The following is a 273,404-nucleotide window of genomic DNA, read 5'->3' on the forward strand; positions in this document are numbered from 1 at the left end:
TATGAAAGTCCTGACTTTATATTCATGCTTGTTTTCCCCGTTATAATAACTCATTCAAACTTTAATATGAAAAAAATTCTCTGCTGGACTATAACAAAAAGAATGCTCACTCCTACTTCATACATTTCTCAGAAACCACAGTCACTTGTGAGGCTGTAGCAAAGTGGGAGTTGGTCTCTTCTCCCAAGTAACAAGCAATGGAACAAAATAAAATGGTCCCTAGTTGTGCCAGAGGAGGTTTATATTGGGTATTAGGAAAAATTACTTCACAAAAAGGGTCATAAAGCACTGGAACAGGCTGCCCAGGGCAGTGGTCGAGTCTCCAGCCCTGGCATCATTTAAAAGATGCACAGATGTGGCACCTGAGTACATGGTTTAGCTGCGGACTTGGCAGTGCTGGGTTAATTGTTGCACTCAATGATCTTAATGGTTCTTTCTAACTTTAATGATTCTGTGTATTTGAAACCGTCAGAAAATTCTGCCATTTGATTTTTTTTAATTATTTACATTCTAAACTCATGAAAAGCATTATTTAATTGCTAGTGAAAGATTCCAAATCACTTATTCTACACCTGCTTAACCTGATCCCTCCAAAAACCAAACAGGCTTGAAGTCAAAGACAAGTCTGATGCCTTTTCTGCTTGTCAAGACAAGAACCCATTACTGCTGACAGCTGAGAGCAGCCAGGGTGCTTGGAGTAGCCGATAGCTGCTGTGTCAAGGAGTAACAAAATACTCAATTTCAGGATTCTGCCCTCAAAAGTTAGTTATTTTACTACAGTAATAATTAATTTCAAACAGTTGATTAAGAAAATGATGGTAATTTGTTGTAACTGTGATAACACTATTTCACAACTGGTGAACAGGATGCAACTGCTTACTCCAAAATCTACTTTCATCTCAGATACAAGGCATTCTATGTATTGTTTGTTTCAAAACAGAACCATAGAAGAAAAAGCAGTTCTTACTGCAAAGCAAAACTCACACAAGTGCTTCAGCCATCATTTCGGTGTACAGCAGTTTCCCTAATGTAAAACAAACAGCAAGTGCAAAATATGTGTCTTGGTTCTGACAAAACTTCGTAGTTTAAGCTTTATTCTTAACAAATTTAAGACATGTACCATCAGCTCAGTAAAGAGTGACTTATTCAGAAAATCCGTTTATTGCCTATTACATAGGCAATACACAAAATTGTGACCTGAATGGTCTGGGGAATTACATAAAATAAGTTTTTTGCTTGTTTGTTTCACATTTTTCTTTTTTTCCATTTGTATGAAAATGCCCATACAAACAATCTTCTTTCTAAGCTGTGCGGTATTCCAAGCTGTAAAACATTCATTTCCTCAGAAACACAACTGCTGTCTTTTTAGAATTATTATTACCAGACCTCTAGCTCTCTTTACACTCTCCTATGAGAATGAAAATACTGATTCCTGGGGAACTGCACTTCAACTTAATTCTCTGAAAATGTACTCTACTTGAATTGTTCAATATGAGATTTGCACTGTGAGAAATACCAGCATCTGATGAGAAATGAGTTTTTCTGCACCATGAAATAAAAACACTTTTTGGAATGAAACAATTCTTATAGACATCACTTTTAAGATTTGTCAAAGCTTTGAAATTTGTGTTTCCATCGTATGAGTTGTAGGCTCACATTCTCCTCATTTATACTGGCCCTACTTTCAGCTGAGCTATTTTTTTCTGACACCAACACAACAATCTCTAGGATTTATTTAGTAGTCTATCTTGACTTCTTCCATAATCAGCAACTTCCCTGAAGCACTGCAGCATTATTTCTTGTTAAATGAAACATTCCAAAACAGGGCAGGAAAACCTGCAAAGAAGTGAAGGAGAGAACAACAGATCTGAAGGCACAAAGAAAAAGGAATCCTTTTTAAGGGATGATAAACAGAATGAGAATTACAGACTATCATCTCAGTGAAATACTATAGTGAGAAGACCAAATCTGAAAGCAAAGTCCCCAGGTTCCTCAGAAAGACGGAAAGGTTGCGGGACACAAAGGGGTTTCAAGGGAGCAATGCTGGAGTCTGAAAAGGAAAAACAAATACTACTTTTGTACTATATTATCCTGTATTGTAGAAATATGTACAAAAATCATATTCTGGTTTTCTCTTCTGCATACACTGCTACTTTCTTCTCCTAGTTTCATTCAGCTTTTCCATAAATATTCCTAGAGCCAAAATCTCCTTTACACAGGTTTTCTTGCACAGTCTGGACTAGGGTTAGAGAACTATTTGTTGTTACCTTGCCTTTTTATTCTTAAACCTTAGCTGATCTTCAATTACCACTTACTCACATACATTATCACAGAATCTCAGAATGGTTTGGGTTGGAAGGGATTCTTAAGATCATTTCTTTCCAAGGCCCCTGCCACGGGCAGGGACACCATTTGCAATACCATGTTGCTCAGTACCCCATCCAACCTGCCTTTCAACACTTCCAGGGATGGGGCTTCCACTATTTCTCTGAGTAACATCTGCCAGTGCCTCACGACCGTCACAATTAAGAATTTCCTCCTAATATCTAATCTAAACCTGCTCTCTTTCAGTTTAAAGTCATTACCCATTGTCCCACCAGTAAAGCTGTGCAAGAAGTCCCTCTCCAGCTCTCTTGCAGCCCCCTTTGGGTACTGAATAAAAGGCTGCAGTGAGGACTCCCTGGAGCCTTGCCTTCTCCAGGCTGAGCAACCCCAACTGCCCCAGCCTTTCCCTGCGGGAAAAGTGCTCCATCCCCAACCATACCAACACAGATGACTCAGCATCAACCCACAAATGACAGAGCTGCCTCTTTTACCATAATTATCAATTCAAAAATTAGCCAAAAAGACTTTCCGAATCCTCCTTGCTCGTCTCTCTCTCAGCCTGCAGTAGCTACTACACAATGATGCCAAATTACAGTCCAAGACAATCCTTCCTAAAATGTTTGTCCTGCTCATTTCAGCACATCCAGAACATGTGCAAATCCTTCTATTTCCGGTGAAATGAAACGTTCCAAAATGAAAACGTATACTTCCATTTTCCCAAAGGAAATTCAGCCAGAACTTATTCTATTTTTTTTTCTTTTTCACCTAAAACCAGAAGAAACCCTGCTTTTCAATAGATACTTGACTTTTGCTTACTCTGGTTTTACTCTCATCTTTACTTCAGGTTTTGCCTCTATTTTCCCATCAAGGTGCTCTTCTCAAGTACTTTAATCTATGCTGCCCTAACACTGCTTTCAGCAATCAGTGATAGAACTGAACATACAGGCAATTATAACTCAAGTTGCTGACTTGATCAAAGCTATAGTGATCTGAGAAAGAAAAAAAAATGGGGAAAAAGCCTATAAAAAACACAAAAGAAACATTGATCATAGCACCATTCACAGAGTTTGGAAGGGAGAAGTTTCCAGAGGAAACAGATGTTTTCCTATGTCCTCTTGGTCTGATTTAATTTGAGCAGCCTGTACAAAGATTGTCTTTGTACAGAACCAATCTTTGAGTACCTCCCTTAGATCAACTCCTCAGGCTTAAAGCTGCCCTCATTTTCAGAGGCCTGTAATCTCTGCTAATAATACTTAGCAGATACTTTCCTTGAGTGTCATCTTAGTCAATTACAGCAGAGGCGCTGGTCACTTCATTCCACTTCTCCTACAACCAACCCTTGTTCTCACACCCACCTATCAATATTGACCAACTCCTTCCTTGGGAGTTCATCTCTGTCACTTGGGTCCTATTCCAGATCTCCCAGGTTCCCCAGACCATTCAGGTCACAACCCTTAAAATAACAATAAACACAGTCTGAAACAGAGTGTAAAATAACTCATTTGATACTACTGTGCTGCAGCCTACCACAACTATTTCTGTAACCTTACTTCAAATAGAAGAGTCCTAACTCTTGCCTCTTATTTTGTTGTTTTTCTCCCCATCTCACATCTAAAATTACACAGTACACTTTCAGAAAACAGCACTGGGGCTTTTAACACTCAGTCCAGCCCAAAGAAAGGCTGAACGAGGATCTGAGCAGCCTGGTCTAGTGAAAGGTATCCCTAGCCATGGCAGGGGCTTGCAACTAAAAGATCTTTAAAGTCACTTCCAACCTAAACCATTCTATCATCCTCCCTGCCTTAGTTAACGGGAGTTTAACATTTCTCTCTTCTCTCCTTGTTACAGGCTATCTGCATAACTCAAGGAAAAAACAAATCAAGCAAATCAACCTCCCCCAGAAACATTACAAAACAGAACACACCAGTGTAGATTAGTAGCAGAATGTTTTCTGAATAATAAAGAAAACTTTTACAATTCTTAGGGAAAAAAAAAGACAAAAGTAAAAAAGAAGGAAATAAAGCAGCACAAAAAGGATAGATGTCTAAACACTTTCCCATCCTTTGGCTATTTAGAAACACATTTTTTACCCAAAAAAAACCCAAGTGCTAACCTACCATTTGTGTAAATCAGCATCAAATCCATCTGTCCAAAGAGAATCAGATATCAAGACTGGTTTTACACACACTTCATAAAACCACAGTAATGGCTATTTTTTTCAATAATTCAAGGTACTGTCAGTTGGTTTTTGTTCTTTCTCTTAGAAAGGCAACAATGCCAATCACTACATCCTTACTGGAAAGTCAGAACTATGCACAGTTCTGCTGCTACACAGAAACAAGACCGATGAGCACCATCTCATGGGCATTTCAGGTAACAGATTTGAAACAGAAGAAAAAAGAACTTAGTGAATTCTCCAGCATATGGATATACTTTCTAAAATAAATACCTTGAAATTGAATGACACACAAGCATAATTTCAAAGTTTCAGATGCTTAGATATAAAAGTGTGGCTCAATTTAAGGATTTTCCTAAAAAAATCATTCACTGCAAATATATCTGACAGGAACATTGACACATTCACACAGGAAGAATTTTAGAAGTATTTAGCCACTAAAAAAAGTAATTATAAGCAGTTAGGTACATGAAATTAATACCACACCCATCCCAAAGAATCCAGTTTCTGGCAGAGGAACTCTAAAGTAAGTTCTTAAAAAATAAGATAAGAGCAGTACCAACAGAACTCTTACTTCCCTTGTATGCATGTACGTAATTTTAAAAATAACTTCAAAAGCATGATTACACATTTGGATGTTTTCTTTTCAGCTGCAGAATAATTAATGAGCTTCTAAGAGATTGCTTACATCCATTCCAGCAGATCCTAGAATGACTAAAACATGACTCCTTAAAAACCGTCTTGAGGGCCACACTGCTTGGGAGTACTTGACATTCAACAATACAGCTCCTCTGCAGCCTGAAATTTTACCCAGCAACAGCAATACCTCAGAGAGAACAACCCCTTTCACTTGTCTACTAGTTCAGGTTACAAAGACACTCCTCATGACATTTTTACCTTTCTTCAGTTAATACCAAATAAATTTATAGACAACTAACTTCGCTAAGCACATTTCGGATAAAATTTTGCTCACTATGGTTCCCGTAAGCTTTATTGGCAAAATATCTTGTAACAGTCGCTGTTAAACTAGTTTTACTCCTTTGGGTGCTAGATTTTACCAACCCTGCACAACAAATGAAACTTTGTTTACTGTCTTTATTTACTGGATACCAGCTAACAAACAAACCAAGGAGCAAACCAAAACAAAATATTAATCACAGCACTTTAAGCACCACTGCAGAAATTAGAGAGAATGCAGACTCTGCCAGCACAGGCAAAGCTGCTCCAGGCTAGGCACTCCACTAAAAAATCCAGACTTAATTCTAGAACAGCATCATGTTTTGAAAGACATGAAGAATTGTTGTGTCCCCCCTGCCCTGAACACACTCAAGTTCTGGGAAAGGTGTTCATTAGAACAGCGCAGCTGGCACCTGGAAGAGGAGGCCACAGTTCTGCAGCCATTGTGCCACCTGCCTGCACCACCTTTGCAATCATTCCACCACAGCTGAGGGTCAGGCCACATCTACTGTTTCAGATGCAGATCAGGATGAGTCTGAGTAAACCTTCAGAGCAAGCCCAACAGTGTTTCCTTGGCTTCCTTCCAAAACTCACTCAGTCCAGTGACCCCTCTGCACAGCCTCCCCAGAACAGAGGCTCAGCCAGCTCCCCTCTCACATGTATCAGCAAATTTGCCAGTCCAGATGCTCCCCAGGCAATGAGGAGGATAATACGTTCTAAATGCCTGTTACTCAATTTGCCATGTCACAACATGATTCTCCATCAAACTACCAGGATCTAAACAGATGCCTTTTCCCAAGCTCATTTTTATCAGGACAAGTGTATCAATTCTCAATCAAGCTGAAGTAATTCTCCTAGTTAAGTTGGGAAGCAGCAAGCCACCTGTAGAAATTCACCACAGAAGAAACTACATTTGGTCAGCAACCCTGCCAGCTAACAAGGGTTTCCAGCTCCATCCCATGAATCCCATCTCACATCAAAAAAATTAACATTAGGGCAAGACACGTTTTGTATGAAGCAGAACGTAATTATCACAGCCCAGACGCTTCAACATCTTTCTGTTCCTGACTCAGGCAGGTCTGTACCAACTCAAATGTCATCTTACTCAGGCTTCCAGATTTCTCTAATAAAGATGAGAGACTTCTACAGGGCCAAACACACAAAGTTGCACCCAATGTATCAAGCCAATTTCATCATCTTTGGATGGGCTTTCATTAGAGCACTGAAATTTGTTCCCTTTACAATCGAAAAGTTTATGCATCATGTATTGTAATAAAAACAAAACCCAGCCTTTTTTAATTAGTCTACAATACTTATCAGCATTCCATAAGATTCCATAAAACTCATTTTAGTACAGTGGTTCCAACATCTTCAAACCTCTAGCAGAACACCTCATATAAGAAACACTTGGCCGTTTTTAAGGTTTTGCACTGTTAAACTCACTGCCATTCAAACCTAACTGACTGCAGGCTTATTGGCAATTGTTCTAAGCTGTCCCCTAATCCACTTTGCCAAGATTTATTATTACACTTAGTCTGCTGACTAACTGCATAAAATATTAGTTGGCCTTATGGTTGATGTTATGCAGGAGGTCACATTAACACATTGATCCCTGGGTCTTATAATCTATACTTGACACTCTTTCAAGGGATGCTTTTATTGGCAACTGTAAACTTTTAAGTGCTATTCCAAGATAAGCTTTTCAGTTGCTGAGTCTTAGGAGGAATGTTGCTTTTCTCTCAAACATTGGTAGCCTTTTTAACACTTGCACTTCCACTGTTACGAAACAACAGTCCCTGCCTTCTACATTTTTATTTCTGCCAGCACAATTATGGCACAGAGTACTACACTTCTAAAGTTGGACCACTCAGCTTCAATGGAATTCTAGTAACTGGTTTTGTTAGACAATATTATAGTTCTCTTATACTACTTATACTACTATTTATACTACTCTTATTTGTTGTGTACTACAACAAATTTTAAAAAATCTATAAGCACATCTATAGATGCCACACATGTACAACACTATAGAGAGTAAGACAGCATTGTATGCAGGTGAACTTAAATAAAAGCTACAAAAAGTCTGCAAAACATTATCTTTTATCTTAAAATCAAAGAGTCTGAAAATAAACACTTTTCAGGTGTAAATTGCTATGTCTCAATGCACTAAGTACATTGCAAATAGCTTTATACACTTCCCTGCAAACCTAACTCAGGCTGGTCTCCAAATGTAAACATCCCCATTGTGTTATCCAGATCGAGTTAATATAAAAACCCAAAGTAAACCTCCTACTGGCATGACAGGTGAGCACACAATCTGTATTACAGAACACTTCACTTTCTGTTACCGAAGACTGAAGCAAGAAATACAAATAACAGGTTTTGGCACGGCCACCACGTAATTTCAGCTCTATCAGTTGCTGAATTACAAAGAGAAAGAAAGGAAAACTGCCTCTATTTACGCAAACACTCGCAGTAGGGGCAATGAGGTCTTGGAAATCCAACTAAACTTATAAACCCTAAGTTTTCTGTAATACCCTTAAGATGTCTGCACAGTTATGGGATTTTCCACCCAGCAAAGTCTCAGTTTTCCTTCTGAGATTTATGATATATCTTTTTCCTATTTAGTATTTACTTAAGACTGAATTATGCAGCATAAGTGAAGCAGATTAACATTTTATCCCCATTAATCCCTCTTCAAGGGAATAAGTCTATGCAAGCACATGGGTGCCTCAAGTATGACTACTCAGCCATACAGTTGTAGCATTCTTATTTTATAGAATGACATCACTACTGAAGTATATTTATCCTGTGAAGTTGTAGCATTACACACTTTCAGAAAATGATGTTTGTTTGGGTTTTTTATACATGTAAAGTGAAACACTGAAAAAAAATTATTCAATTACCAACACTGGGGAAAATACGGAGGCAATGGATGGAAGGTGAAAGGAAAAATACTTTTTTTTTTCATGTAAAAGTTAAGAAAGGGATGGGGTCGTTCAGTTTTTATTTATTGCTGGACACTTTCTGCAAAACATTCAGCACAGAATACAATTCTTCAGAAACCATTCTTATTTCCAAATGAACCCAAATCTTATTTCATCCTTGCTGCCATTCACCTGCCTTCTTTTATGTGCAATGCTGTCTTTGGCAAAATTTTTACCTAAGAACAGCTGGTCAAGGACAGATCTGGAATACAAAAGGTTGCTGTGATACAAATATTATTCAGAAGTTGAAGAGTACTTCAATACAAAAATTTCAACTCTGTTCCTTCCTCTCATGCAAATTTCGAGACAAAAGACAGGAAAGGGACATGTGAAACACATTTATAGTCAGCCCAACCAAATACTAATGAAACGCTTAAGCAAATGTTCACAAAGAAAAGTAAAAGTTACAGAAGAAGAAATTCAAGCTACACTTCTCTGCCACCTTATCAAAGTATAAAGCTAGTGTCAATCATGCTCTGACAAAATACTGCCAGCTACAGTTTGTAACCTTTGTACAAAGCAATTTACAGACAAGCCAGAAAAGTGAACAGCTTTCAGCATCTAGAAGAATTCTAACAACTGAGCATTTGACTGCAACACCGACAAAACACATTCAGTAACTATGCTATTTCAGTGATTCTATCAACTCAAAGATCCCTTCTTCAAAAACAAGATAAACAAAGCTTTAACAAGAAACCAACATTACTTAAAATGTAATTGCCACTACAGTCACCGCATAACAGAATGACAAGCATCTTGCTGAATGTCAGTACCCTTCCAAATCAAAAGGTCATATGAAGCAAGGTTCTATTTTTGATTTACACACTTCCCATTAAGACAGAGTGCTGAGCACTGTAGCCACCTCTTTCTTGAGCAGCCCATGCACTGTTTGCAAACATTTGGAGCTAATTTAGGTGCTAAACTCTGGAGAATGCTGCAAATCCTGATGCCACTAAAGTAAAGAACAATCATTACAGTGCTTCTCTCCCTTTCTGTATGTGGGCAGTCCAGACCAAGAGCAGAGGCTGCAGCAAATGCAGGGTTAAAGCACTAACACAGTTCTAGACTGAGCAGAAAATACAGAAAGCAACAGCATTCTCTCTGAGAAAACTTATCAGTGGCAAGCACTACAACACCATCAAAACTCTGCACTGAGGGGACCAACGGGAAAAGGAGAGGGTTATGGAAAATAAAGCTACAGATAAAAAACCTCCTCCATGGTAGACGCTTAAATTCCTAAAATATTACATACCCATTTGCTTGGCAACCATTTTTAATTTAACTGTGTTTATCCTATTATACTACTTTAACTATGTTACACATGGCACTACAGATGGTGCTAAATGACTCCAGGTAATCAGAAGAATGCTCTTGTGAGATAACAACATTTAAGAAGCGATAAAATTAGATTTCTTTTTCTCATTGTGTTCCAGTCCTATTTCTCACTGTGTTTAATGCAAAACTAATTTCAGCTTTATAGCACAGAAACATTTTTGGAACCCAAAAATATGTGAATGAAGTCAGTCATGCAAAAACCAAGACACTGTTAGAATGTCATAAATAACCTGAGAGGTGCATCCATTTAAGGAAGAATTTTAAGGAGTCTGGTAGAGAAGCAGGAGGAAATTTCTCTGTTTATGCCTCCTATTACTCCAAAAATTAGGAATAGCTTTTATTCACAACACATAAATATGCTACATCTATTAAATAATCCAATTTACATATTTCCATATTTAATATGCATTTGGTCCATGAATCACACTACCAGCCTTAATTCTTTCCATCAAATCCACAATTAGATTCTCATAAATTCAAAAGCATCGTCCTAGGGGACGAGGGATCTTAATGTTCTTCGGATTACACTAGTCCAGTTACCAGTTTAAAAAGTTTTCCACGTTGTGCGTATAAAAGCTCTTATTTCTAACCTCAGATGGTTGTTGGCAGTAACCATGATTTTGGCCACCGTTCAGTAATGGCAGTGACAACAGCTGCAGCCAAGGCAAAGCAAGTCAGACACTTCAGATTAGAACACATCTGTCCTTCCTCAGGTTATCATCCTTCACACTTGGCACTTGCTGCACAAAACTAGGCAACTCAAAGATTTGTCCACAATGTATCTGCTTCACGTGATGTACAGGAAGTCCAAACTTCAGCTGCTAACATTTAGCAGCTAACGAAGACATTTCTGACTTCAGATTTGAAAACCTGAACATTTTCACTTCTTCCTCCTTTCAAAGCTGCTTCTTTAGGACGCACACTCGAGGGAATTAGCAAGTAAAACCAAAAAAACAATTCCCAGTGTCACCTTTAGGGCCTAGCAAACAGGACCACCTTTGTATTGTCAACAAGCTTTCTTTGGTAATTATTTTTCAATACAAAGAGCAAATATTACTTCTACCAATACACGTTAATGCAAACAGCAACTATTACTCTTCCTGATATGTGTTATTCTTCACTTCAAAGAAAAACCAAAGAAGCATTTTGCATTCACACAACTACTATTATTTAGGTTTAGTTTCAAGCAAGTACCACACAAGTTCTAGCATGACTCCAGGTTTTCGGACACCCTGCTTTAGGAATTTGTTTGCACAACACAGACTGTCTCTTGCCTTTACAGGAACAAGCCTCTCACTGCACTGTCAGTCACCAAGAACAGCTTTTGTGCTCAGTTCCCCTTGCACAACTAAGTACCACGTAAAGCAATGGTTGGCAGTAAGAGTCTCAACACAAAGATGGAAAAGTCTTCTAATCTCTCACTGCAGTTAACAGAAGGCTGACTTTAGGGACAAAACACAAGAGTTTGTCATTTTCCCAACAGATTAAAAAAAAAAAAAAAAAAAAAAAGAAAGAGTTGTAGGTCCTCAGCCCCAAGTCTACCAGAGGATTTAGGTGTTTATAAATATTCTTCAGTGGCAAACTAAGGACCAAACCAAAACAAAATATAAATCACAGTACTTTAAGCACCCCTGCAGAAATTGTCTGCAATTGTCTGCCCCACTGTTATAGGACAGGTCACAACCACAGCAAGACAAAAATCCCAAACAGCACAGCTTCATCTTCCATTGCCCAAGTTGTAGGGGTACCACCCCTGCTAGAGCTTCAATCTATATAACCTCATTTCAGGTTTTAGGTCATTGCTTTCTGAAGAGTTTCAATCACAATTGTAACAGGCTAAAAACAGCTAAAAAATATCTATGGCAAATTACATGCTTTAAAAAGTGGACTTCCCACCTCCTTTTTTTTTTTTTTAATATTGGGCAACTACAGAAAAAGCACAGCAAAATCTTAACCACAAATTGGCTTTTCAGGAATATTGTTCTTCTGGTCTTCACAAAGTGATTAATAGACACCCACATTGTCTTCGAACACTGAAGTTTAGGTCATTTGACAGTTCCCCAATGTTTAGTTCTCATTTGACAATTTCTCTTGTTACTTTCTTGGTTTTAAACAGCTTTCTAACTTTTTGCCATATCCTCCATCTCAGGAACTGGAAAACAAGTCTCTAAATGGCAATCTACACATAGCAAGTACCCATCAGAGGATGTTTCATGACTTCAGCTAACAGCAGTGGACCTTGCAGTATATCCTGGTATGTATTGACAGATAATTGTATGATCACAGAACCACCCCACCTGTTTAAAACACAAGGAGATTAGCAGAGAAGGAAAAATCAGCCCTTCTTGACAAGGACAGCTTGTTACACCTTCAGAATGAGAACCCAGCTTCAGCCTCCCAGCTGCCCCAATAGTACATTTCTGTGTAGACGAAGTAGAAGAACAATGGGCGCTGCTGAAATTGCAATACTTCATTCCAGTCTGTAAAGGTTGTGTGGCTATTTACTGGAAAAGTCACATTCTCAGTTACAACAAACAGAACAAATGTTTTCCTTTCTTCCTTTTAAATGCAAAAGGAATTCAGACTTCACATAAAAACACAATGCAACAAGCGTAACAAGGCAGCTCTAGAGCCAGGTACTTAGACACAATACTCTGATTATTAAGGACAGTAGCTACTCTTGGCCAAATTATTAACCTTCCTAAACAAAAGCATCTTTGCCTTCAAAATTCGGGATATTAAGACTGAAGTTCAGGCACCTTTTAATACAGAAATCTGCACTGCAATTACTGCAATTGAGAAATCCTTTACTCTGCATCGATCCCATCATTATAATGATCAATACTTGTTTTAAGAATCCATATGTGCATTCAAGCATTCTTTCCAATTTGCACAATAAGGTCACAGGCAAACAAACCCACTTAGAAGTATCCTGGGTGAACAAAACTTCTTAAGAGTTGAGAACAGAATTCTAACTACAACTCTAGCCTCATATATGTGAGCTACAGGAAATATTAAAAGTGACCCCTAGAAGCTGAGAAGTTGAACATCCAACTGGAAAATTACTGTAAGTGAGCATTTATAGCTGTTCTCCTCCTTCTCCACATACCTACTTTAACAGGAAATTGAAGCATCAAGATCACTCAGTGCTACAGAACTCAAATGCACTGCCAACCCACAGAAGAGACACTGTAAGTGTATTTCAAAGCTAAAGAGCCATTCTGCACAGTAGGTGTCACGCACGGTGCAAAATGGTCACTAAGCCCGTGTCTGACCAGCCTCATTGTCAGTAACACGCAGCATTACTACACCAAAATGCACAGAAATATCCTGTTCAGGATCATACTGGAATTCAGCCACCAGAGCAGGAATGAGGAATGAAACACTCATTAAACCTCACATGTCAGCAATAGCTACAGGATAGTGTCACACTACAGAGCAAATGAAAACACAGACACTAAACAATACGTGACAGAGATGGCACAAGTCAAAAGCCACTGAAATAACTCTCCCTCTCCTGCCACCACATGCACGTTAAGCTTAAATTTGTGGCACTCTGGTGTACCTGAAAGTGGCTTTTCCTATAGAGATTAACAAAGAATTGTTAATTCCATTCGACCACTAAATGACAAAAATCACCAAATGGTTTGGGTGGAATGTGGGTGGAAAATGACCTTAAAGATGGGTCCCTTAAGGATATCTGATGTATCCCTTAAGGATATTTCAGTCATGTTACTGACAATGGGTAAAATGGTTTAGGTGGAAAAGGACCTTAAAGATCATCCAGTCCCTCTGCCATGGGCAGGGACACCTTCCACTAGACCAGGCTGCTCAAAGCCCCATCCAACCCGACCTTGAACCCTGCCAGGGGTGGGGCATCCATAGTTTCACTGGGCAGTTGGTTATCCAGTGAGTGGCCCATCCATCAAACCCACGCCTCTCCAGTTTATAGACAAGGATGCTGTGCCAAATGCTTTGCACAAGCCCAGACAGATGACAGCAACTGTTCTTCCCTCATCCACCTGCAGTGCTGCAACCACATCACTGAAGGCAACCAAATTTGTCGGCCCCTTAATCTGCCCTTAGTGACACCTTATTGGCTCTCACCAATCACCTCATTTTCTATGTGCCTTCAAACAATTTCCAGGAACATCTGTTCCATGATCCCGTAAGGCACAGAGGTGAAACCGAACAGCCTGGAATTTCCTGGGTTCTTCCTTTTTCCCCCTCTCTTTTAACACTAGGAGTTATGTTTTCCCTTTTCCAGGCACTGGTAACTTCACCAGTCTGCCAAAACTTTCCTAATAGGCCAGATGGTGACAAGATTCTGATATTTAAATAGTCAGGATTTGAATCCAAAAGCTTCAACTTGAAACAAATAGTTTATAATCAAGTTTTATAACAGCACAATTACACTGATTAAACTAAACTGCTCATGTGTGATGTTATTTTATGAAAATTTCTTTGGGCAGTTGGTTGCTCCTCTAAACTCTTACTCTACCTCTATTCATATGTCTAAAAGAGATCTCAACAACTCCTTGCATGCCTAATTAAAGAATCCCTAGGGACACATCCATCTTTAAAGAACAGCAGCAAAGACATCAAGATTAACTCAACACTCAGGTGAAATTTGAGTATGAGTGACTAGAAAACTTTATTCAAATACCTTAATCACAAGGTCTGACACTTGCTCCTTTCTGTGCCTTCTCCCCACACTCATGAATCTGGCATTTTTTGCTGTTTATGAGCCTGGTCTTTGCAGAAGAGGTGTTACAAGTGCTTCTTTACAAGTCACTCACAGCACCCTCAATCCTGACAAATGGCAACTGGAATCTCCTCCTGCTAAGGAGAGAAATCAGGGCGGCTTTCACTCCCCGAAGAGGCGAGACTTCACCAAACCAGCAAAACTCCCAACGAGCCAGATACATTCTGCTGTAAAAGCTGTACACAGCAAGAGCTCAAGTCTTCAGCACCAGGTCTCAGATGAGTCATGGAATAAACATCTCCCCAAGGCAATTCTCCTGCCAATCAGCTGATCCACAACAACTGCAGCACACGGGGCATTCGAAGATTCCCAGCCTGCTACGGATTCCAGTGTGTGCTCAGGACTCACTTCTGCAGCCAAGGATGAAGGCAGCAGGGGCCAGGTCATGGAAGAGGAGGAGAGGGGGCACAGAAAGGACAAAGCAGTGTCCTGGTATGAGGCTAGGCAGTAGATAATCTAGCGTGGCACAAGATTGGGACCTTACTTTTAAGGACTAAATGGGCAAGGAAACAATGGCAATAACTTCCTCATAAGCATTTACTGATTTATATGAAGATGAGAAACCACTGGTTCAGTTTCTGATCCTGAGAACTCTTTTCACTGCACTTCACCATTCAGTTAGGCACCAGTGATACCCTGTTTAAAACAAGGACATTTGAAGTTTTAAAGCATCATCGCTTCAGAAGGTGACCCTTAGCTATAGAGTGTAAATTAGACAGAGAATCTTTTGCAATCCCAACTGAAATATCCATTCCCAGCATCTCGGGTGTTATCTCATTCTGTAACAGCAGCAATACATTAAACATACAAAGCTCCCCATCTCATGTTCCAAGTTTCAAAACACATTCTAAAAAATGCAATCACAGTTACTCAGTTTTATACTCCATATCAGACACCTAAAAGCCAGGCATTAGGGCACCTAAATTACACACTGGAACCAAATTCTACAATATAAGTAAGCTCCCATTATACAGGGAGAAAAAAAAATCTTGCAAGTTCTTTTCAATCAAGTTCACAACCACAACTAGAAACAAATCACATGCTTAGTTTCAACAAAAACATTAGCAGGAGGCAGATGCTGACTGGACTGATAGTTTCCATTTGTTTATTTAACAGTCATGCACCATTCACAACATTAGTCATTTGGTTCTTATCCTCCCCTCAATGGCATTGTTTTAAGGCTCAGCAGCAATTCTGTATCACTGGCCATATTTTGTAACTTAAGTCTATGATTCCATATAAAAAATATTTTAGGCTTGGATTTTGTGATGGGTTTGGGTTGTTTTTTGGTTTGGGGTTTTTTTTTGGGGGGGGGGGGGGGGCAAGGGTGGCATGGTGGTGATTTTCTTAAGCACTGCTTTATTACAAGGCCCATCTGGACTGCTAACAATCATGCAAAAGACAGTTGTCTTAGGAACACAGTTTTAATGCCAAAGAATGCAAACAGTACAACTTAAAGGCTTCTCTATCAATAGACTACTAAAACTTAAAAGTTGCAGGATCTGAAAAGCCTTTATTCAGCAATTCTACAACCACAGGGTTTACCTGATTCCTCACCTACCCCCACCCAAATCAGTACAATTCCCAACCAAACAGAGTTTGATAAAGGAACCACTTTGTGAGGGGTTTTACCATGCAAACATTCAGCATCTTGGACTCCATAATCCCGTATCTCCCAGTTCACTGCAAGATGCTACTGGCTCTCTTCTTGCTGGTCTTTTATTACAGGAATTGCCCTCCTGCTGCAGTCACCATCTTACTTGCTGCTTCCTGGTGCCTCTTGTCTTTCAGCATTCCCAAGGAGAGAAAAATAAGCTACAGGTCACCCCATGCATTCTTACAGTTACTGTTTTACAGGGCTAGCCCAGGAAAAACCTAGAAGTTTGGAGTATCTAAGTGAGGCAAATAGAATAGGCTCCATTTAGTGAATTTATCTCTAATTTCTGTCTACAACTCAGACAACAACTGGTGACGGCAAAAGGGGAAATGCTGACACACATATAGCACACTTTCATAGAACAGAGGAGTCCTACACAGTTACTCTGGTTTTGATTCTCAACTGCAAAGGAAAGATAACCCAGAAGCTCTTCAAGTCTTGATTTCTTCAGTTGCATCAACAAAGGAGAAGTGGGTTTTGCCTGAACAAGTCCATTCCAGCTTTTCAATCACAAAAAAAAAAAAAAAAAGCTGACTTTTCTGCATTGACACATATGGATGTTTTTTCCTAGATATATGTAGAACATAAAAACATCAACAAAACTATTCATATGCAGGCTGCAGTCAAGAGACTTGCAGCTCAAACTCGTGGAACTTTTACAGGAGGCAACAGAGCACGTCCTATTCCCAGTAGCAATTCTCATTTAAATATCTTCTCAAGGCAGCTATTAACAAGAAAATCATGCCTGGGACATAGCTGCTCCCAGCTCCCCAGTTACTACTAGGGGAATCCAGTGCAACAGAAGGCATTACATTTTTCTTCTCCACAAATTAGTTTCTATTTAGAAACTACTTATGCCTATTTGTGAAGCTCTGGAATCTAAAGCACTGTGGCAATGCAAGCCCTTCACGAATTCTTCCAGGCTCCCAGTACCAGCACAAAGCCTCCAGCGGCTCGGGGAAAGGCGCTGTTGCAACTCCTGCAGGATCATCGTTTGGTGAGTTTGATTACAGCAGTCGTGCAAGGACGCAGCTCGATTGCTATCTGCCCTAAGCGCGGAGCGCTGCACGCTGGAAACTGCGGTCTCCACTGGCCTGGCACAGCATTCACAGAGCAGGGGGCAATAGTATCCTGCTTTACCATAGTCACGGAGCCCTCAGACTCCTGGCAAATGGCCAAAACCCACTGACAAAGCCCGAGGGTTTCCCGGAGTCAAATAAAAGTGGCCAGACTAGCTTTTGGATGGGCAGTAATGTGCTCTAGCCTGATATCAAGTCCAGCAGAAAAATCCAGAGTTAGTTAAAGCAGAAACGTAATCTAAATTAGGACATTAGTAATTAGGTCAAGCTAATACCAAAAACCATTATGCAAAACGTTGTGAAGAGGCTAGCAAGGCCTCTGGAGCCTGGGGAACACACTTGAACAGCAGAAAGTTAGCTTTCTGTAATTAGTGATTATGAACAAAAACTTGCTGCCAGATTGACCCATTTAAAATAAATAGAAGCTCTTTAAAAAGATATGCATAAATTTAATGCACGCAAGACTGAATTTGACAGAATAGATTTTTAAAGAAGACAGAAAAAGACAGAAACACCGAAGGTAGCAAGAAGCTATTTCACATCCCAGTGACTTAACTGCAGAGCTTATTTCATCTGTGCAATGGATTAAAGCTTCTTCCTTAAGGCTCATAAAGAACTTGATGACTGCACAAAGACAGAAGCTATCAGTGCTTTAAGCTGCCAACTTATCTAGCAAAAAATAAAAGGTCAGAGCACCACGTCAAGTGAGACAGCTCAGAATGAGCACAGGTTCACCAAGAGGTGATAAAGCAAATGTACAGATAGTGAATGAAACCACAGACAAAGCTCATTTTTATCTTTCATCAGACTTCAATCCGTAACACATGCCAACAAAAAAATCATGTTTGATGACTTTCAGAAGACTGGCACTTCTCAGCAAACTTCAGCATCTGAATGTACACCTGACTAGCCATCGAGTACTGAACACTGTACCAAACCAACACTACCCCAAAAGAGAATTGAGCAAATACTTTGGTTTTCCTCAGCTTCCAATGTTCAGCCAATACAGCGACTTCAAAAGCCTTCTCTTCGCTCACACTCATCTTCAGAAAGATTACTGGAGGTGTGAACCAAAGCGTGCTGATTCGACGTGCATTTATAACCCTCCATTTTTGTATCACTCAGCAATGTCCAGCCGCTGTGGCAACCTTGCCATGCCATCCACCTGCTCCCCTGATGCTTTTGACTAATTTCATTCTATTCCCTAATCCGCAGATGCTTTTCCTGAGCCAGTCCATATGGCCCCTAGGTTTCTGTGCTCTCTGCACTGCTGGGTCAGGCCCATGGTCCATCCAGCCCAGGACTGTGGCAGAAGCAGCACAAAACCCAGAGACAGCAAAGCAACTGCAACAGAAACCTGACTCCCACTCCTCTGTTACCAGACACCACCTAGAAAAATCTGTCATTGAACTGATGTGCTCCCCTCTAAAGGGGACTTCTAAGCCATGCTATGAATGTATTTTGACCAGGCTTCCTTGTAGAGCAAACTGCTAATTAAAAATTGTCTAACAAATATTGCATTATTAAGACATGATATACGTAAATGCCCAGTTCAGCTTTACTTTTTTGGCTTTATTTTATGTACAGAGTCTATTAATGTCAGTCCAGGGTGCCAACACTGCTGGCAAACACAGAGCATCATCCAGGCTTTCACAGACACTTGAAATCTCAGATTGGACACGAGAAGCTATAAAAGCATGGCAGCTCAGTGGAAGAGCAAGCAAAATTGAACACTTTCCCATGCAGTATTTTAAATTTTGTCCACAATATTCTGTTGTCCTACATCGTAAGTTGCAGTGACAGAAGTGAGTTGATACTAAAGCCAAAGGACAAACCAGCTCCTCTTCAGAGCCTCGACAATTTTCTTCTAAATTGTTGCATGCCTAATTAAAGACTGCATTACCACTTCACTACATTCCACTCCTTTCCCAGCCAACCACAAAATTTCCCTCAGTTCCTGCACATACTACATAGGGTGATATTTCCACTAACTACAAAGTAATGTCCAAGTTGCATCAGCACCTGGAAAAAAAATCAATATGCATCGCTTCAATAAGTGAATACCATGCACGACCTCTAAGACAGCTGACTGTTCAATTTAGTATGATTTAAAAAAAAAAACCACAAACCTACAAGCCTGACCCAGCTAAAGCCACAGACTTACCTTATCATCTATACTGTAAGTGGACAGAAGTGACTGAACTAGGATAACTGTAGCCAGAGGTGTATTTACTGGGAAGCTACTAAGGAAGAGTGCATCTATTAAGAAATACACAATATTCAGTGATATTCCAGGAGCTACTTGGTTACTCTCACTTGTCATCAGCATTGATAACTTTATGGAGAAAATAAAGTCTCTAAAAAACATACAGTAATGTGATGGAAGGAATGCATTGTTACAAAGACATTTATGGTGGGTTTTTACTACTGCAATACATTTAATTCTATCAGCATTAGTTTTGGGGGGTTTCTACAACATGACGCACGCTAAGTAAGTCTGTGACAGGAGACAAAAAAGGGGAAATCAGACCTCATGAAAATCATTATGAGCTACAGTGTTCTGGTTGCATCAGTGTGCCAAAACCATCCAAATTAGAAACCTGATGTATCAGCATGAAAATAATCTGTGAGAATTTTTTTAAGTTAGGTTGATTTCTTGTTTGTGGTTTTAGTAAAGTCTGGCAGAAATGAAAGAGCTGACAAATTAAATTTACAAAGCAATTTTAGCCTCTGCTCCTCAGATCCCATTATTTTTTCTCTGAAGGTGATAAAAACTTGTGTTTCTTTCTCATTTGCACTTTGTCACCCTTGGTGAGGATCTCATAATCCACGAACAGAATCAAAAACAATAGCACATTCTCTTCACCAAGGAGAAATTTGGAAAAAAAAAAAAAGCCTTTGCGACACAGACTGAGGGGAAAAAATTTAACCAAATCAAGTAACAATCTATACCATATTCAATAAAGCAATTAGAAGCACTAAAGCTTTTTAAAACTAAACTGGCTTAGAGTTATTTTAAGTTAGTAACAGATCCCACTGTAAGTAATTTATTTTTCCATTCTATCAACTTCTCCAACCAGGAGGGTTTTTTATTTTAATAAACTAAGCGGGGGGGCAGGGGGAGGCAGGCGGAAATATGAGGTCACGAACAGGAATTCACCTGATTTGTATGCAAAGGAAATTCAAGGAGTTATTGCTGCTCAAAGTCAATTAAAAATAAAATTCACAATGCATAAGGAATATATATTCATAGTTTAGCTTAGTCTGTGTAAAAAAGCAACATAACAGATTAATACTTGAACAAGAACGTGTTTTCAGTGTTTTCCACAAAATAATCAACTTCTTCAAAGTCCCTATTTCCCTCTTCCCTTTCAAGAGGTGCTGAAATACACAAAGACACGTTCAAAGTGGGCTGGGAAACTGTGTTCATTGAGAAAACTGACCTGACCTAAACAAAGCAGATCAACTTGTATATTTCTAGGAGTAGAATTTCCAAAGACAACAAAACGAGACTAGCAGAGTTCTGATGCTGGAAGAGAGCTCACTAAGCACTTTGTTACACCGCTGGACAGAGAGGAGGTCAGAGGTGGCTCTCCAAGATCCAACACTGCTGAAGTGAACAAGTTATTTGCTCAAGCAATCAGAACTACAGAGGCTTAAATTTCTTTAGTAAGCAGCAGATCAATTACCGTGCAGTTTAGATTTTTGACCTCCTGAGTCTTTCACATATAGAACGTGACCTTCTCTTAAAGATGAGAAACATCAAGACAGCTCTGTGGTTTTCTCTTGATAACCTCCATATGCTACAGCAAGTTGGAAGGGCATAACTAAGAGCAACATGTTTTCTCAAGAATTCAAATCAGGGCACCTAACATCCCTGATTATTAAAAAATAATCTCTTCATGTTTGAGGGTGGTTATGCCATAAAGAATAAATATGCTAAGTAAGCCACCTCTCCACCCAGATTTGCACAGCCCTCCTTGCACTCTGGTCTAAAGATGCCTTTAGTGACCAAACAAACCCCAGGTAGCACAGGTGTTCTCTTTCCAAATCATGAGAAGCAGCCTAGCAGATCTCTGCTCTCACCCCTGGTGTGTGCAGCTGTGAGTCATCACACAGAATGAAACCAAACAGGAGGAGATACCTGGGGCTTAACCCCATCAGGAAACAGCAGATCAGGGTGTGACTGTCGTACCCCCACAGCTCAACCTGCACACACCCGAGGAAACACGCTCCCAAAACCATTGGGAAACAAATGACCAGAAAAGCCAGAGCTGAGAGTCACCTTTTCAGATAAAAGTTACAGATTTTCTGTACACCCACACAGAGAAAACCAAGTACACCACTGCTAAGCAGTACTCGGCACACCTTAAATTCTGGTCGGCGTGATTTCACAGGTATTAATTGGCAAAATGGCACAGGTAACAAATGAACAGAGGCAGAACTCTGAGACAGATGAATAAGCATTGCTTTGTAGGGAGACTTCACATCCCAAAAAGCTACATTAAAAAGTCAGCTTCACAGTTATTATCAAAAAATTTTAAAAACCTAGAAAATAATGGCTTTCTGTAACAAAAACCACGAGTTTGATGGCTGGTTTGATTTTTTCATGCGTTTCAGTTTTCATAAAGCCACTTAACCTTGAAGACATCTTCTTCCAAAACACCTGATTTGCCAGCTAGCTTTTGTTTTCCTAGGACTCAGAGAAATCGAGGGGCCTACTGTTCTTGCAATTGCTCCAAAATTTGGGTTTTGTTCTCACATATCCAGGCAAAGTGTCCTTACTACTGAACTGCGGGTTGTGTCATGACACTCATTGGCTGATAAAACAACGTGGGGCACGAGCATGACCTTTAGCCTCCCACATGTAGGCAGGTGTGCTGAAATGGTTGAGGAATCTTCTCAGAGAGGTCAAGGATGCTGTTTCACTTACAGAAAAAGTGAGAACAGTTTCAAAAACTTCCAATGCCAGAAACTCTCCCCTGTATATCTGGGAAGATTCAGAAAAAATACACTCCACAGGCCAAATTCTCCAGACCTCTTAAATCCAAAGTCAAGGGTACTGTAAAACCACTGAAATTTTTGCTCCTCTCTGGTCCAAAATGGAGCAGAACGGGAATCACAGGAATTGAGGAGCTTTTACATTTTTAATTATTCTGCTAAGCCTCTTTCCACTGCTGCCATAAAATACACCTCCAGCACACCACTCAAAAGACCACACTAGAAACAAAGTAAAATTTAACACACTCATGAACAATTCTAAATTATTCACCAGAATTTCCTTCTGAACATCATGTCCATATATGTGAGCACTAGGTTTAGCCTAGGACATTGTCAAGTGGACTCCAAGTAACTTAAATCACTTCCTCATACTTGAAGCATCCACAAAACCTCTGATTTGCACTTTATTTTTATCACTACTGTAGTTCCCCTTTATTGAGACTTTCATCCAAACAATCCAGGGCACAACACTGTTAATGCGAAAATATTCCAAAATAAATATTTATCATGACCCAAGAAGATAACACCGAAAAACATGAAACAGACACTGCACACAAATACTTAGTGACCACTAAAACTTGCATGTAGCAAAGAATACTAGCAATAAAATAACTGAAATGCAAACAGCATAAAAAACCAGTATGACTTCTGCCTCAACTTTCCTTGTTACTGAGCTTTACATTATTAAATGCTCTCACTTCCTGGTTTGTCAGAAACCACATTGTTTTAGAGTCAGAGCTGCTCACTCAAAGGAAGAAGGAGGGACAATAATTGTTTTAGCGATGTCTCAAGACCTCTGGTAATAGCAGAGTATCTTTATAAACTTGAGAGTTTTTCTCCTAATGTTGGATGTCCTGCATCAAAGAAACATTATTAACTAGTCTAATTGCTTTAAATTATGCAACATAAAGTAATTGGCCCAAAAAGTTCAATGGTATATATTCCATTTATAGCTTCAACAAGGGAAAGTTGTACCCTCAATGTTTAGTGAGATCTGTTATGAAATATTAGATACAGCCACACAGCATTAAAAAAAATAGCAGCTGAGTCCCTAATTCATTAATTTAAAAAAGGATACTGAAACCACATTCTACTCTTCCCAAAAAGCAGACTGTGTAAAACATGTTTGAATTAACTGCTCCTTGACACCCTCACCCACTGCACATTGAACATGAAAGTTCTACCTACTTCCAAAGCCAACAGGAAGCAAGAAGGGATGCAAACATCTTCGCAAAACTGCTTTGACTTAAAACAGCGTGTGTGTTTTGATGACAGTTTGAGTTACTAAATTAACATTTAACTTTCTTGTTGAGTACACCTGTTAAATGTTTAAACATAACAATACGCTTCTCAGTTCTAAATAAAACAACAATTTCTCCTAGGAAAACAAAGAATGAGGATGCTTACAGTTGTTTCAAGTTTAAGTATGTATACAAAGAGGCTCATATGCTTTTTTCTGCAACTTTTGTGGTCAGTAAAAAGAACATGGTTGAAATCCAGCATCGTGAAAGTGTAAACATGTAAAAAATTATTAACAGGAAAATAACACCAAAAAACCTGCAGGTTCTTCTGCACGCCCATGCTGTTCTTTCCCCCCACCTCAGGCACTCAACTTACCAGGTTAAACACAGTGTCAACTATGTCTCTGTTGGACACCTCACCAACTTCCACCAGTCCTGTCAGCACAGCGAATTTCATCTTGATGCCTCGGATGGGGACTCCTGGATTCAAAGGCTGCAGCACACTTCCCCCTTCAGCAGCATTTCCTTCTTTTCCCGCTCCTCCTCCATCATCACCTGTTGGCTGAACAACTTGTTTGCCTTCACTCGCCATGGCCAGTTCACCGCAGGCTACGGCTTCCAGCGCCAGCCCCGCACGCTCGCCGCTCCGGGAAAGACCTGGTCTGCCGGGAAGGTGAGCGGCGGCCCTCCGCTTCCTTCCCTCGGGCTCCGGCTCCCGAGGAAAGCGGCGTCCGGCGGGGGAGGGCGGCAGGCGGGCGGGGAGGACGCGCCCTCGGAGTCGCGGCTCTGTCCTCGGCAGGAAGCGTCTGTCAGAGCGCTGCGCTCGGGCAGGTCTTGGCAGCCCTGAAGGACAACCCGAGGTGTGTTTCAGCCCGCAGCCCGCACGTCCCAGTCCCTGCCCGGCGCCCGGCGGGAGCCGCCCCGGCAGCGCTCACGCCTCTCCCCGCGGAAGTGTTCCCGGACCCGCCGCGCTCCGAGCCCCCACCTCAAGGGTTTAATCTGCTTTTTTCGCTTTCTTTTTTTCTTTTTCTTTTTTTTTTTTTTTAACCTAGAGGAAACACGCTCCTCTTCCCCCCGGCTGCTGCCGCCGCGGCCCCGGCTCCGCTGAGGCACGGCCGCGGGCAGGTGCAGCGCCCCGCCAAGTTCGCACTCACCGCGGGCTGCGGAGGGGGCGCGGGCTGCCCGACGCGCGGCTCCGGGGCCGGGAGGCGGCCGCGCTGCCCGGCCGCGCCGGCCGCCGCTCCGCCCGCCCAAAGGCGCCTCGAGTTCCAGCCGCCGCCGCTGCCGCCGCTGCCGCCGCCTCACAGCGCGGTCCCGGTCAGCCCCATCTCCTTCCTGCCGGCGCTGCCGCTCGCTGCCGCCATGACAGCGCGGAGCCCCCGGAGCGCCTGCGCGGGCCTGGCGCGGGCGGGGCCGCGGCGCGGGGCGGGAGCCGCGGGCTGCGCACGCCCAGGTGAGCGCAGGTGAGCGCAGGTGAGCGGGAGCCGCGCCCTCACGGCCGTCCCCCTCCTTCCCCTCATCCTCGGGGACGCTGCGCACCTGTGGGGATGCAGCCCCCAGGTGGGGCCGCCCCGGTCTTGAGGCTGTGCGCAACAGCTTGTCCCAGGTTATTGCAGCGTCCGCGGAATTGGTAGGGAAGGGGCCTCCGGAGATCGTCTGGTCCATTCCCCCCCCTGCCGAGGCAGGCTCACCTGGAGCAGGTGACACGTCCGGGTGGGTCTGGAATGTCTCCAGAGAGGAAGAGTGCCCCACGGGTAGCCTGTTCCAGTGCTCTGCCACTCTCAGTATAAAGCTCTTCCTCATGCTGAGGCGGAACTTATTGTGCTTTAGCTTATGGCCATTACTCCTGTTCCTGTCGCTGGGCAGCTCTGAAAAGTGTCTGGCACTATCCTCTGGGTACCCGCTTTTGTGATATTTATGTGCATTAATGAGATCCCTCTCACTCTTCTCCAGACTGAACAAGCCCAGCTGCCACAGTCTCTCCATAAAGGAGATGCTCCAGACCCCTCATCATCTTTGTGTCCCTTCGCTGGACACCCTCCAGCAGCTCCTTGTCTGTCTTGTCCTAAGGACCCCAGAACCGGACACAGCCCTCCAGACGTGGCCTCACTCTAGGGCTGAGTTCTGTAACTGATCAAGAACTGAAGGCTGCCCTTCCTGAAGCAATTTTGTTTTTCTTTTGGGAGGGGTGGTTTTGGAGAAGAGAGGTGGTGTTTTGGTCCTTTTTTTTTTTTTTTTTTTTTTTAAGAATCAAAGAAACCCAAGGCCAAGAGCGGGCCCCCAGCCGGGTGCTCCGCGTTCGCGGACCCTCCCCGGAGGAAAACCGCGGCTGTGCGGGAGAAGAGGATGTTTGGATGCTCCAGCCCCAGCTCCTGCCGCCGCCAGAACGATCCAAACCTCCAGCACGGCCGGCCGTGATGCCGTGCTTCCTCCTCCTGCTGCTCCCTGGAGAGCGCAGGGTGCGCGAATGTGGATCATGAGAGACGCCACCCAGATGTGACGAGCTGAGGAAAAAAGAGAGCAGGATGAGGGAAGGAAAACTCGCTCTCTCCCTTCAGGTGAAAAGCCTGCGAAGGCGGCGCCGGTTGTTTGGGTTTCACAGAGCCGGTGTCGCAGCCGCTCCCCAGCCCCAAAAGGTCCCCCCGAAGGGGCGGCAGTGCCAAAATCCGGCGCCCCGAAGCCCCCGCCGAGCCCCGGGGTGGGTGGCGGAACCTCCACGTACAACTGGGGTAAAGCACGGGAGCTGCTGCCCTTTTTGTGCTCTCTCCTAGGGTGACGTGAGCTACAAATAGGCATCAATCCTATCCTATCTCTTTTGTTCGACCTTTTACATGAATTTATTTGATATTAATCTGAGTACCTGTTAATAAAGAAGTGGGAGGGGCTGCTCCTCCAAACTCTTCTTTCAAGGAGTCCTCAACTGTGCATTTTTAAGGAGACTGCCTGTGTTCATAAGGATTAGATACACCCTATAAAGGCTGTAGGGTCTTGTAGCAGCTGTTCAACACGCAGACAAGTGTTTGAGGTTTATTAATGAAGTATCACAGCCAACGTGGCAGCATCAAAGTTTTCCAAAGGAAGGATAATTTCAGGAATGTGAACACAACCTGCAGACAGACAGATGTAGAAAACAAATATAAACATATGTACATTTTAACACTTCACATCCTCTGTGGCATAAAAAGCTGTCGTTTATGTAATTCTATGGAGGGAAAGGGAATGAATCTTTAAACTGGTAAAAATTTCTGTGTTTTGAAATCTGGCATTAAAAGATTTCCAAGGAGGACAGCTGGCATTTGTATGGGAAATAAAAATTTATCCTTACACTTGATACTGCACCATGTTTGGGACTAAACCATTTGGATGTACCCCTCCCTGACTGTGTTTATACAGGGGAAAAAAAAAGGTAGAAGCAAACTCAAACCACTGTTCTTCTGGAAAATGCTTTTCTGAAGTGATCTGCAATGTTCCTTGTAAGCACATCAAATATAATTTAATATTAATTACTATACTGACTGTATTATTACTACTAATATTAATATAATTATCAATGTCATATAAAATTTTAACTTGCCTGTAGCCTGATTTGAGAATGCCATACTTAGTATGTGTAGGTATCACATTTCCCATGGTTTTGGGGCAAAAAAGTATGAGGCACTCAAGACAAGACACATTCCATTATAATGCCTGTTCCATTCCCTTCCTACGTAATTTTCTCACATTGTTACTTTTATCTATAGAGTGCATGTCAAGACTAGAACATTTCATAGCTGATCTCCTGTTTGAATTTTCAAGTCCTAAGAAAAGCCTAAGCTCCTTTTTTTCCTTTCTTTTCTCATTTTCCTCGGTTACATGCATACATATACGTTATTAGAGAGGGATAGTAATCTCTAATTTGAGCAGCAAACATCTGCAGTTTCCTCCTCAGAATTAGAAATGTTTAGAACTGTAATGTTGACACAGTCAGTCTCTGCAAAGCTACAGTGATCTCGTGTGGTTACACACACACTGTGTAATCTTGAAATTTTAATCTTAGTGTTTGCTGCTGCCAGCATTTCCCATGCATGTTTTGGATTCCTTACGTCTACCACTTTAGCTTCCCTGTCTTTCTGAGTTATCTGTAGTTTGCTAAAGTATTACCTTCCCTCTTGTAAGGAAGATACAATTTTTATTTGTGCCTTTAAACTGGCCAAGTATAAACAAACATGTCAGTTTTATCTGCCTGCTTTTAAGTATTCCCTCTCTTCATGGCCTTTATGGTTTCCATCAGGCTATTCTCCACCAGGAAAAAGCAGAAATCAAATAATTGAAATTTTTTACACACCTGGTGAATTGGAGTACGTGTTCTGTTTGTGGCCTTTCCTGTTATCCAAAGAGAATGTAACATTTGTTGTTAATATTTTTCTGCTTTCTTCTTTGTTTTAACATCTCACTAGAAAGAAAATAAATAAAATACAGTAATTGCAAAAATCCAACTTAATGGATTTCAGATGTTTTCATCTAAACTGCATACTCCAATAGCCAGCAAATCCAGCTTGCCAGGGAAAGCAGCATTGTCACATTGAATCCTGTCAGATCTTCCTGTATTATCTTACAGATAAATAAATACTCCCTGACTGGCCTTGATTGTTAAAGGCAGTGGGGTATGTACATTAGTCGAGGCCAGTAAAGTTCAGCAGGCTGCCAGTTTAGAGTTCCATAGACAGTTGTTAAAATTTGATTTTTCAACCAGGTAAAATCAGTGTTAAATTCTTCAGCTGACCTGCTGATCTCAGTTTGGGCTGGGTTTATGTTCAAGCAACCATGCCAAAAACCCATCACCAAAGATCTGGAGAAACAGACTAGATTAGATTAAATAAAAGTTATTTAAAAGATAGCTGAGAGTTGGAAGTAAACCCTGTCATCCTGCGCTTCCCAAGTGTGGTTACAAGCCCAGTGCTGGTTCTGCCTCCCACAAACTGGAAGTGTTGCACTAAGGGAATAAAAAATGACAGAAGTTTTCTGTAAAACTTACACTCCAAAAGAAAAATCAGAAAGCGTGGATTAAAAATGAACTTAAACCAGATCTTGGGAATGAACTCCACTCGTTCTTATGGAAAGTACTAGTAAAGTCTCTAAACCCCATTTTAAGAAAAATTATACTTTCTCTTTCAATAATCTTTAAGGTATTACCATGGGTGCTGGTTTAGAAGCTTTATTCAAATCCTCTGATCCTTCTATTCGTCAATGTTGAGACCTCTTTGGGGATGCGGTGTCCAGTTCTGGGCTCCTCAGTACAAAGGGCACATGGGCACACTGGAGAAGGTCCTGGAGCAGGCCCCAGAGATGGTGAAGACACTCAAGCATCTGGTGTAGGAGGAGAGCCTGAGGGAGCTGGGGGAGAGAAGCCCTGGCGGTGTTTTCAATGTGCATTAATATCTGGTGGGGGAGTGAAATACAGCAGCTGAGGAACAAATCCACTGGCAACTCCATTGCATCTGTTGTAAGAGTAATTTTTGGCAGCTGGAGTCATTACCCTTTAAGTTGCTGCGGATAAATCTGAGCAGCGCTCAGAGGTCAGATCTTTTGAGTAAAAGCTCCCATTTAGTTCATATCGGATAAGAAAGCAAGGATCCACAATAACTCATAACCTTCTTCTGCTTTCACAGTGCAACTAAATTAATGTTCAGTTTTGTCAGGGTCTGAGGGGGCTTCATGACACAGCAATGCCAGAAAAAGTTTTAAATTAAGTACATATTAGCAACTAAATACTCTGCCTTTAAGAAGAAGGAAGGAAGGAAGAGAAGTAACACATAATTCTATAAATTTTTATGACCAAATGTTGCTTCATCTTGAGCAATGGATGAGAAGAAGTGGCTGCAGGTGGTGCCAGGGAGGTTTAGATTGGATATTAGGATCAAAGGGTTATCAGGCATTGGAACAGGCTGCCCAGGGAAGTGGTAGAGTCACCATCCCTGGAGGTGTTTAAAAGATGTGTGAACGTGGCACCTGAGGACATGGTTTTGGGGTGGCATTGGCAGTGCTGGGTTAACGCTTGGACTCCATGATTTAAGAGCGATTTTTCCAACCAAAACGATTCTATGATTTAGAGCTTCTTTAAAAATCCTTGACTGGATATTAAAATTCAAATTTAAAAGCTGCTTTTAAATAATGTTCACCTTAAATATGAGAGGTCCTCTCACTTTTTACAGAGGTTATAGTCCTTCAAGAGAGCAATGCCATCCCAAGATAAAGATCAGCCTTGCCTAAAGAAGAAGCTTGCTTTATTTTTGATTAGCTTTGAAGGTTTTTCAGTATGTATTAGATGGCATTATTTCATTTTTTAGGCATACTTCAGTGCATTTTTATAATGTAGGATTTTACATGTTTATAATGTACTTTTAAAAATGCATATGGTGATTTTTTCCTCATTTTTCTTTACAAGTGTAATCAGTATAAGTCTTCATTTGTCTGCATCATGTGCTCATGATTGGTTGATTGCTGCTATCAGTGTTCTTAAAAGCACTGAATTAATAAATGAATGTCTAATGAGTCTCAGCTAGGCAGCATTGGAAAATGCATTTCCATTCTTTAAGGAATTTATGCATGCACTGAGCTGAAGAAGTTGCTTTACCTCCTTTCTTTGGTTCTCTCAACCCAGAAGGATTCTTCAAAATGTCAGTGTAATTCCTTACACTATGCAGGTTATATCAGGAAAAATCTCAGGAACTGTTACTACAGCAAATTCTGAATAAATTTATGAAACAACTCATTGTGCACTACTCTTAACTCTTAGAGCAGTCTTTACTTTTCCTTTTGATTCTGCATCCTTAATTTGTTAACCTTTTTTTTCCCACTCCCACATTTGTACTAAAAGATGTGATTGTTGTTGTAGTCCTCTTAAGAATCCAGCTTCTGGCAGCACTGAAAGAGATGTTTGCTTTGTTTTCTGCTTTGGTAGTAAACCCTTCATTGGTTTTGGGCAAAACAAAACATGAGCAAACAGAAGACACTACAAATCATGTTTCTTCACTTGGGCCCTGTTCACTGAAAGCCAGATTTAAATTCATGAGGTCAGATATCTGTGCACTTGCAGAGGGTGCTGGAGGGAGGTGTTTTGCACCTGTGCTCACCTGCCTTGCTGTGCTGCACCCAAAGGATTCTGTGAGCCCCTGGAAGCAGCTGCTCCCAACCCTTCCCTCATCACACATTCAGCTCGCACCGCAGTGGTTTTCCATGTACTGTTCAAACTCTCCAGTCAAGCCTGGTCCGTCCAAAAGAAGCATAAGATCCAGAAATAGCTCCATATTAGAGTTTTGAGAGGGATTATGAGAGGTTTTCTGCATAAAACTCTGGTATGATCTCAGAGGATGTTTTGAAATCCCCAACAAATTGCTTCTCGCAGAGGCTGGATTAAGATCTGTGGAGTAAATGCACACCCAGGCCTGTGCTACATCGCTGCAAGGAATGAGTAACAAAAACTTGAATTATTACTATTATTATAAAAAACAGCTCACAGTTGGTAGGTATTGTGATGCTTCAGTCTTTCAGTCCTATTGTACAGTTTGAACTACAATGGTTAGAGATACTCCTGTAATGGACACAGGAGCTGGATAATCTCCCCCTGGCTTTTAGTACTTCCCTGGATCACAACTCTGAAGCAAAAACAGAAGAGAACAGACAAGCCTGAGGATTTTGGCAGTCATTGTTTCCCAGAGACCACGTAGCAACTAGTGGCTACACAAAAGGCAAAAAAAAACAAGGGGGAGGGCATGTCTCAAAATTCGTGCTCTATTTGGTTTTCTTTTTTTTTTTAACAGCTTATGTACATTTTGGATTCTGTATTAATTTTGGCTCACCTGAAACCTTTCTATTATAGCTACTAATTCCTTACATTTTTATGTCACATGTATTTTTTTGCTCATTTTCTTTTCAATATAGCTCCTCCTGAATTGATGCTTTTCTAGGATTCAGAGGGAGGAGGCTCTGTGGGAGGGAGGAAATTTAATAAGGCTTTGTGTAGGAGGATGAGCAGGTCAAGGAAGAGAAGGTGATCTTCATGTTGTAGAAGGAAGAAGAACAATATCAAAATAATGAGGCGAATTAAACAGAGGATGGAACAGCAGAAAGTGAGAGGAATGAGGACTAAAAGCCTGTTTTGGAGAAACAGGAATCAATGGAAAGGAAATGCCCAGGGAGACAGTCCGTACAGAATGAATCTGTTCCTGCTTTAGGAACAGAATGGAAACAGGAATAAAATATTTAGAAGATTGCAGTTTTACCAGCCTGCAGTGTCTTTCACTAGATTATTAGAAGTTGTGAACCAAGGAACGTTCTTATACTTATCTACCTGAGGAGTCACAAAGTGATCAAGGATTGTCTGACTGGATTAGCTGTGGTATTTTGCATATCAAGGCACTCAAACTGACTACTTTGCAAAGCAGCCAGGTGCTGTAAGACAGTAGCCTATTGTTAAGCATCAGGCACTGTGGGAGCCAGTATTTCCTGAAGATACAAAGCTTTTACATAATCCTTTCTGTATTATCCCCTATATCCTATCCCCATTAGATTTATGAAATCAGTGATTAACCATTGATCCAGTTACTCCGGTTAGGACCAACTGAAAACAAAAAAAAGTACTTCCACATCAAAATGCTGTGAACACCTAGCTAACTCAGGGGAAATAGAAGAGCTGAAGAAAATCTACAATCTGGTAGTAGGGATCCTATATTAGGACATAGAATTAAGGTGAAATTAGGAGATAGAATTAAGGAATTAATTGAGCTAAGGTAGATCTAAACAATCTCCATTGCATCATTCTCTCTTGGTTTGGTAACACTTGATCAGCTGGTATTACATTGATCAGAGGCGCTTCCAATGCTACAGCAATTCATCTGTGGAAGTACCAACAAGGGGCACAAAGCCAGTCCCAGCTGTTACCTTGATGAACGCTCCGTGTGAAATTCATCTTCTTTACGTTGATAGGAGGTGAATTGCAGGATGAGCCGATGGAGCTGTGTGGTGATTTAAATACGACGCCAGATGATCGCCCCAGATGTTTTTGGTAAAAGCAAGACCATTGTTACCCCTGCAGCTGCCAGTGACCTACTCACCTGCCTAAGGGATAAACTGATCCCTTTCTGTCTATGAGGATTAGATGCCGTTCTGTAAACTGTTGATCTACGCATGGCCAGATAAATGAAATTAAAGTTGTGATGTGTTATTGCACTTTCATAAAAAACTCCCAGCAGTATCCTAGCACTTGAAAACATCGCAAGAATTCTGATCCAGACTGTGACGTGCTGCAGCCACATTATCCTGTCTAGAATTACCTTTCATTACTGCTATCTGCTGCAGAGTTTCACAAAGGTACTTTAGTCTGGTTGCACTCTGGCTCTGGTACTACAATCCTGATAAATGCAAAAAGGCCCCAAAGATCCAGAGAGGTTTTTTAAAACTTATTCTAGTAGTTCTCATAAATCCTAAATTCACAGAGAAAATTTCAAGAGAAAACATTCCTGAGAGGCTTTGGTTTTTCTCACATTCATGCACAGAAGGCTAGAGAGATGTTCAATAGGATTGTTTTAATCGATGATCTGCATCAAATAAAGAAGCTGTATGCTTCAGGTCAGTGAAAAATGCCAAAGGAGGAGGAAAATAGTAAAAGATTAGCAATGCATATCATATTTTACTAATTTTTGGTCTATTTAAGAATGAACTTCTTTTCATATGGGAAAAGAAAAAGAACACTGCAGAAATAATTTCACGATTGTGATTATCTAACAGCCATGTAGGCATTGGGAATCTTTAGACAAAGCTTCCCAAATCATGACACATGCGAGTGGTGGCACATAGACCACTGCCAAGTGCTGTTCAGGAAAGAGCCAAGAACTGCTGCTACCTCAGGGGTTTTCAACAGGTGCTGTACATCCTCCCCTTCAGGCCTGCCCAGGGATCCCAGGGCACACAGGCAGTGGCTTCTGTGAAGAACCTGGTGAATCCCCCTTCATGAGGTCTTGAAGGGGGATTCATATGTGTGTGTGATTCACTTCCAGACACCTTGTAAATCTGAGGGAAGATGAACAGTCTAGGTTATCCCACATCCTACACTTCGGTCATTCTGGGTGCCCCTGGTAGATATTATTACTTTTTTAAAGTATAGCTAATTTTGCATTATAATAAAATTTTAATTTATTCTTAATTAACTCTATTTTTTAAAAAATCATGCAGTTTTTAATTACTCTGCCAAATTCACCACTAATTGGTTCCCTATACATTAAAAAGCTAGCTTTCTTCTGCATATTTCCATTTCTTTGTTATGTTCTTATGAGCTTGCAAATCTGTAAGCACTTTTCTCCATTTGCAGGCCAATGGGGGGGAGGTCAGGATGTTTATAAAGACCTGGAATTCAAAAAAAAAAAAAAAAATCATTTTGTATTTTAATTTTGATTACTGCCACTTAAGCATAATGACAACATCCATCCAGTTAAAAGTTCAGGCTCATTGGAAATTGCTTTTTTTTTCCAGTGAAACGCTGCTAATCAAAAATGTATGAGCAATGCTTTAATAAGTAAAACAACAACAACAAAAAAGTAAAATAGTCTCACAAAACAAAATAAAAAATGGAGAGTGAACAACTTTCTGTTCTAACATGGCCATCTGTCATTTATAAAGACATCACCCCATTAACCTGCCTAATCAACTCCATTCTTTTTTCAAAGTTGGTTAGGTAAGTTTATGAGGAGACATAGATGTTCTCTTGATTAAATCTGTTGTAAAATGGCCTCCCTGGTGTTCTGCTTTGTGTGCATTTACACATATAAAGGTAATTACAAGTACATATCACTACTGTAAATTCCATGCTTGTCATATTACAGTACATGACATTTTCATTTCCTCCTGGTGAAAATGAAATCTGATATTTTCTGTTCAAGCAATAATGACCAGTTATAATTTGTTATTATTAATGTTTATCCAAAAGTACTCCAAGTCATGAGGTTGTTTCCTCCAAGGCAGCTGAATTTATAATGTGGAAAAAAGGGGGTTGACATGTTGCTATACCACCTTCAGCCGTTCCCTCTCAAGCCGGGTTATTCCTTCAGCAAACAGGGAGAGCCTTATGGAAAACTCACAATGTAAGGAAGAACATTACTGAGTTCAAGTTTAGAAATGAAAACCCTGAGATGAGCTCAGCTGGTCAGAGCCTGGTGCTAATAATGGCAAGGTTTGGAGTTTGATCCCTGTATGGGACATTCACTTAAGAGCTGGACTCCGTGATCCCTGTGGGAGCCTTCCAACCCAGAATATTCTGTGAAACCATTCCTTTCTTTCTGTGAGACCATTCTCCTCACAGAAATTTCAGAAGTCTGTCTCTGACCTTTCCTCTCTGGCATTTGCTTTTACAACAGGAAGCAGAGCTCAGCTGTTGTGAGGCAGTCAGGCACCGTTGAGTTGCACCGGTCCCAGCGCAATGTGGTCAAAGTTATCTACACCAAGATTGCTTCAGCACCCTCGGGTGCCACCAGCAGTTGGTGCAAACTGACCCTCGGAAGAGCTTCCCAAGAATGAATCCAAACAACTCCGCTGTGCCTGGGAACCACAACAGGAAGTCTTCTCCAGCATGTGGTCAACGTTTATGGCCATAGCTCAAATACCAAGCACGCTTTAAATACTCAACTGGTCACTTAAGGGAAATCCCAAATAGGTTGTATTTGGCAAAATGCTAGTTTTTTACTGCAAATTTCAGCATTTGGATTTTTTTTTTTAATTGCCTACTTCTTTTGTTTAAAATAAAATGCACCTCCTCAAATCCTGAGATGTGTAGATTTACGCATATGGAGAACTTTCTAAAAACATCCTTCAATGGTGATGGAAAGCACCCTTGTTTTTAGAGTGGTTTGAGTCTGAGAAAGAAAGTTTTTATATTTGAAACCTTCCCTCCTGAAACTTGCCTCTCTAGAGGTAACCTGAGAGATGGACAACATACCAGCCCACAGTGAAGAGTGGAGGAAAACCAGCTCTGTAGTCTCTGGAGAGAGAGAGAGAGAGAGAGAGAGAGAGAGAGAGAGAGTTAAAAAAGGGTGAGCAGTTGGAATTATGTTGTGGCATATTATAGGACAGAAAGCAGATGACAACTTTTGGAGTGCACCATTCAGAAGATGGAAGCAGATCTGCACTACTCTCAATGAAATTCAGTGGAGAAAGCTGGCTGGGGAGTGTTGCAGCTTGAGGAATGGGCAGCACATCTCTTGACATGTCTCAGGGTATTAGAAATTCAAAGACAGCCTAAAAATATTCAGACATAAATTAAATATCCATAACCTTGTCTCAAGAATAGAGACAGAAGAATGGAGAATCTGACTGGCCACTTTTTCCTCTTTCTCAGGTCCCAAGCACCTGTGTCACAATCACAGACATCGTGTGGCAGCTGTTTCACCACCTTCTTCTCTCTCTGAAGGAAACTGACACTTGGAAAAGCAAGGAGTAAGTTATGGCACCTTTATGGTCTGAAAACAACAGGATGTGATACCATGCAGCAGCTATTTAAAAAAAAATAAATAAAATTGTGTGGTTTTGAATGATCTGAGCTTTACTGGCGCTTCCCTTAATATTGTGAAGAGAGATAGTATCAGAAGCAGAGAGTAGAAGTAGCAGTGGCAGACTAAAAACTGACTTCCTCTTGTTCTGGAGGCCAGCAGACAGGATCTCATGAGAAGCTATGGATGTTCCATCCCTGGAAGTGTTCAAAGCCAGGCTGGATGGGGCTTTGAGCAACCTGATTTAGTGGGAGGTATCCCTGCACATGGCAGGCAGGTTGGAATGAGATGATCCTGCGGTATATGTCCTAAAGTTAATTCGTGTTAAAAGATATAAAATGTAATGCAATCTCTGTAAGGATAAGTTTCTGTTTTAATCCCGTATGTTAAGAGTTAACTCAGAGAAAAGTAGCTCGGAAGAGGCACAGGAATTTCTCTTGCCTGAAAGACATGGGAGGGACACGAAAGAAAAATGATTGGAATTACCAGAAAGGGAGACCAAAAAAAAAAATGCCTCTGCCGGGAAACATTAGAAGAAGAACAATGATGATGGAAAAAGGGGATGAGAGCCCGGAGACACAGATGATTACATCAGATCGATATCTAGAATGTCTCTTCCTGAAATTAACATCTCCACACCACACCTGGCCACAGCCATTAACGGCATTGTCCTCCCCCTCCGCCCTATTCAAACTCTTAGAACTGGAACATGAACGCTTAATGAAGATGCCTCGGAGGAAGAACCGTCGAAATCCCGAGTCTCTCTCAGCGATCCAGTGTATAAAAAGAGGCTGCTGCAAGCCAGAAATGTGAACTTGGGGGATAACAGACTGACAGAGTGTGTTATCGTTGTTCACCCAGCGGCGACCCCGGGCTCGACGCTGTCCTTTTAATTGTGGCTGTCCGAGACTGTCATTTTGTCTCTCAATAAAACTCCAAATTTTGATTTATCGAATTTGGTCTATCGTATTTATAACAATCCTTAAGGGCCCTCCCAACCCAAATCATTCTGTGATCCTTGGCAGGGTTCTCTGAAGGGCAAGAGGCCACAGAGACTGGCCAGTCTTGGATGCCAGCCTCCCGAAAGCACAGGGACCATCTACCCAGAACTGCAGGAAGATGGGTGTTCTCAGCAGGCAGCCTGACTGGTTGAACAGGAAACTCCTAACTCAGTTCAAATGTGAAAAGGAAGTGTGTGGGGCTGAGCAGCAGAAACAGAAATTTTGTGGCTCTGCAGGGATGGAGTTGAGTGTTGCTGCTACACATTGCTAGACAGGGTGTGGAATCTACAACCTCGGAATTTTTTTTTAAAAAGCTTGAATGCATAAAACTGTGAGCAATCTGACTGAACTTTCCAACCTAAATTACTCAATGATTCTATGTTCTTTACAGAAATCAGAGTTGAACAGGCCAATCTAGACCGCTTTCCTCAGGGCACTGTCCATCTGAGTTTTTACTTTGCAAAAGGGCTACTTGCCATCTTAACTTAGTCATATGAAATGAACCTAACTTTAACTTAATCCTTACTGTTTCATTTCTGGCAGTCTTCCTTTTAAATTTCTGTGACGTGTGTACCAGTATATGCATTTCTTCTTTGAAGGGGATGTCAGTTTTCAAATCAGGATCTGCACTGTTACAAGGATTTAAAGACAGAATCAATTAACATCCTGATTTAATGTAGGGTAGAATTGTTTTTTTCTAGAGAAATACAGACGGAAGTCTACTTTTTCATGGTTTCTTTCTATGTACACAGGCAGTTTATAAATGTATAATGTGATCTTTTTTAATGGGAAGCACTTCAAGTCCTTGTTAAAAATTTTCTCATTTTGAATATTGGTAGCTATTTAAAAAAAAAAGAGATTTACAAATGTTTTCTGATAGCGAGTCACATCAGAAGAAAAAAATCTATGTGTTGTTAGCATGATCAAAAATAAAGACTACAAGAGAGTAGCAGGAATTTTCCGCAACAATCACTGCACTTTTTATGCAACAGTTTATATAAATGAATGGATCTAAAAATATTTGTAGTAGGGAAGTCAACCAGATAACTTCTTGATGGCACTTCCTGTAAACTAGTTCTGTGATTTCTTTGTCAGGATATCCCATTATTACCAACATAAGCCCAGGGTTGAGAAGTCTTTCTGCATAAGCTCATGCATATTGAAATACACTGAGGTCTCTTTAGTTAGATCATTGTATTTAGCTGAAAAAGACCCAATAAAGAAGGCCTAAGTGCAGAAATAAAAGTTTACATGACCTGGTAGTGCAGCTGGACTGATTTTGATGAAAATGTTGTGGGTGTTTTTTTCCCCTTTTTATATTTTAAGTACACTTCCTGTAAAATTACAAGGGTACCTATCTATTTCAGAAAAATCTCTCTTTTTCAGCTTCAACTTGTGTCCTAAAAGGATACAGAATTCAAATAGGTGTAATCAGATGTCAGCATGTAACCTCAATGTCTACATTTAATAAATATAGCAAATTGGAGTCTCGCTTAAAGAAGGAAGCAAAAACTGAACAAAGGGTTTAGGATTCAGCTGTAAAAAATAACACTAAATATCCACATGTTTTTAAAGGCTTGAATTCCAGCATTACCTGAGTGTGAATGTTGTTGGGGACTGGCTATAGTATTATTCTAGTGATAAGTCTATTTGTTGCTTTTTAAAAAAAGAATTTTCAACTAAAATAATGGCTGCCAGATTTCCTACACTCCTTGCTTCCCTCAAATATTTTGGAGGCTCCCATCATCTTAATATAAGCTGTAAAAGGGATGAGTTGGCCCTGGGATCACATATGCAGCAGTTCCTATGGCACTTCAGACAGCTGGCAGTCTGAAAAGCACAATTTGAAAACACTTATGTGAGCAAAGAATCATGTTCTCCACTTACTAAATTAATTTAATGAGCCACATTGTAAAATTGTACTGCAAGCCATTCCTGATCCTTGAGATGAAACATGCTACTCTTCAAATAATGCTGTACAGTGAAATACTTATTCCTTGAAAGGGGGGAAAAAAAAAAATCATAGAAATATCTTAATTTAGCTGAGGTATCTGATCTTTCATATTTTTAACATATGGACCCACTAAAAGTGATGATTGGGTAAATAGACATTCAGGCATATGCCTTTTAGACAAAAACTTTTAAAGTCTCATTTTCCTAATTTGAAGTGGGTGCTGGATAAAATGCATGAGGAAAGTCAGATTTTTTTTTTTTTGCCAACTACAGCATAGTGGAAATCTTCTTGCATAATGAAGTGTTAACTAAGTCATACTTTTGGAGAATGATTTAAAGTGTGATTCCAGCACCAAGAGACTGTGAAAAAAGCAGGGCACCACGGTGTCTCAGTAATTTCAGCATAGGATATGCTGAGTTTGCAAGGGAAAAAGGTGGGAATGTTTGGTTTGGGATTTTTTCCCCTTCCTAATTTCCAGCTGCCCAAACTCCTCCTCTGGGATTTTTACATCTCATGCGTGATTAAGTGGAATAAATTATCATCAGACTAAATTACATGATTGACTGTAGCTGAGTTGGCAGGAGAGAAGGGGAGATTTTAAGCTGCACCATGGGCAAATTTGGTGGGCAATAACTGATAAAATTCCCAACTGCCTCACTAGGGCTCTTTTACAAAATAATATCTTATAGGAGAATCAGAACTTTCAGAATAGCATAACAATGAGCTAAAACAAGATAAAAAAGATGCATGATATCCCCATTACAGGAAAACTCACTAGATTTTATGGCTGAAATCCACGTTGTTCTAGCCAACATCAGGAAAAAACCCCAGGGAACTGAGAACCACACAGATAAATAAAATTTTGATAATCAATCCTTTGCTTAGGATGAAAAAAAACAGGGAAAAGAGGAGAAAATACACAAAAATGCCCTAAAACAGGTAAATCTGAACAATCAACAGAAGCATAACCTAAAAGAGCAGAGGATTATGGAGCACAGGCATTATCTGTCCCCTGACCTTGTATAATTTGCAGAAGTAAAAAAATTAAGAGGCGCATACAACATCTGGCCTCTATTCCCTACAGAGGCCACATTTAATTGTACTTACACTCCGAGACCATTACTTTGTCTAAACAGCTTTCTGCTCTTTCAGCCAGAGAACTCTAAGGACTCTGGCTTTACCTGTGCCTTCCGAAGCAGCAGCAGAAGGAAATGGATGGAGATGCTGGGGGAGAGGGCAGGGGTGGCCACTCCCAGGGAAGGGGAGAGAGAGGTGAGAAGGGCTGGAAATTCACAGTGCTCCCTGTTATTACAAATGTTGGGAAGTGATCCATGCTAGAAGTACTTTTTTCTTCATAATTTATGTGTTATGCCGCGATGTTTTGCTACAGTGGGATCCAAACTATTCCAAGTATTTTTAATTAACGAGGACCCATAAAGGAAGAATTATATATCCATGCAAGAAAATGGGACAGCAGGGAGGTTCTCATGTGAGCCAGGGCTCTAAAAAAAAATGTTGCCAATGAGGCTGCCTGCATCTGGACTTACACAGTGCTGTAGGTACTTTGGGTGAGTAAAACAATGTAAGTTTGAAGCAAAATTGAAAGCAGACCATTAAGTAGGCTGTAGAAGAGCTATAGGAAAGCATATCCTCACCAAAAATGAACACTGCTGCATGACAAAGTCCTCGGACCTTTATTTTTTCTAAATTTCACCTGAGCTGTTGACTAATGTTACTCCCAATGAAATTAATGTTTAAGTAGTCTATTCCTTAATACCTGCTTGTTGTAGGCAAAAAATAAAGTGTTATACGTATCAAAACTATTTTTTTTTTTTCTAAATTAGGATATTTTAATATAAAGTTAGCTGAAGAGAATTTGCCATAGAGGTGGGCCATCAGAATCTGACTGTGCCAAAGTACAGAGCTGGCTTGGTTTTTTTTCTTTTTTGTTATGTGAGTTATTTCTGTAGATATACCCTGCCTGCAAGGTTTGCTAAACTAGAAATGCAGAAACAGTTGTAGGAGTTATCTGAGAAGGGGAGAGGGGTATTTAAAACAAAGAGCTTGTGTTTTACTTTGCTTGTAAAGTGAAAGCAAAGGGAAGTTTGGGGGTAATGTGTATTATGTATGCTTTATGACAACTAAAATAAAAGGGAAGATACTTTTTTACATCTGGAAATAATAATTCTCTTGATTCAGATGCTAAATAAAATGCTGATAATTCCTCCCTCAAACATGGAATACATAAATAAGTTATACAAGAATACTGATTTTGTTGTGCAGTATATTCATAAATATTAGATAAAAGAAGAATCTCAGTTACAGAAAGCAACAAAAGCTAGTGCAGTCTCTTGAGTTTTCCTTTTATTAAAATAAATTAGTAGTATTGCTTGGATTCTTAAAAATAACTTCAATCCAGAAGTTAAATATGTTTAAATAAATTGACTGCATAGATTTCCAAAATTACAGTCAGATTTATGGAGAAAGTTTCTTGTTTTTGTTCTTGTAGTTTGAAAAATATATTTTAAATAAAGCACAGTTTCTGTTGATTACTTGATATTAGTCTTTATATGATATATTAAAAATGGTTTCTAGAAAAGAGTCTGTTTTGGTAGGAACTCAAAGTTTTCAGTGGTGCTTTAAAAAAAAAACAAAACCACAAGGTTACATTTCTTAGGAACATTTAAAAATATCTTTGACACATGTAGCAATAAGAAAGTGTTATTCAAAGCTTCATCATTTAAAGAGAATTAATAGAAATCCATTTTGTTCAGACTAGAAATCTAAAAGGACAAGGCTGAACAAGACTTTCATGCCCCTTTTTTTTAAAAAAAAAAAAAAAAAAAGAACAGCCCTATTCTGAAATGTTGGTTGAGCTGTGCACTCTTAGTTCTCCTTGGCTTTAAAGATGCCCTTCTCTTTCTCTGCAGTGTGTGATAAGGGAAGTGACTTCTCCTTTCTTAAACCTGTATAAAGATCCTTGGGACTGATTTGATTTAGGGAAACTGAGAACAGGAAGGTTTCTGGCACTTCCACTGTCCTTATCTTGAATCATGATTGTTAACAAAGAGCAATACGGAACCTCTTCATGTTGGGGGAACTGTTTGCAAAGGCCAGTAATTTTGGGTGGTATAGACAAGATCCCAAAACCGTTAAGCAGTTTCATGGAAATGGACAAAACTAGAGGGGAAGGCAAACTTTGCTTCCTCTATGTTTCCAAAGATTTACAGGGAGCTACATAAAACATCCTGGCTTCTGAAGTAGGAAATCATGTTTATTCCTAGGTGGGGGTTACAACCCTCCCATAAGGAGACAAACAGTTCCTCTTCCCACAAAGGCTTTTAGCTAGAAAAAGAAATTAAATACACCTTAGCACTTAAAGTGAGAACTTCTTTAGACTTTAGTCTTTACACATATCTTTTAAACCCAGTTCTAGCGTAGACATATATTTCATAACCAGTTCTGACCACAGGAAATAATTTCGTCTGACAAGGTGGATTTAAAAACCACACTTCACAGCTTACCTTCACATCTGTCTCCTGCCAGTCAGCAGGAGCCCTCCCAGGCCAGTCTGGCAGGGCAGTAAACAAGAACACCTCTGCTGCTCACAGCCTCTGGTGAAGCCAGCTTTTTAAAGTGAAGTAATAAAGCCTAATGAAGCCCTTGATGCCACACCTGGAGAGCTGTGAATGCCCAAGAAGGCCAGTGGCATCCTGGCCTGGATCAGCAATGATGTGGCCAGCAGGAGCAGGGCAGGGATTGTCCTCCTGTACTCAGTACTGCTGAGGCAGCACCGCAAATAAAACGTTCAGTCCTGGATCCCTCACTACAAGAAAGACTTTGAGGTGCTGGATGAACCCAGAGAAAGGAAAGCTTGGGAAGGGTCTGGAGCAGAATTGCGGTAAGGGGGATTAAGGGTATCTAGTCTGGAGGAGAGGAGTCTCAAGGGAGCCCCTATGCTCTCTGAAACTACCTGAGAGGAGACTGTAGGCAGATAAGGTTACAGAACAAGAGGAAATTGCCTCCAGCTGAGCCAGGGGAGGTTGAGATCGGCTAATTAGGAAAAACATGTTCACTGAAAAGACTGTCAAGCCGTAGAACAGGCTGCATGGGGAAACAGTGGAGCCACCATCCCCGGCGGCATGCATGACCCATACACAACCCATTTGCTTTCGCAGTTTAGACGCGGCACTTGGGGACACGATCTAGCGGTGGGCCCGGCGATGCTGGATCAGCGCTTGGACTCGATGAGCTTAACCCGTAAAGGTCCTTCCCAAGCTGCAGGACTCCGCGATTCTGCGAACCCAGCGCAGGGCCGGGATCTGGCACGCCAGCTCCGCGCCGCAGTGCCTCCGTTGTGCCACCAGGCGGCGGCAGTGAGGGCGGCGCTGCCGCGGGGCCGCGCTCCGGCCACCAGGCGGCGCCGGGCGGGAGCGGCACCGGTCACCGCATCCCGGTGATCCACAGCCTCTGGATCGAACTGTGCTCACTTCATTCCTGTGATCCACGGCCTCTGGATCGCTCTGCGCTCACGACATCCCGGTGATCCACAGCCTCTGGATCGCCCTGCGCTCACTTCGTCCCGGTCATCCATAGCCTCTGGATCGCTCTGCGCTGTATCCCGGTGATCCACGGCCTCCGGATCGCCCTGTGCTCACTTCATCCCGGTGATCCACAGCCTCTGGATCGCCCTGTGCTCACCGCATCCCGGTGATCCACAGCCTCTGAATCGCCCTGTGCTCACCGCATCCCGGTGATCCACAGCCTCTGGATCGCCCTGCGCTCATCCCGCTGGGAGATCTGCGCTACCGCGGAGAAGTGACGCCGGGAGCTCGTTCCAGCGCCCAGCGCGGGAAGTTAATTCACGGCTGACGCTGTTTGGTCGCCCCCTCGGGGCAGGAAAAGCTCTCAAAGCCAAGAGAGGAGGGGAAAGGGATGAACAGCCTTGAGGCAGGGGTTTCGCGGGGGTCGCTTGACTCAAGTACACTACAGATACTTTTGCTGGCCGTCATTATGGGAAGTAAATAAAACGCCTACATCCTGGTGTCTGGAGGAGGAAATAGGCTGCTTTTTGTCCTACGTTAACAAACTCCCGATAAAGTTTGCTCTGAGGCACTGGGCCGACCCTGCAGGCGAGCACCCTCCGAGCCCAATCCCATTCCTTCAGCAGGGCAGAACAAGTGTTAGTGTTGAAGGAAGTTCTTATCTGGCAATTACTCTGAGATGCTTAAATCGACTTACTGCTACCATCTTGGTCCCTCTCCCAGTTAAGAGGGACTCTCTGCTAGAACTTTTTTTCCCATGTACAGATGGAGACCCTATGCACGGGTTTTGCCATGGCGGAGTTTGCTGAGAGTGGGATATTCTGGGAACCCAGACACCTGAACTGCCTGCAGGCACCACCCAGAGACCAAACTGAGGCAGGGAATTTAAAATGTGCTTTCCAGCTGTTGGCTCCTGTGACACTGCAGACGATCCTTGTGGCAGCTGCTGATGGGGTGAACCACAGCCCTGGCCAGACACAGGACACGACTGCAAAGATCTCATCTGTCACACACAGGCTGCAGAGTCGCAGCAGGGCTTGGCTGGTACTCGTGGTTTGTGCTCTTCTTCTTCATGGAGCTGGCACTCACTGCATCTTTTCAAGGAAAGGGAAATACCTCCTAGTATGAATCAGTGCAGTAGGAATTGCAATGCTTCTTCTTTGACTGGCATGAGGGTCATGTTTCATGAATTATTTCTGTACTAGAGACCGAGGTTATATTTAATGTGCCCTTTGCATGCTTCCTGGGAATGAGGAAGGCAGATGAGCAGACACAGGAGAACAGACACAGAAGGTCTCAGAAGAACTGCTGATTTCAGAGCTGGTCTTGATGATGAGCAGCAAGACACGAAAGTAATTTCATCAGTGATCAATGCATTTACAGATACATTACATTTCCAATGGAGCAGGCGATGACTGCCCTGCACAGACATGGGACACAAGGGAATAATTCTGTGGGGAGACAGATTTTTGCCTGTGCAATGATTTGAGGAAAGGACATTAGAATAATTTTGCAGCTCACCTGCCATCTCACCCCCAGCTTTTGCTGTTGCCCAAGATGTCTATGAGCATTTTGGTAGGAAAGGACATGATGTGGTCCTGCATTTCCTGTAATTCTTTGTCATGGTTTAGCCCCAGCCAGCACTTCAGTCCCACAAAGCGACTCACTCCTCTTCCCTGGTTAAAGGGGGAGAGAATAATAATAGTAAAAGTGAGAAAACCCATGGTTTAACTCTGCTCTGTGTGAGCCCTGTCAGCAATAACAAAAACATCCCTTTGTTATAAACACTGTTTCCAGCACAAATCCAAAACACACCTCATGCCAGCTACTGTGAAGAAAAATAACCCTATCCCAGCCAAAACCAGCACAGCCTGGCTCTATGAGAGGCCCCAGTTATTAAAAAGGAGGTGCAAGGATGTCCCCTAAGCACAATGTCCTAACCAATCCTTTTCCTTTAGCACCCAAGAGAGACACAATTAAAAGCCCACATCTTCACCCAGCAAGGATGCAAGTAAAACCAAATGGGTTTTATTTATTTACCTCAAAATCTCCATAGCAATATACTCATTCCAGATAAACACCTGCACAGCATGACAGACAGATTTTCTTAGTGTCAGGCAATTAAACTTTTATCAAGGTATAAATCAAAACACCAGGTTACAAATCGTTGTCATCAAACATTGCTGGAGGTTATGTTTGCCTGATTCTTTTCTATAGCTTACTAACTATCTCTTTCTGGAATATGCTCTTTTATATTTGTCAGAGAGTAATGCAGAACTTGAATTCAGGCATATGGATGAGTCTCAAAATATTGGAAATGACATTGTGAACATTTGTCAAAGCTGCTTGTGCCTTCATTCATTGGCTGTTATGTTCACTTGAACTCGTGTCATGTTATTATGGAGAAGTATGCACAGATATGAAGCTGTCAGATGTGTCACAGCTAATTGTGTTGGACTCCAAAGAGCCTGAGGGTCTGTCCTGTCAGCTGGATCGAGCACCTGTAACTGATCCCCGTCTCCCCAATTTATACATGTTGGGAGGGTGCCCAACAAGGAGCTGGGTCGTCTGCCAGCTCGCTGATTTCTGACTGTCACAGGCTGAGGTCTGTGAAATTTGACTTTGCTGCGCTACGCAATTACTTAAGTGCATTACCTGCCCTATGAGGCAAACAAATCAAATTTGCTGCTGCTGCTGTACGCTGTGTTGTACTGGGCACTGTGCCTTTTCTTTATTGCAGCCTTACAGCATCAAAGCTTTCATTGAAAGAAGATGCAAAATGGAAGGCCACAAACTGTCTGCATTAAGAGACATTTTACTGTGCAGGTCATGCTGGAAGGAGTCCTGGTAATCTCCTCTCTGTTGCTCATAGTCAGATCTTTTAGAAAGGAGAATATTTTGCACGGCTTTACCAAATATTTTAAACGTAGTTCAAGTGTTCCTATGTGGTCAATAAGTGATAAGCAATGATTAATAACCATATAAAACATCAGTTAAAAGACAATCTGAAAGTGCTGCTTTTCCAAGGGTTCATGCAGAATTCAGAACAGGTTGAACTCAGAAACAAGTACATCAAGATTGCTGTGGGAAGTGGAGGCCAAGCAGAGGAGGAGGTGTAAATCTTGCAGGAGCAACAGCCAGTTCCACTCACTCTTCACAGGTTATTCCTGCTGGCCCTAACAGCTTGGCTCCCCTGAAATGAAGGCACAGGGCCCGTGTCTCTCCGTGTCTCCTGAGTGCCAGAGTGCTGCCTTTCAGCCCCTGCAGAGGTATCTTGCAGAACAGCTCGGGCTCCTCCTCAGCTGCCCAGAGTCTGCTTATGGATACTGCATGTGGAAAGGATCCTCCACTCCCACTAGGCAGTTTGGGCCCAGATGTACAGCAGCACTTTGGAAAAGATGCACTCTAGCATCTCACTGGCTGTTCACACTGTGATTTAGGGTTAACAGCTGTTAAGACAGAAAGCAGCATGTACACATGTTTTTGTTTGTCGCAAGGGCGTTTAAAACCAGACCTTGTAAATCTGCAAACAACAGTGCTGTTGGCAACACGCTGTGCTCTGTGCAAGGCAGAGCTCTGGCCAGCCATAGCTGGAGCATGATGTTCACAGGGAGGAAGGGAATGGGGCCAGAGAAGGGAGAGATTCAATAAAAGTTAGACGTGCTCTCACAAAGCATTTTGGCTGGTTCTGTTCTACAGGAAAAACTTTTCTTCTTTGCGGCACCAAGCATAAAACATGTTTTTGCTTAATTCAATACATGGATCAAAAAGCAATGGAAAAACAGTCATTTCACGGTGGTGTAGAAAAATATGAGAACTTAAATACAAGCTGGGAGCAACCTGAAACCCCAAATGAGGGAGAGGGAACATAATCATCCAGAGATGCGTCTGTGCAAAGTGACTCACCTGAAAGGTAAAAGGCTGAAGAGCTCACAGGAATGTCCAGGAGCAGAGACCGAAGGCACATGGAGTCAGGAGCCAAGAGAATCTGTGAAGGAACACTCCTGTTTACTGAGGTTTTCCCAGCTGATGGGATGAACTTATGTGTTTTCATTCAGGACTACAACTGGGCCAGGCTCACCCAGGGTTAGAATACAGTAGGTGACAGACTGAATCAGGATGTGCCTCCCTGCTCAAAATGACCATTCCCTTAGCTAGGTGCAAAAAACAGGTAGGCTCTGCCACCTCCTGTCACAGTAAAGCCAAGAATTAAGGCCATTTTTCATTTTTGTTTTCATCAATATTTACTATCATTTCTTTCAAAACAGGCTTCTGAATTACCTTCTACTTTGTCTTGAAAACATTCAAATAACATTCCTAATACCAGCCTAGGTAGTTAATCCTGCTCAGGGGGATTAAGCCCAGTGCGACATTTAACAGTGCAACCATCACACCTCCACCCTGTCAATGAAGCTAAATGCAAATATTAGTTCTTTCCTTTCCCTGTATTGAGTTGTCCTGAGAACTAAACAGGCTTTCCCTTCAAATGCTGACAATACAATTAGTGTCATTCAATCAGCACAAATACTGAGTTTGGAAAAAATTAGAAGTGGAAGATGACAGCAGCAGATATTCTGCAAGTGCAGAATCACAGCACCCCAGATTCCCAGTGCCTGTAATGGGCCAGTACAGAAGGCAGATGGCAAAGCAGCTCAGATCACACACAGAATACATTTCTACATGACACCCTCCTGCCAAAACCGAAGATTACACAGAGCTGAAACTTCCATTCAATGCTGGGCATGATTTTGAATGCATCCATCTTCCTGTGGACCCAGTGCCATCCACGCTAAGTCAACACTAGGATTCTCTGAAATTTCCGTATGCTTTGGGTCAGGACCTGCAGGGTCCCAGGCTCATTTGTAAACACAGGATTGCATGAAATCATTTGCATTTCAAAATGATGCTTCAGGATTTCATTTTGCATGTGGGCCCTGGTGTTTTTTGGTTTTATACAAACATGTAATTTACTTTGAATATTGCTTCAGTTTTGGTCTTACAGAAGTGGCATGGATTTACAACACTGAATTATCCTCTTCTTATTTGCTCTTAGGATGAAGCAGTAACCCTTTCCATAACAGCAGGCAGTGGCTGGATAACAACTGGTAAGCAAAGATGAGTAGGAAATAAAAAGGAAAAGAAAATAAAAACTGCTAGCTAGTACAATAATGCCACAGACTGGGTCACACATAAGCTGTCTTCTGCATGATTTCTATTTTGAGGGATTTGCACTGATTTCTGGCTCCAAACCCATGAATACAAAGCAGCAACTGCTTTCAGAAAGCACTCTCCTCTTCTGCTTCAGTTCTAGAAAAGCCTTTCTCTTGAGAGTTCCAGAAAGAAAAGCACGGCCAAGCAAGAAGCTACTCCTACACATCAGGCTTACCTAAGGAAACACAAGTATGAGAATCTCTTAAAGGATGCTTGTCAGCAATTACCTCACTTCACCAACGCTATTTTCCAAGTCTGCCCCCAGAGACCCCAGCACTGCTGGGCCAACTGATGAGGCTCCCACAGGGCTGATAATGAACACCAGGCAAGTGCCCTCCATTAGGATCACTGTTTAGTACATTTCCCCTGAGCAGCACCTGTTTTCTTGAAGGTGCTCAGCTCAGCTCTCCTAAAGCTGCCTTAAATCCCAGATGTCCATAGCAAATAAGGAAGCCAATCCAAATCAGAACGAATACATAACTGGGAAGCTTTGGAGGAGAGAAGGAGATGTTCTTCTTTACATTAATGACGCCTCCAGGATTCTCCATCATTAATGGCTTTACATTCCTACTGATCATAAATACCGAATACGGGGTTGAAAGATAAATTATGCGATGCACCAGACAGTTGAGATGTAAGACAGAAAATAAAAGAATGCAGGCTGTGCAGCTAAGAGCTGCACTTGCTACCTCTTTTAAAGGGGAGCCACAAGCCACAAGCATTGCCTTGCAGTGGGGGGTGAGGCATAGACGAATGAGAAATAAGCCCCCCGTTCCTCGGGGCTGCGGGATAACGCAGCCAATGTGAGCACGGCCAGCTCCTCCACCCCTCGGGATGCCTATGCCAGCTCACCAGCGAGAGGTGTGTCCTTGCTCGTCTGGAAAAAAGCCTGGCAGGCAGCGAGCTCCCCTCTGAGCTCCGGGGCTGTTGGACAGTGGGGAACTGCGCATGACCTGGCAGCGTTGAAACAAGCGCCTTTAATATTGCAGGGCTGATCCGAGTCCAGCAGGATACCTAATAGCATGCGTCGATCTCCGAAGAAGAGCAGTTGCCAAGGAAACCGCTCAAAAGCCTGCTTTAAAATATTTGCTACATATTCAACAGCCACAATCGTTTCCTGCTGTCAAATTACAACAGCTCTTCAAAGATCATTAGGAATATTTTTTAATGGTCAAGGCAAAAATAGCCACGTGGTTCTTCTCAGCAGGCAGATGACTGAATTCTGATCTGGAATATTATCTTTGTAAAACCGAAGCTATGACACTGAAACAAAATCACCTGTGCTACTGCGCAGCCCTCCCCAAAATCAGATCTTTCAATTGCATATTCCTAATGCAAAGTTATCGTGCGTGGCTTCCTCATATTTTGAAGTGTCACAACTTCTAGCTTATAATACTTCCTAAGAGAATCACACAATCATTTAGGTTGAAAAAGTTCAAGGAGAAATCCAATTTACACAGCTTACATGCTGTAATTGGAGAATGCCAATGGCACAATGTGGAGGGCTAGGAACATTTTGTTCTAACTCGCTTTTCCCTGTATTTAAGAAGACATATTCTTCACCAGGGGCACAAAAAGGTCAGCCAGACTTTTTTTTTTTTTTTTCCTTTTTCTTTTTCTGTTTCCAAATAAACTGCTTGAGTACTCCAAAGCCATTTAAAGTGTCAGGATAAACAATTAAACCATTTTCTTTTGCCTTCAGAAAATACAGTGTATTAGGATAGTTAACTTCCTCATAGTAGCCCTCAGTGCCGTGGTTTGCATTTGTAGCTGGAGTGGTGTTGAAAACACAGCAGTGGTTTGGCTGCTGCAGAGCAGTGCTGGCACGGCTCGCGGTGGAGGGGCAGTGACAGTGGCTTTGCTTGCTGGCTGCTCAGGATCAACCCACCGCGCCTGGGAGCACCAAGGAACGAAAGCTGCCTTTGGGTTTGGCGACAACAGCCAATCCCCTAGGCACGCTCTTGATCTGACCTTCCCAGCACAGTGTTTAGATACAGCTTATTTCTCCTTCTGCCCCAGGACAGAAGCAAGCCATGTCATCTGAACTGAGAGGAATCCCGCGGGAACAGATGTACATCTACCTTCCCTGCGAGTGAGAACTGGTTCAGAGCCTGCAGTTTGATCTGGGCAGCCCTGGGAATGTGCTTAAGCTACGCCACAGCCCTCCTGTTTCAGAATACCTTCTGTCTGTGTGTAAACCATGAGTTCCAAATGAAGCAAAAACTTATCGAGTAAGATAACCAGAGGAAACAAGATTACCATGTCGAAAAGTCTGAGCACAGAAAGTTTGTCACTCCACAATTTGATAAAAGTATGGAGCATGAGCTTGAGAATTGTTACACATCATTTGAGCGGTGTAAAAACCAATATTTTTATTGTTTCTAAACAGAACGCCTGTTTAGCTCGCTTAGTCATGTTTCAGTGTTAACACTGCGATTATTTATGCAAGGGCAATACCTGGCAAGAGTGCCAAAAAGCACATTTCCCTGGAAGAAGAAAGCTGCTCCTCACCCACACCCTGAGTTCTGCGTACAGCCCTTGTCGGCAAGGAGAAGTATGGCTGTTCCACCAGGGCTGGGGATGACGGGGATGATGGGGCAGGCAGGGACCTCCCCGGCAGCCTCACCACACCTGAAGGACAGCCAGGCCAGCTGGGGACAGCAACAGGGGACAGCTGCAGTCCAGGGACCACCAAGCCTGACCGTGGGGACAAGCCAGGTTCGAGGTCAAAACAGAGGATCCATCAGCCAGGGAAGCACAGGATCAGTGAGCTACAAGGCCAGGCACAGGCACGCCCACAGCATAGCTAAGGCAAGGGCCTGAACTTAAATTTGGCTCCTGATCCAAGGAAAAGAGATCCCCAATAAGCTTTCCTGCAGCCCTTTTCTCATCACCAACGTCCCCACCGAGAGCTGGACTATCCAGAGCTGCCCACGAGCACAGGCAGCCAAACAGCCATGGCAGGAGTGGCCTTTCCCACAGCAGTTCCTCTGACTTTGAAGGGCTGCCTTTGAAAAGTGCTGTGAGAAATCACAGCTGTTGCCAGTTGTTTGAAAGCGGATGTTAAAATAGCAGCCACTTCACCACAGCCACAGGATGTTTTCTGGTCTCGTCTGACCTGGTAGCAGACCTAGACTGTACAGACAGACAGCTAGCCAGGAGTGTACCATAAGGAAAAATTCTTCACCTATGAGGACAGAAAGCATAGTGTAAAAGTAAATTCTCCAACTTTTAACGTCATGTGCTGGTGAGAAGAGCATGGGGTTCAGAACCAGCTTGCCCTGCATCTATAGCTTGGTCTGAGATCTGATACATGGAAATTACAATGGGCATTTCTTTTTCCCCCACCCAAGAATTCCAGCTGCTGTGTGCTCAGTTACAATGCTGGGCAGGACAGCACATAAATAATCAACCTCCCCCTGTCCCCAGGAGTTTGGTTTGTTTTCCAGTCACAAAAGACAGTCCCAGATTAAGGGTTTAGAGTTTGAAGATGGAAGAAAGCAGGAAAGAAAGATAAGTAAAAAGGGGAAGAGGCAGCAGGAGAGAAATAATCACAGAAGAATATGTGCAAATCATGAATGAAAAGGAGAAAAAATAAGGTAGAATAGGTAGAAGTAGAGGGAAAGGTCAGGAACACGATGAAGCAGCAAAAACAGAGGCAGTAAGACAGAAGAGAGAGAACCTTGCAGGAGCAGAAATTCCTTGTGAGGAGAATTGGAATCTACAAAACTTGACTCATCCTTCAGGGGAAAAGAAATACTTGTGAGGGGAAAGTCCAAATTAACTGTTTGCAGTCAAAACCAAATATTGCATAGTACAAGTTCCTGCCTTTCCTGTTCCTGATTTTTTTTGCCCCTGTCCTCCAAGTGCTATCATAGGCCCCTCAAAGTAGCAAATGCTGTGCTGCAGCCCATCCTGCTCGCCCTGTGCCCTGACCTGTTCCTCTGCCTGTTCTTGCCCTTGTGCCCTGGCCTTGTCTTCAAGCCCTCTGCCTTCTCACAAAGCTATTCTTATGCTCACCGCCTCATTTTTTCCTGCTGCCTCTCCAGATGCCTCCCACTTGCCTTCCAAAGCCTTGTAAAGATAAGAGCAGTTCTACTGCACATAAGGCCTCAACATGAAACATTTATCATTTCCATGCTGGCCTTTCCCTGCCAACTCGACGGGGCAGAAATTGTCTCCCAGCACTCGTGCCTCCATACCGTGTAGGACCCTGACATTTCTGGGAAGACCCCACTGGTGCTGCTCTGTAAATAGCAATACCAGTTTTACAGATAATGTGCTGGTTTTGTTCTCAGTAATTTACTGTGCTAGCTTGGATACACCCCTGTATGAATCCTTTGTGCTCAGGAGAGCTGCTGCTCTCTGCTCAATGCCAGGAGAGTTGGCAGGAGAGCTTTGTTTTTCCTGTCTCACTGAGGACAAATGGGAACTAGAGAACAACCTTCAGTGGCAGATGACACTGTTACTATCCCAAAAGACTCAAAGGAACAAATTCCATTCTAAATGCTGAGTGGGACACCACACATCTGGAAACCACAACAATCTGGAACGTGCTGCCATGCCCACCTAACCCCTTCTTCAAAAGCAGGGCTGTACAGTGAGAGGTCTGAGATTTGTGCTTTTCCAGGCAGAAGTAGCTGGGTTTTGCAGCAACCAAAAACCTCACTCTGACAAAACAAAAGCTTCTGTACCTTAGAAATATATAGGACGAACTTGCCAGGGACCTCCTTGAGCTCCTATAGAAATCATGTTGGCTCTCTCTTTTCTCTCAGGTGTCTCTTTTCGAGTACTCTGGTCTCTGGCAGACAACATGAGGTGGAATGGATGATGTATTTCAAAGGCTTTTGTAATCAGAGCCATCTGATTTGCCAAAGCGCATCAAAGGTCAGAGGCTGGCAGTAGCACAGCGTGGAGCAAATTATCCCTTTAAACTCCCGATGGGACACGGGTCACGTCAGGAGGCAGCAGGGCTTTACTCACGGAAATAGCTGCCTCAGAGCAGCGCACACAACTGCTCTTTATATCTTTCGGATCGTTGTTCCATAAGGGCATCACTGCTGCTTCCAGAGGCCTCGTGGGCAGCAGCTGCAGGCACAGCCTGGCTGTCCTGGCCTCGGGCTTCCTTCCACCTGCCGAAGCCAGGCCTGAAAGGCGGCTGTAGGCAGCTGGGGGTCGGGCTCCTGTTCCAGGAGAGCAGCGAGGCAGGACGAGAGGACACGGCCTAAAGCTGCGCCGGGCCAGGAGCTGGGCTCGATGGTTCTTGTGGGTCCCTCCAACCCAGTAAATTCCGTGATTCTGTGAAATCTGGGGGAATTTCTTCGCAGAAAGGGTGGTTAGACATTGGAATGGGCTGCCCGGGAAGGTGATGGAGTCACCCCTCGCTGGATGTGTTTAAGCAAAGACCGGACGTGGTTGGACTCGATGATCTCTGCGGTCTTTTCCAGCCTAAGCGAATCTGTGATACTCTGAAACCGGGAGCTGTGCAGGGTCACCTGGGCCACAGCCACCCGCTGCCGCCCTGCTCCTGGCCCAGCGCCAGAGCCCTGTGAGGGGGCCGGGCGCGGACGGCGGGCGGGGCGGGGGCGGTGGGGGAGGCTCGGCCGGCGCGGCCGCCGCGCCCGGGGCCGATTGGCCGGGCGGGCTGGGTGGGCAGCGCCGATTGGCCGGGCGGGCTGGGTGGGCGGTGCCGATTGGCCGGGCGGGCCCGGCGGGCAGTGCCGATTGGCCGGGCGGGCTCGGCGGGCGGGGCCGGGCGGCGGTAGCGGGGCCGCGCTGCAGCCTCGGCCGGGGAGGCGCCGCTCTCGCACCGCTGGGGCGCTGCCGCCGCCGGGCCCGGGAGCGGGAGGAGGTAAGGGCCGCCTGCCCGGGGCATGGGCCGGGGGAGAGCGGGGGGCCGCGCTCGCGAGCGTCTCCTGTTGCCCCTTCCGTTCGCTCGGCTCTCCTTTCTCCTTCAGCCGCTAGGCGGGAAGGGCCGCGGCAGGGCTGGGAATGTCAGCGAGCGGGGCTGGCGCATCACGGAGCGGGGCTGGGCACGGCCGGCGTTCCCCAGGGGCTGCCGCCGGACGCCGCAGCTTTGATAGGCACGGGATAAACGCGGCCTGTGGCAATTCGTGATGAGCGAACTGCAGCAGAGACGTCTTTAAATTGCTGCTGTCCGTGTGCAGCTTGCTGTCCAGGCAGGGAGGCGAGACTAGATGGTCACGAACTTAAAAAAAAAAAACAACAAACCAACAAAAAACCAAAAGTATAAAACCCCCAACAAACAACAATGCACCTGCTTTAAGGCGAGCTTAGCACCCAGACCGGTACGATCCTGCCCACATCTGTGGGGTTGGAAGGCACGAGAGGCAAGTGCACTTGGAGTTGTACATTCCTTTTCGCATACGTCGGATCCCCTGGGGCAGCAGGCATGCCTTCGCTTTCTTCCGGGTTTCCTTTTCTAACCCTTTTCTTCTGGCAGCCTGGAAAATTTCCATCTGCCGAGCAGCAGCCAGCCTGTAAAACTCCAGTTTTAATCACCTCATCCTGCTCTAAGTGCTGTGTTTCCCTGCCTGTCTGTAGGAGCTGTTTCTCTCCAGGAAAATGTGTACAGATGAACAGGATCAGATGGAGCACCTCAGAGCAGATTTCCATCCAGAACTGTCCATCTTGGACTTTGTCTCTAAGACCAGTGCCCCCCTTTTCATTATCTCAGTCTTGTTCTGCCCAGGTGGGTCTGCCCAGTGTTTGCAGACATACCAGCTGGGAAAGCACGGACTGTTTTGTGTCCAGAGCTGTTTACATAACAAACTAAAAAGCGGGTTCCTTCTCCTGACCTCCAGAGACACTTGGAAAGCAAACCTATCGCCACTATTTTTACTTTCCTGGCGAGAGTTGAATTTGATAGGGAACAAATTTTTTTAATTACCTTGTGAGTTTGGATTGATCCTCTGATTCATGCTGTGGACACTGAGTAGTCTAAATATAGCGAGCATTTCATGTTCTCTTCTCAAGCTGACAGAAGTGAAAGCGAGCGTGGGTTTTGCTAATTGGCAGGCTTTGAGTTTGGTCGTGCTGTGTTTCACAGAAGGAAGTTAACCTTCTGTTGCTACAAGTCAAGGATAGCAGGAAAGAAAAAGCAGCTCCAAGAAGTAAACTAGATTTTAAATACCTGTAAGTAAGCTAAAATAAGGGTGTGATGCTGCCATCACCCTGCAGTAAAATGGAAAATCTTAATATTTCAAGTAGTTCCGCATTCAGCTGGTGCAACAACAGTGATTTCCAGAACATTCAGCCTTTTATCAAGTCAACAGTTAACCTCTAAGTGCTAAGTAAAGAAACCTTTCCTCTTTTCATGCAACCTAAGAAGTGCATGAAAGGTAAACCCACAGCATCTGAAGCAACATGCTTTGAGCTGGGAACAACAGGATTGTTGAAGGGCTCCCAAAAGCTCTGTCACTGCCATCTTCTACTGAAGCAACCCCTTACTAAGTTACCTTCGATTGCATGTTTTTTGTGAGTGCACAGGTTTTTATCTAGCAATTTAAAAACATAGTTTTAACAAATATTTCAGATCTAGAGATGCAGTTGGGATTGGCTTGGGCAAAGGACAAGGGCAAGGCATTCCAGCCCAGAATTAAAGTGTCCCTGGGGTACAAGTGTCACTCTTTGCTGCTCAATTGCGTCAGATTGCCCTGCTGTCTTTTTTTTTTTTTTTTTTTTTCCCCCCCATTCACCATGAGCCTGGGTATTTCTAGATCTTTTGTTATGTCATATAATACTTCTCACTTGTAATTTTGCCCTTAGCAAACTTCAAGCAATTAAGTTAGAAATCCCTCACTGGGCTTATACTTTAGCGTGGTTAGTTACAGTGATCTGTGTGGTCCAGTTCAAATTACTCTGGTGCAACAACATGTAAATATTACAAACTGCATCCCGGCCTGTTGGACTTGGGCCAAGTTGGGTGTTACTCTACAAAAGGTCAAATAATCCAAGCTTTGTGCACTTTTCAGCGTGCTAGGTGAGTCATCATCAGCAAATTTTTGTCTGTGCTGAGCCAAGTGGGGCGTTTGAATTGATCTGGACTGGAAAAGAGATCTGAGAAGCCAGTAGAAGACCTTGCCTGCCTCTGTTAGCCCATTTCAGGGCTAGGTGGCCAAGGAATTCAAGCCAGACAAAACAGCAAATAGCTGCACGGGGTTTTTTGAGGGGGAAGTTTGTGTGTACAGTTATGGATATAGATGGATAAACTCCTAGTAATCATTCTTAGCATTAATAAATAAATAAATAAAGATCACAATTAACTTCACAGATCTGTGTTAAAAATTATTGTTCAAGACCCCCATAAGTGTGACAGAATCAAACATCGTGTGCAGATAAAAATTTTAAAATCTAAGCAAATATATTTTTCCTCTCCCCCGGGAGTCAGAGCGCGGATATCTCAGCCGGCGTTTGCAGAGCATGCGTGACAAGCTCATTTTCACAACCTTACCTCCAATTTACACGTGCTCACATTTTAGCATTATCATCACTCCCACTTGCTGTGTCTCAAGGCCTTCAGCCTTTGAGCACTCGGGATGTCGTTCTGCAGGGGAGCAGCAGGAGTGCCCCGCTGGCTGTGTGCGCAGAGCTGGGGCTGGCTGCGGGATCGCTTCCCGGTGAGTCACACACATCCTGCTGCGGCGGCTTCTAGGGAGCGCTGTGCTCCGCATGATTAGCGGGCTCTCAGGGTGACACCGCTTCCTCAGTGATGCAACTGAACATTCCCTTCCCTCTGCTTCTTGTTTCCTGATGGGTTTTCCCTTTGTTCTCCAAAACTTTCCAGCAGCTGCGCATCTCTTTCGCTCCTGGTCTTTTTTTTTTTTTTTTTTCCCCTACGAACCTCCTCGAAGACAAGTGATGTCCACGGCTACTCTGATCACCTTGGTACGGAACGGAGGGTTCCAAGTAAGGAGGAGAGCCGCGCTCACGCCGCGCTTCCTGCAGGACGAGAAGCGCCCCGCAGCCGCCTGCTCCATCTCCACCTGCCAGCGCCGCGCCTCCCGCTTCGACTCCGACGGCAGCGGGCGGCCCACCACCTGGGACACCTTCGGCATCTGGGACAACCGCATCGACGAGCCCATCCTGCTGCCGCCCAGCATAAAGTACGGCAAGCCGATCCCCAAGGTGAGCCTGAGCAACGTGGGCTGCGCCAGCCACATCGGGAAGCGAAAGGAAAACGAGGACCGGTTCGATTACGCTCAGCTGACGGAGGATGTGCTGTACTTCGCAGTGTACGATGGGCACGGCGGGGCGGCAGCCGCGGACTTCTGTGATAAGTACATGGAAAAGTATATTAAGTAAGTGCGTATCGAGGGGAGGTGTGTCAGATGAATTCCAGCCGAGCTTCCTTCCTTAGGGAACCGGTGGGTTGTATGTGGTAGCTAATCCTCCCTGGTTATGTAGCCGCCTGTCCTTGTGGGACGGCAGGAGCGCTGGGTGGAACAGACATGCTGTGAATTGGTTACTCTGTGTGGTGCCTGCCCTACCGGGCAAGCCCAAAAACACGGAGGAGAGGAAAGCGAGATTGTGCCCCCTGTCCAAGAAAGGTCTTGGAACACAGGGAATGACTGTTTTCACACAGGGCCTCTGTGTTTACTTACATTCTTCTGTATCTATCACATCCCTGGGTGCTGGATAAGGAACTTAGATATTTGCAAAATTATGCTTTCAGTGCACACAGTTAGTAAAACCGCATTGCCTTTTCAGTCAATCCAGCATCACTCAGTGGGTGCAGGGAAGAGCTAAGACTGCGGAGCAGAATGATTAGGATGTATATTTCTTGGAAAGATGTTTAATTCCTTTGCTTGCTTGCTTGCTTCCAGGGAATTTCTTGCTGAGGAGGAGAACCTGGAAAATGTTTTGAGCAAAGCTTTTCTAGAAATAGACAAAGCTTATGAAAGGCATGCCAATCTCTCTGCTGATGGTAGGTAAAAAAAATATTCTACTCGTATGAGTGTGGAGAATAAAGTTTATCTTATTTGCTCAGTAGCTTTGCAGTAAAATGTCCAGAAAAGCACTTGAAAACAATTTTACTTAACACAGGATTTTGCTCTGGTCACTTACTGCAAATAAAACAATTATGCTTTACCTCCTGAAAATGAAATAAATACTCTAAGTGTCAGTCAAATTTACTGGAGGAGTTATGAATCTGAATGTTAGCATAATCATTGATGAATTTCTCTTGGTGTGATTCTGAAAAGGATGTTTGTCACGGTAGAAAAGAGCGATTTAGATTTGCAAGGACCATAATTTTACTGGTAAGAAATGTGGAGAGGGGTGTTTTTCATTTGCTTTCTTTTTCTTTAGGGGTGGGGGGATTGGTGTTTTTATATGTATATTTGTTTGTTTTAAAGCTGTTACTCCTGTGGATTAAAAGCAAGAATGTCAAAGTTCCCCTTCCTAACTTGGCTGCTGCACCTGAGGAGGAACGTAAGCCAAAATTAATGCAATCGATATTGCTTCTGCACAAACAGAGTCACAGGAGTAGCTGAGTGGGAAAGGGAAAAAAGCAGTGAAGAGGAAAACAAGTTTGGCTGTGGTAAGGCTGTGGTAAAGCTGGCACCAGCCCTTTTAGGCTCCCATTTAATCCTGGCTGTTAATGAAGTTCTTGTATGTGTCTAGAGACTAAGTACGTCTGAAGCTCCAGTTGCAGCTTATAGAGAGTGACTGAGGAAGGGAGATAGAAGTGCCTGGCCCAGTTCTGTCACAGGAGCTTTCTCAGCCACGAGGTACAGTTTTGAGAGTCAGTTTAGCCAGTCTTAAAAAGAAAACCCCAAACAAACCCAAATAAAAAACAACCCACAATAGAAAAAACAAACAAACAAACAAAAAAACACAAAAAACCCCAAAAACTCCCACAAACAACCAAACAAGAAACCTGTCCTAGTGCTGGTGCAGGCACTGGCAAAATAACTGAGGTTGTTCCAGAAGAACAGAAACTGTAAAAGTCTTCCCTCCTGGAGAGAAACCAAGAAGCCCTGCAGGGACTGAAGTGATACTGTATTCTCAGGCTGCTTTTCTGAAGCTGTGGCTGAATAATGCAGTGGCTTTCTGCACTTTAACTGCTAGATGAATCTAGGTAGGCTCAAATGCAGGACAGGTAGTCTGACTGTTGCAGCACAGCCCCTTACCTTAGCCTGCACCATGGATCAGGAAAAAAGTCTTAAGTCCTGAGATGCAGCCCTGAAAAAAGGAGGATTGAATCTATAAAAGTAATTTTCCCATTGTATTTCATGTGGTAAAAAGATCAGAGTTACTTTTGACCTGTGGGCTGGGTTTTAGCTGAGCTCATGGGAGATATCAGCAGAGCAGGTATGCTTTTTATCTCAGAGCCTCTTTGCAAATACATTTTCTTACCAACCCAAACCCAAGACAGCATTTGAGTACTAGTTTGTCTGCTTCCCTGGATCAGACCATTTCATTTTCAGATCTAATTGTCCTCTTCCCTGCCCCTTTGTAAGATGGCTCTTGGTTTGGCTCACTCTAGTGACCTCTGTGTCAGAGCAGCTCCTTGAGGAGAAGGATTGAGAACTGCTCTGCATGCATTATTTTGTTTTTCTGAAAACTGTTTCTAATCATAACACTTTGTGGGTGACACAGAATTGGATTACAACAATATCTGACAGACAAACTGTGCAGCAAGCAGAGCATTTTAGAACTGCTCATAGGATTTTTTTTTCATACCATTTGACTAACTGTTGCTGCTTAATGCCAGAAAAGGTATGCAACGGTTACCAAGATACTGCACAAGCCCCCTTCATTAAAAAAGCAAAACAGAGGTAAAAGAGTTGCCAGACATGCACAGGGGCCACCCTCTGGCAGGCACTCAGTGTTCCTCAGGTAGCCTGAGAGCCTGCAAGCTCTTGCAGGAGCCCGGGGCATCTAAGAGAGCCCATTGTTCTTGGCTGAAAATCAAGCTCTAAGGCAAAGAATGGAGTAACAGGGTGCAGAGTCAAGTCTGGATTTCTGAACAGATTAAACTTCTTGCATATCTGTTATTAAAATAACTCAATGCTGTGTTGACTGCTTTGTGTGGATATTTTTGTTGTTGCTGATGTTTTGAAAGTTACATGAAAGTTCAGTGCTTGGCAGATATCTTTGTTAGAAGCCTGCTTCCAAACTGATTCAGTTTGCCAGCAAAACTTCTGATTAAGTGTGGCTATTCTGGTTGTGACAGTCAAGACAGTTGCTATAGTACCTTGAAGATGGTGGTTGATTGTGTAACTTGGTGTATCTGGGTTACACTGGATGCTCCCCAGGTCTGTCCTTCTTTTGAAACCTGGCCATAGCTGATGAAGTGCAAAACAGCAGCTTTGAGTTGTTCCAGCAGATGACCCTTCCAGGGTTCACTCCCTTCACTGCATCTGCAAGAAAAACAGTGCACATTCAGGATGTCCAGGTCTTTACTGACACACAACCAGCTTTAAAACTTGTTCCTGGGTGTTTGAAGGAAGCTAAACCCTGGCACAAATCCCTGTAGCCAAAATGGCATGTTGGAGGCATTGTTTGTAGTATTGTTCAAGGGGTAGAGCCTCACATAAGGCACAAATTTAGCAGGATTAGAGATGTGCCTGGTTGGAGACCCCAGCTAAGCCTTTGAGGCATAATAATACATATTATTAATTAATAACAATTATATTATTTAATCATACACAATATTAATGAATAATAATGATACAATAGTTGAAATTAGAGATGGAAAACACATGGCACTGTAGTTCCTGTGAGCTTTCAACAATAAAAATGGTTTATGTGTGTGCTCCAGGTACTGCTGCTGTGCTGGCAGGCAGTTCACCAGTGCTATTGGAGTGCTGTACCTCAGCTGGAGCCTGGTCCAGTAACCCCCCTGACAGTGACCTATATCTGTTGTTTCACACAAAAGCTTAAAAAACTTGCTCTAGGCAGGTCTGGGATAATCTGTGCTCTGCCTAAATCCTGTGTAATCATTAACAGCTTAGAGCTGTGTCTGAGCCCTGAAGCTTGGTGCTTGATACCTCTTCAAAAACGCATTTTCATTCCCTTCCACGCATTTAAACATAGCCAGTCACTTTCAAATCACTGCTAAATTTAGGTATAGAACATAAAGGAAGCTCACATCCAACAAATGACGTTATCCATGGGACAGCTGCCAGAGATGGCAGAATTTTCTGCTATTTTTACCAGCCATAAGAACTGAAATATAAAGACTGAAAAGCTTTGTTCAACAAGGATCAAAATAAGGAATTAAATAATGTGACTGAGGAAATTTGAGCATTTCCCTGGAGATATGTGAGACAAACCCTCTCCTGGCCTACTGGAGGCCTACCAGGTATTGTTACTGCTTCTGTTCACTGTGAGGCAGAGAAAACAAGAGGGAGTTTATCCATCAACCTCCACATTCAGTGCATCCAACTCTAATCACACAGACCACTCACTTCTGGAATAGCCACCTGATTAAAACATAGCCAAGGTATTAACTTGTCTACCCATGTTTGAAAGGGTCCTTACTCATGGAATCTTATTATGCCGACAAACAGCTGAAGTTATTTAAAAGTAATTAAATTTTTAAAGTAATGTTTGTTTTGTTGGTTATTTGTTTAAGTTGCCATTCAAAAAAAGAGATTTTTATTTCTTTAAATATGTTAACCTGCAACACTGAGGAAAAGGGAGAGCTGCAGAAACTGTGCTTGAATATTTCATCAATTTATCAGCATTGTAAAGGCAGGGGCCCTAATTATTACCTAACCAATTTAGAAGACACTAATTACAATATTAAAGGGATGTTTATTTTGCCTATTTTTCCATTAGTCAGAACAACAGATATATTTCTATTCAGTGCATTTAAGATGGCCCCATTTCATTTGGCACTGGTTTGAACTCCCCGTATTGGTGCAATTACCTTGAGGGAGCGGATGTTCTTCTGAGTGGCAACCCTTGCCATATGTGAGACAGCTGGCCCCTTAGCATGGATAAAATTCTTCATTTGATCTGTTGGTTGCTTGCTTATCTCCGTAGGGAAAGCAAAATTTAGATTTTATTTGGGCTGAATTTAAACTGGTTTTGTCACACGGTTTTAGCAAGAAGGAGAGAACAGTGGCAATTCCCCAGAAATGCCAAGGCTGATTTACCAAGGCCAAAGATGCAGGTGCATCCTAGATGACCTGCACAGGGCAGCGCAGGCAGACCTGAGCGTGACTGACTCCATCCCCTGTTCTGCAGCCCTTATTCTTGCATCTCCAGTGTTGCAGGTTTATTTTGTTTGAACAAAGTCCCTGGGTGAATTTCCTATTTGCCTCTGTGTGCGTGTTATTTGTGGCAGACACTGTACCTGGTCAGCAGCTCTAGAACTGGAGGCCCTGGACACTTTAAGCTGGGCTTCAGTGGAAAGAGAGATCTGCTTAATTTTGTCCCAGGTGAAGGAGTCCAGCGGTTCCTAGCCTGGACTACCGGAAGGTTTCCACATCCTCTTTGTCACATTAGTTGAGATGACTTGCAGTAGGAGTTGTCCAGTGAGTGTTAAGAACCTATTGAAAGATCTTAGTTTTATAGTGATGTTGTTAGGAAAACAAAATAAGCTCTTTGTTTGTTAAAACCAATACATGCGCTCATGAACGTGTTTTGTCTTAAACTAGCGGCAGTTGTAGAGAAGCATTAGAAATGTTATCCCATCACCATTCCTGTGGTTTTGAGCTGTGCTAGAAATCACATAATGCTGCAGCTGGCTTCATGCATGTTCTTGCATCCCTACCCAGAGCATGAACTGGATCCAAGGAAGAGACTCTGAGCAGCATGTAATTTTTTCTAGGACTGCTATTTAACTAATAAACGTAGAAAGTTCAAGTCACTGTGTCCATTACCACAATATCTGGGCAATATCTTGTTCTTTAGCACCAGCCCTTGATTTTGTGATAGCAGCTCTTCTCTTTGGGAGTTTGCACTGAAAAGATGCAGATTCGCCTGAATTCCAAATGTTTCCAGTCTTGTGTGAATCGAAGACTGTGATTTAACTTATTGTATGTTTCTCAGCAGAGTTCTAAAGCCACAGAATGAAATGGGAAAGTAGCAGCAGTTCAGCATTAATTTTAATGTCTAAATTAAATGTATCTTCTGTAAAATAAGAAGGCAGTTTTACGTAGGTTGCTCCATTTCACTTGTTCTAACTGTTGGCTAAAACAGGTATTTTACTGGTTCTACTAAAAAATTCTACTTGCACTAGTACTTTTTAATATCTCATTTTCATAATGTGCCTCAAAGGGACCCCGCACTGGGCTAGTCCTTGCTTCAGATGAGAAACAGGATGTCAGTGCCCCAGCTGGATAATCAGAAGCTGCCACATCCAGTTTCCAGTGTCCCAGCCTGCGTGGCCCTGGCACAGCCCGAGCTGTAACCGTGGCTGAGGGTCACCCCTGACCTGCTGGTCCAGCGTTCAGCTAAACCCAGTCCTCGTGCAGTAATAATACCTGTTTTAAATAATAACACCCAGCTTAGTTAACACCGGTTTGTGAGGGGTTGTGTTTGGGTTTTTTGGATTCATGGACTCACTGCTTTCGCTGCACAACAAGGCTCAATGCATCTTCCAGGGCTTGGGGACTTCAGTTTGCTCCCAGCCCCGCTTGAATTACAGGGTGATGAGACCTCACAGGCTTGGGGAAGGAGGCTGTCAAGACCTCACAGCTCTTGCATTTCTGGCAATGGCAGCTGGTCACATTTGGGGCTGCCTGGCATTCCTTGGGATCAAACACAAAGTCCTGTCTCCAATCTGCCCCATGTCCATGGGGTCAGGGCTGCAGTGCCAGATGTAGAAGCACGTGTAGTTGTAGCTGGTCTCTGCAGAAGCAATGGTAGAGGGACAGTGATGTGTTAACTGTTAGTGACATGAAAACAAGAATACAGCTGGGGAGCCACATTCCTAAGCAAGCCCAAAACTCAGCTCAAATTAGCTTCTTTGAAAAACTGGAACAACTGGAAAAGTCCAGGATGCAGGTGACCTGCAGAGGGCCTTTCAAGGGGATTTTGATTGCTGTCAATGCAAATGTGTTCCAGGCAGCAGCTGGTCCTGTCCAGACATTTTGGTGTAACAGCTCACGTCAGCAGGAGCTTTCCAGGCATCTCTTGCTGAGTTACCTCTGCAGGATTTGCAGGAAGAGAAGATAGTATCTGTAAAGTGGGACTTGCCCTTTCAAAAAGTAAAGAAAATGAGGAAAGCTGGGCAGTTTTTCTGGCATTTTCTTCACTGCAGATGATACTACAGGTCTTTTTCCAGAAATAGGCACTTATATTTCTCTTTTTCAAGAGGTTTTTGGGTTTTTTTCCTCCAGACCATTGTGGCAAGTGAAATGAGAAGCCCTTAAATCTGCCAGCATGAGTGAGCCCAGGCAGGTCCCCGAGTGCAGTCAGCCAGCTCGGCTCCCTCCCTTGGCCTGCAGGGAAGGAGGGCGGCTCCAGGGCTCTGTCAGGGGATCCCAGCAGTGCCCTGGGCAGGCTGCCCAGACAGCCACTGCCACCTGCACCAGTCTGCAGGCACCAGGCAAGGCTGAATCCCAGAATCCAGCTTCACCTTCACAGCAAGTGGACAGGGTGTGGAAAAAGCCAGGAAGCCTGTTGGCTGAATCCTTCTCTGGGGGAGGCAAAGGGGGAGTGTAACATCTCTGACAGCAATAGGAGGATGCCACAGACTGAGCTACTGCTTTTCCTCTGGTGATATATAGGGAATTACAGTTACTGTAACTATAATAATATACTTCACCACCTAGCAGAAAGAAAGAGCCATCACCTTTATGGTGACCTACTTGTGCAGTCACTGTGCCCAGGAGTAAGGACAATAATGCTGTAACTCGAGGTGAGCTCATGGGACTGAAAATCTCTGCTACAAACTGAAAGGAAGCCACTGTACCTTGTACTGCTTTTATCCCACTTGCCCTGTTAGCATGGAGCCTTGTTGTTGCACAGAAACACTTAATCCTTCCCACCTCTCCTCTCTTCCTACACGCATGCATGTTTGCTCTTTTTTTTTTGTTTTGGGGGTTTTTTTTGGTATGTGTAAATTTAGTTTAAACTTAAAAGCAGTTACTTGCTGATTAGGTAGAGCACAGGTTGTCTTCATTTTACCAACTGAAGTTGTTGCTGTTTTAAATGGCTCCACACTTTGAGGCAGTGCTAAAACTTCTCTCTTCAATGACATTTGTAGCAACTCTGCTGAACTCTGGGACCACTGCAACAGTGGCTCTGCTCCGGGATGGAATTGAGCTGGTTGTGGCAAGTGTGGGAGACAGTCGTGCTCTGCTGTGCCGGAAGGGAAAGGCCATGAAACTCACCACTGACCATACTCCAGAGAGAAGGGAGGAGAAGGAAAGGTACCTGCTGGCTGATGTGGCTTCCCAGAGCACAGCCTCAGTCAGGATGGGCTTGTGCTCTGCTGCTGGGTTGGGCCAGGAAGAAAACAGAGTTGAATACAGAGCCCCGAGACCACTCTGAGATGGCAGTAGGATCCAGTTAATGCACTGGGTCCTGTTCAGAGGACCAGGGATGTGGAAAGGCCTCCATGAGCATAAAATGTCCCAGCAGTAAGATCTGCATTACTGCAGATCAGATCAGAACAGACCTATGACCACATGGTTCAGACTTGTCCAAGAGTGCCAAGTTAGAACCAAGTTAGAACCTGAGGAAATGCACTGTGATTCCCAGGTCAGGACACAGCCCACCACGACACATCCCCTCCATGGAGCCCTTCAAACACCCAACCCTCAGCTTCCCAGCTCAGGCTCTCCATGCATCATTCCTCATTCTAGCCAGTGACGGAAATAGAGGGTAGAGAGGGGGTAATAGTGAGAAGCAGTAAATCATTCACTTTTTCTTTTGTGCCTCTGGACAGGATTAAGAAGTGTGGGGGCTTCGTTTCCTGGAACAGTGTGGGACAACCTCATGTGAATGGTAGACTTGCTATGACACGGAGCATAGGAGATTTGGATCTTAAAAACAGCGGTGTGATAGCCCAGCCAGAAACAAAAAGAGTTCAGGTAAAAGAAGGTCTGGTGTACATGGACAGCAACACTTGGACTAAGGGGCTTCATGGGTATTTGATGCTGTGGTGGTACCCACACAACACGAGCCCAGGTGAAACCTGATGGCCATGTGTTTGTTTGGTTTTTTTACTGAAATAACCAGAAAACAATTCTCATTAAATTGTTTCAGATTAGCACTAACAGGACAGAAAAGAATCTGGTACTAAATTCACCAGATCAGCTCCTAAATCCCATTTATGACAATAATATATATGATGAGGGAAGAAAGATAACACATGATATACATTACAGGTCTTAGTCTGTCTGGGTCCTGTGGTCAAATGGATAATTTTGAGGTTAGTGCTGGTGCAAAACCATCACCGGGAACTGGGTGGATACGGATGAGATGCCATCAAAAATGTAGGATGTGTAGAGATTTGCACAGTTGAGAGGGGGAGGAGCAAAGGACAGCTGCATGTATTTTACCATAGCTCTGCAGTTGTCTAGAAAACAAACTAAAACACCCAGAAGGCATTCAGCCTCCCCTTTGGCAGGAGGCTCTCCTGTCCATTCACATTCTGTTTGCTGCCTTTCCCCAGTGCACCTCCCAGGGCCCCAAGAACTTACATTGCGTTGGTCCCAATAAAGTGCCACCCACTAGGGGTTTAGGGAGATGACCGCAGCGCTGTCGTGTCTTCCTTGAAACCTCAGCCTCAGCAAAAAATCCAGGAGAGCGTGCAGCACCTCCAGAACAAAATGAGTGCTTTGCAAGAGTGTAAAGAGGTGGGGCAGTTCCCTTGCCTTGCAGCTCTCACCCAGGGTGGTGCACCCCCTGTGCCTCTGTTGCAGCTGCACCACGCAGACGACAGCTTCCTGGTGCTGACCACCGACGGCATCAACTTCATCGTGAACAGCCAGGAGATCTGCGACTTCATCAGCCAGTGCCACGACCCTGCCGAGGCCGCCCACGTGGTCACCGAGCAGGTGATGCCAGCGCTGCTCCGGGCACCGAGGGCTCCTGGCTGGGCTGGCTTGGCTTTAAAAAACAACTAGGATTTTTATTTACATGATGCCACACATTCAGCTGGCTGAGACACCCCCCCAGTCCTGCTGGCCAGCCCATTCCTTACCCCGGGTCTCACCACATCCTTGCAGGAGTCACTTCCATTAGCTGGCTTAGCTCACAGTCCACTGCCCAGCACAGGGCTGTGCTGGAAGTGTCACTGCCACAGACAGAAACTGGCAGTTTCCAACCATGGCTCTGGATGGTGGCTTATCCTATGGGAAGCTCTGGGGCATACCAGAATGGAGCAACAGCGCTGGGAAGGGGCAAAGGAGTCTTGGGCCTCAGGGCTGAGAAGGGGCAAGGAAGTCTCTGGCCTCAGGGTGTGCTGTCCTAGGAGAAGCCAGACACTTGTTTTCCTTTCCAGGTGAGACTCTGGTGCTGACGCTTTGTTCCTTCTCTCAGGCAGAGCAGTTTGGCTCTGAGGACAACAGCACAGTTGTCATAGTGCCATTTGGAGCTTGGGGCAAGTACAAGAACGGGGAGATGACCTTCTCCTTCAGCCGCAGCTTCGCTTCCAGCGGGAGGTGGGCGTGAAGACAAAGCCACCGCGATCCTTTGCTGCCGTCACCCGGACACGGCGTGCTACAGGAGAACACCTCCATCTGCTCCTAGGCTGACTCAGTGTCTTGTCCATCTCTTCTGTTCCCAGTGTTAGAAGGTGCCGCTGCTCCCTTGGTGCGTAGTGCCCGTTGTTGCTTACGGCTGACCGTGTCTCGCTGCCCGCGTTACTCCAGGCGGCGCCGGGGCAGCGCCCGGGGTGTGAGGCCTCAGCAGCTCCACACATCACTTTGTTCACACAGATGAGGTTCTGGGCTTTCACCTGAGGCTGGAGGGGGTGCACAGTCATTTCATGCCTACCTGTATTCCCCTCAGTTCCCTGGCAGCTGTGAGCCCCTGAGCCACGCGCTGGCTTCCTTGTCCGATAAAACACGGGAACAAACGCACAATGTTCTTAGGTAGACAGAAAGAGGGTTTGTTGTCTTCTGCTGCTGCAGCCACCCAAAACTGCCCTGTGCTCCAGGAGGAGCGGGTGAAAAAGAAAGGAGAAGTTTCAGAATGTTTAGGTTCTGATGGCAGTGGCATTTGGTGTAGCTGTCCAAGTTCCTGAGACAGTGCTGCTTTATGCTCTCACTGCTGTCATCTGTGATCCTTAGCTCCAAGGAGACAGAGCAGGCTGGAGCCACGTGCTGTTGGACAGATGGGAACCTCTCTCCATTGGCTCCAAACCTGTGCAGTCTCTGTGGACCATGCAGCAGCCCCTTGCACTGTCTTCTCTTTGCTGTCAGTGCCTGACAGAAGCACAGAGGAGGGAAAAAGACGCACAGTTTTGATATCCAGAGACTGTCATCAACTTGAATTTTTTTTTTTTTCTAAATAAAGAAAATAAGCTAATTTCAAAGAATTTACTCTTCAAGGTCTGATGCATAAGACAGTTTATTTCTTCATACACACCTGAGGATTTTCCTGCCCCCTGCTGAAGGTGTCTGAGTTAGCTGTGATCTCTCATGTCTCTTCATGGCACACAAGGAGGTATAAAATGTCCCGAGCAAGCTAGAGAAAGGAGAGAACATTATGATAACATAGGGTAATTTTTGTAAGTTTGGGGCATTGTTTCTAGTAGGTATCAGATATTCATACACCAGAAAAGAGTTTTATACTTAAAGGAAGTGTTTTCACTTCTCTCTTTGGAGGGGAATCTGTATCCAGTGAGGCATGGGGGGACCAGAGCTCTGATCCAGCTCATACCACTGCCGTGATGTGGACTGCAGGTGTCATGTGGGCACAGGTGAAGATCTGTCCCAGTGTGCCTTGTTCAGACCTCTTCCTTCCTCCATTCCACGTCAGCCGTCAGCTCCTGTGGCATGGAAGAATGGGAAGAGAAGAATCGGTCTTTTCTCAGCCTTGCCACAGTATTTTTCCTTCTATGGATGTTTCCAACAGCACAATTGTAAAAACAGAACAAAACGAAAGAGAAATTGCCTGATACTAAATCCCCTTGTGAAAAAAAAAAAGAATTCTGAGGTGCCTGGCCCGATTCTGATTTTCCAGTGTGAAATACATATCTTTTTTACTTTTATCCCTTTCCTTTTCATCCAGGGTTACCCCTTAGGCAGTCACTCCATGCGTTTTTCCTTGCCTGTGGTGGAAGGCCCAGCAGAGCACCGTGTTGCACTGGCAGCGTTAAGTACCGGGTGTTCAGAGTGCCCCGGCTTTGTCTGTCCCATCACTTGGTGTGTTATGAGGTGTGTACAACAGACTGATTTGGGTTGTAACTGCAGCGGTGTGTGTAAATCTCTGCTGCACGGGATGCTGGTGCCCTGGCCTGCGTAGTGAGCACACCACTGCTTCACAATCCTAATTCCCTCTCTCCTCAGATTTTCTCCAGGGCTGGGGTTCAGTGTTCATCTAAGGTCAGGATGGTTGCTGTTGGGTGTTTCTATTTATCCAGGGAAGGATCCATCCATAACTTCTTAGAAGTTTTACCAAGGAAGGGATAAGACAAAGCTCTGTGAAATAGAGGATGAGTAGATCAAGGTGTATTGGTGGTTGCCATTGCTGCTTCTCTGCCATCGCAGAAACACTTGGATTGGGAGAGAGTCCTGGGCACCATCTCACCTCCAGTCCTTTCTATTGGACCCATTGTTTTCCTTGTCCAGTTTCTTTTTCACTCCTGGGGCAATTCCTGTAGCTGCTGCTGTTGTTTGAGTCCTGCCTCAAGCCCAGCCCTCTCAGAACACTGAGCTGAGGCTTGGTAGGCACAGGGCAGGCCCCAGGATGGGCCAAAAGCTGCTGGTTTTCACTGGGGAGGGCAAGGCACCCCTCCATCAGGTGACACACCGGTTTGCCAGGGTTGTTGCCCATTCAGGTGTAGAGTCCCAGGCTCTGGGAGCTGATCCCTGTGCTGGGGACCTGCCCAAAATCTTCCACACACCCTGCCAGCCAGGGAACAGGCGCCTCAGGGTGCGTTTCAGCATTGCCGCACCCAAACCCCTTCTCTTATGCCACGATGACACCAGATTCCACCAACCCCATTACTGCCAACAGAGTTAATTAGTAGCATTAGCAGCTCATGCAAACATGAACGGGACCTCTGGAACTGGCACAATCATCCACACCACTCCAGAGTGGGGAGAGGGAGATGCATTCCCTCATCCTCCCGTGGAGACAGGACAGCCCCGCAGCACAGCAAGGCCATCCATGCCAGGACACAGCCCAGAGCCACTGTTCGTACCAACACATTCCCAGCTTTGTAACGGGTAAGCAGTGCAGCCAGCAAACTCCCTGAGTCCCACAGGAGGCTGCCACTGCTGCGGCAATCACACACAGGACACAAAGCTGCCATTGTCCATGTCCCATGCTGGGTGCCAAAAAGGACCCTGGATGGTGAACCTTGGCTGGACATCAGTTGCCCACCAAACTGCTCCTATCACTCCCCTCCTCAGCAGGGTGGGTGCTGGGAGGAGAAAATAAAATGAGAAAGAAACCCCAAACCTGGTCAAGATAAAGCTAATTAATAAAGAGTGTTAGCAGCCCCTTTTCAGGGCCAATACACAGCCCAGCACTGTGGGGAGATGAGCTCCATCCCAGCCAGGCCCAATAGACACTTTGGGTTTTCCATCTGGTCAGTAGGCCTCCTGCAGCCCGTGGCAGCTCTGCAAGAAACCAGCTCCACTGTACCCCACCGAGGGACTGGCAAGAGCCTCCTGCACAGCAGAGCTCCTTCAGCTTGAGGACAAAGAGCAAATTGTCCTGACAACGGCAGCTGCCTGTCAGAGAGGTTTATTATTCCAGGACACTGAAGGATCTCAGACTCTGAATGAAACAAAATGGAATGTTCGCTCCCTAGCTCACTGTCTTTCCCATGCATCTGAGGTTTCAACAAAAAAAAAAAATATTGTTTATGACAGACCGAACCAAACATTAGGGGTGACCTGCTGAGCAAACTGTAAAAAAAGTTTGGTTTTTTCTACTTTTTAGGGGATGGATTTTGAAATCCATTGGATTTGGGAAGAATATTTTCTTGCCTGAACATCCCCCCTGGAGCAGCGCAATCTCCCTCTGTACAGGCACTGCAGGAGGGTGGGATGTGGGTGCAGAAAGGCAAAAATGCTGTCCAGCTAAGCATTCATTTTTTCTGTGAGGATATGGAAGGCAGGGGCGGCCTCCTGTTGCTGCAGGATTTACTAGGAGAGGTGTTGAGACTGCAAATGGATTTCCAACTCAAGTGTCTCCACCACTTGGAAAGGTGGGGGTTTCACGCTTTATAGAGGGGAAAAAAAGTCATTTGCAGCCTGGATTCAGGAGAGCTGGTCTCTCTGGATGATGAACATAGCACAAATGGGGCAGAGATGCAGTAACTCATTTAATATATATTCGTTACATTCATTCCCTTGGGGCTGAAATGCTCAGGGCTGGAGAATAATCCTGGAGCCGCTGAAAATGGGGGTGCAGAGAGAAATCAGCAATATCACTGCTTTTTATGTATTTGGAAATTGAGAGGAGTTTAGACTCACCATAGGAATTCCGCCGAATTCCATGGGATCAGGGTTCCATGAGCCACATTTTCTGTCTCAGTCGATGGATGTGCTGTGGTCAGAGACATTGGGATTTTTAGCTAAGGGAGAAGCACAAAACAGCAACTATCAGTGAAACTGGTTTAATAATAATTCCTCTTAAACAGCTTCCGCTGGGCACTGCCAGGTCGGTGCTCACTCACCCAAGAAGCCGAGTGTACGGTACAGCAACACCCCGGGCGTTCCTTGGTCCCAAACTGCTGTTCTGGATGCAGAGATACCCATCAGGTGCCCTCTCAGCCCGGGATATGGAGTGCTTGGGCAGTGGTGCCTGTCGTTTTCATAACTTTCTTACAGACTGAAGCGCAATTGTGTACCTCTGCTACACGCTTTGCCTTGGGGCTGTGTGTCATGCCTGTGGTTTGATGTTTATCTTTGGTGTAATCAGTGTTCAAATTTCATCTACTATGAAATGTTAGAGAGGTATCCATCTTGTGCCTTTTTTTTTTTTTCGCTTTAAAAATGTTTTTTCATCTTCATCGACTCAAAGCTACAGTAGAGCAGCTAAGTCTGTACTGGAACGCTTACAAGATCCTCAATAAAGAATTGGCTTCTAGGAGCTGTGTCGCTACAAATGGATTTTTCTTCCACCACAATGCCAGCTGCCAGAAAAAAAAAAAAGCTGCAGCTTCTCAAGCTGTGTCACAGCTGTCCTGCTAGCCCCAGGCCCCAGCCCTTACCATAAAAAGCTTCTGATAACCACGGCTTGGCCTACAGAGACATTCTCCCAGCGATAACCAGTGCAAAGCACCTCCTGTCTCTGGGCTTTGCTGCTCCAGGCCATCGCGTTCTAACTCGCCATTTCTGTCTGCTGGGCAGCTGTCGTGGTGAGCAGTGCCAGCCTGTGACACGCTGCAAAGACACAAATCGGGCCTCTGCAGGAAAATGTAGCCTTCCTGCTGCATGAATTCAAAGCTCCTCTCTTACACTTGAAGGAACTACAAGGAAAAAGTAAGAGCTGTAAAGTAAAAAGCTCTAGCTCATCTGCAGAAGTAGCCTGGAGATCACTAGTATTTTTAGTTAATACAGATTTTCACAGCTAGGCTCAAACCTGTTTTACTCTCTCTCCCGTGAAGGCAGCAGCCTTGACTTCAACGAGGTCTTGGCAGCTTCCTGGAGCTGAGCCCCAGCATGTCTTTTTAGGAAGAGAGACCTTTTCTGTTCTCCTTTGTTGCCAATCCGCGTCTCAGCTCAGTTTGGAGCCGATCAGCTCTTGGATAAATGCACACATCCCACGGTGGTCTTGGAATCGCTGCTCACACGGGTAAATTTGGAGAGCTTGGGAGACCTGCTGGACAGCTGTGCCCTTCCACAGCAGCTGGGAAATGGATCCCAGGTTTCTCTGCAGTCGGAGCACTGATCCTGCAGTGAGCATCCCCGTGAGCTGCCGCTCGGTGAGGGGAGAGCAGCCAAGCACCAGCAGCACCGCGGGGGTTCCCTCCCCGGCTTCCAGATGGCCTGGGCACAGCAGCCGAGCTTTAAGGAGAGCTCAAAGCTCTCGGGAGCCCTTCCCAGAGCCCGTGTGAGCACCACCCTCACCCGCGCAGGATTTCACCGCTGCTGCGGGGCAGCGCCTTGCGCAGCTCCCCCGGCAGTGCTTACAGTGGGAACACTCCCACCCAAAGGACGGCTCTGCTCCTGCTCCAGGGCCTCTGGTGCAGGCAGGACCGCATCTGGGTTCACCCCTGCCAGAGCTTCGGTCCCCTTCCTACAAATTGCGCTTTTCTGGGGGGCCGGGCCCACATCCAACGCAGTGCCACGCAACTCTGCTCCAGGAAGACAGGGCGGGATTTGGCTCCCAGCACACGAGCGCGGGCCCCGGGCCTGCTTATCCCACCCTCCTCCCGCCCTACACGGTGTGCCGCTAACCTCACCAGTGAGTCAAATCTGCGTCCTGACATGGAGAGAGACGTGCCCCAGTGCCAGGAACTCCTTAAAAACACTCACGCCCTTTATACAGAGCTCCGAGCCTGGAAAGCAGCTCGTCCTCCCCTTTCTGAACGGAGTCACTGCACCTGCCACGAAGGACGAGGAGGCCGCAGCGAATGGGCCGCTAATTTGGTTTTACCTGCTAAATGGAACGCCTGTCCCCGGGCAGCACTTCCCGGCAGGAACTGTGGTGGAGGCCAGAGCCGGGGCACTCGCAAGGAGCTGCCCTGTCACTCAAGCGCCTCGTTTCACTGCAAAACCGGCTGCCGGCCCCGCCGATGCCTGCTGGGATGTTCCAGGGCTGGGACTGCACTTTCCCGGTCAAAAGGTCCATCAGGACTGTGGGCTCCACCACTTCCCAATGCTTGTTCCTGGCACCTCCGCTCTCCACCATGCCTGGAAAATGAGCCTGAAATAACTGCATAGAGTAAACGACCCACAGAGAGCAGCCTGGAGCTGCTGGTAGTAGGAAATCTCTCCCAAAAAAGAGTGGGAGGAGATGCCAGAGCCCTCAGCCCAGGGCTGGCACAGGTACCTGGTTCAGAGTGCCGCTCCATCCATGACCTGCTCCCTGGCAGCAGCAGGACACTCAGGCTGTGGCTGTCAAGTACTCCACAAATAGCACAGTAACTCCCCCAAAACTGTTAAAGAGAGAGCGTTTTTTTTTCAGTGTATGGAAAGATTTAAAACGTGGAAATGGCCGAGTGTGAAATACCTAAACCCGTAAAAAGTGGACATCACCATCCTATAGACCCAAGACATGGTTAAGCAAGGCCATGGAAATGGCTTCTGCAACTCCCTCCTTTTCCACTGCCCTTAACCAACACGACTTACACAATTCTTTTCTGTCTGCTTTCGCTACATTGGCAGAGCCTGTTCTTCTACACGCTGTCAGAGTCTGCTGAATTCACAGTCTACAATTTAAACCAAAAAAGAACAAACTCGTGCACACCATTTCATGCTGCACCGTCGTGGACGGCCATACCCGCATTCAGAAAGCAAAACTGTGACAAGTAATAGAAACTTACCCCTCACGATGACACAGAAAAATGTTACTCATTAGTTACCACTCCCGAGTTAAAAACATTTATTCAACTGCAAATGTTGCGTCTTTCCAACAAATGCAAAACAGCTTTTTGGTGGTAAATAGCAGGTATTTATTTGAAATGAAAAAAAAAAAAATTACTTCAGTACCTGAACTATTGCATTTAATCATGTATTGTTGTAACTGTGTTACTCTACCTTTTTGCATTGGAGACAAATATACAATGAACATTCAGATATCACAGATTGCACACTAGATAGTAAATCGTCAGGCCTTTTACGTAACCACCAAAAAACAGATATTGGATTCTGCAATATAGTACAAAATTCCACACTCCAGTCTTAGCCAGTTATCTTCAATTTACTCCTGATGCTGTACAAATAAATGGCCATTTAACTAGGGCTTACAAGTTAATAACAGGACAAAAAAAATATACATTGCACTGACACAAAAAGTCAGCTGTGTTAATAGTCATGCAACAAGTAACCAAACTTGCTGAAATTAAAAATACTTTCTAAAAACAGTTTTAACTGCATAAGTATTTTATACACAGTTCATTTACCGAAACAAAAGGAGTCTTTAAATGATACAAAGCAAATATAAGTTTCTACCAATTTTATACATAAGAAAGTGCAAAATAACTTATCTAAAGTGTTTTGCTATTGAACTGATGAATGTTGGCCGGAGGCAGCCAACCCCCTCTCAAAAGCATGACATTACAGTTGCACACTACATACGAATGTTAGGAGTACATGGATAAGTTTACTACGAAGAACGAGGCAGGAGAAGACGCGTGAGGTACTTGCAGAGAATACGGTCTACTAATGTCAGTGTACATGAGTATATTTTTGCTCAACGGATTTTTACATGGAAAACAAAGCAAGTATTTGCATTAGAAGCTCGAATGAAATGGGAAAAAAACCCCACTCCCACGTGAACACCACAGTTGCCCACAGCACCAGCTGCCAGAGGAAATACGAGCAGGTGTGTGTTTGTCCCCCTCCGCCTCCAACAAGCAAAAACGTGGTTTTTTTGGGAACAGAATTAAGTCAGAGGGCTGTGGTGGTTTGCTTGCAAAATGTAAACCGGGCCTAGGCTGCACACTGCAGAATCTGCAGGAATAGGGATCGCTTTCGTGCGCTGCCAACGCCGCAGGCGCGGAACAACACCCGTACGGCGCGTCTGCGGCTGACAGCCCCGTCCTCGGGACCCCGCAGCAGGACCCTGTCCTGCTCCAGTGCTGGATCACAGCAGTGCTGTTGCCATAGCCTGGCTTTCGTTAGGGTGTAACCACGTGGCTGTACGCGCTGCAGTCCACAGAAAGGAAGGCTTCCTTAAATTTGGGGGTGATTTGGAAATCTGGAGGCAACGGGAGGAAAACTGTGGACTCAAAGGCATTTCAAGAGTTGTTAAAACAGCCTTTTCTTCAAACAGAAAACATTAAGGCCACTAGCCTGTCTTCTGAACTATGCTGGTTTTGCATCGTTTTGGGAAGGGTGAAGGCAACGTTAGAGAGGACAGCTGAACACAGAATTCCAGTGCTCTGCACATGCTTACCGAGGACCTCTTCCTGTTTTTAGGGTCAAATCTGCCAGGTAGCCAGCAGCCAGTGTGGCTACTTGACCGTCACTCTTTGGATCCAAAATTTGGGTCAGCTAAGCTCAACAAACCTGCATTTACTCAACAGTGTGCAAGGGCTCTAGAGAAGCCTTTCTGTTCATTTGGGGACCTAGTATACATACTAAAACAGGAATATATCTCATTTTACAGACCAGCACATACATAATAAACAAACAAGTATCAAAATACATATTTAACCTTCAGTGCATAAACATGTGATACCAGGGTAAATAGTAAGTGGTCAGAATTAACAAATTATTCACCACTAAAAGCTCAAATCAAGAGAAGACAGGGGTGCTCCCCACAGTGCCAGGGACCCTCTGGAGGGAGCTCACCCCAACACAGAGGGCCTGGTGTTTTTGATGGTGCAATTCCAACAACAGTGCTGGTTTTAAGGATTTGCCATCCCAGGGCCAGAACCCGCCCAAGTTATTCCAAGTGAAGGATAATCTCATCCCTTTGAGTGACAACGTTCACTCAAGTACTGTCAGTGCCACCTGTCTTCTGTTGGTCTGGGTCATCATATCCTTACCTCTATTTAGAAGAATCCATTGTGAATATACCTAGCTCTAGATCAGTTTGTCACCCATTTACAAAATATATACATGTATGTTAAAAAACAGAACCAAACCGACCACCAGCCTGCCTGCTGCCCTCCCTCTCCCCCAAACAAAAACCCACTGGCAAGACCTCATGCAGAAATTAAGTCCATGGGCCTATCCCAATGCACGTGCTCCAATCCCAGCGGTTATCAGTGTCTCTACTTCACCCCAAATGTAGTGCAAAATAAATGACAGAGTAGTAAAAAAATACTGCAATTAAATTCATATCGAAACTTAAAAACCATCATGGAAATCTACTGCTGTCCTCAAGCTGATGGCATGTGCTGAAAGACAAAGAGAGCTCCGAGGAGCATTTCTGACATGACCAAGATCACCCTGCTCTAGAGCAATGCCTGTTGTTCCAGAAAGTTTTTTTTTGCAGAGAAGCTACGGGACAACAGAGGTTAAATTTTATGCACAAGGAACTAATTCTGTACCTATCTGCAAAAGCCAACTGCTATTGACTAAAAGAAGGTAAAAGCTGGTTCTTGCACTGCATGAATCAGCTGCTAATGAACAGTAAGTAATTAAAACTGCAGCTCTGACATATGTATAAAAGAGGCCTTATTAAATATGAACAACACTGAGGTGGTAAATAGTTTGGTATAAAATGCAACACAAGTGTACAATTTAGTTCCTGGTTATCTTACAGCTAGAATAAAATACTCCAAGTTCCTATTCTCAAAAATGTTTTCTTTTGAAAAAATCCATGTAATTCTATGAATAGCCTCACTTAAATTAAGATACTGTGGGCAACTGAAAGAACAAACATGCACAGACTGGATTTTTAACAGAAATACACATAATGCCGTCGAGGAAGTTTTCTGGTTTTGTTTTTGTGTCTTTTTTTTTTTTTTTTTTAAACATTCGTATTTAAATTGATAGATGAGATAAAGATGCCACACAAAGTACAGTGGTTAATCTGAAGTCCCATGTAACAGGCAGTTAAGTTCATATTTAGATAAAAAGGCCGTTATACCTATTTACAATATACACAGTTGCTTGCGAAGAAGGCAGATTTACAACTATCTTCTAAAAAGCCTTGCCCTCCCCTCCCCCCAGTTAAGATGACTAACTCTACAAAAACAAGACAAGAAGGGGTGTTTAGGATAAGTGAGGATTTTCTCGACAGCCACGTCAGCACGGGCTTAGGGGCTGCCAGTTCTGTTGGATTTGTGGTTATTCACCATGTCTTCCTGGGCCTTGCTCTTCTCCTTATGCCGTTCACCTCCTCGTCTGCCTTCTGCCAACACAAACCAACGCAATGATCCCTTTTTACTCTTAGTGCTTAGAACGCGGTGTAAACCTAAGTGTAAACAGACAATATTCCGACTCCTCCCGACGCTCTCCCTGGTTCCTGGAGTGACAGCGGGGCTGGAGGAGGTTTGCCAGGCCCCCATCAATTTCTGGGCCCCTCCTCTGAGCCCCGCTCGTGCTGCAGGTTGTAGAAGCAGTTCTGGCACACCCTGACCGGTGATGAAATCTTCAGCCGTTTGATTTCTGACTGAAACCGGCTGCACCTGTGGAGAAAAAGAACAACCAGCACTGAACACAGGTCCTCTCCATTCCTACCCATTTTCTACTGAGCTGTGGGAATTATCATCGTGACTTCAAACAACAGAAAGTTGTCCTAGCTTAGCTTGACATGGAGATGCAATGCAGTGTGGCAGAAGCAGAATTTAACTCAAATGATCACCACAGAGCCAGTGCAATGAGACTGTGTGACAGCTTAAAAACAGGCGTTGCCACCAATTTAGACTCAGACAGATAAAACTGGAAGTATCATCTCTGACCCAGTGGATCAGAGAGGGGACTTGCACTTCGGTTTGCGACTAAGGGGAGATCACACACATCCTCTATCTCATACCATTTGTCTGCCTGCTAGTGGCTCCTAAATCAGCATCCTCACGGTCCTGCACGCAGTTTAAGCAGCCTCAACCTCTCACCGGAGTTCTGTGGTATTTCACAGCTCTACCCCACCTAAAATCCTGTATGGAAAAGAGCCCAAAGGAGGCTGTTGGCCGCTTACTTCTGGCAGAAGAGCTGTCCGCAGTTCCTGCAGTGGTGCCGCCTCTCTGTGAGCGAGAAGCGCACGGTGCAGCCCGAGCAGCTGTCGCCGCCCTCGTCCTTCACCCAGTGGTCGGCCGCGGACCGGCCCGGCTGATCGCTCACTGACCAGCTGAACACCCTGCCCCGGCCGTCCCCGATCAGGATCCTGCTGTGATCCCTGCAAGGAAAAGCACAAGCATTCCTGCAACAACTCTGGCACAGCCATTTGTGCCATTGTGCGTGCCAGAGAATGTAAAACGGTGGTAACTAACGCCCCAATTACCCTGCTCTAACTGAGAAATGGAGCTGCAGCGCCCCGTGTAACACAGCACAGCTGAAGAGGCCTCCCTCTCTTCAATGTTTTTATCCCTTGAAGAAGGCTGCCCCAAGCAGAAACACCACAAAACAGCAGAATGAGCAATGGTACTGCTGCTGCTGACAACACCCAGAAACGTTTGAAGTCCTCACGTGCGAGCCACTCACTTGGAGATGCCGAGTGCGGTGATTTCTGCTGGGTGTGCGTTGTCCTTGCGATCAAATGCCGTGTGCATAGTTAGTTTGCTTCTGAACACCAGCTGACGCTCCCATCTGTACCCTGCAAAGGAGTGGGAAGTGGGAGGGGATAAAGCAAATTTGCTCATCCTCATTTTTGTTCCCTCCTCCCCCGACATACTTGTAACTGCAACTTTGTAGTAAGAACAAAATCTCCCTCAGAGATTCAAGTTCTTCTCTTTTTCTCTAACATCTCACTCAGGAATAACGCTGAGGGCTGTGCACGGTTTCTTTTACCTGGCTTGAGCTTGCTGTAGTGCCGTGCCTCAGCATAGTTGGGGTGGGGGTGGTTAACCTGAGCATGGGGATGCATTTTTGCTTGTCCCTCCGAATAATTCACAAAGATAAATCCATCTTTCTCATCCAAGCTGAGCTGGTCTGACCAACGCCTGGAGTCATCGGAGCCGCTGTCTGCTGACCATGCCGCTGCTGCTCTGGCTGACGAGGACCGAGGCCTGTGGCTGGTGCTGCTTGGTTGGCTCTGGCTCTCCTGCACTTTTGTGTCCTGGCCTATGCACGGATCGTCTGCCTCGGAGTCGCTGCTGTCCTCTTCGTGGGCTTCCTGCCCTGGATTGGCACAACAGGGGACAAGGCGCTGTTAGTGAGCCTGGTCACCGCCTGAGCTTTTTCCTTATTCTGCTGCGGCACCAACACTGCTGTGAGAGGGACACTGCATGCAGGCATCTCAGAGCCTTTTCAGAGCTTCAGCTCCTGCCAGCAAACACACCATTCATATTTTTTTGCACTTTTTTATGTTGCCAGAGTACGACGCTCCTTAGCTGAAGCTATTTCCTACAATAGTCCCTTTGAGGAAGGCTATGATAGGCAAAAGGAGCAAAAACTTCAGAAACACTCAAGTTAGCAAAACTTTTCAGGAAAACTTCCACCAGTAAGCACAGTCAGCTATGCTGAAACTCTGATTGAAAAATATGACACAGACTTGCTAATAACAGGACTTGTTAATACAAAAAAGCAACTGCCGAAGACATTTATACAACAAGTGACACTGAAAATAACCAAAAGCTGTATTTATATACTAATTACTAATGAGTATCATGAGATTCAGAATAGATCTTCAATATGAAGAGGGCAAGAGGAGGACGAGATGGCTAAAAGACACAATCATAAAGCACTGACTACAATCTCCCAAAGCAGAAAGGGATATCATTGCTTGTCTTGTTTAAGCTGTTCCATCAGTAGATTTAGCTCAGCTCTGATGCTATAATTCCATTTTACACTAAAAAATATCTAGCTTTTGGACAATCCATTGAGTGTGCCAACAGCAGAAACAAACAGAGAAAAGTTCCACCTTCACAGAAAAAGCTACAACGGGCAACATTTTTTTCCTACTTGGAGCGATATGAAACTACCTTAAACAAGGTGGTGAGCACAGAACTGAGCTGCTCTGTTCATTGTGCCCACTGGATGGCTACTGCCTTTTGAGATACAATCTCTATCATTCCATTCTGCATTGTATAACCACAGGACTTCACCTACATACAGCAAAGATCAGATACAACAGGGAAATAGCAAACACGTGTCAGGAGACATACCTATTTGTGCTTCCTGACAGTCCTCTTGCATTTCCAGCATCTCCACAGGCTCTGGAGCTGGTGTTTCTGGCACTTGCAAAAACTCCATCCGCCAGAACTGGAGGGACAGGGGATAAGCAGAGTGGCACTTACTGAACTCTTGGCTTTTTCCTGAGCTATTTGTAGAGTTAAAATGGCTTAGCAGAACTGTGTATTTGCACTGGCAGCATGCAAGGCAGGTCACACCTCCATACTAAACCCTGGTTTGGAGGACTAGAAACCGTAAGAGGACATCTGTGTCCATGCCTGAATGCACTCCACACTGACCAGCAGCCTCTGGTTAAGGCTGCACACAAAAATAATGAAAATCGGGTTAGACTTGTCATGATCAGAAATTACACAGTTTCTCTTTTCTTTCTAGGCAGCAAAGTAAATTGTCTCAAGGCGTGTGAAACTAAAATGGTGAACCAAAACGACAGTCTCCAGGCATGAAAGCTGGTGACCAAAACAGAGCAGGAAGGAAAATGTACACTCTGGTGACTATTGCTGGTTACCACACCCCAATGGGGGCATCAAAAAGAAGAAAGAACTGTCCAGGTCAAACTCCCCAAGCACACAATGACTTCTCTAAACACTACCACCACCAAGGCATGAACTTTATTTCCCAGGCAGCGATTCCTGGTACTCACCCGGACAACGCCGTCGGAATGCCCCGTTACGATGACGTTCTGGGTGTCCCACTCATTCATCTCCGACACAAAACAACACATTATTTGCTGGCTTCGGCCAGTGAAGGTGTTCACGCTTGCAGTAGGGCTGCCATTAATGCTCCACACGTGGATGTAAGTGCCAGCACATGATACAATGTCCCCCTGCAAAGACAAATAACGCCTCTAGATTTCAATACAAGGTTGCAGGTATTTTTCAGCAAAAAAAATAAGTCAAATTCATTTATAAGCCAAGTTGCAAGGCTGGCACTTTTCAGGAAGCTCTATTCAAGGAGGAATCTGGCCAGCTGAAGAAACCTTTAGGATTATATGCATAATTTAAAAAAAAAAAAAAACCTCTACCTAGAAAACCACACTTAACAGCAACCTATTTGTTCTATTTACAGCAGAGAATGACTTGACCAATTCCTCCACTTTTCATAGCATAACAATCCAACAGCCAGTTTTTAGTACTTTCAGTTTCCAAAGACAGCACACGTTGACTCCACTGTTTTTCACAAATATGTCCCACCTTAAATTTTATTTGCTTCCGTATTGGGAACTGTTCAAACTAGTGCAGAGGGAAACAGGAGCTGCAGTGCTACAACCAGACCACCAGCAGCTAATAAACAGTGCCGTTGCTACTCCCTGCTTGCCTTACAGCTCTTTCTTGCCCTGATTTCAACCACTGCATCTGCTCCAGCTGCAACAGGGTCCATCCAACCCTGATGGCCATGCATGAAACTGGATAAATGGTAACTCACAGGATCACAAGGGCAGAAGCTTTTAGGATACATCTGTTTCCACTACAACTGGCACTGCATTTTGACCCAAGGTATTCACTGTTTCCTTTGAATTCAGCTTAAGACAAGAGAAGCCAAACAAGGTCATGTATGAAAAGTTCTTCTTAGCTTGTGTGGCAGCTCACTTGGAATGTCACACTAACTATACTGCTTCCAGCACTGGTAATAACCTCTTCTGAGCTCAAGCCACTCTGCATGGAATGCACCCACGTACAGTTCTGGATAAATGACCAATTATTCCCTAAACCAGTTGTTAATCAGTCTTCAGATGAGCTATACAAGCTCTGCCAAATTAACAGGACAGCCTACTGTTTACTTTTCCTTTGGTTTAATGATCTCCAACTCTTGCTACTGTTCCCACTGCAGCCTGGTGGACGGAGTTTGGCTCTCACCGTTAATTCATTTATACAGAGTGCTGAAATTGGAGCCCTGTGCCCTCGGAGCTGTGTCAGGAAGGAGAGCTTATTCAGATCCCAGATGATGCAGGTGCGATCCCGGGACCCACTCACAATTATGTGGTATGCCAGCGACGCCGTCAAGCAGGTGACAGTGTCAGTGTGACCCAGCAGTGCCTGCAAAACACAGTCAGGAGCAAAAATGGAAATCAGCAGAGAGCACAAAAATTCCACATCAAACCCTCTCACCTGAAAGACTTAGACAATGTAACCAGAACATCCTATGAGAAGATGCAGCCACCTTGTAAGTCTTCAGTTGATAACTATTTCCATAACTGACAATGGTAATAGTAATATCTTTCTCCATTTAAAAAGAACTCTAACAAAACAAAATTTCAAGGGTCTAATGTTACAGATCCTTCCACTGAAGAAAACTCCATCCTGCCTCAGTGGCCTGTTTACAAGGTCAGAGAGTGTTCCAGGCTGCACCTGAAATTACATTCTGAAAATAGAAGTTAATGACTCCTGTAGTAACTACTGATGACCAAGAGAAGACAAAAGAGACAAGAAAGAGTTGTAACCAAAAAGGCAAAGTCAATTGGAAGGAGGAGAAAAATATGAGCATCTACCTCATATTAGGCCCTACATTTTAGGCTTAATCCAACTATTGGGAAAAGAGCCTGAAATACAGTCAGATTACTGCATCTTACACAGTTAAAATGAACTCAGTTAAAATAAAACTTGCTGAATACAAACACGCTGCCCCAAAATTCAGAATAGTGTTTTATCTCGTACAGTTTTTAAGTAAAACACTTTAGAAAAATAGCTTTGGTCAGCTGACTACTGCACAAGGAAAGTTATTAAATAATTATCCAAATTTCTTTTCATAAATTTGAGGAAAAGACTTCCTCTAAAAAAAGAATCCTGCTATTAAGATGCTAATGGAGAGTAACACAACCTGTAACAATGATACACAGCTGCTAGGATATTTTGAATGAGTTGTGGTTGGGTATTTTTGGTTACTTTTGATGCGTTTGGTTTTTTTAGTAAACTCACAAAATTTACTCTGCACTTAGCTGCAGCTAACTTTAAAGCATGGGTGCTTGCTTTAGATTAAAAAGTGCTGTAATTAAAGTATTTTTTTTTTTTTAAGAGGATAATTAACCTTTAAGGCAGCCTCCTTCCACTGTCCCTCCTGACCCAGTTCTTAGATGGGGTATCACACATAACACTACAAAACAGATCATTTCACAAAACTCACTGGTTGATAATTTTGTTAATCACTACTAAATTCCCTTTCACTCCAGAAAGCTCCATGTGATCCACTATTCTTAAGAACAATGCAATTTTAAAAATGCAATTTGCCCACTTTCAATGCAGCTTGCTATCTCAACTACTCCATTCTCAGAGATCTGCTGGACTCATGGTTTCAAAGATGAGCAACACTCACTACACAATTACTTTGACCTATAACATCAATTTCCATGAAAGGCAGTTCTATTGTATTTTACCTGTTTTAGTGTGAGGGCTTTAGCTTTTTCTTTGGAGACACCCATTTCCCACACACACACTGCTGTGCTTGTTCCTCCAGTGATAACTAGTTTGGGGTTGGGGCAAATGGCACACAGGATCTGACCCCATTCTGACAAGCATTCATAAACAATCACGGCCTAAAAATGCAGAAAACAAAGAATTACTTGCAGGACTAGTACTTTGTAGGATAAAAAATAAAAACCTGGCTGCCACCTTGCACTCATTAAGTCACTAAGACCCGGTAAAAAACTATCATGAATTAATGTTATTCTGCCAGCATTCTGATGAAGACCCTCAAGAGGGAGCAATAAAACTGATGCAGCAGGGGATTATTTCATTCACACGTGAAATAAATGCCCATTGTTAGGTTATTTTTCACTACTGAGTACCCATTGCTGGAACAAATTTCAGATTACAAACCTTGTCTGACTCGTAGGTACCCAGTCTGCAGCTGAGATCTGCATAACCCCAGGCAAACGTTTTATTCCAGGTGGGTGGGATGAGCACCTTGTTCTGTTCTACTGCCAGAATGCCTTTATCAGTACACACAATCTGCCCCACAGGCTCCTTGAGCTCTGAAAGAGAAGATGGGGTTATGTCTATTGCTGGGAGAGACAAAGACTATCAGATCCCTTTAAGTACCTGCTGCCCTGCCAAAGCAAGGTCTCTGTAGTGGCTATTTATACATTCTTTGCTTCAGCTGCAGCGATGGCAACTTTTGCTCCATTCCTAACAAATGCAGAGCCAAATATAGATTAGTGCTTTCTAATTTCCTGATTCAGAGAGAACAGAATGTTCTTCTCTCTTTACAGCAAGGAACCACAGATTCCTTTACTCAGCTAGGAAAGAAATCCCTGTATAGCATTTACCTGTCTTGCAGACAATTCAGTTTTGTTCAGTCCAATGTCAGATGTGAAGTCAAAAAACCACTTTCTTTTCTCTCAGTGCAGCTACCAACACCACACTTTCCCTGACAACATTCCTTAGTATTTCTTAGCACTGTGATAAATAATCCTTTCGCTGTGAAAATCACAAAAATAGAGGCTATCACAGGCTCAGAAACAATGTACTCTGAATGCTGTTTGTTAAATTCAAACCTATAAAGAGGTGCTTGGGCTCCATTTTATCCCTCCATTTAAAAAATACCACCTTAAACTGGTGCAGCTATGGTGTTTTCCAAGTTCCTTTCAGATAGCTAAGAACAATCTTACAGCATTAGGATATTTTGAATTTGTCTCCCTCATGAAACTACAGGCAGTAAGAATATCAGAAGTAAGAAAAGATGGAAAAGTACTATCTTGCTGAAACTGAATGCTTGGGCAAAGAAACAGCAATAACTACTGTGGGTTTAAAGTTTACCTTTCACTGGAGCAAGAGATGGCCTCAGGTTGTCCAAATGATGGAAGAAGATCTTGTCAGCTGTGGAACCAGGGAGCACAGAGGTCCCCACAGCCTCTCCATTCACACGGCTCCTAACACGCTTTGGTGGGTGGGGTTTTTTGAAGAGCTGAAATCCATCAAGAAACTAATGATCATCAAAAAATTACAGGTTTCCAAAGGCACAAGCTTAAAAAGATCGTATAAATACATCCAATATACCTTCTAAAAATTCTGCAGGTAAGCAGATGTTACTTTACTGCTCTCACTATTCAGTAATAACTCATGGTGAACATTTCAAAAAACCTTCAACAAACAATATGAAAACCAAAAAGGAGTGAAGTTGCTCTGCCCAATCAGGCTGTGGCATCTTGGTACCCTCACAGAGTCCATGAGAGCACACTTCCAAACCAACTCTGCAATGTCTGGCATCACAGCTTTTTAAAATACAAACCCAAACTGCTGGGCACATTACTAGTGGAAGAGATGGGATAAAGAAGATGCACTTTACATCGTGCAGGAAAGGAGTGCAAAACGCACAGCAGCCGTGTCACAGCCTGCCACGGATCCCCCATGGAAAATAACAAGAGGGCAACAGCAAAACTCTACAGTTGCACAAAAATGTGCTCCAAGAGCACTCACCACCAACAAAGGCTTAAGGAAGTTTGGAGTTTCCCAGGTCTATCGCAGTCTATTTCTTCTAGCAAAGCATCATGCAATTCCTGGCAGGTTTCACCACAGGTTTGTACCTAACTGGCACCTGAAGATTCAGGCAGAGCTCTGCACTCAGCTGCAGTGCTCTCCTATTGCCCTGCCCTCTGCCCCAGAAACCTGTCTGTCCGTCTGGCTTTAGCTGGGCCACGTCTGATTATCATCACAACACAGGGATTGGTTATCACATAAGAGGAGAAAACCCACAGCCACTACATAATTAGATTATTGAGAGAGAGAAAGGAAGGGAAAGGAGAGAAGCCACAGATGAGCAGATCTTAACCTTCCTTCCAAGCAATGAGAGACAGCTCTAAGTGGGTTGCCACAGGAAATATCCTGTGGCTCTCCTAAAACATGTGCTGCGAGTTGAGTTTAGAGTTTCCAACATGTGCTTGAATTCCCAGCAAATTCCTGAAGGTATCTCTGGCTTCCACCAGATCTAGGATTGGAAATATTCACCAATGTCATTTAAGATTTTCACTGGACAGCAAAAAGGCTCCTAAGAAACACCCAATAAAAAATCCAAATCAAAACAACCAACACTGGGACTACTCCCCAAACCTGAACCCCCAGATTTAATATTACACTGTATTATTTAATGCAGTCCCTTGAAGAGAACACAATTTTAAAGCTGCACCAAAAACGGGTCTTTGTAACTCCTTAACTACAGCTGTCCTACAAGAGTGAATCACCCATGAGACTGGGGTAAAAAAAAGGAGCAGAAGTTACTATAGAAATTATTTCATTACAGGGTAACTTCAAATTCCTTAGCACTAGGAATTACTTTGAAGCTGCACTTTCACTCCTCCCCTATGACTTTGCAGCAGGAACACACTTCCCTCCTTTTTAATGATGACTATTGGAGTTGAGCCATAATTTACTATTTTAAGGATGTAAAGGGGGAAAAAAGGACATTCCTAATCTCACAAGCAAAGCCCAAAGTTGATCTCTGTGTAACTTATGATCGAAACATAAATGATTTCATATCACTGGAAGAATATTTAGGAAAAAAACACACCCAAGAAGTTTCACTCCTAAAACACCTTCCTGTTTTATACTAACACATTTCAATTTGAGTGTTAATTAGAAAATAAGATTTCTACAACGGGTATACCTGCTTTGGTATCTGTCCAAAGTTATTAATGAATCCTATGGTAGCTGTCTCTTTCAATGGATCATTGATGTTATATATGTCCACTTGTCCCTCGTAGAAGAGATGGTGAAAGACATTTACAGCTTCTACTGCAGCAGGACCTTGCTGTTTATAGCCAAAGATCAGGTCAATCCACTCATGCAGGTGAGCACTCACAAAGTCACATTCCAGAGCCTGAAATTCAGAAGGCATGCATTAAAAGGAGACAAATTGCTCCTTGGTTGAGTTTACTACACTTGCCACAAGGAAAAACATAGAACATGATTTGACACATTTTTGTCACATTTTGATAAAGCTTTTCACCGAAGCAAGTCTTGCCTCAAAGTACTCTGTAGCCAAAAAGGAAGGGGGAGGCAAACACTGGTTCTACAGACCTTGGCAACAATCAGACACCAACCCTGAACTCACAAACTGGCCTGTAACAGCGGAAAGTCCCAACAGACATTTTCTACTGCCACCATTAAAATTCAAATTACCTCCCGATGGACTCTGATGAACTCACGAGGATCTCCTTTTGCCCATGGAGGGAGTATTACATCACCGAGTTTAGTGCCATTTTGTTTACAACCTAAGCAAAAACAAAAAGAAGGAAAAAATTTAGACAGAAGCACTGAAACTGAACTACAACAGCAAATGCGGGAAAAAGAGTGGAAAAAAAAAATCAAACTCTCGTATCTTGTATATATAAAGGAAGTCACTTCAGCCTTTTCTTTTCTTTAAAATACTATCTCCACTTTAAATGTCTGGCAATAAAACACGAAAAATTCTGCCTCAATTGTTCATGTAAGATTGCTTTCAGAAGAAAGAATCCAAATACTCCTCACGAAGGCTTCTGAAGAGGAAAATGATGTTGTATCACTGAATGAAATTGTTTTACTCCTGAGAATAGCCTGTACTCCTGTGACATGTAGCCAAATTCTCATTTCCTAACAGTGCAGAGCTAACTGGTATCCCCCATAAGCTCCACGCCCAAGGATACTGGCAATTCCCCTGATGTGCCCATGGCCTGGGCACAGCACATTCACCCTGTCCTGGACAGTCCCCTTCCCACCGTGGACATTAAATGGTGGCATGCTGTAATCACCAAAAATGTATTTAGTGAAACTCCTCAGTTATATTCTTGTTCTGTCACTTGTCAAGAGAATTCCCCACTTCCTATTAACTCAGAGGAACACCAACAGATTTCCAACTTTACAGAGGCACACAAAAAATAAGTGCAATGCTCCAACAGAAACATTACTTGCGTCACCAAACTTCAAATCTTCCTTTCTTTTCACCTGGGAGGAAGGGGAGCAGGATTGCTACAAATTACCACAATCAGAAGTACCTCAGTGTTCGACAACTGTCCCTAAAAAAACTTTTTACTGTTGGTCCAAATGCTCAGTGAAGAGTTTGCAATGGTTACAGTCCAAAATTATCACACACAAAGATAATTGGACAAGAGTTCAACATTTTTTCATAATACCCACATTCTTCTGTGTAAAATATATCTGGGAGAGGTGTTGCAGGGTATTCTTTGCGTTTTGCCTTTTTTTATTTTTTTGGTAAGGTTGTGCTTCCAGTCTCTTAGAACAGATTTTGAATAAAGGCTTTGAGGCCATTAAAACCTATGATGTGATTAATCTTAATTATTGCTGTTAGATTCACAGCACAGAAGTCAGAATATAAGAGCTTAATGGCACTATTGAGAGTGACATATAATAAGTTACACACATCTCCAACAAACAGGTCTTCTACATGACTCCTGTTGAATAATCACTGTCACAATTCAAAAAACCTTTAGGAATATTTTCAAACAAAGTTCTAAAAGTAAAGATTTGTCAAACAGATTTTCAGAAGCTTAAAAAAATATATACAACAAAGATGGCGAACACCATCATGGAATAGGTTACACGGAGAAAAACGCAAAGCAGAGAAACTCCAAGTAAAATACGTTTATTTGCGCATTTGGAACTGGTAAAAACACCAAAATTGACAAAAATGCACCACTCCAAACAAAAATCCTATCAGGGACTCATCGGTTCTGCAATTCTCAGAAGGCACTTTGCATTTAACTGCTTCAAATCCACACTCATCGCTTGACAAGATATCTGTCCGGCGCCGCTATCAAGCTCTCGCTGCTTACCCAGGTCAAAATTGTTGGAATTGAGCAGGAACTCGGGGAGGTAGAAGAACTCTGGGATGAGCTCCTTGACGTCGGCCATGTTGTGCTTGGAGGCGGAGTACCAGGCTTCGCGCACGCTGTGGAACATGCGGTCGGCCAGGTCGAAGTGACCGCCCTGCCAGGAAGAGAGAGGAGCACGTCAGCGCCACAGCAGCCCCCAGCAGGGCAGCCCGTGCCAGCAGGGCAAATCAGAGCTGCCAAACGAAGGCACGAGAGCATGGCACTGAGACATAAACTTCAGAGAATTAAGGATTTTTAGAGCGGTTAAGATTTTAGTTAGAGATAAGCTTTGCTGAAATTAATTAAAGCAGATAGGTAGGCTTTGCTGAAATTAAAAGTTAGTAATTAACTAAGAGAAATTGGGTTTGGGATCACTCTTCCATATTAGAATAACTGATTGCTTGTCAACTTTGTTTGGTTAGCCGTGTTTATAATGAAGAATATTGAAACTGATGAATAGCTTTTAGGAACATAAGACAATTGTAGGCCTCCTCTGCCCAGAAACTCATTGAATGGTCATGAAGACATGAAGTGGGAGTCCTACCAAGGGTTCATTTATTACATTTGAATTGAAAAGGTAGAAAGGTCAGAGCGAGGAAGACTTCTTTACTTTCTCATTTTGGTGACCCCTCCCCATGAAAAGGACCACCGACCCATTTCAAAGAACAAACTACGCATGCTTAATAGCTTTTGAGCTAATTACCATACGAAGCAGGGAATGGGATGGACCAGGGTTATGAATATGCATTTGTGTTTTGGGTATTCAATACTTTTGTAAATAAAAGGACTCTGTAATCACCTGTAAATTGCGGTGTGAATTTGGGAGCTATCCCGCACACTGTCCGGCGCCATAATAAACGTACACTTTCTAATTTTAAACTGTTAGAGAGGTTTTGTCTGTCACAGTTGGGTATCGATACTAGATCAATACCCTGTTTTCTTTAACAAGTCAGCACATTTCCTTCTCTAACGCAACCCAGCTGCGTTGCTTTCGGGTACATATGACAGAAAATATAGCTATTGATATACAGAACTTGAAGAAAAGACCCATCTGGTGGATTTCAAGTCTAGTCTCTTTCAGAGAAACAGCAAAACATTTTTTTTTTTTTAATTTGATGAAAACAAAGCTGACTGATCTTATTTCCCAGTGATGGCTGAAACTTAAAATGAGGTGATGGAATTTTTTACCTGTAACCTTAAGAAAATCTGAGTAAACGGCTCCATCCGGACAAGATAGGAAGCCACGATCATGGCTGAGGAATAGTGGGTCCCATAGTGATAAGCTGGGGTTTCCCCTGCAGATTAAAATCATAAACATAGGAGAAAATAAAGTAGTTAGGTAACAGAATCAGTACTAATGGAAAAAGTATTTTAATTACTCTGTGGCCTTGGAATTTGTGATTTTCATTCTCAGATGCCTGAAAGCTTCATGTTTTTTCACTGGATTTTGGGCTGCAGTGGAGTAATCCTAATTCAACAGGGCTCTGCAAAGCAGTACTGAATGCTTACTCATTTTTTTAATTTTAACTAATTGAAACGCTGCAATGCAACTACAATGCTTTCTGCCAAAGAAACATTTTTAAAATGTTCTTCGTTTATTTTTGATCTTATTTTTAAAATCTTGGGCAGAAATATGTATCAGAACTGTTGCCCACAGATTTTGTACAGCTTTTACTTTCTTAATTTCCTGGCAAAACATCTGCATAAGCACACTTAGAAAATACTGATTTGTTTCTAGAAATGAATGTCTTTGCCACCTACTGCTGTTTGACACAGAACAGCATTGCAGTAGCTAAACAGGCCTCTATCTTTAAAAGCACACAAGAAAACTTGTCTTGCCAAATACAAAAGTTCTATCTTCAACAGATAAGGAAGCTCTCAAATCAGGAACAGGTAACTTAATTGCATCTCATTCTGAGGCTTTTTTAGCTAAGAAGCTGCTGTTTCCTTAGCCAAAAAAACATGCTTTAAGATTAGAAATGAAAAAGCTAGAAATACTGCTAACGCAGAAGCATTTGCATTCTTTGTACTACTAATTTTCATGCAGCAGCAATCAAACTGTATTAGCAGACACAGCCGGTTGTGTGCTTCAGGTGCCTGCCCATTCCAATCTTTAGATAACGTTAAACTCATCTAAATGTGCAATTGCTCTTTGTTTTTACCTATAAACAAAGCTGTCATTTGGATTTAAAACAACACAGAAAGAAAGCCGATGTCCATTTGTTCTAATTTACTCTTTGTTGGACAGTCACTAAAAAAACATGGTAAGAGTTCTGCACATCCGTATCCAGATCTGTTTACCCAAATTATAAAAAAAAAATCTGTGAGTCCCTCCCATGATGACAGGCACAAGTTCCTCTGCTCTTTCTGCAGGATGGATTATTACTTACCATTGGGATCCTCCCAATCCTTGTATCGCTTCTTGTACTGGGCTAACCTGTCCTCTGTTTGAGCTCCCATGGGCTTGGCCAGGTTTCTGAATGTTTTGGGATTTGTAAGATCCAGTTCCTTTAAAAATAAAACAGATGACAATTTTATAAAACCAAACCACATCCTTTCAACACTGGTGATTACCACAGTTAACACCACCTACCTCCTAAGGCTGTTATCCCTGCTTTCCACACACACAGCAAGTGCAATGTTATGCTTAAAACAGTCCTTCAGTCTGATCCAAGAGAGCCAGAGTGTTTTATTTTACATCACATCTGGGCTCTGCATATCTTTTGCCCTGCTCCTCTTATCCTGCCCCCAGTTCCCCTTATTTTTTTCACACATACTCAACAGGCCCCCTAGCAATGTTTTATGTAATGGTCTGGTTGGGGGCAATGGCTCTTGACAAAAGCATTAATAGGGTGTTTCACCTTTTCCAAAAGCAAATTCTTTCACTGGGGCCAGATTTCCCAGGAGCTCCCACCACAGTCTTGTGGATAAGGATGGTTTATCTGTGAGCTTAGCATACTTCAGGGTACTTAGTTTAAAGCTAATGCAGACATTTACAGGAACTGCTGCAAGACAGAGGGGCAAATGTCTCTTTGGGTCCCAGCCCTCGCCTGTGCACAGACCAACATCATCTGTAAAATCAGCACAGCCGAGATTCCCTAATACCCTCCCTGCTGGGAAGTGGGAGAAACAATATAGCAACCTCCAACTTATACAAGATTACTAAATGTGGGAAATGGATCTCACAACTAAGAAGGCTGACAAGACATTTTATTTACCTCTGAGTCGTAGTCTGCAAGGATCCAGGGAAACACAGGGTACTGCATGAGGTCATTATAGGATCTGCCAGCCAGAGTGTTTAAGTGCATCAGGTACTGGAAGTTACTGATTTCTCCTCTCTTAAGGAAGACAGACGACAGCACAGTAAAGTTTTCACTTTGCAACAATCAAATGCCAACCTGCCAGACTGCCGATGTGGAGCCCTCCCCAAACTTAGAAACTTCACTATTGCAATGCTCACTCTATTTTTACCACAGCCCTCCCCCCTGCATTTTCAACAGTAGAACCATTTCCTATTTGATGATGATTTCATGCAATACTAAAAATTAAATGCTGAGATATACATTCTTTAACAGCATGTTCCACCTGTTAGAATAGGAGGATGCAACTTACGTGATTATTTATGTATCATTACAAAATCTGGAATTTAATAGAAAAAAACTATTGCAACATTTCCATACTTACTTCCCATCTTTGAGTAACAGATTTTTCTCCCACTAAAGTGCTAAGCAAGCCAGACCTAGAGGGAAGAAGAAAGTGAATTTTTGGACTTTGTGGTAAGAGCTGGGTTACATCTTCACAAGACAACCCAAAATTTCAAGACTAAAAGTTACAAATTGCAACAATTAGAAGAACATGTCTCTGTTCCTTTTTGCTTTAGCAGTATCTTTTTTTAGAATTCTAAACACACACTGGAAAATTTATGCATGTTAATTATGCAATTCAGTGCAAGTGGTGGCTGATGAGTAAAATATTTTTAACAACTTGGATAACGCTGATGGCTTCAGCACTCCAATTCCTTTCAGAATGTATCTGCATACTGATAACGTTAATTCTGATACTCTGCCGATGATTCTGACATCAATGCAGGCATCATTTCTTGGAGACTGATGAGCCACAGAGGTTGTGAGGAACAGAAGCACCTACCCTTGCTCTACGCTGGTGTTTGGTCTCTGCCCAGACACCGACTCCGAGCTGTCGGTCAGAGATGGCACCACAGCCAAAAACCTGCAGCAGCATTTAAAAGGTTAGGATTAGTGTTTCTGTCCTCGGGATGTCATCTCCTGAGAAGCAGCATGCATTTAGTACAGTTACAGACTTCCTTTTGCGCAGCTGCACAGCATCTCCAACAAAATCCCAGGAGCCTCTTCTCACTGAAGGCATGCAGTGCCTTCTAGTGGCCCTTTCCTGCAGCAGTAAGGTGCTAGCAGGCACCAAAAACGCCTCCAGACAGGTATTTGCAAACATTCATGTTAAATGTTCTAATTTATTTCACAATACCTTTGATAAACTTTGTTTCTAACCCCTTTCTGGAAAGCTAGAAGATAGTTCCGTCCATCTCCTGAGAAAACTTCGATTGCAATTGGCTGAAAACAAAGAGGACAAACCCATGTCAACACTAACTTATTTTCTCATCACTTCTGAAGGTCAGACACAGACCAGTTTAGTCATGCTACAGGTGGCACCAAATTATGGTGAAGCAGACTTTGCTTAGTACAACCAAATGTTTTATTTTTGGATCACTGACACTGACTAACAGTCCCAATAAACTAAACCTGGGGAAGTTCCAACAAGGATGCCCAACCTAAACGCTTCACTTTCAACACAGTCAATAGCTTCACTTTCCAAATACTCAACAGTTATGTATTGTTTTTAATTTTTAAAAATTACATCATCAAAACACTCCCAGTATGCCTACCCCTATCCAAATATGGTGTCCAAGTTACCTGCAAAAGGTATCTCCTTTTATGCACCTCCTTGATATCTTCATATGCAAAAATGCTGCAAGTTCTTTTGAGCTGACTTGGACCTTGCCTTGCTCCCCTAGGTATGATTGGCTCATGCATCCTGTGAAGGAACATGAACAGGCAAGAGAGAAGTGATTAAAAAGAAGAGAAATTAAAACAATTATCCAATTAATTCATGAGAGTCAAGTTACAGAAACAGCTGATTTTCACAATATACCGTACACCATACTACAAAATGCTCAGCACCCGAGGCCTTCCTGCATCTTACATTCTCTTGGAGTTGACTCTCCAAAAACCTCATTGACTACTTCTCATTCAGCTTGTGAGGATCAAGGAAACCCTCTCTGAATGTGCTCACTTTGGAGGCAGTGTCTCGATGTCCCGTATCTCCCTGGTGGCTGTCATGGTGAACCCATCGATGACGTAGAAGTGCTCTTTCCCAAAGAGGAGCAGCCCCTCGCTGGTGTCCAGGCCCTGAACCCGAGCGCAGCGGTACATGTGCTGGATCTGTGAGGAAAAGCAGGTGCTTAGGGAAAGCAGGCTAAGGAGCACAGGCTCAGACCACTGCTCTGTTAGAACAAGTCCCAGAGACTGCTTTAGCACTTGCATCGCATAAAGCAAAAGTCTTATCAGCCTCTCCTTTAATCAGACCTAATATCAGTGACTAGTAACTGGGGAGGAGATTGGATAAAGCCTCACTGGTATGATAGAAATGTATCTATTTACCAGTTTATCCACTTGCACTACGCTGACTGAACATATTTTAGAACCTGCAGCCTACTCAGCCATGAACACAATGGTATTTAATGGTAGATTTCAGATGGACAAAGTCTGAAATACCAAATACGTAGCATGGTAAATCAACACTGATCTTGGGGGTAAAATACTACTTTTCAAGGTTTCCCCTTCTAATGAAGGCAACCATTAATCAGGAACAGTGTGCCAAGTTCAGCACTTATATTTTCGGTGCTGATTTTCTATTCCGATCATTAGGTTGACAGGACAATAAACCAAGTATGGGATATCTGGATAGCCCATAGCCTCCACTTCAGGACAGGCAAATCTTCCCTTGCAGGCAGAAGGTTAAAAAAGAAGTTTCCAGTACAGCATTTTCAGGGTCAGGCACACAATACATTTTAAGGAAGAAGCTGATGAAATACAGAGATCAAGGAAGACATATAAGACACTTATTCATGTTTAGGAGACATGATGAAGAAATCCCAATGCATTAAGTTCTTAGTGTGTTTGAAATACACAGTACCTTCTCTCCTTCTTCAAGAAGTCGAAGCAAAGTTGTATTGTCAGTCTTCTCCTCTTCATCAATTGAACTCCCCTCAACGATTTGATCCTGTGACTGGTCCTGGTTCTCATCATCTCCTCCATCAGGAGCAGAGCGAGATCGTTTCAGGGGGGGCTTCACCAGGCCTGGAAAAGAACAAAGACAAATCATAAAAAATTAACTCCACACACCCTATAATCCTTCAAATTACCGACCCAATGCAAAGCGAGAAAAACAAGAGTCCTGCAGGACTCACGCCTGCCTTCGTGCAAACGCACGAGGAGGTGACAAAGCAAACCATCTAACCTTTGACTCTTGCAATAGTGTCCTCCCCGTGCTCTGGCTCCTGCTGAGTGGTTTCCCCCACCGTGTTCTCCTCTATGGCGTCCTGGAACACCGCGGGGTTTCCGGAAGCCAGGCGCATGTAGTACTCCTTGCTGTCGTAACTGATGGCTCTCCGGTAGCGAGCAGGTTTCTTGGGAATAATGGAAGAAATGGCTTGGTCAGCCAGCTCCTCACTCAGCCCCTCAGTGAAGGTGTTTCAGGAACAGGGTGTGCAGCACAGTGCATGCCCCTCGAGCGTTTTGTGCGTGCTCATACACCGACACAGACGGGAACAGAGATTCTTCAGGAGAGCTGATGTGTTGGCTGATTTGCAAGGAGCTATAGAGCCACTCAAGAAATAATGGGGTTGCAGAAAAGCCTGCAGATAAACTACAACATGGGGAGTAAGTGTAGACAGTATGTTATGAATTGTCATAAAAGGCTGGGATTCTTGTGCTTAAGGCTGATCGCTCAGAAGGCCATCTCATCATCTTTTTACTCCTTACCAATATATGCAGTTTATTTGTCAGCCAGCTGACTTCTTTGTTAGGCAGTAATTTCAATTAAAAGATTACCTCAAGAAGATACAGTGATGTGGAAGCTGGTATGAACTAAGCACTCAGGGATTTACTTTAAAACTCAAAAATTCTTCATTAATTCAGTTGCCCCTTTTTTAGTAAAGCTTCCTATGGCATATGGCAGGAGACTGGCATGAGAATATTCATGTACCTGAAGTAATTCTTTGAGCATTCTTTGTACCTCTGTGTGGTGGTTTTGGTCTTTTTTTTTTTTTTGGGGGGGGGGGGGGTGCGGTTTGCTTTTTGAGAATTTTTTGTTTTGGGTAGGGGTTTTTTGTGTGTGTGGTGTTTCCTTCCTCTTTGTCTGTCTCAGCCCCCATGACAGGGTAATTCTTACGTCCCTCACTTAATTAAGGAAGCAACGTTCAGAATAGAAATCAAACTAACTTGATCACAAGTTGATGCTCGGAATGATAAAGATACTAAGATCAGCAATACAGAAATTGATTATTCAGGTCAAATTGGCTGCCCCCAAAAATCAAAAATTCAAGACACTGTAATTTCATTGGCTCTTTTATGTTTAACCAAGTCTTCACTCCTTATCAGCACAAAATTTCCACTTAAACGATGCTTAGAACATTTGTGGAAATACCTTATTGTATAACCTACAAAGAGAAATCCTTTATAGCACTGCTAAGGTGAAAAAAGGAAAACAGTAACAATTTATATTAGATATTCTGTATAATAGAATTACTTGCATTTATATGAATTAGTTTATTGTTGAAGGTAATTCAAAATGAGTGAATGCACATTACACACTGTACTTAGTGATGGGCAAGACTGCAACTCTAACAGAGAAAGGCATAATACTGAAATGCTTGCAGAGAAGCAACTTCTGTCTGCTTTTTCCAAGACAGGATTCATATTTTCTAAGCAAATGTGTGCATTTTATTAATAGCAAAATGGAGAAGAGTCAGCTGAGACGAAATTAATACGGGCTTTAACAAAAGTCGGGCTTTTAAAACCCTTTATGGCCAAAAAGGAGAAAAATCACTCCTCAGATCTTCTCTTAGAAGGAAACTCTTTCCCTGTAAGTGCTTCCAAGTGATGTGTTGCCCATTACTAAACGTGTTCCACTGACCAATAGTTTCAGGTCCCAAAGCCACAACACTCCACACAGTGAGAACAGTGGTAGCACAGCCCAACACAGCCTGTTAGTGTGCAGCAAAGGAGGGAAGGTCTACAGAAAGTTTTATTAGGTGAAGGTCGAGGACAGCACAGTAACACCTTCTAATGTGATTACCGGAAAAACCCTTCGGTCTGGAATTATTTATTGAAAGAGCAAGTTGAAAGCCAAATGGAGAAGCCTTGTTAAGACTGCCTAACATGCAGGAGAAGTCGTATTTATTTTACATTCTTTCGGTCAGTGTACTTGTTGCTTTACCTTTTGAGGAATGGTATCATCAGATGTCTCAGGAAGTCTGCTTGAGAAGTCAGACTGGAAACAGGGCATCAATTACATAAGCATCAGAGAAAGAACACTTTTGAGAAGAATCTGTGATGACATGTTCTCTACTTCATGAGAATTAGACTGTCACTACAGCTACTGTGTGTCAGACCGCAAGCAGGCAAAAATAATAGTTTCAAATTGACTGATTTCTATGTTGTCTCTGGTTTTTTAAAGCACTTTGACACTCAGGCATAATTTGAGGGGAAAAAAATCCTGCATGCCTACACGCATGCCTAAAAAGACATAATAAAGACTGCTTCATTTATTGAAAACAGTGTTCCAAAATTAACAGGAACTAACTGCTAAGCTTTCAAAGGCCACACACATTTCTGCTACACAGCCCACCTTTGTCATCATGGATTGATGATAGCACATTTCCCAAGTGCAGCCAAACCAAGGCCTGTAGCCTTTTTTTTTTTTTAACAGATCACTGTTTTCCACATTATCTAGATTAGGGCCAAGAACCCAGACTGAACCTCACACAGTTATGGTACTTTCAGCCTCAGGAGGTTCGTGAAGATGCCTGTGCTATTTGCTGGCAGGATCACTCAGCACCCCTCACCTTATGTTGCAATCTCTTCAAGTTTGCTTGGTTTTGAGCCAAGTGATTCAGACCCTTCCCTAAATACATCACGAGGAACAACTGGACTTTACCAACCATTTAGGAACACGCAGACAGAATACCAGGACGTGCCAATAGAGTAAAATACATTTCTTAAGAAAAAAAAAACTATCAAAAAACCCCCCAAACATTTTTGCAACAGGGCCTACAACGACCCATCCCAAACTCCTGAACGCTTACCAGCAAGTTTGTTTCCTGCTCAGCCTCGGGCATGTAGGGATACTGAGTATAAAACATGTCATTGCGCACCATCTTCTTCCTCATCCTGCAGGGCCCCTCGGTCATCTCCAGCATCCACTTGTCCAGGTGGGAGCCGATGGGGGGCCCCCAGAGCCCTCGCTCCCGCAGCAGCTCGTACTCGATTTGCGACCACTCCTCCGTCACGTATTTCAGCGCGTTCTGCTGACGCTGGACACAAGGACGCGTGTAAACGCACGGAATTTGAAAAATGATTTTAAGAATGTAGCCAGAAATTGTTTTGGAGGACTTCCCATTCTTATTTGCACGGGAGGGAGAAGTTTAATGAAGCCAAGTTTGGTGGGTTTTTTGTTTTTTTTACAAATTGCTTTGAATGACCTGTTTCTCTCAGAAGTTATTTCTTAAGATTTATAGCACGTAGCTCAGCAACCAGTTTGAACCGAACGTCTTTGGGAACAGACGCCACAGGGTGGAACAATTTCATTCTGGAAGGCACAGATCAGCCACTTTCTATCACTGCATGATACCATAACATTTTCTTTGTGTTACTATGAAAGTAGCATTTAGACACAATGCTTCTCCACATTTCCTCTTAGCTTTTCTACAATGCTTTAGGAAGACAGTGTATTTCTAGTCTCTCTCTCTTTTTGTTCCCCGTTTTGGTTTTTTTTTTACACTTCTAAGGAATTTAATTTCCTTAAAAAAAAAAATCAGATTTAACATGTGATATTGCTACAAGAGTTTCATCTAGAACCAGATCAAAAAGAGTCTCCCCATTTGTTTATTTGATCGTATCTAAAAACCCCGTAAAAATAACAACTGTATGTACATATCCAAGCATTTCACTTATGACAATATTTCACAAGCCTCATACTGAGAAATGGCATTGGTATAACCTAACAGGTCCAACTATCAGTGTCAGGGTATTAACACAAGCCATCCATACCTCCTGGTATTCTTTATACTGCATATCAACCAGGTCCCGAACCACTGCAATGTGAGTAAACATCCACTGGGAAATTTCCTGAGAAAAAACAAGGTGACAGACAGAACAACACTTCATAAACAAGAGTCTGTTTGAATGAAAAGCCTATGAATATATCACCTTGCTAAACTTGCTCACAAAGAAAAATTCTTTAAAAAAAACTTTTGGAACATTCCCAAACAGCCAAAGATTGGCACTGAGAAAGACTTTTCCCTTCTTCCTTTTAAGTAATATTTTGTGGATGGTGCCTAGTTTGCTGGAAATCCTCAAGACACCCATCCCTCCTCACTTTGTCCCATGGTATCTCTGTTTTCACTTATTGCTTCCTCTCCTGGCATAACCAGGAACAGTTTCTGTCAGTTCTGTTTAAGTTCTTCCCTTTCCCTTTCACTGTATGCCTGCTCACCAGGAAAAAGACTGAGAGCACTGAGAATTTCTCAAAGCCACTGACTAATTTTCAGCTCATAAACGGCACTAGCAACATATTTTTCCACAAAACTTTCAAACCCCTCTTTCCATCTTGAGGGCAGGATGGGAGAAAGGACCAACATCTGCATCACAGCTTCCATTTCAGTGCAGTATTGCAAACTGAAATTAGGACCCAGACTATCACAGTCACGAACGAGAAGCAGCTGAGCAGTCTCACCAAAAATGAAGGGTTAACTCTTGGCTTAATGTTATAGATATGCAGATGGATCTACTAAACTGGGATACACAGAAGCAAGAAGCCCAGTCTGGATAGTCAAAAAAAGGGAAAGAAAAACCAAGCACAAGATCATACTTCGCACTCTGCAAGATTCCTCACCTTGGGATATTTACCAAAAATCCTGAACATATACTTTGGTGGATTTTAGAGTGCAGGTTATTACTTGACAGAAATTACCTGTGTAGAGAGGTTGTGTTTACTCAGCCCACTCTCCTTACGGTTTCTCCTGGAACCCGTCAGTTTGGAGAGGCCAAATCCACTGCTGACTCGTGAAAGTTTGGACTGTGTGGTTGGAACCAAAGCCTCTCCTCTACTGATGCATTTTTTCTCATGAGCTGAAAAACAAAGTGTTGGGAGCACTTTATAGAGTTTTTGTTTTTCTTTTCCCCTCCCCCTATATCCTTGGTTTTTTTTAGATAGAATGACGTTTTCTGTTACTTAAAGGAAGTGTAGCTCTACTCAAACTATTTCTGCAAATATACTGGCCATCAGGGAGATACTGGAAACCTGAGCCAACATCAACCAGGAACACACAGAAATACAGAGACTACAAAAATAAGTATTTCAGGTTTCCAAATATGCTTTCTGTACATCCAGGTTCACCTCAATTATTTCAGAACTGTCAAACCATCAAATGAGTCACATCTATGGAATTTCTGCTATCTAAACTCCTGCTGATTCAGTCAAGCGTCAGTTGATCTTTATTACATGGATGCAGAGCTGACTTGCCCACCAGGATTGCCAGGTCCTTTTCCTGCAGAACTGCTTCCCATGCTCAACGGATTTCCCAGCCAAGAATTAGTCATAGCATCGCTGCTGCTAGAGAAGGACTGCTCAGCCACGCATTTCCCACCTCATCACCAGACCAAGAGTTTGCAGGCTGCACCCAGACATGCTCAAGAGGATTCCCCTCACTGCCTGGCACATCTACTCCTGGGAACGTTAACAGAGGTGACCCCAATGCAAGGGTTCATGGGGAGGAGCTCAATGCCTCTCCCACTATAATCCACAAAATGCTCTTTGCTGACTCACAGAGGGCCCTGTGCACTGGAGTGTAAGAATATCCTGTTCATGGTCCAGTTTCTGAAGGATTCTATGTTACACAGTGCCAGTTTATAGAGAATTTACAGCTACAAAACAGTTACGCTTGTATTAAAGCATCTAGTGCATACAGCTCATTCTGAGGAAATCCACCCTTTAGGACAGACAAATCCTCAGTCAGGACTTACCCAAATGATTTTGCCAACACTTTAAACTCGCTTCCTCAATGAAAGGTCTGGCAACAGTTATATCCACTTGGCCACGATCATTGACAGGCAGTGTCACTTTGAAAACTTCTTCCAAAACCTGTTTTTTACTGTGGATCAGCTCTGTCCACACTCTGTTTATGGCTTTTAAAAGAAGCTGGCGACCTGTGTAAGTACAAGATCACAAACAGAAAGCTCTCTACAGTGCTTGTAGGATTGGTATTTTACAGTAGAGAAATGAATAATTTCTGTGATTACAGTGTAGTTTCTCCCCCCTTGCATGATGTGTGAAATGCCTTTGGCCAGAGTGCCTTTTCTTGCCATCATGTATGCTATCAGAAAGCATCTAACAATTAATTTTGGCAGTTTTTTTTCTCTGTGAATTTGAAACACTGGCTCTGATTAGTTGTGACTCATCTCCCACACCCATTTGTTACCAAAATGAGATCGAAAAAACCTCATAGGAGTCTGTGTCTATAAATATATACATAATTCTATACATACATTATGCTTCAGCATTTTTACATCGAATGTATACCTAAGTACCTGCACAAATATTAAATACATATATTTAAGATTCACTGAATACTTCCTTCACAGCTAGTTCATAAATTTCCTTTGAGTGGAAGATTGTAAGCATGCCACAAAATAGTAATTGTACAGGTTATACCATATATTTCTTATCTTAAAATGAACCACTTCTATCACATTTAAAACAGCACATATAAAAACGTATTTCTAATTCTGGAGCATGTCCAGGAAACAATGAAGAGCTCTTGCTATTTGAACAAAACAGTAATTTATCCTCAATGTGTCTATCTTGGTATTTCCAAGAGTCTTTTTCCCTATTTTTAATGTATTTTTATACACACACAGCCGCCACACCCCTCCAGAGAGTAACTGGGTAACACACACATACCACAGCCCCCTGCCCCGAGTCACTGGGGTAAAAGATTAGTGATGACAATACAGAAGTGGCATTATGGGACATCTGTGGCTCTGTCATTGTCAGATTACCTTCACTGACATCTTGACTGTAGACTCCATCTGGTTCTATATCAGAAGGGATCATAATGTGCCAAGTTGTCATCCTGGCTTCTGCTTCCAATCCAAACCCATCAACATTGCTACAAACACACGGTGGGTGAACAACCATCAGAATAAAAAGACACAAAACCCCAAGCCAAGATAAAGCATTTGATTGTGTATCGGAGTCACAAAGATTGATACACACTACTACAGCAAAGCATCTTCACTTCTGTCCATTGGAGTTCTGACAAGCTGAACTGAAGGTTTATGAAAAGATGATGTGCCACAGATACTGGTGTCACTAGAGAAAGATGGTGATATTTGAAGAAACACAAAACAGATGAGGCCAGAAATGAAGAACACTGGGGTTTGCTGACTGTTGCTAAATGTCTTTGGATGAAACACAAGTTGTTCATCTTCTTGGAAAGAAGAAATGAAAATGCCAGGGCTGGCATTTGCAGCAATGCAGGAAAGTGGGTGTCTACAGCACTTGTCATGGACACCAGATTTAATGCATGACTGGCCTTACACAATGCTATACAGAAGAAATACCAAGATATTGAACTTGTATGAAATGATTCAACAAACAATAAATCCAGTGACAGAACCTCTGACTTTTAATTACCTGGCACCAGTGTTTCCTTCTATCTATAAAACATTTCGATTTATAAAAGGTTACCAGCAAAATAGTTGGATAAACATATTTGTCAGTATTTAAAATACCTCTGCAAAAAGAGGTAAAAATGTTCTCTATTTCCAGGATCTTCAAACCTAATTTTGTCTCAAAATGAATCTCTTAAGCTTGCCTGCAATTCACTGGCTGGAAAATTATAAACAGTCCTCCAAAAGTTGCTGACTTATTTGCAAGGTGAGTAAAAAAAGAAGTCATTTTAGTACTTCCTAGCCCTGATTCTGGAATGCACTTCTGGCTAAGCTATTTACCTTCCCACGTGCAGATTAATCAAGCAGTGAGCTAGGCAGCTGATGAACTCCTGATCATGATTTCCAGGTCCCAAAATTAGGTTTCTGTTCACAGTAAGGACCCTTAGGGAATCCAGGAGAGCCACTTGCTGAGGAACAGTTTTGTGTGCTCTTGAGAACTGATACAGGATGGTTCTGTTCAGGCAGTGATAAATGGCATCCAGCGAGAGTCCCTGAGATCTTCTTTTTGACTGATGGGAAGTAAAAAAACATGATCAGAAGTTGCAGCAACTCATTTTACAGGCACACAATCCCCTCTTGAACTGACCCAAGCCCGTTTTCCAAAATTGGCATTTTACTGTAAGTGTCAATTCCATCAATTTCAAGAACTGAAATGACATTAAGGAAACACTTAGAATTTTAACATCTATAAAGATGCTGCTGATTTCTAACAGTAAGTCTTCTTACAATCTCCAACAGAAGTGTGTGAGGGAGCTTCCCAAAAATATCAAGGTAAATTTAGGGAGCGTCTCAAAATTCATGAGAGACATATTTCATTGTTTATTTTGGGGGATTTCTAGAAAATAATGTGATCTGAGAGCAGTTCTTACTCAATTGCTCTCCACAGAAAGACGTGCTAAGAAAGAGAGAGTGAGCCTGAGAAAGAAAAGCATATTTCTGTGCTGACCCAAACATGTATCACTAGCAGACTGTTTCGTGACATCACTCCATGCATTTCAACACAACCTGCAAAAATGGATTTTCAGGCAGGGTAAAACAACAGCCCTGTTACCTGTGCAATGAGCTGGATTATGAAGTCCACAAGAAGCTTGGATTCTTTGTTGAACATGCCCTGCCAAAGCTTATCTACCACACGCTGTGTAAAATAAAACACATTGTTCACCAGCACTTGGTAGCTTCCTCCACTCGTTATAGGCAGAGATGCATCTTCACCTAGGTAACAAAAAACCCCAAAGTTTTCTGCATTTATCAAAAAAACCCCACCTGCATAAATACATTCACATTAGTTTATGCTTTCTAGACTTCCATAAAAGAAAAAGATTCAGTCAATGAAAGCTAAAATCTCATGGCTTCCCTACAGTAGGACTTTCCCTTTGATGTAAGCAACCATGGTTCTGGACTTTTATCTTTTAAAAAATTATTCTGGATTTTTAAAACATGATTCTGCGTTTATTTTATTAATGCACTGCACCCACAGGAAGACAAATTACTGCTGTGGCAAGAAATGGTGAGCCTTACAAGCAAGTTTGAACAGAAATGCATCCAGCCCCTCATGACACCTGGGATGGAGGCAGAGCAGCCCAAGAGCTTCTGGAAATTCCAGCAAGCCACCATGAAATGTGCCTGGGCCCCCTTAGCCATGTAGTTTTTGTAAATAAACTATGCTGCAGCTTTGGCACAATCAAGGTAGGGAGGGAACATGCAAGCACATCAACACCATTTACACACCAAAGGAAAGGAAAGGGCAGCAGAAAAAAATTATGATCGAGTTGCAACAAAACAGAATACCAAAAAAAGTCACAGCATCAAAACCTGGGGTCCAAATCAATAGACTGATTACTAAACTTTGCTATATTACCCAATAAAACATCAGCTGCAAGTAGGTGGTCCATCACTCCATCCAAAACATATGTCTGAAACTCTTTCTGCTGCGTTCGTGTTGATCTTTCAGGAGAAGCCTAAAAAAGATATTAAAATAATATTAAGATAATTAATTATCTCTGAGCAAAAAAGGGAGAGGGAGGGTGTTCTAGGTGATTTCCTTTTCTCTAAGCTCCATTGAACTACTTTTTTTTTCCTCTTATCATTCTGTCTCAAGTATAAAGTCTTTGCTTTATCAAAAAAATTAAGCATGCACATCGAGCATACACTGGGTGCATGCAGTCTTGTAGAGTAGGCATTATTCCTGTTTAAATCCAGGAAATTTATCTTCTGCCATAATAGGAACTGGAAAAGAACACATTCTGAAAAGGTGCATGGAACTCCCCACTACAAACATATGGTCAAGCTGTGATCTCCTCAGCTGACACAAGTCACCGCCTTCAGTAAACAAGGAGTAAATGAGACAGATCAAACGTTCAAGTCGCAGAAAGAGAAAGAACAGTAAGTTTAGCAGTGTGCACCCACCCAATCCTATTTATGCTGAGGGTCCAGTAACCCTGACAAGTGATAACAAGTTAAAAGAGCTGTAAAGAACTGCAGCCACTTGAGCACGGTCTCAAATATGCCTCCCAGTGTCTGTGGATAACTGACATCTTCTGACATTTCATTTGGTTTTGCTTTGTGACAGCAAAGAGGTGCCTAGCTGCCCCAGGAGGAATTTGTTGGGAAATATACAAGCATGGTCTGAAATTCCTGCAGCTTTCAAAAAAAATCAGGGAGACTCAGCAACATGTAAGATGAGGTAACGAACAGGTCGGTCAAGGAGAATGAGAAGTGATGTGAAGTGAACATTTCAGAATGTACTGTCTGAAGGTGTAGACAGTTAAATAGTAAACAACTAAACTCCTCACCTCCCTGCCTCACCACTAGTAGGACAGTGCTTTCTTCAAGTGTCAGGAACTTCAAAAGTTGATTTACAGCAAGATAATAGAGTTATTTTGTGAGGTATTATAGTATATGGCCCAATATGTCTTTTTTTCTAACTGGCACCATCTATAGCACAATTTCTTTTCATCTAATACAAACAGAACCCCTAATATTTCGGCAGGGGGTTTATATTTTTCAACCAAGTCAATACAGATGTCATGGTTGGGAAGGTGTTTAACTACTGAATCATACTCCACAAAAATAAAACTTGAGGAAAGCTACAAATTCTCAGGCTGCTTTCCCAAGCCACCGAAGAAAGGTGAACAAACTACTCCTTATGAAACGCTAGTGTTTCTTTTTTATTTCCACTCTTATTCCATGACAATTCCACTGAATCTCAGGTCATCACTAGCCTAATTTTGTAAGGTAATAGAAAAAAACCATTTTAGGGAAATAAGGTGTCACAACTAAGGTCAAATAACAAAACCAAACCCCAAAGAAACTCTACCTCTAGCAGAAGGTCTACCAGCGGAGTCTGTTTGCTGGCCGGTGTGAGACACAGGTTATCAATGATCATCACGCGCATGAAGTCAAACACAAACTTCTTGGCAGGGTGGTTGGTCAGGTAGGTCTTGGTGCCCACGTTGCAGTACTCTGATTGGCTCCTGTTCATGCCAGAGTCAGCTGCAAAGGCTTTAAACTCTTCAGCTGGGGACCCAGCCTCATCATCCAGATCAGTGACCTGCAAAAACCAGCAGGTCAAAACGGTAGAGATCAGCTAATTAACGGCAGTTTCTTCACTTCTCTGTTCTTTGCTTGTCTTTCTGAGGGCATTTCACTTCACAGTTTGCTTCTTAAGAAGCTTTTTTAGAGAGTTATGATGTTCAGGATCAGTTCCCCAATATGAAAACATCCAGTTTTGGATTCCCAAGGCAAACGATGATCTGGCATGAGTTACATTTCATGCTCCCTGACCAACAGAATTACTTGGGTGATTTCTAGATACTTGGCAAAAAATAAATGATCTCATTGCAAAAAAAAAAAGAAAAAAAAAAAAGGAAAAAAGAAAAAAGAAAAGTTTTGAAAAAGATACTAACTAAAGCAGTTAAAATAAAATCAAGACAGAAGCCAACTAAAAAAAAAGGCCATGAAGCTTACATGACATAAAACAAAAAAGGAACTGAGCCTTTTTTTTTTTCTTTTAATACAATACCTTCATCAGAGTGCAGTTATGGGTAAGCCGGTTTCCCAAAAATCTCTAAAAGAAGAAGAAAAAAAAAAAGGGTCTCCACAGCTTTCCCATTTCTGATGAACAGAAACCTTTGAAAGGCTAGCTCTTAAAGAGGACTGTAACAAAAGCACAAACAGTAATGAAAGCTTCAAATGCAGAAGACTGAGCCTTTTTATGCAACTCCCTTCTTTAAATGAAAGAGGAGGCAATATGATTTCCCTCAACAGGCCTCTTGCATCGCCAGCTTACATGTCAAGTAACCAAATGCTCAAAACATTTGGTCTGCTTTAGCAGGAGAGTGTTTTCAAGAAATTAAGAGAAACCCAAATATGTGTTCTTTCTAATTTTAATAGCAATCTCAGAAAAGCTGTAAGATCTTTGAAAAAGTTGAGAATCTTCTCTCATGGCTGAATTTAGATTATAATGTTTTGTTGCAGAAATCTGGCTGTGATACCTGTATTTCACCAGGCACTGATCAGCACTACACATTTGGGCAGAAGAGTAAACCAATTTGGAGTGAGGAGCACCCTCAAACAGCAAAGAGCTCAAGTTGCCAGGGAGATATGCAGAATTTCAAGGGATCTAGTAGTTAAAGTCTGCTCAGAGATAAAAGGCTTCTCTAAAAACTCTGTACAGGTGAATGCCAAATCAGCATTATCAGCTTGTAAGTGGCACTTTCTTTTTGAAAGAGCAAGCTCCTAGAATCTACTTTAAATGCAAGTTTAACAAAAAAGAAGAAAGCCATGTCTTTATGAGACACTCACCAGCAGGCACTGTTAAAAATTGGTCTCCCACTTTTACTGACAACAAAAATAATAGCACACCACCAGTAATTGTCTCCCGAAGTTTTTCATCATACTCTCCCCATAGTTCTAGCATTTGGCAACCCCTAGACTAATTATCTTTCAATGTTCTTAATAGAATTACTTTTAGATGTTGGCTAACTACTTTTTCCCTTTCCATTCATATTCTAGAAATAGTATCATTTGCAAATGACACGAAGCTCAAAGAAAACTCAGGCAACCACGAAAGCAGAGCTGAATTCACACCCACTCCTGGCTTGAACTCAGTAGTTTCAGGAAATACAACAACACTGTTTTGTGGTTAAGCCACAAAAGCAGAAGTGTGAGAAGAGAGGTTTTAGGTTTCATGACATCCTCCAGAGCAGAGGGCTGACTCAGTCTGTTTTGCTGTTGTAAATCTGAGCTAACATTTTTCATACGATTGAAAAAAAAAAAAAAATTTTCATACAATTGGTCCACTAGAAACCAAGCAAACTGCTGCCCCTAAAATGCTGCTTCTGATGTCCCTGCACAATTAACTGCCCTGCAGTTTAACACATTCTTCTCTCAGTTCCATAACCCAAGTACAAAACATCCAGCTCAGCCCTGATGATGACCTCTTGTGCATGGTGAGTAGAGCTTTATCATGGTGTGACTGGTAATTGATAAATCCTCAAAAGTAACGCCCATATGATAAACAGAGCAGGCAAGCAGTTGGATTTCCTACCATCTCAGAGTAAGGTCGGATGTTGAAAGGAAACACTGTTGCTGCCAGCGCACACAGGAACTCTGGACTCATCCACAAGGAAATGAGGTCGGGTACATTGTGATACAAATACCGAAAGAACTGCATCAGGGTGACTGGGTATTCCCGAAGCCAGGAGCCTTCTTCCTCTGACTGCCAGGGCTGGGGTGAGAAACAAACACCAGGTCAGCACAGACAGCACCAATCCAAGAACACTTAGCCCAGAAAGGAAAAGCACGCTTCTGAGCGTGTCTCCAACGGGAGACCAACTGCATTTTACAGCACGTCGCTGACCGCAAGCTAAAATGTGCGCGCTATCGTGGAATGACTCAGAAATATTGGCAAACGTGACCAGACCGGAGCCAACCCAAAATGTGATGGCACAGCTGAACGCGCCTGGTGACAGCACACAAGACGCAGCACACGGCTCTAAGCCTGTCTCAAGTGTATCCAAACGGGCGAGGACCAAACGCCACGATGGGTCACCAGCAGACAGAACACGTGACAACAGGAACAGGCACTGCAGCAGGTACACTTGTCCAGAAGATGCCTCTGGACATGTCCCCTTGGGAGAAACATGCAAGCAACAGAGCATATCACATGCGTATGATGACCCAACAGGTGATGACCAAACAGGTGCTGCTTTTCAAGCACTTCAGGAGGCAATTTTCAGCAGATAACACATTCTGGCTTCAAGGAAATACAGAATTTTCCCACTGAGAAACCAACTTCCCTACTCTTGACATGAGACTCAAAGATGAGAAGATGACACATTTCTCTGGCAGTAAATTCATTTCCTGGGGCTATTCATAGTCCAGGACTTCTCTGCATGGGGAAGGCTCATGAACGAAATCTGCAACTCACATAGCTCTGAGCAGATGGGATACAGAGTCTCAAACATTCTCCCATGATGTTAATCGGGAAAGATATTCAATTATCTCTGCCAAGGACACTTCTGCTTTCTTGTTTTGTTTGAACTGCAGCTAAACAGAAACCCCAGCCTTTCTGAGAAAAAGCAGCATTAAATTTGGGGCTACTAATACTTCTACAGATACTGGAAAAAAGTAACATAGAAAACCCCACAAAAATTACAATTTTCACCCAAGAATTACGAGCCTAACTCACAGCTAATTTTGTCATGACACTATAACAAAGCTCTGACCTTTCCAATTTGGCTTTTGACCATGTAGAAACTTGAACAACACAGTATACTGAAATAAAGCCAAATTTTTTATGCTTACAGAATTCAGCATGCTCCTCAGCATTCCCAGTAACAAGAAGGCAGCCTCTGTGCAAACACTGTGTATTGAGGAGGTAACAGTGCCACAGGAGGCAGGAACTCCAAATATGAATGTCCAAATGGAGTCTAAATCAAACTGTAAGAGGTGAAAGAGAAGAAAATACATGAAATAATCCCTTTCTCCTGTGCAGCTGTATACAGCTTTTTATTACAGATACAATACATTCATTTGGCAGTAGATAAAAAATTATTTTTTTAAATCCTCCAAACTTTATCACCAAACTTCATATGAAGGTCATGTATCACCGAAGAAAATTTCTTTCAACCATGATCTAATGAAACAGCAACTCTCATCTTCTCACTTACTTTTCATCTGTCACAAAGTGTATGTAAGTGTTCGGAAACAAAAGAATTGTTAACACATGTGCTGCACAATCAATGTAGCTGACTCACACCTAGCAGTAAAACCCACATGGTATCCCACAGGAAAGAAAAAGGATATGAACAACACAAACAAATCAAGTTGTATTTTCCAGCAAGCCTAAATATTTAGATCAATTAAAAATGAAAAGGGACTAAGCATCCACCTCTAGCATTAAGAGTGCTACTAAGTAGTCAAATTTAGCTTCAGTTTAACAGTGTCATACTTCAATGCTGTAGGCAGAGGAGTGAGTTTCATGCCTCTACCTCATGGTAGCAGAGTGCTGAATGTGCTGTCAAGTATTCCTCTCAAGAAGGGAGGCAGGCACCTTCTGATTTGAAAGTTTTACTTTTCAGTTCTCACTGATAAATAAATGTCAGCACTGCACCCATTCTAAATAGGCACCTTGTCCATCCAGAGTGTGCATGGCTTTTCTCAATGAAGCACTACCCTGGAGTTTCCCAGGACTGCTGTAGGTCATATAATATCTACTCACTTACTCCAAAAAAGCCCCAAATAATCCCTTCAGAATAAGAACAATTAATACTTTTCAGCAACAACTGAGTTGTCTCCCTATAAAACCACTGAGACTTTCCGAAATAAAAGCAACCTTGTTCTGCCTGTAACCTGTGAACTCTCTTTAACACATCAACTGCCCACTCCTTAAAACAAAACCCCACAAAAATCCCACCTCACAACCAAAGAAAGCAAGCAAAAGATTATGTTCCCTTCAATGCCCACAGCATGCCAGCTTGAACTAGGGATCTGCTTCTCACGTGACCCCAAAATGGACCAGAGTGACACCAGTGACAGCTAAGCCATAGCAGGCTGGCTTTTACATACTCCCACCCCAAAGAGCTCGGCACTAAACACCACATCACGACTGTTGAGTCAGCTGCAGGGAAGAAAGAGAAGGCCTGGTTAATCCATTCTTTTCTTTCATGACAGACAGAATCGCGTTCACACCTCGCTGGATAATCCCTACCTTGGCACCCTGATTACACTGGCTGCTGGTGACAGGCGCACTGACCTGCAGGTTTTCAGGCAGCTCAGTGACTGGCTGCTGCAGGAAGAGGGCCATGAGGAGGAAATAGAGCGCAGGCACGTTGGTATGCTTTGGGAGAAGGGACTGCAGAACGGGGAAGCCTGGGAAGTGACAAGCGTCCCGGTTAATCTCCCGCAGCGTGGATCTGCCACCGGCGCTCCGGCCCACGTTGAACCCTGCCGCAGAGAACGAGACACAAAGCCAACAGCTTTGTTAAGAGCTTCCACACCTTCGGTTTAACAACTGAAGTTAAGAGGGAATTACCTGTGAGGACCCTTCCTGCTCACCTGGTGAGATTCAAAGGGGACCTCCTCAGAAAGTAATGCCGTCAAAAGCAAACCTGAGCGTATCACACACACGACACCATTCTGCTTCAGAGGTCTCATTTTTTTAAAACAATCAAAAAATAAAGGAAATTACTGTTTCCCACATAGATGACACTGCTCCATCTGTACAGACCGCTTAATCCAACTGCTTACACACACAGATCCATTTTCTGACTGTGACCACACTCTCTGACTTTTAAAACACCCAGGTCTCTGAAAACAGATATTTTGCTGGCTGAGAGCAAAATATCACCTTAATCTCAGTTACAGATTTATATGATGAAGCAGCAACCCAAGGTCAATTAAAGTCTATGGGCAGCTGATTTGTGTCCAGAGAAGTCTCCGGGGCATCTTATTTCAGATATTTTTTAAAGACTAATCAGCTGGTAGTAATCATTAAATAGTCTCATTTTATTTAAGTGCTGCCAGAACCACCCTCCGTGACCGTGCTTCTACCTACGTATTTCAACTTCCTACTTAAAGAAAAAAAAAAAAAAAAATACACCAGGGTGGCAGAAGCACTTATTTTCAAGCAAGGCAAGAGGCAGGAAGACAGTTCAGTCTCCACATCAGCACCGTGAGCCATTGCTCTGACACTGCCAGAGGTCAGGTGGTTTTTCTGAGGCTCAAATACAGATACACTTTCCACCAGAAACGGACTTTTTAAACAGAAAGCATCTATCAGCAACCAGACTAATGAAATATGTGCCACATGGTTGCAGAAATTCCATCAGTAACCTTCAATAAAAACGCATCATATTTGGTATAATGAGAAATCTTGGAGCCAGTACGTTATAATTTATTAAAAAACACAGTGTACAAAAATTAGATAATCTGTCACTATCAGGTTATGAGACTCTAGTTTAAAAATATCTTTTTCACCAGTCCAGCTTGGATTCAATTAAAGTGATAGTATAACAGGAAAAATAGAGAAGCTAAAAAATGACTTCAAATGTAACTGTAAATCAAAATCTTACTTAGAGAGATTTTGTGACTGAAGAAAATGTTTATGCTATTAGACATTTAAAGTGCATAGTAAATAAAGAATACTCTATTCCCTAAAATGCCCATGGTTTTCAAGTTTTTAAACACACAACCATGCAGGGGAAATGCATGTGCAAAATTGTTTCTTAAATAAAATACAGAACCTCAATCAGAAACAGCCAAACAACAGGTGCCTTTTATTTTAACAATAAATATTTGCATGTGTTTTACATCTTCTGAAAAACTGTTTTCCTTAATCCTCCTAATTCATTGGCAATGCAAAGAACCATCCTATGCTCACAGCTGAATATCCCAAGGGATATATTGTGGGAAACAGTAAAAAGAGAGTATTCTTTAAGCAAAAAATAACAAGATACTGTATTTGAAATCTATCAAAGATACAAAGCAGAAATATTTTTCATGTTTTTGTAATTTTTTTTTCAAGAAGAGCCCACTTCCTGAAAGGAAGATCACTTCAACAATGCTTCAATTACTTCCTTATAGTGAACCAATTCAGAAAAACTTTTAGTGCAGTAACAGATGCAACACAGACAGGTGGCTCCTTGAACAGTTATTTTAGGAACAACAAGGAAATTAAAAGAACTATCGATACCACTGCTCTGATCTAAAGGCTACTGAGGCTTATGAAAGACCCTCATTTAACGTCAATGAGTTTGCACCAGGGCCTGAATAGACATTCATCTGAAAAGCACTATTTTATTTTGAGTGGAAAAAAAACCCAGATCAGTGGGAAATTGCCACTACACCTCTCTATAAAAAGCTGACAAACGTTATTTCAAACATTTGGAGATACATTTCAGACAGCTCAGAGATGCTCAAAATGGGTCCTGTATTACTAAAGCCTTATACATAATTCCAGGTCACAAGGGGTAATTGAGAGGTCTGATAACCTTGATAACTGAGGATTTAAGAACTGGGAAAAAAGCCTTTAATGAAAAGTGTACACAAGAATGCAGGAGAGGGAATGGAAAAAGAATGCTGAGATGATACTGTGAACACAGAAATTTCCAAGACAGCAAAAATCCAAACTGGTAAATGTGATGGACACGGCAGTCACTAGCCCAAGCAGCTCAGATACAACACTGCACAATACCCGACTAGAAGTAAACAAGTAATTTCTGCTGAATCTTTATTAGTTGTGTGCACAAAGTGCTGCTCTATGCTGCCCACTAAACCCTACCCTGATGGTAAGAGAAAAAACCAATTAGTGACACAGGCTTCGTGCAGATGTGCAGAGCTGAACCACAATGACATCTGTGTGCTGTCAGCCAAGGGCAGCTCTGTCACACCACTCCCTTTTGCCTAGGAAATCTTAACTCCTGCTTGTAAGAGAACTGAAGTGCAGAAGCATCTGATGGCAGCACAGACAAGAGTAACAGCAAGGCCTCAGCCAGACAGCATCCACACAATAACCCCCGGCTCAATATCCCAGGAATCCCTGAGCCCCGAGGGGCTGAGATGCCTACCTAGCACAGTACCAATCTTATTGGTCAGGACAGAATCCGTCTGATCCAGCCAGCCTCCTCCACTGAGACCCTCCTTAAACTTGAGAAGGATGGACTGGTTACTCAACAGCACCACGAGAATTCGCATGGCTGCCGTGACTGTGGTGGAATGTAGATGTTCTTCCATAAACATCATAATCCAATCAAAACCCAGGGTCTTGACCAGTTCTTCACAAGCCCTAAGTGAGGGGGGGGAAAAAAAAGGTCACAATTCACAGCATTTAGTTTCCCTCTACACAGCAAAAAACATTGACTGCAGGGCAAACTTGAGGAGAAAATTCTTACTTAAGTCTGCTACAAACAAGAAATATCACTTATCTGCTCTTGTTAAATGAAACAGCTGATGTGCATTTGTTTAGAAAAAATGAAAGACTAAATACAGCTCCCGGGACTAATTCCATTGCATAAGCAATTACAGATAATTGCTGCTTTTGATAACAAAGATGGAATTCTGAACTGAAATCTTTTTGTTGAATAAGAAGTCTTCACAAGTTTTCTAAACAAACTGGTATGATAAAATGAAGAAAGGTTGTTTCTTTCTTTGCCTTTATTAAGAGAAGAATTGCTTGGGAGTATTCAGAAGGCTTTTTTTGCCATTTCAAGGGGCATTCTAGGGTCGATAATCTTAGTGGTAACCCCTACCAAAGCTGATTATCCCACTTCTCTAAAAATGGAAGTTCTCTCTTTGACAGATTTTATTTTTTCTACAGCCATGCATGAAGTTAAGGGAAAACACCAAAATTAATCATGTATCCCATTTCTACTAGCATACCTGAGAGTAGTTCAGTGACATTTGAATAAATCATTCAACAGCTCCTATAAAATGATGCAACTCAACTAGTGAATGGAATGGAGGCAGTATAATTCTTCCCCTTGAAATAAAAAATTACATCCTATCTCTGCCTCAAGGGATTTTTTGTACTTACTGCAAATTAACAGTTGTCTTTTCTTTAGATGTATAGAGAAGTTTCAGAAGGATATCTAAAAGTCTGTTCCGTAGTAGAATAAGATTAGCTGAAACAAGTCCTCCAAAATCATCCTCTGTTCCTAAAGAGTGAAAAAAACAGCAAAAAAAAAGAGGCAAAATTAGGATTTTGGAACTTGGGGATTTTAAAGGCTGTTTTAAAATTCCATACATAAGCAAATACAACCTGACCCCCACTCAGGCTGCAAGGAAGCTGTGCTAAAGTGCAAGCAGCCCATTACATGGTGCTGAGAAATGTCTGGTGCCTCTAGCACTGTCACACACACTTTGGGCAGTTTGAAGAACAGGTCAAAGAGAAGCACAGCTTCTCAGACAGTAATCTGAACTGAGGTGGTCACTATCTGTCACCATTCATTCCCATCCCTCCCTTCTCCCAAAACGGCAAAACATGGTAATTAAATAAACATTCTGCATTTTGAAAGCAGAGTGACTGGGAGGATGTGGAAATCATAAGGAATAGACCCTGATATTTCATTAATTCCTCCAAATCTGAGAAATGGAGAGAAAAATTAGTTTCCTTTTCTTTCAACACATCCCTAAGCTCATCATCAGTTGAAAAAAGCAACCAAGCCAATCCATGCAGCTCAGGTTTAACTTTACAGCTATTCCGCAAATCTCTCTTCCTGTAGCTTATGCTGTCAAAGAAGGACCCTGCTTTTTACATTATTTAAAGGAAAAAAAAAAAAGCAGCACAGCTTGAGGCAACATATGCAAAAATAAAGACAGATAGATAAACGGATAGATAAATGGATAATTTCTGGACCAAGGTTATGTGCAAAAGAGGCAGACAACAAAGAATCTTCAATGGCAGAAATCCAACAGAAGTGGTGAACACTAGCAAGCTAAAAAATTCTCATGCCCTTTGCCTCAAAAGGCATTCTCATTTCATTTCTGCCACACCTTGAAGTTCTCCCCAAGGTTCTTCTGTCCCCTACGCAGGCAAAAAACAGCTCAGGCTGCTGTTAGCCTGGGGAAAAAAAAAAACAAAAAAACCACCCCAAAACAAAACAACAAAAACCAAAACAAAACACAAAACAAACAAAAAAACCCCAACAATAACAAAAAACCACCACAAAACAAAAAACCAAAAAAACCCAAAACAAAACAAACAAACAAACAAAACAAAAAAAAAAAAAAACAAACCAAAAAAACAAAACAAAACAAAAAAAACACCACCAACCACCAAAAAACCGATGGCCTGTAGTGAGAACACCAATCTGAATCTCTCTCCAAAACCCAATACCCTCTTTTTCACTGAAAGGCTTGAATTTAATCATCTTTGAGACCACAAAACCCAAAACTGTTCAGAAGGAACAGGTGAGGCACAGGAAGAAAGTGATGAATCCCACCAGACCATGGAATGGATCTTAAAGATCATTGAGTTCCTACCCCCCTGCCATGGGCAGGGACACCTTCCACTGGACCTCCTCTGGTTGCTCTGAGCCTTCATCCAAACTGGTCTTGAACACAGCCAGGGATGGGGTATCCACAGCCTCTCTGAACAGCCTGCTCCAGTGCCTCACCACCCCCACAGTAAGGAATTTCCTCCAGATCCCCAACCTGAAACAACTCTCTTTCAGTTTGAAGCCATTCCCCCTCATCCCACCACTACATGCTCCTGTGAAAAGTCCCTCTCCAGAATGTGCAGACTGCCCAAACCTTGTTCTATGTGACACCAGACCAATCTAACTAACTGTAAAAGGAGAAACTTCCCTCTCACTTGTCCCTCTGCACCAGTATATTCCCAAGAGATGTAGAAACAGAGGTTCTTTGGATAATGTTTCTGTTTATTTGGCTGATATTCACTGTGGGACTTAAAACATTTCTGTTCAGGGAGACTGATTAAAAATGCAATTGCACAAGGTAAATAAGGGTAGAAATGGTCTCAAAACAACATAATGTAAGAATTATTGAAGGTTGATAACATTTCTCTTTTTACCTAAAAAATGGTTACTAGGCTGTCTTAGTTAATTCTTTCACTTCCTCCACACCTGGAGGGCTGATGCACCTAGTAACCAGTTTTTTGTCTTTTTTTTTCCTTTTCCCACAAAGAAGCAGAGATGCACAGCTGATTAGAAGGAGCAAGTGGAGGAAGGAGAAAAAAAACCATAAAGTGTTAAATGAAGGAAACAAAACAAAACAAAAAGGTATTTTGCTCTGCAGTCAATACTGAAAACTAAAGCCCCACTAACTGGCAGCCAGGCCATAACAAATTTGCAACAATGCTAATGATGCTATTTCCACGTTTTTTGTATTCAAGCACAGAAGAGACCAAAAAGTATTTTCTTCTCCTGCTTCTAAGTACTGTCGACACTTACCACTGTCAAGCTTTTCTTCATTGTTTATTTCCATGACCACAAACTTCTCACAGACTGCAAACGTAGGTAAAGTGGAAGAGATGAACTGTCCGAACCTTGATGTATACAGAAAAAACATCGGTGATTGATATGACAGATGCACTCTCATCTATCAATAATTCACCTCAAATATAAAACCACGACACCAGTGACAGGGAGATACCCAAAAACGTCAGCTTTCTCACATCTGAAGATTGATGAAAATGGTCTTCATTTAAAGTTACCAGCCAAAACACAAATTAACTTGTAGTAATTAATGGAATATTTGCAGACAAGGCGGCAGGTAAGGGTCCTTGAAAATGCTAGGATTCAGGAAAGGGAACTGGGAGATACTGCTGAGCCCTAGTAAAAGGAACACCTCAAATTAGAGGAGAACAAAACATTATTCTCAATCCCTTACAGCTGAACAGTTATTACATCAAAACAGTGGTTACTCAACCCTGGAAGAACATTTATGCCTATAGCTCGAGGTTATGTAACACAGGGTCGTGGTTTTCCATGACAAGACACTGATGTACCACTCCAAGACAGGAGATGCAGTACATTCCTCTCTCCTCTGCAGCTAACCTGGAATGATCCCTAGCTAGTGCAACTTTACCCAACTCATGCACCATTTTTCATTTGTTATTTCCAGGAAGGAGACCAGGGAACACTGGTCTTCTATCTACTATGTAACCATTTAAGCATAAAATCAATAGTTTTATTCTTGATTCTTTTTTGTCCTGTATAATTAAAACAAGGACAGGTAAGATGCTCAGATTGAGACTTCTGATACCTTTAATTGTACTTAAAAGTAAGAAGCTGTAAACATGACCACACACATGCAAAGAGCTCCCTGCTCCATTTCCATGAAATGAGAGATGAAAAAAAAAAACAAAATCAAGTTATCAAGGAGTTAAACTATTTTAAAGCATTTCAAATACTCCTGTACATATGAATTGCAGTAACTAGTGTAATTTTCATCAGTCAGAAATAGTTTTACTATACCTGACAGCCTTAAATACCTTTTCCTAGAGTGTTGATTAAGAAAAAAATTGGAACTAAACCCTGCATTCAAGATAGTAATCAAAACTGCATTTTAACCAGAAGTTATCTTTTGAGTCCGTCTCAAATAATATTCAGTGGTATTCAGGAGGAGTGCTCAGTGCTTTACACGAACAAAAGGGGCTGCTCAGCACCTTCACTTTTCACCTGTAGAACATTCAACCAGTTTGATCACTCAACCATGCTTGGTCAGATGCAAACTGAAAATCATATGCAAATCAAGGCTTCAACATATTGCTGATGTCCAGTTCAATCTTGTTATTAGAGAAAAAACCCAAAACCGTACAGGAGCGTTCCATACCACACAGTCCTCAGCAGAATGACCACAAAGTACTTTTGACCAAGGTAACAGAACCAAGAAGGACAGAATTATGCAGGTGTGGGCTACCTGAGTAGGTCATAGCTGCTGGGGAAGCCCTGGAGCAGAAAGCTCAGCACGTTGCTAATCGCAGCAATAGTGGGCTGGGACAGGGACATGTCTCGAAGAGTCAACAGCAGCCTTGGGATCAGTTGGAATTCCCTCATTAACTTGGCATTCTTTGCTGCTTCACTGGAAGAAGAAAAGAAACGAGATGGCCATTTAAAATTAAAGTATCCTCTAAATATCACCTAATCCTGTAAATCCCATTACTAGGCTTGTATCAGTTCATACCTCGACTCAGTGAGGAGTTCAATGAAGTGCTCAAATAATGACAGATGAAGCTCATAGGGTGCATGAAGCCAGACCTGAAATACAGGAAAAACAGTATATTTTGTACACAAATCAACTTGTAGGTTAAAACCAAGCATTAATAAATCAAAAATTATGAAGGGAAAAAATTTATTCATATACATGACCATTTACCTGGCCATGAAGAACTACACATCAGTTTCAAAAATACTCTCTGTAAGGGCAGACCTAAACTTAAACCAGGCTGAAAACTTATAAAGGGATCTAGACAAAAGGTCACACACTCTTTTTGCACAAACTTTAAAAAGACAGTGCAATGCCTCCAAAGGAGCTATTAGGGTTATAACAAGGCTGTGTTAAATTTATTTGGTTTAAGTGAAGCTTTATGTCTTCATAAAATTAACTTACTACCCTCCACCAAGATTAAACTCAAGGTCTTCCCTGATTTTATTTTTTACCCAGTATTGCCTGCACTTAAATTATTTAGATTCTCTACCAAAAGCCCCAAAATATCAACTGTTCAATCAAGAGAAGTAATAGAAAATATAAAAGCCAGAAAGCTCACAGTTACAGCTGCAAATCTTAACGTTGATGTGCTGTTGAACAAAGCATAATTAATACCTGTGCTCTGGTGTATAAAACTGGCTTAAAAGCAAAAGCTTTCTAGCTTTTGCTTTTCTTCTAATCTTATAATTTAGCATGATGAGAACAAATCTTAATTTCCCTGTCTTGCGTGAGTAAGAACATCTAATTTATCCAAATTAAGTGAAATGTTTGGGTCACCCATTTCTGAATAAAGTAAATAATTTAAAAATCCTCAAAAAACTGAAAAAACAACAGCCAAAACCACAGACTTCTGGAAAGTTTCTTCCTAAATAAGGTTTCCAGGAGTGCTTTGAAATACTCAAATAGACATCTAAAAAAGGGAATGGTTAAGTCTATTAAGTCACTTGTGGAAAATGGACTTGCAATATTAAGTCAGCATCTTATCAGCTGGTTTAGAAGTGGTAGTAGGGTTTTTACTTATTTACTTTAATGTACCTGAGTCAGAATTCTTTTAGTCCATCTATGTCAGGTACAGATAATGCCAAAGGAGCACACACAAAAGGATAAGTTCTGGGAATCTTTTATCAGCCCCTATTGCATTAGCATTTCCCTCTGAAATTTGCTGCTTTCCTTACTTCAACACAACATTTTAATATTTCAGAGGACATGTAAACAGAATTTTAACTCCCTTACTATTAACCTTGCAGGAGATGTGTGATAAAGTGATGTGCTATGTGCTATGTTGAATATTTACCTCCTGCTTTTATTTGCAGGGCATTTTTCATGCCTTGATATATGTACTGCAGTAGAACAGAGGTGTAAAGAAACTGATGAACAGAAAACCACAGAAGGTTATCTACTAAAACAACAAAAAGCAGAAACACCTGTGGCATCCATCCATTGCTTTTGCAGTGATTCAAGCCATTTCAGCAGGAAAAGTTACCAATAACCTTGTTGCTCAGCTGCTTTACTGTACTATGTGAGAAATAGGAAGTTCTCAGGATAACAACCTAATGTGCTATTTTTGAAAATTTAAAGTACGCTATCAACATCTGATTTAATCATTATCCAAGCATCATAATCACTTTTCTGTGCAGCTCTACATACTTCAAAATCACAGAGCAGGTCCTGGAAGGCAGCAGAATTTGGGATGATGGATGTCTCGTGCCCGCTGTCAACAGTTCCCACCAAGGAAAAGGTCAGGTGGAGTATGTGGCTGTTCAGAAGGGACCTCTTCTTCTTTAACAGCATTGCCAGCAGCTTGAACAAGTAAACAGAAAAGGAAACTGTCCTGTGAGCACACAGCAATGTTGTCCAAGCACGCAGAACAGATGAAATGCCTGTGCCCCTTTTGAGAAGGTTTTTAAAGTATGTCTGCTGGTTGACACTCTTGATGAAAGACTTTAGAAGTGGCATCACAGTTCATTACAAAAGTGGAATAACCAGGACACTCTTCAGCTCATAAAACATCTGTTTACACCACAGACAGGATCTAGGCCCAGAGGATTAGGGACACACACCCCTCTCTCAGCTCTCTGGCAGTCAGTCACAGTTTAAGACATCACATTCTCAAACAGTTGTGTTCCTGGACAGCAAACCTGGACATGGCAGACAAATGGAGCAGGCCTAGAGCACTGCATGCCCAAATGAGAGCTATTCTAGCACTGAAAAAAAAGTAACATAAATCTGAATAAGCCTCTTTTTCTCTTGCTATGCTTCATTCTCCTAGGCATGACTGCAGTCCCCACTTCTGCTTTAACTTCTTACAATCTTGCCTGGGAAAGAATCATTTGCCAGATTTACTGCTACAGCTTCTTGTCTTCTGAAGCAAACTTGTTTAAACAACACTCAACACCCTGGCCTGCTCAGCTTTAGCATCCTCACTGAAACACTGAAGACATGCAGATTTCTGGGAATCTCCCTCAAGCCACACCATTTGCTGATGTCAATACAAGTGGAATGTAAGGTCATTTGTAACGATCTGCTGACTACTCATAGGACATGAAGGACACTGTCTGGACTTGTCTGGTCACAGTAAGCCAAGGTCTGCACCAGGCTCCTTGGAACAGTATGTTTTGATGTAACTGCACCAGGCATTAGCATTTGTAAATACACAGCCCAAACCACAGAACTTTCCATTTCAGTAAAGCAGCCTCCATGAGAAACATAAAACACATTGCTCATGTGAAAATCTTTTCAAATCAGTCAACCAATCCTTCTGCATAACTGATCGCCTTTTCCCCATCCCAGTGGAGAATTAACGTCTTCAGCTTGAAAGGAAACAGCACCACTAACTACAAAATGCATGAAGACTCCTTAAAAAAATTCCTCTAGGAGTTCACTTGTTCGGATTTTTTAATGTGTCCCTATCCTCTCTCTTACTGGCACATCAGAGACACAAGCTCCCAGGCCTTCAGGGGTGGGTTCAAAATCACAAGAAAAGAATTACTTAAGTACAATAGTTGTGCTCTTCTGTGCTGTTACTGAATGCTCAGTTTCAGCAATGCAGCTAAATGTGCACAACAGCTTAGCAAAAACTTTTCACCCTCTGCTTTAAATTCATCTACACAAACTAACCAAGAGTTCAAGAAACTTTAAAAGACAAACACGGGTTACAACATGACAAGAGACTTCCATGGGAACTGTGATGACAAACAGTGAAATTCAATCAGGCTGGTCTGTTCTAAGACATTTTTTACATACCTGATAACCTTTGATTCTCTCCATCTCTTTGCTGGCCAGTGGATTGCTCTTGACCACACAGACCAATGCTTTCACAGCTGCATACAACCCTTCCACATCTGATGCCATGGCTACAAGTCCCAAAATAGCAGCAGCCCCACCAATGTACTGCAGTGTAGTGGCAACAGGTCTGGGGACAAATGTTCTTACTCCTGAGCACAGACAGAGAAAATGAATTAAAATACATTCAAATCAAATTTTTCCAAGAAATAATTGTGAAAACATAAAGCAATTTTCATTTTAGCATTACTTGAATTATAAAAAGAATGTTACTTGAAGAATTACGGCTCCTCAGAAGAAGTGAAGGAAATATAGAAGAATAGTTTATAACCTAAGGTAAAGTAATTGAATATATTTTCATAATGATGAATCATAAACTGAAACAAGCATCCCATGTGAGCAAAAAAAAAAGATAACAGTATATCCATAAAATATAAAAATGTTCAATAAACACAGTGATGCACCATTAACATTCATCAATTGTATGATTTATCTCCTAAGTTCTTATTGACACGTAATTAATAACTTTAAAGCATAATAATTCTGAAGTGCTCAACTCACCCAAATACCCTATCAAAGCTGCACCAATGGAGCGTGCTGGTCCATTCAAATGCCCTGCTGAGTTATGTAGCAGCTTCACAGGAGTGGCATTTTCATGAGAAGAAATTGCCAGCTGAAGGAAACAAGAGAAAAAAGGCAGGGGTTGAAGAGAAGGGGTTTTTTAATGCAAGCCTAAAATTCAAAACTTATGAATTTTCCTACTGTGATAAGAACTAACATACAACCAACTCAGATTAAGTCTTTCCTCTCAGAAGAGATGCTCCATCCCTCTGATCATCTTGGCAGTCTTCCCTGGACTCACTCCAACAGGTCCATGTCCCTCCTGTGCTGGGACCCCAGCTCTGGATGCAGCACTGCAGGTGGGCTCTCAGCAGTGCAGAGGGGCAGAATCCCCTCCCTGCCCTGTTGCCCACGGAGCTTTGGATGCAGCCCAGGACACGTTTGGCTCGAGTGCACATTGCTGGGTCATGTCCAGCCTCTCACCCACCAGCACCCCCAAGTCCTTCTGGGCAGGGCTGCCCTCAATCTGCTCATCCCCAGCCTGGATTGGTACCAGGGATTTTCCTGACCCAGGTGCAGCACCTTGCACTCAGTCTTGTTACACCTTGTGAGCTTCCAATTGACTCACTGCTCTGGGCCCACCAAGCCCTGGAGCTCGTTCAGATCCCTCTGGATGGAATCCTGTCCTTGAAGTGTGTAAACAGCACCACCCAGCTTAGTTTCAACAGTGAATGTACTGAGGGTGCACTTGATCCCTCTCTGTCATTAATGAAGGTATTAAATAACACTGGTCTCCACATGGACTCCTGAGGGACAGCACTTGTCACCCATTTCCACTGGGATTCTGAGCCACTGACCACTACCCAGTGGATGCACTCGTCCAAACACTTTCTTACCCATCTTAACAGCCCACCCATGGAATCCATCCTCCTCCTATTCGGAGAGGAGGATATTGTGGGGGACCATGTCACAGGCTTTACAGCAGAGTCCAGATAAATGACATCTGTAACCCTTCCCTTGTCCACTGATGCAGTCACCTCACCGTAGAAGACCCCAAGGTTGGCATCCAGTGCCTAGAGAAGCTGTAAATTCTTCTCAGGAAGCATTCAAGGTCAGGCTGGAATGCACTTTGAGCAAACTGATACAGTGGAAGGTGTCCTTGCCCACAGGAAGGGGATTGGACTGGATTGCTCCTGGATGCGTTGAGTAAATTGTCTTGAAGTAAGTTAAAAGAAAGGAAAGCGTCATACACATTAACCAACCGACTTCCCAACATACCTGTTTGGCAATAGCTTTACTATCCAACTTGTTGTAAACTTTCCTGATTTTTGCCACTGTAAATGAAGAAACTGACAGTGCATAGAGACCAAAGGAGACCTTCTCTTCTGGTACCAAAGACACCGGTGATGGATTGATTCCTTCAGACTTTGAATCTTTACCTTAAAGACAAAATAGGAGTTCCTTTCATTAATGGTGGTTTTTTAATTTGAACAGTAAAACCTTAAGCAACTTATACTGCAAAATAGGTATTAAAAAAAAGATATAGCAAATAGCTGAGATGTGATATTGTCCAGCCCACGGGCTGTAAACTTCCCTTCCCTTCCAAAAGGAAACAAAGCAATCTAAAAGCAGAGGAGCATTTGGTAAATCTGCATCTTTGCCCGTGACAATTGGCTTTTTACTACAGTTTGCTAGGAGAAGTGCCTTGAAATGCTCCAAGAGATGCAAGATTCAAAGAGAATATATAACCATATCAGTATAATTTTGTATCCTTTCTAGCTTCACTTTCTCCAGATAAATACAGCATACAGTATGAATAATGACAGCTTTAAGCATTTCTAACTGGTTTAAAACCAAAGCGAAGAATAAAAGCGCTTCTACCATAGCTCAGTACAAGAATTTGGATTTCTAGCCTTTTTAACATCAGCTACTAATCTTCCTATGAACAGCAAGTTTTTCCTCTCTGCTCCTGCACGCTCTCTCACCTCCTCTGCCAGCGCGCACACGAAGATTCCAGCCCAGCCGGCCCAAGCGAGCGGGTGCCACCTGACCCGTACTTACAGGGAACATAAACCGCCTGGAAGCTCCCCACGTAGTTGGGCCCCAGCTCGTAGATGGTGCTGACCCCTGGGGCGGGCAGCACCTCCTCCAGGAAGTGCGTGGGGCCCAGGCGCCACACCAGGGAGGAGGGCTGGCGCTGCGCGGGCGGCGTGCCGACGTACGCGTACACCGTGCTCACCACGGGCGGGTTGGCAGAGCCGCAGCCGCTGGGGCTGCTGTGGATGTAGTGGAGCTGGGAGGGAGCGAAACACGGGCAAGTTAGTGAGGGAGCAAGGCTGCCGGGACAAGATCAGAAATTCTGTCCAAAAATGGTTCTGCAAAGCCAGGGGAGGTATCAAATGATTGCTACGTAACGTCGGGGATTCTGACGCCGTACTGAACTAGATGGGGAAGAACATTAAACAGAAAGGAAATGCGAAGACCAGAAGCGGCTATCAAAAGATGAAGGTGTGTATGGAAACACAGGAGGAGAACATGAGAATTCTGTGCCTAAAGAGGCTGTATCTTGATTGTAAAGGCATGGTGCTCAAATCAGCACTATCTCTCCTTTCCCAGCCTTTGAAAATTACATAATTTGAAGCTAAAGTGCAAACGCGATGAACTAAATTCAGCAGAACTTTTCAAACAATTAAACAAATACGTGAGTAAGATCCTGGCCAATATATAAAGACAGTATTAACCTCACAGGCTTTTTTCTATTTACCTTGTAAAAATTCTGTTAGCAGCTATTGAATGTAGACATGCACAGCCAGAGAGATGGCCAGACAAACACTCCTGTATTACAGCTGTCAGCATAACCACTTACTGTAGTCCTCCTCTTGCAAAAGGAACACCGGGAGATAAACTTTGAAAGTCAACAAGTTGTTTTACCTACAGCAGTACAGTAACCATCAGCTAGTTTAAACCCCACACCAGGTTATGCTTTATCCCTTAAAGCCCACGTGTGTCAGATGTCAAATGATGTTTAGATATCTGTGACAGCTTGAGAATATTTTGTGCTCAGTGGACAGGTCCACAGTGCTCTTCACTGCTCTCTGCAATTTCTTCCACCAAACAAATTAGGTATTGACCTTTGCAAATAAATGTGGTGTTTGCTTGTTGTTTTTTGTTTTGTTCCATGGGTTGGGGCTTTTTTCTGTTCTGTTGGGGGCTTTGTTTTCAGACAGGGTGGTGGTAGTAGTTTATTTTATTCTTTTTTCCTTGTAAGGTTTTTTTTATTGCACAGAGAGAGATAAATCATTCCAACCAGTAAAAACGAGGATCGAAAGATTTATTTTACCTTAACAGTGTTCACAAGCTGTCCATCGAGGTAGAGTGCAGCTGTGCTGTTCTTCAGCATGCCTTTACTCATGACCAGAACGAGGTGATGCCACTGGCCTTCCACAATGAGGTCACCGCAGCGGAATCGGGCACAACAGGGAAGAATTTCATAAAATGACGATTCCTCGCTGAAGTCATCAACTAAAGGAAAAGCACCGGTTAGTGGGTACCAGCAGAAATGTCACAAGAGCTTAAAAATCTCAGGATATATTTAGACTTTTGACAACTGTATTTTACTTCTCACCTTTCTCCCTTCCCTTCAAAATTTTAGCTGGAGTTACTGGTTGGCTCAAGTTTTTACTTTCTCACGCTGCCACACAAGTCACAGGATAATCTTTTGTTGTTTTCCTAAAGAAGTTTCTACAGCAGCAGTCACCAAGGAACAACAGATGTCTCCCCAAACCCACAGTGCTATTTTTCACTTTTCTCATACTGTGGAAAGGATGATACCCATACTCCTTGACATTTTATTCCCGCTTTTGCCTCACATAAATGACCCTTACTCTACTTAAAAGCCATCCCAACAGGGAAAAAAAAAAATAAAAGGAAGATAAAAATAATCCCCCCGAACCCAGGGAATGTTTCAAAAGAAACCATGGACTTTCCAGATCCCTGTTCATTCTTTCAAACTGAAGGAAAAGAAACCATTAATCCTCTTACCACAACGGCTGCCTGCACAGGGAGAACACTCATCTCTTTAGAAACAGCACAAGGAAAACGTTAAAAGCCGAGCGCTTAGAACTAATGTTCAGATACAAAAATAATCTCAAGTTCTTTTTCTCAGCCAAACATCTCTGAGCACAATTCTTGCTCCCAAGAAGGGTCCTTAAATCACTCCATTTATTCTTACAAGAGACTGTCAGCACTGCCAATCCATGTGCTGTGCACAGCAATTCCAGTCTCAGTTCTTCAGGTCCCTACCTGCTCAGCACTCAACAGCACACCACCAACTATGATTTAGACACAACAGGGTAGCACCTGAGTGAAACAAAGTGTCCTGTCTCAATTAAAAAACAGTCTTTATACTCAGACACCTTCAGATCTTCTCTGACAAAGCCTTTTCAAATCCCATCTCTTAGAGCGAGTTTGATTATAGGTGCTTCCTAAACTAAAACCATATGAACTATAGCTTCAGTGCAGGCTAAAGCAATTAGTGTGAAGATAAACTCACTTCATTCTCTAAGAATTTGGTCCTCTGAGGAAGAAAGCATTGTCAGTATCTTTGTAATTTAGGAGGTTTAATTCCTACTTTATATTGTGGCTTTTCAGCTCTCAAGTTTGAGGCTTTCAACCTGACTTCTACTAAGAGAGACTGCGGCGGTTAACGACGTGAATATCTGCTTACAGATTATTCCTTATTTTCATGGTAGCAGTCAGCTTAGCTGTTTGTGGGAGGTTTTTTTAATAACAACAGTTGTATAAATTCTTTATTAGTGCTACCTACTCAAAAGTCAAGAACAGAGGCAGGAACAGGTTTTTGACAACCATTTGGGCTGGTCTGGCAAAGAGCTGAGCCTGAAACAGGCAGAAGGCTGCCCTACTCCTCTCAGTTCCTCCACAGACTCAGTGTGTAGCAGCCTGCCAAAACCAGCCACTTTTGGAGGCTCCAATGGAGGACAAGGTTGGAGACAGGAGACAGCTTATCCTCAAGCCCCTGAGTGCACTGATAGCTCTCTAGGAAATTCACTGTATCACCAGTTTCACTTAGATCTTCACTACAGCTCCTGTAATTCCTCCTTTGGTCACAGATACTGAATGAAGATACAAACTGTTCTGAAAACTGACCACAGCATTAAAACATGAAATGAATGACTGATTACCTTCAAAAAACCCTCCAGTACTGGGACTATCCAGACTGAAAAAGCCTTCAACCTATTAGTTTACTACTTCCAACTTCTTCAAAGCAAAGACAGTTAAAATTTGTACCTCAAGACCTCAAGAGATGATGTCTAAAATGAACGACACAAGATAAATCAAAGGCAAAACCTTTCAAAATCAATTACATAATTTCTCCCCTGAATACATAATACCTGGGGTTTTGGCAAAAACTTTTCTTTTATATACAGACATCGAATCTTCTTTGGAAAGTATAAAAGCCCCATTAATTAATGTTTACATTTTGCATTTTTCCATTGTCAAAACCCATCAGGAACTGGTGAAGCAGCAATCAAAGTTCCAGCACACAATTCTTCTGGATCTTGGGTTTAAAACAAACTTGCTGTTGCATGCCTGTAACATTGCCAGCATTAGCTGAGGATGTGGCACAACTCTTACCATAATTCTGAAGCAATTCCTCTTTAGTTGAAACGATCAGTGAGCGGTCCTTTGCCGAGAGGACAATGGCAAGGCAGACGTAGTGCTGCTCTGAGGAGTTGGCACGCCGCACTACAGTGAGCAGTCTCACAGGATGGTTATTGGGAGGTGTACTAAAGTGTTCAATACAAAACCAAGTTGAGTAGCTTAAACCAGATGGTGGTGGGAAAAACCTTTCACCTAAAAATAAAAAAGAAAGCCCATTACATGGCTGCAGTAGGTAGTATTCAGGACACCTACTTGATCCTGCTCCTTTTTTCACATCAGCTCAGCTAATACCAGCTATATTTTCTCATCAGATGCTGAAGCAGCCTCTGTTAGGGGGAATATCTCTCTACCACACACATTTGACTCCACTTAATATCCCAGAATGCTCCCACTAATTCTGTCTTACTGCAGTAAGGCTTCACTTTAGTTTTTAGACTTAACAACTTTTTAAACTAAGCGACCATGTTTAATTAATCCTTCAGCATCCCAGGTTCCTGTAGGGTGAATAACTTACAACAATACATAAAAGTGATAGCAAACAATTTAGATGGGGCTTTTGTGATGGTGTGTGCAACTACACCTGTAATAAATGCAGTCAAGGATTCAGCAGAACAAACTCGCAAGCACAGCATGACAATTCATTCCACATTTCCTATGCTCTACACACTACTACCTCAACTTTTTCCTTAATGCATCTGTGTTATTATTCACACCCCCTGGTTGATTACAATTTAACCTTCTACTTTAAGCTTTGCATTTTAAAGCAATCGCACTTTTATATTTCATATTGCTTTTCACTGTCTTGGGGGCAACAGGGAACACGCACACACACAAAAAAGACACAAGAAGTTCTGGAGTGTGAGTGCACAGTGTCCAACACCATACCCTCAGTTCATAGCTGACCAAGAAGTCTAAGAGAACAAAATCAGACACAAAGCTGTTTGTTACCAGTCATACTGTAGTACTCACCAGTTCCAATTCCGCTCACAACGGCGCCGTCAACAAGTCCTGTAGTGACAGCATTGTTTGTAGGTGCATTGTGGGGAGCCAGACTTGGCAAGAACAGGCAGCTGTTAAACACAACACCAGTAACACAATGGGGTTTATGGAAGTCAATGTAAGTGGAGTTCAGTACAAAATAAAAAGCTTAGGAAAACAGACCATCAGCGCACATGCTTTGTGACTTTATGTAGTAATGAAAAATAGGATTTAATTCTCAAGATTGCTCATTGTGAATCTAAATTATCTCTAGCACAAAGAGCTTTGGCAGTGTATGCCTTTGGTATGAAGGTATAGAGTCATGCCTATGAGGCTCCACAGGCTAAGATGTTCCCTTATGGGCACCTGCATCTTGCAGCAGCCTTTGAGTTGTTCTGGAACTTCTAAAGAGACCAGATTAGCTAAACAGTCAAAGGATCTGGCAACTGCAGATAATGTCATTCTGTTCTTGAGAAAGTATGTTCTCACACTAACATCATATTCCACCAACTTAGATATGTTTGGTCCTTACAGGAGCCACTGATGCTGTGGACACAATGGAAATCAATATAAGGAGAAAAGTTTGTTTTGTTTTGTTTTTTTAAATTTATTATAGAAGCATTCTTAGTTGACCTGCTGTGACAAGAAGTCACAGTTGCATTATGTGAGTTACTTCTGGACATGTTACCAGCACCCACAAATCTCATGAAGCAAACACAATGAAAATTCATTTTGCCAGCCTATTTCAAGTTCTTAGGTCCAGACAATTTTTTTTTTTTTTTCTTATGAAGGATGTAGAACACAGCTTAGAGTAGCACTGGTTTAATAAAAAGTTTGTCCCTGACTGTATTGGATATTAAGGCTAGATGGAAAATGGGAGTTGCATCCTTGCTTCGCAGAGCTGAAAAGAGAATGTAGAGAGCAGCAGAGCTCCCAAGTATTCAGGTTTTTCTATTCAATTTTTATAACCAAAAAGACCAAACATTTTCCTTTAACAGATGTTGAGAATGGTGTCATGTTTTCATCTTTTGAACAGTTAAATTGTATTACATGATCCTCATAAAGTGCCTCACTCAGCAGGTGTTTAATTAGAGAGAGAAAAACAAGTAAGTGGTGCTAAAAGAAAAAAAAAAAAAAAAAGCTAAGTATGATATCCAGACTTTGCCTCCAGTTAGTAATACTGGGTTTTTTTCAGTTATTTGAACTCATCATAGCTGCCTTGTCTGCTTTATTTGTTTTTCTGATTTGCCTACTTTCACATCTTCATGTTCTCCAGCAGTTTTAAGTGGGTCTCAGAACGTGAGTGGGGCACTCTGTGCCATCCAAATATCATACATAAATCCCAGCAACCGTTCAAGGGTATGTTTGTGTTCCTTTGTTTTAAAAAGGATGTAAAACTCAGAACTGAAAGGGTCTTATCAACGATACATACTTACTTCTTTTCACTTTCACACATGGCAAGCAAGCATTTTTTTAATCAAGGTATTAATGAACGAGAAAGTGGAAATGTATGTGACTTGAAGCATTCCTTTCCCCTCTTTAAAGAGTTCATTTGTGCCTTACTTGCAAACAGTCTATTAAAAATGACAAGCACTCCTCTGGAGAACAAGTGTCCTAGGTTACAATGTAAAATGTGCCCAAAGTATGTATTCTATCACCATCTACATGAAACGTTGAAACTAAGTTGTGCACCACTGTTTCCCGTGCCCCCTCCCTCCAGACTATCTTCTGTTAATGGCCCATCAATGCCATCCTGCATGACTCATAGATAACTCTCCCCAGGAGCTATCTCTGTTTAATGGGCAATCAAGGACCCACTGCAAAACTGATAAAATGATATCAGTCCATTGTGAGATGCTCCGCCCAGGGGGAGGAGCCAAGCATTCCCACCTGGATATAATCTGGGCCTTGGGACAGCACAGGCAGCCTTACCCACTGGATTCCCAGAGGACAAGAGCTGCCAGACCTTTCTGCAAGAACACTGCTTCAACAAGACCACTTCATCTGGACTGCTTCCACCACGGTGTCAGGTTGTATTCTGACTCTGTCAGTGATCTTTTGTACCATTGCATGTGTTTTATTTTATTTTACTTTTTTTCCTCTCCTATTAAATTGTTTTTTCTGACTTGGAGTCTCTCACTGGTTTTGCCTTCAAGCCAGCACAACAAGGAAGTAAAGCAAGCACCGCGCTGTGCCCACGCTACTCGAGAGCACGGCGGGACCTTACCCGAACCCTTCCAGAGACGTGTCAAACTCGATGAACGCCGGCGTCACCGATGAGCCGTGAAGCCTGATATCATGTGGGGTTGTCATGGAGACCAAACACTTGACTCTGGTCAGGGGCACTGTGCTCCCTTCTGCCGGCTTGAGCAGGCTCTTGCTTATCCGATAGTGGCTATCCTCATGCGCACCGAAGACGCTGTCAGGACCCAGACCTTCCGTGGAGGTCACCATGCTATCTACAGGAGACGCCAAGAAACAAGACAGCATTGCAAAGGGGAGGCGTTTTCAGGCTGTTTATTTGGACCTTTCAAGTCCAGTGAAATAGCTGGATTGTCAGTCACTGTCAGCTAGTTCAGCTTCTCAAAAGACAATGAGCTGGGCAGCATTGCTTTGATCAGAAAAACGCTCGACCAAGGCAGAAAGATGTGCACCTTGTGCAACACGCCAAGGAAAGTTTGTGGTGGTAAAGCCAAGAGCCCTCCCAATACCTAATGTCAGCACAGTGCCCTTTTTGCAGTGGCTCCTCTTCAGATGCATTCCTGCTACCTGACTTAACAGGCAGGGAAAATTCTGCTTTGTGCTTTTCAGATAAAGTAACTCTGAGCTAGAAGCCTCAGAGCTCTTAGTAAGCAGAACAGCTCAGTAAATTTAGCTTAGGCAATTTAACATAACATGTGGTATTCAGAAGGTAGCTTTGCATTCTTTTTCCTAGGCTAAAAACTTTCTAGTCTCACATTTTCATGATTTTCACTGTTTATTTTTCCCACTGATAATACCCTAGTGCAAATAAATATATATAAAAATAAATAAAGGACTGGCCAAGAGATAAATTGAGTCTCTTCCTCTCCCTTCTTTTAAAATTTACTGAACACGGTAATATAACATGAATTCAGTCAATTTGGTTTTATTTAATGATTTAATGCTTAATCATCATCATCAAAGATACTTTCTAGTTTCTTTTAAACAAGTCAAAAATCTCAACTTATTTATTTTTAATGGTATGTTACAGCCAGCCATACAGTGACCAAGCTGACACACAGAAATAAACATCTCATGCTTTGGAAACTTTTCAACCATTTCTTTGTATTATAATTTACTGAGACTTTCCTATACTACATGAATAGCCATTCCCAAGCTCTACAACTCCTGGATAACTGCTCAATCTTCTATTGTTATTTCATCTGACACCTTACTGAAACCACGAGAGATACTATACAGATAAAATGATTTCTAATGTGGACATGAAAGTAGCTGAGAAAAAATAATTTTAAATAACTACAAATGCAGGACCTATTCAAGACTTAAAAACAAACTACTACCATATTCAACAGGTAAAGTTCCTAAAATAAAAACCTTTAATTACCTTGCTGGATATATATTCAATATAAGTACTACATTCCCTCTGGTTTTAGAACTTTTCCAGTACAACTGTTCTGATGATTTCACATTCATACAAAGCTGGGGTAAAGTCAGATTTTTATGGATGCTTATCTAAAATTTTAAATAGGTATGCAATCGGGGGACATAAGTGAAACATTCTCTACAAGCATTTTTAGCACTTCAGCACTTACTTCTCATTTCGGGTTCAAAACTCAATGAGCTCGGTTTGTGCACTCGGTACTGTTTCAGCAGCTTTTTATCCCAGGCCCCACAATTCAAAGGATTTCCCAAACGTAAAAATTCCCTAAGAACGAGAATAAAAAAAACGGAAGTAATTTTCTCTATTTATTTGCCTATAGTGGCATCCAAATATAATAGCACTTTTAAAAAAGACAGTAATTGCTTGCAATAAACATGACTTTTAACTAAGAAAATAAACCAATGCCTAATTATGATCCATAACATATTTGATCCATTCAAAATTATTTCATTTTGGAACACATGCTCTCAAAAGTTGACACTATTTTAAACAATTAAGCCATTTTGATAAAGTAATTCATCACAAAACAAAGCAATTTTGATAATTCCCTTCTCTTCACTTAAAATCTTGGCAGGAGGCTGCTGCAGGGGAACATCAGGGCATTTGATGACGTGTGTTCAGCAAGCTGAACTCTTCTGGAGAGGCTGATCATGGGCTGAAGTAAGCAACCTCAGCTTTGTTTTACCAGTGCGTCCCATTTGGCTGGGGGAATCATTTCACAGCTATCAACTCTGGATAACTCTGGTATCTCTCTCTAGAGCTACCCAGGCTACCAGTGTCTATGCTTAGGGAAGATTTAGTCCCTGTAATGTGACTACCAGCAAGAGGGCTCCTTGCAGAATCCCTTCTGACACAGCTACATGTCCCTGAAGGGAGCCAAGCAGCTCTCCTGGCTGCAGGTCAGCCAGCCAGTGATCCATAGGAGATAATACAATTAAATTCCCTCTCACAGCTGAGATCACAGAATCCCAGGACGGTTTGGGTTGGAAGGGACCTTTAACGGTCATTTGGTCTAAGCCCTCTGCTGTGGGCTGGTACAGCCTTCACTTACATTAGGCTGTTCAAAGCCCTGCCTAACCTGACCTTGATCTATTCCAATGGAGGCATCCACAGCTTTTCTGGACAACCACCTCCAGTGTTTCATCTCCTTCACTGTAAAAAATGTCTACCTCATATCTAATCTAAATCCAGCCTCTCGCAGTTTAAAACCTGTAGCAGTGGTCTTGTCATTACAGAAGTCTCTCTGTGTCAAGAGTCAATCTATTTGATGAGAAATAAAACGGGATGGTGTGCTGTCACTACCACATGAGGTCACTAAGGCTCTCTACCACTGCCAGCCATTTACAGCGAGCCAGGGACAGTGCAGGCTGCAGGGCTCAGACCAACTGAACTTCAGGGTTGTCCTTCTAACCTCAACACCATGGGCTGCAGAGCCTGGGAGGCCAGCCTTTCAAACATCCTTTGGAGTGGTGGATGCAAGGAGTGGTCCTCATCTGCCAGAGCAGCGCTGCATCTTTGCAGGAGTCGTGCGTGGAGCCCAGCTTCACACATGACTTGCTGGTTTCTCTCTGTATGCACCAGAGATTGCAGGATGTTGGCCACTGCCAGCTGGAGATCCAGCGCATGCTGAAAAAGAGAACAGCACAGGGCTTGAGAAAGTGCAAAAATAAATAAAATAAATAAGGGAAATAAAAGCAAGGCTTTATACATAGTAACAGAAAAGAAATGACCGTTAGCAATAAATACAGAAAATTAACTGTGTTTAAATAGAAGTGCATGCACTTCTAAAGTGTGTTTTCAGAGGGCGTGTGTGCATGTGTCTGTGTAAAGAAACACTCTATACAAAAAAGGGTATAATTAGTTTGACAAAGGATTACCAGAACTATGGGCAAGGAAAATAATTCAGGTAAGAATGTTTAACTAAGCTCTACTTTTCACCAGCAAAGTGAGCCAGCTTAGAGAGAACTAGGAACTTTTATTTTTGTGATTATTAAGCTATTTCTAGTAAACTTAACATAGAAACATAATCATTTAGGTTGGAAAAGACCTTTAAGATCACTGAGTTGCACTCTGAACCCAGCATGGCCTAGCCCACCACTAAACCACGTCCCCAAGTGCCATATCGACGTGTCTTTTGAAGGTTTCCAGGCCTGGTGACTCAAACAGTGCCCTGAGCAGCCCATTCAAGTGATTAACAACCCTTTTGGGGAAGAGGTTTTTCCTAATATCCAACCTAAACTTCCCCTGGCACAACTTGATGCCATTTCCTCTCACCCTATCACTTGTTTGATTTGTTGGGACTGTCCTTCCCCTTGCTACAACCTCCTTTCAGGTAGTTTTAGAGAGAAAAGGAACCTCCTTGAGCTTCCTTTTCTCCAGGCTGAACACTCCCAGCTCCCTCAGTTCCTCCTCACTTGTGCTCCAGACCCTTCCTCAGCTCCTCTGCCTCTCTCTGGACACAAACCCATCACCTCAATGTCTTTCTTGTAGTGAGGGTCCCAGAACTGGACACAGGATTTGGGGTGCAGCCTCAGCAGTACCGAGTACAGGAGGACAATCCCTGCCCTGCTCCTGCTGGCCACATCATTGCTGATCCAGGCCAGGATGCCACTGGCCTTCTTGGCCACCTGGGCACAGCTGGCTCATACTGCAGAGCAGCACCCCAGGTCTTTTCCAGCCACTCTGTCCCAGCTTGGAGCACTGCCTGGGCACGTTGTGACCCAAGAGCAGGCCTCAGCACTTGGCTTTGCTGAACCTCACACAACTGCCCTCAGCACATCGATCCAGCCTGTCCAGATCCCCCTGGAGAGCCTTCCAGCAGATCAACACTCTGGCTGAACTTGGTGCCATCCACAGACTGACTGAGGCCGTACTTGATTCCCTCATCCAGATCAATACAGATACTAAACAGAACTGGCCCAGTTCTGAGCCCTGGTGACCATCTGGTAACTCCATTCACCATCGCTCTGGGCCCACCCACCCAGCCACTTTTTAACCTAGCAAAGGGTCCACCCACTCAAGCCATGAGCAGCCAGTTTCTCCAGGAGAATGCAGTGGGAAACAGCATCAAAAGCTTTACTAATGTGTCTGGTAAACAACATCCACAGCTTCATCAACCAAGAGGGTCACCTTGTCACAGGAGACCAGGTTAGTTAAGCAGGACCTGCCTTCACAAAGCCATGCTGGCTGAGCCTGATTTCACAACTGTTCTGTACATGCTGCAGCATGGGATGTGCCATGATCTGCTCCATGGCTTTCCCCAGCACTGGGGTCACACTGAGGGGCCTGTGGTTCCCCTGATCTTCCTGGCCAGTCCTGTAGATGGGCATCACACTGACTAATCTCCAACTAGCTGTAATCCTCCTGATTTAGCCAGGACTGCAGGTAAATGATGCAAAGTGGCTCTGTGAGCACTGCCACCAGCTCCCTCAGCACCCTTGGGCAGATCCCATCAGCTCCATAGACTTTTGAGTGTTTATGTGGTGTATCAGGTTATTAACTACTACTCCTATACAGGCTTCATTCTGCTCCCCACCACCACAACTTCCACAAACCTGAAGACATATGCAACATAATTGTCAAATTTATGTCATGAAGACAGAAAGTTACCACACTTATCACCAGTAGAGACCAAGAAAGAGGAATCTAGTAATTCTTGCAAGCTTTCAGAATGCTTGGGTTTCTTTTTTTTTAAGTAAAAAGTATTCTTCAGGGAAGATGTCTTCAAACAAGACATAAGCAACCTCCAAAAATGTCCAACAAATCCTTCACGTACAAAGTACCAGCAGGCATTTTGGATAGGGAATTGTACAAAGCGGTTCGTACAACTTTGGAACTCAAACATATTCCAGCTACTTCAAACAGTGTGTACAGCCTGAGCTATGATGTTCAGTGCTGTGCCCTCTTCATACTATGCATTAATACCTGATCCATCAGGGAAAACAAGAATTAATCACAGTGCTTGGAAGCTTATCTGATAGCCACTTCAGACCTTTCTTTAAACTTAGATTACTACCAAGAGTTTAAAAGAGATAAACAAAAGAAAGCTTTTGAAAAAAGCAATTCCTATCAGACCTCTATGCCACCAGTTATTCAACTCAGCCTGTGAAATATATTAGTTTTTCACCACAAAATGAGAGGACATCATCAACTTTCCTATTTTCCACAGCCATCCTTTTCCCCAGCCACCCTCAAAGCTTCAGACCACGCATTTTTTTCCCCTACCTCTGGGTGTGTAGCTGATCCAACAGAGGCCAGAAGATCCAGCATTGCAAGCATAGCACCAGGGTGAATAATGACTGCATCAGAGCTTTGTATGGACGTGGGTCCTGTCTGGAGTTTCACATCAGCTATGTTTTTCTGAGGGCAAACAGGAGGTGTTGGAACAGAATGATATGCGTGCCTGCAGGACAGAAAACAGCCCATGGTTACAACACCCAGCTATTATGAGCTCTGCATTTTTCAAACAGCTCTAAAATTTTACTGGCCCATAGATGTTGCTTCCTCTTCCCTCAGTTAGGACAGAACAAGTATTCCTCTTCTTAAACCTGTTGGGCATGTTTCCCTAAAGACAGCCTGGAGAGGTTTCAGTTTCTCAACTATTCTTGAACTTGGAAATGTCTTCCCAAGGCTCTATGTGGTTCGAAGAGCTTAAGAATTTGTTTTTATGGCCTCCCTCTTTTTACTCTAGTTGCAGTGGCAGCACACAACAACTGCAGTGAGTGACCTACCACTGCTCCTGCTCTCTGGATATGTGTATCTCCATCTGCTTTTCATTAACAACCAATTATGAAATGTGCTATCACAAATCAGCCATCCCTAATCAACCTAGGGGAATAGAAGGGTGGTCTCAGTGTTTACTCAGGCCAGCAATCTGTATATTCTTAGTCCTTCCATGACTGTTATGGCAATTTGATTTTACATTGAGATGCTTTAGTCTGATCTAGGGAAAAGAGGATTTGACACACTGACTTAGAAGCAACCACTTGTCCTGAGGAACGCAGACATGTTCTTCATCGAAACTCTTGGAGATATCAGCTTGATGCCACTCTTCTTTCAGCAAGGGTTTCAACACACAAACAGCATGAGAAGCTTACTGAACATACGCTTTCAAGATGGTGCTTCAGAAGCAAAAGCGAGATCAAAAGATTCATGCTCACCACAAAAAAAAGAAAACCAAAACACACAAGAAATCCCCACATGAGAAAAAAAAAAAACACAAACTCAGAAAAACCCCAACGCAAATCACCCATAGCCCACTGTATTTATCATACATGCTTATTTGTAAGAAGAAATAGAACAAACTCAGTGTAAAAATTGTTTTTGATGATCACATTGCCTTGTGTTTTACAGCTGAACAGCAAAACAAAAAGGGTATTTTCTTATCAAATCAGTTGAAAGAGGTATTTCCTCTCTTCTGTTCTCAGTGACAGAGATTTACTCAAACCCTGACCCTAACACAAGTTAAGATTTAGAGACTCACTGTGCCTCACACTTTAGACACTTCCAACAAGGCAATCTCTTTCTCCTGGGAAAAATAGGACATAGATGGGAGATGAGGAAGGCTGCAAACACAATTCTGCCCTAAACACAGCCACCAAGCCCAATCCTCTAGCAAGAAACACATCTGTGGGAGAAGGCTGAGACATCGGATTATTCAGCCTAAAACAGGACAACAGGGAGCGCAGCACAATCTTCTCGTGCTGGCTGGAAAATGGGTTCAATAAATAATGTTCCAATAAAAAGGCTCCTACTGAAAAGCTTTATGGCAGATCAGCAAAAACTTGGCACCTGAACAACCCAAGAGTACTGCTCTAAAGAGTGTTTTTTAAAGAAAAATTAAATTACCAATGTTTTACTCATTCTGCTAATGCTTACAGGAAACAGAAAATAATACGGCAATTCTACTGAAACCAACTGCTAACAAAAAGATCTCCCTAAATGAATTTTTCTAGTGTTTTTCACAAACCCTTAAGCCATTAATTTTCTAAACTTCTCTGTCAGCCCCACCACTTATGGAAACATCTACAAGGTAAGGAAGGCTTCATTGTTTCTCTTGAAAAGAAATGGAATTAAGAACAGTGTAACAACTGGTAATACTGTCACAGAGAGATGTTGTCTCAAGCCTCTGCACTGACTTTACTGCAGGGATTGAAACACAGGCAGCTGTTTCTCATGCATCCTAAAGTACTGCTCTTCACCTCAAGGAGAAAACTGCAGCCTCTTTCCAATGTCACCTTGAGCAGCTCAATGCAAGTTGTACAAGATGCAATTAAAAAAACCTAAATATCCATTGATGTTTAAGAATTCTCCTCAGGCCAGTGAAATTCCATTCCTTAAGACATTCTGCCCACTTTTAAGTACAAGTTTTATTTTTAAGCACACTGGTCTACACTATCACGTTCACCTTGTTCGGTAAATTGTGAGGTTATAACATGGTAGTACACGGAGAGCATAACAAAACCATTGCTCAGTGTGAGTCACAAACACAAATACGATCCTGATCTCAGACCACCTTGACTGCAACATTCCATACAACTGAAAAGGCAAACAGTCCAGACTAGGCTTCCTGTTAGCAATCTAAGGAAAACTTATCTTCTTAAAGCACATATTATTGAAAGTTTGCCACATAATTTTAAAATATCTTCTATTTTTAGTTTTTCCATATAAGGACTACTTGTATCAACTCAAAAGGGGAAAAAAAAAAAAGGTTTGCAAAGATCTCTACACAGAAAAAAGAAAACAGATCTTACAAAATCCTTCCAAAATATTAATTGTTACAGTTCCATGGGTCAGGGTAAAACTTGCAATAAATTAACTTAGCCATGCTTCTACATTCTTACATGACTCTGTGAAGGAAGAAGAAAAGAAGCAGATAACGGGAATAGGCAGTGTACACAAGATGACATGCATCTGTACATCTAATCTGTCTAATTTAATAAAAAATACGATTGAAGAAAGATTAATTATTAATATAACTTTAGTTATATAATTAGCTACAATTCTTGATGAAAATTACAACAGTATTTTGATCTGGAAAGAAATACGTTAGATTTACTGCAGATGAACCCTCTGCATATCATTCCTCAAGAGTGATCATCATCCAAACTTTTTAAAAACAATGGCTAAAAATAGTGCAAAGTCAAAGCTACCGTCTATTCTCTACTTCACCCTGAAAGGACCAAAATATCCCCCCAAAAAAAGAAAAAAAAAAAAAAAAAAGAGAATGCTTATTTCTGCCAAAATTTGCAAGAATCCAGGAGTTGAAAAAGCTGTAGTTCTTGATTCAGCTGACACAGGTGTGGAAGAACAATGCATTCCAGGTAACAGGGAGGACAGCCATGTACTGCCATCCCAACACAAGCTGCAGGAGTCCCACCTGCTCTGCTGCCAGCAAGGAGAACACTCGCAGGGCAGCACTCTGCAGGGAAATACAGCTTTGAGAAGCGACAGACATGTCTGAGAGAGAATATTAGCATACCAGTGCACCCAAAACTGTTCTAGACTGCGTGAGAAACCGGAACTGCGCTGTTTTTGCTTGTAAGAATTATTTGTGCGCACGGTGTCTGTTTGCTCTTTTAGCCAAACAACAGAGAGCTCTCTCTCAGGCATCTGTCTTACAAGTCAAATGGCAGAAAACCAGGCCACAACAACAAGGGAGATCCCAGGGATGCAAAGCAAAGGAGAGAGAAAACAATAAGAGAAAAGCAAACACTTCTCTGGGAAGAGTCAACTTTGACAGAATCTGACTGTATCTGACATTTAGAAGGAGAAAAAATAATATTGGTCTACAAACCCCAAGCTGCCTATTTTTGAAAGCAGAAAAATCACAGCTACTGGCACTGAATTCACGAGGAATGACAAACATGATGCTGTGAGAAAGCAGACAGCTGTTCAAACAGACTTTTTGGAAAGCCTAGTTCTATTTTTTTATTTAAAACATGCTTTTCAGAAAGGATCTTAAAGTCACCCAGGCAAGCATGATCATTTTTCCTTGTCCACTTTTAATTTGAGTCTTACACACCTTGTTACAACTCAAAGGGCGTTTTTGTTTGTGAAAATCCATTTCAAAGGCACTTAACCCCATCAAGTACCTATATTACTGTACTGGAGCTTACCTGAATTGCTCAAAGCACCCCACAGGGATAACGACCCAATCTTTACCTCAGGTTTTCAAGCAACTGCTTGCATTTTCAGTAGTACAAAAAAACCCCAAAAACAAACAAACAAACAAACAAACAAAAAACCAAAACAACGAGGGAAGCCTAACATATCTATTCATATTTATTCATATATATATAGCCTAACATATATATTCATATAGTATTTATATTTTAATTTCCAGGCTGCATCAGCCACCCATCTGGCACTCTTGTTCATCACACCCAGGAATCGGCTCGTGTTTGACAGGCACTGCTTGTGTTCTGCTGCAAGCCTTTGCATATCTGTGTGCTTGAGTAATTCAGTGAACCTGAGCAGCCCTGCCAGCTACACCTGGGAGTACAGCAAAATGTAGCCAAGGGATGGGCAAGCTGCAACACTAGAGGTTAATGCAGGGCTGAAGCTGTAGAGTCTCCACAGGAAACACTGTTTTCTTACGTATTTCTTCTGAGTAAATGACAGGGAAAAGACTTTGGCAGCTAAGGTTTTTCTCTGTAAACGATAACATTTGTTCTTAAATGCCTCAATGTTAGAAAAGAAAGGAAGTGACAGTCTAAAACATTCTGGGTTACTGGGAAGGTGCTTTCCTCCAAGCCACTCCCTGTAGAATACCCAGGTATGACTTGGGTAACATCACTCAGTAAAGAAAAAAGGTTCTCTTTAGTAAACTGCTTTAGTTATAAGCATTCCTTTCAAATCAGTTTCCAAAAGCATCTTTTGTTGTTTTCCTCTGCAAAGTATTTTACATGGAGCTTGATGGCAAATCTTAAGCAGTATACCACTCAAGAATGATCTTCTACATGTGGCACCTGCATCTCAGATATCCCTGTGACTTTCAAATGCCTTTTTAGCTTTCAAAAGCAAATTTGGCTAACCTACATCTGTTGATAGTGAAGGGCTGCTCCCTTCCCTGGGGACTCCAGGAATTTTTTTTGGCATTCGCACAAGCCTGTAAGTAACAGTGTTCAGACAGTAACCTTTATTAAAAAAAAAAAAAAAATTAAAATCTACCAGACACATTAAGATGCATGAGAAAAGACTGTAGCCTGGGAGTGAAAATGGGTGCTTGGATTTCTGAATTGAGACATTTGTGCTTTCTCTTCAAACCTTTTAATTCTGCTTGTCTCTACATCATTTGGTAGTCAAGTACTGACAGGTTCATTCTTTATGTTTTATTCTCTGCAATTACTTACAAATGAGCACCTGTACAAGCCATTCAGCTTCCACCAAAAGTAAGCCTTCTTGAAAAATTAGTGAGGAAAAAAGAAATCCTGCTGTATTCATTGATCTACTAGCATAGACTGAATGTCTTTGAACTGCTCCTGAGAGTGTCATATATACCTCCCTTAGATCATTTCTTTATTTGGTTTTTAAACACAAGCCTAACTTTAAGTGCTACGGGAATCTGGAGACATCTCTCATCTCATCACTGCCTAGGATTCACTATGAAACATGCCTTTACATTTTCTTATCCAGCAAACACACAAGTGAAAATTCTCAGAATTTTCTCCTCAGAATAGCAACTTTAGAGAAACATCCCTCCCCCCAAAACTAAGAAACAACAGCGAGAGAGAAAAAATCAGAAACGATTTCAGCTTCTCTTTGAAGGGTCGGTACCTTTTCCTGGACAAAGCTGGCGTCCCCCAAGGAGAGGGGAGAGAAGTCTCATTTGTCAGGCAAGGAGGGATCTGTTCTGCACGACTACAGACAAAACAGACAGGGGTAGGACAGAGAGGTTAGAGAAGAAACCAGAGGCCATAAGCTTGTTAGTCTTACAAAAGCACCAATAAAATCGTTTCTTGGTTCCATCCTCCAGAAACAACGCGGATGACAAAGGACAAAGTGAACGCCAGCCTCGGGTGAACACACAGACATGCAAAGTGTGCACAGGTCCTGTGCTGTGACTCTGCACTGCTTCTTCATTGCTCTGCTGAGATTTACCGATACCAGCAAAGCAGAACGTCTTTCAACGCTCACCAGCAGAAATTCAGAGGAGAGAGCAAAGCTTCAGTAAATTAGGTATAACCAACAGGGGTTAGAAATAAAGTTAATGTAAATTCAATAATGAATGATGAACAGAAGATTTAAAGAAGGAAAAAAATCACTGAAAATAACAGGAAAAAAAATAAAGGGACTTAATGTGGCATCTTATACAACATCACCATGGGATTTACTTACCCTATTGTTTCTTCATTCTCTACTGTTAGCCAGTGTCAACTTCTACAGTATGAGTAACACATTCTCAACACAAATTGTCCTCCAGCTACCTGAATGCTTTAATAAAGCTTTAAAATGAGATCAAATAAACTGATTTCTGAAGTTAGCTTTTTGGTGAGTGTGTGAGAGTTGAGTGTGTGTGTTAAAAGTTTTTTGGTTGGTTTGCTAGTTTTTTAAATTTTCTTTAAAGAAGAGAAAAGCATTAAGATCTAGTGCTTTGGTGGCAAGATGGCCCATCTTATTAGAACAGGATCACATGAATTCAAAGGCTGGGGTATAAAGAGCTTCAAGGTCCCACATATGAAGCTTAGGTCTGTGTTTCGTGTCCTTTAAATTGTGGGCAAAAACTACTTTAAGACAAGCCAATCTTCAATACATACTTCACAAAGTTTTGCCGTCATTTTGAACCAACTTTAAGACACTTTTCTGTTCATTTTGAGTCTTATTATAATTTAAATTCTAGTTGTTTAACTCTGGGAGTGTCTCCCAGTTAAATTTGAAAACCCAATAATTTACAGACTACCTAAGAACTTTAAAGAACAAGCAAATCCAGTCAGTATTATGTGCTAGCAAGGAGAAAAGGAGGCCCAGGGAAGGCCTTATCAGTCTCTAAAACTACTTGAGAGATGGTCATAGCAGTAGTGTCCATCTCTTCTCTCAAATAACTAGCCAAAAGGCAAGTCAAATGGCCTCAAGTTGAACCAGGGGAAGTTCAGATTTGATATTTGGAAAAAAAAATTCACCAAAAGAGTTATCAAGCGTGGGAACAGGAGGCCCTTGGATGTAGCTGAGTCACCATCCCTGGGGGTCTTTCAAAGATGTGTAGATGGGGCACTCAAGGACACGTTTAGCAGTGGACTTGGTAGTGCCAAATTTACTGTTAGACCTGATCTAAAGAGCATTTTCCAACCTAAATGATCCTATGTTCCTAAATTAATCATGGCATTGTACCTTAAAGCTCCACATCAAATGAAACATGAAGGTAAGATATGACATTCAACAATCAAATTTTCATTTCACTTAACTAAAGCATAAAAATCTAGTCGTTCTAATGATGATAATGCAATCTGTCAGCCTTTCAACCAACAGGTTGCTTCAACACATCAAATATAACCGAGAACTGATATCTCTATCTTAACTGCTGCCACGACAAAATCATCCAACATCAGAGAGAATGCTGCACTCCGTGGAGAACACCAACAAGCTAAGTCATTATAAGGTCAGATGTTGACACCTTCTCCTCCTCTCAGTGGAGTGAGGGAAGAAAGAAATAGATTAAAATGGAAATACAAAAGCTTGCACTGAAGACATCTGAAGAGAACTATTTTGGGGAACATTGTCGTGGGCAGGCAGAGAAGATGAAAGAAAAGGAAGGGAAAAAAAAAAAGCTAAGTTCATACCTGTCAAAAGAGTCTGTTGCTACCTTGTAGAGGTAAATAAAAAGCTTGCTGCAGTGTCTTAGAGTAGGTGACACAGACTCCAGGGATATTAGGTCATCATCCAAAAGTCTTTGAAACAGTTGTGTATTTGAAGGGAAGACATTCAAGGGACTTATTTTCCTCAAGTCTGAGAAGCAGCCAAGTAGTCGAACAGCATCTGCCAGTTTTTCATACTGGATCTCTGTCCTGAAGAAGTGAGAGTTGGCTGGCTCGTAGCGCATCGCTGCAGTCAATGTGCAGAACACGGTGTGAAGCAGCTCAAACACTTGGTTCTGGTTGACTTTTTCCCAGCCATTCTTAGGTGGTGAGCACAAAGATCTTTCCATGGCAACGAGTAAAGATGTGACGTACACAAACCCACCGACTTTCCTAAAGACAGTTCTTGTGCGGTGACTGTCCCTCAGCACCAAGAGTAGGGCCTGTGGACAAAACAAACAATCAAAGAGGGAAACAACAGCAACAACGAGCAGCAGCATTACAAATGGCTTGGGAAAAGGCAGGAACATTTTTGTAAATGAAACGCTGTCGTGCCAGCAAATTTCTCGTGTCATTTGTCAGAATTTGGTAAGTCTCTGAAGATCAACTTTGTACTACAAATTCTCATACTCAAAAAGTTCACCGAAGAAAGAAAAAGAGCAGGGGGAAAGGTAGAACGTTGCCCCTTATTTAGAAACAAGAAATTACCTTCCAACAGAAAAGACCTGACCAAACCCAGAATGGAACCCAAAATTGCCAGGTAATTCTCTTAGTGACAAGATGGAGAATATCTCTGTTAGAAAGGAACCTTTTCTGCCATCACATTCACAAAATATTTCAAACAAGAGCAGGCAAATGACTTCTTGCAGCAATGAGAAATCCAAGCCTTGGAGCATCCTAACAGTCTCCTAGAAATCAACAATGCAGGAGCACCTGGCAGCTACAAAGCCATAACAGCAGTCAAATATAACAAATGAGTTAGCAAATTCAGGCAGTAAAAATTAGGCAAATAAGCCGACTTATTTTTAGCTTTCCTATATAAATCTCTAAATTGAGACTGAGACTATATTTTAAAGTTTCTATTCAAAAATAAGCCATAGAGGAAGAAAAGTGGATAAAAACTTATTTGGTGAACAAATAAATGCAAAGTCATGGTATAAACAGCAGAAAATACATCAGCTTAGGTAGTAGAGAATAATACTCATCTGTGAAATCAGGGGGTGGAGAAGCCCCTCCACACAGCCAAAAACAAACAAAAACCACCTGTCATTGGAAGTTTAACCCACACGTGAATATAGAAGAAAAAGTCTCCCTACAGAAAGCATCACTAACAACAGAAAAACGTTATTGATACAGAAAAATAGGCCGGGGGGAATTTTCCGTGATCAAAATTTACTTCTTCAGAATCAGGCTGCGTTTTTTAAGCACTCAGAAGATGGGTAGTGAAGTAGCAAAACTGTCATTCCACTGAAGGCAGTATCTCCTTTCCTGACAAACTTGAACAAACAGTAAGAGACACATCCCCACACTGTTCTGGGCTGTCAGTTCCATAACCAAAACTCCTGAGAACAGCACCAATGGAAGACAAGTACAACAGGTCAAGGGAAAGACAGAAATCCTGATTTTCTGTAAAATCCTCTGGGGAACTGCAATATCTTTTCTCTCCTCTTAAGTATGGTGAATAACACATGCTCAAAAATTACTGAAGATGTTCATAGGCATTACACAATAAAATGAATAATTTTACTACAAGCTGTCCTTTCTGTCTTTTGGAATAATATGAAGTTGTTCATCTGCCAGAGAAATACTACAGCTCCCTTGAACAGAGATGAACCTACATGTCTGAGTTCCCTCCATTAAGACTCATTTGCTTTCTACTATTTGCCTCAGCTTTCCTACCCTAAAATAAATCAGTGTTTTGACAATTTTAAAAAATAATGTTAGCAACTCTGAGAAGAAACTGTGGGTCTAGATTAGCAAACAAAACACCTAATACAACAGGAAACAGACAAGAGGTTTTTTCCTTCTTCCTCCAGTCCCAGACTTACTTTCTTACTATTCCACTATTTTGCTTAAGCAAGCAAGTTCTTCAGCTTTATCTTCTACTGTGAACATGCTAATTTGCATTTATATTAATTATTTCAGCACTCATAGATACGAATTGCTAAAATAAGATGCCACAGAAAATGCAAGCCACGCTGAAAATAAATGTGTGCCACTTGCTTGCCTTTTTTTCCATACATATTCCAATTTTTTTTTTAACTGAGTAAGACCCCACCAGGACAAATTATCCTAACTGTAGAACCTCATTTTCGATCTACTAAAGTGATGATGCTAAAAACATATTCCCTGCCCTGCATCTCCAGTTCCGATTGGATCAGAACCTTCGGAGGAACTAAAATACATAAATCCACACAGCCTACCGTGGATAGGTGGTAAAAAAATACAAAAACATAGATCAAATATATGTACTTCAACTCCAGAGTCAATCTACGTGCAGTACAGCTCAACCCAATGCCCTTCTCAGAGCTTTCTCTCTTGGAACCACACCTCAGGAGCAAGAGCGCTGAAAAGAAGAACCCTTCACCTACCTTTAGGATGTCGGTTTTGAGCTGCAGCTCCGTAGGTGGGGCCGAGTGCATCAGCCCCAGCAGGGTGCCCATGTCATCCTCTCCGCTGGGTGACAGCACCAGCTGCTGGATGATCATCAGGGCGTGCTGGCGGCACTGCGGGTACTTCACGATGTTGTGCACGCACCTGGCGCCGCCAAACTCCCGGAAAATGCCTGCTCGGGAAGAGGGCACCGGGGTTAAGTGCAAAGTACAACCAGCGGCAAATAAAGGCAACAAAGCGACACCAAAGCTGCCTATTTTCGTTTCTGCGGAATGAAGCACAGAGTTTTAGCTCCGTGGATGCGTGTGGAAAATGGATTCGTAGCAAATTCTCGAGGCCTGACGGTAGGCTCACATAGTATGCATCTGTAACATAGTATGTATCTGTATGCAAACTCTGAGATAAAAAATGCTGACTTAGAAACACCACGGACAATAGGGCAGACATTGTTGAGAGAGAAATGGAACTAGAAACAAGTTTCAAAGGATGGCCTTGCAAGTAAGACTAGATAGTTTGGAGAAATAGATGTATGAAAGATGCATTGTAGTAGGGCCCAGGAGGGGTAATCTTAGATGATTGGCTTTAAGGCATTAACAGCATTGTGCGGCAAAAGCTGATAGGCCATGAAACAATTATAATGTACTGTAATTAGGAAATAGTTTGGCTTCTGATTTTGATGGTGTAAATTGTAACATCTGTACCATCTCACCCTTCACGTGAGACTGAAAATGGAATAAAAATCTTTAAAATGCCTCCCAGTTGTCCCATCTCTGGGTCAGAAAAAAGAATAATCTGACAAACTGGTGCTCCAGATGTGAGGCGGGTAATTCAGCTAGTTTTGTCTGACCTGTCGGAATGCATCAAGGTAATTTTGTAAAGTGCTGCTGAAAAAAGTGCTATCCTGGGATTATAATTCTCCTACAAGTCTAGAGCAGTTGGATTTCTACCCTCGTCGCTGGTTTGGTCAGGACCGAGATCCAACAAATGCGTAATGATCTACTACTATTTTTCCTCCCTTAAGACAAATAAAAATAGAACTTCAATGTCTTCTGACACTATTTTTTACTAAAGGCATTGTGTGCAAGGATGGAGGTCAGCTCTAAGAATTTCCTCAATAATTCTGTTACTCCAACAGCAGTTACTCTAGAGGCCAAAGGGTCTCAGGATAAAATAAAAAATGTACCAAAGCCTTCCTGTTTTGTGAAGACCACATACTGTTCTGGTTTAGGGTAGTGTTTATCTTACATTTAGCAATGACCTAAATGCAGTATGAACTAAAAATATAACTGGGATGTTTCTGGACGGGAGCAGTGGTTGAGAAGTGTTTCGGTCTATCCACATCATTTGTAAGATTCTGCAGAAGATTTTTTTGTGGCAAGACCCATCTCTGTAGAGATTAAGCTTAAGTCAAACAATGGTTTCCAAGCTTACTGGCTTAATGTGATAACCGAAAATGATATGAAAATCAATTCTGAAAACATTACAACCCCCAAAGTAGAATATATAAGGCATAGATAATGTGTGTTTTGTACCGTGTCAGCACCTAGAGCATTGCCCTATGCTAATTACTGGAGATGGAAACTGACTGGGGAAACGAATCAATGCTGCATTACTACATCAAAAGGGATCATTTTCCATGTGACTATAAACTCAAAGAGCAGTTTAAACGACCAAGTTCAGGATTAACAAGCTGATTCCCTCTAACATATATATACAAACATTAATCCCACTATCCATTTCCTGCCTCCTGCTTTCTCTGATGCCCTTTGGATCAGAGATGGATTCAGTGCAAAAGCAGAGGCCGCAGACCTTGAGCCAGGTGAGTTTGTTGCACCCCTTCACAGGTAAAGCCCATCTCCTTTACGGGCAGGTTTTCAGAGAGACAGGGGTAACGTTTTATATTTCTACCACTCTCAGTGTAGGTTCTTAACTTTATCTGGTGAAACTGTGTGGGTCTGGACACCCAGATTTCCTGTTGAAATGCAGTTAGTTATGCAATACTCTGGAAAGCTCAACAGAGACACTGCTTTAAGATCAGAAACCAAGCACTGAGTGTGGTGTGAATCACTGCAAGGCCGTGCCTGCTGATGCCTCTGTGACCTCCTATAACCTCTGCTGGCCTCTGGACACAGTGCCACTCCACTCACATCCCAGTGCAGACAGCAGCACAACTTCCTGAGAAATAGTTTCTCAGCTCCTCCAGTATGCTCTGTCCTACTCCTGAACTGAGAGAGCTACTGATGAAACGAGGCCCTTGAATTCTCCAAGATTCCTCAGAAACAACATCTGTGGCATCATCCCAAAGTGCTGATGTCTTTTACACTCCTGCTGCTGTTTCTCCAGTGCATACTCAGAGATTAAATCAGTCCTGAGAAGCAGCAAGGAGGTCCTGATGGCTGATTGATGCTTCCTAGGTGAGGTCAGGAATGCATTCCAACAGCAGCCAAGGATTTGTCACAAGGCAGGTGGACACCACCACAGTTCCAAAATGACTAAGTTTTAGTTATTGAAGCATAATACAAAACTGCCTGATTTAGAAAAGGACAATTGTAACAGAGCCTTGTTTGTACACGCTGACTGGGAATAACTCTTTCAAAATGAAAAGACATCTTTAACTAAAGATACAGGCATTACATTAAGTAGACATGACACTGTGAACACTGAACTACATTTCTAATTATGTGCTTAAATGTTTAAACATCCAAACAGTGTTACAAGCACTACTCTGAATTATTACAGAGCTGCGTAACGAGTGATGGGGTCGTGCATTTGCCTTCAAGCAAACAATACCAAAGAAATTCAAGTTAAACACTATCGTGTTCTCTGTTATTTTATGTACTCTAGGTTATGCTGTCTATTCTCTTTCCTGGGAAAACTTGACCAGAGAGAAAGAGTATTTCAGGGTATTTGAATACAGGCCTGAAGATAGAAAGTCAATACATGATTTTCTGAGTTACTTTTTCTTATACATATCTTGACAACAATCTCTTCACTCACCCGCATTTGTGTTTGATCCTTGTAGTAGTACTGTTAGGGTCTCCATAACCAATAAAGCCAGCTGCTTTTGGTCCTCAAATGAACTGTTTCTTGAATCTACTACAAAGAAATTTCAGAAGCTAAAGTCACAGAAAATATCGCTCTTTTCAAATATGCTTCTTGATACTTTCCACCAACACTTAATTTCTTTTCTTCACCAGACAGCATGCAGCTCCACCATTTTCCAAAGCAAGTTGAGATTTAGTCTACAAATGCATTCTCGGGAAAGTTTAACTACGAATCATATGAAAAGTTAATTTTGTAAAGACAAGAATATAAACAGAAGGTTTAGAGCCCTGTGAGCTCCACTGTGAGTGCCGGACATTGCAGCTATTGTTTCTTCAAGCCACAAAACTACACCAGTTGAAGATTAACTGCATCTGTTCTTGTTCAGTTTTCAGTACTGGAAGAGAGAAATTCCACACAAAACCCACAAAACTACACTCACGTAATTACAGCAAATGTGCTGATTGCTCAACAGGTGTAACAGACCAACACTACAAGCGGCACAGTACACACAGAGTAACATTCCAGGAAAAACAGTGGGGTATGACTATTTTAAATTCCTCTAATAAAAAGTAAACGCCAGCACAAGGCCAGATGCACCCAGGTAACATCCTAATTAGATGACAACTTCATCCATTTATTTACCGGAACACGAGAACTGATTCTTTTTCAATGGAGCTGCTGGCAACAAAGCTAACTAATCTACAGCTAGCACTCACTAATGAAGCTTCATAGAATTAAACCCAAGTGAAACATTCAGCAGTTATGGTTAAAAATTAAGTGTCACTGATGCACACAAGCTCAAATGCAGTTTGAATGAAGAATGCTAAAAAAAAAAAAATTGTCTGTGTGTGTGTGTACACATGTGGCAGAGCCTGCTTTGCTGGCCTAGCAGCTGTGTGGCTTATTTGGGATGCTCCAGTCTGGAGATAATTGATCTGAATTTACTTTATTTTTATGCTTAGAAAAATGTAGACCCAGTTTATAAAAAAGTCACCTATTAAGAGCTCAGATATGCACTCTGGAGTATTTTTTCAAAGCTGGGGCTAAACACGAAGGTACAAAGTACCTTTTGTTAGGAAGAACATTGATGCTATGTATTTCTCCTTTACTTTTTTCGCGTTAAATAACAAATATTGAACCAGTACATCAAAAAAACATTTAAAAAAGAAAATACGAGCTCTTACTACTTTGCATTCATACAGCACCATCCATTAAAGTTAGCCTTGAGCTACTCTCAAGAAACTGAGCGAAGCAATTCCAATGAGCTTTTAAGATGGCACAGCAGTCCTCAGAAGAATTCAGCCCTTGAGGTACATGTTCAGACTCTCGTGTTTCGCCCATACGTTAGATTCCGCTATTTCCAGCCAAAAAAGACAAGGATTAGCAAAATGGAAAAGGACACGCTACCTTGATCATTCAGTGCCTGAGTGGGATCTTTCAAGAGGGCTGCATATTTATGAAGAAGATTTACCATCACCTCCAGAAGCCCCACTTCCCTGAAGACATCCTTAAAGATGCAGTCATGACGGGTGAACTTCAGTAGTGTCTTCATGGCAATGATGCTACACTGAAAAGAAGTGCTGGATTTTAAAAGGATGCTCACACTGATCAGTTCTTTACAGGGTATGTAATTCAAGCTGAAGACAACCAATTCCAGCATCTCAAAGTATTTGGTCTGCACTTCTGGAAGTTTAGGAATTTTCTCTGCAAACTGAGACAATGTGTGCTGCGATTCCAAAATGAAGTAGTTGGCATTGTCCGCCATATAAATATTCGTGATGGCATCGAGGATGATTTGTGCTAGATAGTTGGTTTTTGCTCTCAAAAATGCATTCTGCAGGACAGAAAATGCTTGAATATTCCTCACACTATGACCTAAATCAGGAAACAAAGTGGGACGGGAGGAAAAAGGAAAAAGAAAGTTCTTAATCATCATAAACAATGAATACACTTATTAATAATGATCCATGCATTTTAATAAGAGGTAATAAAATACCAGTGTATGAGGTCACTTTTAATTAAAAAATCATTAAAATTAACTTTAAAAAAAAAGCCTCTGCACAACCACTTACACGGCAAATTCCACAACCTACTATTCTTTAAGATGGCATCTTCATCTTTGATAGTAAAGAGTTTATGTGAGCAGCTAAAGATGCTGATCAAAGATAATTTCTCTAAAATAGATAAGTACACTGATTTAGTGCTAAAATGTACATGGGATACAGTCCTAGAGACAAAACAAACCCTGCCCATCACATACCCAGGCCACAGGAGAACTCATTATAGCAACAGTGATACGTTTTGTATTCCAAAATGCAGAATGCAACCCTTGCAGCTGAGAATCAGAAACCTTTAGCAGGGCCCAGTACCATTAACAATTAAGGAATTAAAGCACAGGGGAAGAGTTGTAAAGCATAAAGTAGCTCTAATATCAGCACACAAACATCTCACATCTTTAAAGGTGAGCCACATTTCCTCCTGTAAGTACCTTTCAAGTTGATTAAAACCTCATTCACTTAGCTAAAGAATGCATCATTTAGGAGTGCTCCCCAAAATTTTCTGTGGGCAGTTATTATTCTTATTCTACTCAAAAGATGCCTTAAATTTAACTTTTTTAAGCCTATGTAGGAATAGTACAAGACACAGTGGTCAGATCCCACAATACAGAAAACAACTAACAGTAAAAAATAGCTAATAATCAATCAAGAGTGAGAACTTTAAAGATGTTCTAAATAAAGCATTTAGGATGTTTTAACAATAAAATCTTATTTTCTTTTTTCAAACAAAAGTATATGCCAACTGTTAACCCGATCTGAAAACCCTTTCATAAACAAAAAAAATCTTATTTATTACATATTCTCTATGGCACACTACTCTCCTCATTTTTGTAAACTAAGTTGTCCAATTGAACAGTAAATTCAATTATCTTCATGCCTAGCCTCCCCACTTTGCATGTCAGTATTCTCCAGAGGGCAAGAGAAATCCCCTTGTAAATGAACATGGAACAATTTCTCATCCGGAAGAATGTTAGTTACATTGCAAGTCACACTCAGTTGTTCCTAAAAGGATTTCTTTACATGCTTTCTTTCCTATGAAAAATGTTCAAATGAGGGCATTTAGAGCTTATTAAATGTGACAGGAACTTACTAGTGTCATACCCAACTATTTCTATTCTAACTTCGTATCAATAGTTGTTCCAGGCAGTCAAGCAGATTAATAAATTATTTTTTATTATTAGGAGGACCTCTGAAGAAACCAAATTCTAACCAGCTCTTCAGAGTTCAAGAACCAAAGGGATTTAAATAAAAGTAACTGAGAAAATCAGTAAATTGAGAAAACACAGTCTTCAAAAAGAGACAATCTGCCAACATTATGAAAAGCAGGTAAAAGGAACGGAGATGTTCTGACAAATACCACAAAGTTAAAAAAACTCCTTTGCAGATTGCAACAGACCATGGTTCTCTCATAATATTTTATCAAAAAAGCTGATTAGCCTAAAAATTTAATATTGTCAAAACACGGAGAAATTAAACTCTGAGTGTTCACCTTCTTTCTCTATTTAATGTAAAAGAAAAACAGTTTCTAAGAACAATGAACTCTCTCCATACCAGAGAAGGGAAGTCACTGGCCAAGGAACCTAGGATGTATATTCATTAGTCTATAAATCTATAAATGCAATCCTATAACAAACTTTTCTTGTGCAGTGGTATATTTCATAGGAAGTTCAACAGACTAGCTCCACAGTCACTATTAAATTCTGAACTCCTTAGTTACATAAAAGGCTAACCAGAATTCTAAGTTTATGCACAGGATATGAAACATAAGTTTGTTTTTTACAGCCTTTTCTCCCCCAAGACTTCCTCAACCTTACCTCCAATTCATAACAGACTGTGGTTTCAAGCACACCACAGATCTTATCAGTCTTATCACAGTGGTGATGAAATCACAGATTTCAGCTGACAAGTTACATTTGCCTGACAAAAGCTAACAGAAAGCAAACTGGGGTGGGGGAAGGATCAGCACATCAGCCTTCCATATCAGTTTAGTAAGAGCGGCTTAAAATACCATAAATCAAATCAGTGCGGCTCTCTAATAAGATAATCTCTGCAAATTTCCACATAGAAAACTGTCAGCTTGGCAGTGAAGAGGCTGGACCTGTCCTCAAAGACAAAAGCTCTAAGCTTTCTTCTCTGGGTACCAACCCCAAAATAAAATCTTTGAGACCAAAATAACTGAGTATTTGATACACAGTCTTAGATAAGGAACCTAGACTTGGTGGCAAAGGGTTTGTGCAATATACAGCTGCTCTGTATCCTGGCATTTGCATTTAGAACAACAAAAAAGGAAGCAGAGAGAGAAAGCAGACTCACCTTTGCCTGCAGGCTGTGGGACTGCAAATCCAGGTAGCAGGAAAGGTACTCCAGTGGTAACACCAGCTGGCTTTAATTCATTGACACCGTACGTTGTTAAGGAAGTTATCAAATTAACTAAGTCCTTCAAAGCATCCTTAGACTCAGCTTCTTTCGCCTGTTCTAATCTAAAGAAAATACAACAGGATCAAGTTAGCAGCACTAGTATATCTGAACTCAAATCACTTTAGTAAGACCTGGTTTGTTCTATCAGTTTAGAGACCAGTTTTACTGCCTTATTCTAGCAGTATTTTCCATGTTCATGTCATGCCATTAGGACAGTCACACATTGCACTTACAAGAGCAGTTACTTGCCATAGGAATTTACCTCATAAATCTCTCCTTGAACTCAACAAGTTCTGCTAAAAACCAAGAGACATGAAAATGACATTAAAATCCTCTCACAGACATGAAGATAACTGTATAGGAAAGTACATGGATAGTCTGTAATTAAATAGATCTGTAATTAACTTGCTAGATTAGATCTGACACTTTGAGAGTGAATATTTTGTGCTAATGAAATGGTATTTTGGTAAAGGTCTAGCACTTAGAAGCATGGGATGAAGCACCCTTACTAGAACTACAAACTCTTATCACCTTTGAACACAAAAGAATGGAAAAGTTAACATCCCGTTCCAACCACTGTTTACTGACAGGAACACACCATCAGACCCAACCCTAAAAACCAACTCTGAATCATAAAATCATCCTCATTTTCCTGCTCCTTCACCACAAATAAAACCATGTTTAATTATGAACTAACTCTGTAGCTCTCAGGAGTAGACTGAGGGTCACATTCTTCTATTCAGGCAGTGCAAGCTCTGTTTTGCTTCTTGCTGACAAGTGATTGTAGGAGCCCTTTAGGAGCAGCTCATTCTGCATCCTCCACCATCATCTCTGTCAGACATGGGTGAGAAAGGAACCTCCTTCAAACAGTCACTACAGGAGCACTGAGCTCACCTATCATCATTCCACTAATCTTCCACAAGCCCTGCCCTTTCACATCATCCAGGGGAAATTACCAAAGTGCTCCTCTTGTCCTCACTGATCTGCAATTTCTTACTGAGCCACCTTCTTCACGCATCTTTCTGCTTTTTCAGCTCCAAAGCCTTTCCTCTTTGCAGCTTGAGACCCAGTGCCCAGATTCCATACCCTGACATGACAGTCATCTTCACCAAAGGGCCCCAGAGCTGACCAAGTCTCTGTGGGTTGGTTTGAGCCGAAACAGGGAGAATACATTACTGTGGTCCATCACTGACCAATACATGGGCTTACTCAAGATCACTGGTTTTTGAAAGGAACTATTTTCTTCTAGAAAACCACCTCAGGAAGAAATGAGGGTAAAACATTTCTATGCTATGAACCTTTACTGATGTCACCTGATGATCCCAGGTGTCCTCCCTTTTCAGTGAGACGTGCAAATCCCCAGTCTTCCTCTGCATTTGGCAGGGATCTCCCATTCTTTGATATAAGGATGAGCAAGCTCCAGACAGAACTTGTTTAAAACACTTGATCTACAGAGAATCACTTTTGTAATTCAACCTGTAACATGACAGCATGTTCCCCTCATATTTCCCCTAAGCTCTGGCTCAAAGTTTCCTGAAAACAACTGCATTTGAATTATCCTGCTTTCAATTAATGCATTAGTAAATATAATGGTCTCCAAAACTGCACTTAGAGAACAAGAAAAATAACAATTCCTTAACAGATGCTTTAGATTCTGTGGCACCAAAGATAACTTATGAGTAATTTTAAGCATGATTAAAAATTTCAAATGTCAGGTCTACAGCTGGTATCCATTTAAAACAAACAAAAAATCCCCCTCAGAAGTATACAACATAGTGGAAAATTTTATTCAAATATTTGGGTGTCAAAACTCAGCATACTAACACCAAAAATAGGGAGATAACGACATTAACATTTCTCAGTAATAATAAACATACTTCGTTGGGTGTACACTTATAGTTAACCAGTATGTACCTTAGACTTGTAAAATATGTATCTTTTACAATAGCAACAGCTAAACATTCTTCTTCAGAACTTTGTATCTGAACAAAGCAACAGAGACTGTCCACAAATTGTACACAAATAAAGCAACAGACACACTTCTCTTTCTCAGTCAGAAAATTAAAGAAGTTTCTTTCATGGAAAGCAAAAAAGGAGATCATGGATAGATCATACACGCAAGGTTTTTTGGGCAGGGATTTTCATTTTTTTAACCCATTAGCAGCTTAGAAGTACTTTTAATTAAAAAAAAAAAAAAAAAAAAAAAAATTATTCCCTCATAGCATGCACCACATTTACACCCATGATTTTTTTCATTATAAAGGCATGATAAGACAATAATATAATTATAGAATTATTTAGGTTGGAAAAGACCTTCAAGATCACTGAGTCCAGCTGTTAACCCAACACCGCCAAGCGCACCACTAAATCATCTCCTTAGACAAAACAAAAATTCCAACCAAACTCAAAAATCACTAGTTGCAGCCAAAATGCTAAAATGCTATGTTCTGGATTCTCTCTAAATATTTAGTACCAGTAGTTTTTACACAACGGCTTTCTTTACAAAGCAAGAAACATTTAGCAATAAACCAGTAGTAAAGAACAAAAAGTTAAAGAATGTAGTTTCATAAATGGAGACAAGCACAGAATTCAATGTTTTGATCCTGATATCTTCATTCCATAATGATCTAGAATCACTCATTTGTATAAACCTATTCATCTACTCTTCATTAAGAAAACATTTTTGAAAAAGCTCAATGATCTGTCTGCATTTCTTCAAGCACTTTTGCCTACCTGAGGAGGAGGTCACAGAGGAAGTTGTATCCTTGCCATATCCTAAAATCATCCAACAACGTTTGGGATACATCACTGGAATCCTTGAGAAAACAAGAAAGTCCAGCAAACATCTCAACTATTTCTAGGGGAGAAAGGTCATCAGATTGCTGCATGTTCTGGACACACGTGGACAAACATTCCTTTTCTGAAAAGAATTGCAGTGGAGAAATTCAGCATTTTACTGACATTAATAACAGCAAGAAGCATAACTAACACAGAAAACACAGCAATAAGGTAACTTATTCAAGTATCTCTTGTCACAAGACACTTAATACCACATGAGGATGAGAATGATTCTAAGTGGCTTTGGATTAGAGCCCTAACCTCTTTTTGCCAACCCCTTCCTCCCTTTAACAACCCTTACTCTTGTAAGGACGAAACTGAGTAGATAAATACTAATTTTTACCTAAAAATTCTGACCAGATAACTCAACAGAATAAAAAGACAAATATGGCAACTGTAAGTAATTCTAAACCATATGGTTTTGGTTTTTTTAAACACATAGTTATACAATGCACTGACTTGAAGTGTTATTAAAACCCTACACATAAACCTTTACACCATGTCATCTTATTCCTACTCTGGTTAGCATTTCATTGGCTGGCATCAAAGAGAGAGAGCTTGTCTTGACCTGCAAAATTCTCCCATTCCATCAGTTCATTAGGTCAGTAACAAAAAGCTTTCCCAAATCTATAGTGAGATTTTAAGTTGCACTCTGTTTTAAAGATGCTCCCTTTAATTATTTGCTATTTTAACTTTGCAGCATGCACAACACAAGCACAAATCTTTCTATCTAGACTGATACCAAAATTTCCCAGAGATTAAATCAGCGCATGAGAGGGTGAAAGGATGCTCCTTTGCATATGATGAAATATCTTAAAGTTTTCCTGAATATAAGATGAGCCTTGTGACAGATATTATCATCTCTTAAGTCAGGTTCACTTTTTAAATCAAAAAGCAAGAGGCAATGCTGACTGGTTTTCTTTTTGAGATTCTGTTTCACTTTTTAGAGAACCTAGAGCATCTTTGCACATGCCAGTTTCACTCCTCTATGGATCAAGCCCATAGAGAAGCAATAATGGTAGCAGCTGTAATATGCTAAATGACAGTCAAAACTCCAGTTATTTCCTTTGTTGCACTTAATAACACCTTCACACATATACATACACCTTCTACACTCATCAAAAGCCCACCAGAAGCCTATCACCTTGTAAGTCCTATCTAAAAACACTCAAGTGGTAGCTACGCTGTGCTTTTGAGTGATACTGTACGTTCACATCTTTTTGACTGGAATTGGAAAGACACTGCTAGCACAAGAAAAAACTGAAAAGACTGAAATTTTCTGTGAAGTATGTGGGAGCAGGGTGATGTATTTAATAAACCAGCAAAATGGTTCTGCGGAGCCTTGGAGCGACTTGCTTCCCAGGGTGTGAGCAACCCACAATTGCAGGTTTCTTTTTTTTCAGTAGGTGTGCACTGCTAAAATCTATAAGGATGTTAGTTCACTCCAATAGTCAGTCCAATTTGAAAACTACAAATGCTTCCTATGTGGCCCTAGAGTCTAAAAGCCTTAAATATAATATTAGAAACTTATTTTATCAGATTTCTTACCTCAAGTCCTTCATACCCAAACACCCATACAGTTTTCAATTAAAGCAAAAATAACAATTTGTAGGCAAAGCTGCTTCCAGGCAACTAATATCCTCTCCAACACTGGTTTTCATCTGCAAGTTGTTGTGAACCAGCTTTGCACCTGCCTCTTTACCAACCCCTTGCAAAGATAGATGATGAGTAAATACTACTTTTATTAGTTACCAAAATCTGTAACCAGCTACAAAAATGTCTCCGCAACTACAGTTTCCATGCCAGCAACAGCCAGGATCTACTCAGAAAATGGACAGGATCTGTCTTAAAAAACAGACATGAGACAAACTGGGATGAGTCTGGATGCTTCATTCATTTGGTGACTTACAGGGTGGATTAAGCCCATGAGATAACTTTAACATGGCCCTCAGGATGCATAAAGCCCTCAAACTGTAATCTGTAAGGCAAGGTGGGGAACACAAGGGCTTGGCAGAAGAAACACAGGCTAGCTCAAGTGTCAGCAATCCAGTCAGTGAGAGAACATAGGGGCTCCAAACCCATCCATAACAGGTATGGTTCTCAGCCAGCAAAGAGCCTCCATGGGCCAGGCCCTAAAAACAACATCCTTGGGTTGGGAAAGCTGGGCTGGACCACAGGGGAGGAAGACAGATGCCTGTTAAGAATTAATGCATCTTCACAGCAAATATTTTTCAACACAGGCAGTCCCTGAAAGCCTTTCCTTTTGCTTATCATGAACTCTACACCACAACATGAGAGGAAACGATCCTTCCAGTTTAAATTGAAATGTGAATGAGACTGACTCAGCTAAGATCAACTCTCTCTCACTACACAAGGGCTTAGAAACGTTACCTGTACGTAAATAAGCACACGTCCAAACTAAAGGCCTGGAAGCCTCCCTATTATTTTCATGCCTATTTCCCAAATAAGAAAACGATGAAAGAAGAGCAGCAGAAAGACCCAACAACTAATACTGAAGAAAGACACATACCATGGATGTATTTCACTACATTGACACTAAGGCCATGACGAGATATGGTCATCAGTACTTCTCCTGCGCTCTTCCTCCAAGGCAGGTTATAGGGAGGGCACCATGAGGTTATTGCACTGAACAGAAGCTGGAGATCATCCTTCTGAGCCAGCTCTTCCGCCGGGGACACAAAACTGCACAACTTCACTAGGATCTGAAACAGGAAGTCAGTAAACAACTAGCATTAATACCTTTATCATTGCTCATTTTGCCTAGATTTAGGAAAAGCTGAAACGTGCTTCCATTAATGAAACACATTAAAAAAGGTAATGTGCTGTTTTCCTTTGTGTGTTTCTGTAGTTCAAACACAAGACAAGGTTATTCAACATATGGTTATTTCAAGTCCCAGTTCAGTTTAAAATGCTCACCAGAAGACTGGAAGCAGAGTTCAAATCTCTTAGGCTGACACAGCACATTTGCATGGATACCAGGATATTCCATTCTTGGAGAATCTGCCAGTTGCCTAATTTGCAGGTCTAAGTCCTGCACTGGGGGAGAAGCTCTGTGAGGCAAACTGCTGTATCCCTTCCTAATGCAGGAAGAAGGCTATTGGTGGGTTGTTGGCAGAGCAGCGACCGTAACATTTTAGTCAAAAATTAAGTTTGTCAGGAAAGGCTACAGCAAAACTGCAGACCTACCTGAATAACTGGCTCCTGGATGTGAATTTCCTGATCACCAAAACCGAGACAAAATGCAACCATACAAGCAAAACTACGTCGCACTCTCTTTTCTGCACATTTTGAGGATGTCTGATCTTTTGCATCATCTCAGGCTCCCTCTCAGAAAACTGGAGGGAGGCTGTCTGCAACAGGAGGGGAAGGTCTGAAACCTCACCCATTCCAGTCAGTTCACTCGAGAGCACTGCTTTATTATCAGTACTACTGTTTTTTACAATGCCTATTTCAATCAACAGCCAAAGATAACAAGTACTAAGACCAGTTAGATGAAAACAGAATAATAACCCACATGTTGCTCCTCTTAAGTATCTGTGCAGAAGAGCTGCATGCATTTCTGTGCAGGAGGTATTTGTCAAAGACAAAACTAGAGGAGGAGCGGAAATTTAACCTCAACTGTGCTTGCAGGAAAATCCACCTCTCTCTTAGCCATCAGCTTTTTAACAATCAAGGAAGAGTAAAACCTGGCTCAAGTGACAAGTTTCTAGACTTGGCTCACATGAAGTATTGACATTCCTCTTGCAAATTCCCTGACCTGTTCTACCTCTCTTACCTGTACAAAGACTTTCTGTAGTAGCGCTCGGCGCTCTGCGAGAGGTAGTTCATTCTGTGCTCCTCCAACTACCTCAGGCACGTGTGGAAGGTCAAAAAACAGATACAGACATTTCACAAGCGTGGAAGGCACTGACATTGTAGTCATGCAGTCCACAGTTTTCTGAGGAAGAAGAAAACACGGCGAAAAATACCAGTTCAGCATATTATATATTCAAAACATAAATAATAATGCGGTTGATTGAAATGCAGGTGTTTCTCACACCTTTGGTGAGGTGTTGACACAGCCACCATCTATTCTCGAGTGCCTATCCAAACAGTAATTTTAAATATAAGATTTATTTACATGACAACAGCACCCCACAGCCACAGTCCAGAGCAGTCATTGCAAAGGACAGAAATAAAACCTGTCAGTCTCTGCCAACAGAAGTTAACAAGTGAATTACACGACCTTCAGCCAAGCCCTCATCAGCTATCAATTCTTTGTAGCAGGAGAAATGGGAGTGGGAGGAGGACTATTCAATTTATGCTTTCACTTGGCAAGAAGGTGTAAGGAGCCATAAGAAGCAAGGCAGTAGAAAATATGAAAGCATCAGTGGGAAGAAAAGACAAATTGGCGTGGAGGCTGGTGACGTGCTAAAACAGATGAGATGATGTGCTGAATTACAAAGGCAGATCAGAACAGAAGTAACAAACCACAGAGCTGCCCAGCACACTCCCAGAGACAGCTCCCTGATGGAGGGCAGCACCAGAAGCAGAGGCAGGAATGATTCACTGCCACCCACTCATCACTGCTGCTGGCCTTGCTTTTTGCAACTGCTGTGGCCCTCCTGCAGCGTGGTGTGCAAAGTTCAAGGTCGGAACTATTGAGGTGCTGTATGTGCCATGCATCTCATGGGGCACTAAAAGCAGCAGTATGCAAGAGGAGCCTTTGGGCAGCAATAAAAGGTGCATGCATTATTCAAAAGAACATAAATTAAAGTCTCAAAACTACTTTTTTATTCAGGCAACTGAAACCACAAGGAGCTAAAGCAGAAGTCCCGTGGCTGTATAAGAGAAAGAGGATCTTAACACAAAAAAGCAGAATATAATTACATCTTTTAGTGAGTGTTCATGCAGTTCATTTTATTACTGCTTCTGTCTCTTCCACCCCATCATTTATTTTTAGCTTTGCTGTTTCAGACTAACCTGTCCTGATGAAGCTAGTAAATTGATTGTGGTGAGCAGCATCCAACCTCTACTTGCTTCTTCACTTTGATTGACCTCCAGAAACTGGACTATGGCACGACTCGCAGCCTCTGCAGGAGGCAGTAAAAAGAAAAAAAAGCAGTAAGAATTCAGTCTGCAGAAGGGAACACTTCCTCCCAGTAGCCCCAGGCATTGAGCATAAATTCACCTTTACAGCACTACTTGAAAAAAGGCTTGGGCCTTTGCTTTCCAGACACACATTCTGGGTTACATTCTGTTACACTCACACTGGTTTTTGACGCTGGCAAGGCTGCAAAAAGTACATTCTTTGGTCATGCATTATCCTTTGACCAGCAGACAGATTTCAGTAACCTGCAGCGACTTTTGCTTGGGTAGTTTTGCTTTACCAAATACAGTATACTTTTTCCAAAGACATGAAGTCACCAACAATTAGTGGCCTCTGTGAAGTTAGCTGAAATTTCGGAAAAAAAGGATTGCACTGAAAGAATGGTATGGAGGATAATGGTGATTGTAGGGAAGGAGAGGTGCTGAAAGACAAAAGGAATTAAAAAAAAAAAAAAAAAAAGGGAAAAAAGTAACATTAAGTCTATGATCTGCAATTACCACATCCCCATCCAACATTTTTTGAGAATGATAACAGCAACAGCTTAAGGATAATTTTTAGGATTGAGAACCACTCCTGGATGCTATTCCATATCAGTCAGAGCCAAAGACAAATACTCAGCCTAGTAAACAAGTTATCAGCCTCAATAAATAAATCAAGAGAAAATGCAACCCTATTTCACTGCTGCCTGAATACACACTTACGCAAGAAGTCTATAATGCCAGTTGTGATGTTTGCCCATTACCTTTAAGAGACATCTAAAAACATTTTTCATTAATAACTGTGTATCAATCATCTCCTGTGCTTTTAGTGTCAAGTAGGACAGAACAGGAAGGTGAATAAAATCACATAAAAAAGAAATTACAAAGGAATTACTAATGGAGAAATAAATCTGCAACTGAAGAAATATCCAATTTTAATATTGGCTTGTTTGCTTCATCTACTGTAAATATTTCCCAGCACATACCCGGGAAGGAGTTTATTCAAAAGGCAGCACATTTCATATGGCAAAGTACTTTTCAAACTTGTAATATCAACTACATTGAGAAGATCACCTTCTGAAGCGTCACACTGTAGGCTCTGCAGATTTGGTTCATTTGTGCAACGGCTCTCATGTTTTTGTCTGGCAGACGTTTTCCCGTAAGAGACTTTTGTACAAACCATTGGCTTTTCCAATTCTGGTGCTAAAGTAAAGACAGGCCACTACTACTTCCTTCCATGACACTGACATAAAGCTTGAGATACCAAGGTGAAAGGTAAGGCAATTTATAAAACTCACACAACCAAGGACAAGTAGGAATTTCCCAGCATGCTGACCTGAAACTATCAGTGCAAAGCCCTGGTCAGGTGGCTGGGTATATGAACCGGCCAACTCAGAAAACACAACAGCCATGACACTGAAGTGTTGCATTTCCTACACTAAAGGCATAGCCAAAATGCCAGAATTCCTGACAAAAGCCATTTCTCCTCAGTTCTGAGAGCTAAGCACGTCGAAAGCATGCACTGCTGCTCCAAGGGCAGTGCCCACCAGCCCAGCATGAGGTGGGATTTGGTAGGCCTGCTCTCTTTCTATCCCACCACACGACAGAGCTGGGCAATCAGTCTCTGCCTGCAAGGCTGGTACCAAACTGGGTGTGCAAAGCCTTCTCTGGCAGTCTCCAAAGCCACCTGTGGAACAAGGGCTCGTTCAGTCACCTTTGAAAGTGACAATCAGGGGTTAAGGCCGTGCTTCTCAAAAAGTTGTCGTGCTGCTGGCATCCTGGCATAGCAATGGAACACTATAAATAGCAGTTTCAAAGCTGTCACTCTTAATTAAGCACTACCTAAAACACAGACAGCATTTTCAAGTGCTGGAAGACGTTCTCTTGTCATCTGCTCTGAGCAAATTTGATAGCACTATCATTTAAGATTAACTTCTATCATCAGCATTAGTCTTAATTTATTCATTGTACCTTTGCCCTGTTTTTCAAGTGCCCAAGTCATCATTTAATATAATATCCTCTATGTGCCTCACTCAGACGTCCTTAGCCCTTCAACTCCTGCTGCAGAAGGAAGCAAATTCAAGAGCAGGACATGCTAACTAGTAAAAACAGCAAAAAGGCAAAGATAAAAACCTATAAAATAATATATAGACAGACCTATTGTGACAACTGTGCAAGCATGTACACATGAGTATGACCATGATTATGTGGTTACATGGTTCATACACACAAGTCAGATTTTCCAGCATGGATTCAGTATATCAGGGACAGAGGCTTGGTAGACTCAGAATTTGTTTCACGTGTAAGAGGTGCTTTGCATCCTGGCATTCAGAAAATCAACAGGTAGCAAGCAGTGGAATTAGACTCATCCAGATGGGTGGCAAAAATCAGTGCTACAAGCACTGCAGGCAATGTTGTTGTCCGTAGCAATAGCACTAATGGCAAATTCTGTACGAGAAGCTTTTAGTTAGATGGTCTGGAACCATAAACAGCATATAATAGCATTATCAGGCTTCTGTATAGCTTATTCTGGAGAGGAATACTGGTGAAAAAAGTATCTGTGCACGTGCCAAGGGTGGGAGGGGAGATGCAGTAAAAGGGATGGATGGGTGCGTTGGAGTGGTGAAGGTGAAGCTGAGTCAGGGGTACCTCCTCTAACGGAGCCTTCTGGAAGTCTCTGCTACTTTTGGGAAGTGCCTGATGACACAGCCAGGTACCTAAAGTTACAGAGTACAAATAATTCCAACTACCTAGATAGTAAGAGAGAAGTATCAATCCAAATAAAAACGCGATGGCACAAAGTGTGCCTTCCATCACCAGGAGCAGAGTTGGGCTGCCATCACACATGGCAGATATGAAGTGGCTGATGCCTTTGCAGCGGGCAGAAACAGAGGGTTGCTCATCCAAAGATAAAACAACTCAACTGTGCCAGCTTTTAGCCTCACTAACACAGATGATAAAAGAACAGGCTTTCTAGGATCTCTTGGAAAGGCTCTATATTGCACTACACTTTCCTTATGTAAGATCCGGTAGAAAGTACTAAAAGTAAACAGAAAGTTGACCCAAAGCAGTAAGATACAGGAGCTGTTGATCAGAACTGGCTCCTGATGAATAGTAGCTGACAGGACAAATCTTTTTCCCTTTCAGAGCAATTTCAGTAAACACAAACCAGAATCACCTTGCAAAGCAAACTCCCCCACAGCATAGGAAAAAATTACACATGTAATGAAAAAAACAAGATGTGCAATCCCAGCATGTGAAATCATTTCCAACAGTCTCTTCTCAGTAGAAGAAAAGTTAACATACCAAAAAAGTCTGAAAGCAGCCCCTAAGTGCACTTATTTTATTGACAAAGATCCTCCCTATCAGGAAAACTTCAGAATTTATTAGGGGAGGGACCTGAAAGGCACTTTAGTAGCAGAAGAAGATTCCTTCAACTATCATCTGTAATTCACCCAAATGCAAGATGCATTTAAACAAATTATACTAACTTCTGTGGATTGAGGATAAACATAAAATTAGTTCTGCTGATGTGACAGAGATAAACTGCAAAAAAAAAAAGACCCAATAAAAACAGAGTTTGCAGATCAATGGAACTTCAAGAAGAATAAAGGTAGGCATTGTCAGAGGCTAAATACAAACCACTGCTGTGGTTTTCTGCGATAATGATGAATGTTTATCAACTTGATCTCCCAAAACAGTTTGAAGATGAGATAATGATAGTCTTTCAGCAGATCTGCTAGAAAAATGCCTGAAGAGGTTAAAAGCATTTTCAGTGATGAAACAGTTTGAGTAGATCCGTGAAATTAAGAGGAAAAGAAAGAAACTGGGGGTAGAATCCCTTCCCCCACAAAAAAAACCCCACAAACAAAAAAAACCTTTAAAAAACCCCAAACAAATAAAAGACCCTAAAAAACTAAAAAGAAGGGTGAAAAAAAAACCCTGAAAACAAACCAACCTGCCCCTCCTTCCCACCAAAAAATAACTCTTTAAAAAAGACAAAATCACTACAACATTCAGAGGGTACAAACAACAACCGAAAGCACTGGAGGTAGGAAGGATTAGCTGAAGAGCCTAGTAGCACAGTAAGGATAAATACAGCATTCAATAGTAAATACTGAAAGAAATATGAACAGAAAATGTTGTAAATATGAAATGAAAAACTGACAAAAATTAATAGAGACACAACTGGACTTAAAAGGTACACAAAACAGTGATGTACACTAACTAGCCAAATAAAATCATAAAAAAAACCAAATAAACTTTTGAAACTGTCTTTGAAAAGAGGCTAAAAAGTTCCAGACCCGTGATGTACCACTTTGCTTTCTCATTGTTCGGTTTTCTACCCTTCCTCAGTTTCACCTGTCCTTGCAACCACTTACTCATACTCTGTCTATGGTATGACTTTGCAGGTAGCAGGACTGCCCATCACTGAGGGAATCATTCTGAATCTCCCTGGGATAAATGTTAATGCATTAGATAATGGGCCCTGACTAGATGACATTTGGTGTGCTTGAGACGCAGACAATGGAGAGGACTGAGATAGAAATCCCTTTTACTAAAAATGGAATAACCACTACCAGGTACCAAATCACAGGTTTGCATACCCTCAGCTGATGAAATATGAGAAGCTGTTTAGAGTGAGAGGCGTCGGTTAGAGCCTGGTGCTAATAACATCAAAGTTGTGGGTTCAGTTCATGTAGGGGCCACTGACTTAAGAGCTGGACTCGATGATCCTTGAGGCTTCCTTCCAACCCAGAATATTCTCCAATTCCTTCCTCAGCAACTTTAGTTTAAAGACATTGCTCTTGGAATAGCTGCAAAATCACAGAATCGCCAACTGCACCCAGAACATGTCTTTAGAAAAACAGATTAAATGAAAGTGTTGCTTCCTCTCCAGCCAAAGTGGCCATTAGTAGCTACATTGGTTCTACCAAGTTTCAGCTGTCCCTGTGCTGCTTTTTTCAGAAGCCTTTTTCAGCTCTGAGCCAGATGCACTTGCTCCCAAAAGAAAGGTAATTTCAGAACTGAGACTACACTAGAAACAGATGTTCGAACATATATTTTACATAGTAGTACCACAACCTTTTGAGCAATTCAGACACAAAATTGGACTTATTTGTGGCAAATGTGGAAACTAAAAATCTCAAGTTTATAGAGCTATCTCACCCATGACCCCACCATCTTCTAAACAGACTAGATACTCCATGGCAAGGGAAACTACTCACTAATCCTCACAAACAGTTACTCCTGTCGCCTGAAAATCATCACTGTTGTACAGCAAAGACTGAAACCTGCAAGGTAATTTAACTCAGATTTAACTGCTTCATTTTTCTTACTGTCCCTACCAGAGAAATAAGGCAGTTGAAACTGTAGCTGAACACACAACTACAACGGCAATGTTCAGAGACCACTTAAGACAGGGCGCTGGCACAGTTACTACTGAATCACAAAACACTGTTCTGAGAAAACTACTACAGTCTGCCAAGAATAACTGAGATATGCCTACACCATGGCAGGCATTACTTGCACAGCTATTAGCATGAATATTCAAAGGCCTGATGAAAATAATTGCCCTGTGTTCCATTATCAGATGGAGTAGGGGGAAAAAAAGAAAAAGAAAGGAAAAAAAAAAACCCCAAACAACCACAACATACTGACAGGCAATTTAACCATACCACATTCGCCACTGTACAATACTGCCAACACATTTATAAAAATCGAGTTCTTGCAAAATTTCTTCCCTGTCATTGACTATCAAAAGTTAACTTTTGATTGTATGGAAAGCTTGTCTCTAATACAGGCTCAGCTATTTTGTTGATTTACACTGAGCACTTCACATCATCAGGAAGTTGCACATGTGTATTACAGGATGCATTTCCTTCATGCTATTGTCACTAATTTTTATTTTTTTTTTTACTTTTAAAAACACACTAGGAGATAGATAAAAACACACCCAAACCACCACCATCACCAAAAATCTACCTCTGACTTGTGAGGTTTAAAGAACTGGATTATCTTGGAGCTACAAGCAGAGCTATGGCTGAAGTAATAAACACACAAAAAATGGTTATTCCCAGCAGAATCCAATTGGCTAGCAGGCATAACAGATGCTCCCCAGGAAAAAAGGTCAAGTGAACACCTCCATTCTGCCAGCACGGCTGTTGGACATTTATTTCCCCCCAATACTCAAAGAAAAGACATTTTGTGCCTGTTTACCCATAGAGAACAGGTTTTGTCTACGGTATCTGTTTAGCCATCTGGAATGTTTCACTGTTAGTCACTCTACTTAAAATGGAAATATATTGTAATTGGCACAGTTTGTGACTCCTGACTTCCTGCACAATAATTTTCACAGCCTTTTCCAGTCCTCATTTACCACCAAATTCAAACTGAGAACACAGCACAGATCTTAAAATTATCTAGTAGGCTAAGACTTGATACTTCTTGGAAGCACTCCTCTTCAGAAAAGGAAGTCTAAGAAGAAAGCTAATGACATGCACCTCTTGCATTGTCCTCAGTTACGCAACAGGCAATACAAGATCAGATTCTGATACATTCAGGGGGTCAACAGAACCAAATTTCACCCTGACATTTTAATAATCAGAGAAGAAGAGGAGTCCACTGACATTTTTCTAGGGCTGGCAGCATTGGTCCTAATGTGGGAATTGCTGTACTTTCACATCTTATATGCTTCCTGGCCAGCAGCTAATTTAAAATGCATATTTTTGGAATGTTAACATATCCAAGTGACACAACACACCACCAAAAGGCACCTCAGGCAAGATACAGCAGCTGTTCACATGCATGTTCTTGGCCTCCTTCTCCTAGTAGGTCATGTAACTCGCTTCACGCCTCTCTCTCACCTGCTGGAATTCTGTGGAACTCTGCTTTCTCCATAACCCAGGGAGGAAACATCTAACCTCTTCCTCCTCCTCTCTTCTCTCAGTCCAAAGGAACTACAGACAACACATTTTCCTTGCTAAAAACTCCGTTTCTGAGCCTGCACAGTTGCTGCGAATGGCAGCTCATACTGCTCTGACTGATCTGAAAATCACGATGCACAGATGGGGAAAAGGCCACCCTTGTGCCCCATGCAATACCTGTGGACTTATTTGATGCTCTCCGTCGAATTTCAGTCACCATCAATCGTGACACTTGAGTAGTAAACTGCAGGAGGTCAGAAAATTTCTCTGTCATTGTACTTGGAGGAGCATTTCCAAACACCTACAAGAGAAAAACAGATGCATTAAAATAATTCCGTTTACAAGGATCACTATAAACATCCACGTCTCTTTGTGAAGAAGTATTCCTACGGAGATAACAAGTTTTTCTTTACATGCTGCAGCATTCATCACTGCACTGGTTTGCACCGTGCATGCTCTAAGGTATGTTCAGAGCTGGAATTCAGACCTCATTCAGGGAGGTAAAATGTGATGAATGGAGGGGAAAAGAGAGTTGTACATTTTCTTGCAAGATGAAAACCCTGCAGAACCCCAAAAGACTGAGATTGCACTTAACAGGGTAAAGAACAGGTACCAAATTCTCCAACGGGACTTCTGTTTCTAAGACCAACTCCTTTACTATTTACTGGGCCTAAATAGAATGACATGTGTTAAGTCTTTTAAAAGGACTAAGAATTAGAATTGCCCTGTTACGTCCTTCCTCAATAAACTGACAATACCAGGAAGCCTCCCACGTTGCTGATACCTCAAGGACTTACTCCCCTCTTCTAAGATCCTCCTGAATACAACTGCAGGACTTGTTTTATTATAAATTCTCACTTAATTCTAATAACTTATTCTTCATGATTAAGCATTGATTTTGTTATTAAATAATGGATTAGATCACATATAACAGGGAGAAATGTGTTAACTCTGTGGTATTGCACTAAGCTGTGGAACATATTATCTCAAAATGGATTAGCTAGTTGCTGCAGTAATTTACTCTTTATTCAAGACTGCACAAAAAAGGAGTCTTTAACCACATTTCCAATGTAAAACTTAGACTAAAATCGTCACAATAAACCCATGATATTCATTACCAAAGCATGCAATCCAAATTATGTTATCATCACTTGTGTTAGTGCTGAAGAAACAGAACAGCCTACTCAGCACATGAACAGTCTCTGCTTGTTTAAATTTTTCTCCATTACAGACATTTATTTATCGTTCAGGAGTGCCCCTGATGAGCATAAAAGACAACAGTATTTTTCTAGCAAAACCCAAGTTCAACAGGTTATGCTGGCCTCCCAGAAGGAGGATGTGTTCTACAGCAGTACGGTTGATTTGGACTCAACAGCTGCTTCACCCCTGCCTCCTTTCTCCGGGTGACCCAGTTACCCTATTACAGCTGAGCTGCTGACACACTTGGCTGAGGTCATGCTCAAGTCCAGGGACATCCAGTGAAATCCCTGATTACAGCCAACAGGGATGCTAGGCAATTGTGGTGCCAGCTAACCTTGAAACCCCTAAGTCACTGAAGAAGACTTAAGAGGCAAAAGGAAGAATAACCTTTGTTGAAGTTTGACTTCTTACCTCCCTTAGTATCAGTTGCTCTGGCACGTCACAAAACAGCCAAAAATATTTTTCCTGTCTACTTGCATCGCAAAGTCATAATGAAATGGAGCCAGAAATACAAGATTGAAATGGAGCACTCAGTTTCCTCAAAATAAAAATAGTTTTCACCAAAGGCATAAGTATCTCTCATACTGAAAATTTCGACCACCATTATCATTAAAGCAAGCAAATGGGAGATCAGACATTACGGGCAGACAACTGTTTTCTTCAGACCAAGAAAAACACCCCTCATTTGAATTATAGACTACACAACATGCCCAGTACAGACAATCCAAGTTTCCCTAAATATTTCACCAGACCTCTTTTTGCAGTTGTCTCCATCAGCTCCCAACTCATCCAAGAGCCCCTAACTTCCACAAGGCTCTGAGAAGGGAAGAGGCCTTGAGGATTGCATGCTCACATAACATAAGCAAGATTCTCTAGACCAGAGTGCACATTATCATCTTGTCATCACTAATTGTTTAAAGCTCTTTCACCCAGACCAAGTGAAGAGGAAAAACTATTGGCCCTGTTACCTGCCCTGAGCTTGCTCAGATTTGTCAGTAGTTCCCAGGAAATGCGGAGAACTCAAAGTTACAGTAAAAGGTTAACTGAGGTCAAGTGAATTTTAATTAGCTGCCCCATAACCAAGTTTGCACTATGTAGAATAAGCATCTCCTTTGGATATTTGTATACCCTTTGACTAAAAGTAATAGCAAAATCCAGGAACAGGATGTTACACATTTTAGCAGTGTATCATCTTTTTAATAAGGAAAAAGCAAGGCTCTTTCAAGATAATGTACCACTTATTCAAAACCAGCCTCTTCATTATTCCATCCACTTTTCGCACATACTGCACAAGCGTTATGTTACCACCACGTTGGTAGAGCAGTGCTTCCACAAACTCACTGAACTCTGAAAGGAGTCTTTTGAGTACTCTTCCACAGGGCCAATCTTTTGTTAATTATGCACCAATTTAGCTTTTCATTACTATGTGATTCATCATTTCATAAGCCTCCCTGAACAACGAAGAAAAAGAAATGGTCTGTAAACCCACTCATTACCAGAACTAGCAAGATGGTTTTATCCACAGCAGGTTTGAGACATGCTCTGTCTATAAACCAAACTTAAGAATGCCTTACCTCTGCTGAATTTACTGATTAATAATCCTCAAAATAAAATATAAAAAGGAAATAAAGCAGCATTTCACACAGAACATGAGATACCTCTGATAAGAGGAAAAAACCCAGCCCCATGGCAAAGCAAGAAAGCCTCAAAATAGCTCCTGGATACCCTGGTTATTTAACTGGCTGCCTGCTGTCGACCACCTGGATGCCTCTAAGAAGCAGAGTTACCTTCTTCACTCTAGATGTCTGCACTCAGAAAAAATGCCTCTCCCAGGACTCCTTACTGCATTTTGTGCACACACATACACACACACTGATTCCAGCCAAACAAATGCAGCTCCCACTTCCAACAGCTCACCACTCTGGTACAGGAGACATTCTGGACTACTGGATGGCATCTGAGCTTCACAACTTGGAGTTTCTCCTCCTAATACAGACATTCCAATCTTGTAACAGAAAATGCTTTTATGATACACCATTGTTGCAGCAGCCCTCTTATGAGAGCACAGAAATGAGCCCAGACACAGACTTCTTGTGAAACACAGCATGAAAAGGGTCCTGGTTTATTCCTCTTCACAGCTCAGCCATCCTGACTCCAACCATTCCCTGACTCTGCCTGCAGCAAGCTCCTCCTGTAGGTTTACCCCTGCAGCCTCTGACCGCTGGTTATTTCCTGCTCAACTCTGACTGCAGGTATTGCTTTGCAGACTCTGACTGCAGGCTTTTACCTGGCTAGACTGTGACTGCAGGTTCCAACAACAGGCTCTGACTGCAGACCCGGACTGACCTCACAGCAGTGATTCTCTCTGCCCAGGATCCTGCTTCTTCATCCTCTCCCATTCATGCTTCTCCCCTCACCAGCTAACCCACTCCCTTTACTCACACTCATCTTTATTGGATAGAGCTGTGACTCATCAAGGGAGAAGCTGTACTGGGTAATTAACACAGCTGTTACTTTACAGGGGCAAGGTCACCTGTATTCCCTTCTCATCATCTTTGCTTAAGGCAGTAACACAAAAAGTACTTAATCGCACTTAAAAATCTTCAACAGAATAGAGATAACCGTGCAAATTAACTGATGGATGGATTCTGAGTCTGAAATTGAATGAAGTTATTAACTGATCACTTAGAACATCTGCAGCTAAGGATTATGTTTGAGAAACAAGAAAAACTTTAGAAAGGAACATCTAATAATGTTTTAGTGATTCCTGACAGCAAAAGTGTCCCTTCTCAGGGAAAAGTTGTGTCAGAATTTTAGAGTGAACCAAGATTTACCATATCTGCCTCTCAAAAATCTCTTCCAAGACTCTTTAGAAAATGAGATATTTTTTTTTTGTACTATTTTTATTCCAATCAGTTTGTCTTGCTGTGACCTGCAGAGTTGCTAAGCTAGCAGAATTGTTCCAAAACAAGCAGTACCATCAAGAGCTGACACTCCAGAAGACATAAAGCTAGATAAGCCAAGGAAGCCACAGCAGACTCTGTATGTGAAGACCAAAAGAAGGTGGTGGCATTAACCAGGAATCAAAAGAGGTAAACTGTGAAAGTAGAATTAGATGGCATCACAAGTGCTCAGCCTCTTGAGTACAGGAAAACAAGAATGCCTTTACATGAAATACAGGGAAAAGTCCCCCTATAACAGAGACAGGATGAGACCTGACTGATCAAGAAAAATCAGTTTTGTTTGGCTTACACTATCCCACTTCATTGATGACTGATAGTAGTTATCAAGGTCTGCAGAAAGGAAGTGAAAGAGCAGAAACAACACCTGCTTTCCTCAATATGCCAAGCTATGATCCAGATTTTAGAGACTGCAAACTGGAGTGACAACATCTGGCAACAGCCTGTATTTGTGGCACAAAGGACAGCTCTAAGAACCTCACACGCTCAAAGCAGATAGAGCTTGAGGAGAGTGATGGTAAAACTAAACATGGAAACTGAGGAGGGGAAAAAAGAGGAAAGAAGAAGAAAACAACCAGAAGTAGGACTGAAAAACAAAACATCTGGCAAGCACATAAGAATGTGCCCTCAGCACCAAGTTCACTTCAGTAAAGAAGAGTACAAAGAGTCGCTAGGACTCAGAGAAAAGAGCCCATAAACAAAACTAGATGAGTTCTGCAAAGAATAAAAAAGAGACATGGGGAACCTGCAGAAGGAAAACCTACTAGAAAAAACAAGAAAACTGAGGAAAAGAGTAGCCAAGATGCATTCACACAAATAGAAATCACAGAAACCATCAATCTGTTCAAGAATATAAACGGTACCTGAGGTTACTTAAGAGCTGATTTTGATGATGTGAAAAGAAAACCTGGGGTTACTGATATGGTTTTCAGAATACTTCAGCACATGAGCTGAATGAAGGACAGGTAGAGCAAGTGGTGCAAAGACATGAAGTAACTTCAACTAGGCTTCAGCAGATTCCAAAGGAGGAGCTGAGAATAAGGACAAAGCCAGCAAGCGGCATAAAGAGAGGGAGATGTGTATTGAGAAATAAAATTGAAAAGAGAAAAGGCAGAAACAACAGAGAAATTAAAACTTAACTGATTTTTTTTTATCTCAGAAGTTTAATCAAAGTCTTTCCTTAGACTGCTGTACATGCATTGCTACACTAGTTTTACTTAAACCCGGTAATATCACCAACTGCAATTTCTGTAGGTATAATGCTTCTGCCAGTTACCACAGAGGCTAAGAAAAAGAATTCTTCTCCACCTGCAGATCTGAGTTAAGTGCTGAAGAAGTGCTCAAGTGGGGGCATTCTATTTTCCAGAAGCATCAGCCCCATGTAACCACCAGAGGGAGATTTCTAAACATAACTGCATCAAAATAACCTTCACGGGCTCAAGGCAAGATTAAGATTCTACGGTGCTAATTTGTAAAAACAAATCAAGAAAGTCCATAACTAAAGGGCATATAATCCAAGAAGCTAAATTAAAGAGGAGGCATATGAACTGAGCTTACTTCTCCCAAACTCACACAACAGGTTACCAGTAGAAATAAGACCTACGGCAACCAAATGGCATTCAAGTGATCCATCCACTAAAGCACACTACCTAGTAGACTGAAAACACTAGTAATACTGTGTCTTGACTAGGATTAATTTTTCTACACAGCATTGTTGTAGTTTAACCTCAACTGGTAGCTAAGCACCACACAGGCTCATTGCTCTCAGGTGGAACACGGCAGAGAAACAGCAGGGTAAAAGGTAGAAAACTCACGAGTTGAGATAGAGACAGTTTAATAGGGAAAGCAAAAGCCACGCAAGCAAGCAAAGCAAAACAAGGAATTCATTCACTGCTTTCCACGAGCAAGCAGGTGCCCAGCCTTCTCCAGGAGAGCAGGGCCCCATCATGAGTGACCTGAGAAGACAAATGACTTTGAACAGCCCCCCATTGCCTTCCTCCCCTGTTTTATAGGCTGAGCCTGACTTTGTATGTAAGGGATATCCACTGGGTCAGCTGAGGTCACTCTGTCTCCTCCCAGTTCCATTTGCACTCCCAGCCTCTCCACTGGTGGAGTGGGGTGAGGAGCAGAAAGGCCTTGTCTCTGTGTAAGCACTGCTCAGCAACAACTAAAACATCCCCATACTATCAGCATTACTTCCAGCACAAATCCAAAACACAGCTCACACTAGCTACTATAAAGAAAATCAACTCTCTCCCAGCAAAACCATCACAAGCATGCAAGCAGCTCAGTGTCCAACACCTACATAAGCCATATTTTCAACAAAATATCCTTTTACGTTTTGGATTATTCCAGTTCACTGGGGTAGCATATACAAGCACAACTCCATCACCCAAGAAGAAGTAATGAGTAGGAGCACACAGCAGGGAAAAAAAGGAAAGCTAGATCTGTACCTACTGGTCTTTCACGACCCTAAAACTACCATCAAAATGATTATTCACAATAAACTGGCAGGGTAACTGAGTGATATATCGGGAGGATTTAGTTCCTATTAATTCCAGTGACAGTTGCCATAGTTCTGCCTCCAAACAAAATCTCAGTACCTGAGTACAAGAGAGTACTCATGTGGAAATAGGAATGTCACAATAAAAGTGGCTTTTATACCTTCCCTACAGATTGCTTGTTCAAAATCTCCCTTGTCCATGAAGGGGGATTCAGACTCAATACATAGAAAAAGGCCAATAAGGGTGATAAGAACATAGAGAATGTATCACATGAGAAATTAAAATTATTCTGCTCGTGTAGCCAGAAAAACCAAGTTGACAGGACACATGATTGCTGTCTCTAAATATGCATCAGTACAATAAATGCAAAGAAGGGAGAAGTGTTATTTAGACTCAGGGACAGTGCTGTCACACAAAAAAAAGTGAGTATAAACTTGCTCCCAAAGTTTAGGTTGGAAAGCAGATGACTGCAATAGCAGTGAGGACAGCAGAAAAGCTGTCAGTCTACGTGCATCTGTGGATTGCACTTGAGAAAAAGTGATAAGAAAAGGAAATCTCCAAAGGTAAGTTTATCCCCTAACACAACACTGTGTGAGAGGATAAGGGGAAAATTGAAAAGATGCCAACGGGAGAAAACCTCTTGTGCTAGAACCAAAAGGTCTTGGGAATACAAAATATGAGCAGACAATTCAAATAAAGAAAACACTTCCTGCAAATTGCCCGGCTTACCCTGTTGAACACTGGTAACATCATGTAAAGTTTTTCTTCCTGCTCTTTCTGGGTCATGTGCCGAGGAGGATGACAGAGCTCCGTGAAGAGGCGCCGCAGATGCATCAGGCCCAGCGCGTTGTCCTGGGGGCTGCACTCTTCCTGCCGGGGCCGGCCCATGATCCTCTTCACCATATTCATCTTGGCTGACTTCTGGAAGCTCCCTTGTATCCTGCTCAGAAAGGAGAAGGAACTTGCTGAGTACAGGAGACCGAGGCATTATTCCATCAAAGCCTTTAAATGCATAGCACCCTCTCTCACAGTAAGTACCACGCTGCAGCTAAGAGCATTAGCTAATTTTATATGCCAGGCATTGATTAGGACGTGCCTGGAGGATTTAAAGCCAACAACTTGAAAGAGAAAAAACATCCGATATCCTCCAGCAGAAAGCAGGCTGGCCAGGCTTTGAACGCCACAAAATGCTTTGGTACTTTTTATTGGATGAGTTTTACGATCCTTTGGTGCACATCCCACAGCATTTACAACAGTGTTATCTACATAATGCAAAGTACTCTCAAATTAATTCTAGAATAAGAACAGTACTTTAAAATCTAATCACACAAGACCTTCCAACTCTCTCAGACACTGGCTTTATCATACAGAGACAAGCACAGATTTTTTTCCTGACTTTGCTGTGACAAAGAGACAAAGCTATCCAGGGGAGCTATCATTCATCTCACCCCCCAGCTACTGGCTCTGCAGAGTAACACCTCAGTCTCCTAAACAACACAGACCAAGCCTTCCAACTGGGTGACTGAAGTTTATCAGGCAGGACCTTGCATGAGAAGTGTGAGGGTCAGAGCAGAATAAATCCCTAGAACAGATGTAGCCACTGCAGCGAAAGGTTCACATTAGGGAAGGAGTAAGGAGAATACACTGAAAACAGTTTCTGCTCCATAGATAAAGACCACAAACAGTGAAATACTCCACAGAATTGCAATGCCTACATCTCTGCTTAAATGCAGATGAAAAACCAAAGGTCAGTAACAGTTGTAAAAATTATTCAAGAGTAGAAAATGCCTTGCAGCAAGAAACTTAAAGAACTTAATTATTTAAATTACCAAAAAGAGAGGTTATCGTGGAGGGTCAATTAATAAAAGGACATGTGATGATTCCAAAGGCACCCTAATTAGAATAACGAAGGGAAAGTAGACATTACTGAAGAACTCCAGCCTAAAGATTAAGCTGTGATGAACGACAGTAACTGAATGCTAAAGCCAAGAAAATAACATCAATAACAAACTGGAGCTACGCTTGTAAAAGTGAAGGCAATTAACTACCAATAAGAAACATTAATAAAGAAAAATATTCTCTCTCTAACCCAAGAAAGAGAACACCTTTCTGGAACATGTTCATAAAACATGTTCATAAAGTATTTTACTAACACATAGTAAAACATTAGGAACGAATGCTAGTGAACATTTTGGTACCATGCAAAAAATAATTCATGAAATGAGAAGTCATCAAAAAAGCTAAGTTGCAAACCAACAACTGTCAGTCCCTGCTGGAAATATGCACTGGCTTTCCACAACTGCAGAAAAATTAGACAGAATGCAATATTGTCATCCCCCCTATCATCCTTATGAAAAAACATAGGTAAGACTTTGAATCAGCATTGATCACACAACTAAAAATAAAACAACACAGTTTCCTCCAGAAACCCATAGCTTTTCCCAAACTCCTCAGTATGGGGATGCTTCTCTTGCTGTAACAGGTAAACTAACAGAATATCACATCTGAGCTCAAAGACCCAAACCTTTACTGACTAAGCAGCAGGAAAAATGTCTGCATCTTCTTCCACAACATATAAATAACGTCCCAGTTAATTACTTCCCCCCGCCCCGCCCAGAAGTAACCAAATTCCAAAGCAGATACTACTTCTGGAATTATTCCAGAGTTGTCTCCTAGTGTGTTTCTCTCCAATTAGAAAAAATGCTAGCTTAGTGTGGGTCCAGGCAATGTCATCTGAAATATATTGTACACGAAAGCTAAAAGAGTTTCTGTGATGTATTTTTGCCTGCCCAAATCCAGTGATATTTTCTCTGATTATCACAGCACAGATTATCTATGGGATGAGAGCTGTTGCCTCTGGGACCTCCAGCATTAGGCCCAAATCTTAGATATGCAAAAGTGAACAGTGAAAGAACACTTATATTGCTACTTTGTCCTGTACAAATATTTTGACTGAGATTTTTTTTGTTTAGAATTAGGAGAGAAAGCAGCACACCTAAACCTTACTATAAACAATAAGTATCTAGAAAAAAGGGTCTTTCTATTCCACTAAGTGAAAGCATTTGCACAATCCTCAGTCAGCTGCAACCATCACACAGCTTGAATTCAGCAATCACATGTGACTTGAATTCCTTAATGCCAAAAATGAAAAGATTCCCGTATTTTCAGTAACAGTCACTTCACCTGCTCACAACTGCTTGTTTATAGCACATGCCAATCAAGCACCCTGCACAGTAATTAAGAGAAGCAAAGTCGAAAGTTAGGGAACACCTGTCTTGTAAATGACTGTAGAGTTTGGATTTGGCCTGGCTCTGCACATGCATTGCAGCAGTGTCTTAAATTGCACACTGACTTCCTACAGCCCCAAAGAGCCTCCTGCCTCTCTCAGCAGATGCTACATGAACACCCGGTCAGTATTTTGTTCCTTCATCCCTCTGAGCACGATGCTACACCTCGGTTCCTAGAACCTGGACTGCAAGGCTGCTCTGCACACCCATCAGTGCATTTCCTTAGGGATTCTTCTGTCCTGCCAGATCAGACTGCACCACAACTCATAAACCAACTTCCTTTCACAGATATGCCCCACAGCACAGGCATTGCAAAAGCCTCAATATCCACACAATGAACGCACACGTCCTCCCTTATGCTAAAATTGATGATGTCTAATGATATGGTATCTATTTGAAGATACTTTGGAGAGCAGTTAATCCTACAAACTTTTAATGCTCAAATCTTTCTGCTTGCTTGCATTGTGTCCCTTAGAGACCAGATGTCCTTCTCCTCTCAGCTTGTGATCTTCGAGCTAAACACCCAGTACACAAAGGATGCAATTAGAGGGCAGCTCCAAAAACCTCAAGAGGAGTTTTGTGGAAGTGGCAAGGACAGAAACCTGTTCCCAGCAGAGGAGTCTCTTCTCTGCCTCCCATTGCCTCTTCTGGCACGTACATCCCACTGTTGCCTCACATTCTTTACTACAGAGCCCTGATGAGTTTCTTCCCCCAGCAGGTCCAAGCAGGTACGCTCTTCATAGGGAACCTGGGAGTTGAACATTCCAGCTGCTGGGTGTTTGGCTTTTTTAAACAGAGGAAGAAGTTAGAAGTTATTCTGAAAAAGCAAACTAAGCAAGTGGAAGTTCTATGACACAGCCCCACTGTGACAGGCACATGGTTTATCAGGAGGGTTGAAGCATTGCAGCCAATTGTACCCACCTTCTGCTGCTAGAGCTAAAAATGTGAATTAATGGCAGTTGCAGAACATCATGTTCTGTAAGGACCAAAACTAAAATAAGACACTTGATGAGTAGATTACAAACATGGACAATAAAACCACTACTCTTGTAATAAACATTACAGTTTTCTCTTAGTGGTAGAAGCAGAACAATCTGGAGAAATGAAGCAAGCAGTGAAAGCATAGCATAAGCATCCTCACTTTAAAAACAGTCCTTTGTTTTTTCCCACAGGCTGTCAGATGGCTGCACATTTCCCCATGAGCATAAGCGAGACTGACCCATTTGAGCAGCTCTGATATAAAGCCGTTCACCAAGGTTCTCCACTTTTCTGTTAAATTTATATGAAAATCCACCAAGATGAGATTCTCAGGAAATTTCACTGGAGTTAGTGTAAGAGCTAACTTCTACCCTTCAAAATACTTTAAAGTGTTTTCTACTTTTAGTGGAAGCTGTTAAAAAATGATCATAAATTACGTTACAGAAAATACCAACAACTTCCAAAGTTCAAAGACAGACACTACAAGAAAAACACAACACACACACATAATCATTAACACAAGTTAGGGTATGATAATGTATGGGTTATACTACTACAGCTATCAAAACATTTGTGAAGAAAAAAAAAGCAGACAGACAGAAGCTGCATGAGACACTCATTTTCACAACAGCTATTATAGGTCCGAGCTGTGCATCTAGTTCCAAAAGGATGTTATTTAAATAAGCAGCTAGGTAATTATCTGCTTAGTAATTACAGTCACAAGTATTTCTCCAGGCACTATATTAGTATTACATCAGCAGCTTAGCAGTGAAACAGGAATCAACTTCTTTCTTTGCAGATTATAATGGCACACCAGTACACGCCTTCACCCCAACTATCTTAGGAAAATGAAATTTAGGTCTTCTTGCTACAATGAATCACAGAAGTCCATCAGGATCAGTAAATTCCCCACCTGTTAGTTCCCTCCCCACTAGGTCTGCTACTTCTTTCATGAATTTCAGATTCCCTGCCCTTGTAGTTAATACTAAAATTCTGAAGATGATCACCAATATACACAATTCAAAAGGGCATTGTCTGGCCTTCAAAGGAAACAATAAAGAGCTGTTACTGGCTAGATACACATCCATTCGGTGCTTAGAACCGAGCAGGAATAAAATATTCTCTTTGTAGACAAAAACATCAGCAGGAGGGGAAGCGAGGAACACAACTACTTCCTCCCATTCCCTTCCCCCCCACCAGTCCTGCCACCAAACACAAAACAACTACTCACACACAAAGAAAATCATGCACAGCAAGCTGTGTTGCTGAAAATGATGCCATGAGCTCTCCCTGACAGACTGAACTGGCACACACGCCTTTGGGGAATGTTGCCTGGTCCCTGTAAGAGAGAGCCTGAAGCAAGTCCCATATTCTGTCCCAGTAATAAAAGCGCCTATACCCATACTATGATTTCCTCTTGTTAAACATCCAGCCATCTGGCTGAAACAGGAGCTATCCATTGAGAAATCCCCCCTGTGATATATGTCCTAAAGTTAATTCGTGTTAAAAGATATAAAATGTAATACCATCCCTATAAGTATAAGTTCTGTATAAACTAGCATGTTGGAAGTTAAGTTTTGTTTAAAATAGCATTTTGTGAGTTAACTCAGGGGAAGGTGGCTTAATAAAATACAAAAATTTCTCTAGCCTGAAAAGGCATGGGAGGGACACGAGGAAAGCTTGATTGGAATTACCAGAAAAGAGGACAGAAAACTGTCACTGCCAGGAATCGTTAAAAAGAAACAAAAGGCAACGGAAAACGGGGATGATAGCCCAGAGGACCCGATGATTGTATCAGATCCGTATCTAGATGGTCTCCGGCTGGAATTAACATCTCCACACCACACCTGGACCCGACCATTAACAGCATCGTCCTCCTCCGCTGATCCATTCAGACTCTTAGAACTGAAACCTGCATGTTTAATGAAGATGCCTCGGAGGGAGGACCTTCGACATCCTGAGCCTCTCTCCGCGATCCAGTGTATAAAAAGAGACTGCTGCAAACCAAAAATGTGAACTTGGGGGGTAACAGACTGACAGAGTGTGTTACCATTGTTCACCCAGCGGCGACCCCGGGCTCGACGCTGTCCTTTTAATTGTGGCTGTCTGAGACTGTTATTCTGTCTCACAATAAAAATTCCAAATTTTGATTTATCTAATTTGGTCGATCTCATTTATAACACCCCCCAAAAGAAAAAATAAAACACCAACTCCCACTCCACCTTTCGTATTGCTAAGTATCATCAAACAAGTTAAGGAAGGTGTACAGGCAAGGATTTGCAAGGTCACACTATTATTTCAAGGTCATGACTTTCGTGTATATGATTTGTTTTTTTCCTCCCTTGCACTGAAATAATTCAAAACTTATCTTGAGGAACCTTATGTTACCACCTGAAAAAGTAATCTTGACTTCTGTCGATGAACAGAAGAGCTAATAGAGGTCTGTTTCTATAGGTGGAAGAGCTGCCTACAGAGGTGTCTCAGTTCACAGGATTGTACCCAAACCTGAGATTTCAATGCAGCTATTTTTTGCTTTAACACCCCTAAGAAACAAACAAACAACAAAGCACCTTGCTCTCCTGATTCAGGACATGTTTTTCCTGTTCTCTGAACTCCAGTCAGATGACAGATAAAGACACAATTTCTCTGTTATCTGCAGTATTAGAAATGCTATTCTTTTGCTCAATCTGACCTTAATGCCTTGAAATCTCTGCAAACAAAAATTCCTAATGCTTCAACAAATATGAAGAACTTTAGTAATTGTTTGAGAAAGATAAAGATATAAAACATGGACTATCGGTCTTCTTCTTCCATTTCCCACAAATTATTCATGATAATGACACATAATAGCAAGTGCTGATAGAGTAGATTTCCTGTGGTTTGTACCCTCCCGAAGGTTTTATATTCAGTGTAAAAGGACGGCAATTAAATAACAGTGATACTTTTGACCTATGCTGCAGGGATGGAGGAGAGCTGTCTTGCTAAAGACTAATAATGCACATATTCTTACTTAGTAATAAGTTAAACGAAAATGACCTTCATTTTGTTCGAATAAGAACATGAAGTACTGCTTTTGACTTCTGCCTATTCTTTTCCTGATTTACCGTGTAAAGCTTGTATCTAGAAGGTAACTCTGTCACTGCTTTTTTTTTAATGCTTTAATAACCACATTTCCCAAAATTACTTGCACTACTAAAACAAAATATTTCTAGGCTACAAACACTTCTTTCACCACCTCCAAAAAACAAAGCCTGTAAACCCAAGCGTTAAATCCTACCCCAGCTGAAAACAGCGTGTAGTACTTCTCCAAACCACAGCTGAAATTGCATCACTTTTCTTTGTTGCTATTTCCATGCAAGAAAAGCAGGGATAACTTCTATACCTCAAGTGCAGCCCCACCATCCAGACTGCCCTTGGGACTGAAGAGCCTGCTTCGACATCATTGTTCAGAGCAATGGCAAGGAACAAGAGAAACCTGGCATGAAGGACTACCCACACACACGGAGGCAAAGGACGTGACTGCAATCACTGCTCCCAGACACCTGGGGACAGTGTGCAAAACTCACACCTTGATGAAACAGAAGGGAGCTACAAGTCACTTTTGCAGAGTAAAGATGAGACAGTGCACGAGGAAGCAAATGTGTGCCACCTTTTCCTACAAGGAACAAATCTGTCCACACTGCACCTAGAATGTGATTTTTGGCTGGATGATGATAATTCCACTTCCTCCATCTTTATTTAGCACTCATTATGATCTGTCACCACCACGAACCCGATTCTCAGTACTGTTTTTCCTTAAGGAAGCCTTTAACAAGATTTAAGGACTTGCATTTTCTCAGCTTAGAATAAACTGGTAACCAAGCTAAACAATTGAAAATGCCGAAAAAGCACACTGCCAGAAAGCTCAAATACAGACCATTTAGACTGGAGACACATTGATTTAAGGTGCCTGCCTTTCTATACTTTGCATCTTTTTCAACTAAAATGAAAGACGAATTCTTATTTTCTCTTGAACTATCACACATAATCCTGAGAACCAAAAGGTAAATCTGCTTTTGTAAGCATTTGAATAGGCACATACACCACTTGTTTAAAAGAAGCATTTGAAAAAGGTCAGGGGAACTGAATGAGTAATTCTGACTTTTCAGAAGCCAAATGACACATAATGAATATTGCATCCAACTAGGAGGAGCAGAAAACCTCATCTTTGAGGTATCTGTGACAGATGGTCCTTCATCTCTTCACAAAACAAGACCAAGAAATACCATCCAACCAACCCTAAGGCTACCTGAAATCCATATTTGACTGCTAGGTTCTACACACTTTCATCACTGAATTTCAATGCCAAGTCTTAAACCACCTCATCTGCATATAAACACAGATCTGATTTCCAAAAACCAGTTTAGGTTTGCTAGCCATCAAAGAAGGTGGAAAATTCCACACCTCAAACTGTTCTTGCTCCATGGTACCTGCTTAGGTCGGAGAAAAAAGGCAATATTTATACCAGAAAAAGGTTTTCAATAATTTGTGCAAGGCACAAATACATTGCCATTGCAGGGCTGAGGACCAAACAACACTCTTCATGTGTAAAGGAAGCCTTTCTGCTTTACGAGATGAGGAATGGTCATTCCAGAAAATAAATCCATCTGGCCATGTTTCATTATCCTTAATCATCAGTTACAGACAGTGAAGATCAAAGTACAGGGCTCTGTACAGGTATTATGTTAGAAAGGAGACACCTGCATTAGCATCTTCAGGTGGTTCATGCATAGACACCCAGGCTCCAAGAAACCATTTGCCCATGCTTGTGCAATCGTACCACTGAGGCATTTTTTCCACTCCTCTGACCTGTTCCAGTGTGGTTTCAAAGCTGGCAATCCAGCTCTGACTGCCATGAAGTCTGAGCTAGCTCTGGACATACAATTCCTCCTCTGCTCAAGGAATGCAAAGGACATTTTTTACCAGAAAAATATGCTAACCGAGGAGACAAAAATATGCACAACACAAAAATCCTGACAGGCAGAAGCAAAGTCCAACTTGGCTGGAGCAGACACAAAACATGACAAAAATAGAGACATTTCTCACCAACATGTATTTTTGAAACACTTATATATAGAAATATGATGCCTAGTAAGTTAACAGGTTTTGGATTGAGGGAACAGAAATTCTGTTCTTCAGTGTAACCAGTATGAATACATTACAAACCCAGCAGATTCCTTTTGGAACCTAAAATTTGTCAGATTAGTGTTAATCTGGAACTTTGTAACTGGACATTTGAGGCTGGAATGAACCCCATTCACACCTACTGGTTGGCAAGACAGCAGATAACCAAACTCCTATTATCCTGCAAACCTCAATACTGCTATAAACACCTGGAGCCGAAAGACACATCGAGGAAAAGTAAATACTGAAACATCATTTTGATTTTGAACATACGCTGGCGGAGTTGAAACATCTCAGAAACATTTGCACCTCAGCAAAATCATCTGAAATGGAGGAATCAATCAGGACATTTTATTAGAAGCTTTCAAACCAACTAACCTATGCAGCATCAGGAAAAATATTCAGAATAACACGAAGATAAGTAACAACTGGTTAAAAAACTCAAACCAAAACAGAACAGACTACTTGCTTCCTCAGTAATCTTGGAGAGCAACTTCTAATTGAATTCTTGACATGTTCCATGATAAAATATCTTGAGCATCTTTGAATGCTGATTTTCTTGCTTTGTTTTTGTTTTGTTTTCAAAAAGCCCAAATAAACTGATTTGCATTAATTAGACAAACAGAATACTAGTTACAGCCCACTGAGAACAGAGCAGAACTGAAATTTTAGCTTGATGATCTGAACTGCATGGCAATGACTAAACCATGAAATTCAGGAGAGAAAATTCTTCTAAGAAGCCCCTAGAAAACAAAAAAGGGGTGAGAGGATGAGAGGGGAGGGGGCACACACAGGAAAACAAATCAAAAAGCAAAATAATCTGGGATCTGAAGAGACAAGCGTGTGCTTGGTTGGCATGCAGACATCAACAAATGCATAGGAATAAAAACACTGTTCTGGAAATGGCTCCTGTATTTGCAGTAAACAAGCAAAGCAAAAAAAGCCTTCCTAGGAAAGTTACTGCATTTGAATCAATAGCAGAACACCGAGCCACCATCAAGAATGGGGAAGAATGCTTTGGTCTATTCACCTTTCCAAGTAACGAGTGGGAGGGTGCGGTGGGGAAGACAGGGAAGGAAACCAGTGAAACTGGAACAGGAGAGAGCCTGTACATCCTCCCAGTAAGGCCATGCAGGAAGCAAAGTAGCCCCAAACAGGACATGTTCAGTAATGACAATGGTGACTCTAAGCTCGGTTCTCATATTTAGCTAAAAAAGCCACCGAATTTTAACAGGAGCACGGTCCACATTTGTGGTGCTGGTGGTAGTGGGTTCTCTTCTCAACAGCCATCTAAAGCAAAAACTTCCTGCTGCCATGTAAACCAGCCATTTATAAACTGAAAAGAAAACATTTCTTCTGCCTTTAGGAAATTTGCATATGAAGGAGCAGTGAGTAGAAGCCCATTACCTGTAAAATTTGTCTCCATAGAGCCACCCTTGTTTCTAACAACACAGACAAGACAAACAACAAAATGATCCTACCAGCACATGTTTGGCTGATGTAATAAAATTCTTCTCTCTGCTACGATCGAGGCAGAAAGATTGCAACAAAAACAGCAGCATATCTGCATTTAAATCAGCATTAAAACCTGGGCACAAATGCTTGTTTATTTCTGAAGCAATAGGAAGTAAATAAGGGTGAATAATCCCAATGTTTTAAGCTGCATTTTCATAGCATTCCTAAATGCAAAGCAAAATACAACAGCCCAAGACCTTATAAATAGCAATTCAGTACAGAGAGGAATGGAAAAGCAGCAGAAATACTTGCATAGAGGTATCTACTGCCTGAACTTAAGATGGTCCAAAGGCATCCACTGAGCTCCACTGGAATCAAGTTCTGCATACCATACAGTGCAGAACCAAAGGACCACTTAGACTGAGGGTGGCACAGCCCTGGAACAGGCTGCCCAGGGAGGTTGTGGAGTCTCCTCTGACGACATTCTAAATCCAACTGGACATGCTCCTGTGTCACCTGCTCCAGGTGATGCTACCTTGGGTTGGACTGGGTGAGCTCCAGAGGGTCCTTCCAACCCTAATGATTCTGTGATTTATTCTCATCCTGTTACTTGGGACAAGGGACTGACACCCACCTCACTAGCACCTCCTTTCAGGTAGTGGCAGAGAGCAGCAAGGTCCTCTCCAAGCCTCTTTTACCCCAGGCCTAAACAATCCCAACCTCCCTCAGCTGCTCCTCGTAAGAGGCACCACCACTGGAAAAACAGTAGAGATTCCTATGCTTTGTGTAACTAAGCAAGAGTGGTAACAATGGGTGAGAAGTACAGTCTCCTCTCCTCATCCTCCCTCTCTTCTCCTTCTCCTGACCCTTCTCAGTTGGGTGGCAGAAGATCCTCTGGGGATGACAGTCACAAATTGCAGATAAAACAATTCAACCCTTCTCAGTTTCATCTTCAAACACCTGAGGATTGCAGGTAGAGCTAGATTACATCTTTGGCTCCCAGCCTGGTTTAGAATCCAGCTCCACCAGACTGCACATGGAAACACTTCTCACATGGGGCAAAGAGTAAAGACAAAAGAGCTGATTGTGAATCCTTCCCTACAGTAAACAGCTCCAGCTCCCCAGTAACACAGAGACTGCTGCTCCCAGAACACAGCCCTGCAGAGAAAGCCTGGGACAGATCCAAGGCAGGACTGAACTGCTGGGATTCAGAAGTAGCCAGTCAGAGCTACAAGGTTTCCATCCCCAGCAGGGAACGCGCCAGAAAAAGGATCAAACAGGAAAAAATGAAAGAGGGAAAAGAAAACATAAACACCCCCAACAAAATAAACACTTAACAAGAAAAACACAAACCTACAAAGCAGACTAAAACTGCAGACTTTTAAAGCAATATTAATTACTCCAATGAATGGATTCTTTCAGGTCTCTAGTGAATATTTTTTTCAATGGCACACTTAATGAAGTGGGTGTAGATATTCTTGTATGTTAAAATTGATGTCTCTCATAAAGTGAAAAAGCTGTAACATTTTAGGAGACCCATACTTATTTTGCTTATTTTTGATTGCAATTAAGAGGTTAGTATATTTACTATTTACCATAACTACTTTAAAAATTATTTTTGTTTTTGTCTTCATTACTCATGTTCTAGGCCTGCTTGGCAATAGTGCCAAAATTAAAAGGTATTTCACAGTGAATAAATGATTTCTTGACACCAGCTTGCGGTGTATTACAAGATTAAATAGGACAGCTAGAAATCCCCCCAAAAGTTAGTTTCTCTTATTCAAAGGGAAAAAGTGAAGCCTATAGCACTCAAGAGACAGGGAAAATACTATCTTAATACTATTTTCTCCAAGTCTGTTAGATTTCTTAGAACATGTGCAACATAACTTGATAACAAGCTTGCTTCACAGCACAACTACTGCACTCAAGGCTCATATTAGCTGTATTTTGAAAACTACCCAAGTGGCAAACTAAAATTTTCTTTCTTAGCTGGGATGATAAATGTAAACTCCCTACTTCTGACTTACTTCTCTAGAGCCAACATCCTAAACACAGAAAATTATGCACAGGTACATTATTCATTTTATTCAAAAATATCACTAGATTTTGACCAAATGTCTGATGGACCTCAGCTTTGGTTAGTTTCTTCTATAACAGCAAGTCTGACAACAAGAGGTACAACTTCACATGTGCTAGACACGGAATTAAATTATAGCCTGGGGCGGGGCAGGGGGGAAGTATCATGCCAAGAAATAAGAGTAGCTGGGGTTCATTTAGCTCTCATCCTACCTTGAGTTCTTGAAGTTCAGTGCCAGCATCTTGGTTTTCAAGTCCTCCCCTTGTAAGACACTAGAGATGGGAGACAAGCTCCCGTGCCTCCAAGGCACTGCCATCCCTTGGATCCCTTGGTCAGTAAACATCCCTGTGGCGGTCAGTCACAGCTCTGCCGAGCTGTAGCAGTGCCCAGGAGGGAGGGATTGTGAGCAAGGAGCAGCTGCTCCCTCCCAGCAGGCTGGGACACCAAGGGCAGGGATCCCTCCTCCTTGCAACGCACAGTGCCCAGTCCCTGATACAGCTGCTTCACACAGAATAAATCAAAATCACACAAGCGCCGGATCAAGATGAAAAACTGTGTGCTCGAGCTAAACGACATCTGGTCGGCAGCACAATCACCGCATAGGGGAACGATTTATCATGGCTTACAAATTAATTTGCAAGATGACATTTTCCTGCTTCTCTTATCTCACAGGAAAGTAAATACGTTTCAATTTTGGTCACAGTAGAACTAATTATTCTGGGGAAAAATTGAACCAAGGACAAGAGACACTCCTTACTAGAATCTAGATCAGATGCAAGTGGATTTTCCTGACTAACTCTTCTGCTTTTCAGGGGTTTGTTGTTTTGTTGTGGTTTTTAACACTGTTTACAACTCTAGCTTGCAATGCTTCTTCTATGCGCAGCATCATACAGTCTAAAACTGCCAGGTGTTTTGTTTCGGTAACAGAAACTATTCAGAAGTGGTAGTATTCTCCAAGGAAATCCATTATGTTACCCAAACTCACATGTTATGTTTCAGCACTACACTTGCCCCTTCCCCTAGTAATAACCACAGGTACAGAAAACAAATTATGATTGAAGCTGCAGTTCTCAGAAAAGAATACTCCCAGAATGATACTTAAATGGCTACAGTGGACACTGCTTTCCAGCTAAATTTATCCCAGAAGAAAGCCAGAACATCCACTTAGTAAAAGCACAACTACTGACATGGAGTTTATTCACATTTTTCCTGTGGATTCACCTGCACATAGACACAACACTCACACTAAGGGAAAAGACTTCCTCGCTGGAGGAAAAAAACATGAAGAAGAAAACAAAAAAGGAGACAGTAACTGTCTATCAAATGCACTGTAATGTCATTCACAGGCACAGAAATCACTGAGTAGTTATTTAATGCAAGCCCTTGCTTCTGCAGTGCATCTGTGAGAGTGTATGGGCTCAGCTAGTTGAACTGCACCGTGCTTGGCTGTTTCTGGATGCAAAGAACCTGGGGACAGAACTTGCTCTGCACAAGAAAGAAAACAAGACTTTTTCAGTGCTACCCCTTTTCTCTGGTTTTGTGTTCTTTTTAAGCTTTGACAGTAAGCAGTGTACAGAATGAGGGTAACTACTCTTGTTTATTTTTAAGACAAACACAATGCAATAAACAGAGTGAAACCCAGCAATATGCTGACACACAAAGGCACATAAAAGAATTAGGTAAATAAATGCTCAATACTAAGATTTAATTGCAACAACGGTATCACAGCAAAGGTTTCTTCTCTTATATATCCATATAGTCCTTCATAATTTTATCATACATATTTTTCTTTAATTTGTTTTTACTTCTCTGTCTTCTTCTAAGGTGACCTTTTAGCAGCACCGAAGAGCAAACAGTACTTCTAATATGCTCTCACTGCAACACAGGCAGGTGCTAGCCTACTTCTGCACTATTATTTCCTCACTAACAAAAATTGCTGCACATCAGTTTCATCTCCCAGCACTTTGAACAGTTATTCTTGCATCTACAGGAATGTGCCTTTGAGATTTCTCCCAGGCAGCTTCTTGAAATTAAAATCAAACAAGGGAAAGCTCTAAAACTAGGTTTACTGCGTCTCCAGTTTATTTCAATTCATAGGACTTGAAAGTCTTTCTTGGGACTGCCTAAGGCTTGCTTTTCACAGGCTATCACTTATCAGCAATGGCACTTGCAATATCCCCCCTCCCTCTGGGACAGAAGATGGGGCAGGAAACTTTCACAGCATTCTTGTAATTCCAGTTACACCACTGGTGCACCACTCTCTGCTGCTAAGGTGTACTTTCTTAATTTGTAGTTTTACTAGAAAAACATCTGCTAGAACACCAAGGAGAAAGCCATACCCCAAGAAGTCAGGAAAACAGCAACAGGGATCACAGAAACCGAGAACAGCATCCCCACAGAGATAAGCTAAACAAAGTGGGCTTTTTTTGGGTTGGGTTTTTTTTGGCCTCACTACACTTCACATCCATAAAATACTATGGCACCACAGATGGGAACATGTCAAAGGGAGTTTCAGGCATTAATCTCTTGCTAGCAGAAATTACTGACCCAGTGTGAAATATTGGTATTTACCTCTAAGGGAGCCACGAAATGAATCTTGCATGATAACTTGACAACTGTGAAGAACATACAAGAACATGGTACACACACCCCTTTCTCTCACAGGGGATTCAAAACAAAGCAGTATGACAGACATCTCCAACACCATCCCAAGATGATAATTATTTCCATATTTCATATCTTATTCTACAAAAGCTCTTAAAAATATATAGTCACTCCTCCCTACTCATACATTTTCTCCCTGTGACAGAATAAATGAACTGCTACAAATAAACAGTTCCTTTCAAGTTCTCAATCTCAGTGCTGCAGTTTTCTAAAGAATAGAAAAGTACCACAAGCTGTGCTGTGAGCGTTGGAAGAGGCCACCCAACGCAGTAAACTCAGCATAATTAGGTTAGACACGCTGACTGAGCTCCTGTGGTATAACAAACACAGGGTGAGTCAGGTTGAGCCAACACGCACACTTTGCTTACCCCAGTGACAAACAGCTTCGTATCAACACGCTGGGCTGCCCATTCTGATCTCCCTGACATCACCTGCACAGCTCATAAGTAAACTCCACTCCACGTACTAAAATCAAAATCAATGGGTGCCATTGACAAGTCCAGCCACAACAAGCTAGTATGGAAGCCTACTTCAAACACCTTTCCAAGTGATCCTGGATCCCTATTAAATGCTCCACAGAACCATTTTTAATAAATTCTGCTCCTGCAACATAGTAATTTAAGGCAGATCCCATTAAAAAAAACCAAAACATTGCACATACTACACTCAAAAGAACATCCTTCAAAACCTTACACACTTCTATTTGTATCACCTCTATCCCTTGCCTCCCTTATGCACTAATCTAATTCATCTGTCAAGGAAGCAAACTAATCAGTTTGACACAATTTTCTCCCTGGCAAATTTATGTTGGTTGGCTGCCTTCCCTTATCTCATTATCTCCTATGTGCTCATAAACTGCCTCACAATTTTTACTATTATCCATGTAGCTGCAGGTAAGTCATGCCACAGCTGGAGAGAAACTCAACGTGGCCCCACTGAGAGCTCAACCAAATCAAACATAGCAGGCTTGGGTTTGAAAGGAACATAACCACAATCCTAAAACCAAGCTGTTAAGCTCTGCCAGTTCTTGCATATCCTCAGAACTGGAAGAACAGGATGCATGAAGCGCCAAGGAAATATTTCCTACATGAGTATCAGAATAGCACATTGGGATTCTAACAAGATTCACAAAATAGTCTGCATTCAACAGGCTTTTACTAAGTCAAGAGGGAGACTACCGTGAAAGGAGATGAACCTTTCATCTTCTTTCATTCTCCATTAAGATATATATATCTCAAAAAAATCTAAACACAATAGGTTGAAGGGAGCTAGGTATTTTCTATTAAAGTAAAAAAAAGGCATATTTCTGTCAGACCCCCTCATGGACAGGTTTGTGGGTTTTGTTAATGAATAAAACATTGGAAACAAAAGCAGCAGCATAGAGCTAGAATGAAAGCATTGATGTTGGAGTGCAGGATTTGTCATGGAAGGATGTGCTTTGGGCGTTCTGTCTTTCTGTATGCTTTTGTTAAATTAGAAGTGATACCTCACCCTTGAACACTTTACAACTCTCAGTCTTATACGAAACAAGATAAAGATGGTGAGAATACATCAATGACTAAAGCTCTTGAGAAGAAGAGGCAGCACTCGCAGTTGTTGAGTTCTACATGCCTCAAAGAGTGATGCCAACTAATATTTCCTTGTCTTTTCCCACTGGGTCACCTCTTTACTTTCCGTGTCTGTGACATGCTGCAGCCTTTTTCCCACTGAGTTGTTTCTCCTTTTGCTCCAAACCAGGTCTGTACGCCAAAGGGTGTCCTAGCAAAGCTTAGACATTACTCTTCAGTATCCACACCACACACACCCCCCTATGCTTATAAAGTAAGCTAACAAAGATTAGAATCCTTTACAGTAAACCAGACAGATTTAAATGATTTTAACTCAACTGCTCTTACGGAAATTCACCTCTGTGCTTTAGGAGCACTTCAACAGCTCTCCCTCTTCCCTTTTTTTTACATCACTAGTTAAAAAGTAATCCACTAGGTAATAAACCTACTTAATCCTTGCCAGCTTTCCAACAAACATGGAAGTAAACCAGACCGTGTTCCAGTTGCAAAAGGAACCCTCTTGTAGGCTGTAAGATTTGTAGCAGGACTACAGAGCTCTGGAGAAAATCATTCACAGCAAGCAGTCTGCACACTTTGTACAAATTCAAATAAACTAGGATATAACACCGAAGTAACAAGTCACTTGAGGCAGAAGTAGAGACTACATTACCTCTCTGTCAATACAGAATGGACCCTTCCTAGCCTGTCAATTCTACTGAAGAGCAGGAGTATTCTTCTATCAAAGTAAAAATGAGAGACTTGAGAAATTCAAGGAAGAATCAGGCACTATGACTATAGTCATATAGTCATGTATTAGGATCATTTTTACCCTTTTTTCCTAACCTATTGATTAAAACTTCCAAGTTTAATGCAGCTTGTCTCTGAGCATGCATCACACCCACACAACTTTCTGTGACCACACAGCAGTGTATTTCCACAGCACCCCCACAGATAAACAGAATCCTAAATTTTGTTTGGGTAGAGCAATTTCAAGCTGACTGTGTTCTGACAGTGCCTGAATTAATTCCCTTTCTGTGACAGGCAAATGAACTGCTTCACACAGAATTTACTGAAGAGTGTGCCAATTACAAATCAAAAGGCAATTTCCACAAAAGCTCTTCAACATTCACGTCACTAACCTCTACAGCATTCCTGGGAGCAGGGCAAACAGCTTCAAGAGAACAGGGCCCATTCCTTTCCGAGGTTTCTCTTCAACACCAAAGCTGCTCTCTCACTAGGTAAAAGAGAAAAAGGTTAGAATAGAAATGTGACAATAAAGTCACAGAGCTCTGCTCTTCTGAAATGAAAGAGGAGTCATCCCTATGACAACTGGACTTTCACAAACTAAGAGATCTTTTAAACAGCTCTGGGAAAAGGAACTGTAGCAAACTAGAAACTGACACACAGCAGTATTTCTCTGACTAAATGATACTCACTGAGAGCACATGAACTGCTAAAAGAGTTAATACAAAATGCAAGCCAAATAATTAATACACTGACAGCCTGTGATCAGCAAGAGCATCCCTCTGAGGAACCAAGTGATTTCTTATCGTTACAGCAGGGGAATAAGAACTAAGCTACATTGACACTAACCCAGCTGAGAAACTCTGAAGCTACTGAATGTGCAGTTTTCCCTGGCCTCTCCCCTAGCTTGTCTGCCTCTAATTTTCTGAGTTATAAAATATTCACCTTAGAATTTGCAAGTGGACACACACAGGCCAACAAGGGGCACTGAGTCTGAGCTCACTTCAGCACGACTCCATGAATCCATCACAAGGTTCTCCAGCTAACCCAGGCAGGTGGTAGAGGCAGTAAACCCAGCAGTGGCCACAGTAGGACCTGGCAAATAACTGGTGAATGCTGCACCTTGGTTATCACTCATGAGATGGCAGACCTCTGATTATTTTACCTCTGATTCCCAGTCAGCCCCATTTGGCACTAATAGTACAGTGTTCCTACACTCCAGAACACCACACAGTACAGGCACAACCTAAAGTAACTGGAAAAACTTTATAATACTACTTATATCACTTATTGTTTTATTATTTTGTACATTAAAAGGAGCAGTTAATATTTTGGTGGGGGGAAATTGAAAGCAGTACAGCATCAGGTACTTTTGAAAGACTCTGTAAGAGAGATGGCACTAACGTGAAAATCTTGCTGCCAGAGTTATTGCAGAGGTTAAAACAATATAAAGTTTTGTTACAATGCTGTTCTATACCCTAAAATCTTAAGTAACTTGCTGACAAGTGCAAGTGGCTCACCATTAACATCTAAAGGAGAATTTCTCTCCTAACTCCACTGTCCATGACTGTGAAACCTTCTCCCTCCAGTTCCATCTGTTCATGGGGAAAAATAAGGAGCCACTAGCCAGAACCAAATACCACCTGTGTGCACAGCACATAAAACTACAGAAACTGGACCAGGGAACTCAGAAATACCAAAAGTAGGGACAGCACTTTGATTTTATCTCTGTAGAAGCAAGTAAATATTTAAACTAAGATGATAAACAAATGGTTCTTTTGTCATAGGAACAGTAACTGGACAAACTTTAAAACAAATAAGGAACTGCCGTTTCAGCTTTCTTCATTTCACCCTATTAAGAACTTCATTATATAACCAACCGCCTCCCAGGTTCAAAAGGATAGATTTTTGTTTTTAAGTACAGACAATGGAGGTCTCAGGCTCCAAATCAGATCAGAGTGTAATTGCACTAAACTTAATTAACACTTACTATATTTGCAAAGCTCAAATGACCAGTTACACTGCAAGTACTCAAAACCCACAAGCTTCCTTGAGCAGAAATTAAAGGGTAGTATCAGCATCTTTTTCAGCTAAAACTGTAAAAAAGGCCATGAGGAAGTACAACCCCCAAGACAGCTTGCAACCCCCTAGCATACTGTGTTATTTACTTGGTCCTGAGCCAAAAGTTTATCTATGGTTTATCTATATTCCCACAGTACATTTGGAAGGCCTTGTCTCTATGTCCTGATTCCCTAACATTTATCTTACTTCCATATTTTGTCAGGGTCACAATAGCTTGAGAAAGCCTCTGTCGAATGTATCTACACAAAGTGAACTGTTTTGATTTGCAGTCTCAAAACCAATAAACACAGAGGAGCAGGAGGTCCTGTTTAAACATAGTTAACAAGAATTAAACACCTTCTGTGGTGCCAAAAAATAAAGCACTCCTACTTTATTTCCATCAACCAATCTTCAGTATTGCCCAAGCTTTAATTCTCCCTGTGGTCATCAGTCAGTAAAAGTGACTGCAAGACCAATATCACACACCTTCTATACTGCAGCAATGAGAAAAAGGAGTATGTTTTCAACCTTGAATATCCCAAACCACCAACATCCTCCAAAGAAATGTACCTACACTAAGTAACAAGGTAGGTTCATTTTGAACCCAGCAGTCACAAAGAGCCAAACTCTGGAAGCACCAAAGCAAATTACTCCAGTTTCCTCACACCTTCCAGCCTAGCGAAGGCACAGAAGCCCTCAAAAAGAAATGGCAGCTACTCTGACAAAAGCCCTGCTGCAAGTTCTGAGAAAGGAGAACCAGCTCTGGTCAGTGTCGAGGGGGAGGCATAGCTTAGTCACCTTCCTGCCTTATTGAGTCTCCGGCGTAAAGGAGAAGTATCTCTGGAAATATACTGACTGGCACGTTCAACAAAACCTTTCCTGGAGGAAAGGATCTCTGCTTTTCAAACAAGATTCAGATACAGCTTTCCTAGATGATTTCTTAAGGCATCACCCTCTCTCCACCCAAACTGGGTTCCTGACTTTCCACAGGGACAATTGATCTGCCAGCACACAGGCACTATGGTACTCCATGGCTGTGCTGCCTGCAGGCTTCCTCACCCATCTCTGTCCACTGAAAGGGTGCAGAAAGGAATTTAAGTACAGCCTGAACCTCTCCAGACAGGCAGCACCCTGCTCTCTGGCTGATGGCTTTCCCATCTGCAGATCACACACTATCCAGAGGCTGCTCAAACCCACAATGGGAAAGCAGCGCAGCGAAGAACCAAACTGCCCATTCCGTATCCGGCGTCTGCTCCTGACCGCTCGAAAAGCGTCTCAAGCGGCAATCACCTCGCGAAAAAGTACACCGTAAGTAACAAATACAGCAGGGAGTTACGGTGGTTCCACTTGCAGTGCAAAACAAACAGGGCAGTGATTTCTCCTCCCCAGAACGCTGCACGCACAGGCAGCGTCTGATTCAGGCGACGCCAGCGCAGACGAGCTCTGCGTCACCTCGTTTTCATGACCCGCCACTGAACCCTGGCAGCAGCCACGTCTATTATTTTCCAGAATCCAAGTGTCACTCGGCAAACAAGTCTCAGCCACCAAAAACACCCCCACCCATGGCTTACATAAAGCTCCCTGCAGCACCGAAGGGCTTTCCTTTGGTTCAAAGGGTTGGAACATATCATTTGCAACAATTTTCTCAAAATGTAATATTAGGGTGGCCAGCCTGAGCGTGACCAATAAAAACCTAAGTGACACTTCACAGCAGTTACCATCAATTTCAACAGACATCATCTTTTTCAGACAAGTCCCAATCTACAGCCATCCCTTGAAGAGTTTGTTTAGGTAATCTGCATAATTACATAAGGTAATTAAAAATATTTTTTCCATCATATGTATAAAAGCTTTTTGGCTTTTCTAAATGCAAAGTCCATTGGGTTAACATGTATTTTATGCACTCTTGCATTAAAAGTTGTGAGGTTTTTCATACAAACGTGTTCTTGTTTCAGTGTCAACTGAATTTGAACTATCTCTTATCCAAACATACTCCTTCAGAAGTGATGCTAAAAAGTTTAAATCAAGTTCTAATAATATGTATTTATGACTCGAATAACTTCTCTTAGCTGCCATTACTCCTTTGTCCTTGTCATTTAAATAATTTGCTTGCTGTAACAAATGTTTCCAGACCTACATCCCACCAGGTATTCAACCAGGTGTTTCAGGTCTCTTTTTGTTTTGCCTCAGTATCTCAGTACTCACTATTTCTAGAGCTTAACAAATCAAACAGATTGTGATTGCTACCCCCACCAGGCATCACACAGAAAGTGTTAAATAACAAAAACCTCAGCAATCACAAACCTCTTGGTTCCTGCAAAGAAGAAAACTGATCAAGTAACACCATTAAAATTTGTTTTTATGTACATCTCATATCAGAAAAAGAAATATAAATGTTATGCAGACTTTTCATCTTAGCTGCTTTCCCCTTATTTATTTTCCAAGTATTCCTCCGCGGATAAACTATGTTTATCAACTTCATGCACATCATACTGGTGCCATCAGAATATTCAAAAATGAAAACCCTAAAAGAGCATAAAGTTTCTTCTGTGCCTACACACACCACAAGTATTCAACAGAAACCTATTCACACCTGACCAGCCATTTTCGTCCCTGCTTCCATGTTTTGCAAAGTTCCAAGTCACTCACATGTGACATCAAAGAGGAGTCAAGGAAGACATTACATATAAATTGTTGTTGATAGGAATTACAGTAGCTGAGTGCTAGCACTTACTCCACATCTGATAGAGACAAAAATCCTGTCTCTGATGGAAAGAAATCAAAGGGATCATAAACATTATGTGATCCAAGTACATCTTCTGCCTTTTCTAGCGGAGATGTGAGCATGCATCCTCGACCTCACTGATTCAGACACACTGCAAGGGATGTGATGTCAAAGCCTGCCTTTAGCCAGATGAGGTCAGAGGTCAGGACCCCAGACCAGCAGGAGCCTGGATCTGAATTCACACTGCCTACTATGATGAGAAACAACTTTGGCAACAACATCTTTCTGCTGTACATAAAATCTGAGAGAAGAAATACAAATGTGGGCAACATGTTGTCTAAGTACTTCCAGCTGTTTTAACAGTAGGATCAGGATGAAAGAGCCAGATGTTTCCCTCTGACCAAGACAAGACCTTAAAAGCCAACATAAGGGTCAGCCCCATTTGTAAAAACAAACAAAAACATCAAACAGGTAAAAAACTAGTTTCTGGCTCCCTCCAAAATACTCTTCTCATTACTGTTTCTTATTCCCTGCTTCTGCTAAAACAAACTCTAGTACTGTGAAACTGCATGCAGGGACAAGTAAAGAAAGGTACCACATCTGTTTCTAGTAAAGTTCCAACAACTCCAACACCTAGGTACTTTCTCCTCCTCATCACCATTCCTGGATTCTTTTGCCTTTTGTTTATAAATCAAACTCTCAGCAATCTTGTCATACTTCCAAAGGAATGCATACTTCCTAGTGAAGACTCCACTAACCTCCTCCTTCTCAGGATAAAAGAAAGAATCAAGGCACACACTTCACCTTCTCAGAGATCAACCCCAGAGATTCACACTAGAAAACAGAAAAAATGGCACACCCAAGTCTACAGACACTAGTCACAACAGACTGCTTAAAAATTTTCACTGGCAATGATTCCATTCATCTTCAAATTAGGACGTGGTTGAACACCTGTAACTCGATGCTCTTGCTGTCCCCAAGACCCAGCATAACACAGCTTGGAAACACTAGAAAGATGATACCAGTGATGAGCACAGAGGAAACACCACCACGTCTTAAATACAACTTTCTGGAGGTGGAATATATAATCCCAACAACTAATCATGTTTAGACAGGTAAAAATTAATCGGGTAGGGAAAAAAAAAAAGAAGAAAATACCCCACTCTGTGCTACAAAATGCCAAATTCCAAGCCAACCCTCAAAATACCTTCACACTCAAGAGCAAAGGGAAGGACGCTCACAAAAGGGGTCTTAATGACAGACTATTACAGCCACCCTACTATATACAGCTCTTAAACGTTGCTCCTCTTCACTGAAGTTGCTCAAGAGCCAAACACAAACAGAAAGCCTTGACAGATCTCTTGAGTACCATGCACTCTACATCTTTCAAAAAGCTCCTCCTTACCCTAAAACATTCTAGTGTTGCCTTTCAGCCAGGTTCTTCTCAATACAGCAAAGCCCGAGAAGATGTAGATGCAAGTGGCCAACCAGACACAGTAAAAGGGGACACGCCCTAGAGAAGCTGCTTGAGCTGCAGTAGCATTCACATCTCCTCCAGAAGCATCCTCTACACAGGGAGGCAGAACCAAAACAACTTCAATTGTGACTATCTGGCACTGGGAACAACTTAAAAGCAAGGAAAGTTTAACACCAACAAGTTAAACTTTTTCAAAGCAAGACAATGAAAGTCAAGGAAATAAATCCAGTCTCATTTATTGTGGGCAAGCTCTGTTGGACAGCCCAAATCTTGCTTCGGTATAACTGCAGTCAGGAAGACCTAATGCAACACCTGATTTCTATGCCACTGGAAAGAAAAATGCTCCATAAACTGCATCTATATTAAGTCAAAGCCAAAATTAGTCTGAAAAAGGAACAAGAAAATTGTCATACACGCTTCATGTTACTTCACCTTTTAATTACTCCCTAATTAAATTTGCATGCTTTGATAATATCTACTATTATAGTTGATGCTCCAAATGGAAATAAATGTTAATTCTCTCTGCAAATGAACCATCAAAACCACACACATTTAAATAGATTAGTAAAATTTATTTCAAGTTGTCTTCAGAATACTCTCACTTACTGTACTCAGTCCTCAATTTCCAAAAGTCTTTGCCAAGGATGCATTAATTCAGTCACCCATAAACAGTATTCCGCTCTTAACAGCAAAGAAAAGTGCTTCTTGTAGAAATAAATCACAATATGTCAGTGCTAAACTCCAGATGCTCCCTACACAGACATGCTGAACTGACTTGCAGGTCACCTGTGACATAAAATTTCATTAATTATATTGCTTGATAAGAAGCATTGTCTTTTTTACAGAGAGGTTTTCAAATTAAGCAAGTGGGTCTTAACGTTATAGCACTGTGATCTCTGTCACTGAAACGCTGGATGTTGTTTGCACGTAACTACAGAATGATACAGGATGGAAGACTTCTGTGAAGTTCAGTGAGGTCCAACCTCTGCTCAGCACAAGGGCAGCTTAGATCAGTTGTTCACGTGAGCTCTGAGCATCTCCAAGAGTGGAAATCCCTTGCTCCTTCGAGAAACCAACTGTGCTGTTTTACCTTCATGGTATAAATTTCTACCCTACGTGTAACTGGCCTTGTGCTGCTTGGGTCCAATGCCTCTCATGTTATCTCTGTGCATCTCTGAGAAGATAGTCAAATATTCTGCAGTGGTCATCTCTTCTGAATTACAGATTAGTGACCATAGAGATACTTTATAAATTGATCAGATATCTGAGGACAGGGCCCTTAATGAGATCAGTCAGGTACACACTAAAATAGTGAGAGTATTTTTTATACAAGCTTTTATTTTATTTATGAAGGAATAAAATAAACCTACACAAAGACTCTTAACATTTTGCTTCACCAAATGGGACATAAAGACCAGAATAATGGAGAGGGGTTCTTTATTTCAGGAAGCTAATGCCTGGCTCAGTCTTTAGCTTTCCACGGGATAAAGAAAACCCTCTGGATATAGAGACAAACACCGATTATCTAAATCACTGGAATCTAAAATTATGAAATCCAAAAGTCAAATACCTTCCTGGTGGACAAATGCTCTGGCACTCCTAAGAACAGATCACTTACCTTGGTATTTGGAGACTTGCAACACAGCTTTAAATACTATGCTCAATTCCCCCACAGATGGGTGTAAGGTTGTTTATTTCTTTTACAAAGAGAAGTGTTTAAGTTGTTGTAAACAGCACACTCAAAAGTAAATAAAGATTTTTCCCTCTCAATTACTGTCTACATGCTAGCTTGTTCAATACAGCTACACTCACTGATGCTATATTGCATAATGTAATCAATATATCACTATGTTATCCCTGCCGTTAATTCCAAGCTCATATGCATTTTTATTTACTTTAATTAATCACAAAGTTACAATTTCCTAACAAGGACTGACGGCTGACCTCTATTAAAAGGTGCCACAGGCTAGTGGCAAACCAAAGACGAAGCCAGGCTTTTCACAGCACTGCATGGTGGGAGGACAAGGGACAACAGACAAACGGATACAAGAGAGGTTCAGACTGCACATAAGAGAAGCTTTATTCCCCCACTGAGGACAGGGAGGCACCAGAATGGGGCCCAGAGAGGCTGTGCTGTCTCCAGACTTGGAGGTTTTCAAGACACGACAGGATCAAGCCCAGCACAAATTGGTGCCATCTCAGAGCTGGTCCAGCTGCGAGCAGGAGGTTGGACTACAGCCCTGCCCAAGTTCCTCCCAACCTGAGAGACCTTTAGAGGTTCTCTTCCCCACTGTCATGTACAGAGCGAGTTTTAATCCCAGTGTCCCATTCTAGTCAGCTGAATTGCTGCCCTGCTTTCCCGAACCTTCCAACTGCATGGATTCTTTCCATTCAGCAGCCTTCAGCTTCCTGCCTGACACTTCACAACAGCAAAGGAATTCCTCCACCAGTGGACATAATTTTCTCTCCAGGCATCTACTTGAGGACCAGAAAACCAGTCACTAAGTCTGCAGTACATGAAAAACAAGAGGAAAACATCAGAAAGCAGACTACAGAACATACTGGGCAAAGGACAGGCCCTCCCCAAGCACAAAGACCTCCTGACTAGCAGAGCCTTCTGTATTTGACTCACATCCAGCCCTACAAGTTCCAAGCAGGTTCCTCCAGAGCTCTGCCAGGCAGCCAGTCCAGCGTGTGAGTCCTGTGACAAGTTTTTCTCCAGCATCTGCAGTACAGGGGCAACGTTTTGATGCCTGCTAATAACCCTTCCTTAAGGATCACAGAGAATCTCGGCATGACCGCATGGTGGTCCTGCCTGGTGTCAAGATTAGAGTACCACCCAGAAGCAGCTGTCCTGGGGAGCTGCCTTTGACAGCAGCACAACCATTTGCATGGTGCTGTACTTCAGGTAACATTTTAATAAAGGCAAGAGCTGTCTTGCAATGAGTTAATTCTTGCATCTGTGAATCTCTGCTTTTGTCCATCTGCGACATGGAGAAATTGTCCCAGAGCTAATGGAGCTGTAGCTGTCCTTTCTGGAGAGCAGCTTTAGCCTACATGCACCTCCTCAACAGTGTCCTCACCCTCAAACACAACACTGGGCCACTTCCTCAGAGTGTGCTGAGAGAAAGGAAAATTAGGGCAGCTGGCAGAGAGGAAGATGACTTCCAGGTAACTGGCCAGCCAGGCTGCACACACTTCCCACCAGTGTCCTGCCCTGGGCTCAGCATGCAGTTCCCAGGCTCTGTGCTGCACACAGCTGGTGTCCAGGTATACCCAGGGATCAAAAGAGACAGACTTGCAGCAGAGCTTCCATCTCTGGGTTTCAAGGTAGCTATTTCTGTTCTACAAGAACTCTCTTCTGGTCAGTGACCTTCAATTCCAATCTTTGAAGGGCCTGTATTTCAATGAATTGTTTCCTTGTTGTTAAATTAAATGTTACTCTTAGGAGAAGGTCTGTGGGTCAGAATTTTGCCAGCTCAGAAGAATTAAGGCAGTAAGTAGCCTGGCCACCAAAAGAACAGATCAGTATGTATTTAAATGTTTATTAATAGCCTAAGGATTCTGAACAAGTCAAAATTGATGCTATACAGGAAACCTAATAATAAAGATTTATTTATTCAATCATTCTACACATTCTACCATGAATCTTAAGTGTTGCAGTAGCCCTCTTATAAGAGAGTAGAAATGAGCCAAGGCACAGACTTCAAGTGAAACACAGCATGAAAAGGGTCCTGGTTTATTCCTCTTCACAGCTCAGCCATCCTGACTCCAACCACTCACCGACTCTGGCTGCAGCAAGCTCCTACTGTAGGTTTCCCTTGCAGCCTCTGACTGCTGGTTATTTCCTGCTAAACTCTGACTGCAGGTATTGCTTTGCAGAGCCTGATTTACCCAGCTAGACTGTGACTGCAGGTTCCAACAACAGGCTCTGACTGCAGACCCAGACTGACCTCACAGCAGCGATTCTCTCTGCCCAGGATCCTGCTTCATGATTCTCTCCTTCATGCTCCTCAATGTTCTTCCTCCATAATGATCATCCCCTCACCAGCTAGCCCCCTTTTCTACCTCACTCACCCTTACTGGATACAGCTGTTACTCATCAGGGGCCAGGCTGTACTGTTAATTAACACAGCTGTTACTTATCAGGGGTGAGGTCACCTGTATTCCCTTCTCCTACACTTAAGCTCACAGATTCTTTTTCCAAGGCCCATGTACAGCTATAAAAAGCGTTGTAGTTATTGTGGTGCCAGTCATATCACCACAATTTGCCAGCCTTCACCTCTCAGGACAGTGCTGCAGTACACTGATTCTCATCTCACAGGAGAGTCTTTTTACTCAGCTCCTTGAACTCCCACCTATAACCAGTTGTTCGTACTCTGCAAGTTTGCAAGGCTGGTGTATATTTGGACAGCTCTCTCCAGGTCCAATTTCTAATGTAAATGAAGTAACAAGGCACATTAGAACAACAATTTCCAAAAATGCCGATTTTACTGCACAGTTTACCAGCATCTGATAGTAAATGAGATAATGCCTTATTCTAGTAACTGCATGGAAACAAATCCACTGAACTACAGCCACCATCCTGAGAGAAGACAGATATTCTGAATATCATCCAAGATCATTTATTGTGCTCCTGGTAGAGCTTGTTCTGCAGACTGCCTGCAAAGTCCTCACATCTTTGGATTCTGCCTTCTTGGAAGCTGCCATGGATCTCATTTTGAATCAAATTTCTCCTGTCTTGCCTAGCTAATACAAGTGTCAGAAATAAAATTATTGAAAATCCCAACAAGCATCAGCAGACTAAAATGATACTGAATATCCCAATAACTGCTTCAGTCTGCAATGTGAAAACAAAGAGTGTCCAAAGTAAAAAGTCGCCTTCTTATTTAGTGACCCCAAGTTGAACTGACATCTCCCCACAAATGGGGGTCAGACCTCTCCATGCAGCTCATCACTGGCACTTAATAAACTAAGCTAATTGACTTTTCTTTTTCCTTGAACCAAAGGGAAACTAAGGTATTGCAGAACAAGCCCTGCAAGAAAAGAGAAGTGTCTAAATGGAGTCACTCCTAAAATCACCCCCCAAAATTACGACCATGTACTTCTTCCTCTTCTTTCAGAAAGCAGCACTGTTTCTGAAAACCAGGCTGTTTCTCAAAAGTGTCTCCCTTGACTCTTCCTTCATTCCTCAACTCATTCATTCCCTTTTCCTTTTTTTCCTGAGATGTTAGATCCAAGAGAAATCACAAGCCAACAAAGATCTCACAATATCTATTCCTGATCATTATTAACTTAAATTAGATTCGGATGAGTAACTAATATCCATTTTATCCTCCAAGTAACAGTACAATCTGATGTATTGCCTAGCAGCTCTAAGAAGCTGAAAGTGTAAGAATGCAGATAATAGATTTAGTTTTCCATGTTTTCTTTCTGTCATTTCACACAAAAAGCTTCCTGCCAAGACTCCACACTGTAAAAACACATGGATGCAAATTTCAGATCCAGACCATTTTCGCTGGCTAAATTTTAATACACACAGGGGAAAAAAAAGAAGTTAAAGATGCTGAATGATTTAAGGAAGTGTCACTTGCCAATACAAAATTACAATGTCTCTTCAGTAGTCCAGTAACCTCAATATTTGAGCGATCTGCATGACCAATCGTGAAGAAACCACGTAAGAGAAAATATCAACAAATCAGAAATCTGACCCATTTTCCACAGGAGAGTTCCCAGCTCTCCCTCTTACACAAGCACAGAATCATATCTTCATTAGTAAATATTTCTAACAGATTCCTAATCACTGAGTTTGCATATGCATGAAGTTTTTGTTTCCATCTGCATTTTTGTCTTACTCTTTTGGGGGGGCAGGTGGTTTGGCTTGATTTAGGGTTTTTTGCTGAGGAAGGGAAAGGGGACAACATTTAGGAAGCAGAATCTAACAGCTACTTGATGATACAATTCGACCCTTGCTCTTAACACATTCTTACTCAACTTGTTGCAAATAAAACTTGAAAAACTTATTTTTCCTCTGCTGTTGAGCTACCAACAGTATCATTCTTTTACAATTTTTTCCTCTACTACCTGTCCAGACTATTTGACAAATAAAGAAATCCTACTACTTGCACTAAATGCAATCTAAGTTGTTCACAATTATTTTTCCTATTGAAAAGTTAAAACTATCTGAAAAGTCTGTACTAGAATTATCAAAGTAAGCCAGAAAAGCAGGATTCTGGCTAAAATTGTGTGTTTCATAACAAAGTGTGGAGAAAAAAAAAAATGTCCATAACGGAGAAAGAAAGACACAAACCCCCAAGCAATAATAAAGTTTCAGTATCATTTTGCTGCATGAGAAATAAGTGAAGAAGTTAAAAAAAGCTAAAAACTGGTGAGGTATAAAAGCTACTTGTTAACACTATTTAAACTGTTGTTTATTAGTGTTTGGATGTATTTTTCCAGGGGAAAGGAAGTGTCTTCACGATTACTCTGAAAAATTAATGATAATGACATCAGGTAGCCATACTTTGATGATTCTAGATTCCTACCCATTCTGTAAAGAAATGTTGCATTTGGCTTGCTGTTATTTTGAAGGAATTGACCTTCTGATGACATAATCAGAAATATTTAAGTTTGCTCTGACAAAATGAGGAGCACTGCTGAACACTGCAGGGTGTCAGAATAAGCACATTTAAAAATTGAGATTTGGTGAAACAGAGCTCAAGAAAGGTATCAGGAAACATCACATACACTTCTCTTGTATGAGACAAGTCATGAAGCTTATTGATGTCATCAACTTCCTAGCTTATAAGGGTTTCAGTTCTTCTTTAGAAAAAGAAGCTGAACCAAGATAAGATATGAGATTTACATGCTTTTCAATGTCCAAACAAAACTGTTCTTCATATTGCAACCAAAGTCTATCAGGAGATGTCAATTTGGAGACAGTCTCTTTAGAGAGACCAATTCAGGCCATAATATTTTGCTGTATTTGCAGTGAAAAGTTACCACCTCAGTTCTCTTCTTGATCTAGGTTTGAAGTGCAAACAGTCTTTAAACAGTGTGATCAAGTGCTACCCTTGATCAAAATTCTTCTCATGTCTCTCCTTGCCAGATAACACAATTGAGATTTACCTCTTGGAACAGTAAAGGTACAATAGACAGATTAGTCTGAAATATCTTTTAAGAGAATTAACATTTCATGAATATGCCCTTAGTAGTTATATAGAAAATCCAAACAGTGCTTAACAGGAAAGACAGTACAGACTGAAAAAGAAATTCTTCAAAAACATTACTGAACTTGAGCTGCTGCTCATTTCCAGTGTGCTCCCAATATCATTGTAAATTGGTACCAACCCTCACCTGCAGTTCAATAGAAGCATGTGTAGAATTTATCATTTCTCATTGCCTTCAACAGAATAGAAACTCTCCACTAACCAAACTCATCACTGCACTAAGGGGAGATTTAGGTAATGGCAACATGGAAAAGAAACCAACAGATTTAAAAACAAAAACAAACAAACAATCTTTTCTCCAAAATAGAAAAGAAAGCTCTCCCTCCTAAATAGTTCAATTCTTAAGATTTCTAACTCAGCTGCTGAAAATGTTGAGTTAGTTGTTTTTTGAAAACAACAGTAAGAAAAATCAAGTCTTTTAAGTTACCAGTCTACACCAGACCTTGTCATCTAGTCACACACTAATTTATACACACAATCATTGAAACAGCTGAACAGTCATTAAATGCTTCACAGGGATCATACCACTTAAACCCTTGATGAATCAGTTGGAAAAACTACATACATAAAGCAGAGACATGGAGGCAAACAATAAATACTCCAGGAACACACTGCTGTTAGGACCACAGAATATTTCACTAAGGTGTGAAAAGCAACTTCAAAATTTCCACTGCTTTTGTGAACTCTGCATTAGACCAGGGCATTACCACCACCATACTGACAAAAATTAGACATAATATCAAGCTGCCTTCTTTTTTTTGGTTTTATGTATTTTTCCAGAAAAATCTTTACAACCCTTCCCTTTTCATCATTACTTTCTGGGTTTCTCCAGTACCAGGTGCTCTGATAAAGTACAACATTCTCATATTCACAGTGCCAGAACTGCAAGGCTGAGGTAAGAATTCTAGCAGAACCTTCACTAACAATGGAAATAGTCAAGTAAGTCTGTGATAAATGTGGCTACAGCACACGGTCTCTTCCAAGCCAGAACTCAATGTCTCTGTCATGAGAAACTAGAGAGGAGAGGTGTAAGGTGACAAGACAGAAGCATACATGCTATACATCCAGTCTTTTGCTTGCAAAAGAGAGTATCTCCTCTGTGCCTGGTTTGTTGAAAGCAGATGGGGGCAGACTGCCACTGAAGGAAAAGAAATCCCAACAAAAAGGGCCCAGAAGAAAGGACCCACATTTCCTACAAATGACAGCACCATGCCACCTCTCCAAATACCTGATCTGCAATACAGACACTGTGAGCAAGAAAACGCAACCTGTGCACTCCCTGTTAACACCTTAGCATAAGACTTAGAAACTAAGTAAGGACCTTAAACCCTTAACCCAAATTTATTTCCTGATATAGGACACTAAGCGCTAGAGCCTATTTATGACTGATGCAGATCACACTTGACACGGTAACAAGCAGCGCAGCCAACAGCGTGGTATCACAGATCAACTATTATTTCTCCTCTGCTGGAACTTGTAGATGGCATACTCAGCTCATCTGTAAGCAGGGAATAGCACTGCAGTCTACAAGTCTACCATCTCTTCTCCCATCCCTAAATGTTTTATCAAGGATCAGAACAGCCTGCCTTGGTCGCTTACGCTCACAGGAAGCCGTGTAACACAAAGTGGAAACGACAAGACATAAAATTGGGAACTGAAAATGAAGTGCGAATAGGGCAAACATTTCTACAATATATTAACTGCATTTATTATACTGCAGTGAGATCATCTGGCTGTAAAAGCATGAGATTTACAACTACCTCATCTTATACACAGGAATATTATATTTTATTTAGTGATCCCAGGGCAGAGCTGGGGGGAGAATTAAAATTTCTCTCAGGCCCACCCTTTGAAGGAAGAGGAAAAAAAACCAACAAACTAAACAAACACCAGTTATTTACATGTTCCTAAAATTATGAGAACATGAACTTCTAACTTTTGACCTGAACTCCAACAAAGGCCATCTGCAATATTTCATTTAGATCCAAGCAAATGCCTTTTCTTATGTACCCATAAAGTATCAAGCTATTTTATTTCCCTATACATTTCATATTTCCCATGATGTACAAGGTCGATTTGATTTTGCAGCATAGTGAATTGAAGGATGAACCCAAACAAGCCACTGTCTCTCTGGCAATGGAAAGAGCAGGAAACAGCGACATGGGGAAAAAAATAAATAACTTGTTCACAAACAAATCGGGGGGGCAAGGGGGAAGAAAGAAAAGGAAAAAGCAGCAACCAGAACACAAGCAGCTGGTGCTCAGGGACTGGGAAGGACTTTGGCTCCACAATAACAGGATCAGTTGCATAATCGCTGCTGCATGAGAAGTTATACAATGTCTGCCCTTCTTGTCATTAAGAAAACAAATAAGCAACAGAAGTCTTTTTAGGGCACAGAAGCTAATAAATGAAATTACCATATGTGAAGTCCTACTAAAGAGAAGGAGCTCTGTAGTATCAAACATTACTTTTTAGCTTACTGAAACATTAACCATCAAATTCTACGCTGACCCTTGCTAAAAACATCTATTTCCCCTAAAAGCAACATGTCCTAAAGGCAGTGCCAAGCCACAAGAATTTACCACCTGGCTTTTCCAGCCCTGCTCTCACAAGACATGTTTGCATGGGAGAAAGCTGTCCCTAAGGCCAACTTGCATGACATGTGACCTCTCTTGCTGCTGTAGAACTTCAGGGATTCTGTGGCTATTGTGGCATTTGAACCAAAGTCTTAAACTACAAAAATATCCCGAGCACTAACACGATTCTAATGGTCTATCTGGATATTTTGCAGATGCTTACAGGAAAACCAGTTTAATATTTATAGAGAAATGAAGACAAATCAACTTATGAGGAATGACGTCACTGAAGAATGAGCAGGATAAAGGCTTTCCTGAGTGGTCATGCATTGTGCAGACCTGACACTGAGCATCGTACGAAGAGAGAAAGTGAAGTTTGATTCAAGGCTGAAAGACCACAAAGATACTGCATGCTAATTAAGAGGCAGCTGAATTTGAGTTGGCCAGCATTGAATCCATAAAGATAATTCTAGCCTAACTATAGCTTTCTCATTAAGGACTTGGGCCAAAAGAACAGAAGCTCTCTCTCCTCATCTAAAATTTGCATTTCTCTGTGATTACCTCTCTTTTGCTCCAAGTCTTGTCCATTTGGCTCTTCTTACCTCTGGGTCAGAAGTTTTCCATCTTTTCACCACAAATTGGGCTCACAGCCCAAAGCTACTGCATTGCAGAATCAGCAAAGACATGATGCAGCAATATTCCTGAACTTCTCTGGACGTGGAAATACATGTAATTGCTGCCAATCTCTGAAAGCCACCCAGATAAAATTCAGAGGCCCATGGCATTTCAGAAAAAAATTTTAAGAAGCCACAATGATGACACTAAGATGGCCACCTTGGCACTTTATGTCCCATTGTTATTTTCCAGCTAACGTCTAGAACACTGCAAAATTCACTGACTGTGCAAAGAGAACAAACATTCACTCTGCTACTCACCCCTGCAACTCCAAGCATTACCTCCTGTGCTCAGCACACACCACTTCCAGAAACAACTGCAGGAACTACAGAGAAGTGGAAATACCAGGATCTGTATCGCAGGGGAAGCACAGACCAATTTCAGAAGGAAGGGAGACACCATATATATAACCTGTATTCCTCTTGCCTCCACTCCAGCCTGTCAGCTCCTGGATAAGCAGAGAGAAGGAGAATGGCACCAGTGAAGGGAAAGGAAGCTGCTAACCCGAAAGCCTGCACCAAGGGATATGCTAACCAGGTGCTGATTCTGTACATACCAGATATTGAGGGAGCAGCAATTAGAGAAAGGCCCACTCCTCTCTGCTAAACTCACAAGTGCTGAACTTGTCTCAGGAAAATGCAGCAGCTGCTGCGCTGCCTCACCAGCCCCACTACACTCAGCAGATTGTCTTGACCACTCACAACTCCAGAAGCAGTGGCCAGGTCACAGCAGCATTCCACTGGCAGCCACCTTAACAGGAGAGCAGCATATTCCAACTCCACCTTTCTTATACTTTTTTTTTTTCTTTTTTTTCATATCAGGGATTGCTGCAGATGGCAATAATCCAATCCTTAAAGCCCCTTATTGTGAATATGCTACAAAGCAGCATAGCTTTATCCATAATGTTTCAGTTTTGAATTAAGCCACTTACCTCTCCTAATGCTTCTGCAACAGCTCAGAATTCTGATTAATGACCTGCTCTGTAACAGGCACCCCTTACAGCAACTTCATCAGCAGTCTCCTCACTCCCCTCCTGGCTCTGGCAAATGCTTTGAACAATTCTCATGTTCAGGACTCAGGGGAGCCATTTTACCTACTCAAAGAGTAAAGCAGTACCAGGCAACTCTCAAGACACTACTGTACACTAATCCAAGTGCAACTGGAACAGCTGTGGTGGATAAAGAGTGTGATGCCCTTCCTTGTGGAAAAGAAAGGAAGATCTGAAAATCTCACCTAATCTCCCATTCCTTTTGGAGCTGGTGCTAAGGAATGAGCAGAAGAGAAAAACCACAAACATGAAGTGCTCCAGGACTCCAACAAGAAAAAATCTGGCACTGTAAAAAATTTACTTAGAAGACAGATACTAAAAATACTAAAAAACTAAGTAAATAGTAAATCTCACAGCTAAGCTTCCAAAGTTCCTCACTCTGCTACTCACTCTCATTAGAAATGGTTTACATAAAAATGTGTCTTGTTAGTAAACTCACACATCAAACAGACAATTGACAAAGTGTCAAAAGACCCTTCTTAGGTGGCTAGGGTTGCTCTAGAGTTGATAATTTCTGATTGACCGGCTCTCTGAAAGTAGATCTTCAAACCACCACCTAAGGTAATGGGAATGAAGTACCTGCAAAAGACAATTATTTCCTCCCAAGGCTGTAAGGGCATTCCACATTCTATCTTGATTTTGGACAGTTAGGTTCACACACTTGCGAGAGGTGAATTCTGCCCTCCGTGCAGCTCAGCGGATGAGCAGTTTCTCTTAACTTAATCACCCACTATCAGATATTTCAAGTCTATAATGATCTCTTTTCCAATGAAGAATGGACACACAAGTAACTCAGTCTCACTGCAGAACCCCTCCTAAGATTCCAGGCTTTTTACATCCAGGTAATTTGTCTTCAGGCTTCACAAATATAATTGAGGTTCATTCTGGGTCCTGAAAAATATTCCCCATTACATTAAATCTACCTCTTTCTTCAAAGGGGGAAGAGAGAAAAGAGCAAACTAGAAAGAAAGAAGAAAAAAAAAACTCCGAAAGGCAATTATCAGTGACTTGGGAAAAAAATGACAAAATTGAGCAAGTTCTGGATGCAGGAGGAAAAAAGGAGATGCATCCAGAAGACATGAAGGAGATGCAAAATGGAAGACAGGCTACAATTCTGTGGACACACAAGTCCTGAAAACCTATTTATTTAAACCATGAGAAGCTCAAACGCAGATGTTCAAATCTGATTATTCCTGGTTTATAACCCTAAAGCTTAGTTTCAGAAGAGGTTAAAAAATGAAGGCAACAATAGCATAAAATAATGAAAATAATTCTAATTTTTTTTCTCTTTAAATCATTAAAAGGCTTTTGCCTGCTTTGTCAGTAGCATAATTTAGGAAATCCCAAAGCTTACTGTGTTTTGGCCCTAAAAAAAAAAAGTGAAGAACATACCACTTCCTAAACCTGTCAAGACTTGACAACTCTCCTGTCCAGCAAAAGAAAAAACCACAAAACTCTCATCCTTACATCATCCCAGTCAACAAGAAATGAACACAGAGAAACAAAATTAGGATTTAGGATTTACGTATCTTGCATAGAACTGAAGTTAACTCACTGATCACCAATCCTATGGACAAAAGGGAGCCATTTCAGATTCTATTAATCAGAAATAATTATGCTGATTCCAAATTACCTGTGCATGTATATGCTGAAACAAAAATAGCAGCAAATGATTTATCTAAAAGAAGCAATAATATTCAGAACATCAATAATATCCTGGATTTAGATGAACTGAAATTACTAGAAGCAATTAAGAGGGGGGAAAGAATCTATTTAGTCTTCAGTGTATTCTCCCTTTGATTTTTAATGATCTTTAGTAAGATCTCCATATTAAAAAATAAATAAATAAAAAGGGAGGAGAAGCAAGTTCTGAGATGGGTCCAAGTGCATCAGGCCCCTGCTGCTATCTGTGGTTTCTTTCCTGCTCTGACACATTTCCAGGAGGGCACTGGAGGAATTCTCTGTAGCAATCTTTTTCCAAGCAATATTTTGGCATGAATCCAAAGCATTTGTTTTAAAACAGAAGCCCAGCAGTCTGGATCAGCAACAGACCAGCAGAAAGTCCATAAAGCATAATTCTCTTTCAAGGGCAGATCAGGATCGGCATACAATTGAGATTATGCTGCACAGAAAAGATGCAAAAAAACCCCCCAAAACTCTCAAACCAGCAGAACGGATAAATGAATGCTCTGACAAACCAGCACAGACACACACACAACTCTCCTTTGCTTGCTGTCATAAGCAGCATTTTTTGCAAGAGCAAAATACTAAAACACAAACAAACCAATCCACCGAGCCTGGAGAGGGAATTAATGCACTTGTTTCATTTAAAGCACTCCCAGGAGCAACAGTAGCACTTACATGCCAGACTTTGCAGAACAAACCCTGCAAGAGAAACACTGACTATGAAACAGAGAAGGGTCACCGAGCTGGGTTCTCTTACTTGTGGCAAACTGACACATTCCTTCCCTCTGCCTGTCCAGACTTGTCAGCATTCCTGTTGGAAGCGGCTGAAAAACCTATAGGCACGTTGATAATATAAAGTACATTCAGAGAGCACCTCCTCCTCTATCAGCCCAAAGGGAGAACTCCACCATCCAGCAAGAAGCGCTCAACAGGGCCCAAGGGTAACAAGGTGTCACTAACCAGCCACACGAAGGAGGAAGGCAACAAGGAGTACAAACAAACGCTCAGGGTGATGGAAGAGTAAACAGCCTCAGAGGCACAAAAGAAATATTCCCTCTTAAATCTACCAAACTTTCTCACCCAGTTAAAAAGCAGGGACAAACCTCTGACTGTATCCAAGTGATACTGACCAGCGCTATTTCCTAAACTGAAAGATGATGAGGAAAAGAGTATTGCATGATGACTGCAACACAATTTTCTTAAGCTTGCAGATCTATAAAGGTCGTTCAGAAAAGAAACTGTCTTCCAAGACCTACTGTGGCACAAATGGCACTGCTTTGTCTCCACTTCCACCTCCCTGCCCTTCTGGCAATATAACCAGCACACTGGAAGCCAAAAAGAAGCAAACTGGTTTGGTACTGGGAGGACCTCATATTCTGAAATTGTCTGACATGCTTAAACTATTGAGGGGAAATTAAAACAAAAAACCACACACCGATAACAACAAAACAAAAAACACATACCAAAACAACACCAAAACCCCACAAACCAACCAACCAGACCCAAAACCCCAACTCCCTCCAAGCCCTCACCTATTGGGTTGAGTAATGAAATTTCTACCATTTTGGGACTGAATTGTCACTATGATAATGTTATTTAGACAAGCTATATTAGTTTAGATTTGTCAGACATCTTTCTCAAAGACATTTGTATTTGCTATCTCACCTGCATTATTAAATTGATCACTTTGAGATAAGCATGCTGTCTTCACATGAATATACTCATCCACTACCAGAGCTGGCATATGCTGCTCAGCATCATTAAACTGATACCTTCAGCTCAGCAACCTCCCTTTAATCACATTAAAAGCTCACCAGCTAATACAAGAAATAGAAGCCAGTAATTCATGCACCTGGAAGAGTACACTGGGGGAGTAGGTGGCAATTACGAACCAATTATTTGGATACAGTTGTTCCCACCTCTTTGCAGACAGGGCACCTTCCAATGACACCCATTTTAGTACCTCCAAATGCATGGCTACGTGCTAGAAACCAGAGTGGGAAGAAGGGATCTGAACACACAGAACACAAATCCCAAAAGAATCAGCAAGCCCATGGCAACACGAGTTACATGACCCTTGGATGCAGCAGAAGGCATCCCTGAATTGGGGAAGGAGGGGAGGGTTTCAAAGCAGGCAAGAAATAGTACTGCATAAACCAGCACGCCAACAGACTACTCTGAGACATCAAAAGGTCAGCCTTCTTATAGCTCAAGAGAGCAACCAGAATACAAATGACTACCAAACACTTAAATATATTTTATTACTGAAAGCTAAATTTATTATTGAAGGTCAAGATAAAGTTAAAAAGAGCCCGGGTAGTCATCTCTGCATGCAGATCGTATTTACACAGCTCAGGGCTCTTGGACCAAGCAGATAATGGCATTACAACACATACTGGAAGGTGAGCAAACTCAGTATGAAAATGAAACTTATTAGGAGTGGTAACTGGCCAGGAGAACAGATTATTAACCATGTAAGATTCACCCTTAACTCACAGCCATTAATTACACAGAAGATCTTTTTTAAAGAGACACTTCCATTCAAATAAAAGTTGTTGCAACCAATGCAGCACTGCCTATGTGGATAATTATTTATTACTGCAAAAAAATTACAGTCATCTAAAGTTTATCATCACCACTGAAGCAACAGATTCTTCAAAAGGCAGTTGTTTTTAACTAAGAAAAGACACCGCAAGGAGTGAAAAGATGTCAAGTACTGTAATTATAGTGCTCCAGTACACACATTTTTCAGAGACTGCTCTGGAATGCCCACACTCTCTGTCCGTATCTCTTCCTCCCCTCCTCCTTTACCATGCCTTTTTATTGAAATAAAAATTAATTTAGACTGGGCTATCTATTCTTCAAGATTAATCAAAATGATGTTTCAAACCAAACAGAAAATGAGAGTAACCTATTAAGAGGCATAAATTCTGAGAGCGTAGTACAAGCCTGCTCACTTAGTACAAGCCTTCAGCTCGTGATGAAGTTTTGTCATCCTCCTCCCAGACCCGTTCAGCATTCTCTGTGAGGTCTAATAGGAGTCCCATCTCAGGAGTACTCCTCACGAATGCTATAAACCAACATCAAAATAATTAGGCATAGCAATGAAAAAAAGAAAGGGAGGGCAAGCATGTCACTTTCTTTCTGCAAGAAAGGAGTAAGGAACAGTATTAATGCAATACCTGTAAGCACATAGACTCCACACAGTTCAGCCTAAGCCTTATTCTAACAGTACCTGTGGAGAGAGCTGGAGGGCATCACAAAACTTATTTTTAACCCAAACAATAAGACTCACAGTAAAACGGTCAAAACAAAAACCTCATGTCTTGTTCACCATACTAGGTTTTTTCTTCTTCTATTTATATATTGTTAATGAAGAAACTAGGGTCAGAGGGAAAGAGATCTATTTTGCTGGTTTTAGATTTTATTGGAAGACTTTTGTTTGATAACTGGCTAACTGGATATCACCATATAAGCAGTAATTAAAAAGAAGGTGAAAACAATTCTACAAAAGTCAAGATACATGCAGACAAATACCTCTTCTCCCGACTAAAAAATAACAGCAATACTAGAATTAAAGAGAAAATAACATAGGAAAAAATAAAAGTCTTCATCACACCTCCATTTTCCGTTCATGTAGACAGGGCAATCTTCCTGAAACATTTATACAGGAAACTACTAAAGGAGAGTCTTCATATGTTAGTAAGAAAATGCAACAATGTGCACCTACTTCTCTTCTTTAAATATCAACACCATTCATGAACCCCAAACTGTGCAATTCTTCTAAAAATATGGGTTGTTCAGAGACCTTTTGTCCAACATTATTTAATGCTTTAACAAGAGAGTGTGACTTTTGACCAATGTTCTTTTGCATGTTCCAAGTCAATAGTAAACTTTCAGTCAAGTCAGGGCGCTCCTGATCGAGCTCCTGCCCTTCTCCACCTGATTAAGTGAAGGGTCATTTCTTTGAACATCCACCCTAAGCCAAGTAAAAGGGTCAAAGGGCACTTGTTTGTAATTAATTTGTTTAAACAAAAGAATTAATTTGTTCACAAAAGAAGCTTGCTTTCTCCTGAGTAGAGGTTAGAGCCCTCTGCAAGCTGTGCTAACTTTCCAACAAGGTTTCCCTCAGCCGCTGCTGGGACCTCACAGCTGCTGGCACTGTTGTCCACCACTCCAAGAGCAAACACAGAAGTCTGAGCAACAGACCAGTTTTAAGCCCAAACAAAAAAAACCCACACATACAGTAAAATATCCAGTACTTTCATAGCTTACCACATTAAAAATTATCTTACTATCTTCGGCATCGCATGGGAAAAAAAAAAAAAAAAAAAAAAAAAAATCACTCTCTGCCTATCTGCCACTGGGCTTCACAGGAGATATGAAAGATTCCCATGTTTTCATTTCCTATTTAAAACATACAAGAAGCTTGTCCCATACCCTTACTTCTTTCTGTTAAAAGTGAGGCCCCTAAACACCATGCTCCCAACCTCTGCAAATGTCCTGCTTCAAGCATGATTACAGATGTCCCTTCCAACAAAATTTGTCTGCTGTGTTCAAACATTTCCAGGTAAACTTAAAATTTAAGATGAGTCCTTCCTCACATCACATAATAAAGATGAGCATTCAGAGACTGCAGTCAGTCTATTGAACCCAAGTCAAGAAAATGTATTTCAATTTACTATGACCCTGCAGTGCTTGAGGCTCCACTTTCCTACTCATTGTGAGGAGAATTACAAAGGCAGACAACAAGCAGGTCTAGGGATTTATTTACACTTCAGCACCAACATTGTCAGCTTAATGCAACAAGACAATTCTAAGCTGCATTCCACACAATATGATCATCTTCTAATGATGGTACCCTTCTCTTTTCCTAAACTATTTCAAAAAGCTTACTCTCATACTTTGTGATATAATGTTCACATTTGAAATGTTCATCCTTACTCAGATGGCAAGTTCAACTTTATCCTGCAAAGGATGATGGAAAAGAGGATAGACAGGAAAGAGAAGGAGAGTTTTCATCTTTGAAATTTATTGTCTCTGTACCAGAGGAACCTAAACCCTCATCTTAGTATATTCTCTACTCAATCTGAGCTACTTCAGAAAAACTTCAACTACATTGATCTCCTTCTGTAAAGAAAGATCACTATGGGAGAACACTTAGCTACACTAAAAGGATTTTTCCAAGTACATTATTTGCAGTAGACACATCTCCTCTGCTTCCTTTTATTAAAAAGGAGAAAAAAAAACTCAAACAAAACCCTAAACATTCATATCATCATCTGTATTTGAAGCATATAATATATACATAGGTGCTTTACTGAAAGAAAAGCAGCATTTAACTTGAAGGGTTTAACTGATCAGTAGGCTATTCCCATTCACACCAGGAAACCCCATGTGCTGATTTTGGCTGCAATAGAGTTAATTTTATTCCCAATGGCTGGTATGGGGGTGTGTTTTGGATTTGTGCTGAACACAGGGTTGATAACACAGAGATGTTTCTGTTATTGCTGAGCAGGGCTTACACAGAGCCAAGTCCTCTTCTGCTCTTTGTACCAGCCATGCCGGCAAGGAAGCTGAGGGTGCCCGGTGTGGTGGGAGGAGACCCAGCCTGGACAGGTGACCCCAAGCGACCTAAGGGATATTCCAGACCATGTGACATCATGCTTAGTACAGAAGGTGAGGCAAAGAAGGAAAGGGGCCACATTTAGAGTGATGGTGTTTGTCTTCCCAAGAAACCACTACCCATGATGGGAGCCTGCCCATGGCATAGCAGGAAATTCATTCCTTGTTTCGCTTTGCTTGTGTGTGTGGCTTTTGCTTTCCCTGGTAAACTGTCTTTATCTCAGCCTACAGGTTTCCCAGCTTTTACCCTTCTGATTCCCTCCCCACTCCTGGTGCAGGGCCAGGGAGCAAGTGGCTACATAGGGCTTGGTTGCTGCTGGGGATAAACCCTGACACTGTAAAAGTAATAATAATAATAATAATAATAATAATAATAAAATCCCTGCTACTTATAGAGCACATCCAGAGCCCTGTCTGTACAAAAACATCACCAGCCAAACTACAAGGGCTTTCAACAGACAGCAGGGATGCCATGGTCTCCCCTATCCTCATCCAACACTGCTGAGAATATGGTTATGTCGCTGGAAAGAAATGAAAGCAAAATATTTCTGTCTCCAGAAATTCCTGCAGTCAAAGTAAGACATGTTGCTACAGTGCCTTTACACACTCTAATAATGAAAAGCTTGAAAAGATGCTCCCTGGTTACTTCATGACCCACTCAAAACCTAAATTAAGTATTCGTCACTAGTTTAGGCTCGCTGCTCAGAACTGTTAAAAAGAAACTTTTGCAAACCTAATTAACAAGCAAATTAGCATTCTCTTAGATCATATCCACAGAGACTTTGTTTTTACATTTGTACTGTGGCTCACTGCTCAACTGCTGACTCGAGGATTAGTATTTAACTTGTGATGCAATACCAAAACCGTTTCTATGTCTATTCCACATAACTGCCTATAAAATTATAACAAATGTTTACTTCTGCCTCTTCAGAGAGGCATCCTTTCTTCTGCAAGTGTAAAGAAACTCAAATAAAATAAATTTCACTCCTCCTCAGTCACTTTATCAGACAGGAAACCAGTGATGACAAGAATATCACCAGCTCTGATCACAGCATTCTCAAGCTCATCGTACCTGTGGCACACCAGCCCAGAGCATTTTGCCATGTGAAGATTCCAAAGATGATGTAACCCTCACAGTCGTGGGAAAAAAAAAGAAAACCGCATGCTTAAGGCTCAAAATCAAAAAAGAAACCAATTTGGTTTGTGCTTTCAACGCTTTAAAAGCTGTAACTTGAGCCAGTCTCACTACTGAGGGCCTACACCATGACATTCCAACTCTGAGAACACCAAAAGACCCAAGTTCTACATGAAGAAATGCACACTTTACCTGTTTGGTCTGTCATTCTGCCACGTGATACATTCTGTACTCTGAGCACTCATGCTATACAAACCAAGGCCTCATCTTGTCCCTGGCTCTCACTTGAAGACCCAAGGACCTCCTTAAAATCCCATTAGAAGTAAACAAGCCTTGGCAAGCATACAAATGCAGAACCAAATCCTAAAACCATCAATGGCACTCTGAATGCTATCAAGGTGGTCAATTCCTGTCTCTTGGTTCCCATTACTCCTTTGGTTGTCTTCAGGCAACTGCTCAGGTCGATTGTCTGTTGTTTTAGGGGGTTTTTTGAGGCTTTTTGGGGGTGTTTTTTGTTTGGTTTTTTGGGTTTCCCCCCCCAAACTTAAGTATAATTTCTGACCTCGCTTCCATGCATCGCTCAACCCCTGCTCTGCACACTTTGGCTGCAGGAATCACGTGAACTGGTCCTGCCACTGATGCCTCATAAAAACAAGCTTCCCCTAGAACAGCTCTCCTACCACAGGCCAATACTCCCCACTGCTCTCACAAACCTCAGACAAAAGCTCAGGCTCATTATGCCAAGAGCACTTACATCTGATTAACCTTCTCAGGGATCTTTACCTAAGGCACTGAGAACAGTCTTTCTCCCTTTCGGACTGCTCAGCATCCGAGCTCTTGAAGAGTCTTTAGAAAGTTTCATTACCAAGCCAACCTGATATTTTGGCACATTTTATCCTTTTGTATCCTTTAAACAATGTATCTTCTGGGTACTCGAAGCGTTTGCCTCACCCTGCAATTTCTCCTTCTAGTTCCCTTATCTCAAACAAACAAACAACAAAAACAACAACAAAAAAGGATATGCTTCCAGCGCCAAATAACCAAACACAAACTTTGGGAAGTTCCTGCTGTACAAACCCCCTCTTCCTGTCACAGCCCAACAGTGAGTTCAGATCTTCATTCTCAGCAAGAAGCAGGGATAAGAAGGAACACTATTGATCACCACAGCATTCAAACACATTCCACTTCCTGAAGCAACATCCCATCACCTATTACTTCACACAAATCAAACCACTCTGCTTTGGACAACGCTGAGATTTTTACAATGTCTTCACATGAAAATAATAAATCATGTGGTAATGGAAGAACATAAAACGTGGTTCACTTGCACCCACGTCCCACCTGGCAGAATGATACTGAGAAAAGTAGCACTAGGTAGAGCTACTCTCTCACACCCAATGCATGCTGATAACTCTGACAAAAGCTGCACTGGAACAGAAAGACAGATGGACATTTTTCTCAAGAGCTACTGATCCACACTCTCACTGAAGTCATCACGTTATAAAATGGAAAGACCCCAAAAAAACCCAAAACACCTAAGAACGTGTAGGAGTATCTTCTTCTAGCCATGTGTCTATCTTAGCACTACCAAATTGTCAGCTCCTAAGGTTTGGGGATTTTTTTCCCATTTGCTTATTTGATACAGCTGGTTTAAGAGAAGGATCAATCTTGCTAACTCCTCCTTAACTCTGAAATCCTTCACTACAAATCCTCAAAGGCATATTCAAAATCAAAACTGTCACAGCCATTAGTAAGAAAATGGATGATTCAATAGAGGGACCAGCTTTACAGTTAAAAGGGTCTGACTTCTCTCAGGTAGATGTCTTACAATTGGAAAAAGAAGCTTAAGTTACCCATGTAACTGATGAATACCCACCTGGCCCGAAAAAGCGGGAATTTATCTCTTACATGTTTCCAGTGCAACGAAACAAAAAATTCTGCAGAGCAAGAGAGAAAGGGATGAAATAAGCCCCCTGGAAAATCCACTTCTTCCATGTGTTTTCAAATGTAATATTGTCTGTACATTAGGTTGGCCAACCCAATCAAAGCTTTCTCCATGTCTTATTGTAATAAAAACACATGCAAATAACAGTATTTGTGAAGGTGTAAGAACTAAACATTCTATTACTGCATATCTGATTGTCACAGTTCAGATGCATCCATCTCATCTTTCACTGACATTTCTTAAAATTTGCCCAGAAATGAGAAGTTACCTGCCTTCATCCCATTCAACATCCCTTACTGATTATGGCTCCCGCACAATTCACTCCTTCCTAGCACAACACTGTTCTACTGCATTTGAAATTTCAGAAGATATTTTTCTACATGTGCAAGTTCTGCAAATCTGTTCCTATTCTGTGAGAGGTGAGAAGCATTACAAGTCACATGCTCAAGACAGGCAGAAATCCATCACAGGGTAGTGATGAAACACCAAAACCAGCAAAGCAGTCAAACATTTATTCCCTCAAATGAGAAAGATTCCAGCTCTCACTGGAATAAAGTCATTCCAAAGAAACACCAAACTTTTTCTTTTCCCCCAAATCTCAGTACAATTTTACTTCCACTATCACAGCTTTGCCCAACAGGTAGGGAGAGAAAAAAGAAAAAGAAAAAATTGCACCATAAAAAAAAGCCAAAAATATTGCCTGCTGTCATTGAAAATTTTGGAAACATCAGCACAATTGTCAAAAATCACATCAACTGCACATTTCCACACAGAAGAAAAAGCAGAAAATTTTGCCCCAGAGCTGTTCACAAGAAAAAACAAAACATGTAGGTCATCTTCACTCACAAAAGACTTAAAGGAAAGGAAAAAAAACCTCCTGCATACTTTGAGCAAAGCAAATAGAAAAGGAACAAGACCTATTCTTCCTTCTTTGGACTGGACAAAACTGCCCTTTGCACTTGTTTTGAAAGCCTCAATACCAGCCAAGAGCTCCTAGCACACGTAAGAAAGTTCCCCCAACAGTGACAGCAGCACCTGAGACCACACCATGGCCTCCTCAGCGAGGTGTTGCCATCCAGGGCAGTCACCAAATCCCTGTTTGTACCAGGGAGGTGCTGTACACACTCACCTGTAACATCTAGAAGAACAGGGGATGCGACCAAAAAGCCAAAGCCTGCACTACTGCCTCAATCAAACACGGGTTGCTTGCCAAACAGATGCTCTCAAGGCTGGATAACTAACACATACTCAGTCCTGCAAAGCTTGCAGAGCTCTCACCTGAGCCAAGAAGCTGCTCTCACCTCCCCACCAATGACTTCAGTGAAAATGTTACATCCTGCAGCAGGATTTTGTACCCAGCAAAAGGATATGGCAACACTTTCCACACTGTCTGTGGGACAGCGGCTTCAAACAGATGCACACAGGGACCTTATAATTATGTCCTGTTTGCTCCTCCCCAGCCAGGACAAGGCACGAACAGCCCAGCAGCAGGATGCAAAGCCTCCAAGAGAAGAGAAACAGTTTCACTCTTGTATAGCTCCTGCTATTACAAAACTGGAAAGGAAATTACAAAGTTCAAGAGAGCTGTTCTAGGCAATGTGACAATCTTACATCCATGCACCTCAGTCCTTCAACACCCGAAGGCTTAAAGACTCAAGCTGTTGATCACTTAGGACAGGGAGGTAAAAAAAAGAGTACTTTTTAAAGCCATCAGCATTCCAAATACATTAAAGAAACTAACACTGTTAAGTATTTGTCATAACTTGGACATTTTGAATAGTGTAGCATTGCAATCAGCAACACCACCAGCACAAAAAAAAAAAAAAAAAAAAAAAAAAAAAAAAAAAAAAATCAAGAAGGAAAGCCATGAAGTTAAAAGCTTCTGTATTAAAGCCATGAGGAAAGAATTTGTTTTCCACCTACACAAATATCCAGAAATTGTACTGTGGACCCGCAGAAAATTCTATTTCCCATTACAAAATGCAAGTTACATTCTAGTAACATATCATAAGAATAGACTTCCATGGTACCAATTATCAGAAAAGCAAGCAAGCCATGGGGGGTAAATTGTCACTTAGATGTACGGTTTCTCACGGCATACTTTATCTGCACTCTGCAAAATCTGTTTATTTTGGACAAATGACACAAGACTTCCTCATGGCAGGAAGTCCTGCAAGTCAAAGGCCACTGCTGAAACAGTATTTCCACTATTTTGCAATAGGGACTTAAAATCACTTACAAAGATGAACGAAACTGCTAATTAACATGAACAGATTTGTCCTTTGGCAATTTAACCACCCAAGAGGGAACCACTGTCTTCTCTTTACATTTTTCAGCTTAGAGCATCTTCAGAGACCCAAGTGAATGCCCAGAACCCAGCCACGGAGCAGTTAATATCAACATTTGGGAAGTGAAACACCATGCTCCAACACCAAAGTTTCCAAACAATCTCATGACAGTCCTGAGCATTTCAAAGGGCAAGCAGAACATCTGCCCACACTCGCTCCTGTTCCCTGCACATAAAGCACCACGGAACTTTCCCGAACGCTAAAAACCCCACAGAACACTTGTGGAAAACGATGAATTAGTTAATGCAAAGTTGGTGGATGTGAAGCACACTGCTGAACTCCTCCAACAGGAGCACACATCAATACGTCCTGAAGACCTGCTCGCCTTGCACACTTGTGGCAGTTCAGCTCCACTAAACCAAAGCTAAGTACCAAGGTTTGTGGAGCCACACAGATGGCTGTCACAGATCGCCTCCTCAGACCACTCCTGCCCCAAGAGGCAACAAGATAATGCAGCTTTGTTATGTCAAGGTTGAAATTATCAAGAACTAGAATTATTCTTTTACTTAGCATCCTACTGTTACCATTTTGAATAAAAAGTTCTTTTCTCACAGTACTGTGTGGTAGCAGCGCTACCAAGTAGCTGATCCTGATGGACTGAACTGGAAATAAACAATTGACTGGACACATCAACCCTCACTTAAACCTTGATATAGAAACGGTGTCATACATTTTTAAGTGGGTGCTGAAGATATTAAGTCACAGCAGCACCCTGCTTAACTTGCTTCAGCTAGATAATCAGCTGGCTAAGAGATGCAATATGACCACAAAACCCAAAACATACTAAATTTTTATTCCAAGTCTAGCAGCCTAAAATTGCCCAACAAACTAGAGAAGCAAATGTGTCCAGTTCCTAGTAAAGACATACCAAACTGAAGAATACTATTCACCATTCCCCCATCTGCTATTTTAGGGATTCTTCTACCCAAAACACCTTTTTATCAACAGTGTGGAGTATTCCAGAGCTGGCTCCAATTGAGCTCAACAGACCCACACCACATAGTGAGGAGACACCCACTCACAGTCCAAACGTGCAGCCAAAGACAGATTGCCAGCACTTTTTGACCAGGGCCACGGAACAAAGGCACAAAGGCACAAAGGCACAATGCCATGTTAACACTTCAGGACACAATGCCTGCCTGCCCATACCCTTAAAGCAAAGAAAGGGGACTTGGCAGGCTTGCTGCCACTGACCAGCTGCCACAGCAGGTAAGTTTAGATCTTCAAATGCTGTATGTCTACCAAGATTGCACAGGATGAGTGAGATACCGCAGAAATGCCAGTTCACGAAGACTCTAGAGTTTTTTTACATAGCCTACTTCAAGATACTGCTAGCTTATCACCAATAGGTGCCAAGGATGCAATCAAACTGGCTCTCTGCATAGCCTGACTGGATCCATAGGAGTCTGTGAGCTCAGGAACAACCTACAGCTGTACAGCATGCACAGGCACCAGGGAGCAACCCAGCTTTGGTCGAGAAAAATAACTTCTGTTAGCTAAAACACGCAAAAATTGGCTTTTCTTAACAGGAAACCCACCACTTTTTCGTAGTAAAATTTCATGGTCCAGTACGCGGACACGCACGGACCTCGTCACAAAACCTGCATTACCAAGAAGCCAAAGTTCAGTCATCAAAACAAGGCCAGGACTCACAAGTCTACACTGAAATCTTGCAAGTTACTCTAGTTAGCCAAAAAACTTCAGTTAAATCCTTTATGAAACTGTAGGTCAAAATAAAGACATCTAGTCCTCTGCACTTCTTCCGTAAGTGTTTCACTATGCAGGCACAGCTAGAAATTAAAGTCCTCATCTTTCAAGGTGAACATCACACAGGGTTTCAGCACCCAGCACTACTGACTGGTCTCTATGCAAACCTCTCCATTTGCGTGGAGCACCTCCCAGAACTGCAGGGCGAAAACCACGCTCAAGACAAGGAGCGGGTACTTCAGCAACCTCGCAAATCCCCTCAACACCACGTTCCGAACCCTCCGGGAGCCACGACCCCCCCGTCCCCGGGGACGCACCGGGGACAAACCCGTCGGCTTTTGTAACTTCAATGTCCCTGCCGCACCGCGGGGTCGACAGCTCGAGGCCGCCGCCAAAATCAGTACCCGCACGAAAAATCAAAATAAAAGGCGGGGGGCTTTTTGCCGACCCGCCCCACCGCCTGCGAGCCGCCCAGCGCCCGCGGCGGCCCGGGGCGATTCCCCCACGCTCCTTGCAGGCCTCCCCAGGGCCGGGGCCGGCGGGCCCCTCCCGTACCCCGCCGGGGCTCCCGCGGGAACACCGCCCGCCCCGGCCACAACAAAGGCGGCCGGAGCGGCCCGGCGCCCGCGGGGCTCCTCCGCGACCCCCGGGCTTCCCCCGCGGCCCCCCTCGCCGCGGCCCCGCCACAGCCCCCGCACCGGAGCCGGAGGGGGTGCCCGCGCACTGACAACGATCGGCCGCCCCCCCGCACCTGCGCCGCCGCCCCCTCCTCCGGCCCGGCCCGGCCGCTCGGCATCCCCGGGGAGCGGGGCCTGCGGCCGGGCCGAGCGGCGCCGAGGGGGCGCCGGCCCTCCCCGGGCCCGCCGGCGGCGCAACAAAGCGGCGGGGCCCGGGGGGCGGCGGGCAGCGCCGGCGGACACTCACCGGGGGGCGGCGGGGTCCCGGCGGTGCCGCTGCGCCGGCCCGGGGAGGCGGCGGCGGGCGGTCCAGTCCCTCCTCGCTCTCCGCTCTCGGCTGCGCTCTCTCCGCCAGCAGGGTTCGGCTCGGGGGGTTACGCGGCGCGGCGGTCGCGGCCGGGCGCTGCGGGCCGGGCCGGGAGGGCGGCTCCCCCCGGGCGGGCTCCGGCGGGAGGCGCCGCCGCCGCCGCTGCTGCACCGCACGGGCGCCGGGCTCTTCCCGGCCCCATCAAGGCCGGGCCGCGCCCAGGGGGCCGCGGAGGGAGCGGGGCCGCTCCCCGCGGCGGCTGGTGGCCATCTTAGTCCTCCTCCTCCTCGGCGCCGAGTGCCCCCTCCCCGCCCGGCTGCCGGCGCTGCCTCCTCCCTCCGCTCCTCCTCCTCCTCCTCCCACTGCTCCCGGCTGGCTGCGCTCGCTCCCGTGGCCCGGCGAGGCCGCCCGGGGGGAGCGGGTCGGTGCTGGAAGGCCGCGGGCCCCCTCCTTCATTCTGGGGCTTTTAAAATTATCTTCCTTTTCGGAGCGGTGGGTTTGGCTTCTCGCCGTTCTCTGACAGAATTCCCGCTCCTCCAGCGCTGAGCGCCCGTGTCCTCTCCCCTCTGCCCCGCCGCCACAGGCCCGAGCAGCTGACACGCGAGGAGAAGCCGTCCCGGGCAGGAACCTGGATGTGGGATGAGGAAGGGAATGCAGGTCGATGCCGGAGCAAATAACCCAGCCTCGAGCTAGCCTTGAGCTGCTTTCCCTTTCGCTCTTTGTCAAGTGTACATCTAGGGAAAGTCCACTGGATATCGCTAGTGCCGACCACAACGAGGATTGTATGCCTGTGCTGACCAGCCAATCTCATCTGTACGATCCAAATGTTTAAACAGAAACAGTTACCCTTCTCCTACTTAACCCAGAAGTTGCGTTAAATTCCTGACAGCAGAAGGACTCCTTTCTGTCTGCAGGACAAGACCTCAGTTCAGCCACGTGCTGGGCACACAGTGCAGGGGGTCACTGCAAGCCCGAGGCAAGCTCCATCCACTTGGACACTCCTGAGGGTCAGTGCAAAGGTGTGTCCACACGTGTGTGACCACATACCCGTCTGCCTTTTTCCAGCACTTAAAAACTTACCTCCTCTAAGAAATCAGCTGCTAGCAGCCATTCACCCTCTAGCAGCTTGCTTTGGGGTATTTTTGTTTGTTTACAAAAATCCTTTCTGAAGCCTTCATTGACAAAAGCAAAATATCAGTTTGGTGAATCTGGCTGCAGGGGTAAAAGCTGCAATAAACAATGCACAAACCATCCGAGACCTCTATGTTTCACTGGCAAATTATCACAAGCGCCAGGAACCAGGACCATCGCCTCTTGCCTGTGCTACAGGGGTTTATTAAAGGAAGCTGTGTACTCTATTGTGCTGGAGGACAAATCTTGTAAACACCACTTATCCATTCTTCCTTCTCTGGCCCTTAGCATCAAACATGTAAATGCACTTAATGTTGTTTTTTCTGGCTGATGTTCTGCTGTTCAGCTGGCAGTGGAAATTATCTGGTCCCTTTCAGGTGGGGAAAACTCTGCTTAAGACTTATGTATGTCTTGAGTGAGGCTAGCTCTACTTCAGCTCCTAAGAAGCACTCACTGAAGACAAAAGTATGGCTCCAAACAAAGAAAGCCTACTTGTCCCAACTGAAAAACAACAGAAGCAAGGACAAGCCCGTAACATCCTTGCCTACACAACACAATGCTGCCTTTACTTGTCAAAGGCACCTTCGGGCATTCAAAATTCACTGTGTGGACAGGAGCAACATCTAAGCCCAGCTCAGGAGAACAGTCCAGGCTATAGTTTGGGTTTGAATGGAGTCGACTGTCCCTTTGCAATACCTGTGTTTTTTTTCTGTGCAGGACAGGCAGCGGGAGAGAAATCATGCACAGTGTATCAGCCATAGTCTTGTCACAGCAACTGTTATATGTTCAGTGGCAGAAACTCTTGAGACAGCTGGTGTTCTTGTGTCTCTGAAGAAAAACTTAAATTTTATTCCATATGTGTCTTGTTTTGCCCATCCTAATGAAATGCTTGCTTTTTAGACAAAGAGCATTGTAACAACTTCTTCCCAACCACTCTTTGCTGCCTCCTATTCCCCTGTCACATGTTAGCACCTGTAATTGTCACAATGGAAAAAAAAAAAAAAATCTGTTTGTCTATGGCTAAGGCCATATAGGGCACTCACCATGTTTTGTATGCATCATGCAGCAATGTATACACAGAAGGAAATGTATGTGTGTTGAGTTGCATGCTATCGCATCTCAGACTGACACAATTCACCCCTGGAGTGAAGGCTAAACTCAGGAGTCAGTGGAAAGTACATTTCTGCTACAAAACCACCAAGGTCTCTCTCTCAGTCCATTCCGAGCTAACATGCACTGAATTTTTAGAGGTGCAACCTCCTGCCATGCCTGTTTAGAAACAAAAACACAATGAGCTCTGCTAGGCAGAACTTGGCCCCGTGTGATGTTTTCATTCTGAACTGCAGCGAAGGGAAGCACTGATTCCATCAGCTTGTTCCGACAGTGATTTCACTGACTGTGCAAGATGCAGCCTGTGAATGTTACACAGCAGTTACACTTCACAAAACAAACAATGTTCTCCCTGTAATTTACGTGTGGGAGGAGACTTGCATCTTTCTTAGGTAAAGGTTTAGCGGGACCCATCTGAGCCAGCTCTACTGAGTAAGAATCAAAGCTAACGGAGATGGTGCCGTTCCTAATTCATTCTGAGGAGTGGGAAATCAGCAAAATCCCCCAGGATGGTAGTGGGAGTTGCAGGGACAGCTGTGTGCTATGCCAGATACACGTTTTGCTGCGTGCCAAGTGACGCTGTTTTTTCTTCTTGCACAGCTAATGCTCATTGCATTCCTATTTATAGTTCCCATCTCTCGGTCAGTTGTCACAGTTCCAAAATAAATAATGGCAAAGCTGTAATGCTCCGTCCTGAGTGACACCAGCCACTCTTTTTACCTTCTCAGCGTCTGTCCTCTCTCAAAGCTCATCACAGGTACCTGCTTGTCTTAGAGGAGGTGCAAAATAGTAATTACAGTGCTATAGTTAGAAAAAAGAAAGTATTTACAGTTAATCTTTCTTCCACTTTGCAATGCAACTGTGCACAAGGGATTGCATCAATCATTAGAAGACTAGAGATATATTTAAATTCTTTACTTCCTTTTATAGAGGGTAAGGTGAAACCAACACAATTGACTTCTAGTGGTGGAATGCCTCTCTGCTTTCAGGTGAGATGCTCATATACGTCCATTGCATTTATTTCACACATCTTGGGCATAAAGCTACATCTGTCCTCTTTGCATATACTAGCTTATGGCAAAGTACAGGCAAATCCAGAAGTGGAAAGAAATTGCTACACGAATGTGAAATAAATTTGAAGTAATTTTAGTATTTTTTTTAATTAGATTTTTTTTTAATGGAAGAAAATAGCACTGCTTCCCAAATTTACACAGCCTGACGTTTCAATCATACAGGATTCTTAATACTTCCTCTGAGAATTACTCTTCCCTCCCTCCTTCTTGCTTGTTTACAGATAGTTTTTGGTATTAAATTAGAGGAAGGGTGGGGCTGTCGAGGGTCCAGTGCCCCTGTCCTGTGACGCTCATGTTGAATTTGGCTGAAATTTGGGAAAAAAAAAAAAAAAAAAAAAAAAGGAAAGTAAATTCCCTTGTCAGACATGTTCTTCAGAAAAATAATGGCCTGCTTGTCAGAAGTTAATAAATTATCCAATCCCCAAATAGTCTGCTGCTGAGCTCATAGCATTTGTAAAGCATTAACCCAGTCACCACAGCAGAAACACCAGCAACCTGATGCAGTAACAGTCAAAGAAAACAGCAGCCAGTAGGGCTGCTACTCCTTCACCCTCTGGGGGCCAGCTATCCAACCCCACTTTGGATAAAGAGCCTTTCTTCTGCTGTCAATGTCAGTCACATAGTTCAAATAAACAAATATTTGTAGTCCAGTGCTGCAGAATCCAAATTTAAAGGTGGATGATTTAAGAATAATTTGTTACGGCCGGACATAATGTGTGGGTTTTTTTCTTCTAAGACAAAACACTTAACAAAGCAGCATTGAAAGCAAGAACATGAGGATGAAGGGAAGAAGAGGAGTAGAGGATAGAATGATAACAGAAATCCTAGCCCATAAATCTTTAGGCCACATCTGTAAGTGTAAAAAAAAAAAAAAAAAAAAAACAAAACCTAGAGCTTGCAATTTACTTCCCAAAATCCCTGCCCTGCTTCAGATTTTTTGTCCAGAACAGAATTCTGGTTATGGAGGTTACAAGTCCAGCAGCACATAACTTGTCATACATAATTTGTGTACAGTGAAGTATTATTCAAGGAATAAAGCATTGATAGAAAAGGACACACGTCAAACTTGCTTGTAAACAAGTATTACATTGTGCGTGTGTGTGCATGGGAAAGAGCATGTAGCTAACAAGAATATCAAATAAACTTCATGATACTTAATATTTAGAGGTTATGGGAAATTTAGAGGTCAGAGCTGTATTCTCTGAGTCTAAATTTTTGTGTACCTGTATGCTAATGTTTCTTTTTAGACTCTCTGACCTGCACAGGCAAAAGGCAACCACAACTTCAAGGGCTTGGATTGTGTTCAGGCCACCTGAATGTGACTCTGCACGTCCAATAAAAGTAGGAAAAAGGAGCAGGTGGCAACAGAGAAGGTGCAGTTCAGCTGAGGTCATTGTGGCTTATGCAGCCTCAAAGCCTGATGATCCCAGGAGTGAATCCGAGAGGATGAGATCACACTCAGTGAGGGAAAAATGCTGCCATCTGGTGCCTCTGGAGAAAAAAAAAAAAATAAAATAAAAGGGATTATGTTGATGGTGTGCTTCATCTGCAGCGGTATCAGTGCTGCTGGTTCAGTCCAGCAGCAGGCCTCCAGCTGTCTTTTTGTTGTTAGGAGGTGTTACCATTCTGCAAGTCTTACTTTAAACAGACAGGCTGAAAAAGTGCATTTTACAGTGCCTTGCCCACAAGAGGAGTGTCATTAAGTATTAATGTGGCCTTTAAGGCAATTTTAGGAAAGATGGTTTCAAAGAAAGTCACTTACATCTGAGAATAACATAGACCTGATTTATTTTAATGAAGTTATGCATCTTCACACCAAGAGATTGCAAAATGCTCTCCTATCACAATTCCTATATATATATATATATTACTATTATGTAGCAGAAGAAACTTGTAGTCTGTAAAATACATGTGAGCAAGAATGAAGACGCTGGGTTTTGCTATCAAGTTGAGTGAAAAAATTTAACAGAAGAGGAATTCAATGCATTTCTTTTGCAGAACTGACTTTGACCTTGTCCATCGCTGCCCAGCCTCTAATGCCCACTATTTTATCTTATGAGCATTGCAGATTATACTGAGTGCATGTCAGAAGCCTCAGAGGATACAGGACCAGACACTAAATGCCACTTACTTTTATAATTCGCCTTTTACATCAGCCTATTTCGAATTGTTGTTGATAGAGCCTCAGAGGATGTGCCAAATATGTACTGAGACACTCCACAGTGTTAGAATGAGGGAGTGTTATTTTTGTCTAAGATATTTTTATTTTTACAAGCTTTCACAGAAAGCCATAAGGGTAGCTTGGAGAGGCTGAAATTACTGATTAAATTAAACTCCATGCATTGCTCTATTTTCAATGCAATAAAGATAGCTCTTTCTGGGAACTTAAATTTGTTTATCCTTGACTAAGGGAGAATCTGAGGGCCACAGGTCAGCTTCCCACTGAAAGCAAAATGAGTAAAGTGGTTGATATGCTATGTTTATTTTTAGACAGAGCATTTTTGTAACAAAGTGGTCACAAAACCTCAGGAATGATACTCACTCTTGCAGATAAACTAACTCTCACAACACCATCAATTTCCTAGGAAGATACTCTAATCTAAGAGCAGCTTCAAACTCATGGAGCAACCAAAGGGCCAGAGAGTCTTGCAAAGGATTTATTGTACCAACCTGCTGAGCAAAGAAATACGTTCCATTTAGTTCCTAAACTTAATGGACCTACAGCCACTTTATACATGTTTTTCCTAAAATATCCCTACATTTTCATTCAAAACAGAGCTGGATCCTTCTATCACTAATGTTGCATTGGAAGAACTTGCAGTTTCTTCCTCTCCAGCAGCATTGGAATTTCTTGTGGGTACGTGGAGGGAGCCTGGATTTTTTAGATATGTACGTAATTTATGGTCGAGGAGTAATTTCTTTGACAGTCCCTAGACCATGACCAAATCAGGCAACTTGAAGCCCTTCTAATATTCTTAGCCATGGCATATAAAACTAGGTTTAAGAAACAACAAAGAAGTTTTGTCAGCGCCTGTGGCAGCCTTGTTAACAGCAACTTCAGTCATCAGCCTCCCTTCAAGTTACAGCCTGGGAAGGGCACTTCATTTCACACATAAAAGTGATTTTGCACAACTTCCACCTCCAAGCAGAGTAACTGAATCACACCAGCAAGGTGATCCAAAGAGATTTCTTAGTAGCCAAACTTTTGGCTATTCCCAAGGGAGATGATGAGATTTTTCTGAAATAGATTGATAGATGGCTAAGCAATCTTCTGGGCAAGCCACGGGAAACGTGGCTGGAAAGAGCCCCTGCCTTGTCAGTGGGCTTATATTAACCTGGTCTACAGGGTCCACATCTCTACTGGATCACTCTTTAGGTTCCTGTCTTTGGAGAAGAGTGGGAAAACACCAGGCTAAAATAAGCAGGGCTCCAGATATCCACGGCCCAGAGAAGTGAAATTATAGTAGAGGTAAGCTACAGCCCTGGTGCATATGTGGGGTCTTGAGGACAACAAAATACAACTCATGCTTTCTAAGATGACTTACCCAATGCTTTCCAAATGACTGGATGTGTTAACTTCTGGGCCCAGGTTGCCACGATACCGTGAGATTTCCTTACAAACCCAATTAGTTTCTCAGAATGTTTTAGCCATCGGCCTACAATCATTGCTCAGTGCACTGATGCATTTCAAAATCTCCGTTGCAGGGCTAAGAGAAAGATGTAGCGTGTCTTAGCTTCTCCTTGATTTATGCAGATGGGTGCAGATAATTATCTGTCAGCACCATTGTCCATCTGTGCACGAGCATATGCTACTTTAAACACGTAAAAATGGCACTTTGCCTTCAGTCACAAGAGGAAAGCAGTGACTCCTGGCTTTTTTATGGCATCACTTTAGCCAATCAGCTTTTGCAAAGAAAGTTTTTTGATACACAGAATGGATGCTTATAACCCATTCTGGAAGAAGAAATGTGCAAACATCCCATAATAAAACTACCACCAGCTCAGTACGTGGGCATCAGCTTCCTTACGCTTTTCAAAAGCGTTTTCATACATAAACGCTACCTAAAAGGATGGCTTCTTCTTTCAACACCCAATGGCCACTATCAGATGTAGAATGTCAGCTTCTGAAAATGAAGCAGACCCCTCAGCTACCCCCTGAAGCAGAAGAAGTGCTTGCAGCTTGATGTAATCTGCTCCTGAAGTTCAAGTCAGCCCCAGGCCGATCACACAGGATGGGGTTTGAGCACTCATTTGCCAGATGCATGATTATCCCAACGATGTTTGTGGCTGACACGTGCGCTTCTTTTATTGCAGATGGATAACGTGTCTGAAAACAAGGCTTGGGTCTGAAAGGCGGCAGTTTCCTGCATGATTTTAAGCTTGGGGGGTTTTCCCCCTCATTAAATCAGCTGATCAAAGAGTACACAAACTAGCTTGCATGTTCATTTTAGTCCTCTCATCTATTCTCCTCTATCATGTGATCCTTTCTTCCTCAAAACACCCCACAGCTTTGTACACTGTCAGCAGTAAGAAACCAAGTGCAGGAGCCTCCAGAATTTCTTGGGTCTTTAACAGAAGGCAGTCCTGAGCGTTACTGGATGTCTCTGCAAGAGGCACCCTGCTCTCTCGAAACATCCGATGAAGACCATTGGAAAACAGTCTCTTCCCATAAACTGAGAGTTTATGCATTCCTGAGAGTATTCTGTTCCTGAGAGTATTCCTTCATTTGTAGAACAAATCTTTCCTGTCAACAGATTTGCTCGCTCTCCTCATCATTTCCTCCCGCGGCCTGTGAAGAGATAAACTGCGAACCCCGCGAGTGGCTTTTATTTCCTCATTCGGGCACTGACCAGAAAGGCACGGGGATATTCTCTTGTCGAGTCATCAGCATAAAATGCTGACTGTCACAACTGAGCAAAGAGATGGCAGCTCCTGCAAAATCTGTGTTCTGGGAAGGGGCCAACAGAGCTGGAATAACCTCTCCTAGCTGGCTAGAGGGAGTGTCCACTGGTACATCTGAAACATTTTTCCAGCAGAGGCTACAGGAAGGGAACCGAGGTAAAGGAGAGACTTTTATGAGGAAAATAACGAGTGTCAATTCGATTTCTTCTAATTACACAGCTGGACCTGCACAGAAAACACTTCAGCTGTTCCTTCTCCCTGTCACCTATTGAGAAATACAGTGAGGAGACTTTTCTCTCCCTTTTGAAGGAAATCCACAGATCACATTTTTAGAGGAAGAGGAGTGCCCTGCTTAGCTGCTCTGGCTAAAGCCAAAGAGGTAGAAGGTAATGTTTGCAGAAACAGTAGTTGCAGTAATTCCATTCTCCAGCATCTTCAAGAGGTGCCAATCCTTTGGCCACCAAAACCTCAGTTATTCCTCCTAAGGAAGTCTTTGATCTAGTTAATTCTGAGATTTCTGACACAATGTTGAAACATTATGAAAAGGACTCACCTTTGTTCAGAGATAAGGAACTGCAGGAGAAAAACTGCTGGCCTTCAACCTCTGTGATGTAGACTCAGCAGATCCTTCTTGTTTCCCCTCACCAGGTGCCTTGGGTTATGTGACACCAGGGAATCACCCTCAGATACAGAATCTTCTCCTTCTCCTCCCCTGGAAATCACCTGGCTGGTTCTTAAGCCTACCTATTGCAAGTTTGCAGATAAGAGTCCCTTGGAAATGGTCTTCAGTTCAGAGTCTACTAGCACAGTAGCTGAAAGGGAGAAATGAAGAAAATTTAAACAAATACTAGGACCAAAGCAGAGAACAACATCCTGTGTTCACAGCAGAGTCCATGCTAACACCAGAATTTGTGGTAGACTCTCAGTATTGGATTAATTTAGGGGATTTAAACCTTTATATGCAATCTTAAACAAGAAATATTAAAAAAAAATCAATATAATGTTAAGTTACACGATTTGTCTTTTCCTCCATGACTGTCTAAAGACTGGGTAAATGCAAGAAAAAAAGCATAAAACTCAAATTAAATTGGCTCACGTGACTGACTTCTAATACTCTGGGAAACACATTCCTGTGACAATTTTTCCAGCAGTAAAAAAGCTTTTAAATTAAAGGTGAGATTGCTTAGTTATCAGGACTTGGTGGTGGAGTTGTACCTGCTGTAGGGGATTGTATTACATGACCTATGATTACCATTCTATTCCTACTTCTCTGTCGCATAAACTGCCCAGCAGAACTCCTAAAATTGAAAGGTGACTCAATCTCCCTTATCCAGAAATAACCTTGATATTTTTTGCACGAGTATAAGCTCCAGCTTGCAGTGTGATGATAAAATCTTTCCTGAGACACCCAGGGAAGGTCTCTACCATGTAGGAGTTCCCATCGCTGTTCCTAGAGGCTTACTGAGCCGTTCACATGCTTCCCACGTACCACATTTGCACCATCTGCAGCTTCCACGTGCTTTCCAGATGTCCTATAGCCACCAGCAGCCCTTTGGGAAGCAGCCTCCAGAGCAGGGCTACCTCACTGTTTGCAGGGCAAGGCAACATGGGCACACAGTAGCCCCAGGTGATGGAAACACCACCTCCAGCCTACACAGCATCCCAGCACCTTCTCACCACCAGGCACAAGGCTAAACTCAGGCCAGACTCACCTTATCTTCTTTGCCCAAAGGGATTCAGAGCAAGAGGAATTGTGTCCAGCGGGCTGCACAGGGGGTTTTTGGGGAGGTGGATTGCAGGGGGTGAGAGCTGCTTGCAAGAGCCAGGTGTCAGGAAGGGGACAGAGCTTTAGGGGGATGGGAGCGTTTTCTACTGGAGATGGCCTGAAGAATATCATTTGTGTGCTTGAGCAGGTCCAACCAGGCTGGCCAGCTTCAGCTGGGAAATGCTGTGTGTTCCTTCCTGATCATGGAGACAGATCTCGGAGCTGGCTGTTTCACACAGCTGCTTTCATTTCAGGTCATCTCAGTCCATACAGAAAAACCTTCATCTGCTTCCTCTAGCGTTCTCTTTCCAAAATACAGAAATACACCTTTATTTTCCCCCCCCCCCCCCTTTGGCTCAATGAGCAGGTGAGGAGCATAAGTGGCCAATTCAGAAAGATGATCTGTCCCCAGATTGCAGGAGACATTTGCATGCTCTTGTGAAAAAGATGTGGCACCTCAGGAGATTACTTGATTTTCAAGTTGTTGCACCTAGACAGAGTCATAAGTTAGAAACTCACATGGTGTTTTAAATAGCTAGTTCTGGCAAAGTGTCCCCTTTCCATCAGGTTTGGGGAGTCTGGTCTGTGAACACAGCCAATTTAGGCATTATGCTGCATTCCCTTGGCTGGGAGGGTGTTGGATTGGGTGTCCATGGCTCTGTGGGACCCCCAGGTAGGCGCACTCCGCACAGCCAGCCTCAGTGCCAAAGGGCTGCAGGCTCACCTTCGGGGTGGCTGGGCCATGAGAATGGCACCCCCAGCACCTGACACCCCAAAACCCCATTCTCAAGCCTCTGGCTTGGAGGGTTTTTTACAATACCTTGCAGAGGAGACACCTGCTGCAATCTGTGTTTCACAGCCGAGCAGGTGGATCCCGCAGGAGGGCTGTAAGCTGCACACAGTGCAAGAGGGGAGGGAACCAGGATCTCCTCTGAAGCTGCAAGCAGCTTCTTCAGAGGGCAGGCACACAAACAAACTTCCTCCTGTCCTCTCTTCCTGGACTTGTCAAATCAGACAGAGTTCCAAAACAACTAGTCTGGTTTTGTGGGAGAAAGGGCTGTTCTCCAAAGACATTGGGAGCAGGTAAAGCAACTAGCTTTACCTCTAGCATCTTTTGTCTAAAGGAGACAGGTTTCATTTGAACCACCAAAGTACATTTTAGTTTTTTAGTTCAGGGCACAAGCACTGTTTTTCAAAATGCTGCATCCAGCTGACAGTCTCTTCCTATGTGAATGCATTTGATTTCCAGGTTTCTCCTCAAAAGTCTTGCTGTAGAGAATTCTGCTTTAGGGTTTTGCGTGTGTTTTTTTAAAATCAAAACAATTAAACCCCTCCAAAGAAACGTCCAACTTTATAGCATATCTAAAAAGGCAAACATAAAATAACCTGTTTACTGATGGCTATATAGAGAACAAAGCTGAATGCTGAGAAGATTGATTTATAATGCATATTCCCAAAAAACAATAACTGAAAGAAGAATGTGAGAACCAGGGTTAAGCAACGGAGAAGTTCCACATCATTTAGTAATAATAATAATAATAAGTTGCTATATTAATCCTGAGTAAAACAATACTTTAGTCCTTCTCCACTCCAGAAGTACACTAAACTACAGTCTGAGCAAATGTAATATTATTCACCCAACTGTGTTCTCACTTAGGTCAAGTTTAATTAAGGCTTGTCTCAATTCAAACAGTAATATCACATCCCTGCTAAAGAGCAAGTTAAACCTCCGCTTGCATTGAACTCCAGCCCGTTCCCAAGAGTTTCAGTGTTAGCTCAAGTTAATGATGTTGAAATGATTTCCTTTAGTGAGCCGATGGAAAGATCATCGCCTGACCCCTCAGAACAGGAGCAGCGAATTAAAGCTCTCTGCCGCTGCCAGCCGGGGCTGCCTTAGCACTGCGCCCTCGTGGTGGTTTGCCTGCCTTGAATTCTAACACTGAAGAGCTCCATCACGTCAAAAATCATTGCTCAGCTACACTGCTTGGCTTCTTACCTCTCAAGATTCTTTCAGGGGGGTTTTCAAAGTTCTCCTCTTCCAACTATCTTCGTCTGAAAGTGGCATGAAAACAAAAATCACTGAGCATAAATGCTCACCTGTGGAAGTTTTCAAGCATGGGAAGATGTAAATTGGAAGGTATTTATTTCTGTCTTACAGCACAGCTAAAGACAGATAACTTCCAGGTGAGGCAGTTAAGAAAAACCCAGCGTTTCTTGGGCAGCATTCTCTTTTTGACTGTTTTTAAATGAGCCCTTCAAACAGGCAAGGAACAGGAATGAAAGAGACTGGACAGAATTGCCTCAAATCTGTTTTACAAGTTCTTGAAGCTTCTAGCCCAGAAATATTAAAATGATCAGACAGTTGGCACCTTTTTTCACACATTGTGAGTATACAGATGCTCTGGCCACAAAACCAAACCAAACAACCATGAAACAGAAGAATTTGTTTATAGTGAGTGTTATCAATGGCTTGAATAAATCATCCTTGTGCTGAAGACATGCCAGATCTCTGCACAAATTATAAAACAGCTATGAAGTACACAAAGGGACCTTGTCTGACTCTGACAAGAGCTTTCTTCTGACCTTTTGTGGTGAATTTCTACACTGTAAATAAAAATAAATACATATTTTAAAAAGGCTTAAAAACAACAGAAATCTACAAGCTGTTTTTTCTTACAGCCTCTGTTCAAAAAGGGTGGCATTACATTTGCTGCATACCAGATGAATAAGCATGATAACCTCAATGCTGACAAATTGTTTAAGGGAAGGCAGAAGGCAAATACTACCTTGTCTTCTAGCCAAAGCTTCAGAGGACTTTGTCCTTGGTTTAAAAAGGAGCTCAAGTGCACCAGCACCTACAGACTAGCACTCTTTTCAATGCCACCCTAGCAGGGGGCTCAAAGTCCCCTCCAACCCGGCCTTGAGTGCTTTCAGACATGGCAATTTTAAAGCCATTCCTCCTTTTTCTATAACTGCATGCTCTCATAAAAAGTTCCTCTTCATCTCTCTTGTAGCCCTTTTCAATGCTGGAAGGCTGCTAAAAGGCCTCTTCAGCCTGAACAACCAGGCTGAACAACCCAAACTCTCTTAACCTGTTTGCATAGGAGAGGTGCTCCAGCCCTCTGATGATCCTTATGATGTCCTCTAGACTCCCTCCAAGAGTTCCATGTCCTTCTCATGTTGGGGACACAGTACTCAAGGCAGAATCTTTGGAGAACAGAGCAGAGGGGCAGAATCACCTCCCTTTACCTGCTTCTTGTGTCACTTTTCATGCAGGAACAGGTCACATTTGGCTTTCTGGGCTCCAAGCGTCCATTGCTGGGTCACATCCAGCTTCTCATCCACCACTATCCCCAGTTCTTCTCAGGACTGCTCTCAATCTCTTCACTGCCCAGCCTTTATTTGTGCTTGGGATTGCCCTCACCCAGGTGCAGGATCTTGCTCTTGGCCTTGTTGGATTTAATTAGGTTCACATGGGCCCACCTCTCCAATCTGCCAAGGTCCCTTTGGATGGCATCCACCCCTGTAATAAACTCAATAAGCCAAATTCAGTGAATCCAAATTTAGAATTTTATTGTGAGACTCAAACACAGTCTCTGGTAGCCCCAATTAAAAGGGACAGCGTCGAATCCCGGGATTTCAGCACTGGGTGAACACGGTAACCGACTCTGCCAGCCTGTCACCCCCTCTGTGCACAAACTGGGTCCAATACTGCGGATTTTTGTACAGTCTCTCGCTGAGGGCCGACTGAGACCGTGAGGCTTGTGCCTCGCAGTAGCTTCATTAGAAATTCATGTCCGTGTCCGGGGTCCGTTGAATAGCCGAACAATGTCCTCATTGCTGCGTCTGGAGAAGTTTTGGAAATGGTAACATCGGGCTGGAACAGATAAGATAGTGATCTGATACAATCAGGAGATCGTCAGGGCCCATATCTCCCTTTTCCGTTCCTTTATGCTGTCTTTGCAACGATTCCCGGCAGAGATTCCCCGTGTCCCACCGTGCAGCTTTCGTCTCAGTTAACCCTGTATGCACCTTTTAGTTTATTGATCTTAAACCCAATTTAAAGTAGATTAATGCTATATGATACATTATTACATTCTGCCGTGAATGAATTACATATTTATTGCTTAACACAAATTAACTTTAGGACGTAAATCACAACCCCTCCGGCGTGTCCGCTGCACCACACATCTTGATGTCATTGGCAAACTTGCTGAGGCTGCGCTCAATCCCACTGCCCATGTCACCCACTGAGATTTGAAACAGCTTCTTTTCTAGCTGTGCCTTCTTTTTCCCTTTGAATCAGAAGTGTTTGGAAACAAGTATTTTTGCAATGTGAAATTACTTCAGTTGCATAATGACTATAATTTGTCAGTTTACAACAGAGCAGGCTAAGGTCAAAATTACATGTTGCTCTTGAAAGTACATCTGGCATTAGAAGAGCCAAGGATGCTGCAAGCCGAAGAAAAAAGCTTCCCCTCACCTCCATTCACTTTTGCCAAGTAGCCTTCCTAGTTTAATTTGGAGCTTTGAAATAGTACTGATTGCATGGGGTAGGAGCAATTTGGCCACTTTGTTTAAGTGCCTGGATAGAAGAAAATCCATCAAGGTAAAAAAATCTTTCAGACCAACATGATGTGTTTCGATTAAGCCTGCTCCAGTTAATGTGGAATCTAGAGTTTCATTCAGCCTTTGCTGCATGTTTGGGAAGACATAATCTCAAAATTCATTTGAAGTCGCTTTTGCTCAGAAAAACAGAAAGGTTAGAGGGAATTTAAATACCCAAATCCAGGATTCCTGCTCACTGATCCTGAAGGATTTTGACAACACAAATGCCCACAAGCTTTCAAATTAAAGCTCCCCAGGTTCACCAGCTTCTGCCTCTGACACAACTCGAGACATGAATCTCTTTCAGCCTGAGGATTGCATAGCCATGCTTATCCTGAACACACCACACCCAGAGAATGGCCTGCCACATCCTCCTCTCTAAGGTGCTTGGCATAGAGCGTCTGCCAACAACAGCTTTTTTCAGAAGAGACCAGAGAGACGTGATTGCTTCCCAAGACAAAGAGAGCGCCAGGAGTTGGGACCTGCAGCTGTGGAGTTCTATGCCTTGCATTTAGGATAACTAACCTGGAGCTTCCTCCTCAGAAAACCTCTGTATCACAGCATTCTGCTACAACCAGCCACTGTGGGAGACAGGGTCTCATTCCTGACCCCGTCCGGAGGCGCTCTCTAGAGACAAGGAGACTGAAACCTGAGAACTGTTGTATGCTGGAGAAGACAAGGAGGGGTGGTGGCTGCATCCCCCCTGCTGCTGGATGTGGAGGGAGTGATGGTCCTTGCTTGGCTGTCAAGAGAAAAGGATTTGGTCTCTCTCTGCAGCAGCAGGAGGTACCTCACTCTAAATCACAGCACCAAAAGACACTGTAGTATTCTGAGCAGAAATTTAGGGGGCTCTAGGATGTACAGGGAGTTGCCTGCAGCTGACCCTGCCAGCTCCTCATTCTGAAACACCCGATTCTTGTAAACGTTTTGAAAAATGTCTGTTACCAAGATTATCCTGAAATCCCCCAATACATCAGGACATCCAGGTTTCTAGCCTCGAAGCTGTGTATCCCTGGTGCAACGGGAAGTCTGCTGAGACACAGCTTTGCCCAGTGGAAGCTGTCCTTTATTCCTGTGACCTCTACCACGGCTGGCTCTCCCTCGCTATTCTTTCGGTGAAGAAAGTTTCCTAACACCCAAGCTAGATCTCCCCTGGTGTAGCTCATGCTACAAGCTTGCTGCTTGGGAGAAGATACTCCCCACAGCTCACTACAGACTTTTCTCAGGCAGCTGTAGAGAGCGATAAGGTCTCCGTTATCTCCCGATCCCTGTGCTCGGCAGCAGCGCCTCCCGCAGCAACGCGGGATGCGGAGGGATGCGGAGGGATGCGGAGGGATGCGGAGGGATGCGGAGGGATGCGGAGGGATGCGCGGACAGCGAGGACCCCTAGTGGCATCGAGGCACGGCCGGGAGAGGTTTTAGGTCCTGCTGCCTCACGCAGGTACCTGATGAAATGCTTGGAGAAAAAGTAAAGTCTGTTTCTCTGGACCACTCTGGTCAAAAGACGGGAAAACGAGGTCAATGTGAGTAATTGCCACAAAACCGGGTCCACAGAGTGTGGCTGTTGTGCAGGTGGCACACACTTGCCTGGCTCTGCCATGGAGCCACCAAGTCCATGGCAGGGAAGCAAGAGCTGCTCCTTGCTCTCCTGCTGCAGGAGGTCTTGCTTAAACAGATATAAGAACTATAAGGCTGATAGTTCTGATGCCTGCATAAGCTGTCTCTTAATTAGATGTAATAAAATTACACTCTGAGATTTTAACTGTACTTTTTCTCAGGTACTTGTGTTGAACCAATGTTTGTTTTTATTTAAAGCACACAAGTCAGTTATTGTGATAAACAGACAGCTTTATTGAAGAACATCTATAACCTATTCTATACAAAGAGATATAAAATCTAATCTAATGGTAACCTATGTTCCATATGAATAAACTATTTCTAACCTAAATGTCTGACGGGCACTCATCGGCTGGTGTTGCAAAGACATGGCCAAGAACGGTGCAGCAGCAGGATGGCCTGGGGAGAGCCGGATGCCTGAGGCACTGTCCCTGCATCCATGGCTGCTGTGTATCCCTGTGTCACTCCCTCAGGGACACTGCTGAGGCTCAGAGCAGCCATCTCCTGGCACCTGCCTGGCACTGGCAGCAGGGCACTGCTGCTGCCGCCGCCGCCGTGGGCGGCAGGTGCCAAGGAAGGCCCTGCGCACAGCCCTGAGCGCCCTCCTGAGCAGGGACTGTCGCTGCGGCTGCTGCAGGCCGTGAGCGGCTGCCAGGGAAGGAGATCTGTCTCCAGGGGCCTCGGAGAGCAGCAGGCAAGCTCCTGCTCCACTTGGGGACGTGGCTGCCTTCTCCTGGGTGTCCATGGAAGCAGCCAGGGCAGGAGATGTGCTCTGCAGTTTGCTGCTTCCCTCTCCTCTTGCTGCTGGCTCCTCAGCCTCTTGCCCCTGAACTACCTCTTGGCCACTGTCCTCTTTTGCCGTGGCTTGGGACTCCTGCTTTTGGCTTGTGTCTTCCCGTCTCTCTGAGGACTCTGGACGTGTGATGTTCTCTTCCAAGATCTCCTGGGTCTGCTCCTTCTCAACCTTGTTTCCCCAGACCTCGTCCTCCTTGGCCAAGCTCCCTGGATCACTGGGAACATGGCTTTCAAGCCACCACAGCACCTTCTGCGTGCTCGAAAAGGCCTCCAGCTCCTCCAGGCCTGTTGGCAACGGCTGCCCAAGGTTGAGATATGTTTTCTCCTGGCAGGTGAGAAAGGAGAGAGAGGCATTTCTGGAGGAGTTCTTCCTCAGCTTGAGGAAGAACTTCTTGACACTGAGGTGGCAGAGCCCTGGAATGCTGGGGCTGCAGTGGTGCAGTGCAGCAGCTGACCCTGGCCAGAGGGAGGCTCATTCCCCTCTCCCACCCTGTCCCATGCTGTCCCATGCTGTCCTTGGCAGGGACAGGATGGGTCAGGATGGGACGGGATGGAGGGCTGGAGGGTTGAGGCCTAGGCCTGGCTCTCCAGAGGCGCTGCCTCTGCCGGCCTGTGACTCACCCTTGGCAAGCAAGAGCAGAAGGAGGGAGAGCAGTGGGATGGAGGCAGCTGCCATGGCACAGCGTCCCTCACGGTGCCAGCAAGCCCAGCCCCGGTCACCAGGTAGCTCCATGCGGCCTCATCCCACCACCAGCCTGTCCCTCCTGCCACGTCCATCATCCCGTGCATCCAGTCCATGCTCGGCAGCCCCTTGTGCATCAGGGAGCTGCTGTGCTTCCAATGCTTCTCCATTTTGGTCTCTGACAGCCTGTGCTGCAGAGCTGCCAGGAGCTCCAGGGGAGATGCAGCTTCCTGCGGGAAGTGCTCTCCCGAGAGTGGGCACCCCAGGGCTCTGCGCTCCTTCACTCCTGCCATGGTCACAGTGGGGCCCTGTGATGTCACAGTGGTCAGCACAAAGCCCTGCCACCTGACCCTGATTCCATTCTCAGCGCAGCTTTTCCATGGAAGATACAAGAAATCATATAGAAACATTATTTTTGGTCTTGAATATTTATTTGTTTTAATGCACAGTAGTCAGTTAATTGGGATAAACAGACAGTTTTATTGAAGAAAAATTATAACCTATTCTATACAAAGAGATATAAAATCTAATCTAATTGCAAACTATGTGAGATATGAATAAACTATTTCTAACCCAAATGTCTGATGGGCACTCATAGGTTGGTGCTGCAAAGACATGGCCAAGAACGGTGCAGCAGCAGGATGGCCTGGGGAGAGCCAGATGCCTGAGGCACTGTCCCTGCATCCATCGCTGCTGTGTATCCCTGTGTCACTCCCTCAGGGACACTGCTGAGGCTCCGAGCAGCCATCTCCTGGCACCTGCCTGGCACGGGCAGCAGGGCACTGCTGCTGCCGCCGCCGCCGTGGGCGGCAGGTGCCAAGGAAGGCCCTGCGCACAGCCCTGAGTGCCCTCCTGAGCAGGGATTGCTGCTGCCATTGTGCCAGGGACAGGAGAATTCTGTCATGAAGGATCTGTGTGGACATCTGACAACCTCCTTCCTGCACTCCAGGCACTGGGGGCTCTTCCCAGCACGGAGTGGATGATGCATGGCCAGTGCTTGTGGGTATGGTGGCTCTGAGCTGGCCTAGGTGCTGCTGCTCGTGATGGCTGGGCCAGGCCTGCCCTTGCTCGGACAACGCTTGACTCGGGGATGTGGCTGGCTCTTCCTCGGTCTCCATGTGACCAGCTGGACCAACAGACACGCTCTTGCAGCTTTGCTTCCATCTGAATTTGGAGTCAAAACCTTGCTTTGTGCAGCTGGACATGACACAGCATGGAGTCTGGCAGAGCTTGCTTTTCTCCCTGTCCCAGAATGGCCTATGCCTGTATCACAGTTTATCACATCAGAAACAAGGTCAAAGTATGCAGAGCTACACACACCCTTCAAGTACATACAACCCCCAATGATAAGCCCCAGTTAGGTAGGTAATATAAGCCACCATTGGGCAATTAGAGCTCTCTGTATGTTTTCTTTAGAGGTGTGCAAGGTATCTGCCAGATAGCACAAGTATTTCACTTCCTGCAGTCAAAGAGCAGGGTCCCAACAGCAGCAATGAAAATCCAGACTCTTGCTCTGAAAACCCTGCATGGGACTAGCTCAAAACTCAAGTTGCTGCCAAGCTGGGGACAACTGGCCCAGTCACTTCAAATGGGAGCAGCAACCACTTGAGAAAGCAAATTGCTTCTATTGCACCTCCACACAGACAAGTGTCTCCTGGTAGCAATTAAAGGGGGCTGAAGCTTTACACCTTGACTTCCCTGTGAAAATATGTTGCCTTTACACAATCACTTGCAAAGGTACGTGCATGCTAACAAAATCCTTATAACAGCAGTCCTTGTCACCTGCTCCTTTAGGGATCAAAATGTGTCCCTGTAATTCATCAAGGAACAAGCATCAGTACAGAGAAGTCAGGGCACAGTATGCATCCAATGAACAAATCCCAGCGTCTGTAGTACTCAGTTGTACGGTAATGGAGGACTTGGAGTGCTGGGCTAATGGCTAGACTCCGTCATCTCAAGGGTATTTTCCAACCTAAATTTGGTGTGCGTTTATGGGTGACACATTCCCACCTGTTCCTGGCATCTTGTCAGATACAGGACTTACACCTAAGTTCATGCAATTTGAAATTGCTAAAACAGGAACTGGATATCCATTTTATAATTGGGAAACTACTTGCAAGACAAAGGGAAATTGCAACTTAGCTACGTGCAGGTAGTGGTACCAGCTGGACAAAAGGACTCTGTGCAAGTAACAGTCCTCAACCTTATCTGTCTAGCAGGAGAAAACTCACTGCTAATTTTCCCCTTCCTTTCTTCAGAAGACCTTTAGGAAGTAGATGCAAACCACAGGAAACCTCTGTGCTTCTCCACAAGTTTTCTAAAACCAAGGAGGTGCACAGCACACATACAGTTGGCTGAGGGTGAATGTTTACCAGATGTCACAGCCTGTGTAACTTAGAAAGAAGATGCATTTCTTACCTGGCTTTTTTGACGCTGCAGGAGGTGAAGGGCCTCAAAACCAAGACTTTAAAAGGGAAGGAACAGGAAAGCAGGAGAGGTAGCTGCCAGCTGCCACCCCATCAGCACCACAGATGGTGAATACTGACAGGTCTAGATCAGTACTCTTGGAGTGAGCACCTTTAGGAAAACATGACAAGCTGGCATATCTTTGGACATGAGGCACATTGTACGAATTTCAGCAACAGACATGGATGGTCAGAAGCCTTGAGGGGCAAAAGGTTGGAAATTAATGGCAGGTTTTCTATTTAGAACACAAATGTAAGGAATCTAAAGGAATATAAATTCTTGTTAAGAAAACTCCACCCACTGCACATGCTATAGGAAATAGAAGACAGGAGGACTTATGTCCCAATTTTATTTTATTTTTTACAACACCTGCTTCAATGAAAGATTGAAACAGTCAAACTAAAACAGACATTATACGCTCATACCATTTACAATATTTACAGAATATACATTTTTCTTTTTTGCTCAGCAGGTAATTATAGCCACTTGGGACAAAAGTGCAAGTGAAAAGAATCACTGGTGTAAAAAGTTAAACTTCCCTGTTGATCATGTTTCAGTGCTTGAACTAACAGAAGTAGCCAGTGTGGTAAATTCTCTTTACAGTAACCAAGTACAGATGTCACTTCACAGTGACACATCCTGCTCGGCCATATTTACACCAAGTCTAACCCAGAAGGAAGCTATTACTCTATCTAGAAAATTGATGAGTGACTTCACAGGTGATCCCATCTTTATTTTAACATCGAAAAGCAGAATTGCAGTGTTGGATTTTCTATTGTGCACATAGATAGCAATTAATTTCAAATGCTCTGTTGTATTAAATACTAAAATAGACTTTAATTTCCTTATTGTACATGCTATAAAATTACACTAAAAATTTCAAATTTCTGAAGTAACAATTACCCTTTTACATATCTCTTCTCAATATAATTTTTAAATATTTAGATTTTTCTGAATACCCAGGAAAAAAGATAAGCTAGCTCCAGTACAGCTGCATTTTATCATTACATCTACCAGAGTCCCGTACATAACCAAAGCCTCATCTAAAAGCTAGTTTGGAAGATATTCTGCTTTGGTTTCTCTCTCTTTTTTTCTTCCCTTCTTTTTAAATCATCTTTCCAAAGGTAGCTGTGCTACCTTTTGACTTCAGGTTATGCTCTGTGCGGAGTGAGGGCTGAACTTCAGTCCCCTCCAACTAATAAACCAAGTGGCAGAGCCACTGAGGGACAAGCAGCAGGTGATGGTTTTCACCTCTGGGAGTGTTCCTTCAATACAGTGCTGCAATCTCCAGGTCAGACAGCATTAAACTCTGTCCATACTTGACATCAACACGAATTACTTTAGACCTGGATTTGGTTGAATGTACAAGGGGGTGCCTTTCCATACACAAGCTGCAAAACAGAGTGCACAGTGGTCTCAGCTACGTGGTGTTCATCAAAAAGCAGTTTGAATTTTACAGATACATCTTATCACCCACCCAAGTGATTTTCTCCGTGGTTGTATCCTCAAGTAGCACCAACCATTTAAATTTTAATCTTTAGTATATATACATACATCTTTTAATAATTTATATACACACACATAGATGTGGCATTGGTACGTGGAGAAACCTATTTACAGTTAGTTGGAAAAATGAAATTGTATCGATTTACAGTATATGAAAACAAAATTGACATTTGTGCTTTCTGTTTGTACAGCAGTAATTTTTGTCATTTCAAAAACAGTTCATATTTTTACTTGCATCAAGACGTGTTGCATGATGAAAAAAGTTGCAAAACAACTAGGTTTGAGAATAATAGAGCATTAATTCTCCTCATACACCCCACTAAGCCTACAGAATATCTGCTTTCTAGAAAAATTCTCCATTCAAACCTCTCTGTGGTTACTCAGGCTTGCTTGAGGATCTTCTTAATAAATAATAACACACAGCAGAAGAACCACGCATCCTGTCTTGCACTGTGCACATTCATGAGATAAAAGTTTCTGTCTTTACTGAGTAACACACTGATAAACACCACTTCAACCTCACTTTTTACTCAGCACCTCAAAGTGCCTTTAAAAAGAAGGAAATACCCCAATTCTACACAGCAGTTTAGAGGCACAAGGAATAAGGCTTGAATTACTGTCATCAGACACTGACCTGGCCATGGAAACGAGGGACTTAAGATTCAGATTCTCCTTGATCTATTTATTGGACTGAAGAGTTCTGTTTTCTCAGGTAATCTCTACTCCTGGAGGTACACACTTGTTTATTATCTGTGATATTAACAACAGCAAAAAAGCAGCTCCACAGCCCAAACTGCCCAACTGGGTATTTCAATGCCCAGCTGTACTTCCATAAATATACTTTTGTCCTGAAAGCATGAAATGGTTTCATAAGAAAGCTGTTAAATTAAAAACAGAGTTCTGTTTCATCTTCATAACAATTAGGTAAATACAGGCAAGCTCTAAGTACTTCTTTGACCAAGCTAACAAGTGTTTTCTGGCCAATAGTAATTTCAGCAGCAGCCTGTATAGAAGTTACTGCTTCCCTCATGTGTTTACACTTCAGTAACCATTGGAGATCAAAAAGGTATTGCTAAGGTATACAGATTTAAAGAATTCATTAAAAACTTAGAGTGAATTTCATTTTTTTTTTTTCCCTTAAATACAAAGAGTGTCAGGCTGGGTGCTGAGCCAGGACTGCTGCCATCCACCTCAGGAACTAAAATACACAGCATGTGTACCATTACTTTGTGAGCATTTGAATTATATTAGGAGTAAGAGATCTTTAGTGTCCTAGTAGGAAGTCATAGCATTCACATTCATTTCAGGAAATATTCACCTTTTCCAGACTACAAAATACTCTTCCTTTAGTCATTATTTATGTGCACTTTTGCAATGTTTTTCCACAGGCTTCTTGTAGATGGAGTTTTCTTCTAGCCCTGTGTTTTGACAAACTACCCTCTTAGAGATGGCTGCAAGATCCCTTTTTCAACGAGGTGAGACTTCAGGGTTTTATACACACTTAATTGTTGTTCAGGCTGAAGTATCAACAGCTGTTTCAGTAATTTGCTGGGATTTGGACCCCTGTCAACGAAAAAAAAAAAAAAAAATTTTTTTTTTTGTGACCACAGCTCTAAAGAGCCTTCTTGATTACTTTGTGCTGCCCAAACAATGCCTTCCCTTTCCTGAGGGCACCAAGTTATGGATTTCTCCCAGTCTGTCTCTTCAGGACGCATGGGCCAGCATTACTGGCAAAGCATACTCTTAGCTCAGTATAAACAGAAACTAAAAAGCATTTCTATTTGCTGTCAAATGAGGATATTAAGAAGGCTTATGACAAATAGGATTCCTTGATTCATCCTTTACCGCCGTAATCAATGTTTTTTTATTAGCACATCTTCATTTAGTATCTGTTGCCTGCCAGATAAGCTATGTACGACTGAACTAAATGGGAAATTGGCCAAGCCAGTCAAGAGAACTGCAAATTAAACCAAGGTTTTCTAAATGTTAGCCTCATTTTTAGCAAGCCACTTACTTACAATCTACTTCTAAGATGAGCCAAATAGAAGGCAAAGTATCTGTTGCTGATTAGGTATCGAATAATTATTTAGCCATATGCATTTACAAAACTAAGAGCACGTCTTGATTCGGCCCCTTGAACCACCCCTGCCTCAGAAACTAAAATTTCTGTTTTAAGAGAATTGTGATTCCCACGAGCTCTTCTTGAAAGCTGGTGTGGTTCAGGGGAGATGAGCAGTATTTTAGGAAGTTGTCTCTTTCCCATAACTATAGCATTTTCGTCTTAAATAGAAAATCCCAGGCCAAGCAACTGAGAAGGAGCGAAACTCATGGGAAGAACTGCAGTCACACAACCTACAGCCTCTTTAGGAACCTCAAAGGGAAAGCAGATGCTGCACAACCATCCTGCCTGAAACCCCATCCTACACCTTCCTGTAATGAGTAAATTCCAGTAAAACTTCGAATAGGCTGTTACACAAAATTTTCTGGTATTTCAGGTTACCTTTGACAGCAGTCACAGAAACATGAAGGCACAGCTTGAGTTCAACACAAATCCTAGGCAGGGACATTGTTTTCTTAACAGTCCTGTATTTGAAGTGATGGGATCAATGCTATTTAGCAACCTGCAATCTCTGCTATGCTAATATAACTCCTGTGCATTCAATATGGCACAGCTGCTGTAAACACCTCAGTAGTTAATAACGTAAAAAGTCCATACCTTATGAAACTGGTGATATAGACATGAACAAAAGTGGCCATCAAGTACTGACAATCAAAGCGATCCATTATCCCACCATGGCCAGGGATTGTGTCTGCAAAATCCTTTTGGGTGTGAAGGACAAGAAGAGGAAAGAAAAAAAAAAAAAAAAAAGATTGTCAGTGGTTCCTGCGAAACACAAAAACGATGTGATCACTTGGCAGCTGCACATTAGGGCTGCAAGTAAGCCATGCTGTCACTGCATGGAGCCAAAAGTTAGCAAGAGGCTCCTTTGCTGAAGGAGTTTTTAACTGCAAAGGTGAGCCAAGGGGTGAGAAGAAGAGGAGAAGCAGCAATTTGTCCACAGTATTGCGCAAGAGGACAGCAGCAGGGCAGGTGCAGGTGTGCCAGTACTGAGAACACTTGTGTGCCTATACACACTCCATTTGGTAGCAAACCTCTTAAGCTACTGGCTGTTATATCTTGCCTCTACAGAGTCTAATTCTCCTCTTTAATACCTTTTTGCTTTATCCTCTACCATAGTTAAAAACCACAATATGTGCAAACAATAGAAATTTATCTAACAGAATCAAAAACCACACTGTGGAAAAATGAACACCACTTAAAAAAAAAAAGAAAATCTGATCCAAACAAAGTTCAATACACTACCTTTATGTTACCTATTTTGTCTATAGAACTGCTTTATCAATCAAAATGCCTTCAGTCATCCTTTGTCAGCCACACTCGTGTCCTCTCTGAGCGAAAACCTTGACCTTAGTCAGTCACGTGGGGTGACTGCCAGCAGGTTAAACTAGTCCCGCCCAGTGCGGGGCAGGCATGGAGTGCACTGCCTTCAGCAGCAATCCCAAATCCCTGACTTCCTGACGCTCCTTAAGGCATCACTTTGGGGCCCAGGAGTTTGAAAAGGAATATACTTTTTAATGTTTTACTTTAAGAATAAGTGCTGCTTTTCAGCAGCATCTTTTTCATCCCAAATTCCTTCTTCACACCAACAGCCTTTTGCCACGTGGCCATACAGGTACGGGAGTGCTGTGGCCAGCAAAGTGCTGGGCAAGCTGCTGGGACCAGCACGAGCAAGAGGGGCAAGGACCAGCACATGTACAGGAGTTCAGCACAAGCAGAAAGCTTTACACACTTCTGATCAAAGCACAGGCCAGCCTGGTGGACGTACAGAACGACAACAAGCACCAGGTTAAGAATTAACAGCAGTCCTGCCAAGACATAAAGAAGGTTGGGAGAAATTTGGGGCTGCCATTTAATGCCAGCCAAGGACAGCATTGCCACAAGCAACAGGGCACACCTTGCAATAAACAGAGGGCAGCAGGTCACACAATTTGCCAATGCACACTCCTGTTACAAGGCAGCGCAGTGCTGGCAAAGGCAGCCAAACATCTTATGCTCTGGTGAGCCTGACACACCAGCATCTGCCCGCCACACCGATACCACTGGGAAAAACCAGCCAAAATCTGAAGGGTGAACCATTTTCAGCGCTTCTGAGGTAGCTACAGATTGCCTTTCATGTCAAGTATAATAGCTCACATCTCCTGTCTAAACAACTTCTGCAACAAGATTTGGAAGAGGAACTATTGACCAAAATACGGAGCCAAATTATTCTTAGATTTCCAGCACTGAAGTCACATGCTGACTATGCAAAATTTGAAGAATATCACAGACACACACACATCTGATAAAACAGTCCTGCTTCTGATAATAAAAACTAGCCAAAACATCGTTGCAACTTAGTAGAAACACTACAATGAAAGATTTTAAAAAACCTTAACCCACCAATTTACCTAATCCAAACAGAAAAGCAACCCAAAACTTAGAGGCTTACAGGATTCATTACGTACTTTGATTTTGAAAGCTCTTTTAAATCCACTGGCGAAGAATCCTCCAAATGGCCCAATTAATGAGGCAAATGTTGACAGTGCAAAGCTGTGCATCTGAAATGGGTACATATTCACCGTTTCCTACAAGAAAAATGATGAACACTGTGTTTCACTATGTTCATTTGGAGGCATTTTTAGCTTACATATTCAAAGGATTGGAGAGTTCATTACTTGTAACTATTGCTGGGAGTATTTCTTCACTCAGCATGGAAGCAATGGCACTAACACACAGGATGCTGCATGGTGAAGAGAGTAAAACTCCAATCCTAACAGCAGTTACACACTAGCTGAAAAGAGAAGGAAGTTCTACAGGCTTACTTCAGCTTGCCACTAATTCAGGCCATAACAAGCCTTTGTCCACCTCCCATAAAAAAATTCAAAGGTTGCTCTTCAAAAATAAGTCTGTAAAGGGGTTAAGTGGCATCCATGTGCAGCACTAAGAGGATAGAGGTCTCAAGGACACAGGCAGGTTCCCTTGGGTGACTCCAGCAGGGATTCTCATTGGGTGACCATGTTCCCTGGATGAGCAATGGAGAGGCTCATGCTATTGATTCAGTTCTTAACCTTCAGCTTTACCAGTGTTCAGACACCCTTCTAAAATGGTTTGGAAACCCATTGAAGCTGGGAAGCATGATTTCAATTTTAAACAAAGCCTGGGCTTTTTTCCTTACCCATCCCAACACAGCCTGAAGCAACGGTGGCACAGAGTACTTCTTCATTTGGAAGAGCTCTGAAGGTTCACACTCTGTCACAAATCTGTTGGTTTCGCTGTTGTATTCCACAGGGCAGACAAAGTACTGGTGTTGAGCCAAAAAATAGGAAAACTGAAAAGCAAAACTTTGGAATTAGGCATTTGCTATTACATTCAAAAATCATGCTTTAATGAATGCTTTATCATCACAAGCTCAGGGTAATAAAAATGTTTCTAATAAGAGACACAGAATGGAGAAAAATCAGCCTGCTTAAACCAGAGAATGCCTCCACAAGGCAAATGTTCAATGAGCTTAGTGATGATTTCCCAAATTGTTTTCCCTTCTCTATCTCTCAGATTTGTATCTACTGTATCTTCTGCATTATAAAATCCAAAAATGTCATCCACTCATAATTTTTTGCAGTTCACTTGTCCATTAAAACTTTAATATCTCATCTAAGTTAGGCTATTATGAGTTCTGCTGACCTTGGTGACAAATCACTTATCACAACAGTTACTTATGCTGGTATTATGCATATCATTAGAACAAATTGCTTTCCAGGAGAAATAGCATTACAAAGCATGTAACACAGAAGGACTACTTCACAAAGCATAGATAATGCTATTGATAAACTCCGAATTCAGAACAGGGATGCAACTAATAGATAAAACTATTCCAGATACTGTAACAGAAACAGCAAAAAATGGTCAATATAATCTATTCAGGAGAGGTTAAAACCTTGCCTTGCCTTTCCAGGTAGTTATGAATTGGCAGAATTCTCTAGGGGGAAAAAAAAACAACAACACCACCACCAAACTAACCCTTATCTGAGGCTTTCGGGAGTTTGAGATAAACTTAGTGATAAATTTGGTTATTCCAAGTCAAAATACAAATACTGAATCTATACAAGGAAACTCCCATGCCTGGAAGTGTTCAAGAGCAGTCAGTTAGATGGGTCCTGAGCAATTTAGGGTAGTGGAAGGTGTTCCTATCCATGGCAGGGGGATTGTCATGAGATGATTTTAAAGATCCCTTCCAAACACAACCATTCATTGGTTCTATGAATGTCTTATGGTTACTTACAATAAATCCAAATACAACAGTGGAAAAGAAGCCTCCAATGAACCCTTCCCAGGTCTTCTTGGGAGACAGCTAGGCGCAAAAGAGATAGTGTTAGTCCATCAGTTAAATCACTGCACCCTTTTTTACTGTATTTCTTGATCTTGTTTGCGAAAATTAAGCTCCAACTTTGTTTTTCCAAGATTTGTGTGAAATATTGAACGTCAGCAGCTGCAGCCACTGAATGTGATGAATAGAACAGTATGGCCACGACCAGGCAAGGTGGGGAAAAGCCACACTTTGGTTGGTGCCACTGGCCAAGTTGAGGGAAGGGAGAGCTCCCATCCCATCTGTTGCTGCTGTCTGGAGGCTGCTGCTGGCCTCGCTGCAGCTGACCCAGATGAAGCAGCTGAACTCCCTTCAAGCAGAAGAGCGGGAGACGTGTATGAGCACACCTCAGCTCTGCCGGAGAGCTCCGCAAGCAAGTGCCCATTGAGAAACACGCCAGAAACCCAGGGGTGACACAGCCACTGCAGGGGATGCTCCTCAGGAGATACCAGCTTCCTGCAGACAGACTGGATAACCAATATAGCAAACAGCTAGAGAGACCAGTGTGCCAAGCTGTCACCAGAATTCTATCACATTTTCAGTTTAAGAGCATTTTAGTACCAGAACCAACTAAATCCCCAAAAGTTAACATGGCATCATCATGGAAAGAATTCATGGCTTTCTGCGGGGTCTTGCATATTCTACCAGAACAGGAAGATTAATGCTTGAGCCCTTCTCAGTCAACAAGAAGAGCAGGTATATATGACCTAGTGGCTTATTTCAAATTACAGTTTCTGTGCAGTAAGTATGCAGCCGAACCTGCAGCTGAAATCCAAAAAGAACCCAATTATAAATGATGATGTAATAGGCTCAAACTGCATTATCCTGTTATGGCAATATCACATTCACATTAATCCCATTTTCCCATCTATAATTTTTCAGGAACAGGATAGCCAGTTTGGGCTTTTCTAGAAAAGTTGTGAATCATGCAGTACAGTGTAAAGTATTTTTTTCCATTAACATGCTTTCGAACAAGTAACAAAATCGCTATAAATTGTAAAAGCTTGTTAGCGAGGAAGTGCCTAAGCAGCTACCTTAATTAATGGAGTTCTGCCAAAGAAGAATCCAAAAATATAAGCGGTAATGTCATTGCAGATAACACTTGAAATTGGAACCAGAAACCTAGAGAAAGACATGAAAAGTTTCACAGAGAGAAACTGCCTGAACCTAAACACAGGACAAAAATTGAAAGAGCAGAATTTCTTTCTGGGAACTTTTTCTGCAGTATTTAGAAGGAATTATGTTTCATAATGTGTTTGCCTCGTTCCCCCATGAGCACCACACTTTGCTATACTGGTTTTAGTCTTCAGCCAAACTAGATCATAACAGATTCATGTTAGTTCAAGTTAGGGTGTTATTTTGGTGCATGAGCTTAAAACATGAACAGGCTGGCTTTTTTCCTATCAGGCTTGAAGACTGGTACCACAGGTAAGAAGAAATCAACAGATATAAACATGTTAATGTTTTTGGTAACATCAAAACAAGCAAAGTACTCAAGAAGTTTAAATGACAGCTAAATTAAAGAAAATTGTTTTCCTCATATTTTTTCCCCTCTTGTCAGTTTGGAGCAGCTTTTTAAGTGTTCTTTGCATGCAGACTGCATCTGAAGTAGTTATTCAAGCCTATTAAGCTCTCATTTTCTCCATCCTTTTCAAAGCAGGGATGTATTAATAAGCTTAAAGTCAGATTTTTTTCATCATCTGCCTAATTGTGTAGCAAGAGTGGCAATAAGAAATAGTAGGCTAGCAAAGCAACCAAGTTCAGTTTTTGATACATGAACATAATCACTACGAAAAGAATTTGTATATGGAAACTTTGTCAAAGGCTTTGGGCTTTCTTTCTAACTGTAAGTATGCCTTGTCTGCAATATTCTCCCTAGATGTACATATATTAGGAAGAGGAGAACATACAGCATTAAGTCCTTGGAAGAACACAAACCATCTTCCACGTGCCTCTCCCTTCTTTCTCAACTTGAAATTTACCCTGTCCCTGAAGAAGTGAGGGGTAGGAAAACACACCCGCTCTCTGAGGAGTGGCTTTACGTAATCAAGTTTAACTGCATTGCCAAAATTTAATGTATTACAGAAAATGGGGCATGAAGATTGCCCAACCACAACCAAGATCAAAACTCTTAAAATATTTTAAGTACTCTGAATTTATTTGGACAGGACAGGCTGCAGGGAATGCGGCCAGATTGGGGATTACAAATTAAATGGTCCAACTTCAATAGCTCTGAGCAACACAAAGCTCCCAAGTAATTGCAAAAGAATTGCTGGATATTCATCCGTTCAGCAAAATGCTGTGGAAAGTATTTGACCTAGCATGCAATCAATTCTATTCCCTGCAAGTAAATGAAGTGGTTGTTCAAAACTAGCAGACTTGTGTCTGTCAATCTAGATAAAGAGGTTTCTGCTTCCTCTCCTGTATGCTGCTTTACCTCAACACTCCTAATTCCTCTGACCCCGATTCTAATCGAACATTAATGCTCCCATAATTTGTACTGCTTTCACTGTTCCCACAATTATTCCCTAACCAGACCTATGCAAAAGAACCAACCTTTCAATGCCATAGAGGTACAAATCAGTTTGTTACTGTCCCCTTACCAGATCATGCCTTCAAAGAGATTTTGGATGACAAGATGAGATTGAGTTACAGTGATCAGCAAAGTGACATGAGTCCATGCGAACTGTTAACAATGCAACAACACAACAGTTAGTGAAAACACCGACCCGTACACCTCCATAAATCCTGGCACATCAGCTGCAGGAGCTACTGAGGAGCTCCCTGGGAAGACCAGTTCTAGTGATAATGCAAGAGATGTGTGCATACAGTATATCACAAGTGAGCTGGCTTTCTGAAGCAAGTTCTGAAACTTCTGCAGGTCTCTTCATCACTTACCTCCACCCAGAATTTTTTAACATGCAGTTTTAATACCTGATTTAATAAGACACACCTCCAGCATGAAAGCAGCAAAGAAGTTTTAGCAATGTGATATTCTGTATATACATGTAACAGACATGTTAGAACTGTAACAATAAAATGGCAATGAACTACTCATGAAAGAGTCATGTTACACAGATGTGGATCTCTCTCATAACAGAATACTCCTATGAAACATGAAAATTCTCAAGATTAGCAAAAATAAAGTGTTTGTTTTTAAGGGCACGGTCATTTAAACAATCATTTAGTCCAGTACTACTACTTGGTGTTTAATCTGTAGAGCCAGTGTACAATAAAGTGGTTTCTAAACAGGTTACCAGTAAAGATTCCGCAATAGATTTTATTTTCCAAACACTTTTAAATCAAGAACTGTTTTCTCATGATACACCAAACTTAAGCACTCAAAATGTCTGGGCCATTTAGACTCAAAATGTCCTACTTCTTTAATTCTCTTATCACGTGTTTACCTATGGCAGACAGATTCTACTTACAGATAAGACAACTTGAGAAGCCCTGAAGGGTGGGGGTGGGGTACAAAAAATGACAAAAGGTTTCTGAAAAGATTACCTGCTGGTTAATTTACTGCAGCTCTGCAGCAAAGTTTTTAGTATTTGCACGGTGACACTGGAACAGCACCTAAATCCAAATGCCTACTCTACTGGAATCATGGAATAGTTGGGTTGGAAAGGACCTTAAAGATCACAGAGTTCCAATCCCCTCACCACACACAGGGACACCTTCCACTAGACCAGGTTGCTCAGGGGCCCATCCAGCCTGGTTTTGAACACTTCCAGGGATGGGATAGACTCTCCTTTTCTTCCTAAACACAGTAGAGGTACATGGCTTCACTCTGTTTTGTTGCAGTTCCTGGGTAGACACATTTTAATGTTTTTTGGGCAGACACCAAGTCATGTGACTGACACTATGCATTTCCAGCTTCTTTCCAGAAGAGGAAAAAGGAAAAAAAAAAAACATGGCAAGTTAATATATTTTAGGTTGTGCCAATCTGAATATGAGGAAGTTTGGGGTTTTTTCAGATTAGAAGATACAGACTATACCTCCTAGAAAAGCTGCATCTCACTGTCAGGTAAGCTTTCTTACAAACTGGGTACATTATTTTGAGTAAAAGATTTTTCTAGATGTTATTATAAGTCTCAGTTAAATCCTAGTCTAGAATTGGGGATCCTCAATGGTAAACTGCTGCCTAAAGCAGTGCAGAAACAGCAGGGTTAACCACATTCCCAAAGCTTTAGGAAATCTTTAAATTGTGCAATGCCCTGATTGCTCAAGTTCTTTCAAGACAGGAGCTGTACTGCACTGCTGTTTCCCTGTGATTTCTAATCATTCCTATATAGAAGTGGGAGGTAGGGCGTTGTCAGTGGGGTGTTTTGGGTGTTTTATTTGCTTTGCTTTTAACCTGTAATGCTACAGAATTAGTTTTCAATGTATAAGATACACATAAGAAAAAGGTTAATGCTGTTGCTTAGCTTATTATGCTGATTATTACGTGGACAAATCTGAGAGATGAGAATGCTGGTTCCTTTTAATACATCAATGATCTATTGAGACATTGCAGAGCAAAAAACCAGAACAGCTGTGAAGTGTCACAGAATAAATATTCCACACAGGGGTTAAGATCAAGTTCCCCTCGTGGTACTTAAGTGGGGCCTCTAGAAAACAACATTTGAGTCACAAGAAGCACTTTCCACACAATGCTGAGCTGTTTGGCTTCAGACCTGGCAGGGAGATGCATCCCCCTTCTCCAGCAACCTCTTTCATATTGATGCCTTAAGTCTGAGCTTTCATATTTTTCAGATTCTGTACTGCATTAGTACCTAACTCTGAACTTCATATAAAGTGTTAGCAAGTTCTCACAGTCTAGTTAGACAAAACAATCCTTTTCCAGCCCAAGAACCAAGGACACTGTTGCAGCTTCAGGCCCAAAAAGCAGAAACAACACTGAACTGAGGAGAGCAATCTGGGCGGATGGACCTTCATAACCTGAAGCTGTAATTAGACAAATAACTCCAATATGTAAATGGACCAAAACTTATAAAAGTGTGAAAACTCGTGACCCATTGTCCATCTTGTGTGTAGCCCCAGCCAGGCTCTTGTACTGCCCAAGGTGTATCCTTTGAAGGCCTTTTAATAAATACCTACTTTATTCCTTTAACTCTGTCTAGCCTCTGTTCTAGGTAGCCTCTCAAGGCATCAATATCAGCCTGTCACTAAGGGAAACATATGTTGGACATGCACAAGGCCTCACCAAGGACAGCTTGTACTGCCTGAGGGGCCACATCCTGGGATAGAATAATAATCATCCTCTGGAAGGTGAACAGATACAGTCCAGCACAACTTGATTTCATGTTACTCTCAATTTAAGCACATTTTCCGCACCCCTCTTCTGAACCATTTTATGAGCATATGGACATGACTGTTTCTAGTGACACTCATAACGTGAATGACCACAGCAAAGTGGGTAATACACACCATGTAAAACTGCAGACGATAATGTTTCTTCACTAAACTCAAAACAAACATGCAGAATCCTGTAAAACAAAGCAAGTGCAGTTTGTACCATCTTATATTTAATGACACTGAACTGTGATAAACCAGTAATACTCTTCCTTTGAAGCAGTTTTTAATCCCTCTGCTGCTAGAAGTGTTGGCTCTACATTCAGTTAAAAGTACACATAGAGTTATTCTCATACAAGATTATGATTTACTTAGCAGAGGTTTAGCTAACATCAGTAAAGAACATCCAGAGCAAACCATCAATAAAGAGCATCCACCTAGGAACACATGAGGTCCCATTGTGGACATCAATTTTTAGTAAAGGAGATCATCACTTTTAAAAACCACCCAAAAGCCAGGTGAACTAACTGATTTTGAATAATTAACAAGAATAAATGGAAGGAAAAGACTAGCTGGCCCCTTTCCCCCAGACAGGCATATGGGTGCATGCAATGTGAGTGCGAAGCACAGGTGTTGGAGCATTCAGCTGCCCAAAAATATTTTTCTGGGTGTCTAACTGAGCACTTCTTCTCTCCTATGGCAACTTCCTGCACCAACAGGATGCCACAGGCCCTCAAAAGACCCTGAACCCTGGGGATAGCCCCTAAGTGACCCCACAATCCCAATGCCAAGGGGATCTGCTGTGCTCTGCCTCCTCTTTTTGCTCCTGCTTGGCTTGTGTCACGACTCCTCTCACAAGCCCACAAGGCATTATTTAAGTTACTTTCCCCAAGCCAAAGCCAGCTGAAAAAGGTCAAGTTCTACAAAGCTGGTTTCAAGTTTGTGATATAAACATTGAGCAGAATTTTTATTTGGTTTAAGGGGAAAACAAAACAAAACAAAAAAAAAAAGGCAATAGAAAAACTGACAGATCATCACAAAGATCAGATTCCTCAGCACACTTTAGAAATATTTGCAGCATAGCAGGCCCCTGTCCCTTAAGCCAATCTGAGTCTTCAGCTGATTTAATTTTATACTAAACTGAATTGTTGAAAAAACATATTTACACGTTCACAATGTAATACCCCACAGGACTGCCAACTCATGTCTCTTCTTCCTAGAAAAAGAGGCTTTAAAAAAGTTTCTCTTTGGACAGGGAGTAAATTTTTCCATGAGGCAAGTATCTGAATATCGTGCAGACAAAATTAAGACTCAGGCATTTTGACTAATCAGTTTAAAAATGTATTAGTAAATCCTATTACTGGAGACCTAGGAGAACACTCGCACACTAAAGAATCAACCCAGCACAGCAATTACACACAGAAGTCATCTCTACAGGCTGCCAAAATAGCACCAGGTCTTCAGCAATCAAAATTAATGCTTGCCAGGCTCTTTTGCGCACTATTATCTCAACTGTCTCAAGATCATCTCCTTGTTTAGGTTGGTTTCTCCTTCTCAGTGAATGCAAAATTTATACTCATCTTTTCACAGGAAAAAATGTAACTGCAAACACCTCATCTCCTCAAGCATTAAGAAGAAAAAGAAAGTAGAAGTGCATAAAGATGGGGAATAATTATATGTATTTTTAAATTAAACAAGGAAATGCAGCAGCACAAAGTTCTTTCATTTTTGTGATTTCCTGCACTTACCTGTTAAATAGAGTGCAAAAGATATAAATCTGTGGTAACGAATGAGGAATTGCAGCTGCTCTCTTCTTTGCACAAATGTAGCGAAGTAATCAGCTACAGTCTCTCCATAAAAGAAGTAGTTCACACACAGCAAAAAGTACCTGCAGCATGCAACAGCTAACAGTTATTTTAATAAGACAATATATATTAAATGCAGTTCTTAAAAGACAAAACAAACAAGGATTTATTCATAACAAGGTAAAAAAAAAAAATCAACTAATAAAAGGCCAACTGATTTGCCCGAGTTCACAGGGGGAACACAACTACAAAATTCTGTATTAGAAACAGATTTCTCATTGTGGGTCTGCACAAGATCCACAAAGTTGTCATTCCACCACAACAGGAGAGGAAAAAGTTGATTTAAGTTTCACATCCTGGCTTATTGGTGTTCTGGCTTGCTACTCACCAGCTGAGGGATCTAAACCATGGTAAATCATAGGAGTGGTAGACTCTGTAACCAATAGTAATGATTTCATGATAACACTTCACTTGGATGCTTAAGACCTAAAATAAGAGAAATAAAAACTTAGTAAATATGCTGCAGTTGTTCCTTACAGGCAGTAAGGAGCACTGCAGCCCGCAGTAAGGGAAGACATTATTCTGAAATTCCACTCAGAAAACCTCTTCAAAGCAAATCCAAGGAAAAACTAAGCTCCATTTAAAACTAAAAAAAAAAAATCTCTAAATCACTGTACATGAAGAGAAAAAACATTGGGCTAGTTTCAAGAATATGAAAAGTTTCAAGAACGTGAAACAGAGAAGGCTCCCGACCTTTCTGCATTAAAACAATTTGACAGCAGCAGGTCAGAAGTGCTTCCTGTAAAGAAAGGTCTCATTTCTTTTGGCTAAGTTTTATCTTTACATTTAATTCTAGAAATATTTTCTGGGCCCAATGGAAAAAAAAACTAGCTGTGCAACACAGCTTGGAGACCCAGGTCTTTCACTTGCAAGCAGCTGATTAAGGGAATTAGCATTTATGATTAGTGGCAAAGGTCATCTCACCCAGCTCTGAATGTCACACCCTCCTTTTGTTTTGCTGACCCTCACCGCTTCCCTGCCTTGCCGGCCTGAGTCGGGCAGTACAATCCTGTCGTGCTTTGGGCTCCAAAGGCCTCTGCCACTTCTGTCCAATCTGCAGACCCCGAGCAGATCACCCTACCCAGACATTTGGAATTGCCAAACTCACTCCCGTGCAGGGGCCGGAGCGAGGAGCTGCCCACGCAGCCGGCGCGTGTCAGCACGCAAGGCTTTGCAGCAACCCCCGTTACCACCGCCCGCGCCCCGCGACGCATTTCATCTTGCTCAACGCGTCAGCGCGGATTCAGAGCCTTACACCACCCCAGACAGATAATTTTGAAGCTCCCCTGTCTTGTGCTGTTCCTTCCGCTTGGCCAACCCTATAGAACTTACATGCTGTAGGCAAGAGCAACACTACGGGATTGCACCTTACAGCGGAGAAAGGCGCCAGAGTCCAAGCCATGGAAATGCAGAGCATACATCCCAGCTCCTTAGAGCAGTCTCAGGTCTTGTCCTCCAAACCTCACTGGATTACCCCTACAAGTCTCTGGGCATTTTCAGTCCCATTGTTGAGGTTCGTTTTTAACATGACAACTGTTATTTAAACACAAGCTATTTTATTCCAGTCAAATTAAATAATTCATGAACAAGACTGGTTTTTCCCTCCATCCTCCTTTTTGCATAGTCTCAAATATCAATTTAATTACCAGCTCATTATATTAGAAGACAGACTTTTTGCTTTATGGCACAAAAGAAGAACTCTATTACAATTCTATACTAACTTTAATTACTTTTTGGTTCACGTCTTAACAGCTTGCCCATGACTGCAATCACACATTATATCATGAATATATAAAATCACCCTGCAAATTAATTAGTTCCTTTTTGTTCATAATAATAATTCTCAATGTACATACTACTAAAGGAAGGATTGTGGGGGGACAATAAAACTTTTTACAACAACCTGCACTTTAACAAGGCTTTTTGTTGCTGTTGTTTGTTTGTTTCTTCACACATGAAAAAGAAAATCCTCCATGAATGAGACAATGAATTAGCAGTTTGTTATGTCATTCATCTGCAAACAGGAAATGTTAACCAGACTAATTCAGGTGTAGAAACTGTAATGCAGACCATAATGCTGGTGAAACAGCATTCCAGTCTCCCAAGACACTAGATTTTAACGACCTTGGAAGAAGGGGCAGGTGACTTAGAATGACTACAAGGACGTTGTGAGGTTACGCAGGAAGAAACAATCTGGCTATTGCCATAAAAGACAATAAAAACCACCTTTGTAAAAACATCAGAAGCAAAAGTAGGGCTAAGGAGAAGCTCCATCCTTTGTTGGATCCAGGAGGAAACACAGTGACAAAGAATGAGGAAAAAGGCTGAAGTCCTTAATGCTTTCTTTGCCTCTTTAATGATAAGACCATTTGCTGAGCTGGTTACCCTGTCCCCTGAGCTGGGAGAGAGGGACAGGTGTTGGTCTCTTCTCCTAAGTAACAAGTGAAAGAAAATGGCCTCAGTTTAGACGGGAGCAGAGGTTTAGATTGGGTATTAACAAAAGTTCACAACCAAAAGGGCTACCAAGCATTGTGAGGTGCTGTCCAGGGCAGTGGCTGAGTCACCATCCCTGCAGATATTTAAAGGATATGTAGATGGGGGACTTGGGACACGGTTTTGTGGTGGACTTGGTGATGCTGGGTTAACAGTTCAACTCAATTATTTATTTTCCAACCAAAATGTTTCTAGGACTACAATCCTAAAACTGCCTCATAGGAGAGGGCCAAGAAAAAAGTAAAAAAAAAAAAAAAACCTGATACTTGAACACACTTAAAGTCAAAAACTGAAGTAGTTACCTAGAAGGACCAATTCAGCACATTAAAAGCTAAATTCCTGTCATTTCCCTTGCCAAGACTGGGGAAGACACTTAAACCATCATTCCATAAAAAATACCAGCAATCAAAATGGTGCAAAGAAGCAGCAAAGGCTGACCTGCAAGTATAGCATGTATGAAGAAGTATAACATGTATGTAACTTTTTTATTGTTATCCTCATCATTATTTCACTTCATGACCTAAAAATGCACTTTGTCTGCACACCTCAGAAAGGGATCTAGCTCCAGCCTACAGATGAATGTAAGGCCACAATGAAGCCCCTGTAGAGAAATATGGAATCAAAGGAGCGTGTCTGAGGAAAGCCTTTCAGTGCACAGCCGCAGACAGAAGGCCAGGGCTGCCTGCTTTCCTTGGCCTCAAAATTGCACCTGTCCTTAATTTATTTTATTATTATTTTTTATTATTATTTTTGCTGTTATTAGTGGGTCTGGGGGATTTTCTTGAGTTGGTTTGGGTCTGATTTTTGTTTGTTTGCTTTTTAAAATAAACCCCAATGTGTAACAGTAGGTGATACAAACTATGAAATTGATGATAGTAGTTAAGTAAGGCAACAGTAATTCAACTTCTTGGAGCTACTTTAATTAAAAAAAAAAAAACAACCAAAACCAAAACAAAACAAAAACTCCCACAGTATATAAGAAGTCCTTAATCTATAAGTCCAGTTTTGAATCCCTCAAGTGTTTTTCAAAAGTATTCACCTCTACAGAAATAAAAGACAATTGCTCTGAATTGTCCATGCAGTTTCCTTTCAGCTTAGGCATGATGAATGAAGAGATCAAATAAGTCTTGCACAGAAGAATGCATTTAAATAAACTTACCAGAAGCATCAGCATAAATGATCCCAGATATATAATCAGAAAAAACCCAGAAATCATAGCTAGGGAGAGAATTCCACGAATCCACCAATTTTTCCAATCTATATTAAAAAAAAAAAAAAAAAAAAAAAAAAAAGGCAAGCAGTTATAAATGAAAATAAATTCCACTTCCTCTGCTAACTAGAGATTAAACTGTATTAGAAACAGCAGGGATAACAGAAGTTTTTGTCTTTAATCAACGCATAACAAGAAACACAGAATCTATCCAACAGCCAATTATCCAATGAAACAGGATGCACAGTAAAAGAAATTAAAATTAGGCTCCTTCCTTCTTCCCCTGTGCTGCCTCAGCACTGCCAAATGTTATTTGCAATCAATTGGTACAACCCCATGTTGAAGCTGCTGTGGAAAAAGGCACCAGGACCTCAAAAAGCATCACATCAGCTGTAGGACTGATGGGGGCCCAGCTGTGCAAAGGCTGGAATATGAAAGGAAGGCTGCCAGGTGGAAAGCAGTAAGTAAAAGTAAGAAATTCTTTGAGGAGTGACAGACACACAACAAAACTTCTGAACAAGTGACCAACTTTCTACAGCAACAAAGTAGCTCTTTTGCCAGGTAGAGGGTTATCTATTGGAAGCAGTCCTGTGCTCTTGTGAGCACTGGAACCAGGACAGGAAATATGTGACAATGAGGGGCTGATGGGTCAAACTAGCTGTGCTCTTTGTCCTTGTAGACCTTTAAAGCTGCTGGTGGCTACCTAAGGAAAAGAGAGTAAAAGTTTCTGTTACTACAGAATAATGGAATCATTTAAGCTGGAAAAACACTTAAGATCAGAGTCCAACTGTTAGCCTAGCACTGCCAAGTCCACCACTAAATCATGTCCCTGACTGCCACATCTACACATCTTTTGAATACCTCCAGGGATGGCGATTGCACCAGTTCCCCAAGCAGCTTGTTCCAATGCTTGACCTTTTTCCTAAATTAAATCTCTCCAAAGGTTTAATTCCAAACCTTTTTCCCAAATTAAATTTTTGTAACATCCAACCTAAACGTCCTTTGGCACAATTTGAGGCCGTTTCCTCTAAGTGTCCGCTGAAGCAACTAATCGCAAATTACTGCTAAACACGAAGCCCCCTATGATAGCCTGAAGACATTCTTCCTAATGTTTTGCTTTGCATCAGTCTTGTGTTTCACTGCTTCATCAGGAGATACACCTGATTCAGGAGACACTTGATTCAGTGTTAGTTTCAAACCAGACTACAGTTCTAATGTAAACTTCAACTACAATAATTTGATTTTCTAGGATGTGACTCATTGACAGGTTAATGGCAGCTACAGCCACTAATTGGATTTGTCTTAAGTATCAGAACAGAGGCAGAAGAGGCTTTATCACAACATGTTTTATGTTGCTCTATGACGCGGGATACACAGCAGCAGCTTGGCCCTGGTGGCATATCCATAGTGAGCAAGCCTCCTCCAGAAGAATTCATCTTCCTTTATGAGTAATGTTAAAATACCACACGGTATTTTGGGAGTGTTGGCAAGCACAGTACTGGAAAGACAACTTCAGTAAGACAAGAAGCTCCGGAATTCGGGAAGCCACCTGACAAGTTTATTGTATCCTAACTCTCTGCTAGAAAGTCATAGATACTATTTCTCTCAAAGGTCAAAGACAAGGAGAATCCATATTTCTGGGAGTCCCAGTGCAACCCACTCACGCTGCACATGATGACAACGTCTCTGCTGGGACTGCTGGCCACTGAACTGGCAGGTAATTTCAACTCTAGCATTCATAAAGCACCAAGAATTTAATTTTTCACTCAAAGCACCCTTTGTACACCTTTGTGCAAACACTCCAATAAAGAATTTCAAGCATGTGAAACAAAAAAGGTTTCGCCTGCACCTCTTAGTTGCAAGGCTTTGAGATTTCACCACGCCCTTTGAAACAAGTCTGATTTGGAGACCTAAGACTTCCACATTTAACACAACAACAGAACTCTGAAACAGAGACTCCTTGCAGTGTGATGGCAATGGAGAATATCACATTCTGCTCACAGCTGGTGCAGTTTAGACACACACTTTTTAAAACCTGAAACATTACATCTGCTTATAGCTCACGGACGTAACAGAAACAGACAACAGATTAGAAAATGAGCGAGGCAAAAAACTCATTTCACAGTGCTGTTGGAAATACCTGCAGGAGACCAGGTTTTTTACAGGGATTTGGAAGGTTTTAATTACAGTCTGGATTAGAGATCCTTCTTTTGACTCTTGCCAGGCCTAACTTGCTTCTAAAATATACAATGTATATTGCTTGATTTATTATATTGAGCATAATGCATATATGACACCCATATTCATTTTAGAAGATGTTTTTTGGTATCTATCACCTAAATGCTCCTTCATTGCATGAGTGAAAAAAACAATGCGACTTGCTCGACCCAAAAGGGTTCGACTGATCAGGTGTTGTAAAGGGACTGCATAAAAAATTATACAAGGAACTTTATCCGACAGCCTTCATGAATATGGAGGTCCACACAATCATCTCTCTATCTGTACACATGCACATCCCCCCACATTTGTTGGCCATCAAGCTCCAGGAAGGCTGGAGGAGGAAACCTAAGTTTGAACAGAAACAGCAGGGAAAAAATGAGCATTGCTTTAAAAAGCATGGATGTATCAGCTGCGATGTAATTAACTGTACAGCGAATTATTTAGAAGTGGAAATGTCAAAAAAAATCTAGCAAACCTTATCTTGAGAATTTACACATCTTTTTATTCATAAACCAATCCCCCTCTCAATCTTGGAGGTAGGAAATCAGTTTATTACAACCTCCAGATATAATCATTCTGTAATTCAAATTCTTTAGCCCATGTTATCACAATGCTCAGACTCAGTCGATGTTTACGTAAACTGTGTTTACTTAGAAAAATGCGCAATGGGTAAATACGGGTGTATGAAAAAGTATTCCACTGAAGGAACTATCAAAGCATAAATAAATCAATAATATCCAGCAACAATTTATCCTTGAAATTTTCACATCTACCATATGAAACGTAAAACTGCAGTACAAGACTTAAGACTGCAATATGATCTGAATAAATTTTAGCCATCAGCTGTTAAATTTGAGAGCTCTTTGTTTCACTGTACCTGGCAGACAAGCCTGACAAAGCCCTCTTGAGGATTTCTGGAGTGCTGTCTGTTGGTGGAGGAACATCGGGAATATCTGAATCACTTCTAAGGTCCAGCTCATGAAGTCTTTCTTCCAAATCCACATCCTATCACAAAAAGAAAAATAAAACTATCAGAAAATGCCATACAAAATGAAATATTACCAGCTATTTTGTCAGAAAGCAGTATTCTGAGTCAAACATTACTTTAGGAACTGATAATATCTGCATTACCCTCTAAAAGACAGCAATGGTGTACTAGTGAAACTGTAGATGTTGTGGGAGACAAATGTGTGCCAGTAAACGTTCATAGGAAGGCCTGTACTTGGATGTTGTGACATTACCTGCTCAAATCAAGAAACTTCCCATTCTAGGCATCACTTTTTTCATGGATGTACGTTTCCAGAAATACTACAACTGACACAGAATACTGGAGTTTGCCAGAAATCCATGAGCCTCTAACACCTTCCGTCATCTACATCTCAAACTACCCTTCTATGGAATAAGGGGAAGGTTTAACGTCACATTAAGATGGAAAAAAAAAAAAAAAAAAAGTAATGCATGAAAAAAGTCCCTTTATCCAATGAGAAGAGGTTGCTGGCAGTTTTATACATGGTAGGTTTTGAACCCTCAGGCTTGGAAAGAACAACCCAAAACCAAACTGTGAAGTGACCAAGTGTCCCACAGACACAGTATTACTCAAAATGATTTTGTGTATGACTGCAGCACTACGATTCTTCCTTCAGTATTTGCTGAGGACTGCTAGAGAAGGCATCATCTAGACAGACTGTGTGTCTAACCCAAATGCAAAACAAGCAGTACATATTTTGGTGACAGTGTACAAATTGTCACCAACTCTCAGAGCACACTGTCAGGACTATTTTTTCCTCAGCTGAAGCCAACGCTAAGGGTGACTTCACTTGTTCTAAAGTTGCAAACACCACGGCTCCAGGGAGCTGGAAATCTGCACTCAGCCCTGGCGCAGCAGAGAGCAATCTCTAGCTCAGTGTCTGGCTCTCTTGAGACATGAACTTCCTCCTGACCTCCCTGACTCGCCTCACCTTCTTACAATCTTACAGCTTCCCGCCTGCCCTGCTGCCTCAAGTTCATCAGCTCTTAACAGTTCTGGGGACTGTTAAGTAACTGTGCTTTAAAACTTTCTTCTCCACTGCTATATGCCATTCCTCCATCTCCCTCTCTTTCCAACTTCCTCACCTCAGTTCTTTCTTCTTTATTTCCATTCTCGTCTATTTCCATTAATTAGAAACTTCTGCTTTTCTTTCCTACTTTTCCTTAACAATATTATTTTCTTCCCTTGTTCTGAGTATTTCTGTCACTTTTTCTAGGCCAGCGGAGGCATATCCTCTCTTTTGCCCCCGCTACCAGACCCCACAGAATTTAGGTGCCGACACCCCCAGCCATCCCAGCCGAGCCCGGTGTGGTTTCTCTGTTTATAACCCATGGCCTTTTCCCTGCAGCTGCACTTGGGTGTAACCTCTCGTCCCTGTGCCTGGCCCCTGCAAACAGCAGGAGGCAGAAGACGAGGTTTTCCAAAGCTGGCTGCCCAAAGCCAAGGGTCGAGCCCGCACTGCAGGGTTGGGCAGAGGCGGCCATGGAGGGGCCAGGGGCCAGGAGCTGACCAGGGTGCTGCAGGCAGCTCCGACCTAGCACCCTGCCCTGGCTCTCCAGGGACACTGATGCCAGGGGAAACGCCATTCTTCCTGCTTAGACAGTGCTTGTAACCTTTTAGAACCCGAGACGGCGAGCTGGCACCGTACACACGCACAAGGCAAGTGGGTACA

General features: G+C 42.2%; 4 protein-coding genes and 2 long non-coding RNA genes across 31 annotated transcripts in view; 1 reads left to right on the forward strand and 5 right to left on the reverse strand.

Annotated features, from left to right (window-relative positions):
- Positions 1-24,715, reverse strand: part of LRBA (LPS responsive beige-like anchor protein) — a 366,633-nt gene extending 341,918 nt beyond the window's left edge. For 4 of the 6 annotated variants that reach the window (XM_040065850.2, XM_040065848.2, XM_040065849.2 and 1 more), the window contains exons 1-2: positions 24,678-24,713; positions 23,900-24,366 (exon numbers count right to left, since the gene is read on the reverse strand). In XM_040065850.2, coding sequence (XP_039921784.1) covers positions 23,900-24,115 — 216 coding nt within the window. In that variant the 5' untranslated portion in view covers positions 24,116-24,366; positions 24,678-24,713. Of the gene's footprint in view, positions 1-23,899; positions 24,367-24,677 lie in introns of all 6 variants that reach the window. The other 2 variants (XM_040065852.2, XM_040065851.2) reach the window with 1 other exon arrangement.
- Positions 24,716-25,717: 1,002 nt separating this feature from the next.
- Positions 25,718-28,891, reverse strand: LOC120753535 (uncharacterized). The gene is made up of 4 exons (XR_005701138.2): positions 28,696-28,891; positions 27,848-27,955; positions 26,384-26,630; positions 25,718-26,027 (listed from the first exon to the last, which is right to left on the reverse strand). It is a non-coding gene; the product is annotated as an uncharacterized LOC120753535 (long non-coding RNA).
- Positions 28,892-54,516: 25,625 nt separating this feature from the next.
- PPM1K (protein phosphatase, Mg2+/Mn2+ dependent 1K) lies at positions 54,517-72,946 on the forward strand. Of its 4 annotated transcripts, none has more exons than XM_040063643.2 (7): positions 54,517-54,599; positions 57,558-58,068; positions 58,594-58,694; positions 65,937-66,102; positions 66,621-66,765; positions 67,600-67,734; positions 68,219-72,946. In XM_040063643.2, exons 2-7 carry the CDS (start codon positions 57,629-57,631, stop codon positions 68,348-68,350), a joined length of 1,119 nt encoding a protein of 372 aa, XP_039919577.1. In that variant the 5' UTR covers positions 54,517-54,599; positions 57,558-57,628; the 3' UTR covers positions 68,351-72,946. The 4 variants fall into 4 exon arrangements, with proteins under 4 accessions (XP_039919577.1, XP_039919578.1, XP_039919576.1 ...); XM_040063644.2 differs by having other exon boundaries at positions 54,529-54,599; positions 57,622-58,068; XM_040063642.2 differs by having other exon boundaries at positions 54,534-54,599; positions 57,555-58,068.
- Positions 72,947-75,452: 2,506 nt separating this feature from the next.
- On the reverse strand, positions 75,453-229,533 carry WDFY3 (WD repeat and FYVE domain containing 3). 11 transcript variants are annotated; one of them, XM_040065491.2, is made up of 68 exons: positions 229,444-229,504; positions 196,678-196,772; positions 179,097-179,307; positions 171,881-172,004; positions 164,673-164,782; positions 163,486-163,647; positions 162,220-162,412; positions 159,585-159,771; positions 156,747-156,913; positions 153,784-154,251; positions 152,329-152,427; positions 149,310-149,503; positions 146,704-147,161; positions 144,704-144,787; positions 139,151-139,328; positions 136,338-136,552; positions 135,078-135,190; positions 133,511-133,742; positions 131,275-131,375; positions 130,279-130,497; positions 127,964-128,145; positions 126,685-126,916; positions 125,902-126,062; positions 124,624-124,735; positions 124,024-124,214; positions 122,428-122,580; positions 120,757-120,830; positions 120,493-120,654; positions 119,022-119,116; positions 116,645-116,765; positions 115,680-115,897; positions 112,823-113,058; positions 111,418-111,552; positions 110,159-110,338; positions 108,632-108,676; positions 107,927-108,160; positions 106,469-106,568; positions 105,662-105,822; positions 104,890-105,119; positions 103,936-104,045; positions 102,901-103,083; positions 101,849-102,006; positions 100,927-101,004; positions 99,963-100,190; positions 99,095-99,148; positions 97,115-97,283; positions 96,791-96,954; positions 95,888-96,036; positions 95,509-95,629; positions 95,063-95,148; positions 94,709-94,789; positions 94,247-94,301; positions 93,781-93,900; positions 92,953-93,070; positions 91,751-91,857; positions 90,524-90,677; positions 88,875-88,966; positions 88,360-88,572; positions 86,517-86,664; positions 85,578-85,732; positions 85,136-85,294; positions 83,622-83,801; positions 82,409-82,591; positions 81,741-81,837; positions 80,425-80,754; positions 80,119-80,230; positions 79,616-79,813; positions 75,453-79,106 (listed from the first exon to the last, which is right to left on the reverse strand). In XM_040065491.2, the coding sequence occupies exons 3-68, from the start codon at positions 179,274-179,276 to the stop codon at positions 78,986-78,988; spliced, it is 10,629 nt and encodes a 3,542-aa protein (XP_039921425.1). In that variant the 5' UTR covers positions 179,277-179,307; positions 196,678-196,772; positions 229,444-229,504; the 3' UTR covers positions 75,453-78,985. The 11 variants fall into 11 exon arrangements, with proteins under 11 accessions (XP_039921425.1, XP_039921424.1, XP_058276798.1 ...); XM_040065490.2 differs by lacking the exon at positions 229,444-229,504 and adding an exon at positions 206,499-206,572; XM_058420815.1 differs by lacking the exon at positions 196,678-196,772 and having other exon boundaries at positions 229,444-229,533.
- Positions 229,534-231,858: 2,325 nt separating this feature from the next.
- Positions 231,859-242,874, reverse strand: LOC120753498 (uncharacterized). 8 transcript variants are annotated; one of them, XR_005701121.2, is made up of 6 exons: positions 242,734-242,854; positions 241,481-241,581; positions 238,273-238,531; positions 236,363-237,856; positions 235,360-235,487; positions 233,129-234,308 (listed from the first exon to the last, which is right to left on the reverse strand). It is a non-coding gene; the product is annotated as an uncharacterized LOC120753498 (long non-coding RNA). The 8 variants fall into 8 exon arrangements; XR_005701120.2 differs by having other exon boundaries at positions 235,360-235,490; XR_005701124.2 differs by having other exon boundaries at positions 233,132-234,308; positions 235,360-235,490; positions 236,363-236,524.
- Positions 242,875-249,984: 7,110 nt separating this feature from the next.
- Positions 249,985-268,532, reverse strand: CDS1 (CDP-diacylglycerol synthase 1). Its single transcript, XM_040065697.2, has 11 exons — positions 268,435-268,532; positions 265,111-265,208; positions 264,666-264,805; positions 263,053-263,111; positions 260,226-260,308; positions 258,657-258,744; positions 257,539-257,607; positions 256,435-256,587; positions 255,725-255,844; positions 253,875-253,978; positions 249,985-252,721 (listed from the first exon to the last, which is right to left on the reverse strand). Exons 1-11 carry the CDS (start codon positions 268,489-268,491, stop codon positions 252,592-252,594), a joined length of 1,101 nt encoding a protein of 366 aa, XP_039921631.2. The 5' UTR covers positions 268,492-268,532; the 3' UTR covers positions 249,985-252,591.
- Between the last annotated feature and the right edge of the window lie 4,872 nt (positions 268,533-273,404).

Source organism: Hirundo rustica, chromosome 5 (assembly GCF_015227805.2).
Source record: "Hirundo rustica isolate bHirRus1 chromosome 5, bHirRus1.pri.v3, whole genome shotgun sequence".
Classification (NCBI taxonomy): Eukaryota; Metazoa; Chordata; class Aves; order Passeriformes; family Hirundinidae; genus Hirundo; species Hirundo rustica.

What these genes read in the sequence shown, in the direction of transcription:
- PPM1K (XM_040063641.2), top strand. Translation starts at nt 57,521, where the DNA reads ATGGGTTTTCCCTTTGTTCTCCAAAACTTTCCAGCAGCTGCGCATCTC. An exon ending in TACATGGAAAAGTATATTAA is followed by an intron (nt 58,069 to 58,593) that starts GTAAGTGCGTAT and finishes GCTTGCTTCCAG; the next exon opens with GGAATTTCTTGCTGAGGAGG. An exon ending in AGAAGGGAGGAGAAGGAAAG is followed by an intron (nt 66,103 to 66,620) that starts GTACCTGCTGGC and finishes GCCTCTGGACAG; the next exon opens with GATTAAGAAGTGTGGGGGCT.
- WDFY3 (XM_040065481.1), bottom strand. Translation starts at nt 191,670, where the DNA reads ATGTTTACTGACCAAGGGATCCAAGGGATGGCAGTGCCTTGGAGGCAC. An exon ending in AGATTTTCTTAAGGTTACAG is followed by an intron (nt 90,678 to 91,750) that starts GTAAAAAATTCC and finishes TCTTCCTGGCAG; the next exon opens with GGCGGTCACTTCGACCTGGC. An exon ending in TCATCAGAGTCCATCGGGAG is followed by an intron (nt 88,573 to 88,874) that starts GTAATTTGAATT and finishes TCTGAATTTCAG; the next exon opens with GCTCTGGAATGTGACTTTGT.
- CDS1 (XM_040065697.2), bottom strand. Translation starts at nt 268,491, where the DNA reads ATGATTTCTGGGTTTTTTCTGATTATATATCTGGGATCATTTATGCTG. An exon ending in AAAGAGCTTTCAAAATCAAA is followed by an intron (nt 253,979 to 255,724) that starts GTACGTAATGAA and finishes CACACCCAAAAG; the next exon opens with GATTTTGCAGACACAATCCC. An exon ending in TATATCACCAGTTTCATAAG is followed by an intron (nt 252,722 to 253,874) that starts GTATGGACTTTT and finishes TTTCGTTGACAG; the next exon opens with GGGTCCAAATCCCAGCAAAT.